General features: G+C 33.6%; 23 protein-coding genes, 3 long non-coding RNA genes and 1 other non-coding gene across 49 annotated transcripts; 16 read left to right on the top strand and 11 right to left on the bottom strand.

Moving 5' to 3' along the window:
• Positions 1-15,485: 15,485 nt before the first annotated feature.
• On the top strand, positions 15,486-27,902 carry LOC106672322. Its single transcript, XM_024226190.1, has 2 exons — positions 15,486-15,645; positions 27,335-27,902. Exon 2 carries the CDS (start codon positions 27,347-27,349, stop codon positions 27,695-27,697), a length of 351 nt encoding a protein of 116 aa, XP_024081958.1. The 5' UTR covers positions 15,486-15,645; positions 27,335-27,346; the 3' UTR covers positions 27,698-27,902.
• A 5,694-nt stretch (positions 27,903-33,596) lies between these two features.
• Positions 33,597-44,104, top strand: LOC106672321. Of its 4 annotated transcripts, XM_014403656.2 has the most exons (8): positions 33,597-33,729; positions 33,799-33,857; positions 33,942-34,107; positions 34,760-34,948; positions 36,524-36,593; positions 37,116-37,323; positions 42,718-43,046; positions 43,243-44,104. In XM_014403656.2, the coding sequence occupies exons 3-8, from the start codon at positions 34,044-34,046 to the stop codon at positions 43,649-43,651; spliced, it is 1,269 nt and encodes a 422-aa protein (XP_014259142.1). In that variant the 5' UTR covers positions 33,597-33,729; positions 33,799-33,857; positions 33,942-34,043; the 3' UTR covers positions 43,652-44,104. The 4 variants fall into 4 exon arrangements, with proteins under 4 accessions (XP_014259142.1, XP_014259141.1, XP_014259144.1 ...); XM_014403655.2 differs by having other exon boundaries at positions 33,799-34,107; XM_014403658.2 differs by lacking the exons at positions 33,597-33,729; positions 33,799-33,857; positions 33,942-34,107 and adding an exon at positions 34,550-34,619.
• Positions 44,105-58,428: 14,324 nt separating this feature from the next.
• LOC106672325 (collagen alpha-1(I) chain-like) lies at positions 58,429-65,819 on the top strand. 2 transcript variants are annotated; one of them, XM_014403666.2, is made up of 4 exons: positions 58,429-58,793; positions 61,222-61,267; positions 61,387-61,415; positions 61,498-65,819. In XM_014403666.2, the coding sequence occupies exons 2-4, from the start codon at positions 61,243-61,245 to the stop codon at positions 65,251-65,253; spliced, it is 3,810 nt and encodes a 1,269-aa protein (XP_014259152.1). In that variant the 5' UTR covers positions 58,429-58,793; positions 61,222-61,242; the 3' UTR covers positions 65,254-65,819. The 2 variants fall into 2 exon arrangements, with proteins under 2 accessions (XP_014259152.1, XP_014259151.1); XM_014403665.2 differs by lacking the exon at positions 58,429-58,793 and adding an exon at positions 60,813-60,957.
• A 47-nt stretch (positions 65,820-65,866) lies between these two features.
• On the bottom strand, positions 65,867-95,250 carry LOC106672296 (protein transport protein Sec16A). Of its 6 annotated transcripts, XM_024226201.1 has the most exons (32): positions 95,142-95,250; positions 90,948-91,095; positions 90,762-90,876; positions 90,653-90,683; positions 88,988-90,578; positions 88,786-88,912; positions 88,572-88,727; positions 88,306-88,512; positions 88,101-88,248; positions 87,304-87,402; positions 87,174-87,248; positions 86,833-86,910; positions 83,741-83,895; positions 83,460-83,688; positions 83,304-83,386; positions 83,092-83,242; positions 82,920-83,037; positions 82,415-82,583; positions 80,058-80,227; positions 79,875-79,992; positions 79,590-79,804; positions 79,267-79,512; positions 79,099-79,200; positions 78,872-79,040; positions 78,008-78,174; positions 74,801-74,833; positions 73,966-74,130; positions 72,916-73,099; positions 72,723-72,854; positions 72,565-72,659; positions 67,596-67,682; positions 65,867-66,885 (listed from the first exon to the last, which is right to left on the bottom strand). In XM_024226201.1, exons 2-32 carry the CDS (start codon positions 91,080-91,082, stop codon positions 66,832-66,834), a joined length of 5,604 nt encoding a protein of 1,867 aa, XP_024081969.1. In that variant the 5' UTR covers positions 91,083-91,095; positions 95,142-95,250; the 3' UTR covers positions 65,867-66,831. The 6 variants fall into 6 exon arrangements, with proteins under 6 accessions (XP_024081969.1, XP_024081967.1, XP_024081968.1 ...); XM_024226199.1 differs by having other exon boundaries at positions 90,653-90,876; positions 95,142-95,249; XM_024226200.1 differs by having other exon boundaries at positions 65,868-66,885; positions 83,460-83,676; positions 90,653-90,876; positions 95,142-95,249.
• Positions 82,227-82,300, top strand: Trnay-aua. Its single transcript has one exon. It is a non-coding gene; the product is annotated as a tRNA-Tyr (tRNA).
• A 244-nt stretch (positions 95,251-95,494) lies between the features above and the next one.
• LOC106672298 (vesicle-trafficking protein SEC22b) lies at positions 95,495-98,646 on the top strand. The gene is made up of 5 exons (XM_014403614.2): positions 95,495-95,706; positions 97,558-97,670; positions 97,730-97,890; positions 97,955-98,101; positions 98,170-98,646. Exons 1-5 carry the CDS (start codon positions 95,632-95,634, stop codon positions 98,316-98,318), a joined length of 645 nt encoding a protein of 214 aa, XP_014259100.1. The 5' UTR covers positions 95,495-95,631; the 3' UTR covers positions 98,319-98,646.
• A 2,170-nt stretch (positions 98,647-100,816) lies between these two features.
• LOC106672306 (tRNA (adenine(58)-N(1))-methyltransferase non-catalytic subunit TRM6) lies at positions 100,817-102,210 on the bottom strand. The gene has a single exon (XM_014403626.2). It carries the CDS (start codon positions 102,110-102,112, stop codon positions 100,853-100,855), a length of 1,260 nt encoding a protein of 419 aa, XP_014259112.1. The 5' UTR covers positions 102,113-102,210; the 3' UTR covers positions 100,817-100,852.
• A 2-nt stretch (positions 102,211-102,212) lies between these two features.
• On the top strand, positions 102,213-106,852 carry LOC106672307 (box C/D snoRNA protein 1). The gene is made up of 6 exons (XM_014403627.2): positions 102,213-102,460; positions 104,297-104,478; positions 105,667-105,758; positions 105,832-106,010; positions 106,344-106,621; positions 106,697-106,852. The coding sequence occupies exons 1-6, from the start codon at positions 102,405-102,407 to the stop codon at positions 106,756-106,758; spliced, it is 849 nt and encodes a 282-aa protein (XP_014259113.1). The 5' UTR covers positions 102,213-102,404; the 3' UTR covers positions 106,759-106,852.
• A 74-nt stretch (positions 106,853-106,926) lies between these two features.
• Positions 106,927-109,641, bottom strand: LOC106672309 (protein CutA homolog). The gene is made up of 7 exons (XM_024226182.1): positions 109,527-109,641; positions 109,342-109,459; positions 107,449-107,508; positions 107,336-107,381; positions 107,221-107,270; positions 107,112-107,154; positions 106,927-107,049 (listed from the first exon to the last, which is right to left on the bottom strand). Exons 1-7 carry the CDS (start codon positions 109,546-109,548, stop codon positions 106,981-106,983), a joined length of 408 nt encoding a protein of 135 aa, XP_024081950.1. The 5' UTR covers positions 109,549-109,641; the 3' UTR covers positions 106,927-106,980.
• Positions 109,642-109,663: 22 nt separating this feature from the next.
• On the top strand, positions 109,664-116,036 carry LOC106672308 (1-acyl-sn-glycerol-3-phosphate acyltransferase alpha). The gene is made up of 5 exons (XM_014403628.2): positions 109,664-109,972; positions 112,913-113,046; positions 113,894-114,075; positions 114,404-114,569; positions 114,634-116,036. The coding sequence occupies exons 1-5, from the start codon at positions 109,791-109,793 to the stop codon at positions 114,816-114,818; spliced, it is 849 nt and encodes a 282-aa protein (XP_014259114.1). The 5' UTR covers positions 109,664-109,790; the 3' UTR covers positions 114,819-116,036.
• Positions 116,037-118,818: 2,782 nt separating this feature from the next.
• On the bottom strand, positions 118,819-124,352 carry LOC106672301 (calcyclin-binding protein). Its single transcript, XM_014403621.2, has 5 exons — positions 124,097-124,352; positions 120,154-120,382; positions 119,979-120,075; positions 119,794-119,903; positions 118,819-119,245 (listed from the first exon to the last, which is right to left on the bottom strand). The coding sequence occupies exons 1-5, from the start codon at positions 124,115-124,117 to the stop codon at positions 119,007-119,009; spliced, it is 696 nt and encodes a 231-aa protein (XP_014259107.1). The 5' UTR covers positions 124,118-124,352; the 3' UTR covers positions 118,819-119,006.
• A 3-nt stretch (positions 124,353-124,355) lies between these two features.
• On the top strand, positions 124,356-129,766 carry LOC106672299 (prostaglandin G/H synthase 2-like). 4 transcript variants are annotated; one of them, XM_014403615.2, is made up of 12 exons: positions 124,356-124,496; positions 124,613-124,727; positions 124,788-124,889; positions 127,457-127,573; positions 127,633-127,764; positions 127,836-127,979; positions 128,031-128,182; positions 128,241-128,357; positions 128,430-128,604; positions 128,666-128,949; positions 129,001-129,214; positions 129,271-129,766. In XM_014403615.2, the coding sequence occupies exons 2-12, from the start codon at positions 124,724-124,726 to the stop codon at positions 129,684-129,686; spliced, it is 1,857 nt and encodes a 618-aa protein (XP_014259101.1). In that variant the 5' UTR covers positions 124,356-124,496; positions 124,613-124,723; the 3' UTR covers positions 129,687-129,766. The 4 variants fall into 4 exon arrangements, with proteins under 4 accessions (XP_014259101.1, XP_014259105.1, XP_014259103.1 ...); XM_014403619.2 differs by having other exon boundaries at positions 129,290-129,629; XM_014403617.2 differs by having other exon boundaries at positions 124,367-124,496; positions 124,568-124,727.
• A 35-nt stretch (positions 129,767-129,801) lies between these two features.
• Positions 129,802-133,527, bottom strand: LOC106672300 (60S ribosomal protein L7a). The gene is made up of 6 exons (XM_014403620.2): positions 133,421-133,527; positions 131,869-131,983; positions 131,643-131,792; positions 131,339-131,559; positions 130,085-130,207; positions 129,802-130,017 (listed from the first exon to the last, which is right to left on the bottom strand). The coding sequence occupies exons 1-6, from the start codon at positions 133,433-133,435 to the stop codon at positions 129,835-129,837; spliced, it is 807 nt and encodes a 268-aa protein (XP_014259106.1). The 5' UTR covers positions 133,436-133,527; the 3' UTR covers positions 129,802-129,834.
• On the top strand, positions 130,216-132,406 carry LOC112126665. The gene is made up of 2 exons (XR_002910128.1): positions 130,216-130,750; positions 132,047-132,406. It is a non-coding gene; the product is annotated as an uncharacterized LOC112126665 (long non-coding RNA).
• On the bottom strand, positions 132,093-133,414 carry LOC106672302. The gene is made up of 2 exons (XR_001341228.2): positions 133,163-133,414; positions 132,093-132,471 (listed from the first exon to the last, which is right to left on the bottom strand). It is a non-coding gene; the product is annotated as an uncharacterized LOC106672302 (long non-coding RNA).
• Positions 133,528-135,301: 1,774 nt separating the features above from the next.
• On the bottom strand, positions 135,302-148,168 carry LOC106672312 (ribonuclease 3). Its single transcript, XM_014403638.2, has 20 exons — positions 147,512-148,168; positions 147,282-147,452; positions 145,214-145,357; positions 144,997-145,145; positions 144,730-144,875; positions 144,459-144,626; positions 144,209-144,398; positions 144,018-144,134; positions 143,654-143,954; positions 143,384-143,591; positions 138,628-138,761; positions 137,890-138,223; positions 137,461-137,592; positions 137,246-137,389; positions 137,060-137,163; positions 136,839-136,944; positions 136,616-136,777; positions 136,392-136,552; positions 136,180-136,325; positions 135,302-136,119 (listed from the first exon to the last, which is right to left on the bottom strand). The coding sequence occupies exons 1-20, from the start codon at positions 147,979-147,981 to the stop codon at positions 135,683-135,685; spliced, it is 3,924 nt and encodes a 1,307-aa protein (XP_014259124.1). The 5' UTR covers positions 147,982-148,168; the 3' UTR covers positions 135,302-135,682.
• LOC106672314 (piggyBac transposable element-derived protein 4-like) lies at positions 139,606-142,291 on the top strand. Of its 4 annotated transcripts, none has more exons than XM_024226194.1 (3): positions 139,606-139,968; positions 140,262-140,369; positions 140,433-142,291. In XM_024226194.1, the coding sequence occupies exons 2-3, from the start codon at positions 140,342-140,344 to the stop codon at positions 142,196-142,198; spliced, it is 1,794 nt and encodes a 597-aa protein (XP_024081962.1). In that variant the 5' UTR covers positions 139,606-139,968; positions 140,262-140,341; the 3' UTR covers positions 142,199-142,291. The 4 variants fall into 4 exon arrangements, with proteins under 4 accessions (XP_024081962.1, XP_014259126.1, XP_014259127.1 ...); XM_014403640.2 differs by having other exon boundaries at positions 140,258-140,369; XM_014403641.2 differs by having other exon boundaries at positions 139,606-140,055.
• A 2,410-nt stretch (positions 148,169-150,578) lies between the features above and the next one.
• LOC106672315 lies at positions 150,579-186,223 on the bottom strand. 2 transcript variants are annotated; one of them, XM_014403645.2, is made up of 4 exons: positions 183,990-186,223; positions 157,559-157,699; positions 151,566-151,677; positions 150,579-151,308 (listed from the first exon to the last, which is right to left on the bottom strand). In XM_014403645.2, the coding sequence occupies exons 1-4, from the start codon at positions 185,868-185,870 to the stop codon at positions 151,109-151,111; spliced, it is 2,334 nt and encodes a 777-aa protein (XP_014259131.1). In that variant the 5' UTR covers positions 185,871-186,223; the 3' UTR covers positions 150,579-151,108. The 2 variants fall into 2 exon arrangements, with proteins under 2 accessions (XP_014259131.1, XP_014259128.1); XM_014403642.2 differs by having other exon boundaries at positions 151,566-151,680; positions 183,990-186,222.
• On the top strand, positions 165,447-168,203 carry LOC106672316. Its single transcript, XR_001341229.2, has 2 exons — positions 165,447-165,599; positions 167,988-168,203. It is a non-coding gene; the product is annotated as an uncharacterized LOC106672316 (long non-coding RNA).
• Positions 186,224-188,448: 2,225 nt separating the features above from the next.
• Positions 188,449-189,740, top strand: LOC106672329 (nuclear speckle splicing regulatory protein 1). Its single transcript, XM_014403673.2, has 2 exons — positions 188,449-188,553; positions 188,631-189,740. Exon 2 carries the CDS (start codon positions 188,656-188,658, stop codon positions 189,661-189,663), a length of 1,008 nt encoding a protein of 335 aa, XP_014259159.1. The 5' UTR covers positions 188,449-188,553; positions 188,631-188,655; the 3' UTR covers positions 189,664-189,740.
• A 1,734-nt stretch (positions 189,741-191,474) lies between these two features.
• On the top strand, positions 191,475-193,628 carry LOC106672292. The gene is made up of 4 exons (XM_014403603.2): positions 191,475-191,915; positions 192,834-192,949; positions 193,026-193,277; positions 193,352-193,628. Exons 1-4 carry the CDS (start codon positions 191,597-191,599, stop codon positions 193,586-193,588), a joined length of 924 nt encoding a protein of 307 aa, XP_014259089.1. The 5' UTR covers positions 191,475-191,596; the 3' UTR covers positions 193,589-193,628.
• Positions 193,629-194,823: 1,195 nt separating this feature from the next.
• Positions 194,824-203,746, bottom strand: LOC106672318 (protein artemis). 7 transcript variants are annotated; one of them, XM_014403647.2, is made up of 10 exons: positions 202,446-202,657; positions 202,169-202,322; positions 199,512-199,633; positions 199,309-199,461; positions 197,601-197,826; positions 197,295-197,542; positions 196,064-196,230; positions 195,910-195,999; positions 195,672-195,851; positions 194,824-195,592 (listed from the first exon to the last, which is right to left on the bottom strand). In XM_014403647.2, exons 4-10 carry the CDS (start codon positions 199,424-199,426, stop codon positions 195,431-195,433), a joined length of 1,191 nt encoding a protein of 396 aa, XP_014259133.1. In that variant the 5' UTR covers positions 199,427-199,461; positions 199,512-199,633; positions 202,169-202,322; positions 202,446-202,657; the 3' UTR covers positions 194,824-195,430. The 7 variants fall into 7 exon arrangements, with proteins under 7 accessions (XP_014259133.1, XP_024081960.1, XP_014259135.1 ...); XM_024226192.1 differs by having other exon boundaries at positions 202,169-202,242; XM_014403649.2 differs by lacking the exons at positions 202,169-202,322; positions 202,446-202,657 and adding an exon at positions 203,649-203,746.
• LOC106672319 (B9 domain-containing protein 1) lies at positions 202,772-206,910 on the top strand. Its single transcript, XM_014403653.2, has 5 exons — positions 202,772-202,976; positions 203,054-203,162; positions 205,486-205,594; positions 205,755-205,873; positions 206,198-206,910. The coding sequence occupies exons 1-5, from the start codon at positions 202,860-202,862 to the stop codon at positions 206,344-206,346; spliced, it is 603 nt and encodes a 200-aa protein (XP_014259139.1). The 5' UTR covers positions 202,772-202,859; the 3' UTR covers positions 206,347-206,910.
• A 262-nt stretch (positions 206,911-207,172) lies between these two features.
• On the top strand, positions 207,173-211,309 carry LOC106672324 (8-oxo-dGDP phosphatase NUDT18). Its single transcript, XM_014403664.2, has 5 exons — positions 207,173-207,409; positions 208,449-208,639; positions 208,700-209,049; positions 210,297-210,402; positions 210,469-211,309. Exons 1-5 carry the CDS (start codon positions 207,304-207,306, stop codon positions 210,715-210,717), a joined length of 1,002 nt encoding a protein of 333 aa, XP_014259150.1. The 5' UTR covers positions 207,173-207,303; the 3' UTR covers positions 210,718-211,309.
• Positions 211,310-214,739: 3,430 nt separating this feature from the next.
• On the bottom strand, positions 214,740-215,183 carry LOC106672291 (heat shock protein 26-like). The gene has a single exon (XM_014403602.1). It carries the CDS (start codon positions 215,181-215,183, stop codon positions 214,740-214,742), a length of 444 nt encoding a protein of 147 aa, XP_014259088.1.
• A 2,497-nt stretch (positions 215,184-217,680) lies between these two features.
• LOC106672323 lies at positions 217,681-222,283 on the top strand. Its single transcript, XM_014403663.2, has 2 exons — positions 217,681-217,793; positions 218,927-222,283. The coding sequence occupies exon 2, from the start codon at positions 219,024-219,026 to the stop codon at positions 220,230-220,232; it is 1,209 nt and encodes a 402-aa protein (XP_014259149.1). The 5' UTR covers positions 217,681-217,793; positions 218,927-219,023; the 3' UTR covers positions 220,233-222,283.
• Positions 222,284-223,509: 1,226 nt separating this feature from the next.
• Positions 223,510-230,432, bottom strand: LOC106672320 (solute carrier organic anion transporter family member 4C1-like). The gene is made up of 13 exons (XM_014403654.2): positions 230,204-230,432; positions 229,055-229,243; positions 228,797-229,000; positions 228,552-228,740; positions 228,348-228,488; positions 225,717-225,857; positions 225,483-225,647; positions 225,230-225,425; positions 225,027-225,174; positions 224,204-224,364; positions 224,044-224,147; positions 223,852-223,953; positions 223,510-223,783 (listed from the first exon to the last, which is right to left on the bottom strand). Exons 1-13 carry the CDS (start codon positions 230,364-230,366, stop codon positions 223,641-223,643), a joined length of 2,046 nt encoding a protein of 681 aa, XP_014259140.1. The 5' UTR covers positions 230,367-230,432; the 3' UTR covers positions 223,510-223,640.
• Positions 230,433-243,793: the final 13,361 nt, after the last annotated feature.

Genomic DNA, 243,793 nt, shown 5'->3' with positions numbered 1-243,793 from the left:
AAATATGCGAAAACTGCCATGAGAAAAAAATAAGGGAACATTAAATTAAAGCACATAATTGGAAAGAGAAACAGTGGCAAGAGGAACATCACATTGCTAATATTAAAAAAGAAAAACGCATTAAAAAAAGTTAAATTTAAAAAATCCTTCGTCTCAGCCATCGAGACCCAGATCGGTCCATTTTCGATGAAGTCTCTGATTTTATGGGGTGTTTCATTGTATATAAGATCCAGGTGAGATTTACTGAGGGTACTTTCGTGGGGAACGGTTTTCCCTGTGTATTTTTCAAAAAAACCTTGCATTCAGGGTGGCTTAGTTTATGGACGGGTATGTCAGCTCTAACTAAAGAACGACATAAATCGGTGTCGAAACCGGACTTTTCGGTCAGCTCTTGTGGCTGCTTGTGTCACAAAGGTTTGTTGAAACTTAGACTTCCTACCTTTGTTTTCCTTGTTTTTTGCTGTCTTTATGTGCTGCCCTACAAAACAACGTGTAGCTGTTGATACAGGTTTATCACAACAAACACAGTATAAAGCATCTGCATAGTCCTTTAAAAGTTTCACTTGAAAACTCACTCATATTCTTTTGAACAAGATCTTTCGTCTTTGCTGTGATTTTCGGCATTTTAGGAGTCTTCAGTTCACAACCCACAAATGTGGGCCATACTCAGAGGAGTGTAGGACTACTAACCGGTCATTGGCATCTGAGAAAACATCTACACAACATGGTCATATACAACGATGATCCCATCTGCAGATTATGTAATGAGGAGGAGGAAACAGCCACCCATATCATCTTCGAATGTGAAGCAACAGCTCAATGGAGATTTAACCTAACATACGGAAAAAACTTAGGGAGCCAAATTACAGCAGCGACAGTCAATGACCTGATACTTCAAGGAGAAGGATTGAGTCTATCGCACTGAACTAAGCAACTAGGAAGGTACAATAAGCCAAAAGGCTGCAGTCCCTGGGTAGCACAAACCCCGCTTCCTAGTATCCAATTTACCATACCATACCATACAACACACAAATAATGTTTCACGATGGAAAACGCATGAGAGACTTGGTAAAACTGAGAATTATGATGGCAGGGAAAGAAGAGAACTGAGGTCGTAATATTTCTATGAATCCAATTATACTATTCCAAGAGAACTTTTACAGTGGTACAAACACTATTCCTTTCTTTATTTATACCAAGAGAAGCTAAGGCGGCCGAAAGCGGTGGAGCAGCAACTGAACAAACACAAATTCGTTCATTATGTGGAAACGGAAAAATGGGAGACCGTAGCTCTTTTTCGGAGAATTTTTCTTTTTGCCTGCTCTGAAACATTAAAATTTGACGTGCCAAATACCGATATGCCGGATATGTAAAAAAAATATGCAGTTATAACCCACTTATGCAAAAATATGCCTTTATGGCAATATATGCGCAAATATTCAAAATAAATATAGCTTAAATTGATTTCAAATGCTTCAAAACATATACAGTTTGTTAAAACTGGATATTTTAGTTAACCAGGAAAAATATGCAAATGCATATATTTCACAGCCCTAGTTATTAGCAAGAGTGGAGTGGGTTCAACCCCGCCCCGTGGAATATCGAGTACTCTGGAGGAGTGAATGTGACCAGACTTTTATGTTTCTATCGATTGTTGTGAATGTGTTAATTTATTGGAATTAATGTAATTTATTAGCGTGAAAGATAGGGGTTGCTTATAACCCCGCCCGAGGAATGTGGAGTACTCTGGGGTGAGTGTGTGACGTCTGGAGGGTAAAAGTAAGTTATTAGCGAGAATAGGGTGAAATCAACCCCGCCCCGAGGAATATCGAGTACTCTGGGGGAGTGAATGTGACCAGACATATATGTTTGTGGTGATGTATATATATGTATTGCATGTTTTGTTTCTATTCTGTATTTGACAACCTGACAAACGAGAGGCTAGCATTTTAGGATGTCGCAGTGGTACATTTAAAAGCAGAGTCAGAAATCAGATCGAGACGCTCAAGTGGCTGCAGTTTAAAGCAATACGCTCGACAGAAGAGAAAAAAAATGAAAACACGCTGACGGCAGGCGATGACCTCAGCAGATTGTCGGCCCATAAACTTCCCATTTTATTATTATTACAACTACAACAATAATGTATTATGTAAATATTTTCATACATGCTGAATTTCTCGTTTGAATCACTTGTTGCCCAATGACACACCTTCGCACTGAAACCTCGTCAATGTTCATTCAATGAGACGTTATCGGGGTCATTTTCGCTTCAATCGTCTTGAAGTAGTTTCTAATAGGGTTAGAATAATAGTCGAATTATTAGATCATTTATGTATGCTTAGTGATTGATGTATTTTGAATGGTTTTGATGAGAACGAGGTGTGTAGGTCGTTATGAATAGAGTAATTTGAAACATAAAAGGGATTATAATTTGATGGAGAGTTTTAGACTGAATCGATTGGTGACATTGGGAATCGGAATCCTTGATTGAGCCCCACCTTCACATCGGTACGCCCAGAGAGGTCTTATCATTGTCTTGTAAATTAAAAGTTTATTTTCAATATTTCATTTTGATCGTGAGTCAAGCAGTCTTTTCAATCGTCGCTTTGTTTCTTGTTTTTTCTTTCTTGAGTTGGTATTCAGAGTGGATCTTTTTATCCATGTGTACTCAAAGATAACGCAAATATGGTAGGCAATGAGGTTCCATTTATACTCATTGGAGGACAGATACTTTTACGCAGGGTAAAATTTATTTGTACCCTTTTCGTTAGGTTTAGTTTCACTCTACACTTTGTGAACTGTTAATGCATTCAGGTGTTGTAAGTGTTGAGTGTTCATTGAAGGGTCCGAATTACGTGAAAGATTCGCTGTATCAATATTAACGTGTGTAGGAATATCTGCGGTGTATATTGAAAATTAACACTAAAAATACTATACACAACACAAAATGATTACAGAACTGGAGACTTTATAAGTTCGTCATCCAACGATATTTTTTTCGCAAGTCCAATAAATAGTGAATTTCAAGAAAATACGAATCTCTGATTCTGGAGGCGCCCGCCAGCAACAACAGTAGGGCGAAGAACTAACTGTTCCCATGTAATTATTTCTGCTGGTGATTGTAATAAAGTAAGATCTTGAAATAATTGAAGAAGAGAGGATTTCCCTTCACGAACTTTCCTAAGTGTTGAAAACAACGTAAGGACCTGTAGCGAAAGGATAGTTCAAGTTTTAACAAAAGGCCATTTCATTTGTCGCCGAGAATCAAATAGATTACACGACATTTGAAAAATGGCAAAAAGGAGGGAAAATTCAAAAGGTGAGGTTGGGATGGGGAGTTAGTGTCCGAGTAGATGGAAGTCACGAAAGCTCAAGTGGTAGAGCAGCGGAGTATCTAGCCGAAGGTCGTGGGTTCGAATCCCGCTCGTGACGCTGACTTTTTATCTCAACTAAAAACCTTAATTAATTGAAAGATTTTAATTGGTCAAGCGGACCTCAAAAACTAGTGAATTTTAACAAAAGTTCTACGATCTGATTAACCAGTAGTCAGTTCATTTCTGATCATTTTGTTTTGCCCTTCTTATCTACTTTGTTTGTCAGGAGAATTCGGTTTTTCGCTTCTTTTTTACACTGTCTAATGGCCTCAGAAACGAACAAGCAACAGAAAAACCTGGTAAAGGACGAAAGGATAATAGGTTCTAATAGTAATTAAGGTAAGACATTCCATGAAAAAGTAAATGATATTCTCATCCAAAAAGGCATTCTTGCTCTCTCTATCGGGTTGCAAAATAAATATTCTTTGCTCGGTATAACAGATTTGAAATGAAACTCCAAGTCAGCGTGATCGGCAGCTTTTTCTCTGACTGAAGTGGGCATGGCGTGAGCTGTCAAACAAGTACTCTTTGAAATTGTTCCCATTTCTAGTTGAACAGTCCTTCTTTTCAAGTCTAGTACGACGCCCAAAAATAATTAACAGTTAGATAATTTTGAAGGAATGGACATGACCTGATGACATACGTCAGCTACCTTCAATTCGAGCGACGATACAAATCTACAAAGCAGAAAAAATAATTAATTTCACCACGAACTCTGTCGCTAAAAGTTCAAATATAATCATATCTTTATACGTCTTTAAGACTCATCCGTCTATTTCTGACAAACAGACATCTTTAATGGTTGAACCAATGCAGAGCAAGAAGTATTTCTAAGTCAAAAATTGCATAAAGCATTATCAACAGAAACCAGAGGCATGCCATATTTGAGAATACTGGTCTTAATCTTAAAACTAATATAAAAGTCTCACAAATATTTATTTATAAATGGCTGGCAGGCTGGTATAAAGTGAAACAAATGAGGTGTAGTTAGTATTTTCATAGAGCAGGTAAAATGCAGCTCTAGTCCACCAATGCCAACAGGATCATCCAAGAAGTAGTTCCTATATAACAATTTTTCATCTAAAAAACTATTATCCTTGTGAAGTGCGCCATTATTAAGCACCAAACTATCGACAATGTACGGACTCAAAGAACTAATTAGTCTCGATAAGTTATCATGTGCTCATTCACTGGCATACCGACAACCACCATTGACACGACTCAAGGTGTCACGTTTAATGAAATTGTCCGAGTATGCAAGAGGACATGTTCACAGGATGTTATGTAGGATTGATTATACATCAAGACTTTCGTCGATTGTCTGCGATTTTATTGATAACTATTGATATACCCATACCAATCAGCGTGAATCCTCAAAGCTGACGAGCTCACGGTGATTACTTGAGATGCCCAGATATACAACGGAGTAATTTATTAGTAGAAACTTCGGTAGGGTTGTTTTCTTCAAACGATAAAACGTAAGGGCAATTGCGGTAGCGTAATTTCACAGAGTTGATAGAACTAACATCGTAACTCCTAATACAGAACTGAATGGTAAACAAGTTAAATCACTTTTTGTTGTCCCTTTTCCTTTTTTGCACACGAAATATGCCCCGAAGGCTGAAACGATTTTGACGAGTAAATAAAGCACCGTTCTAGTTTGAATTTTATGTAAATTTTTAGACAACAAGTCGTGACTTCTAAATTTCGTCAACGTATGAAGAAATAAGCCAGGGAGGCTTAAATTGTTCTATCCTATGCACTTTTCATATAATAATTGTTTTTGTTAAATAGTATAATTTATTTTAGTTTCTAACTTCTATTTTAATAGTTCTCTTGATTAAATGATTCTAGTCTATGGGTTGTCTTCTTTTCACGGCTTCTTTCCAGTTCTTTTCTCTTTTCCCTAAACTTGTCGGGATCGATTCGTTATTTGCAATCGTTTTTTGGTTTGCAATTTTCGTTGTCTTATCATGCTGTTTATCGGACTTTTTCTTCTCTTTCTTTAGTCCTACGATGGAACGTATCATTTATTCTGGTTGTCTATTAAATCTTTTATCCAAACTTTGGGTAGGAGGACTATCTCTGAGATCCAAATAAAATAGACATGGTTGATTTAACTATATTTTAATGTTAACTGCAGTTCTTTTATCCTTCTTTCTTTTCTTTGCGTTTCCACAAATTGTAGAAGAGGACTATTTGACTTCATTCCAGGTTTACTCCAATTATTAAAAGTTTTCGTTGTTTCCCGTTTTATTATGTTTTCCTTCAGACGATCCGTGTCTTTGTTTATTAGTTTTGTTTTTGTTTCCCACTTGTTTTTATTTGGCGATATTGCTATAATCGGTGCTACTTTCAAAAAATCCTTGGTCAGGATATTTTTTCTTTCTTCATAAAGTCACTGATTTTTTTTTTTTTAATCAAACTTATTATTTTGGGTTGTTTTCTATGTAGTCGGTGGGTGAACTTGTAATTTGGGCTCAAAGTGTTTGTTTTCTGCGTAACTGCGTAATTGTGCCAGTGAGATATGCACTCTCAACACGACACACAAGAATGGCACACTTACACAGAAAACACTTTGAGCTCTGAAGATGATCTCAATAAAGATCGAAACGTTGGCACGATAAAGAAAATGTTTTTCTAAAACCTACATCACACCAGACCGCATCTCACGATTTCCGGATAGTCGTTGTTATATATAATAAATGACTGTGTTCAAAATATTACACGTTCAAATTTATTTATTAGCGTAAATGTGAGAGGTGCACTCTGTGCAAGAATGGTGAAAACGACATCTAATTTTACATAAGGTTGACATGGAATGCACAGCTCAAGAAACCCCCCCCCGCACAATGTATATGCCAATGACTTAAGGTCATAGTCATAGCCAGATCACAAATACAAAGTACACATGGTAGCAAAAATTAGAGCAAAGAAAGGTAATAGAACTATTACAAAAGGTACAAACAATAGCTGCATTAGCGTTATAGGTGCTCTTCGAACAACACTCACATCCGCTATCAAACTTATCTTCAAACTGCACCCTTATCCATATAAATATGTATGAGAAGAAAATTGATAGAAAAGTGGAAAGAAAGCATTCAAGTAAAATAACTCACACGGCCAGAACCACGACATACCAGATAAATCACTATGAAACTTCTTTTAATATAAAATTTGAAGAAAAAGTCTAACCAAAAGCTCTTCTTTGATATTCATGCTGGTAATAGATGGAAAATAGTTCAGAGATTAGAATAAATGAGCCTATGAGCACAAAAACCATAGAAAAATGTGCACATGAGGTCAATGTCAAACAAATCCAGGGTACAAATCCATTATATATTATGGCTGTTAAAGGCTCCTCAACCCAACGAGATCAACTCAAAACTAGCTTAGCACTGCCTAAATAGCCTATCAAATCTGGGTTTTAAAAATAGTTTAACCCTATGGCGTTAACATTAAGGAACTTCTCTTACTAAATTTACAAGCAAAAAATGTAGCTTAGGGAAAAAACATAGATCCAAATCCCTTTTGTGGCTTAAGAGCCACATTAATAAAGAATATCAATCTATTAGATGTTTTAGTTGGTCCTATTAAACAAAAACCTTCGATCGTCGTGGGGTTCGAGCCACTCTCGTGACACTAATTTTTCAACTATACCTACCATAATAATTAAATTAATAAAGAACTCCAACATTGAGTTATTAAAGAGCACGCAGCAACAGCTACAAAAGAATATGTAATCGAAAGATAACTTGCAAAAACAATTGGAGAAAGAGGAAATTTTACCCCCAGGACTATGAACAGATGACCAATGAGACTGAGGTAACAGAACATTTTGTATTTAACTGCCCTACAATAACCTAGGTTGTTGGCTAGGAAAATCAATTATGAGCTCTGAGGACGACCGAGAAGAATTCCGTAATTAAAAATCCCATCCAGGAAAAATATTAGCAAAAGACGAAAGTTCGAGTATAAAATAAAGACATTGCTGCTAACTTTGGTTGATTATATATTTTATGTGGATGTACTCCAGTATTTAAATGAATTTAAATTTAAAATGTATTTAAGCATGAGTGTGACTTTGTGCTTAGGTTTAAAATTTCAATTGCGCAGAGTGGTCAAGAGCGGTGATCCTGACATACCCAGTAGGAAATGTAATAATCTAATTCCAATAATCTTCTGTACATTGTCATCTATATTATTATTTTAAAACGGAAGGAAAGAAGGAAAATTTATGGTAAAGAAATTAAGCCACAGCTTAAAGAGGGAGGTGTTATGTAGTCCTGTAGAGTGAACTTGCGATTATGCAATTTGAGGAAGTAATTGAAAGCACTAAAAATAGTAAGGGTGATACTGATAAATGTCATCTTTGCTACATAAAGCAATTAATAAAGTTCTCCGGTGTAAAAGTTTGTGCTGTAAGAAACCTTAGTACGCATGTAGTCAAACATGTAAGACATAACAAACTTGCGGGTTAATCTATCCTGATGAATTCACGGCGGAGAATGTTCAAATGAATCCTTTACTACAAAATCTGTCAAAACACAGAAAATATGATTAATTAATGTTTAATACAGCCAAATTTATTTGATAGTTCTAGTATTGTTTTCTAAATATTTAATTTCTTAATTACGAGCTTTTAAGTTATTAAGCTTTATTGCAAGGAAGTCGAAAAATGGAAAAAAGATATTTGATACTTTTTAAAAGGATAGTTCCTACTCACAGTAAGTTGTTTTGCAACGATCCGGATTTCGAGCCTTTTAGCTCATCATCAGGTTGAAGGACTTCCACAACCACGTCTCCACATGAATTGCCAAAGTGAACCGCTGATACCTCCGCCAACGCGACGTTCCAATTATCAGCTGATTTTTTTAATGACGCTCAATTTGAACGTGCGAAACGCGGAAATTATAACACAAATAAATAATAGAATAATAAATACTTAATATTACTATAAATTACTATAAAAATAATAACAATTAAAATAATTAGATTAATTATTTGGATGTTTGATATTATTTATGTACATATTTAAAATGGGAGGTAGATCAAAATCTGTTATATTATTAATGCATTTATCACCATGTTCAATTTTACATTTTTTAATTTCAAATTTCTCAAACCAATCTAGATCTTTCCCTTTGTTGAAACTATGTAACACTCTTGTATTTAAATTTGAATTGAAATTATGTTTTGTTTCTTTTAGATGGTCCTTAAATTCCGAAAATTTGCTCGATTTAGGCAAGTGTTCTTTTACTCTTGTTTTTATTTCTCTACCGCTTTGTCCTATATATTTACTATCACAATCATTACAATTGAGTTAGTAAACCCCACTTTTTGCCAAGTTGTCTACTTTGTCTTTAGGTTTTGAGAAGATGTTTTTAAGTGAACCCGTTCTTCTAAAAGCTATTCTAAAACCTTCTTGTTTAAAAATTTTACTAACTTTTTGCGATAATTCACCAATGTATGGCAAACAACGGAAACCTACTGATTCATTTGTATATTTTGTATATTAAAGATATTTGATATTTTGTTCGTTGAGCTTCTATGAGGGACCCCACCACCTAAGTCAAATAGATCATGCTAACATAAATTACTACCTACATAAATTGGTGAATTATTATAATTATATTAGTTTCATATGAGTGTAATTTCGACCGCGAAAGAATGGACTTCTTAAACAAAGCAGTGATCTTTTCCCAAGTGAGTTCCTAATGAGGCGTGAATCACAAAACGTTCAATAAATTTTAAAGGAACAACTAATTGACGCTTGTAGAGAAAGGTTGCTTAGTATGCCACACTCAGTCGAGGGGTGGCGGCACGCCTTGGCCCTTAACAAGGAGCGAGTAGGCATGAAGCCTGACACGAAAGAAAAAAAACCCAAAACCCCTGTTCCGATAAAAACGGGTGTAATATCCCATCTGTAATCTTATCGTGTAGCTGTCCTATGTGCATACATATATATATATTTGTATGTTTGTGTGAATGAGTGAGACTATTGATTATCTCATCGGCCCTCACAGCATTAGGGCCGATATGACTCAATTGTCGGTAGGCCGCCATAAAAAAATATAAATATTGCCCTGAAGGAGGTAGTATCAAGCTTCCGAATACTTGGCAAAAAGCTCTATAAGGTGAATCGTTAACTAACAGGAATTACGAAATTCTTTAAAATACGCATTTTTTATATTTTAAATAAAATATTAGAAACCAACGAAGTTAGTCTGATTGATTTGACAATCATGAACAGAACAAATTTTAAAAGTAAGCCCCTATTTAAAAAAATTTAATTGTAATTAAATGTGTTTTTCTTAGTGACCTGTAGTTTCATAATTTTTAAGTCGTGAGAAGCGGTCAAGAATGAGGTAGCTTAGAAAAACACCTTTTTTATTATTTTACCGACGTTTCGACCTTTATTCGGGTAATCTTCAGGGCCTGCGTAAATTACAAAACAATCGTTGATTGGAAAAAATACAATCTAAGATGTAAATATAAATTTTGAACCAAGTAAATCATGCTCACATAAAGTCTGGTGCTATTCCTGTGGTGTCATATTGGTTCACCTCAATTTTATTCTTTCAAAATTAAATCCAGCCAATAAGGAAAAATAAATTAAATGGATAGCAAAGGCACAAAATACAAATATCTTGGATCTTCTAATATATGTTGATGATGGATACTACGATGTGGGGTTTTTTGATCCCCAGGCACTGTTGCTTATATTTAGCTGAGTTTCTAGTGAATTGAGAGAGTTGTGTTCATTGCTCCTGTAGTACATAGGTTTACTAGTCTCTATATGCCTCTTATGTTTGGGTAGCTACTTTTTGTTGAACTTTGCTCCACCAGATTAATGATCCATAAGTTATTTTGGGTTTTACTATTGCCGTGTAAAGCCAATGGACCATTTTCGGTTTTAATCCCCAAGATTTTCCTACAGTTATTTTCGTGGTCATTAGTGATATTTTACTTTGTGTTATGTAGTGCTGCAGATTAGAGTTCCAAGTTAACTTCTTATCAAAGATTATTCCTAGGTATTTAACCACGTTTTTTAACTGCAGAATTTCTTTATAGAAGCATAGGCCTTGTATTTCTATGTTTCTTTTCTTAGTGAAAGCAATTAGTGAAACTTTTGAGATTTGCGTTCCCAGTTGGGAGCACCAATATTCCAACATGTTTAGTGCTCTTTGGATGAGCTGTTTTAATGTTGAGGTAAATTTTCCCCTGACAAGTGTGACAAATATCATCTGCGTAGTATTAGGTATAGATTCATCCACTATCACATTCCATAACAGAGGCGACAGTATTCCTCCTTGCGGACACTCGCTACCACTGGTTCTACTTTTTCGTGGAACTTGGAGACTTGCACTTTTCTGCTTTTTAGCATTGATTTTATCAATTCTACAGCAGGTTTTGTCAGGCCCTCGCTGTCTCAGTATGTCACCATTGCTTCAAATGGAGTTTTACCAAATGCGCTTTCAATGTCCGAGAAGGTTCCTAACGCTATTTCTTGGTTGTTCAGTGAATCTTCTATTACTGAAACTTCTACTGACCAAAAAATGGTCCAAAAATCCTTACAACAAAATGGTTGTCCAGACTAACTTCTATACCCAAACGCTGGTCCTTGGAGGTTAGATGTCCGATTTAGAAAATTATTCTGCAACTTTAAGAACCCTGGCCGATTGTAGCACTTTGACGCAAGGCAATGATTATTTTCAAGTTCCTTGATTTACTTTAACAATCTAACACTTCAGGAGGGATACACTTGTCGTTCTTGGTCGGTCAGTTACACCCTCGTCTTTCGTCATGGCCGTTTAAAAGATAAGATTTGATATAGATTTATATACAAATTTCTATCAGACCTAGCTAACATTTATCAAATCAATCAATCAATTATAATAATTTTATCAAAATTAAAGTTGATGGATGTTGGTCTGCGAGTCGGTGAACACATGTTCAACCGGCACTTTCTCAGGAAAGATTTCCTTATTCTGAAAGTTCCTCATTGAAGATGGCGCAAAGTCGAAACGAGTTTGACTAATTTCAAAAATCCAGGAGTTAGTATGGATGTGCCGATTAATTGATCCCGTGAACAAGCCCTTCCAAAATGTTGTACATATTCTAAAGTTTTGTGCGTTCCTCACTTTCTCCTTTATACCTACTTTCTCCTCTATATAATTATTACAGAAAAATTATTTATAAATTTTATTTGTTAAGCCTATTTTTTGTGGGTGAACTCAAGCAGACCGTTTGTTATTCATTGATCTTGATTATGCATGAACGTTGATGGTGGGTGTTGGTCTGCGAGTCGATGAACACTTGAACCAGCCTGGGTCACTTATTGGGTCCATCTACCCACTAAATCTCAGTTTTGTTTGTTGTTACCCAAACGCATTCTTAGCGCCATCTTCAGTGAGAACTAAAAAATTTTCTGTTCTGAACCAAAAACACATCAAAAACCCGCGAGTTAGTGTCGACGCACCGAATAAGTGACCTAGTGGCGATTCAACATGCCTTCCAAAAATGCTGTACATATTTTGAAGTTTTCCGCGTTCCTTACTTTCTCCAATGTGGCTTACTTTCTCCTCTAAATAATTATTATAGAAGGATTATTTTTATATTTTACTTGTTAAGACTTTTTTTATGAGTGAACTCAGGCAGACGGTTTATTAGTCATTGCTACAGTATATTTTTTTTATAATAACAATAACAATAATAATCGAAGCGTTCAAGCATCAATTCTCGGTTGACCCATACATTTTAGAAATTCACAAATACCTTTATGAAATCAAAGCACTTAACAAACATGTATTCGTTTGGGTTCCTAGTTATGTCGGCATTTTTCTGGAAATAAAAAAATCTGATCAATAGGCAAGGAACGCTGCAAACCATCCACAAAAAACAGATCAATTCCCTCTCTGCCAAGATGACATAGTCGTTAAAAACACTATCAATCATCAAATTATAAATGGCCAACTGAGGAACTTGAGAGAAAAGAACTTGTGATTTTCTCTAGATTGCGAATAGGTCACATCAGGCAACAACCTTCCAACTTGTCCTCGATGTATGCGAAGTGAAGATGAAACAACTCTATTATCCTCATTCCTATTATTATAATCTATTGTTTCATTATTGTGGCTGAATAACTTTAAATTTTTTTTAACATGTTTCAAGACAGAAAAAATGTAAATCCCTGCCACTGTCATTATCTTAAGCTTTTGGAACAAAGGTAAGTGTTCCTTCGTTGTTTTTTTTTAAACAATTCTAGGGGATCTTGACAAATGCCATAAAATTATTGACCATAAAAAAGTCACATTAAGACCATCTTTAATAATTAAATATTTACAACCTCTCTTAGTTTGTACAAGATAACACAGACTTCTGAGAGTTTAGAACAAATCTAATTAATATGTTCACCAAAGCTGGAAATTGTATCTAAATAAATACCAAAGAATTTGGCACTAGATATTTGATTTATATTATTTTTATTTTGATGACTCAAGCTAAAAATTAACAATTAGTTTTTATTAACATTAAGAGACAAGAAGTTTGCAAAGAAATAATCATAAATTACGTTCAACATATCTTGAACATTAGATAGATCTATGTTGGTTAGAAACTTCAGTCATTTGCCAGTAGGACAGTATCATTATCAATTAATACATTCTTAAAAAATTAAATCATTAACATTTTAAAAAAAATATGGGTTTAATTATTGACCCTGTGACCTTGACTAGAACTTCTAAAGCCATAATGAACATTATTTACCGAAACAACTTGTCGGATTGCAAGAAAGCTTTTACAAAGCTTTAACATATTAAACAAAAAATTCTAATTTGTACAAAGTATGGAGTGATCCGCTGCGTCGAATGTCCTGCTTAGAATTTTTCTTCTAATTATCTTTTTTTGTCGACAAAGTATATTGTGGGATATCTTCATGGGGTCTGCGGTAGGATGAACTCGCAGTATGGTTCGTTTCCGATCATTTTTGTCTGCCAAACGCATTTTGGCAAGCCGCCAACTTTGTTGGCGTTTTATAAGGAACCCATATTAAAAAAAATATATAAAAGGAACGCAGCTAACAAAAATAAAACTCGAACCGGCACTAAAGATGGCGAAAAGCCGAAACGAGTCTGACAGACGAAAACAGCAAGGATAGGCGGGCCAAACTGACTGGAAACGATCAAACTCAAATCGAGTATGTATTAGTATCTTTCTCGCTTTGTTAATTTAGTATCACTTGTTCCTTTTCCAGAACCAGACTTGTCAACAATAATAACTTATTAATTATACATTGCCTGAATCTTAATGTCAGTCCTATTGACAATGAGTTTCCGTTTGGTCGATCTTATTACCAATAGGATATTAATGAAATATCAGGAAACGTAATGTCAACAATGTCTATAATTTCATAACCATAGGGTGATACCTGTCCTAAATTGCTAATTATTCCGGCCGAAGCCATTTTTCACAGCTGCGAGAGAAAATAGGAGATTATCTAACGAATAACCGTCCTGAAAACAGGTACCATCAAACGTCCTTGCCAAAAGAACCCGAAACACGTCCGAGTATATGGAAGGGTATATATTTAGTGGTAGATCGGAGAAAGTTCGCCTCCCTTGGAGTGGGGGAGAACGATTCTCCGTAGGTCTTCAGTCATAGCTCCGATATCGACAAATTCGCGTTTATTTTGTAAGTAACTCACCCCTACTATTTATTTTTAAATTTTATTATAAAAGATGAAAACGTTAACGTAATAGGCATAATTTTCAAGGTTTTTGTAATCCATCTATTACGCGATTAATTTTTTTATATCCTAAGTCAATTTTTTTTTGTTAAGAAGCCAAATATTCAATGTTGAGGAGGTTGAGGTTATGGTATGTTAGATCGGACAGAAACTCAATTCTTGTTGTTCAGATCTTTCAAATTATTATTTTTTTAAATAAAATCATCCTTAATAACTCGAGTATTTCAACATTTCAGAATATTTTTGATAATAATTATTATTAAAATACACTTTTATTTTAACAAAAAAAAAACATTTTTTAAGAAACAAAAATATTACATGCTAAGTAACAATAATAATGTTAATATGAACAGAGTAAATTAAGAAAACATATTTTCATTATTTTCTACTAGATGTCACAAATATAAGATTTCGATTTTGACTAGTAAATAAATCCTGGACTGAAAAAATGAACCAACATCGTTTTGTAGACGGATCAGAAGCTAAGTTTTATTTTCTTAAATTTGGAGAACGAGATTGAGAAATACAGCTTAGAGTTTAGCATCTCTTGTGGTCCTTGGCTGTAAATGTCACAGATACTGTCTTTATAAAAACTACGAACCCGAATAATCAAAGCCGATCGGTTGATTTATTATAATTTGATCAACAATAGAAAAAATTAGAAACCTAATGTTAAATAATTTAATGATTTATTTCCTGTTAACCTACGATATATTACATCAATATTTCTGAAGATAAATTTAGGTGCAAAATGTGCGATCTTAGGAGGAAAAAGATAAAAGTAAGGATAAAACTCACCGTTGGTTTTGAAGATTGAATTTTAGGCTACAATTGTCAATAAGTCGCAGAAAATTAAGTAATAATAATTATGAGTAAAAATTTAATAATACTTTATGAATTAATCCATATTAGTTTCTTGGACATAATTGATTATTGAAATGAATTGATATTGAATAAATTAATTATTCTTTTTTCTATGTTTTTTAGTTGAAATGAAAAATTAAGTATTCGAGTCCCGCTCGTGACACTAATTTTTCATCTCAACCAAAAACCTTAGATAAAAAAGTAATTAATTATTATTATGACTTAAAATCGCTCTGTGTAAAAACCGTAATAACTGGAAAAGTTTACTTCAGTTAAAAACAAAGTTCTGCTTTTCTTTAAGTTCGACTGGGACTTACAAACGATCGGAATTTCGAAGGGTCACCTTAACCTGAATAAGCCAGAGATGTCTTGCTTTTGTCATCTCTCTCTCTCTCTCTCTCTCTCTCTCTCTCTCTCTCTCACTCTCTCTCTCTCACTCACTCTTTCTGAACGCTGAATATTTAATTTCACGTATTTCGCTTATCCGCCGAGTCCTCTACAGCACATTTCTCATTAGAAGTATTTACATATCAGCATTCAGCCAACAACTTGGTTACGTACACGCTGCACATTCTTCTACAAAGTCCAGACGCTTTCTCTTTGTCAGCAGTCAAGAAATCGTCGCACTTCGAAACTAGATTTATTTGGACCCAAAACAAGGTTGGTATTTCATATAAAATAATACAAATGAGACACTACTGAAAACAGGTGCTACAGGTTTAACCTTCAGTCTTTCCTAAAGGTGTTATCATTTACATAAAACCAGAAAATCAAGATATTTTGAAGTTTTATCTAACAAATAATGAAGTTACTATAAAAACATGTAAGCTTAATTAAGCATCACATATGTTGTTACTAAATTTTGTGTTCGTAAGGTATTCAAAATTAATTTACTTTTCATCAATGCTGAATTCTTTGCGTTATTTTTATTGACAATCTAAAGAATTTCTTTTTTGAGTTGCATTTTTTTTACTGTCCGTTCGAGGACGTGTTTCGAAATCAATTCGATATTCCAAAACCTACCCGTTTCGTTCGAACTGGACACAGGACCGTGTCGTGACTGGATAAAATAATTTCACGAAATTAACTCGCTCGTGCGATTTTTAAAACGAAGGAAAATTAAATCGACAAATTTTTGAAAATATACTGAATTAATATATAGGAACATATAAGTAATAATTTTGGGTATTCACGCGAACAGTGCTAATCGGGTTAAGTGTGTTACAGTCAAGGGGTTTTGAGTATTAAATATTTCGGAACTGATAATGCTAGGTTCTGATAGCATTGTGCCAGTCATGTCGTAAACATTTACTACACGTTCTTATAATGTAAGTTTTCACAAAATAATTAAAAGGGAAGAAACAATCTAGATTTAGAAAATCATTTCAAAAAGCAGGATAAAAGTCAATTCATCCAACGATTTCCATCGAGAAATTTTAAAGCGGATAATATAGGAATTTACAAAATATGTTTATTTTCAGCACTTTATTTTATTTATTTAATGTGAGTGTTCACGCAATTCTTTTTACGTGTGTTAATGTCGAGAAGGTTTGTAATGCACTGTCTAGGATCTGCTAACTGTTTTGTCGTATCAGGAAAAAAGCAGGATATATAAAATTTACTTTCAACAAACGATTTCTAACAAATTAGCAAAGCTATTTAAACACATAATTAAGGTAACGTGTGCCATGTTAGGTGTTTTAAAGTAAGACACTACCCTAGCACAGTTTCGGGTCTGTTTATAGTACTAATCGCTGTTTCATAAGAAAAGGTTTTAAACAAACAATCCAAAATCTTGTGGATACATATACAAACCAACCAACTACATATACAATATACAAACCAAACCAAAAAGGAAGAAACAAGTTAGAAGAATTAAAACTGTATGACTTAAACAAGAAAAGTCATTGTGATAAAGAAAAGATTAAAAAATAATCAAAGCTAGATAAAATTGAATTTCATCAAACCATTTTCAACAAGGCTCTTTTAAAAACACAACTATAGTAAAGAGCAATGTAAGGTGTTTTAAAGTCGAACGTTTAATACGTAAGTGTGCATTTTTGGAACAAATAGCACACTCAAAACCGGTCTAGGGTCTACTAACGGCTGTGTTGTATCAGAAAAAGTTTTAAAAAAATAAGACAGAATTTTCTAGTAAAAGAAACGAACAAAAATGAAAAAGGAAGAAACAAGTTAGAAGGAAGAAGATTGAAGTTGCATGGTGTAAAGTAGAAACAACTGTTTAAGAAATCAATGTTAGATAAAATTAAATTTCATCGACTATGAACGACAAGACTATTTTAAACGCATCCTCGGGTAAAGAGGGCAAGGTTAGGCGTGTTAAAATCGGGAAGATTTTTTCGAACGTACAGCATACTAAATACCAACATAATCTAGGTTTTGCTAATTGCTGTGTCAGGGTGCTATATTTTACACTTTGAGGTTTATTATCATCCATTAGTTGCTAATATTGAATTTTTTACTCAAAGAATTAAAATGGGAGAAACAAGGAAAAACTTTCAAAAATGCACGTACTAAAGCTACTTTGCAGAAAAATTACAGTGTGAAATTTTACGATAAGATAATGAAGTTGGATATTCACGAAAACTGTACTAATCGCGTTAAGCCTGTCAAAGTCTAGAATTTTTGTATTTTGGAATGATAGTTAAATTGCACTTGTTAGTTAACTATCAACTTAAATAATAATATCCTAGATGTAAAAGAAGCCTTCTGTCTACTATTTTTGCAGTTGATTGAATATCGGCTCTTCATTGCTAGCGTGATCCCTTTTATCTTTGCCTTTTATTTTTTTCGATTTCATGAATTGATTAGCACGAAGTTTGATTTTTCTGCGTTAAGTAATCTACATTAATAACGTAGTGCACCTTCCTTAGTTTTTCTTGGACAGTTCTAAACTTCCGTTTAGGTTGAGAAAAAAAATTATAAGGACTCTAATTGTTGACATTAACATAGTCTAGAATCGACTTGTGCCAGAGTATTTTCTTTAGCTTTTTAGGTAGGAAATTTCGAATTGTATTCATGTGCTTTAAATCATGCAACTATAATCTTCCTCTTTCTAATTTATTTCTTACTTGCTGATTTTGCTCGGTACTTTAGCCAAATCCAGTCATGTTTTAAACTTTTCTTGATACACAGCCGTTAGCAATCCCTACATTGTGCTGGTTTTGAGTTTGCTGTAAGTTCCAAAAAACTTCTTGACTTTAACACACCTATCATTGGCCTCTTTACCCAATTATGCGTTTAAAAAAGTCTTGTTAGAAATTGTTTGATGAAATTCAATTTTATCTAGCTTTGATTACTTTTTATCCTTTCTTTCGCATACTGATTTGTTTCTTTTTAGGTCGTGCAACTGTAATCTTCTTCCTTTTAACTTATTTCTAACTTTCTCGTATTTCCAAGTTTCTTTTATCACAAAATTCTGTCTCGTTTATTTAAAACTTTTCCTGATACGACCTAGCAGTTAGCAAACCCTAGACTGTGCTGTTAGATTGAGAAAGGAATAAAAAAGTGGTCAGAGCAGAATAAAATTCAGTCCTAAATATCCACCAAATCACTGCTAAAAAGAAATCTACTAACTTATATAAATAGTACTACTAACTAAGTACTAGTCACAAAATTTAACAAATACATCGATCTTTATTGAGATCATCTTCAGGTTCGAGTAGAAATTTAATTTAATTTAAAACTTTTAATTAAAAATTTAAAACTTTCATTGAATATAAAAAATATTTTTTTTGCATTGTATAAATTCACTTTTTTTCACATCCTACATGTATTTGTTAAATTTAAACAATGTTTGTAAATCCAAGGCCCTGAAAATGATGTCAATAAAGGTCGAAACGTTGGCACGATAGAGAAAATGTTTTTCCGAATCCTACATACATCACACCAGACCGCATCTCACGATTTCCGAATAATTAAGATAAAATGACACTTTCTTCGTATAAATTCATACTATTTATCTTTAATCGTAATGGACGTGTTGCAACTATAGAAATGTTTTTTCGAATTTCACCTCTTTAGCATTCAGATCGATTCGGCTGGTTATATGTATGTAAGAAGAGTAAGTTTCCACTTTCGTTTCGAACAAGAGGGCAAGCATATTTCCTATTTCAATTTATTAATGAGTTTAATTTTCCTAATAGATGGGTAAATGTTAAGAAGTACAGTGTTCTTATTATTGGACGATAGGTTTCATTTATCGTTGTTGGGTTTTTTGTCCACGCAAAACATAGAAAACAACTATCTGGTTTATGATGAAAAATCAAAACTGTCAGTTCAAAAGTTTTATTTCGAAGTAATCGTAAACAATCTACTTTTCGACGTTAATTTCATTCTACCTTGATTTCAATTCACTCAGAACTGTAATAAATGTAAGAATTGATTTACAAAATCTTGTGAAATATTGAAGTTTAGGTGTGTCAACAGTCAGACCGACCACAGAATATGGCGAAATTCAGAAAAACCGTCACAAAGACCAAATCCAGCGAGGACAAGACCAAGACGATAATCGATCAAGCACAAAAAAGTACATTTCTGAATCGTTTTATTACTGAAAACAACCTTTTTTGTTTTTAATTTCGTCAAATGCATTCCAGAAGAATTCGAAAGGGAGCACATCAATTTAAATAAGATCGAAAACCAGTATTTTTCTATTGGATAATGGGATTCGGTAGCTCCTAAGTGGATTAGAAAACCAGTCTGGTTCAGGAATCGCCTAAAGGGTTTTTATCAGGGAAAGTGTTTCACCAAATCGTTAAGTAAATTTATTGATTCTTACACGGAGAGAAATTTATTTCATTATTTTATAGAAACGATTTCGCATTTTTAAAAAAAATTAAATACAGATGTACAGTTGTTTACATCTTTATTTAACAATTTTTTAAAACTCTTTTTTACTATTTATTCTCCTCGGTGAATTTAACCTAAAATTAACCTATACCCTTCATTTAATAGCCTAAATATAAAATTTTGTGACAATCAGAAAGCACGATGTAAATTGGTGCAAGGTTCTAAAACTGATAAAATATCTGTTCTTTAAAATGAAGTAACACAGAGCTTTGTTAAAAGATATTCTGAAGATGGCGTCAAATGATATTAGATTGTGTGTCCATATTTGTAAGCCTGATGGAGTATTATTAATTGCCTTTATTTAGTTTGTATGAGAGTTATTTTCATACAATAGAGGTTTTTGGAATAGAGTCTATATAAATTTGTGTAACTAAAAAATCGTGGATGACAGGTTCCTTAAGAAAAATATACAGATTATCCTTGGCAAGGATTTCATGATGTCTAGATATGTGTGCTATTGATTATATAGCTTATAAACAGATCAATATTCTACAGGAAATCAGAGCAGACACGACGTGTATTAGTGTAAGATACTAAAAATGATTAAGGACTTTCTCCTTATTCATAAATGATTAGATTATTCAAAAATATTCTGAAGGTGGCATCAAGTGACAATTAGCTTCATTTCAATTCAGGTCAGATCTTCTTCGATTTTATCCAAATTTGTATGCAATCACATAAGCCTGATGGAGTATTATTAATTGCCTTTATTTAGTTTGTATGACAGTTATTTTCATACAACAGAAGAAATAGGAATAAAGTATATAAATTTGTGTAACAAAAAAATCGTTGATGATATCTTCCTTATGAATAATATACAAATTATCCTAAGCAAGGATTTCATGGGATCCAGATCTGTATGCTATTGATTATTTAGCTTACAAACAGGTCAATGTTCTACAGGATATCAGAGCAGACACGATGTATATTAATGTAAAATTATAAAAATGATGAAAGACCTGCTCCTTATTCATAAATAATTAGCTATACTCAAAAATATTCTGAAGGTGGCATCAAGTGTCGTTAGCTTCATTTCAATTCAAGACAGGTCTTCCTGGATTTTGTTCAAATTTGTATGCAATCACGTAAGCCTGGTGGAGTAATTATTAGTTGCATTTATATACATAGTTTATAAGACAGTTATTTCATACAATAAAAACAGAAACTATATAAATTAGTACCACGTTCTAAAATTTCTAGATGATATTTCCTTTTAAAAAATATTCATATTATATATACTGAATCCCAGAGACCTAATATCACGGATTATGTCTAGATCTGCAGTATGTTGATTGTTTAGCTTATAAACAGTACAGTTTTACAAGATGCAAAAGTCTTAAAATCAAAGTAAATCAGTTTAAAAAAATCTGAAGATGTCATCAAGGGATTAGATTTTAGCTAAATACAAATCTGTATATAAACACAAAGCCTAAAACCTAAACAGCTTAAATAAATAATTCATTATTTAGTCTATAAACGTGAAAATTTTATTCAGACAGTCAGATATAAATAATTTTATTCAGATAGTCAAAGTCTAAATCAGTGCAAGGTTGTAAAAAATCATAAAATACCATTTCCTGTTTAAAAAATTTTAATAACGATTCTTCTGATTAGGCTAAACATCGTAATCATGACATCCTGGAATATACAATCAATCCGAAAAACAATTGTTTAGTTATAGGAGTACTCAATAATTTAAAAAAAATAATTCAGCTTGAGCTATAAGAAAATCGTTGAATATCTCGTCAAAGATCGTAATGTTCGGAGCACGTTAAATACAGTTTCGAACAACCTTGCTTCACCTTGACACCACTTACAAGGAAGTAAGCACTCAAGGATCCTTGATCAATCTCTGTTGGCCGATGGCTCCATTACATTCGACCGGCTGTATCGAATCGAACTGTAAAACCGACAACTTCTCCACTTTTAAAATAGCCACGAATATATTACGAAATATATTTATAAATATACAGATTTCGACGTATGCAGGGAGAAAGTAACAATATTCAAACAGTACATAATTAGACGTGTCTTGTAAAAACAGTATCTATTTTATTCCTAAAACTCACTGGTCCCTGCAAAACTAGTAAATTTATAAGTATTTTTTCCTTTGTATCTTTACATCGAAATTTTGTTGATTTTAATTTAGAAAAATTGCATTATATTGTTTTTCAAATAAACTGCCAGTTAGGATTTTAATTTCTAATCGGGATATGCGGTTTATATAAAGGATAAACTCTATTTTATTTGGCAAATTTAAAAAAAAATTATTTCCTTTCTCAAACGCTGGAAACACGGTTACAAAATTAAAAAAGATTAATCAATTATTTGATCTTTATTAATATGTGTTAATATTGTTATTCACAACCAATTATTATTAAATATTCCTCTCGTCTAAATTGTAAAAATTGTATAGAAATACTAGGGCAAAACCTATTCAATTGACAACTTGTACGTGTGAGGTACATCCCTTCTATCTCATAAACTTTAATAGTAACAGTATATAAGATATAAGACAATTAACAATAAAATTAAATAAGATAGTAAAATACTGACACTACTACGATTTATTTATTTTGTTCTTTATTACTACCACCATTATAATTTTTTTAAATAGTATATGCGCGGGTGTATCCTATGTGTATAAGTTTAAACTTGAGTAGGTTAGGCTTAGTATAATAAATTACACATATTATCGATAATCTTTTGTAATACCTATTAAATAATTTATTATTCATGTTTTTTTAAATAATGATTATGTTCACAGACCTGCTGTCTTGAGAAAGGAAACAAATTTTCCGAAAAATCGGGCAAATAAGATCTGAGTTTATTTTTTACCTTCATCTAACATCCTGATTATAAATAAAAGAAGGTATCAGGCAGTTAGCAAGTTCCACTAGATTGCGTCAAATGTTGAAATCATGCACAATGTATTTGACGGTTTGTAATTATTGGAATTTGGTTTGAAAAAGTTCGATTTTGTATGGACAAAATTCAACTTGATTTAGATGAAGTCCAGTTGGATTTGGAAAATATTCTGTTGATTTGGACCGAGTTTAATTGGTTTGAACAAAGTTCTATTTGATTTGGACAAGGCTTAATTGGTTTGGAAAAAGTTTTATTTGAGTTGGATAAAATTCAATTTGATATAGAAAGAGTTCGATTTGATTTGGAAGAAGTAAAATTTAATGAGTAAAAATTTCGAATTGGTTTGGAGTTTAATTTAGAAAATGTTAAATTCGATTTGTAAATATTAAAATTTATCTCGGAAAAAGTACGATTGATTTGGAGAAAATTCAATTTCATTTGAAAAACAGTTTATTTGAGCAAAGTTGAATTTGTATTGAAAGAAGTTCATTTTGATTTGCACAAAGTTCAATATGGCAAGGGTAAAGTTCGATTTGATTCGAAGTTCGGAAGAAGTTCTGTTGTTTTTTGGCAAAGTTCACTTTCTTTTGGAAGACGTTCAATTTAAGTTAAACAATGTCCAATTTTATATGTGAAAAAGATTGATTCGATTTGGAAGATTTGCAGTTTGATTATGAAATTGGTTGAATTCCGTTTGTAATATAATACTAGAATTTATTTTGGCAAAAGTTCAATTCGATTTGTGACAATGTTCAATTACAACGTTTGTTATGGAAAAAGTTCGATTTGACGTGGAAGAAGTTCAGTTTGATTTAGAAGAAGTTTAATTTAGTATGTAAATAGTAGAATTTATTTTTGAAAAAGTTTAATGTGGCAAGGAAAAAGTTTGATTTCATTTCGAAAACGTGTTTTTTTTATTCAGAACAATAGTAGAAGAATTGGGAGAAAATCCCATTTTATTTGGAAAAGACTATGAAGATTTGAAAATGTTGAAAACATTGGAAAATTAAATTTATGATCAATTAATTTAACTACACTGGAAATATAAGCACGTACAAGAAAGGAAGGACTTACTAAATAAGTCGTTAGTATTGAATATTTTCATGACTTACCTATTTTGCCATATTTGATTTAGCCCGCCTACGTATTTGTCAGTTGTCTACTTTTTATACTTTCCAAAATATGCAATAATACAAGGGTTAAAAGGTTATTTTCTGTAATTAACAACACTACTATGTGTGTTTTACGCATTTTGCCACATCTTCAGCGGTTTGTCTGCGTATTTTTATTTCAGTCGAGTCCTTTGTGACAAAAAACAGGAAAAAAAGAACTTTGGACGATTAAATAGATAATCCTCAAAGAGATTTAGAGTTTAATTTTAAAAATAATTTTTACTAATTGTAACGCTATTTACAAAGTTGAAAGAATTTTTTTTAAAATTATTTATTCAAGTCAGTTGACCACCTCTTTATTAATGCAGTGTTTCTAGTTAAATTGTAAATAAATTATCATATGTTTTATTGATGATTTAATGGTAGTACATAATTTGATATAAATCAAAGGTAAATCGAAAATTATTAAACTAAAGTTGTTGGACATTTACACTCTAACGGTTCAGGTATTGGTTTGGTTAGACTAGTTCGATATGGTCCTTCTTCAACTTTTCACACATAATTAATTAATTTGAAACATAACCCAGTCTTAAGTCCCCATAACCAAGTCCCAGTATTAATATTTGCAATGTGTCAAAGACGATGGACGCCAACTCTTCACGAACCTTTTAGAGGACGTAAACACTTCTAAACTGTCTTTTTCAAACGCTGCGTCGACGGTTTAACCTTGATGCAAGTGAAGGCGCAGTCTGAGACTGATGCACCTTCGGCATCGTGACACCCAAATCTATATTTAGGGCCGGAAGGAAGGGCACTTCCTACCAAGCTTCTCTGAAAGTCCCGCCCTTGACTCGGTTAGACAAGGTCCCGGAACAAGGCCCAAACCCCTCCCCGTTTCCATATATAAGTCCAAGCCGCTCTTTTCGCCGTCACAGTGTCCACTCGAACCATCTCAAAGTAAGTAACGAAGCGACTTATATAATTTCCCCTTTACAGTCAATAATTAGAGTGAGTGGGATTCGGTCAATTTTCATCTTGCATGTTACCGAACCTGCTCCGCTCGCCATCTCCCTAACTTGTTATTATCCCTCTCGAGGTATAAAATAATCATCTTCTTCCGTAAACACCTTGTCACACCGCTTCCCAAAGCACCTCACATTCTGCAAATGTTAAGCCTTTATTTCGAGACGCACCTTTCCGCGTTCTTTTCCTGTTTAATCATTCGGATATTATGACTCGTTTTTCGACTAAGTGGATTAAGTTCTGACGCTTAGTCCTAAACCCTAGTCTTAGCTTTGAATATTAATTCAATCTTATTAACGGGAACTGCTTGTGCGGAATAAATTTAAAAATTAACCCAATCCGCAACAACATCAAGGAAGTAATCTCTCATTTCGAAACCAACCTTGCGGTTATTTTTCCCAGTACAGCGAAGATGAAATCATAAACACGTTTTGTCACTTGATGCGTGCACTGGGTGGGGCGGTTCTTCCGAGGTAAGATCCGGTGCTGGCCAAACATCAGTAGAAAAGAAAGTGGTATGGCAAGGACCCACGACCAGTCAGTCGGCTGATGGTCATTACCCTCCGAAACCATCTCCCATCCTTATGCAATAACTTTCTACAGATTATGGATCCGATCCCACAAATTTTGCACTTCATTGGGCTCGACCCTTATCTTTTTAATAATAAATTTATTCCGTTTTTTAAGACAAACCATAAGCAATTGATTGTTTAATTATTACTAATAATATAGAAATGTTCTATGGAAGTAGCACAACTGTACCTCAATCTGCCTTGAATATTCTGAAGCTTACATTGCTGAATTCTCTTTGTAAAACTGCAATCAAACTAGTATCATTTATCAATGTTATAGTCTAAGAAGACGTAAAAATCGAAAAAAAGGCGTACAAATGGAGAAACAGGCATTTTTTTCAATACGACATTCGGATGGCGAGGATAGGAATACCTTAAACCTTGATAACCTTAAAAAAGGTTGCTCTAAGAAGCAAAATAAAATCTTAAAAAGTTATATGTAATGTTGGCATTTGCGTTTCCTCGTGTTTATGTCCTTTTGATAGGTTCTAATGGCTTCTCAGACGAATCTCTCAAAATTACATAATGAAATCATCTTCAAGGATTGGAAGCCATTTGAATCTAAAAACGGGAGAACATGGAGAAACTGTTGTTTTAATCAGGGGCATATCTGACCATCACCCAACTTATGAAAAGGTCATACATACTGGGAAACACATTTGTGTCGTTGGTTCGTCTATGCGTCTCCCCGTGTTTTCGTCCTCCTTACGTGTCTAATGGCTTCCATTGGATACGATAACTATTGTGCTCGTAGATTTCGCCGTTTTCAGCGGTTAACCTAAGAAACTATTAGAACCTAAAAAATGAGCTACACCAATGAATTCAGTTTTGATCAGTGATTGGTCTCTTCTCGTTTTTAATGTTTTATTGGCTTCTCAGACAAATCACTGAAGATTATAAGATGACTAATGTATTTTGACAGTTCGCCATCTTAACCCTTTATGACCTAACGATGTCTTAGACTTCGTTAGACTTTAGAACTTTAATAATTTTGTTAAAAGGTTAAAAGGGCCTTCCTAGTTCAAAGATAGAGTTTAGATTGGTGCTAGAGATGGTTAGGGATGGTAAATAAAAAAAAATTAAATTAAATAAATAAAATTTATAATAATAAAATAAAATAAAAATAAATATAATAAAATTTATAATAAATAAATAAATCGGGGTAACCAATACATAAACAGAGCAGGAAAACATTGCCCCTCCCTAAACTCAAGAGATTTCCTCCTAACCTTAACTAAAATTGATAATGTTGGCTTGATCGGAACCAATTTTGAGCAATAAAAGGTTAAGCAATTGGTCTAAGAAGCCATTAGAAACTAGAAAAAGGACATACACACAAGGAAATGCGTTTTCATCGGTGGTTGGTCATTGCGTCTTCTCTCTCGTGTTATGTCCTTAGTTTTGGAGTCTGGTCAACCAGAATAACCGGAACGAGGGAACACGTTGGTCATTGGTTTGTCTGTGCGTCTCCCCGGGTGTATGTCTTTCTTTTAAATCTTGTCATGGACATTATTCATAGACAACTACGTACTCATTACACACATCATTTAGGTACTTCATTAAAACATTACGCAGAAAAGAAAAAAAACCGAACATCATTACAATCGGACTTGAACAAATAACGAAAATACATTACCCAATCTGTCAAAAACATCACAGTCACAGATAACACCAATAAACATCACATGAAGATTATGGTTTAGATGTTTAAAGGGGATTTTAACTAAGAAACAGACCAACTTCTGAAGATGACGAAAAATCCGAAAAGCGTTCAGAAAATATTGAGGACAGGCGGACAGACCAAACTTAAATTACCAATGTTAGGTTCATCACCCCGCATACCTCACGCACGAGGTCACATTAAACAATGACGTCGCAAATGTAATCTTTGTTGTTATATAGTTGCAGATAACTATGTACAGTGAGGGGCTGTTGCTTTTGGTGGCGGGTCTCGCATTGGCGAACGGCCAGGTGTTTTTGCCTCAGTACGTCCTACCTCCGCCACTCCAGCAAGCGGTGACCTACCAACAGCCGAGGGTGGATTTGGCCCATCCGGAAGTGGTGCTCAATTCCCAAGCGGAAGCACAGCTCCCCCCTCACCTGTTGAATCCATTTTACAAGAACCCGAGGATCGCCCAGGCGCTCGCCAAGGAAAGTTGGTTCGGCCCCGGTGAAATGCACGTGGCCCATCGTGAGGCGGAAAAGATTCCCAGGACCAGGATATTCTCAGTGCTCAAGAATGCAGGACTCGCCCGCAGGCGATAATCCACTCCTCCTCTCATAATCATCATCATCATCGTGAGTCAAGTCAACTCATCATTCGGACATTCCACTGTGTATCCTAGTCTAGTGCGTTTATACTGGATGCGAGATATGTTGTACATAATTTGAAAACGATTGCGAATCTCAATATTCTTATTTACTTTTTTATTAAAAAAAAGTTTTGTATGTAAATAAAATTTTGTTTTTATGTGCCATTAATTTATTTGACCTATGTTTTTGCCAAATTGCGACAAATTGTATACTTGTACATAATTTTTTTGTTTCGGATAGAATAAACTCAAATGTTCGTTTAAATAAATTCGTATAAATAAAAATTCATATGTGTTTATTGATACCTACAACGGAAAAATAATGTATCTAATTTCTTGCGCTAACCAAAAATATCTTTGGTTTTTACTTTGAAAAAAAAATTGTCGAGGCTTAAACATTGTAATGAAGGGAGAAGGTGTTGAAAGAGAGACTACCTAAGTTATTTTTATTTTAAGTTCTTTAGGGTTTTTATAAATTATTTTGTATAAATTTTACCCGTTGTATAAAAATGTATCCGCCCCGAAAATATTTTCCCTTCTTTTTGTTTTCCCCTTGATAAACTCTAATAAATAGTAAGAAAATATAAATGAGGCAGCCTTCAATATATATAATGTGGGAAATTTAGTGACCCACAAACAACTGAAGTAACATCTTTCTCTGGTCTTTCACATTTATTTTTCAACTTGCAGCCATTGAGCATCTCAATCTGTCACTGTCTCTAATTTTATATGAAAACTTAAATTTTATATGAAATAAGATGATATCCTAAAACGCTAGCTTCTCATTTCAACCTCAGTTTGTCAACTACAGAATAGATATAAAACATCCAATACTTTATGTACATCACCACAAATAGAAATGTGGTCACATTCACTCCCTGAGTATTCGATATTTCTCGGGACAGGGTTGAACCCATTCCATTCTCGCTAATAACTACTTTTCCTCTCCAGACGTCGTACACTCACCCCAGAGTACCCGATATTCCTCGGGATGGGGTTAGTATTCCATAAGATGAAAAATAGTCGATGTAACACTAAAAACTGTTTTGAAATAGTTTAATTTTCATGTTTCCTTCCAGTCTTCTTTTTCGACATTTTCATTTATTCAATAAACTTTAATTAAACCATTTTTGATTTTACAACGCTTACAGAATAACCTATCCACAAACGTTGTGTATTTAGTGTATTTTGATTGTTTTTGTGTTGACCTCATGTGTAATTATACACATATGATTCTAAGGGCTTTTCCCGTGGTAAAAATATTTTTCGACCACAAGAAAAATTTTCTTCTTAAAAAATTTCCTTACTCCGAGAATATCTTTCCCTTTATACTTATTGTTTGTTTTCCTCTTATTAAAATCCAATGAATATTAAGAAAACATAAATTACTATAAAAAGGAGCCAATAATGTGGAAAAGATGCAATAATGAACATTCTTGAAAATGTTAAATCCCACAGTCCTGTCAAATTAGTTACGTCTTTTAGTGTATGAATTTGTGTAGGTGGGTGAGACTTCGTCGTAATATCAACACCCCGATGCCTCCCCAATTTTTAATTGTAAGTAAGATTATCTGTAAAAATGTATTTATTAGCATAAGGGGTTGAACGGTCTGTAGCGGAATATGACGTATCAAACCAGTTAGATTAGGTATAGAACGGGTTTTTTATTTTCTGTGGGCATGTGTGTATGCATGTTGTTTTAATATTGATTAAATTAGGACCCGATACCACGTGTGAGATGAGCTACATGTTCGATATGTCCCATATTTTAGCAGAAGGTGAAGCGGCCCATGAATGGGTTACTTAGCTATTCCCATATATGTTTTCTTACACGCAGCAAAATGCAAATTAGCGTCAGTTATGATCATAGCTGCTTACCACTGAAATAGTCAACCTAATCCCAAATTTGTTGAATATTTTTGTGATTGACTACGTAAATTATCTTTGATTTTTGAACTTTCGCCACCTTGCCTCCATTTAAGTTCCAAGGAAAATATCCAAATTTGTCATATAAAATTAGGACCAATTAAAAATTCAAAGAGAAGAAATCAAATTTGACAGCCCCCAAAAGTCACCTTAATCATCGGAAACCTGGTGGTTTCATTAAAATGTGCAGTTCAACAAAGATAAACCCTGTCGAATCAATTTGATCATTGAAAACCTTGTTGATAAAATTCATTGAAAGTTCAGTTCAATTAAAATAAAAAAATATTGAAACGAGCAGTTCGACAAATGTAATTATTGTTGAATCAACCTCTTTCATCATTGAAAAACTCGTTGATCAAATTTATTGAACCAATTGATCATCCTCCTTGATGAATGTGATCAACCATATAAAAATCTTCATGTTAAAATTACTATAATTACTCAATTAATTATATACACATTTTTCGAGATGAAAAATTTGTGTCACAGGCGAGATTCGAACCCACGACTTTCGGCACTAATGCAGTACGATCGTTAATAAAAAGTGTTTCTATATGAAGCCGCGATTTTCTTACAATTTGAATAAAACGGGGAGTCAAAATGAGAAGTTTGTGGCATGGGCGATCGAAGTCATGGTAGCTTAAGTGGTAGAGCAGCGCCGTATTAAGCCGAAAGTCGTGGGTTCGAATCCTGCCTGTGAAACAAATTTTTCAATTTGAAAAAATTGAGTATAATTAACTGAGTAATTATATAATTAAGTACAAGCTGATAAAAATAATTAAAAGTTAGAATTACAATAATGTAAAACAGAAGTAGAGCCAAATTTATTTAATACACATTCTAGAAAATGTACAACAAAAGAGAAGAAAAGTGAAATTATCTGGGAATCGACTGCTATGGCGTTTATTTCTTGTGATAAAACAATTCTCTGTATAAGCTTTCTTCGTTTTAAATATATATACAGACATTCTCCAATTATTATTACATTTTGGTAATAAAAAGTACCAAGGTACTGAATATTTTGGTTATTATTCGAAGTGAGAATTTCCTTATTACTAATGAAATAATATACTAAAGAGAACAAGTGTACTAACAATTGTTGGTGAATTATATTTATAAAAATAATTTACTTGCTTTTTGTACAGATATAAACAAGAAGTAAACTTATTTTAAAATAAATGTAAGGTATGAGTTCCAAATGTGCCCTGAAAAAACAAAAAGAAGTTTTCGTAAATTCAGGTTTCTGTCAACGGTTGTTCAAATCTGGCGAGATGTGGGCAACTACGACTAAGCGCAGACGATCTGGGCCATGGCCCCCATCCACCCACATAAAACAACATGAAACAACTTGGAGATCTAATTAACTCAAATGCAAACGTAACGATGGAAACTTATATATCAACCTACAATGAGAAAACAAAATTTCGTTTCACTCGTCACAGCTTTAAAAAATTAGTCGTAAGCTACTAAGTTTAAACGCGATTCAATGTACTTGAAGCATCATTTTATGATTTACATAAGTTCTATTCCCCATTTCTTCAGTAGTCATTGAATGAAAAAAAGTGACTTTTTTTCTAAGTTTACGTTTTATAAATGTGTTTTACAACTTATTGTTTTATCATTCTCGAATATGGGGTACGAGTCTACCCAGGCATTTAACCCCTCAGGTCTTGGTCGCCCACCCTGCATAATATATATCATTCTCGAATGAAAGTTAGGAAAAACTTGCTAAATGTAGAGAATATATTTCTATTTCTACTGCATTCCAAACGCGAATGCATTCCTAAACATATTCTGTTATTTTGAAACTTGACTGCTACCAACGCACCACCTGTCTGGGCCTTGGTCATGTGACAAAATAGTAAAACTCATATAAATGGAACACTAAAATCAACATTGATCAATGAAAAATAATACTGGAAACAACAAAAGAGATGAGTGGTTAGTGTGTCCGACTCGTATTTCCTATGCTAGTGATCTTGAGTTCGAATCCCTGAGTAACCCATGGTGTTTTTTAATTGAAAATGGTTTCAAAAATGTATTGTAAAGTGATTTTTATGACTCGGCCGCGACACGCAACGGGATAACGGACGTTAGTCCTCCATTATTAATTAAATTACTAACCTTTTTTACCTAAAAACAAAAACAATAAGAGATTTAGTCTATTTATGTTTCACGATGATAATTGACCACATTAATTATATCAATTAATTATTATTTTTATCTGAGGTTTTGATTGAGATGTAAAAGTTAGTGACACGAGTGGGATTCGAACCAACGACTCTCGGCTACGAACTACTCTCGGAGAAGTACAGCAGCGGCGTTTTGAGCCGAAGGTCGTGTTTTCGTGAACTCAGATAAAAAGAATAATTAAATAAAAATATTTAGTGCTCAATCAATAGGAGCAATAAAGAAAGCATTAAACAAGACAGCTACAAAAATCAAATGAAACTCCAGAAATAGACTGTAAATACCATATTCGCATCAATTAAACATAAAAACTGCACCATCAATTAAACATCGCTGGAAAAGTTCTAAGGCAAGGTACCATGAAGACGGACTGATTTGACATCAAACTTGTGATATCATTATCTTGCGAAATTGCGGCAAACTGTTCAGGGAAATAAAAGTCAGATTCAAAGAACATTGAAGATAGGTTTGAATGTTCTTGTTGTTCCTTGGTGTCTCCTTCGGTGGGTCGTCCTCCTTTCTGCAGCCACGAATCCCCTTTCGGGGTATCCATCCTGATCGCTCGGTCCGGGAGTGGATACGGCTGCACATGAGGAGGAAAATCCGAAGAACCGCCGACAACCTATCCCCATCTATCGAGGGACTACAGGACTGAATTCGCCTCTCCTTAACCCCAAACGGTGGGAAAATATGTTTTCTTCGCGGCAGCCATCCACTCCTCGTATCCATCACATGATCCAAGATGGCCTTGGCTGCTCGCGAGTAGGAAACGTCTTTTCCCCAACTCTCTTCTTGGACCCTGCTGGAATCAACTTGTCCAATCCTCCTCCCCATCGTATCACACTTCCGCTAATTTCTCTTTTTTCAGTTTATAATATATTAATACCAAACCAATCTTCTGTTTTATTTGTTGTTTGTTCCTTTTCTATTTCTCTGGCTTTTCTCTTCTCTCTCCAGGGTAAGCACGATAACTGTCAATGCTTGAGGAAGACTTAAACATTTATTTTATTTATTTTTGTAATGAAAAAGACGTAATAAAACTAATAATACTAACTTCGTTGTGATCTGTAATCAACAAAATTTTTATAGAAAACCCCAAAGCACCTGCTAGATACATAGTTCTACAGCCTGCGATAATCAAATCTATTCTGTTTTTATTGCTGTGGAAGGTGTTACAAATTTTGTCTTTGGATAAAACGACACATTGATTAATACATTGATTCAATACTAAAGAAAGCGTTTATGACTGAAGTAAACCAAGTTTTGGAACGTATAGAGGAAAGCCTCAAACTTACAATCGGGGGTGTCCAGGACCCGAGGTTCAAAACTATTTTTTTCAATAAAGATATAGATGTAATTTTCAGAAGTGAGATAGTATAGCATCCACTTCTCTGCATCAGAAAAATTTGGCGGCCAAACGGAAAAATAAACTCTTATCCTTCAAGATTCCGTTTTTCCTGTCAGATCGGATCTCACCCACCTAGAGAGAAGATAAGAATAATACCTAAGCCGAAATTTATGCTTAACAACCCGTTCGACTTTATCTATATATTCTAGTTTACGTACTTCACATGGCTTACATGCTTCCGAGAGGTGAAGTATCAAAATCAGTCTTGAATAAATTCCGTGACGATTCTTTTACTGGAATCTTTGCGCGAGGCTGATTGAGAAATGAATACTGTAATTAATCCCATAACGCCATCTATCGTCGCAGCTGGTAGTAATAGTAGATAAAACTGATTTTACCTTACATCAAAGTTGATGAATAGATGGACCACAAAATTAATTAGAAAAATGTTCCACTTATGATAGTATGCTCATCAATCCACATAACGTTAATTGTACCGTTGAAGAGGTGACAATAAACAAGTAATTAAACTTTTTCTTACTTCAATTTGAACTAGACTCTATCATTTGATCTTTTCTCCGCATTTACAGCTCTCTGCAAATCTTTCATCTTACATCATCTTGGTTTCTGATTCCAACATTCTTCATAGGTCACCATCATCAATATAATAAGCAAAATAATAATTGAACAATTTCAAAAGTGTACTGTAATCAATTTTGTTGAATGTCCAAAGGCCTTGTAAAAGGAGACGATATTGGTGTTAATAATTCGATTAACGAATCAATAGAAAACAGATATCACTAACTGTTACTGAAGAACCTCTCACTCAGCCGATATGGCATCCTCGTTTTGGGGTCAGTGCATGCCAAGTACAACTGGATCCCAAGTTCAACAACAAAGTACGTATATATGTACAAGGTCAAACGGAAAACCGTCTCGATTGGCTATTGTGACATGTAAAGTTTAATAATTCGTACTGAACATAGTGTTATCTTATCATTATTTGCGACTATTTATAAACAATATCTGTAAATTAAAAATAATGCGCTTTTCAGTATTAAACTAAAATGAATTAAAATATTTAACAAAATATTTGTAAGAACTAATATGTACTAGAATATAACATTGGCAAAAAAAACTTGACAAGAAACCTTATTAATTCAAACTATTAATTGATATTAATTACTAATACACACTCAACATTCAGATATGTTATCTATTTTTTTAATAAAACTGTATGACATTTATAGAAAATTTAATTAGCTGTTATCAGTTTGTACATCCCGGGTATTCGTTGTAACAGGGCCGCCAAATTTGTCGAAAAGCTTTTACCAAGAGGTATTTACGTAAGATCATATTATATTTAACGTAATGCCGATATTAAATAGTTTATATTGTCTTTAAACAAAAGGTCTATATTAATAATTTTTTAAATAAATATTATGCTTTAATACCGTCTAAAATAGTAGTTAAAGTGATTGTCAAGTAATTTTGTTGTATGTGGCATTATTAAAAATCCTAAATTTACATACTGGTACTGCATCATTTCAGCAATGTTGAAGGAACTAGAAGTGCCTATAATAGAGACAGATCAAGAATTTCTACAGGGCTTGCTGAGAAAAACAGAATCTAATCCAGACCTTGAAGTAATCAATGTTGAAGCGACTCCTTGCACTTCTGTAGATGACAACTATTTGTCTTCCGCTACCACGGTGGTTGTGACTGGAAGGACAAAATCGGGTAAGGAACTATTAACTAGTTGTTTTCTACTTTGTGTATGATATTTCTCAATACACCAACTTATACAATGACGAGCAAAAAATTCCACCCAATTGATTTTTTTTACATTTTCTCAAAAAAAGAAAGTTCTACCCTTAATTTGTCTCATTGCTTTTATCAATGAATATTTGTTTATGCTATGTTTTAAATTGGAATATCAATTAAAGGTTAACACACTTAATCCTTAATCATAAACAAGGATAAAGGATTTATCAATATTTACTTTTGACAGGATTTAAAAATTTTATTCAGTCTCATTTGAATTCTGAAGCAATAAACTGTTTCGTTTTCTTAATTTCAATTTTTAAACTTAAAAATGCTACTTAGTGCTGAGGATGTTGCGCGTGGTGTGGCACTGTTTGATGTTGGACCTTCCATCAGGTATGCGGCTATTGCCATCGGAGTTCCCTACGAAACACTGCGAGATGCCGTTAGACGTTTTCTAGCAACTGGGTCCTACCATAGATGGCGCGGTTCTAGGACGCACTAGGGTAACAGAACCACAGGATGATCTTTTTTTGACTTTGATAATTATACGAAAAACCGGCACCTTTTCAAGCGATTCATCGGCTCCAGGAAGTTCGAGGTGACCAAATTTCTGAACGCACTGCTCGAAGAAGATTAAATCAGTATGGACTGATGGCTTTTCCCCCCGTAAGAGGGCCAGAATTGACCAGAACGCACAGAGTTACACGGCTCGCAGGTGCTCGAGAACACAGCCATGGATCTTTGGACGATTGGTCTGCTGTACTTTTTCCAGATGAGAGTAGATTTGCTCCACGATCTCCAGATTGACGTGAAAGAGTGTGGAGAAGGCGAAATGAAATGTACGAAGCCAGATGTTTTCCCAGAGTCAATCTTTTCAATGTAGCTCAGTGATGGTGTGGGCGGGAATTTCAATGAAGAGTCGCACCGAGTTGGTCTTTTGGTTGATCTGGAAGGTCTTTGACGGCCACTCGCTATGTGGATGAAATTTTGGAATGCGTTGTCTATCCTCGATGAAATCAGCGAAATCCTATTCTAATGCACGATAATGCCCGTCCACATGTCGCTCGCATTGTACAAACGGCTTAGCCTGGCCAGCCCGTTCTCCAGACTTGAACCACATCGAACATTTATGGGATAACCTCAAAAGACTAATAAGAGCACATCCATCACTTCCTGACACACTCCTCGATCTTGCAAGGACTTCGTGAAGAATGGGTTAACCTCCAGCAAAGAGACATTTCCTGACTGGTAGAAAGTATGCCGAGGCGTCTTGGATTAACACAAGAGGAGGAAATACACGATATTGAAATGTTAATTAAAAATCTAAAACAAAGTTTATCTGTCGGTCTTTTTTTTAACTTTTTAAAAAAAATACTCAATTATTAAACGTTAAGAAACATTAAACTTTGATTAATATATAAAATATATACAAATCAAGCTATATAACAAGTGGGTGGAATTTTTTGCATGTCAGTGTAATTTAGGTAAATATAAGACAGCTACTTGGCCCAGGAATATTGGAAATAACGCTTAATTTTTTTTTTTCAGCCCACACATTCAAAAAATTGCTATTGATCAAAAGACATCCAGCCAACAATACAAGACGACATGTTTTCAGGTATTTTGTTATAGTTAAGGTGATATGGAAATAGCTATTGAAAATGCATGGCTTTTTCCCTTTAGCATAAGTGTTTGCTAAGTGTTATTGTCAAATTGTGGCGGAAGAATAATCAGTAGTCATATAAAATATGGTGCGATAGAAAGTAATCAGTTAGATCTTTAGCAGACAGAAAACTTCTGTCATGATGAAAGGAAAGTAAGCGGTTTTTCATAATTGGACATGATTATCAAGAATCCTCTGTTTTAATATTCGGTCAAAACCACGGCATTTTTTCGTCGGGTCTTTTAATTCTATGTGAGGAGGAAGACTGAAATAGTGAGTGACTTCAGATCAGAAATGAGGATGATTTGAGGGTTTGATGTAGTGTTGTTGAGGATGTTCATATTCTATTTGGGTAAACCTTGTGTTTACCTGGTTTTTGTCATGTTTTATCCTTTTCAGATCTGATTCCTTTTTTATAAGACCGCATAACGTTTGAAAAATTAGAGCGCTCGAAAGTCTTTCATATTTTGTTTGTAGGTGTGATCCAGCGTTTAAAAACGAAGCTGCGGCCTTTGGTAAAGTGATACCGGCGTTGGCAGAGTTCTCGAAATGCGAGCTGCCATTCCCGTCATGTTTGCATGCAACAAGCCAACGAATTGTACTTCAAGATATTCAATCACATGGATTTACAATGGGAAACAAGCAAAAGGGTTTAGACCTCCACCATTCGAAACTAGTTATGAAGGTACTGTTTAAAAGATTTTACGTACCTTTTCAATGCCTAATTCGACCTTTTCCGAATCAAACTGAGCTTTTCCCAAACCAAAGTTCAATCTTATTATTATATTATGGTGTATTTTATAATTATACAGACGGGGAGTTGGTATCCGATTGGCACGATAGCTCAAGCAGTAGAGAGCGGCATATTTAGCCAAAGGTCGTGGGTTCGAATCCCGCTCGTGGCGCTAGCTTTTTCATTTCAGCCAAAAACCTTACATAAAAAGATTAATTGATTGAAAGAAATAATTTGGTCAATAGACCACTAAATATAATGGTTTTAATAAGTAAAACGAAGTATAACTTTACTAACAGCACCCTATGGCCACTTCATATGTCGCCGAGAATCGAATCCTGATTACACGACATTTGAAAAATGGCAAAAAGGAGAGAAAATTCGAAAGGTTGTAAGGTTGAGATGGGGAGTTGGTGTCCGAGTGGTCCGAGTGGATCGAAGTCACGATAGCTCAAGTGGTAGAACAGCGTCGTATTTAGCCGAAAGTCGTGGGTTCGAATCCCGCTCGTGGCACTAGCTTTTTCATTTCAACAAAAAACCTTACATAAAAAGATTAATTAATTGAAAGAAATAATTTGGTCAATACACCACTAAATATACACATTGTTCAAACTTAAAAATAACCACTATTCGCCAAATGTTCAATACATATTTGTGGGTTGTTGAAGATGGGTTCGAATTTGAACTAGTTCGAAAACAAAAAAGATCTATGCTATTTTTTTAAACACACCTATTGATAACAATTTGTTGTGAAAGACTTAACAAGTGTGAAAGATGCGATCGTGGTTGTGTACGCGTTCTAAATTGAATAACGTGACGGTTTAATTTAGAGACGTGATGTCACGACTTTTTTCATGACAAGGGTAGTTTATGACTCCAATAGACAATCAGCCAAAGGAAAAATTATCTCCCCGAACTGAGTTTTAAGCACTGCTGTAATTGTTAGGGACGTGCTTCTGATACCTTTGTTAAAACATCTTGTCTGCGCTTTATTACTCAAAAGTATACATGTTTAAGTAATTTTCATCTTTTAGTTACCACTATCGTGTTTTTTGTTTCATCTCAATATTCAATAGTTTTTTGAATATATAATATATCTGTCAGGTATTAAACCTGAAGGTTGGTTGTTTCCGATCAATGAAGTTTTATAAGGAAAATACGTAAAATAAGTTTAAAAAAATAGTACACCTACCAAAAATAAGAGTCAAAACCATCACTGAAGAGAAATGCCAATACGTCTCTGACAGACAGAAACAACGAAGGTAGGCAGACCAGATAGGTCGGAAAACAAACTGCATATTAATTGGAATTTGGAATTTACTAAATAGATAATTTTACATACATTTTGTAAAAAGTGAATAAAATGGGAAATGTACATAGGACATAATACATCCTTGTGGCAGAGGACTTAAATATATTTACAATTTTTGCTAATTTGGCCTAAAGAAATAAACAACAGTGGTGAGAAATTATTTTAAACACCACTTGCAGTAATATTAAATAAATTATAAGTACAATTGGCTTAGGACACAGCGCCTTTGTTTGACTACAAATGTACATTAACTAAGTTAAATAATTACACATTTACTTCTATAACCATTTACATTAATAAATAATCAATTTACTAATAATTATATATATTATAAATTATAAATCATTGACTAGACATGTGCGATATATAAGTTTAATAACAACACATTCACTTTAATAATAACTAATATAATTAATTAATAAATTAATAAGCATGTTAATAAATAGTTAATAATTATTATAGATTAAAATCATTGACTAGACTTGTACAATATCTAATCAAATAATTACTCATTTCTTTGGTAAATAAATGAATAAATAAATTAATTAATTTAATAAATAAATAATTTAGTAAATAATAACAGTAAATAAATATATTAAACAGTCTATCCAAAATGTGTTTGTTTCCAATTTTTCTTGAGGTTATAGTTTCCTACATTTATTACTGTCGTATTTGTACTCTCAGCGCTACGTTCAAAAAAGGAACCGGCTAACCTTTTGATATCATCCTTAATGTATGAGATGTTTAAAATTTCATGCATATGGCTTACACGAGCACTTCTTTTGTGCATATTAATAGTTAACTACACTGAGAGGCAAAAAAGTGGCCACCCTCGTTTTGTTGTTTTAGTAAATACTTGCAATAGTTATAGTTTTTATTTTTCGTTGTTTACTGGGTGTTTTTAAAAGAATCATAAAGATACAGTTAAATAAAAAATTAAATTTAATAAAATAAAAAAAAGCTTTGGAAACAATGAAGAAAATATTCAACTCAGTATTTCCTTCTCTTTCGTTGGTAACCGCTTGCATTCGACGTGGCATATATTTTAAGAGGTTTTGAATGTAGTGCTGTGGAATATTTTCATACTCCTCCAACAGCGCCATTCTTAATTCCTGCAAATCCTCTGGCTTCCCGTGCCGACTTTTTAACCTCTTTGACAGCTCCTCCCAAAGGTGAATCGTTCACCTTGACGCCCGTTTCACCAACCATAATCAATGCTATGTGACCTTCATTGTCATGCATGAAAATAAAACCGTCGCCAATTATTGGTATTATAAGGAGCAACTTCTTCTGATAACACATCTTCAACGTATCGAGCATCTATTACGGAGCCCTCTATGAAGATCAAGTTTATGCGAACTTCCATTGAAATGCGTGACCAAACCATTCCGCCACCATAGTTTTTCTGGAGTGAAAATGTTGAGGGAATATATTGTTTACCTGTTCTTCTCCAAACCCTCTCTCGTCTCTCGACCGTCCGAAGGCCTTAAGCAAATCTTTTTAGATTTTAGTCCAATCTCGCTTAGTCCAATTGATGTGACTTCTTACGAAACTTAACCAAGCTGTTCTGTGCCTGGTCAGACGTTCTGGACCAGTGGCAGGCCTTCTCGCACGTAAACCAACTTGGGAAATCTTCGCCTTACAATGCGTAAACTAAGATTAACATTTCTAACTGTTGAAGTAGTTGCTTGATCTCAATATTATGTTTCTCACTGGGGTCGCAATGTCTTTTAACATTGAGGTTCTTTAGCGTGCGCACCCAGTACATAGGCCTTATCACACGTTTAGATTTTCAAGTTAGGAGCGACTCGGACAGTATCTTGGTAGTAATAGAAGACCCTTCGGACATTGTTCTGGGAATGTGAGCACCCCAACCACAAACGCTCAACTTCTTCCATCTTCCAACAATGCTATGATCTGCCGAATCTGTATCACATAATACCATTACTAAAAAAAAAAAAATTGAAACTTAATAGTGATGTAAGTTTAAAAATCAAACCATCGAAACGTTAGAAAAAATCTTTACAGAAAAACCAGCGAAGAGATTGACTATTCAAAGATTTATTTACAAAATCCAATTGTAAACACAAGTAGGAGATTTTATCTGTGTTTTATTTACCTCTAATCCTTCAAAACGGACTAAATCGTGTAAGATAATTAATGGAGTTTTGTCTAAGAGAAAATTGAAAATATTAAGGGTGGCCACTTTTTAGCCATTAGGAACTAAAGGTAGGAAGAAAATCTGCCTTTTTACCCAATAGAAGTTATGTTCGTCTGTCTCTTCAAGTCATACTTACAAAAATTATAACGGATATTTCCATTAGTATCTCGGTAAATAATATTCCGTACATTTTATACATCTAAATACCATATTTTTTATTAAATCCGTATATCCCACAAGACCTTGATGAACTTGGAAACAGTAATACTATCACTCACTAGATGGCGATCATGTTATTGTCTAGGCAGTACTGATCACGTTATATCCTTATTTTTAATTCCATAAACATTATTATAGAAAAATTACAGAGAAGTAAGGCATATCTACCAATAGGATAAATCAATATGTATTAATAGATTGCTTGATATTCATGAACTGTACTGTCGTCGTTATAGTTTCTAATTACACATTCAAACAAGGCATAATTTCATATATAATCTTTATATTTTTTTATAAGTTTTGGCTTTTATCTAGTAATGATTTAAAGCACAATATCAGATGACCCGTTACAAATTTAGATGTGAGATCAAGAAAAGAAGATATCAACAAAAACCTAACCATTAAAAAAGGGCAAAGTTCGAGACCCGCTCCAAAAAAATTAACCTATGAACGTAGTGATATCTACATGTGGCCAAGTCATTCTTCTGTCATTTCCTTTTTATCCATAAGGTGAAAGAACTTTAAAAATTCAAGAAAAATTCCAGACACCTTCCATGAAGGTCAATCATAGTAGTGTTATCTACATTGTGGCCATCCTCACTTCACTCCTACTTTTATGAGCACCACTTCTTTTCTTTTTATTGCTTAACATTTGGTCAGTTTTTGAATGAGCAATGAGTAGTCTGAAACTTTATTCTTTTCTTTTGAGTGCTCTACCTTCCCTTTGCCCACCTCTTCTCTGTGAGAGTCCTGATATTTTAAGTCTCATTCAGAAACCTTGTGACGATGCTAGTTCGAAAATTATTAGACAAGAAGTGTTCTTGTTGTAGGAGCAGAGAAAAAATATATTTTAACTATTTCACATATTTTTTAAAACATAGGTTTTCTGCTTTGTTGTGTCAATTGATGTCGAACAGGCTTTCAATCAAGCCAGGATTTACTATAGAAGCTCAAGGATATCCTACCCTCTACGCACTACCTCGTCCTCAAATCTTACCTGGCCAATAGGTACTTTAGAGTATGGAAAGGATCCTTACACTCTCCTTTGTACATTGAGGCCGGGGATTCCCTCAGGGTAACATCTTCGGCCCGCTACACTGCTGATATCCCTTCCCATCCCGACACCACTATCCTAACATACGTTGAAAATACGTTGGATCCTCTAACTCCGATCCCGTCATAGCTAACCGAATCCTCCAAACAATATATTCCATTGAAAAATGGTTCATAAGATGGCGACTACTCCACAACCTTTCAAAACATAACGTCACACCCCTCTACGTCCAAAATATCTTCCTCACCCCTCTTTCCACCGAAAACGTCATCCCCTACCTCGCTATCCAGGCTGTAGACATACATCCCCATACACGACTCAAAAGGATGGAACTGAACCAACGGTACCAATTACTTAAAAGGTTAGTTGGCAACAGATCTAAATTCTCCATTGATTTAAAAAAAAATCATATACAAATCAATGCTGAACCCAGTATGGACATAAGACCTGACAAACTATGGGGCTAAACCAAACTTTCCATATGGTATACAAAAGTATATGCATGCTAAACTATCAAAATACTACACACCATAAAGGACACATGATGCTAAAGATTAATTAGCCATTTTACTGTTTTAAAACTATTTATTTTTCTTTAAGGAACTTGGGAGATTTCACGGCATTTCTTTAGCGATGAAGTGCTCTAACAAGTCTGCATTCGAGGGGACAAAGTCAAACATCCAAGAGTTAATTTTTGTCCCCGAAGCACACCCTATTTTCAGTGCTTCCCTGGAAAACGCACTGAAAATGGCTCTAATGAGTCTCGAAGTTTACAAAGGAATTACAGATGTGGCGATTGTCGAAGCAGTTCATAAACTTAGAATGCTTAAAGGGACCGTCTTCCAGCGTATGCAAGCCCTGGTTAAGCCTTCTGAACCTCTATCTGTGATATGCCATGGAGACTTTTGGATCAACAACCTCCTTTTCAGGTAACTAACCTGTTCATTTATAGTTTTCAAACCTAGGTTTTTCGTATTTTGTACCAATATCAATAAAAACCTTTCTAACTTTAAACTAAAATTATTATATTAACATTCATTAATATACATTTTACTATATATTCTTATTGGCTATTCACATAAATTTGTATGAGAAAGAATTGAGATGAATCTGTTTTGTGCGTAGGTACAACGGTGAAATAGCAGAAGAAGTCAAGTTCGTCGACCTTCAAGTAGTGAGGTACGCATCTCTTTCAACCGACATACTTCACTTCTTAACAACAAGCACCGAACCAGAAGTGTCAACCGATTACAGGGACGAATTGGTTCAGACTTACCACAAATCACTGTGCCAAGTTTTGGAAGAGCTGGCACCAGGTGCACTCCACGTCTCATTAGGAGATATATACAACCAGATCGAAATCCACGCACTGTACGGCCTCCTTATAGGCTTTCTCCTTCTGCCTGCAATCACCGCTGAGAACAAGCTCGCCAGCAACGAGAACTTCGACAGCGCCGTGAGATCTCTTACTCCCAAGTACTACAAGAAAGTCCGAGACCTTGTCTTAGACTTCATAGACCGAGGTTTCATATAGTTTGCATACAGCAACTAGCATAATGTAACATAAGAATATGATGTAATATCTGCGTGTGCTTACAGCGGTGTAATAAGTCGCACTGTTATTGCCGAGAATTCATTCATTCATTCATATTATTTTTAACCTGAATTAATAAATTTGTTACTAATATTTATTATAAGGTCTTACCATTCCAATATCTTTTTTAAAATAAAACTACTAGTCGACAAATATACAGATACTTAACGTAATTAATATTGAAGCAATGCGTTCTTTATCTTTATTAGTTAATCTTTATTAATGTCGATACTTTATTACAATTTGCTCTTTTTTGTACATGTAACGTGATATATAAAAAAATATGTACTTATCTAAATTCACTTTTTTGCTTAATAATGTTTTCTTTGTGTTGTCTAAAACATAAAGATTTTTGTAATTTTTTTACACAATTTCTGTCTGATAAACCATAATCAAATGTAAAACTTAAATTAACCAAATATATTTATATATTTCGCGCTTCGGACTCATATATTTTCTATGCTACACAAAAACATTTAATTCCAAGCTTAACCCTGCATAACCGAACCTAGCTATCCCTAACCCTAACCAAGCCTTATCCTTATCCATACCCTAAACCTAAACCTAAAAAAAGAACAGACTTCATATTGAAAGGCTAACTTTTTTTGGAGGGGTCTCGAACTTGGCCCTTTTTTCACGGTTAGGTTTTTGCTGGGATTTTAGATTACTGATTATATTTATTTGTGTATTTTTACGAGGGTTCGCAACGGCAGAGGTCATATCAACCCTCAGGTAGCCGGTGTTTTTGAAAAAAAGGCCATTTGTGAGTATGTCGGGTTCGAACGCAGGGCCGCTGGATTCGAACCCACCACCTTACAGTGATGAGCGTCATGTCAAGGCCGAAATCGTTGCGGCCACCGACGCCCCATTACTGATTATAGTTCAGAAAATAGATTTTGGTTTAGGTATTTATACAAAAATTGGGCTAAAATTTATAAAAATATTATTTATATTATTATAAATAATAGGGTTTTATACTATTACATAGGAGGAACATTAGATTCAGCTTTGTTTATTTTACAGAAAAAATGATTCATTTTTAGTTCAAGCTCTCACACTTGCAGATAACCAAAATCATCACAATATCTATGGAAACCCATAGCATTTAATTTTGACAAAAACAAATTGAGACAAAGGAAAAAGTAAGGCATTTGCCTCACTGATTTCCGTGTAAATTCCTTCAACTGAATGTTGGGGGGGGGGGGAAATCATGTATAAAAATATGCATCATTTTGGGTTAATTGTCAATAAATAATGTTTACGTTTTTTGTATACTTCATACCAAATTTCTGTCAGACGTTGGTAGCCATTAATTTTCGATTATGGCATCTACTGTATTGATATTTAATTTTGTATTTCCATTAGATTCTATTTCGTAATTCTTATCTTGATGCTTCCTTTTATAAATTGAATAAAGCATCCCTACTCTACTTTTTGTAGGTCGATCCGTGACTAGATTTTTACACCATGATTTAGATTTGCGAGTTCTCAATTGGCCAAGCATTACGATCAAAAGCATCATGCAACCCGAGTGAGCCAATTCTGAATCTTGAAACATTAGTTGAAAATAGTATAATTATAACAATAATCATTAATTGTTAATAGGATCGGAAATTTCATCGTAATTAGTAGGATATTATTTCCTTATTTAAAAATTATTCCCTTCGTGAGTCTAAAAAAACGACTTCCATTATCAGCTATAGTCTCGGATAAATTGATCAGACATCAATTCGACAAGGCTTGTGCATTTCTGTATTTGGTTTTACGGTGTAGACAGAATTTCTCCAAACAAAATGTCTTTGAAAGTATGCTATACGTTGTGTCACACTAGTGAAATGTAGGAAGTGAGTTTTGATAAAGGTCTCAGACAAGGAATCCTATGTCTGGAATAATATATTTCCGCTGAGAATAAGAATAAAACTAACGCAAGGGGCATTTTCATATCAGCCAGTTTTATCATATATCTCGGTAATCGACGTTGTCGAAATGTAAAATTACTGACAATTTACTTTTGTATTAGCTGACGTTACGCGTCCCCAAGGTGTACGATGGTATATAATAATATGAAACGAATCCCTGATTATGTCGTGTCGCAAGAAGGCGACATGCAATACGCAAAGCATCCTTATCTTTAAACATTTCGCGTAGAGACTATCAACAAGTCTCAAACCGTGTCGTCTTTCATTTTTTCACGAATGTAACCGTTCTGAAAAGGGGAAAACATTCTAAATTTCCTTCATATAAATATTTAATATATAATCTGATTAACTCACATTTTACTTAGACAATAAGTCTACAGTCTATGATAAGAATCATACCACATAGCTGCTATAAATTATAAAATAGAAGTTTATTTCACCAGTTTTACGTTTTTTGTATGATAATCGACCTCAGAATTTTACTCCTGACTGGTCTTCTCTCTTGACCGTCCGCAGACCAGACCGATAAATTTCATCATTTGATGCTTAATTTTATGCAAACAATCCAAAAGGACAGAGCTCCAACTAATTACAATAGCACTTCAAATGTATTTAATTAAATATAACTCCTCATTTATGACACCTTTACCTCTAGATCTGCCACATAAACCAATAACTCTAAAACAAATATCAGAAGAATTGCGACAGCTTTCTAAAAAAATTACCTAGTCATGATTTGATAACACCAAATTTCTTCAAGAACTTCCCAAAAAAAAGATCTCTTTATTTAACGCTATTTTAAAAACTACACACTTACCCATACAATGGAAACTTTCTTACATTAAAATGATTCCAAAGCCCCATAAAAATTTAAGCTCCCCATCGTCTTATCGTCCTATTAGTTTGTTAACCGTTCCTTCTAAATTATTCGAAAAATTAATTTACAAAAGAATTGTCTATATTGCTTCTTCAAAAAACATCTTACCAGACCATCAATTTCGTACCCATCATTCCACTACTCATCCATTCACACAGTTACAAATTTAATTATTTCATATCTCGAGCAGAAACGACACGCGACTGGAGTGCTTCTCGTGTTTCTCAGGCCTTCGACAAAGTATAGCATGAGGGATTATTATACAAATTAAAATTATTTTTACCCCAGGCCTGTTATCTAATTATACAATCATACCTTAAGGAGAGACTTCTGAGGGTACAGAGACTTCTGAGATGGAAGAAGTGCTTGCAGTTGTGCCACAAGGGTGGCACTACTCGCTCCGCTGTTGTATACAATTTTTACTTATGCCCACAAATGAGAATGCACTTACCGCCACATACGCAGATGCTACTGCCATATTAACAAGTCATTCCTCTTCTACACTAACTTCACTTATGTTACAAAACCACATGTCAACAATTAAAAAATGGAGCAATCTTTGGAAAATAAAATTTAATCCCTTAAAGTCAAAACATATCACCTTTACACTCCGTCGTGAGACTCGTCCTAGCATATACTGATACAATGAACCTGATCCTCAATCCGACAAAGTCAACTATTTAGGACTTACATTTCATAGAAGATTAAGTTTGAATCCACACACACGATTAAAAAAAACAGGCACTCAAAAAAGGATTTAAAATGCTTTATTAAATACTCAACCGACAATCAAAATTACCATTAAAATCAAAACTTTAGACATGTACGTACCTACCCAAACCTATTTAGATATACGGGTGCCAATTTTAAGGATCGGGTATATATTCCAATATTGAAAGATTACACATTTTCAATCCAAAATTTTAAAACTAATTGTTCCTGCTCCTTTTTACGTAAACACGGAAACATCACAGAGTTCTTCACATGTCAACAGTTTTTGCATACATCAAAACATGTTACAGACGTTTTTATAGTAAATTACAAAGTCACACAAATACGATTACTCCATTCCATACAGTTACCACGTAAATATGTCTATGAAAACTACTTTTGAAAAACTGAAATGACAGTTTCTGTAGCTAGGTATTTCAATTTTTTCTGTTTTTTGCTATGGTATGGCCGCACGCGTCTGTAGATCTGTATTCAGATTCGTCTAACCCTGACCCTAGCAGCTCATTCACGTACGAAGATGAAGTAAAATATGTAATGACACACCTGTCGTGATTGACACATCATAGTAATTAGTGAGTTGTAGATATTTATAATGCAATTCCCTTTTTTCGTGTGAAAAAGACGTCAGTTTTTTCACAACCCGTTTTGTGAACCGAACATTTTGCGTTCTTAAGTCGACAAAATAAAAATTATCTTAAAATTACATGTCACGTATTATCATTGTGTAGTTAATATTATACAGTGGTTTGAAATGTCTTTAGGAGGTCTTCATTGAAGAGTAGTTTTTTTGTGGGCCTGCAGTGATGACCTTATACATATAACAATGAGCACATCTTATCATCTTCATTGGTTGTTCTAAAAAGCTATAAAAACCTAGAAAAAGACGTACACACGGGAAGGCCATCACCAATCACTGATCTACTGATATCAGTTCCTTATGGATATATGGGAAAGGTAAGAAAAATAAAGAAAATATTTATATAATAATATTCATTAGTTCGTATAAGAATCAATCAAAACCAAAAAGCTCACTGGGATTCGCACACACCAAACTTGGAAAAGTACTCGTTGCCCATGGGTAGGTTTAGGATCTAATAGTTCTTTTGATCATCCACAGAATACACAGAATAAAACCGTAGAATAGAAACAATAGTAATAGTATTTAGTAGTTGGTCTAAGAATCCATTTGAACCTATGAAACAAATATACATATCCATAATGTCCAACGACTGATCAAAATACCAGTTTGGCATTAGAATGTCCTTTTTTATGATACAATAGCTCTTTAGACCGACCGCTGAAGAAAGACAAATGTAGAAAACAATATTTATATCTTTAGTTGTTGTTCTATGAAACTAATCCATTGAAACCTATATAAAAAACAATCCACCAAGGTAAGCACCGTTCTATCACTGACCAAAATACCAGTTTGCCGTGTGTAAGTTGTTTTATGTTCCAATAGTTTAAGTCAATAAATGCATTATCCAATAAATTACATACAGAAAAACACCTCTGTTTCCTCCAATAACCAGTGAGATAATACTGAAGTTCAAGTATCAAGTACCCATATCTGGTGGCAAATCTAACGCCTTCTCTTTATGGAGCTAAAAAATGCCAAATTACGTGGGTCACATCACGTGCAGGCTTTGGCCCGAATATAAATTGGATTTACATTTGGATCGGGTCAACCACGTACCCCATTGGAATTCTGGTGAGAAAGATCCTTTTTCTACGATCCAAATTCTTTGAGAATCGCTCAATCATAATCATAAAATCTTCTATGTGATATATCTTTATATTATTTTGGTTTATGGTCATACAATACATAATAATACATATTACAACATACAATACATAATACATATAATATTCTAAGAAATATTTATAGTGTTAAGAAAAAAATCTTATAACACCACTAATGAGTGAGAGACTTTTTGAGGTCTGAGGGCAGGTTAGCCATTTTTTGGCTCTACTAGATCTACAAGCCAACCACTGAATATGTTGGAATGCCAGAGCCCAATAGTTACATTACGATCTTCCGTGGTTGGACTAATAAATCATCAGTGCCTAAAAAAGGCTAAGCATATTGAGAATCGCACAGACTGACTATTATATTAAAATACCAGTTCCCAATAAGTAAATCTTTTTTTTTTAGTTTCCATGGCTTCTTAGACTATCCACTGAATATGGAAAAAGGTAGAAACACAATAGTTATCATCAATTTCAGTGGGAGGCCTAAGAATCCATCACAACATATAAAAAAGACTTACACACTGGGATTCGCGCAGAACAATCACTGAAAAATATCAGCTTTGCATGGACAGCTCATTTTTTACGATCTAGTACTTCTCCAAATCAACTACTAAAGATAGAAAATGTGAAAACGCAATAGTTATCTTATAATATTTAGTAGTTGGTATAAGATTCTATTAGAACCAACAAAAAAGAACAAACACGCTGGAATTCTCCAGATCAATTACTGAAATAGTACCAGTATCTTTAGTATCCTATAGCTCTTAAGTCCATCCACTGAAGATAACACGAAAGTTAGGTAAGTTGGTTATAATACTGCAGGTAACTAAGCCGGTTACGCGACTTAAGGAAGTCTAAGTTAATCAAGTCGCTTGTTTATTGGAGGTGTAATTTATTATTGTTATTTGAGGAGAAAAGACGATCTTTGTGTTATAGTTTATAAGCTTCAATAGTTATAAAAGGCCTAAATCGACTCGTATTTGCCATGTTAACAGTTCTGGATTCAAATTGCCGATTTTCCTTGGGACTTTGATTTGAAAATGATTTAGAAAAAGTCTGTAAAGTGGTACGCGACATCCAACAGGCAATTGACATTAAGCCATCCAGGATGACAGGAATTAATTTATTTTTACAATAAAAAAGACCCGGGGGATGCCAATCACTGGCGAAAATACCATTTTAACAAACTATGAAAAACAGAATGACCGAAAACTACGAAATTCAGGTTCGTTTGGAATTAAATGTTCATCAATTTCTTATGTGTACTTACTTACACTTATGTTACGCATATATTTTTTAGAAGTACAACAGAAGAAACTTAGTAGTGTGTAAACCTAAACAAAAGTCAACAAGAAAAGTTCTAAAGCATAAATATGTACTTAAAATGTAATCAATATAATATAAAATTATACTGAAAAATGTCTCTAAAACTAATTGAATCTCTTCAAATTATTGGCAACCATGACCTAGATCTGTACCAGATTCTTGAATTCGTAAGTTTTCAATAAAACAGGAGTACATTTGTTTAAGTTGTTGAGGACTTAGGGCTAAAATATTCTCCAGTGTGGTATTTTTGACGGAAAGTTAATTACTTAAGTAAAACAATCGTTGAGTATTAAACGCCGGCTAGGTTGTTAAGAGAGGAGTGAGGTCATTATTTTCTTTCCAACGAATCGGACAGAATTTGGAGGCCAAACATCCTTTTCCCATGATGAATTATCCCAGGCTAGACGCAATAGAGAAATGATTCCAATTCGACTGATCTGGATTATAAAATAATTGTTATATAACTTTTTCGCCCATTCAATTTTTTAATATCTAGGGTTAGCGCCTAATTAGAAAATTTCCCACAAAGATCGTTGAGTGTTAATTTTACAGTTAAGAGCACTGGGTCAAACCTCAAGAGACAAATTGAAAAGAACTTTTCCAAGATTATTTACCGAGTAGATTTTAAAAAATGGAAAAAAGTGGCATATATTATATATGTAACCTTTACTATAATATATACTATTTGAAATCGTTACTATTTGCGGAGGATGTGGCTGAAAACCCAAAAGATGTACTTAAAATCATATAACAGTTACAATCGGAAAATTAAGGTCTGGTTGTTAATTTTCTGGACAAATCAAAAATAGTGATTTTCCGTAAGGACGGAGACTGCTACAGCAGGAAAGGGGGTTGGAGATAAGGTGGACAAGTTATTGAAATAGTGTCCAGGTGTGGATCTTTCTCCGTTTCTTTCATACAACCATATCGAGACCATGAAAGCACGATGGGCCCTTTTAGGCTTAAATTCAGTTTGGTCTAAATTCGTAGCTAATAAGGAAATAACGGTGAAATCTAAGTACGATGTTTTCAAAGTAGTTTCTCGTTCCGTCCGGCTGCCTGGTTTGGGGTACCGACGCCATTGAAAAAGTCCAGTGTGTTGTTTTTTTAAGTTGATTAAGCCCTTCAGTAGTACACCAAATTATTTGATTTGCGTTGAAGCCAAATTCTTTCCTCTTCATGTTTTTACTTTCTTTCTACATTTTAGGTATGCATTAAGGGTCATAGAACTTCCGACTCCCCGTTTATCTAATTTTGTCGCCTCTAAAAAAATCCTTTGGCTTCAGGAATGGAATTGTTGGATGAGGAAGGTGATAGCACAGTTTTAGGTTCTATAGAGGAATGGGGCAAAAATGGATTGCTTCTTAAAAACGAAATTATGAATTTTTATCAAAAGAAACAGAGAAGAAAAGCGCTAGAAGGACAATATCATAATTTATGCAGACAAGTAAATCTGGATTTGGTCTATGTATTTGGGGGGAGGGGAATAAATAGTGATGATTTGGATGCAATAAGTAAAATTAGATAGGAATTATTAAATCTATCTAATAAAATTTAATTAAATTGATTAAAATTACTAATCAAGTAACGTATTCATTTTTCTTTTTTTCTTTTGTAAAGTAGGTATATTTTATAATAATCCCCTTTCTGTTAATTTCATGCATTTTTTATTGGAAGAAATTCGATTTTATTTTCTGTTTTCATATCAGTTTAGTTCATTTAAATGCTCTTAGTATTATTTTATTTTATAATAAACCCCTTTTGTTAATTTCATGTATTTTTTATCAGAAGAAACTAAATTTAATTTTTTGTTTTGATATCAGTTTAATTCATTTAAATACTCTTAGTATTAGTATATTTTATAATAATCCCCTTTTTGTTAATTTCATGTATTTTTTATCCTAAGAAACTAGGCACTCTCAACACGACACACAAGAATGACACATCTACACGGAAAACAAACACTTTGAGCCCTGAAGATGAATTCAATAAAGATCGAAACGTTGGCATGATAAAGAAAATGTTTTTCTAAAACCTACGTCACACCAGACCGCATCACACCGTCTTCGAATAATCATAAGAAACTAAATTTTATTTTGTTTTGATATGAGTTTAGTTCATTCAAATACTCTCAGTATTAGTACATTTTATAATATAGTATTTTTATCAAAAGAATATTTTCTGTTTTGATATCAGTTTAGTTCATTTAAATGTTTGGTCACAATAATTATTTTTTGTTGCATTAATTTCTTTTGTTTTTCTCAAATGGATGTGAACTCCTGCCAGACAGTCTCGGTCATTTTCATTTTTGATAGTTTTTATTATTACTTTGATATTTGTTTATAATATTTTTAATAAAAGTATCTATATATCTATCTAACGTTAGTGACTCACTGAAGTTGAAGTGCAAACGTCCCGTGTAAGATGTTTCTCCTTTGCTTAAGCATAATTAAAAAATATATCACCTATAAATATAGTCATTTCATAATAGAAATAATTTCATGATAAGACTGAGTTGGCTAGTAGTAGTAGTAACAAGAGGAATTGAAGACACGACGTCTTGACCAATCAAAGCTTCCTCCCTTAGTCGATCGGCTCCAATAACACTAATTATTACGCTCCGCTTTAACCATCGTTCAGATCGTCAAACGCAAATTTTTGCATTGTATCATTTTCAGGTTTAAAGTGGATTACGGTTAGTTTTCAATGATCACGGAATACCGGAGAGCGTGATGGAAACATCCATGGAAATGAGCCAACGACCGAGTAAATCCATCCTGTAGTTCCACAGGCTGTTCTTACGTTGAATAACTGTTTGAAAAATCTGTACTTCTGGCAAAATATACAACTTTAATGATTTTGTTTATTATTGTAAATGGGGGAAACCTACATATCAGCTCCAAATGCACTGTCATGGCCGATGGGGTAACTCAACATCCATGGGCTCTCTTGCTTACTCGTTCACACAAATAAACTGTATAGAGCTGCACAATAGTTATACACAATTTTTAAAAATTATTAAGGGGAAACATAAAAATCCGAACAAGATTAACAATTAAAAAATTGAATAGGAGTATGCTTTGTAAAGTTCCTCCAGGTGGTCATTCCTGATCGTCCAAGTTGAGAAAAATAAGGAATGGGAAAAATTCCTTTTCTACATCCATTTTGCTGTTTATACGAGCCAATTAATCCGTGATTATTTGATTTTTAATAGATGGCATAAACTTGAAAATTGCTTAAAAGGAATCTCATAAATTACTACAGCCCTCCTTAACATGAGCTAAATCAAATGAGTTGTGATGCACTACATCGTAGTGCCCTCAACCAAGAAAACTTAACTTCTTTATTATCATTCTTAAATAATACTTCCAAAAGTAATAATATAACATATAAATTAAAAACTACTATTTTACTTCAAAAGAAAAAATATTATTTAATATAAATGGAAAAACTCTGAGATTTTTAAGTATAGTTTATGAGCCATGGCCTTCCACGGGAACATCAAACCAAACGTATACAATGTTGAAGAAATATACAGTAGTGATTTAGAGATTAATTAGTAAGTTCTCAAAGGTGTCTCAACTGTCATGCTACTCATGAGAGAGAAGTAAACAAGGTACATGAGAACGTTTCTAGGCTTCATATTTTCAAAACTCCCACAAGTAGAGCTTTTGTCTCGCCCTTATTTCACACAATGTTGAGCAATTAAGCATTTCCACAAACATTTCTGCCTGGAAATTACCATCGCACCTTCTGACACGGTTTTATACGAACCGTGAACGAATAAATTGTCTTATTTCCGAGAAAAATTGTTGGAGAGAGAGAAAGAGAGAGTGAGAGAAAAAAATTCTATTTAAGAGGGCCAATACCTCGACCTTATCTAACATTATCACTTAGTACTTAGTAGTTGGTTATTATAATTTGAAATATTTATTTATATTTTCATTTATGACGTGCCGGGTGGTGAATGTTAATGTTAATATTTTTAAGGTTTACCATGGTACGTCAGTCCTTAAAGTTTGGTTTTGTCTTATTACGTCTTTTTTGAAGTTCATCTAAAGGTTTTCGGTGGGATCTACAAAAGCTATCTGATAATCCGTAGATTAGCTTGATCATAAATTCATAATTTAGAATTATCACCATTCCCACTAATTAACACGGGGATGCTACGGGGTCACCAATGTTAATGAAACTTTTTTAGTAACAGCGCAATATCTGTCAATATTTACAATCAAGGCGATCTTACTAAACTTTAGAAGGTCCGAAGTATTCGTGTGTCGCATCTATTAGTACATTTCAGTTGTTTTCTAAAGTCCAGTACATTAGGCAAAACGAACATACTAAACTTTAATTAAACAAGAACTGGGGAATTTTTTTTTTTGATTACTTTCAATAAAAAAATAAATTTCATAGGGTTTTCAATACTCTTTCTATCAGTGCAATCAAATTTAAAGTAGAACTAATATTTTATTTGATACATTGTACTTTATAAAAATAAAGCTATTAGAGGTTGAAGTAGCCTGAAAAGCGAAAACTTGCGAATACAATTAAGAATCAGACTTTCAACAATAGGGATTTTTAAGTCCAATTTGACATGTGGGATAACCTTTGAAGTATTGCCATCTGTATGCGGGACAGACTGTAGATCTAATCTCTGTTAATCCTAGCGTATTGTTTTATTATCCTACGTAAAACGTGAATTGGCTGATAAATAATTACCTTGAAATACACGCACAACAGAGGCAGAAAACCATATTTTAAAAAAATCGTAAATTACTTAAAACATTTTTTTCTCGGCTCCTAAGATTACCATTTGCAAGCAAGCTCGGAATGTCTAATATTTTTCTACCAAGTATCATCAAAAAAAGTGTCATTAAAACAGTGATCCCACGTTCTTAACCCCCCTTGTAAGTGATGAATTTTTTCAATGTTTTGCTCTTTTTACTATTTATCATATTTAGAATTTCATAATGTTTAACATGTCTTACAGTACATGCAAATAACATGTAGAAGTAATTCACTCTATACGAGAAATTTTTCATAACAAATAAAATATAATATGAACTATTTGTTTATCTACCTGTATTATATATCATAGTAATTGTTTTTAACTAAACATGAGTACGCGTTTTTTTTAGACCCAAATGTTTCCGAGATCAAAAATTTTCGTGCAATTTCTTCGTCTGAAATTACTTGCCAGTGGGCGTCGGTCGCCGCAAGGATCACTTTCAGGCAGCATGAAAAACTGAAAAGAACCCCACTTTTGCATATTTGTTATCTAGCCGGCCGAATCTCCAAATATTATTATTAATTAATTATGTAAATAGTATAATATTATACATTGGGAACAAATTTTGGCAAAGTAGTTTGGATCAGATCTGAGCATTGCTACAAAAACAGTATGTTCATTTTTTTAATAATTCAGGATACGTCCGGTACTCAGATTTTTATTTTGTTTATACCTAAGGACTGAAAAGGATCTAAATTTTTTAAAGAAAAAATACATTTTTTTAATAAATCAGAGCATAATTAAGTGAAAATTGAAAAAGTATTTTTTCTATATTGCTTGAAATTAACTTTTACTAATTAATAATTTAATCCAAATGAATAAATTATTAAAACAATCGTTTTTATTCGCTAAAAACACAAATAAAGACCTTACTTTTTTATGAGAGATTTTGTTTTGGTAATAACATTAATATTTCAAGCGCCTTATTTTTCCCATTCTGATAACGATAATGACGTACTTTTCTGTCTTCTCACGGAAAAAAAGTAGTCTGAATATATTACTGCGTCCCACGACAATTTTAAAACAAATATTAATAACTTAATTGTTCTAAGTAATTAAAATTAATATTAATCGTGAACATAACAACGACAAAAATCGTGTTTATGTCTATTGCCTTCGTGTTTATAAGATAAAGATAACTATTGCTATCTTATTGTTATCATTCTTATTATAACTATTGTTTTGTCGGTATTAGTCGGTCTAAGAAACCAATGAAATATTAAAAACAGAACAGTGGCACTCTCAACACGACACGCAAGAATGGCACAATTTCACAGAAGACAAACACTTTGAGCCCTGAAGATGATCTCAATAAAGATCGAAACGTTGGCACGATAAAGAAAATGTTTTTCTGAAACCTACATCACACCAGACTGCATCTCACGATTTCTGAATAATTAAAAACAGATACTACATACGATAAAACGGCAATCAGTGGTTTGTCTGTGCGTCTCCCCGTGGATATGTCCTTTTTTTAACGTTCTTATGGCTTTTTAGACTGACCACTGAAGATTATAAAATGAATTATTGTTTTCCAGGCTTTTCGCTATTTTCGTTGGTTGGTCTAAAAAACCATTAGAACATCTGAAAAAATAAAAAAAGATAATATACACGAGCAAAGTGGCACTTAGGCCAATTATTGGACTATGCACCTTCCCGTGTAATATCAGTTTTTAATCAATTAATTAATCTTTTTATATAAGGTTTTGGTTGAAATGAAAAAGTAGCGTCACGAGCGGGATTCGAACCCACGACCTTCAGCTCAATTCGCCATTGTTCTAACTACTTGAGTATTGATCTGAAGGTCGTGGGTTCGAATCCCACTCATAAGGGTAATTTGGTCAATCAGGCCATTAAATATAATGGATTTAATAAGTTTTTAATGTTCTAATGGTTTCTTAGGCCAATCACTGAAATTATGTAATGAACTTTTATAGTTCGGGGTTTTCGCCATTTTCGTTAGATGATCAAAAGAACAATTAGTTCCTCAAAAGCGCTCATTTTGCAGTGGTTGTTATGAGCGAATCCCAGTATTTATGTACTTTTTGTAGGTACTAATGGATCCTTGGACTGAAGCTTATAAGATAACTATTGTGTTTCTACATTTCGGTATATTCAGTATAAAAATAACCATTCCATCATAAAAAAAGAACCTACCCATCGGTCATGTGGTGACTGAAACGTGGGATATTGGTATTGTTTTTTTCGGTGGTTGGCCTGTGCGAATCTCAGTATGTCTGTCCTTATTATAGGTTCTCATGGATTCTTATACCAACTACTGAATACAATAAGTATTGCTTTTCTGTATTTCTCTATCTTCAGTGGATGATCAAGAAACCATAAAAAAAGTCATACATCCTGGAAACTGTTATTTTAGTCAGTAGTTGGTATGTGCGATTCTCAGTCCTTCTATCCAACTACCGAATGCTGTAAGATAACTATTTAGTAGTTGAACCGTAATGCTAATAGGACCAAAAATAGCCAAGTTACAGATTCATCACCTTGCAGACCTCAAAAAAAAAAAAAATCACGGTAATTTGAGTTATAATTTACATTTATATTTTTTCTTACAAATCCTTCTTAGAATATAATAAATTATTATTTTTAAGCAATGTTCTGAAGGATAAACCAAAATAATACAACATTATTAAGATATACCGCAGAGTAGCTCTTACGTATCAGAGCATGGTCTACTGACTGGAAAATCTGAAGCGCATAAGAGTCGTTCTCATACAATTTGCAATGAGCCATAGTCATACCACTCAAGGACACTTCTTTTCGGGCCAAAGCTCGCGTATGTGTCCCACCTAAATTGTCATCCCTTGACGTTTTATATAGAGAGCGTGTTAGAACGCCACCAGATATCAGACTCGCACATGAATATTGCAGGGATTCTTTGCATTCCCGATTTGTGTAAGAAACGAGGTTGCTCTTCTGTATACAGTATATTTTTACATCTTTTGTATTAAATGTATTGTGAGAATGTATTTATTGGTATGAATATATTGTGAGATGACCATAGGCGGTGTATTTATTACTACCCCGTCTACTCCCAATCCAATTAGCGGTTTAGTTTCTGCATATGGTGATGAAGAACGTGTTTAGGTTGAAAAGTGCACGCTTTGGGGGCTAAAATGTCGTATCTGTATATGATAACCCAGGAGCTTAATTTCAGTGAGCAGTATGGACGATTTCGGAGTATGTGGTTCTCACGGCCCGCCGTGTGAAGTCTAATTCCAAAATTCCACCTCCAACATTATCGACCGAAAGCTCGAAATGTTTTCATCGTTGTACGGCGAGTGAGGAGAGTGAGGATTAATGAATTCGTTGTCTCAGGACCGAAAAGCGAATCATGTCGACGGCAGCTTTGTGATACGAGTGAGATTACATTATCCTCCCGTGTCGGAACTAGTAAAGAAATATTAAGTAAAAGAAGAAATAAGTCGTGATAGGAGACGAGTAGTGAAAGTTAACTGTCTCGTCATAGTGGGGAATTCACCCTTCGGCTTGGTATATATACTCGTTCGAGGGTACTTCGAGTTAGTCAGTGCACCTCACTCGTTATCATGTGCTACCTTACCCTCTCTCACCCTCTTTCCCTTATCACCCATTAGCCTTTTCTTCATCTTAAACATTAAATTACAAAAAATAAAAATAGCCAACAACAAAAGGAGACAATTTTTGAAGGTAATAAAGTCTTAAGCCTGGAACTTTACATTAATAAAAGTGCGACGTGTTTTAGTGCTGCGTCATAAGAATACACTCTATTAAATTACTAGACTTCAATTTTTACTACAAAAATTAATAAATAAAATAAATCGGCAAGTACAGTTTAGTTTAATTTGTTTTATCACTGTTATCTTAACAGATTCCAAAAAAAGTAGATATTTCTTTGGATCTTCACCTGTTTGCTTATTTTTTATTTTCAATTTTACAAAAAAATAAAACAATTAGAATTTATTAATAAAACACTAAAGCAATTTTACATGGCAAAGTCTACACATTTTACGGTTTTATAGTTACTGAAAAATACCTTTTAAAAAACAAATCGCTATTACTTCATATTAAAAAATCAAAAACAAATTTTACGTTTTTTGTTGGACCAAAGTTTGTTTAATTTTAATTTCAATTTCTTTCATCATTGTATAACTAAAAACAGTCCAATATTGTTTGCCTAATTTTTATTTTTATTTTCAATTCTGCTACAAAGATTTAGTTTTTATTTGAGAATTTATTGTTTAAAAACACTAAAGCAATTTTTCATTGAAAAATCTAGTTTTTAAGGCTTTTTAAAAACAAAAAGATTGCTATTACTGCAGATTAAAAAATCCAAAACAAAATTTGCGTTTTTTGTTGGGTCAAAGTTTGATTTTAACTTCAATTTCTTTCATTGTATATCTACACACATTCCAAAAAAAGTCGGTATTTCTTTGGATCTTCACCTGTTTTGTTAATCCTTAAATTTTTATTTTTATTTTCAATTGTGTAAAAAGTTAATTTTTATAGTTACTACATATTCTATCGTTTTATAGTTAAAAATGCTTGATTAAAAAAATATTTATTTTTTTAAACAGATCGCTAGTACTTTATTAAAAAATCCAAAATAAAATTTATATATATTTTGTTGAGTCATAGTTTGATTTTAAGTTCAATTTCTTTCATTGTATATCTAAACACATTGAAAAAAAAGTAGACTCTTCTTTGAATCTTCGCCTGATTTGTTAATACGTAAATTTTTATTTTTATTTTCAATTGTGTAAAAAAATGAATTTTATGGTCAAAAATACTTAATTAAAAAATACGTATTTTTTCAAACAGATCGCTAGTACTTTTGTTTAAAAAATCCAAAATAAAATTTGTTATATTTTGTTGGACCAAAGTTCTGTTTTAATTTATTTGTTTATCATCGTAATAAGCTGTAAAAATTTAAGCATATTTGATATAGTATAGGCCTAATTTCAACCATATCAGTAACAAAAACCAAACAAAATTTATTGATTAACTTAATTTAATTTTAATTACTTATATATGACAAAAAGTCACAAAAATTAGTTTATTGCGTTTTATACCATTTCAGTACAAGGTCAAATATCGATCCTGATCATAATTAATTTGCCTATTCCAGTTATTGATCAGAAATCAACATAGTACGGCCCAAGCCTCAGTTTGTATTTAAAACAATTGATATTTAAACAAATTTTTATCCAGATAATGATTCCTAAATAATAAGCAAATTTTATGAAATTTTGAAAGTTATTTTACGAGACAGCGTACAGTGCGTTGTATCTAATTGCATAGAGCATTATAGCTTTTTTTTTAACGAAAAATAGTTTTTCTCTTTTGATTTCTGAATTTGGAAATGCAAATATATTGACAGAGTTATTTATTGAAATTGTTTGTTGGGTTTGTGTTGTTGGGAATTTGACAATTCTGATATATAATGGACGGGTCATAGATTTCCACTATAAATTTGAAATTCACTCTGTTTTTTACTAGTTCCATTATTGTAAGTAGGTGTTCATATTTTTTAACCTTGTGAATTACTAACAATAGTTTCTAAGTTCTGATGAAGAGGATACATACATTCGTCGAAAGCTTGATGAAGGAACTGTTTTCTTTTTTTACGGTATTATACGGTATTATTATACTTTTATTTTTTACAGTATATTATTCTTTTATTTACAGAATAATACAAGAATAAATGATTCTATTTTATTATATCGCTACAGTATTACAACATTAAGAAAGAAAAAGGAAGATATCAAACTTTTGTCTCGCCTTCTAGCTACACGGCCACCGAGGTCCCCTATTTCAGGCTTAAGAACTTTTGAAAAACTTGATTTGAATTTATGTAAGTTTGACGTATTTTAATTTAAAATAATTATAAACCGATCTGTACATAGTTTGATCGACGTCATGCATTTTTTTAGCAGCTTCTGAACTTTAAAGTTATATTTGTACAAGTTGATTCTTCAGTTAACTTTCGAAAGAAAAGTAACCATCAGATTTTTTAATCTTCAAGCATCTTCAACCACCGATAAAAATAGTCTGCAGAGAAAGGAAATTATAATCATTAATCGATCACTACATTAAAAAGCAAATAAATTTGTTTCAGGTGCAGATATTTTAAGTGGATATGGAACGAGTTCCAGTGTTCCTTTGTAAGTTTAGTTTTTCCATAATAAGACCCCCAATTACGATCATTATTACCATTTGTTACTATTTGTAATGAAATTATATTAAGAATTTTAACACCCATGAATCTTATATATGGTTTCAGGTATTCTAGGAACTATCCACATTGTCCAGGTTTGTTTTAAAAAAAATTATAAATATCTATCAATTTCGCTAAACATGAATAATTAACAATTATTAAGAGCCTAATCCACAGGGTCAAGCAGGATACTTTTACAACAGGCCAAACGATCCGATAAATGAGGGGACAGTCGCTACGTTACCGGTGCCATCGGGTTTTCAACCGGCTACAACTAAGAGTCCGGATGGGGTTGACGAACTCGGAAAAGCTCAGAACTCAGTAGACGGCTTTCCCGGAGCACATCTGCCCGGGCAAACGCTTGGAAATGGGGATTACCATTCTGAAAAACAGTCCTCTTTTCAAAGTGGCTTTCGAGAAGATTCAAGACACCTGACAGGTCCAGAACCTTCAGAATCACCGGGATCCTACCCGATTCGTTCAGAAAATTCGCTATCTCAAACAACTTCCTCTGGGTTTTCAGGACATCCATTGTCGACTGTACCTTCTGAAGAGCCTCGGCCTCAAGGATATTACCAAACTGTAGATTCGCTTAACCCACCAGGAAGTAAAGCACAAGGTGCACAACCATCACCTTTACCTGGTAGTCAAGAAGATTCAAATAGATTCAATGGGAATCAAATTCAAAATACATATTCGGCTGGTCACCCTGGAACCCAAAACCATGGTTTGACTACTTCTGATCAAACTGGAAGCACAGAATCTAGTTTGTTACCTACTGGACAATATGGAACGACCGTACCTTCGTTCCCAACAGGCCCTACTTCATTTCCAACACATCTGCAAGAAGGATTAAGTTTTACTACTTTTAATGCTGGACAGACTCATCATCATGATACTAGTGATTTAGGATTAAGTTACGGTGGCGGAGGTGACTCGGATGATGGAAGCTACGAAGGAGGAGATTATTCAGCCATACCAGGAGAGCCTGGTATCGACTATCCAATATTTTCAGACATTCCACAAACATCTTTCAGGTGCGAGGAACAGCAATGGCCAGGATATTACGCCGATGTAGAAGCTCGATGTCAACTGTTCCATATTTGTACAAATAACACATCATACGATTTTCTATGCCCTAATGGAACAGTATTTAGTCAAGAATATTTTGTTTGTGTTTGGTGGAATCAATTCAATTGTAACAATGCACCCAATTTCTTTTACCTCAATGAAAAAATTTATGATTATACCATAATGGGGAGCCAACTAACTGAAGGAAATTTCCAAAGTTTTCCAGGAGTAAGTCCGCCAGAAAATATCGGAGGCTTACAAGTATTACAAGGAACAAATGCAAACTTGGATGGATCTAAGTTATCGCTTGAATCATCTGCAGTCCCTCGAGAACCGCCCACATCACTTCAGCCTTCTATAGGCACCAACGGCCAGAATGCACCATTAGGTGGGCCTAGTATTGCGTTATTTGGCCATAATGTTCCTTTAGGACAAACAAATGGACCATCAGGGCCTACTGCATCATTTGTGCCGTCTACATCATTTCAACCCTTTGCAGGCCCCCACGGACCAACTGGAACCCTAGGTCCTACAGAATCATTTGGCCCAACACCAATATCCCAAGGGCCAAGTGGATCATTTGAATTATCTGCAGTCCCTCAAGGACCATCTACCTCATTACAACCCTCTACAGGCCCCCGAGGACCCACTGTCATATTTGGATCAACCGCATCATTCCCCGGACCAGGAGGATCGTTTGAATCATCCACAGTCCCTCAAAGACCAGCTACGACATTTTACCCCTCTACAGGCCCCTACAGCCAGAATGAACCAGCCGGGCAATCAAACGGACCACTAGGACCTACTGGATCCTTTGAGCCAAACCCATCTTTAGAGCAATCAAATGGATCATTAGTACCGTTTGGATCCAATGAATCCTCTAGTGGGCCACGAGGTCCTTTTGGTTTAAAAGCAACACCCCACAGGCCGGGGGTCCCGTTTGAATCATCTGCTGTTCCTCAAAAACCATCTACACTATATCAGCCCTCTACTGGCCCCTACAGCTATAACGTACCAATAGGGCAACCAAACGGACCATTAGGGCCTACTGCATCATCTGGACCCTCTACATCACTCCAGCCCTTTGCAGGCCCACAAGGACCAACTGGGCCCGTAGGTCTTACTGAATCGTTTAGCTCAGCCCCAAGACCCCAAGGACCAAGTGGATCATTTGAATCTTCTGCAATCCCTCAAAAACCATCTACACCATTTCAACCCTCTACAGGCCCCTACAGCTATAATGCACCTTTAGGGCAATCAAATGGGCCAGTAGAGCCTGCTTCATCATTTGGTCCGAATGCTCCTTTATCACCATCAAACCATTTGGGGCCATTTGGCCATGAATCCTCTAGTGGAGCCCAAGGATCTACAGCATCCTTTGGCTCAGCAGAAACACCCCACAGGTCTGCGGGTTCATTTGGATCATCTGTAGTCCATCAAGAACCGTCTACCTCATTTCAACCTTCTGCAGGCCCCAATGACGGGAATGCACCGTTAGAACAATCATATGGGCCCGCAGGGCCTGCACCATCATTTGGTCCAAATGCTCCTTTAGCACAATCTAATGTACCATTTGGGCCACCTGCGCCGCAACAATCCTCTAGTGGGGCCCAAGATCCTACAGCATACTTTAGTTCAACAGAAACTCCCTATGGGCCTGGGGGATCATTTGAATCAACTGAAGTCTCCCAAAAACCATCTATACCATTTCAAACCTCTACTGGCCCATATCACTATAATGCACCTTTAGGGCAATCATATGGGCCAACAGGGCCTACTGCATCGTTTGAGCCAGACACACCATTAGGACAACGAAATGGGCCAGCAGGGCCTGGTACAACATTTGGCCCAAATGCACAATTACAGCCATCAAATGAGCCCTCTGCAGGCCCACAAGGACCAACATCAGTTCAGTTATTGACAGGTCCCAATGGCCAGAATGCACCATTAGGGCAATCAAATGGGCCTGTAAGGCCTGATGCATCATTTGACCCGAATGCATCCTTAGGACAATCAAATAGGCCCTTTAGGCCGGCTACATTATTTCAACCCACAGAAGGCCCACAAGAACCAACTGGGCTCCGAGGTCAAACAAAATTGTTTGGCTCAACACCACTACTTCAAGGGCCAAGTGGACCATTTCAGCCCTCTACAGGCCCTTACAGCTATAATGCACCTGTAGGACAATCAAATGGGCCAGTAGAGCCTGGTGCATCATTTGGTTCAAATACACAATTACAGCCTTCAAATAAGCCCTCTGAAGGCCCACAAGGAGGACCAACTACATCATTTCAGTCATTTACTGGTCCCAATGGCCCAAATGCACCTTTAGGACAATCAAATGGACCATTTGGGCCATCTACTTCTTTTCAGCCCCCAGTAGGCCCACAAAAACCAACTGGGCCGCAAGGACAAACAGAATCCTTTGGCTCAACACCACTACCTCAAATGCCAAGTGGATCATTTGAATCATCTGCAGTCCCTCAAGAACCATCTACATCATTCCAGCCCTTTACAGAACCCCAAACACCTAGTGCATTTAATCCATCTACTGGCTCTTACGTTGAATCTCAGGTACCTGCACTATCCGATCTATCCAGTCCTCAAGGGGCATTTAAACCACCGAAACCAAGCACTTCTACTGGCTACATAGAATCTCAACATCTGTCTTCATTAGATACAAAAAGGCCAGGAGAGCAAATTTCTGTTTCACAAGATCAACAAGGATCTCTTGGTCCTTTTGGTTCATATCCATCAGGAACACCCGATAGCTCAGGCTATAGGCCAGCATCTCTTCAAAGTGGACGACCTGGTCCAAAACCTAATAATGGATACCTTCCACCTTATCGCTATGGAAGTTAGCAATTTTTCAATTTATCCTGTTTTAAGAAAACATATATTACAAAATAGTCTGCTAATAATTGTGTTCCTTTTTAAATAATTATTCAAATGAATAATTTGTAATGAAGTTTTATTCTACACTCAAACATAACAACTTATTTTTAAAATCCTAATTTGAAAAAAATGTCAAATTGCATTAAACAATTCACAGTCGATTTTATGATAGTTTTATTGTTTTAAATTGTCAGTCATTCAAATAACTTAGAATTCATATAAAAGTGTTAAATATTGTTCTTCATTTGACATGAAAAATACATTTTCTACATATGTTCAATAAATTTTATTGTAATTGTTAAATTAATTGGAAACACTTGGTTGAGTACACTTTATTTATTCCTCCTTGTTGGAATAGAAGTGATTTGTTATTATTAGTTGTTACAACAGCTTTTATTTACTTATTTATAATAACAAATCACAGGTTGTTGCTTAATAAATAAGCAACAAAAATTAACTACATAAGAAATATCCCTCCAGTGAATGTTATAAAAAATTATTTTGGGATATTTGAAAATATTGGAAATAAAACAACATTTAAAACTGTATATATTTGTTTTGTATTATTATAATTTATATCTTTATATAATAACAATTTGACATAGTATATTTCATTGATTTAAATAATTTTATAATATGATTCTTCTATGAAGAAGACCTCTTCAGAAAATATAATTTGAATATCAAATACATTTGCACATAAATTAAAATTCACAGTAGACACATTTGAGATACTATAACATACTTTAATACAAGCTTTCGCGCATTCCTTAATTAACCTTAGAGAACAAAATTCCTAAACTCACAACCAGCATTGACTGTAACTTTCAGACTATATTTAATTATGAAAAACATCTTAGAAATTAAAACAAAACATTAACAAAATGTGTACAATGCTATCCCACTATAATAACATGCTAAAAATAAAACGATAAAACAATATCCCTAGCATATACACCTTGAACCAATAATTATTTACTATTACAATGATCGGTGGTTGTTTTGGGAATGCAGTCTCGGAACTTCCAGTTTTCACTCAATATATAAATATTTATTTATTTGCTGATGTTACGGAAGTTTTTCGTTTAATCATATTAGAACCAAAATAAATGGTAAAAATAACTGGAATTAATGTATATATTTTTATTTAAAAACTATGGTAGGATAAAAAAGAACAAAAATGGCAGGTCTCACGACACTTATATTTTTAATGTAAGTAAAATGTGTATAATTTAATCATTGTTTGTAGAGATTCGACCTTCAAAAAGGAAGTAAAACTTTGAAACTTCGACCAATAAATATATATTAAGTAAAAACTGAAAATTCTGACTGTATTCCCAAAACAACTACCAATAATGAAAAACAGTCATCACGTCTTTATTATTACAATGATCTAATTATTTATAAAAAATAACTAAATCTAGGAAAGAAGTGGTATTTACAACACATATTACATGTTTTATGATTGTTTACAAAAACTGCAATAAAAACAGCCTAAATATTATATTAGATTAAATATATATATATTGTAAAAACAAATCCAGATTACGATGGGAATCTTGGTGTGTTATACATCATCGGTGCCATTGGTTGATGAACCTGAAATAACAAAAATCCATGCAATTGTAAATACTAAATACTATTACTAGATAATATTTTTATTAAAATCACATGTTATTCCTTATTTTATTGTTATACAAATTTGTGCGGAAATGAATAATGCAGTTGTGCCCAGGTGCTTTACGCATATCTTGTGAACATGCAAATGCTCATCGAATCATGTAATTGATAATTGACAACAGAAAAATATTATTACATGCATTTGAGATTAATAAATATTTATATTCATAACCAGTTTGCTTTAAAAGTTAAAGTAAGTACAAATTAAAATTAATGAATAAAATAATTTTTCAAGTGCTACCAATTACCATTGGATTATCATAAAGATGTAAAAAAAATTAAAACTATTAAAAGAAAAATTCAACCATCATTTTTTATTCTCAAATTGTGTTCATTTTGTTATTTATTACAATAATCCATGGACTAAGTTAACAATTATTAATTATTAATTGATTCAAAATCAATTAAAAAATATATTAACTAATCGTAACAACTAGGTTTAAAGAAAAAAAGAAAAGAAAGATATATTTGGACAATTTCTATAAATAAATAGATGTAATTTTTATGGCAAAATCCATAATATTAATTAGATATCACATATGCATACCAACAACTAGAAATAAAATTCTAAAATATGAATTTTACATATAAACAAATGAATGGATTAATACTTTTATGAGTATACTCACAGCAGGTCTGTTGGGGTGAACTGATGATGGAGACATGTAATACTGTACTTCCCGAGATAATGAGCTCATTGAACTGCACCGTGAGAGCTAAAGCGCATGCACACACAAGCAACACTATACCACACCACACCACTCTTGGCTTATGCTTCTTATTACTAATATTTAGGGGGGAAAATCAATCGGATATGTACAAAAGAGGTAATTTTAAAGTATGCTGTAATAAAACTGCAAGTCTTTTGTACATATCTTCCTTATTTTCTTAATATTTTAGAATTATCGGGTTGTTGGAAAAGACTAAGCATCAATAAAATTATCACTCATTCTGGCTATTGCTTTCTGTGCAATGTTTGAAATGTGATCTATGATTTCAAATGAACATGAAAATAGTTCAACTTTGCATATATCTATCATGCAAGTACAAGTGATTTTAACCAATATCAAAATTACATAAATACTGTAGATGTTACATTACCCACCTAGTATATGCACATCAAAACTTATTTGATTAGCAAAAAAATGAAATAAAATTCATTATTCTGTTTTTCAACTGAAGAATTAAATAAATTACATAGTTCTGCACTTTCAGGGAAAAACTGGATAAGTCAAATTTTGGTTGAATGTGATAAGAGCATATTCTAGTAAGTCTTTAGATCTGACTGGCTGTGAATAAATTTACATTTTTTTAACCGCCTTAGTATATTTTTATTTGTAATTAATTAACTATTTTTATGTAAAGTAAGGTTCAGATGAAAACTTAATGTTACGAGTGAAACTCATTCTCATGATATACAGATTACTACCCTGCTGCTCAACCACTTGAGCTATCGTGACTTCGGTCCCGAGAAACCAACTCTCCACTGAACTTATTTTTGTTGTAAAGAGGACATTCCCAAAACAAATCTGGTATAGTAAGTATTTTTTGGCAAATTGCACCCACAGGGTTTGTGATGATGTATGCCCCAGGATCCATTATACAGATCAGATGGCAGCGGAAGTGTTGTGAAAACATAATGCAGCATTGAAATTGAAAAATATTTTGTTAACAGTTAAGCATGGTAATGAATTAAATATAGAAAAAAAAGTTTTCTTCCAACAGGATAATGATCCAGAACATATGGTGGCAAAAACCTGAGAATGGCTGCTGTATAGTGCACCCTGCAAAAATACCTCTCCAATCTCCAAATTTAAATGAGATCAAGCATTTATGAGATGAGCTAGGCCTAAAAGTTAAAAAAACAGGACTATCAACAGATTAGGGAAACACTGATTTTGGAATGGCTTAATATAACACTACAAACTTTTAAAAAAAAGTTTTGTCAATGAAAAATAGACTTTCTAAAGTGATAGCACATAAAGGAGGACCTATAAAATATTAATCAATTTGTAAAAGCATCAATTTGTTATTTCATTGTGTTCTGCATGAAGTTTTTTTTCTCTGCAGTTTATTTATGAAGTCTTGTTGTTTATTGGTTCTGTTAAATTAGTTAATTGACAAAAATGTTTCCCACTTTTTAAATAATTTAAAAAATAGTGCATATAAATGTCTTTTACCCACAATCCTTTCATCATTATTTTATCAATTTTTTTTTTTTTTTTTAAATGGGGCATACGAAAAAAAAAATTTATTACTAAGTAAATTGGATTTGTACCTTTGTACCACATGTCTAAACATCAACAAAGATCACATTCCTAAAAATGTGTATCTTTTACTTAACCAGTTTTACCTCGAGGATGCAGAATTATTCAAGGTGATTAAAAATATTCCTTAGGGATTCATTTCTGTGCATTTATTAATTAAATAGCTAACAATTCATTGACGGGTGTTTACAAAGCCGTGACAAATCGACCATGCACACCATATCAGAACTATAAAAATTGCAACATAATACAATAGTTACCAGTATCAAAGAACTACATATCTCTCTAATACAATCCTCATAAATTCCAACCAAATGTTAAATTTTTTATATTAATTTCGAGAAATCTCCGAATGCTCAGTATTAGAAGTTTTTAATATAGAATCTTCTCGTTAACATTTTATTCATTGCACCTACATGACAGAAAACCATACATTATAAATATATTCAAAATAATTACAAAGTAAATGGCAAAGTACAATATTATTACTGTTGCAACAACCCGATAATTTATACCGATTGTCCTTTGCAAATACAAACAATATTCCAATATTTATTTATTATTAGTTCTAAAATCATTTGTAGATTTAGTTTTTTGAACACCATTCCTAACTTTGTAATTGTGAACGTACACTAAAGGCCCAGCCAGAAAGAAAGCAATTCGTTGCAGCAGGAAACGAGATGTCTGGTTATCTAGTTGTACTACATAATATATTGCTTGATTTTGTCGCAATGACAAGCTATGAGGTTGTACCAAATCCAGAATGCTACACAATCATTCAGAATAGGTAATTAAAAGTATTTAAGTAATTAAGTATTGGGTGTGCATATAATTAATTTTTTTAATCAAATCTCGACTTTCTTTCTACCTAGAGAGGCGATTCATTAGTACCTGCTATCCCATTTACCTCTAGGATAGGAAAAGCCCTACTGAAAAAGAATGTAAGAAAAGTTGATCCGAAGAGTAAGTCAAGAATAAACAGCGGCGTGTACTACATGGAGGCAGGTAAAATTCATTTGAGGCATTGCATGCTATATGAGTTTGATCACAGGGTGGCTTCGACATGCAGGATTCGCCGAATGCCGAGCAAAGGTTTACCGAGTAATGGGGATGGGTGATGGGTTGTTCGCCGAGCAACAATATTCTGTGCTCTCCTTGTTTGACTAATTGTCAGTTTCCTTGTCCGATTCAAAGTACACAAATATTCATGAAGTAACCAAACTCAAAGCATCCACATACTTGAGAACTGTACTACTACTGAGCAGTTCCTTTTTCCTACTGAGCACCTTTCAAAATTTATATGAAATTTACAATGATAAAATAGTGACTGAATATATGAGTCTACAATTGTTCGTTATAATGAAGAGAGACGAATCAAAAACTAACATCGTTGTGGAATACCGAACGAGATTAAAAAGCGAAGAAGCCCTAGATAATCACTAATAGGTAGGGAATTTTTGACGAAATCACTCTGAAATGGACTTACAAATTCCTTATCGTCTAAGCCAACAGGTATCCATAAAAAGGAGATATTTTCTGATGCCAGAATGTTGGCATTACATTATAGAAAATGAAGAACATTGTTTTGGATTGAAAATAAAATGCATTTATATTTTGAAAGGTGGCTTTTTTTTAACTGAAAAAAACCTATGCATAACCTTTCCTTTACATTTCTCAACACTAACAGCAAGTGACTCTTCGTCTGAACTCATACTCAAAAACAACTGAAAAGAAAAACAAAATAGTGCTGTGAAAATGTATTGTATATTCTATCGTGTTCCACATGACGGCCACACATCGCAAACCACTGGATCGCTTCCCCCTGACAGATCGCTTTCTGTCTGTCTAGGCCTTAAACTGCAGAAAAATTACAGATCAATGTAATTTTATCCCTAACACATTTCTCTTGTTAGGGTGTGAACTCCTCTTACAGAAGATAAAAAACCAAATTGTCATAAAATTTTGTATCACAATTTGAAATATTAATCTACACGGATTATTAACGCTATTAAAAATTAAATGATTTGAGTTCACTTGTAAATAGTTCTATATACCAAACTACCAAAGTATTAAAAAGTGATACGTCCATGTAATGTTCTGTGTATGTGTGAGGGGTATTATTATTGTATCAATTTTTATTATACCATTAACTTTGTTATAAAGGATATTATTGTGTGCCAATTTGATTGATAGTTGAACTGGGGCTTCATTACCAATAGTTAATTTTTGAAAGGGGAATTTGAAACTTGAAGTTCAAAAACAGCAAGTTTCTAATACCATGTTTTAGAAAAAAATGCGTGATTCAGATTTTATTAGAGCTATTTCAGAAGGGTTTTAACAGTTTAAACTTCTACTAAGCAAGTGTAACTATTATTTCAATCAAACACAAGATTAACTAAAATAAAAAATTCATAATTCTATGGGAAAAATTGCTTAGATACCAAGCAAAAAAAATGTTCCAAAGAATAACCAATGGAGCAAAATCTGTTAAAATTGTCCAAATGAATTAGTGTCATTATCTAATATGTCGATGTAGTAACTTCGGATTTCAATATTTAAACTACAACATGCAGAATTTTAAGGAAAAAAGCTATAAAAAACACTGCATTGAATTAAATGTTTTAAGCAACACATCCCATTAACACATTCACTGATGATGACCACTTTCCAAGCAGGGGGCACTACTTTTCTGATATACACAAGTATAATTATTTATAAGCGGGGTTACCTAAGCAAAATAGACTTGCAGGTTGCATTTACATTTCAAAAACCCACATTCGAGTGATTTTAGTGGAAAAGTTTCCTCAATGAAAATTTAATTTTGTTTTGGGTTTTGTTTGTATATATCTTAAAATAATCATAAAATAGCATCTTCCTCACCATATCACCATTACCATTGTAATTTACAGTGAAAAAAAAATTTAAAAATTAAAAAAGTGCAGGTAAAAAAATTAGTTTTCTAATGCATGCAGAAAAACTGGAATCAATTAACCTCAGTGAATGTGTTAATGAAATTTTTTCTTCAAACAAATGGCCAAATGGTACAAAGGTGTTAAACTTCATTAATGTTTATAAATGAATAAATTTTGTGTATCTTTTTATATGAAACAACAATGAAAATAAAGTTTTATGTGTATAACCATCAGAAAAACCTTATTAATACCAAACTTGTGGCAGAGAAATGTAATAACAAAGCATATTTTTCTTTTAACCTTCTCTCAATGTTTAACTTTTTGATTTCAAAAAGGATATACTATAAATAATATAATAAGGCTTCTACAGACTGAATACAAAGCTAGGATTTCAATCTTAATCTAGGGGCTTAACATACCTGTTGTTTGTTTGATTCTGGTAGTGCCTCTGGTAAAGTAGGATTCATTGTTGTTGTGGTTATAAAATCAATTGGTGCATTCTGATTTCCTTCGACTAAAATTCAATTTAATTACAAAAAAAGTTACAACCCATGCTACATTAAAGTTCAATCAATACCTGGCGAAGGGATGAAAAAATTGTTTTTAACTGGTGCAGCAGTTACCATTGAAGGGGGAAGACTTCCCAGGGATGAAGGGCCATCCTTATCTTTTGTCCCACCCATCATATCAACATAGTTTGATTTCATCACTGTCCGACAGAAAAACGTGTAAAATAAAAGGATTATTTCGCAAAATTAAAAGACTCTTACGTTTTCCTTTCTGCAATTTATATTTATTGGGTCCTGGTGCAGGTTGTCCGGCTGGTGTGGCAGAATTGCTCATCATAGATTGATTCATCATTTCAGCAGCTCTTGGAGGTGGTTTCACAGTACTTGCCCCTTCTTCATCTCCATCGAGGTTGACCCATCGTTTCTTTTCTTGATCCCAAACAATCTAGATAAAATTACAATAAATGCATTTCAATTACTGTTTGTTGTATTAATTGTGATTATTGTGGGGGGGGGGGTATTAAAAAATCCAAGAAATCCGTGATGACTTTATTTGTTGGATGTTTTGTGATATTGGCCCAACTTCAGCAACCCAAATGGACTATTCCTGCTTAGCGCCCTACAAACCAATTGAGATTCCTTCCAATAAATTTGTTTTGTTTCCAATCCGTTGATTTTGTGAAAGTGCTAAGTTAGTCCATTTGAGCAGATGAAGATAGGCCATAGCCAAAAAATAAAAATATTACCACAGATTTCTAATATTTTTCAATACCTTTAATTTAATTATTGTTACTCAATGAATATAAACATTTTAAAAAAGCAAACAGGTATTCAAATGAGCAAAACAATGTAAGTCATCAAATAAAAAATTATTTCGCCTAAAATTTCTTCTTGAGATTGGTTGTTTCTATTCCTTATGAACTTGCCTTATCTTGCTGTTTTGGTCTTTCATACTAATCTGTTAATGTCAAAATTGGCGAAGACCAAAATATTTGATAACAAACAAAAATAAAGAATAGCAATATCCCAAAAATATTGCAAATTGCCTAACTGAATAATATAAGGATCCATCTTGAAGTTAGTATAGGTTAGCTACGAAAAAGCAGTATGGAATTATAAACTGTACGAATTTTGAAGAAAATATGAAGTTCCACATATTATAACAGTTAAAGTGTAAAGTCAAATAGCTGGATTTTTACTAGATCAGAAGATTTTGTTGTATCTAATGTATGTTGTATGTTAAGGCCAACATCATAATAGTACATTTATTCTACACTATTTATTCATCAATTATGATGATATTCTACTAACCGATGGATTGCTGTCATCAGGAAGTCTCATCTGATTTTTAGGTCGCATCGACAGTTTATCCCAAATTCCTCCAAACCAACCACTCCTCTGTTCTTCATTTTTAGCTGATTTATTTTCAGGTTGTTTAGCGTCTGGCTTTTTTGAAGTTGGGGCCACTTCATTAAGCTATAACAATCATAACCAGGCAAGTAATTTTTGAGATACAAACAACAAAATAAAATTTCATAAATAATAGAATGGAGTGTTGTATAAATAACAGCACACTTTTAAGTTATAAAAGCTCCAAAATTTTGATACATAGGCCAAATGTTGAATGCATTGATATTAAAATAAAGCTACCGTCAGTGACTACTTTATAAATTAAAATTATTTTAAACATTACCTTTTGTACAAACCACAAACCTAAAATTTGGATTAGATTAGGTAAATTGGGATTCAAAATATGAAACAAAATTTTGGTTATTATATGAAAATTATAATTATGTAACCTAAGTACAATTCTACAAAGCTAAAGCGCAAAATTTGGTGAATCTATTGGAAAAGTAAATTGTCTTTCCAATTTCCCAATGGGATCTATTGGATAATCTATAGGAAACGTTCCTCCATAAACTATTTTAGGTTTTCGAAAGTGATTGCACAATTTCAACATTGAATTCTTTGATACGTTGTCCCTCATATTGTAAGAGCACTGATCACAAAACACAGTATTACAAAAGTTCGGACGGAATTGGTCGGTGGCTTTCTGTTGAGCATATGAAAATGGACGTATATGAGAAGCATGTTGTTTCATACACGAGCAAGTGCAGCGTGATCCACACAAGGCTGAGATACTTACAGCTTTTTTGCTAGGCTTAGCATCTGCTATATCCTAGGCAGCATGAAATAAAAGTGACCATCCATTAATAAGAATGTACAAAAATCTATCAAGTTGAGCGAAGAGAGAAACTGTAAGATGTTGGTAGATAGAAAATAGCATCTAATTTGCTAGAAGAGCTGAGCAAATGAATAACTGGAAACATTTAGGGAGCAAACGTATAAAAGCCAAAGTACAAAATTCTTAACATAAATGCAATAATTAACACATACATCAAACATTCTTAATACTGTGGAAGGCAAAAATCATTACAGGGGCGGGATGCATTTATGCGAACCTTCAAATATTAAGATTACTGTTTAAAGTCTAGCAAAATCACAATTCAAAAAAAAAAGTTTTAACAGACAAATCCAAAAAAATACAAAGGTATTGTACAATTTTGTTACTACATAAAAACATTTAAGTCTATTATAATTAATTTGTGGATAAAAGCTTGTGTATTTGTAATAATGTTTTTGTGTGATAATCAAACATTTATAGGTAAAAATGGAAGAATGATGGACAAACATAAAATTGTTTTATCTCCAATTATATCACTACCATCACATACAACTTCTATTAAAACATTAAATTTAACAATTTAGTTAAATTTAAAGCATTAATTGAAGTTTATTATAGGGGGGGAACAACCCAAGGGTTCATATAACCTTGTAGTCGAAATACCCTCGTTTAAAAAAGAAAGATATAATTTTGATGTTTGTTGGTGATACAATATAAATAATAAATATAAACTAATAAACTTTTTATCTCTAAAAGTTAAAGAGAAACTTACAAAACTTAATTTTTTTTAAATAAAAGCGAATGTCAATAAATTTCAAATATGGACAAGTAATAATGACCTACAATCATGATGAATATTTAATTAAATTATTAATATTTACGAAACGCCCCAAAAAAAGTTAAACATATTCCAAATTAATTAAAAATCTAATTTGAATACCACTGAAATGTTTTCTTAATAAAGTATTAAATCATTTTTACAACACAAAGAATTCCATGAGGTTTAAACAAAAACAAAATAGCTATTTCCAATACGGGAGAAATTCTAATCAAACTAGTGTATCAAGGCTATCTAATAAAGAAAAATAATACTTAATAAATTTCAGCTGCAAAATGTTCAGATCATTAAAGGATAGCCCATTACATTAAAAATAGTTCAATTTGATAAAATTTTAACTAATCAGTTTTGAGATATAAAAATGACTGCAGAATGTATGTTTCATTTTGTCTTTAAAGATTGATAAATATAAGAGTATATGTTCAGAGAATACCGTAATGTATTTTAAATAAACAGGTCATAATGATTTTATTGTTATATTATTTCTCCCCATTTGATTATTTTTTCCACCGATAGTATTTTCCACAATTAAAATGTTAAAATAAATAATTACTAATAAAAATCAAAAAACACTTATAACAACAATTATATTTTAATATTACCTGAATAATTTGTTAATACTTTTTTCTTAATAAATTGCATGCTAAATAAATTCAGATTTGTTGTCATTCAGTTGAGGCCATTCAAAAGATGAAGCGACTATAAAAAAAATTCTAAATACCATAAAGTCCAAAACCCTTAGGCTTTTTTTAACACAAGTTTAATTAAAAATGTAAAAACTTATTCTGTTCAAATAGACCAAGAAGAACACAGCCGAGAATAAAGCAAAGGGCTGTAGGCTCGAGTCACACGTTAATTTTTATTCTCGCTAAACATTTGATTTATGAATATTTGGTATGAATTGTTGTCACACATTTTTACTGTCATGTTAATGTTGTTGAGATTGACCATTTTGCAGCAATGTTTTTCTGTAAACCAAGAATGCAGTAAACAGGAAAACAGAATACCTAACTACTTCCTAAGCTCCATCTCACTTTATAACATGGATAAGTCTATAGAACACATCAACAATAATTTACATATGTCTGTGGATAAAGAGTTAATAATTCTTCCTGTTACAAGTCATACAGCAAGCTGTAACTTAAAATAAATTTACATAGAGAAATTCTGACAGCTTCGCAGAATTAATAAAAACTATAAAAAGTACGGTAATATAACTAGTATGATAGCTTGATATCAAAATTACTTAACTAAATAGATCATTTGTTTTCCAATAAATAGACGAACTTTTTTTTTTTAAACTAAACACACCAATTTATTTTTATGCAATATATTTTGGTTGCTAATGCATTTTGACCCACACCCATTGTTTTCCACTCCCTGTATTTTCATTATCATTTCTGATTTTCAACCCCTTTCAATTTGGATTTAAAATATTTAGTGTTTTATAGTTTGTAAGAAGTGCATAAATTCCTCAATGAAGATGGCGCTTCAGTAACATCAAAACCCATGAGTGTAGATGGACCCAGTAGGTTAGAATAGATTTTAGGAGTAGGTCTCTTTACAAACTGTGCACTACGGCCAGTATTTGTGCATCTCCATTGTTGTTTAGAGCACCTCATTAAGCTTAAGATGTTCTTACACTGTTACTCCCATATGTATCCTTAAGGTAATATTAAGTAAGAGTCCCAGTGTCAATTCAACATACATTCAAAAGGTTATACAATCAAGATGCAAAATATTGTGGTGATAGATTTTTGCTGTACGATTGTACTTTTTGTATTTACAAAATTGGTTTTATTATCAGACATCGTTGAAACTTGATATGAGAAAAAATATCATCAGGATTGAGCCAAAGGAAAGTATTCCTGTCGGGAGAGCTTAGCGTCCAAATACCTTTAACTGTCAAACCACTTCACAATACTTTTCCAATTAAAATTCAATGGGCTATGTGTACGATTTGAACTCAGAACAGCTAGCATGGCAAATATGAGTCAGATGCCCCTAACCCCTCACTATGGTCCCATCATAGTTTTGTACTTTCTCTAACTAAAAAACAGTAATTTGAACTTTTGATTTATTTGAATAGACATATGTGAGCTATTATTGATCTGTTTCTTAAATAAAGGAAAAAATACTTGGCAAGTAATGAGTAACTCCGTATGCCTGTTCTAACCAAAACCAAACAGATACAGTTTTCATGTACTTTAAAATTGTAAGTGTGCTTTTTTAGTGCACAATTGCAAACTAAAAAGGCAAAAATTACACCTTAAAGTAATGCTGTACTAAATAAAATTATTACAACGTATCTATAAAAATGTTGAACACACCTTAAGTTGTTCTTCACTGGATTTAAAGAATGATTTATTGGCAGTTGAGTTATTTTCCTGTTGCATAGGGGTATAACTGGAATTATTATGTGCTATATTAGAATTATCCCAATAATTATTTGTCTCAACAGGAGGTTCTACAGGAGGAGGTTGTTCCATTTGGTAACCTGAAACAATAAAAAATAATAACAATTAGATTTATAATTAAATTTAAAATATGTCATATCAAGAGTTTCATTATAAACTGCATTTGGGATCTGGTTTCTGGTCAGGTAGAGATCTGTGATTAATTGACAAGCTTTCAGCCTTTATAAGACCATAATCAGGGCAGCATCCTATTTTTATATTAACACTGCAGAACTATGAAAAAACCTGACGACATCGACTACAAGGTCTCGAAGTACTTGAAGGTGGTTAAGTTGAACTAAGACAAGTTTTCTTCTGTGTTTTTAAGGATAGTGGTCTCCCCAAAAAATATAGGTCCAGTCGATAAATAAACGTCATAACCTTAGATCTCACTTCTTCATCAACATTATAAACTGCGCAAAAATTAATTATATAGAATAAGGATAAATTATAAATATCCCTATTCATTTTTGCACAGCTTATAATACCAATTGTAAGAAAAATTGTTATTAAATTACTGATTTTTCTCGCAACTATTACCTTATAAAATGTTTTTATGTTGTATTGGGAATGTTTAAATATTCCCTTTCAATACATTCATACATTTAAAGGCTTAGTAAATTTTTAAATGTAAGCAGAGGCAGAAAATGTTTTATGTAACAATTATTCAAATTCTAAACAATACATTCCCGAAGGAAGACTAAATCAACGATTTCTTATAAATAAATAAAAACATACTATTTGGCTGTAAAGGTGGAGGCATCATAAAGCCAGACATATCTTCTCTGTTAACTTCTGGAGGGAGTTGATGAGACACAACAGGGAGTGACGGTAGAAGATGACTTGTTAAATCACTTGGATTGTAATTCGCATAAGGATCGCCGAATGTTTTAACATCCTCATGGACCTGGAATGAACATAATCCTTACTGATTTGAAGAAACGATTCGACATTAAATATTTTACCTCAAGGGGTTCAACTTGGTTGGTAAGGTTCTCTTGGCTTGTTTCTAATACCGAGGACATTGAGAACCCATTGCTTATTTTCATACCTGCATTCGGATTGTCCTTGAATAATAAAGATACATTAACAGGTTTCTCTATATGGTATATTTTATTTGAGATGACAATTACTGGTAGGTTATTGTAATAAAGCTTAAGCTTGTGAAGCCATTCTGGATCATTATCTGTTTCACCTGAGAGCGCAAGTGTCGGATCTAACATTTTTAACCTTGAAGAAATGTCTATGACATCGGAAATCAGGCGTTTGTCAGACTGCCTGCATTGAACAGTCTCATCCGCCAGCATCTCACAATACTGCAAGGCACATTTACTCCTCCCACTGTCAATAAGTCTCATGGCTAAAATTAACTTATAAAACTGGAAAAAGGCAAAATGAATTTATAAAGGATGTGATCTTTAAAAGTAGCATACAATAAAAACTCAAGTTGTGATACCTGTAAAGTTGGAATATTAAAATCTCTCTGCCTAAGTTTTAAACCATATTCGTAACACATTGTTAACATGATTGCCCTACAAGATGCAAACTTGTTAAATTCCTGATTTGGCGATGAACCAAGTAACACAAGCTTGGCATCTGGCTTAAATTGGCTGAACTCAACTTGGGCGGTCACGTAACAGAAATGAGCTGCAAATAACCTTCCATGTGCATCTAAAACGAAGAAAATAGTTTGAATAATAATTTAACGAGAACAATGACATTTTGATAATAGTCAACATACTCAGAGAATCACCCAATTGAATAATGGCTTTGCGGTCTAAAGCATGATCCCTTGTGGGATTTCCTAAAATCATGGCAAGATGCGGTCGCCAATCAGACCATTTTTTATCCGCACAACACTGAAAAACAAACAATCAAAATCTCATTTATTTGTTATCACTTAAAGAAAAAAATTAAATCTTACAGTAGATGATTGTGGTATATGTCCAGACATAAGCTGGTATAGAGTTTGTAATGGATCATTGTGGGGAATGCTGTTAGCAAACCTTAACATGATTTGGTTGTGTGTCCTATCATCCATTTTTGAGGCGAGGAATAGTGCATGGCCCCAAGCTCCATGATCAATAGCCCAATCTGAAAAACAAACAAGGATAGAAACATTTTTTTTATTAATGCCAATGTCAATAATTTATACAATACACAGGTTTAAAATGATTTTTTTTTTTTTTATCAAGATAAATGCAATATTGTTTATAATGATTATTTGGAGATCGTGAGGTTTGTCTGGTTACATAGGTTTCAGAAAAACATTTTCTTTATCATGCCAACGTTTTGATCTTAATTGAGATCATCTTCAGGGCTCAAAGTGTTTGTTTTCCATGTAGATGTGTCATTCTTGTGAGTCGTATTGAGAGTGTCAAGAGTGGTTGTTTATAATACATATTTTTTTATATATTTCAATGAATCTTATATATAAATAAAATAAAAACAATCCTTTTTAAAAAAGGATTTAACTCCACACTCACCCCATCATTTATAATTTCTAAAATAAAAACATGTTCACAATTAAAAAAATAATAATTAAAAATCTATCTTAGTCTGGTTTTTAAATTTAGTTAAAGGCACTTTATCCTAATGAAGCATTCTTAATTTATTCACTATGGCAATTCATTTTTTATCAGACTTATATTTATAAAACTCAAGCATCCAAAACACCTCTTTTAATTTTACGTAAGTCAATTACAACTGTTATATACAGTTGAGACTTGAAAGATGTGCCAATTTGCACAGACCAAACAAACATGGCAATCCTAATTTTCACCTATCAATCATCCATGTTAAAGCAGGGGGACAAAAATTTCTGGTTCCTCCATAAAAGAAAAACTTTCAAAGAAGAAACACGACGTAGGGAAAGTAATTTCCAAAAAATTAAAATTAAAAAAAGTTGTCAATGCCTGAATAATTTATTCCTTCATGAAAAAGACGCTTTCGAAAAAGAAACAATGTAGCAACGGAAAAACTGTCAAATGCCTGAACAATATATTCCTCTGCAAAAGAGAAGGTATTGAAGAAGAAACAGAACATAGACAAAAGTTTCAAAAATAAATAAGCAAAACAGGAGGGCTGTCATATGCGTACCTAAACCATTTATTCCTCCGTAAAAGATAAGGTTTTGAAGGAGAAACAGAATATAGACAAAAGTTTCAAAAATAAAAAATAAATAAGCAAAACAAGAGGGCTGTCAAGATGCCTAAACCATTTATTCCTCCGTGAATTATAACCTTCTGAAGGAGAAACAGAACGTAGACAACAGAAAAATAGGAAAACAAGGCATTTAATGTATGAACAATTTATTCGTACACAAAAGAGATGCAATTCCCAAAAATGGATTACCAAAACATGTTTCCACGAACATAATGTGTTCCTTTTTTTATGAGGGTATTTCAACTACAAGGTTATATGAACATTCGAGGTGCGGGTGTTTTTAAAAATAGAAGGTTTGTAAGTATGCCGGGTACAAATGCAGGGCCGCTGAATTTGAACCAGGGACCTTTACTGTAGTTATGAGCACCATGTCAATGCCTAAACCACTGGAGACACAAAGCCCCTCCTAACATGAGAGGAGGAAAAGAACATAAAGTACACATTTTCCTAACAGCTGTGTCAAAACATAAAACTTAAATAAAACAGTTTTATTATTTCTCAGTAGAGGATTACATGCCTTACCTAAACTATCAACCAAAAAACATTTTTTTTTTTTTAATGTAATGATCATAACAAATTTTTTTTATGTGAACATTTAATATACTATTACTGTTGTTTACATCCATTCTAGAAGGGTGAATTCCTCTACTGGGCAGCGTGCATAATCAGAATGGAGAAGTTCCGTTATAGAAGGATTTAAAATGTATAAAAACTTTATTGTTGAGAATGCAAAAATTGTCCATTAGGAGAGGGGGTCGCTATAGAGTGGTGTCCGTTAAGGATTTCACTTTATATATAATTAATTTGTTATATATATGAAATTTGATATAGAATGGTTGAACATCTTATATAACTTGGACAATAGACAGGAATTGCACAAAAATAAGATATGTGTTGAGATAGAAAGGTCGGTGTCACGGGGATCAAAGTCACGGTGGCTCTGGTGGTTAGAGTGTCAGGTTATAGTGCTGAAGACCGTGGGTTCGAATCCCATCTGTAACACTGACCTTTTAGTCTCAAATTTCCTGCATACAAAAATATGCAAAAAATATATATAAAATCTGAAAAGGCAATCAAACAAAAATAACCATTAATATATTAATAATGTTGAATTACCAAGTGCCTCGGTTTTATTTCCTTGCTGGAGAAGCTCTCTAAACTTAGCTACAACCTCTTTTTCTGGGAGTTTTTCTACAGGTATATCTTCAGCCTTGTTCCATTCTTCTTTTTCAGATTTCTTGTAGCTATTCATTAAAAGCTCAGCTACATCAACTTCATTGACCTCCTGACAAATCACAATATAAAATTAACAATTATTTGTTAAACATATAATAGATAAGTTTTATAATAACAAGAAAAAAAAGGAGAAGAAAATTTTTACATAAGAGTATCATTTTCTTACTAAACTTGAAATGATTATAATGTAATTATCAGGACATTTAACAACAAATTTTTTTTACAGAAAATATTGGTGAAAAATGTATTAATATAGTTAATCATCATCAACAATGCAAGAAGTTTACATATGGCCTTGAATATAAACACCAATCTTTTGGCAATAAAACATCTCCCTTTTTTACTTATTGTTAATATTTCATTAGAATAAACGTAATAACAATACCCCATTTCCTTTCACTGTTAAATGAATGAGGTCGTACAGCAGTTTTTCCGAACTTTTACTGGCTTTCTCCGATATCCTTTTTAAATACTGAAGAACAGTATTGCGATGTGTCACACCACTAAAATCAAACAGTGTCTCACACTAGAATAACACAATAATAACAGCAACTCACGGAATAAATGGTCCAGGGCTTTCGAAAAACTCCTCTGTATCTGAATCGAGCGCAGGCTGAGTCAATTTGTATAAATTTATGGTTGCTCGTTGACCATCAAGGGGATGATTTGGATCAATCACAACCAGCCTATTCTGGCCATCCAATTTTCCTAAAAATTGATACAAATTAGTATATAAAAAATAATTTGAAATCTATAGTGCGTTTGATACCTTTAATATGGTTAGTAGAAAATAAATGAATGTCATATTCATCTTCATTAGGCCTAGTAGTTTTTTCATTGACAATTTGTGGTCTAAAACATAATTACAATGTAAATTTAAGAAAAAGAAAACTCATTTAAATATATATATATTTAATTTGTTTACGTGTGGGCACTATGACGTTGATTGGAGGCACTTTGAGCTGAGTGTACGCTGGCCTTGTCTGCTCCATAATGGAAAGAATTTTGGTAACCACTGTATCTTTCTTTCATATACTGCTCATACCATGCTGCATACCTTACAGGATCAGTTTGTCTCAATTTTTCATAATATTCGTAAGCACTATATTTCGAATAATCCAAATAATCACTGCTATTGATTGCTGTAAAATCAACTAGGTAAATATTAAATAGTATTCTTAAAACTTACTAAGAACTGAAACTTACTATGGTCATGGTAGCAAGACCTTTGGGATCTCATAGAATAATCCATATTCCTCCTGTAATCAGAACCTGTCCGACTCGAAGGGCGAGACCTATTTTCACGATGATAATACTCATCATCATAATCTCTACTATATTGCTCATATCTACGATATCTCCTAAAACAAAATTTATCAATAAAAAAATCTCTTCCAAGTATAACCGCACAAAGAAATATTACATGTATTAGTCATGTTAGGAAATTTTGGCTAAAACTTTAGAAAAGTTAGATAAATTTAGAATTTTATTATTTATGAATAATAAATTATATGTTTCATTTCCTTGTGAAATTAAAATTAAACATTGCATTAATGTGCAATTTAATTTTTTAAAACAATATTAGTTAACTTAAAAAATGCTTATGACACACCCTAATCAATATATAAACAATTTTATAAGTAATTTTTCACTTCAGTCATTGAAGTTTGATTATAAATTGCATAAATACAATTTAAATACAGTTTAAAAATTACATAAATGAATCAATTTGTTTTTTACAATATATTTTTTATATTTCGTTGGTATCACCGATTATGAAGGAGATGTAAATGACACTGCAATGTTCCATTCTTTTCTTCAATTTGAAACTAAAGGACTGTTATGCAGTACCTTCCAGATATGCTGTACACCACCCTGCAATGTTGATGTGACACTGAAAAACTGACAAACAGTGGAACACCAAAACCAGTTCAACAATGTTATGATGTTACAGTTATGGTAAGGCGAGAAAACCTACAGTCACAGGGACCCACCTTAATAATTGTAAATAACAATTAATTTCACAAAATTTGACCTCCTTGTCATAATTCAAGTGTTATAAGACAATAAATCCTTTTAGCTATTTTTGAATTATAGCCGTTTCAATCAGATATTCTGATAACAACTTTTCAAAAATCGGAAAATTTTAGGGGTCAAAAAATAGATAAATTTAAATTCAAACAAAAATGTATATTATTTATTGGGTTGTCCGGAAAATAATGCAGGATTTTAAGTTTTCATTAAAAAAAATCTATATAAAATATTCTGTTTACGTTTACAGGATTACTCATTTGTATGAATGTCAACACTTATTAATCCTCTTCCAAATGATATTGTTTGTTTACCTCTGTAGCATTCCGCTACTTGGAAATAATTCAGTCATCCTTATAATGTCAAAGCGAGAATTTCGTACGATTTTCTTTTACGAGTTTAAACTCGGCCGAAGCGGAGCCCAAACGGCTAGAAACATTAACCAAGTCTGGGGCGAGGGTTGTGTTAATGAGTGCACTGTGCAAAGGTGGTTTAAAAAATTTCGGGAGGGAGATTTCAGCCTTGAAGATGAAGAAGGTCGTGGAAGGCCTTCCTCTCTTAATGATGATGTTCTGCGATCAGTGGTGGGTGCAGAGCAACTCAAAGTCAGTAAAACGACCGTCGCTGACCACCTCAAGGCGATTGGAAAAGTGAAAAAACTCGAAAATTGGGTTCCACACTCATTAAACGATCGCCAAAAAAATCAGCGCTTTGATGTTTGTGCATCACTTCTTTGTCGAAACAAAAATGACCCATTTCTGGCCAGAATTGTTACATGTGACGAAAAGTGGATTCTCTACGATAACACTAGACGTTCTGGACAGTGGCTCGACAAAGGAGAAGCTCCAATACATTTTCCAAAGCCCCCAACTCATCAAAAAAAGGTAATGGTTACGGTATGGTGGGCTTCATTTGGTTTAATACACTACAGCTTCTTAAATCCTGGCGAAACCATCAATGCTGAATCATACTGTAACCAAATTAATACCATGCATCAGAAATTGGCAGTAATGAAGCCCTCTTTGGTCAATCGGAAAGGGCCCATTTTGTTGCATGACAACGCTCGACCACATGTGTCACGTGTAACGTCACAAAAATTATTGGAGCTTGGCTATGAAACTTTGCCTCACCCACCCTACTCTCCGGACCTCTCGCCTACTGACTACCATTTTTTTAGACACCTGGACCACTACTTAGAACACATAATATTCAAAAATCAAACGGAACTGGAAAATGCATTTATTGACTTTATCAATTCTAAAAATTCTGAATTCTACTCAGACGGAATTAATAAGTTACCAACACGTTGGGAGAAATGTATTGAGAGTATGGGAAATTATTTTGATTAAAGAACATTGCTTTAAAGTAACTAGTTTCTTTTTTTTGTTTAATACCAAAATCCTGCATTATTTTCCGGACAACCCAATAATTAGGGTCTCTAGAAGTGCTAAAATGAAATTTGATATTAGTTTCATGAAGAAAAAAATTATGACCTAATTTACTTGAAAAATAGATATTTGGTTTTTAGAATTTTTTTGGTTATTGATAAACTTTGATAACTTTTACTATACTTTTAAACTATACTTTTAAAAAATGCTGTAAAATTATTATTCACATAGTAGATTTAAGCAAGTAGAATGGCAAAACAAAAATATTTTAAAAAAGGAGGAAAATTTCAACTTCAAAAAAAAGTTTGGCGAAACCAGGGACTATTCTCAAGAAGTGGCAAATACATGGTTGGTCCAACTCCACAAACCTTTAAGCAATCTTTATGTCAATAGTTTGTATTAGTAATTAGTTCGAATTTATTGTATATAATATTTCTTTTATGAAAATATTTCAAATACAAATATTTTACAAATTATTGCTTACACTCACTGGTTTGGTATTTGGAAACGTTTCAGCATTTGGCCACATTTAGTGGTACAAAATAAAAATTAAAAAAATATAACAAAACTACTTCAAACTAAGGGACATATAATATACACATCCAAACTCAGCTTAAGCATAATTGCTGAAATAATTCTGCCAAACTTAGAATAAAGCTACTTCCTTAGAATTAAGGCAAAGCACAAAATTCCGTTACATTGACATATTACTAGCCATAAAAGAAAAACAACATCGACAACAAACTAACAAATGTAAGAACATTACATTCACTGTGGAAACTGATCATGACAGCATCAACTTCCTTGACCTGACCATTACAAAAACTCTTATATTATACTCTATAATATATGTATGATAAAGTGAATATATAAAATTACCTTCGATCCTCTCTGTAATCTCTGTAATCCCTTTCAGGACTGTTGTAATCTCTATCTCGGTCCCGATCCCTTGGCCTCCTAGAAAAAAATTAAGTCAAAACCATTTTTTCCGTTTTTGTTGTCTTTTTTTCTGTTTTGGACAGTTTTATTAATTCAATGTTGTTAGGCCATTTATTTTTGAATGCATGTCTTTTTTTTAATTATAAATATTAAAAACAATATATAACTAAACTATTTCCAGAAATAAAAACTTAATTGAATATGCCACAGGATGTTGAAATGTTACAGGATAGATAAGTCAAATCTTTTATACATCATATAAACTTGTTACAAAAACATACCTTTCGTTTCTTCCACTCTTATGATAAATCCTTCTATCTTCATACTCCTCATCACTTCTATAATCAGGCGGCGACCTATAAATTAATAAATGTAGAAATAATGTGTGAAAATTAATGTTTAATTTATTACCTATGTTCTTTTCTTCTTCTATTCCTATCATCTCTTCTTTTATACTCCTCATTTCTTCTGTCGCTGTCATAATCTCGATCATCTTCATCATAGCTGCTACTAAAAATGGACATAATTTATTTTTTAGCTTTTAAAGCTGGGTCCACACCTTTAAAAATTTACTCCAAAAATGACACACAATGTAAATTGTTACACATGTCCAGGAATTTCTTTGAGTGTGGACGTGACAACAAGAATTTATCCCACTTGAACACAAGCTCCGGGACCTAGTTGGTTTTTTTTTTTTTTTTTTTTTTTTTTTTTTTTTTTTTTTTTTTTTTNTTTTTTTTTTAATTGTCCGCCAGTCTGCCTACACTCAGTACCTCAGTGAGAGATGTATAATTAATTAAGCCAAGAGTTGGTGTCATTTTTCTTGATTTTATTAAAACACCACTTATGTATAGTCTCACAACAATTTATGGTCTTGATACTTCTGTATCTGGAGAACAGCATATTCTTTGTCTAATTCCATCACTAAACACAAACACAAACACGAACCAACCTGTTGAGGAGCGATAACAAGATAGCAAAAGAGATTACCCTTACAAAAACAATGCAAAACTTGAGTGGAGACGCATGCTGTACAGCGTAAATATTTGAGTGAAAATATTTTTCAATTTGAGGCGAAAGCATTCAACATAAATCTTTAAAGGTGTGGCCCCAACTTGAGAGCTGTTACAAATATGTACTATCTTCAAAGATAACTATACTTCTTTTTTTTTTAAATAAATGTTAAGAGATCAAATCAAAATGCTTACTCTCCACGACGCAGTCTATGTCTAGTTCTGTGCTTTTGTCTATAATCATCAGAAAGATTTCCAGTTTGCTGTTGGTCCCTACCTGCATGCTCACCTACCACCATTCTTCTCCTACCCATTTCTCGTTCCCTCTCAGCTTCACGGTCGCCTACAGACAAAATAACTTACAACTCCAAACTTATGATAAATAATAATAAATTATTACTTCTTGGTGTGGGGGTTTCTTGTTTTGGGGGAGTAATAACACCTCCTATTTGCCCGAGGACAACTCTATTCAGAGCAGAATTATCTTCACCAGGGACCTCTCGACCATCAGTATCGTCACCAATGCTCTGACCCTGGACAAGTCTCCCTGTCCTCCTCGAACCGCTTTCACTCTCTCCTTCTGTCTCAGAATGCCTTTGTCTTGTTTCTAAAATAAATTTTTGTTTTAAAATCTATCAGATCTATGTTAAAGAAGTAAGAACTAACCATGACCCCTGAAGGAAAGAGGTGTGCTCTGTCTTGTACTGTCATTTTCAGACAATGGTTCCATTTGAAGTACCTGGATCGGGTCAGTAGAAGTTACATGGGATTCACAAACCTGTCCTGTGACCAATCTATCAAGTCCTGGAGGTGGGGCATCACCTACAAATTGAAAAAAAATTCCATAAAGGAATTAAACCATCATTAATTAACCTCTTACCTTCATCGAGGTTGTCCACATTTGTTGGTCTATTAACAAAACCACTTTCTTTTTGATTTGATAGATGGCCAGTTTCTAAATACTGATTTCTATCGAGTGAGCAAAGAACTTGTGTGTGTTCATCGACCTGGTGCAAGCATATATTTTTAAATCCTTAGTTAATTATCATAATATAAGCATATAGCGAGTAAAATATACATACATTAAGTTGTAAGGATTTCATTTGCATGCTGAGATCAGTAGTTTCTGAGGGGTGATGGTCATCTGGTTGTTCTAGGTTTTCAGGAATGTTTGTGACAAGAGGTGAACTTGAAGCTATTGGACGTGTGACAGTGTTATTTAAACTGTATGTGCTATTGGTATTTTGAAACTGGTTTGGCATGGATATTAGGTTTTGATCTTGCTGGTCATGTTTTAACTGGGCAGAAGGTGCAGTTGGAACCATCATTAAAGGCATGTGTGAGGCATTAGGCTGATTATTGTGTTGCAAATTAGTCGCCATTGCCTTGTATTGATCTTGGATTTTAGGATCGCTTTCTGGTAAAGACTGGCTGTTTTTACTGCTGGATAAGGACGAGTTGTAACCATGGTTTGGTAAACTTTCACTGCTTGTTGATGGATGACTACTTCCAGAGCTGTTCAACTGCTGCTGAGTCAACATCAGTTCTTCTTTACAACTACTATTTACATTATTGTGGCTCCCACTTTGGACAGTTGGATAAACTGGTCTGTCAAAATGAGAAGTGGTGTCGGAGGGAAAATTCTGTGGTAAACTTTCCGATCGTTTATGGCTTAATTCTGTCACCGAAGATAAAGGTGTAGGTTGTTTACTTAAAGTTTGTAGTGAAGAATTATATGCGTCTTGAGAATTCGGATGTGCGAATACCATTTGATTATTGCTCATATTTACATGTTGAAAATGGGTTTCTTTATTGTGAAATTCATTGGTTGAAAGTTTCGATGAATTTGTATCATGTAATGTAGACAATGGGGTCAATCGGGCTTCTAACTCTTTCTCTGGTATTGGCATAGGGATTGGTTGAAAATTTCCATAACCATGAACAGAACTTGGATTTTGCATCAAAGAACTGTTTGCAGGATGAACCATTTGTCCAAATGTGTTCATCGAAGTGATTGATCCAGGAGTAAGATGAGGGAAATGATTGGCAGCAGTATGCTGTTGCATTTGCTGATGGCTAACTTGTGGTTGCATCTGTGGTTTTGGCAGTTCCATTTGTTGTGTTTGGGCCTGTTGTTTTTGTGGAGGTTGGATCTGCAGTTGCTGTTGTTGGTGTTGCTGCTGTTGTTGGTGGTGTTGTTGTTGTGATAGCCCCTGTTGTTTTTGTTGTGACTGTGTCTGTTGTTTTTGTTGAGGTTGGATCTGTGGTTGCTGTTGGTGTTGTGCATGAAGTTGTGGCTGCTGTAAAGTTTGATAAAAGTTCATTTGCTGTGCTGAACTTGTAAGTTCTGTCTTCTGGAGGGCAGGGTTACATGGAGTTTGTGGAGGAGGACGATCCACTTGCACTGGTGCAGGGGGGAGGCCCATAATTTGTTGAGCAGGAGGAATCTCGTTTACCGATGGATGAGAAGAGGGAGATGGAGGAAGAGGGTTGTTATGAAAATTTGCACCCTCTTTAGGAGGAAGTTGAGACTGGATAAAGCTCTGTCTTGGGTCAAGAGTACCAGATTGAAAATTATTCGAAACCATTGGTGGAATAAAAGGCTTTGAATTTTGAGATGTCGGTGTAAAATAAGTCCTCATATCAGCCTTAGGGACCATTCCAGTTGCACTCCTATATAAATACAAAAATAAATTAAAAACTCATTTATAATTAATATTTTATAAAGTTAAATAAAAAATAAAAACCTCGAGATTTCATTGTCAGGTGGTGCAATTTCTTTATTTTCAACATCGGATATGGTATTATTATTATTATAATTTCCTTGATTGCCACAACTATCACTATATATCTGACCTTTATTTCTGTTAGTCTGATGAGACCAATATTCTTGAGAGTAATTTACAACAGGGTGGCTGTTTTGCAAGTTAATAGATTCGAAATAAGCTGATGCCTGCTTGTTATGGTGAGCCTGAAAGAGTCAATCGTTCTATACTTCTGCATTCCTTTTTGACAATCTAGGTAAATTAAACAATCAAATACCTCTATCGGAGGCATGAAATTTTGCGTAGGTAACGTTGGTTTGGGATTAGAGGGCCAAGCACTCCATTCATTCGGCTGGCTGTCACTGTTATCATCACCCCATGACCAAGGATCAGACTGCTGTCCGTATTCCATTGATACCACGGTCCTAAGACAACAAAAGATAAATCTATTAGTAAGATGTCGGAAGTCAATTTCATTAGACTTGGTCTAATGGAAAAACTTTTTTTAACCTCACAACACATTGTAATTTTTAAAACTATAGTAGCTCTAAACAATTTATGCTTTAGGGTGTATTTGTGCTCAAAACTACATCTACATCCAAAAGTATCTTGTTATCCATACACCCCAGAAAGATGAAACGGTGGAACAATAAACCAAAAATTAAATTCCCAAAAGGTGTTGAAATATATATCATATAAAATCGATAAAATTTATTCAAAATTAACTGAACATGTTTTTAAATGTCACGCTTTGAAAACACTACATACTTTACATTCTTCATCATCATAAATGGTGCTACAGAAAGATATTCACTTAATAAATAATCGATGACCTTTAACGATTTCTGTTAATGATAAATTTGTCAATTTGTTTGTTCTGAATTTTTTGAAAGTATAAACCATCTTTATCTATTTTTATATAACAAAATAAAAATTGATTAATTGTATCTAATACAGTACAGCAGCATAATATAACAAATAATGATTACCTACTAAAATATAACCATAAATATAATAATCATACCTAGTAATTATACAGAGTTGTTAATTGTAAATTAGTTATAAAATAATTATAAATTTAAAGCATACAATTGCATCACAATATCAAGCAAAGACACTGCAAAATTAATCAATGGATTAATGGATTATAACAAAATGCTTCAACTTCTTTGGCATATGATGGCATGATCAACACAATATGAAATATTTTGCTCCTGTGAAATAATGTCAAGTAGTTTGATGGAACAAAGTATCAAGATATCAGGGTAACAAGTGAAACAGAAGATACATTTATCAGGAGGTAGTTTTAATTTTATATTCTATCGAATTTATGTCACAAACATGTCCAAAATACCGGACCAAGTCCTGAATTTGGGAAATGGTCCAGTATTTTGTCTGTCTCATTAGCAACAAGGTAGCTTTTGATACCAAAACTACTTTTTAAAAACCTCAAATGAGAATTATATGTTGAATTTATGGCAATTTTATGTCTGAAGATGTTTACAAAGTGATGAAGATCTAGCTTATTTTCTTCTGATCATTTCGGTCTATTTATTCGCTATTTTGGTTTATCAGACGGTCTTTTGCTTATCGTTATCTTCAGTTGTTTCCTGGCAAGTAACCTCAAAAATTAAATTGTGAAATTTCTCTGTGAGTTCCACAGAGTGATGAACCTGTACTTTGATCTACTGTTGCTCTGCCAACTAATGTCCGGGGTCTACAATCTCATCCATAGTTTCATAAACGTGCTTCCAAGGCTCACAGGGTGAGATATAAGACTGGCCTGTACCAGAAACAGTCTGTGAGTTTGGGTGAGAACTTGAGTGAGAGTCGGACAGATGGAGAGACAGATAAAGTGAGGTCACTACAGTCACCTGATGAGTCTATCATCAGAGGACCCTCCAACAATCCACAGCTTCAAGCTCTATGACCTAACTTGACAATATTCCTCCCTGAATGAGGACTGTACAATACGTAAATTTGATTCTATGCCAGGGACATCACCCCTTAAACTAGAATATTTATTTAACTAAACCCTTTTTCCGACCACTCTAACTCATTGAAGGAGATATCCCAAGGCACAAGAAAAGAAAGATCTGTGCCACAATACAAAATAAAAATAAGAGAGTTTTGTATACATCAGACCATCCATCTGTCTAGTCTCACTAGTTTAACAAACCCACCACTGTATACGGCAAAAAGCTGAAATATACCAAGATACAGGTTCATTGCCCACAGACCTTCATAAGAAATATCACAAACAACAATATTATTATACACTAGTGTTGCTTAATTGTAGAACAATGGCATGCATTACAAAACAAATAAACCAGAAATGTTTGTTGAAAATGTTGTCAAATAATTGTAAAGAGCAGATCAACTCGGATTTTGTAGGCATAATAGGCTAATATGGTACATATCAAAATCATGTCAAACATAGCATGAATTGATGTAAGTGTCCATATCAACCTCGAACCACCTATCCTTAATTGGATGAGAATGACCCTTCTAAGAGAGATCAGAGATATAAAACATGTTAGGTTAATTATAAATAATACACTTGTTAAAACAAACAATTGCCCTATGATTACTTAGTAGTTTGAATATGATTGAATTAAATTTGAATATTAGTAAATAGTTTGCTTTCAGGTAATAAATAGATTTACAAAAAGAAATCTTTTGTTGAAAATATTCCCAAATAATTGTGCGAGAGAAGAATAAACTTGTATGCTGTAGGTTTACACACAAGAGCCTTTGAAGTAGCCTAATGTCAAAAGCATGCCAAACCCAAGATAAAGTGATGCCTTTTTTGAGTAAATTTTTAACACACACACAAACTGTAATTCGCAATTGTCAAGTTTTCTTATTGTTAAATGTTCAAGTGTAGTACAAAATAAGTAGTTAGACTGTCTGTACAAATGTAAAGTGTAAATATTGGAACCGTTCAAAGAATAAACTATTAACTTAATCATAAATAAATTGAGTAAAACAAACTTGACTTAGACTTTATTAGTTCGTTGAATATGACTATTTTTTCAAAAGCAGAATGCTTTCTGGTAATAAATTGAATTATAAAAAAGAAACTTTTGTTGAAAATATTCCCAAATAGTTGTGCGAATGAGGAAAAAACTCATATGCTGTTAGTTTACAAAAAAGTGTCTTTGAAGCAGCCTAAGTTCAAAAGCATGTCAAACCTAGGATAAATCAATGACTTTCTGAGAAAATTTTTCTGACAAACACATACAAATTGTAATTTGCAATTGTCAAAGCATAGTTGACATTTTTCTTAATGTTATGTTAAAGTGTAGTACAAAATACGTAGACTGACTACAAGTTTAGACACTGTATATTGGAAACACCCAAAAAACAGACTATTAACTTAATCTTAAATAAAACGTTGGCATTATAAAGAAAATGTTTTTCTGAACCTACGTCACACCAGACCGCATCTCACAATCTCCAAATAATCATAAATAAAAGATTGAGTAAAACAAACAATTGACCTACAAACTTATTAGTTCTATGAATATGACTGTTTTTTCAAAAAGCTGTATGCTTTCTGGAAATAAAGTGCATTATAAAGAAGAAACATTTGTTGAAAATGTTCTCAAATAATTGTGTAAGAGAGGAAAAAACTTGTATGCTGTAGGTTTACATAAAAGTGTCTTTGAAGTAGCCTAATGTCAAAAGCATGTCAAACCCAAGATAAATCGATGCCGTTCTGAGTAAATTTTTCTGACACATACAAAAATGTCAAAGTCACATACAAAATGTCAATTGACATTTTTCTTATTGTTATGTTCAAATGTTGTACAAAATAAGTAGTTAGACTGTCTGTACAAGTGTAAATTGTAAACACTGTATATTGGAAACTATCAAAGTACAACTTAATCATAATTAAAAGAAACAATTGACCTATAACTTATTAGTTCTTTGAATATGACTGTTTTTTCAAAAGCAGTATGGTTTCTAGTAATAAACTGAATTACAAAGTACTAACTGTAGTGGAAAATGTTCTCAAATAACGGTGCAAGTGCTGAATAAACTCGCTCGTACGTTATTGATTTATTTGGAACAGCATTTTCCTAGTAGCATAATGTCAAAACGTGTCGAATTTTAGATAAACCGATGTTTTTCTGATACAATGCTCGTGACACACATACAAACTGTAATTCGAAATTGACAAAGAACTGTTCATATATTTTTATGTTTATTTTTTAATTGAAATATGTTCGTGTACGGTATGTAATAGCTAGTTAGTACCAACTCTACGAGTGTAAAGTATAGCGAGCAAACATTGTACGTTGGAAACGTTCAAAGAACTCACAGATGTTAATGAAAACCCAGGCATAAAAGTCAATGAAAATCAACTTTGAACGAATCGTTTATGAGAACTAACCGTAACGTCTGTGCTTGTACCTTATTTACTTATATTGACTAAAAACAATAATTTAACGGCAAGGAAACCTACTTGTATCCAGTAAAAATATGTCGAATCCAGAATTATCTCACGTCATTGGGACCAGGCATTCTACAACTTTCGATATCTCTCTTCTCCTCCCCACTCGAACTGGACAGAGAAATGAGAAAACTGGCTTTCCAACCGCTGTCTTGGTTGGAAACGATTCTCTCCCGGGAAAATCGTCTTGTCCGCCTGTGCGCTTTTCTCTCTCGGTATTTAGCAAGGGAACCGCAGCACAGACGTGCTATCCATTGGAAATCGGCCTGTTTTAAGAAAAATGGATTTTGTATAAATGGAAATCAACGACACCTCTTGTCCGTCTCGAGAAATTCTGAGTCAACGTGGACAAATCACCCGTGCTTATTTACAGAGTGGCGCACAGCTGATAGACTTTGAGGATCGGTACATCTCACAGTAACTCCGACAAATGTGACATTCCGACCAGCGGAATCTGTGAAGTTACTGTTAACCGATTTCTTCAATAATCGTCGCTTCCGAGATGGTTCTGATGACTATGATAGCCAGGGCCTCCGATGGACTTCCATTGGCAGCTACGATGCAAGAAGACGAACAGGTTGCTTATTTTTCCTTATTTTGATGCAATTACCCCTAATTAATCATTTAAAAAAAAAATAAGATTTATCAAAAAACAAAGCATATCAACAAAAGATATTATTTCAATTTCTTTAATAATAAAATAGAATTAGTATGCAAAAAAATATTCCATTGTAATCCACTGTCATTAACCAGCTATCAGCTTTTTACTCGTTCCCACGGTTGCTTACAATGACTGTCAAAAAAACATTCACCAAAATTTCCGTTTCTGCAAAAAAATTTTACATTCCTTGAATAAAGTGGACCATGAATCAAAACAACTAATACTTTTACAGAGCAAGGTCTAGCAAGAGTTTGATCCCACTAGCTTTTTAGGTTTTCCTTGTTCCGATTGGAATTGTGTGGCTAAAGGTTTTCTATCTTGAACAGAACTTAAACTCAATTAAGGCTGAACAACAGTACAATTCCATGTGTTCTTTCTAGCTGTTCGCAATACAGTCCAGGGATCATGGAATTTCCATCAGGAAGAAACTAATGATGTTCATAGTTGCAAAAAGTTCTGGAATATACAGTGTGTTCTGGCTGAAATTCTATACTGTCAAAAACTTTAACTTAAACTTCATCCAGGAACCCATTGTGTCAAAGTTACACTTAACCACATTCATAGAATATCCATCAAGAACAAACTAATGGATAACAGCTTCATAGTATCAAAAAACCGGTCTGGCCTTTATAGTGGGTCAATATCATGAAGATCTTTTAACTTAGACTTCATCCATGCATCCAATTTGTCAATGTTTGACTTATCCAGATTCATAGAATATCCAAAAAGAACAACTAGTGAATAACTGCTTAATAGTACGAAAAAATGGTCTGGTCTGTATAGTGCATCTGGCAGGAATTCAATACCATAAAGATTTTTAAATTACACTTCATCCATGCACCCGTTTTGTCAATATTTGACTTAGCCACTTTCATGGAATATCCATCAAGAATAAATAGTGAATAACTGCTTCATAGTAACAAAAAAATGGTCTGGCCTGTATAATGCGACTGGCAGGAATTCAAAACCATGAAGATTTTTAAATTACAGTTTATCTATGCACCTGTTTTGTCAACATTTGACTTATCCAGATTCATACAATAAGGTGCACATAGAGGGTCTGGTAGGAGTTAATCCCATGAAGATCTTCATCCGATGGGACGTACGTATAACAGCGTTTTGCTCCAACAGAACTCTCTTGCAAAGTTTGGAAACACCGTGACAATTTCCAACCGTTCAAGCGGCCGATAGACGGTCAATCAACAATATAGATTGCACAATAATTTGACGGTTGTCCCTTAACGTTCAATAATATTGTACAAACTTTTGTTTGTGCAATGAACTTGAATAGTTTGAAGGCGATATTGAAGTTTGTGCAATATTTTGTTACTACTTGTTGCACTTCACAAACTGACTGATATTGCGCAATAATGCCAACAGACGGTGCAATATTTCCAGGTTGTACAATATATTTTCAACTTTTCGTCAATCATGCAATGTATTGCACAAACTTTCAATATCGTCTACACACGATCAATTAAATTGCACAACCCAAAATATTGTGCAATAATATTGATCGTCTATGGGCCGCTTCACAGTAGGGTTTAGGGTTGTATATACATCCAAATCCCGGCTCATTTTCTTAGCCACAAAATAAACACACCAACTCCAATGAAAAAAGTATGTATTTTATTTAAAGAACAAGCAGATGTATGGTGTCTTTGATGATTTTCCTAATTTTTATTTTATCAAACCACCTTCCTATATCCTACAGTCAATATATCTATTGCTTTTGGAAATATTTGAAATTTTTTGTTTTATTTTCAGTCTGGCAGGACCACACTCGAATATCAGAACCAAGCTAAAATGTTGTTTAGGAAAATATCGGTGCACACCAGCCCACATCAGTGCACCTTAAAAACTGGCCCTTATCTTTTTCAGTAATTATTGTTAATATATCATTTGTATGAATGTATTATTAATTGGGCCATTTTTACAGTTATTTGATAGAACACGATGTAATTTATTTGGTTTTATGTGAGTCAAATTATTCAAAAAGATTGGCTTTTTCTTATCTTGAAGACATAGCGCAAGAATTTCATTCTCAGTATGGATCTAAAGTAAGCACTGTTACAAGACCTTACGGTTTCATCGAATTTGGTAAGTTTTTTCATTTATTTTGTTAATCGAATAGCACTCTTGACAAATATACATCATTTCCCAGATACTTATATACAGAAAGCGAAGAAAATTTTTACTGACTCGAGAGTAAGGAGAAATTTAACATCTCTTAATTCGGAACTTCAAGATGTCCAGCGTATCATGGTTCAAAACATTGATGATGTCCTTCAACGAGGGGTGGTTCTCTCTGGTGTGATTTTGTTTTTTTCAATATCAATTAAAAAATTAACAATTATTAACGTTTTTGTTTCTTTCCAGAACTGGATTCTAAAGCTCAAAGTTTGTCCATGATGTCTCAGAAATATAAAAAGGATGCAACATATTTAAATATGAAATCAGTTTATGCTAAAGCAGCGGCAGGATGCATAGTTGTATTCGTCTTTGTTCTTTATTTTTGGATATTGTAAAGAAAAAAATAGTTTCTGTTGTTTTCAATTGTATATGTATTATATATTGTAAAATAATATTTATGATTTTATCACTTGTTTTGTACTCTTTTATACACAACAAATATCATAATTATAACTGCAAAATGAGGAATAGGATACTGTAAGATTTTAAAATGATATGTGTAAATTATATTTTGTTAAACATTTTTCAAACATAAAATTACCCTGGCGGGGGGGGGGGGGGTGAATAGTCTAATATACTCGAATGTATGCCTGTAAATAATTACAAATATATATATTTAATTTCATATTCTTAAGTCACTTGAGAAATTATAATTAAAATATACATTATTTATTTTTGTTTGTGCTACTTATATAAAATATAAATTTAAAAATTTGTACAAGTATCTTTATTTTTTTGTGAGATTTCTCCTTGAGATCTGTGGGGATGATGAACCTATAAACTAACCACCCCTAATCATGAATGATTGTGATTAATTTATTTTTGCATGGTTCGTTCGTCTTGATGAAATTGATCACTGAAGATGCTGAAATATATCTAACAGACCATACAAAGGTTAGCCAGAGCAGGAAACTACAGGTTCATTACTTCCCAGATCTTAACACTATTTCACAAGTTTATGAAGAGTTTTAACTGAGATTGATCCATAGCAGAAAGATAACAGTTTTCCAACTTTTTTTTATAATGGTTACTAGATGAAATGGAGTACTAATTACTTAGTCTTTTTTATTTATTTTAGTGTAAATAAAATATTTTATATATTAAAAAAGGACAGAACAAACAACCTCATTTAATTAACAAAAAATCTTTTCAGGTGTATCTACAGACTCGGAACAACAGAAGCCTGTGTAGACAGATTCCTACTCCTGGGAGAGGAATAGCCTGAAGGGCCCACAAAGCTTTATGATCTGATAAAAAGTTTTAAACTTAAAGAAGAGCACTAGATATGCACAATTAGAATGATCAGAAATATTTATGATATACAGTGAAACTTCCCTATAATGGACACTTGGGAATGAAATATTGCCTGCTTTTGGGATAAGAGTGAATGTTTAGTATTACAAAATGGGCCACAATGGAGATTACAAGATATCTTCACTTTTGAAACATTGAGGATTTTTAGCCTTTTTTAGGACCAGGGTTTTTAAAATTTATCGAGCATACTTTTGCATAAGAGCAAAGTTATGAAATGTCTCCTTTGAACCTTTCCTCTCTAACAACCTCATTTTTTAAAAAGTTTTATCCACAAGTGCGCAAAAAAAAAGGACTTTCATTGCTATTAAAAAGGTTTTAGGCAAAACTAATCAATTTCTACTGTCCATGGCCAAGCCAGACATTTTATGAAAAAAATTGTAGGTCAATTCTGTATTTGAAAAATTAAACAAAAAGTTCCTTTTTATACTTAGAATTTCACTTACCTGGGTCTTTCTGATGGAAAACTTCGCAGACAGTTTTTTATTTTCACTCGTTAATTATAATCATTTTTCATTACGTGTCAAACACACTAAAGAAGTATTTAACATGTTTGCAAAATGGCATAGTCAAAATCAAGGAATATTGGGAATATATTGGAGGGGAAATTGCATTTCTTGGAAAATGTTCTTTTTCTGGAGGCTGCTGTCTGCTTTTGGAAGTTTTAGAGTCAGAATATCTTCGAAAAAGCTGTCCGCAACCATTGTTGGGAGTTTCTGCTTTATAGAAGATTTTGACACGAAGAAACTGCAGTTTCTTTAAGACACCAAGCATTCAGAATTTGTCCGTACAAGGGGGGTGTACATCCATTAAGGGAAATATCACTGTACATTGAAAAATTTAAAACAAATATATGTTAAACATTAACTTCATAAAAAATATATTATTTTCTTTAAGAGTGCAAGTCTTCTAAAAAATCTTGTTTTCTAAGGCGAAGTTCATATATGTATACATTATAAAGATCACTGCAAATATTTAAAACAAATTGCCTAAAGTATTCGAATATACAGATTTTTTTATGCGGCCAAAACAAATTAAAGAATTTTTTAAAGTTATCCATGGTTATAGTATAGAAGAAAGGGTATTAAAAAATCAAAGAAATCCATGGTGATGTTTCTATTTGTTGGATATAGACTATTGGCCCATCTTCAGCAGCCCAAATGGGCTAATTCAGCTGTTCAGAAAGGCCAGTAGTCTGAAACGACCAACAGACAAAAACATCACCACATATAACTTGGATTTTTAATACCCTTTCATCAATTAAAGAATTGTTTTAAATTGTCCTGCAAATGCCAGAAAAAATTATTGCATATTTTATATTTTTTACTCTCCTTATTTGGTTGTTGACTTTTTATATTACTTGGGTTTCTTTTCAGGAACTAGACAATCATCAAAGTTGTTTGATGGTTGTCTAGTTCCTGAAAAGCAACATTGCATATTTCTTGTAGGATAAAGTATATCATAAATATTCAATTGCTAACATTGGTTTTAATGGAGCAATAACAAGTAAAAGGTAAAAAAATGAATTACAATTATAAAAGTTTAATTACATAAAATATTAAGGCAACACTTTGGTGGCAACTAACAAATGTCCACCGTTTGAACTCATTGTAACATCAGGGTGTGTCCTATCGGTTAACACTTGGTAAGTCCTCAGCCAATTTTCATAAATATGCAGTGCTAAAACATCTTTTCGCTTTTTCAATTCGACATAAAGTTCCACCAGAGCCTCTCTGTAGATCGAATACACGACAATCTGACGGGAGGGCTTGACAAAGCGCAATAACTTCAGTAATATATTGAGCGGATATTCTTTACACACGATTATTAAACCGTCTAGATTTTTTTCTTTCACGAGGTCAACACACTTTGTAAAGTCTTCCATCCACCTCGGCTTCTTGACAGCCGGCTCGAGAGCATCTTCTTCCGTGATTTTCCTTTTTGTCGGTCCATGTTCACTAATTTCGTCTTCAGCCACCAGCGTAGAGTTTTCACCTTGGGGACATTCATTCTGAAAAGCTTTAGTGAAATCGGTAATTTTAACCGAAATAAATCTTTCCAGTTGTTCTTTTGTAAAATTAAGTCCAAGGATTGCTTGCTTTTGAGGATGATTACCTATTGAGAGATTTATGAGATTGCCTCCTGGGCCGAGACAGTTTAATATCGATGCGCCGACAATCGCCTGTGTTCCATTTTCGAATAAAATATAATTCCCATTACTCTGTATGTTCGCCAATGTTAATATCTGTCCTAAAGTGTCATAGCGAAGGCCTAACATCTTAAACTGATCTCTGTTATAAAATATATCACAGATCAATCTGAGAGTCGGTTTACGGACAATGATATACTCGTAATACTTTTTCTCTTTCTTTTTTAAGTACTTCTCCTGAGAGTACTCGGTTTTGTCTTTGAAGGTGGTACTGTTTTCAATTAGTTTTCCGACTATGTTACGTGCTGACAAACCGCTGTCTCTGAGACCTTCTATGTCCTCCGTACTAAGCAGTTGTGACTTGCCTGTGTCAGTGATGTTCCGGTTATCAGTGCCGCTTGTCACCTCCTTCATTACTGATTCAGGTATGCTCATTAGCTCATTCGTTTCTTCCAATTCGTACTCTCTCTTTCCCTTTATCGGCAACATCTTGAAAACTGACCAATACCGCTTACCGACTATAGCTTTAAGGTCTACCTTATCTTTTCCCAGTGTCAAACTCGTTTTCAAAGAGAGCTGATGAAGCTTAAAGAACCCTTGTCTCTGTATAATAACATAATCGCCTATTTTGATTTTATTTTCTTCCTTAAAATCACCATTGACATTCATCTCTAAAATTTATGTATAAAAAAAACTTGAAGAATTATTGCACAAATTTAAAAATACCGTCCTGTTCAAATACTTCTCATTTTCTAGAAGCAGACACAATATTAGATAAGTATTTTAGTAGTCAGCAAGCGAAACCTACTCGACTTTCAAAGACTACAGCAGAACCACGTGCAGTTTGCAACCTCTTGCTTCCTTCTAGTGGAGTAAATAGTCTTTAGTTATGTTTACACCACTTCACCTCAAGATTTCATCACATATTCAATTATAAAGCAAAGGGCTTTTTTCTCCCAAAATGGACAATCTAATGGAAGAGGAGAATCCAGAAATGAAATTAAGGATTCAATCCAGGTAAGTACTCAACTCTCCATCCAACTCGTGAAAACTTCGACGAAACACTATTCGTCCAAGTTTTCCACCATTATTCGATATGTGTTGTTTATCAATGTTTTAAAGCCACATTTATTAATTATGTTCTTATTTGTTGGTTGATTAAAAGTTCTGCGATTCATTTATACCTACAGTACTCAGGTGAATCTGATGGTTCATCAAAGCATATTATTTCTTGTCCTTGTAACATATGTTGCCTTTGAGATAGTTTCTCCTGCAGAGAAATCTGTCAGCCAATGAGTTTGGATTCATTTCCCTTCACAAAAAATGCCTACACTGTTGACCTGGTACTGAGTCCATCTTGGTCTGCGAGTCAGTGTTCACAGCAGAGATTTTTTGTTACTTATGCCATCCTCGTAGGTGCAGGTTTTTGCAACTAGGACAGGAAAACCACACTGATGGTTGGCAAGGCTATGGAGGTTGATTAACAGCCTGAAACTGGCCAGTGAGTTATAAAAAACAGGCGAGCACAATAGATCTACTCAAGTCGAGGTGTCAAAGTCCCTGTGGCCACCTCTTTTTGCCCAGTCTTCACCCCCTACTATACAGTCTGCAGTATCCCTTCAAGAAAAGCAAAAATGAACAAATGTATGGAGAAATGATCACACACTGAATTAATCTGTTTGGTGAAAAAGATGTTCCTCAATGTCTTAAGTAGGAAAACGAAAATCTATCTCCTTCAGTGGCAAGAATTAAGGAAAATAGTAGGGCTTTAAGGTGGCCATTTCTCATTCAATTATTGTAATTCAATTTTATCCTAAAATTCAGATAGAAAAGGAGTCGGCCTTTTTACAACATGCAGACTGCAACCCATATTGGTTTTTATGCATCTCCATTGTTGTCATAGCTCTTCATTAAACTTAAAACGTTTTAGAGTTGATGCTGGGTGTTGGTCTTTGAGTTTTCACTCTCGGGTTTGTTGAATTACTCAAATAGCGTGTATTCGGTAAGGAACTGTGAAGTTGAAACTGAGTAGTTCGACAAACTTGCAAGTGAAGACAGAACAGAAGTGACCCAATGCCAATGAAGCACTAAGGCTTTTTATCAGATTCCAAAGCTTTTTCAAGGACTTTCATGCCCTCAGGAGTAGGAATCTTAGCCTGCATACACCTTTGAAGAGGTTGAAACGTCAGAACATTTCCTTTTTGCCTGCAAAGTTACACCAGCTATGCTTACTCCTAAAAAAATAAGTGAAAAGGAATTACCTCAAAGGTAGTTCACTTTTCAGCATTTAGAAATAAAGAAGGGTTAATTCTACAATAGATCTTTTAGGTTGCAGTGCAGTGAAAGGGAAGCTTCAGTCTCTAGTGATCATGAAGAAGGAACAAAATATCCTCCTGTCTGTAACCGCAACGGTTTAGGCATTTACAAGGTGCACTCACTGTAAGGTAAAGTCCCGGATTCAAATCCAGTGGCCCTGTATTCAAACCCAAATACTTACAAATGAGCTTTTTCAAAAACACTGGCACCTCGAGGGTTCATATAACCTCATAGTTGAAATACGCTCATTAAAAAAAAAAAGAAAGAAAAAACTGACTCTTCCATCTGTAATATAATGATTTTTAAATCTTGCAAGTAGATTCTTGGATCGTTATTTAAGAAGAACTCTCATCTTGCCTTCTATTTTGGACAACTTCCTACAGAAGGAATTCAGGTCCTGTCAGCATTCTGTTAGGCCATAATCCCTCTTTTTACCCATTCTATGTTTAACGCCCTTTGCATTTCTCATCATTAATTGTACTAAGTTATTTGTTAATAATAGCTTGGAAAGAAAATTAAATTATTCCTTTTCAATAGATTGGGCGTATGCGAGGTATGTGCCAATTCAAATGCCAAATACACATGCCCCGCCTGTGAAGTGAAAACCTGTTCGCTGCCCTGTACAAAAATCCACAAAATTGAATTGGACTGTAGTGGAATAAGAAATAAAGTATTGTTTAAACCACTTAAAAAATTAGGTGATATGGATCTGCATAGTGGTAAGTTATTAAAGTTGTGTTATCCTGTTAGCTAGCATTGTAGAATCGTATTAATTCAACAGTAGTGTTTTAGGTAAAATCATTTTTTAATTTGGTTGTTATTGATCATCTTAGTCTGCCTATCCTCTCTGTGCCATTTTTGTGTGTCTGTCGAAAATGGGAACATGCCACAGTGGTGTATGAAGTTTTCTTTACTTCTCAATAGAAAGACACCCCAAACCCCGCCTGACGGCCCGTCGAATACGCAATCTCACAGAAGAAGTAAAGACTGGCCCTTCTGTTTTACACCTCCTCCACTGAAAACTCCACTCTAAGGCCCGTTTTGAACTTTCCAGCATGGTCTCGGGGTTGCCACTTTTTCAAGCTGGCAGCTGGAAAGGAAAAAGGAAAAGGTGACAAGAAATCCCTTATTTCTTGGGTAACACGAGGAAAAAAATTGCGTGCATTGGCTAAGTAGCTCTCCTCTCAACATCCAAAGACCGTCTTGCCCAAAGATCGACCCAGTAAAAAAAAAAAGTTAAAATCAGCTATAAAGTAATAAATTTTAATAAGCTTTCAATTAAATCAAGGAAATTCAAATTTTCCTTCCCATTTTATAGGTGTTGTGGTAGTTTGGCTTCGAATAACGTATTAAAACAAGATATGATAAAATCAGGAGAGGGGTGATCTATTTTTTCATGAGTACGTACAAAACCATATTTTTTGCCCAAAAATCACGAATAAGTCGAAAAATGTTTCAGAAATTGGGCAAAGTGGAAGGTGACTAATTGAAAATGTATTAAAATTTCCTATCAATTGCTATAGGGCACCGCTCCAGAACGATTTCCTGGCTTCACAGCTCAATTTGAAGTTTTCATAAAAAGTGCAAAACTTAACATGTTCCTGAATTTTTTAATTTACTGATGAATGGCTGAAGCTAGAAAACATGTAAAAAGACATCTTGTTCAGCGTTTTTTCTCACTTTTCTAAAAAGTGAGACCTAGAGCAAGTGTGTGACTTAAAAGGCTGAGAAAATACATAGATATAGTTTTGAATGAGAAAACTAATGCCAGGAGGGAAAAAAATACCATCCTTGGTTGAAATAATATAAATAAAAATGAGAAAATCAAGGAATAAAACTGTTGAATATGTTGGATTAAGGCGATTCTACTAAAATAAAATAAAATATAATGTTAATATTTTTTCCAGATTATTCATTATTAGAAGAAACCAACAGAAGTTTAGAAGTAATATCAAAAAGATATAAATCTTTCAGTTATATCTCTCATGGAGAAAAAGAAGTGAATAATACACATTAAAATTTAATTTCTGTTTAAAAACTTAATAATCATGTTTGTTGTTTGCATTTTTTAGCGTTGCAACAAACTTATCAATGAAGCTGCATCAAGAAACGTGAGGCTCCAGTTATTGCCGACCAAATTCACAAAACATAAGAAAAACTCGACTTACCTCAATTGGAAAAGCAATGAGCTGTTTTGGATGGTCCAGTGGGTTTTTCCGGAAGCAGACAATTTCACTGCTTTTGACAATAGGTACTTTACTATGTTAGCTTTTCTCCTGTTGTTCAGTATTTCATCAGTGTAAGGTTGTAATTAGTGAACTAAATTTGTAATTTATTCTCTTCGCGGTGCTTTTGAAGTTCTCTTCAGCATCATTTGAGAGAGGAAGCAGGTCAGAAAGCACTACTAAGAGAATAATTTTATCCACTTAAAGAAAAAACCAGACACATGTATAAAAATACATAGTACAATAAACAACAAAATGCGAGTGTTTTTTTAAATTAGTTTACTAATTAGGTAATTTATTATTAAAAATCAAAATTCTAGTTTAGAATTGAAATAATATTTTTGCGTTTTGGTTTTTAGGGTAAAAGATACGACAACTTTAATAGAAGCTGTTTCTAAATATATTGTTGAGGATAAAGCTTCAGAAGATGTTAGAGAAAAATTGTCCATTTACCACAAACTCGGCCAAGAAATAAAGATCCTTTTCAAAGCCGAAAAACTGCCAGGGGACAAGTTTTTCCTCATGAACCCTCAGAAATCAATTTCTGACAACTTGATGCACAAAATTGTAGTTGAATATCCAGTATTCCATGTAATACTTGGCGATAATGTTGGAAAATATGAGTTCGTTCATTTAGGTGAGTTAAGCGTTGATTTATTTATTTTTTAACAATTCAAACTATTTCTAAAGTGACATTGTTTTTCTGTTTTAGTTTCTAAAAAAAAGGAAAATAAAAATCTCTTGATGAATTCAGAAGAAGAAATGGAGGCTTAACTGTGAAGCTTTAATGATTGTGATGACAAAATCTATCTGGACTTGATTTTTTTTTTTTTTTTTTTTTTTTAAATCTGTGTTAACTATGTTATTATCTATTGTTTAAATTTTATTTAATTTTTGATGTTTTTTTTTAACTGATGGATTTTCAAAATGACAAATGCTTCATTAAATCAATCAAATAAATTTATTTACAGAAACATTTGTTCTTTTTTTTAGCATTTAACAGTCTTTTTTGGGTGGGACAACAGAAGAAATCCACGACAAGTAGTCTGGATTACCATCTTCTATCTGAAATATCAAAAAAAATTTCAATATGATTAAATAACAAAGGAAATAAATATAATACAGACTTTGGTTGAGATGACTTCGCACACTTCATAAGGGTGGTTTGCCCTGTGAAATTTTCTTGTTAAATAATTATTCTCACAACTAATAAAATAAATAAAAAACAATAATTACTTAATATAATTAGAAAGTTCAGGAATTCTGGATGTTCGACTTTTTATTATCTGAAATAAGTATATAAGTAGTTTAATATTTGTGCTTTTATATATATTTATAATAATAAGCTCACCAGCATCACTTCTTGATCTTCATTAATTTCGTTTTTCCATTCATATCTAAAGAAAATTGATTAACTTTTAAGTATATAAACGTATTACATATATTATTATTGACAATACTTACATTGAAGTGATTTTTGGGATGATATTGACACAAGCTGCAAGCTTTTCTTGAACAACCCCTCTGAAAATAAATAAATTTCATTAAATTTTTTTGTGAAGTTCAATAAATATTCCCATAACATGATGAATTAGTGTACATTTTTTAAAACTCAGAAGTGGTTGTAGACTTCGCGAGTAGTCGTCCATACATCTACTTCTGAGCTTATAACTATATAAAAAACCGTAAAACCACTTTATATTTAAAAAAAGTCCTGAAGATGGTCTATATCAGACCGAAATGCATCTGACAAAATAAATTGCGGAAAAGACAACTTATCCCTACCCATCATCTTAGCCATATAACAACCCAAATAAAAGGATAAGGTACTTCGTCTTGTTCTTTGTTTTTGTTGGCTGTTTTTCTTTCTTTTTATGGATTGTTTATTTTTCTTACTTTTAGGTTTTTTAAGGTATTTTAAAATTGTACATTAAAAGCCACAAGATGAAGAAAAATTGTACTTCTGATCATTTCTTTAAAACACCTTTTAAAAAAAGGCCTGGAAATAACTAAAATTATACAGATCAAATGTACAACAGGTTTAGAAACTTTACCAGGGTAGATTGAAAAGGACCATGTACTTGAAAATGACAGGATGAAGAAAAATACTTTTGATAATTTCTTTAAAACACCTTTAGAATTAAAAAATAAATGAACACAGATTTAAAACTTTTACCAGCATGTGTCCAAGGATTTTGAAGCCCTTTTGCTTGTTTAGAGGAAGTATACTATTTTTAGACAATCATTCTGATTTTAAGATATGCCCACTTTTATAAATCTTAATATTTATTACAGCAAATCATTTTTACTATATATTGCAAAACATATCTCTTTTTATGGCAGGCTACTGACAATAGTCGTATCAGTCCCTGCACTGTGAGGGCTGATGGGATTCTCAATATTCCACCTTTGGCCCTCTTGCGTACTCATTCACACAAACAAACAACTATACAATAATTATATAAATTATTTATATTTACAGTTGGGGAAACACCCCCGTTTCCCATAAAAATCGGGGCCCAACAATCCACTCTTGAACCCAAGGACTGTCTTCACTTCAGCTCGCTTCCTGTAAGGGGCTAAGCCACTGAGTAACCTTTCTCTACAAGCACAACACCTGCATGGGGTCTGACCCAAAAGCAGACGGGCTTTCCTAAAATGAGTGAGCTCAATCACTTCCCTTCTCAAATGTTTCAGATCGGTGGGCCATCACGCTATCGTGCACTTGTGACACAAGAGCTTCTTAGACAACCCAGCCCATTGACAGTGCTATTACTTTTTTTTTTTTTTGCTGCCTTATCTGCACATCCATTGCCCTCCAGCCAGAAAGTTCTAATGTTTTCTCTTGCTTTCGCAGAATAAATCCGAGTAGTGTGATTGGTTAAACTGTTTGTAAATACATCCATACTTGTTCTTGGACGATCCAGCCCATTTACAGTGCTACTACTTTTTTTTTCTTTTTTTTACTGAGTGCGTAGGATCACTGAGGGCAAATCCCCAGCTTTCGCTGCCTTATCTGCACATCCATTGCCCTCCAGCCAAAAAGTTCTAATATTTTCTCTTGCTTTCATAGAATAAATCCGCGTAGTTAGATTGTTTGTAAATACATCCACCCTTGTTACATGTTAATATTTCCCAACAGAAAGCAAGGGGACATTGAGAACATTGTTAGTAGGTTAACAACCATTACAATTTCAATCCTACTATATTAATTTTGTACTTTCCTACCCTCATATTTAAAAAGTAGACTAGGATCTACGATGATGAATTTTTTTATACATCTTAAGCAAGTATTGTTCCCATCACAAAACAAAAATGTAAAAACCTTTAATGTACTCAATAACTGAAACACAATACCTGGCCAATTTTTTAGCAACTTCTTCTGAAGGAGCGGTGACATAAGCCACAGAATGTAGGCCTGACATTTTTTGGCTTAGTGACAGCCCAAAATTAAGACAGAGCAGGAGTGAAAGCCCTAAAACATAATTGAAAAATGTAATGCTTTAATCTTTAGTCCTTAATACTTTTCTAATTAATTTTACCACTAAATCTAGAAGTATTCATGAATCTGTAACCAAGGTAGCTTTAAATATGAAATAACCTCGCTGTAACCTCCACTTTAAGTCGAGTCGACCTGCGGGTCAATTGACTGACATCTGAAATTGGCTGACATCTGAACATACCAAGGGTTATCGTTAACACATAAGTTTTGATAGTGTTTCTTTAAAATATTTGTTTATTTTTAATTAATATGGATTTTTGTTAATTTTTTAATAATAAATTTCAATTAATATCAATTTACCAATATGATGACCCTGTCGGAATTTGTTAGTGTTTTTGTATTTCTTTTAATGCCAATTTTGTACGAGCACAACAGGGTTTTTAGATATTATTTCAAATTTTTCGTTTACTACGGCTTCATCATGATCACTTCCATTATTGTGATACCGATAATGATCTGGAAACCTAGAAATGTCGAAAATTTAATGTAAGTTATGACAATTATTCGTTAATTACATTAATTATTTAAAAAAAGACAGTACTTTGAACAAAACAGTCAGAACTGATCAGATCAGATTTACAACAAATATTTTACACCTTGTTGTAATAATATTTTTTAAAAATCTGTTCAACGTTCTGTGACAGAGTTCAAAATTTAAAATGATATTTGAAATATGTAGCTTTATGTCTAGGGAGAATGAAAAGACAATGCGGTGAAGGCTGGGATGTATCAAAAGTAATACCTGTCTTCTGCGATCCAGCCCTCTGATGTTAAAACGTCTCATTTAGTCAGATCTATTTTATTCTCTTAGATTCTAAGTCAACTCAGCCATACCTGGTTGGGCACACTGATACTTTTGGGCGTTCCTGATCAACTTGGTCGCCTATCGTCACTGTTTTGATTTTTGTAAATGACTGTTCTAATAGCAAAACACAATAGTTATCATATAAACTTGAGTTGTTGGTCTAAGAAGCCATTAGAACTAAAAAGAAAGACGACAATGCGACGCAAATACCCACCACTGAAGGTCTGAATCATGCCTGAGAGACTGAAACAGTGAGGATAAGTAGACCAGGATGATAGGAATCAACCCAGCTGCATTCATCAGTCCGCAGAATTGCACCCTTGGGGCAACACTGGATAAATAAAAATACAACTTTTTGATATTGCAATTTTAAAGTTTAGACCTTTCGTACAACTTAACCCATTGCAGCCTAGTTGAGTTTATTAGGCTTCATTATTAATAATAGCTGAAGGTTGTGAGTTCAAATCCCGCTCGTGACACTAGCATTTTCATTTCAACCAAGACCTTACATAAAAAGAATAATTAATTGAAAGGAGTAATTTGGTCAATTAGACCACTAAACATAATGGATTATTAATAATTATGTGCGTTTTTATTTGAGATAATCAGCCTTATTTTACTTTGTCGTTTTAGTGCAATTGGGTTTCGAGACCAGTTGCAACTCCTCAGTACATTTAGAAACTTATAGTGTATTGTGAATGTGCACAAAATGCATTTGCAGTAAAATTAATGGATAAGGCTGATTGCTTCAAATAAAAGCCTACATCACAGAAAGCAATCTCTCAACATGTTGATTTAAAGGTGTCATTCCATGGCTCCGTACAGGGAGCAAATAGGTCATCCAGTATGAAAATTGTGCTGAGCTCTGAAACATCTTTGACTCTCAAAACTGAATTTATAGTTGTCATTTATTATAGTAGAAGTCTTGTTTCATTTTGGTGTATAAATTAGCATGAATGTGTTATACATGAAGAATCTTCGATAAAACTCTAAGTTCAATTTATGTGCAATTCCTTTTTCTTGATATTACATTAAATCTAGATATTGGGTAAATAAGGATAAACAAAGTTGTGTACAGTTTAATGATAAACTTATGTTTATTATTTTTTTATTTTAGTAAAATAAATTAATTCCTGTCATACACAAAGGCTTAAACTACCCATTGGGGGTCAAACCATTTTACAATAGAGATGTACGTGTGAATTCAACTGTTTCCTTATTCCATCCCGCCTTTTAGACTTGGGGATTGACAGTATGAATCCCAATACCACAGAAGGGCTGAGGACCTATCAGTGGTATAGGAGCCCTTGCAAGGGCATCCACTCTCTCGTTTTCCTATTCTCTATGACCTGAGATCCAGAAGAGAGTAACTTCAGTTTGCATACCTAATTTATTTAATTTAGTTTTCCAATTCAGCACCATCTTTGAGCTAATGATGTTTTAGTTTAGTGCTCTGATGGCTATCTTGTTCTACATTACCCTTTGTTCTAATTGAACTGAATACACCTTTCAATTCCATGTACTTCAGCCTTGAAAGACTGGTGTACTTTACCAAGGTTTCTGAGTATTTCACCACTTTACAATACATTTTTATATCATCTTTAATTAAAAAGACATGGGCTATGCCAAGATTCAAACCCATAACCACTAACGTGGCGATTATGTGTTAGGCATCCTAACTACTAGTTCATCGCTGTTTCTTATTTATTTATTTCCCTGTTAATTTTAGAAACAACTTTCATAGTTTATCTGCTTCTGAAGTGTGTCATTTTTTGGCATCATACAGATAGCTTGTAAATAAGAATGTTATTAACAAGTAAAACAGCAAGCAAAGTATATAGTTTGTTAAATATATTTTGAAATGCATGTGTAGTATGAGATGGCAGAATATTTATATTACATATAAAATTTATATGTTATATAGTTTTGCATAAAGTGTTGTAGGAATTATTCCATATCACATGAGTGAATATGCCTATATAAGAAAGAATCTATTTTAAAAAAGTGAGAACATATAATCTCAAAAATATATCCGGACTCTCACCTCCATTTATAGAGGTTGGAAAGCCTAGGATTAATAGTCAGTCTGTGACCTAGGCATTGGAACAAAAGAAAAACATTCCTTCTTGGACACAACCAAATTGACCATCTCCTCCTAAACCTTTTGGAATTGTTAGAGTACATTCCTTGTTTTACTCTATTAATATTGAGATTCTCATTATAGGTGCGAGAGTGAATGTATGTTTAAGATCAAAGCTGAAATGACTTAGCTATTGATAGTCCTAACTTCAGGGGACAAGATGAGATACTCTTAGGCTTTTTTTTCCCATCCACTACCCCGCTGTACCTTTGGGAGACCCTATACCAGCGGACTAGTGGATACACCTTGACTGTCAACAACACAGATTAGTTGATTTTCACTGTTTCCTCTAATTCTAATAATACAGATAGTGTATTATATGACAATCCTGCTACAGTTTCATAACCTCGTAGACCAGCATCTCCACACAATGAAATGATATAACGTCTTAATGTTTACTAAAAGAAAAGACCCCACACTCATTCTACCCAAAAAAAAGAAAAAATACAAACTTTTAAAATCTTACATTTATTTATTTCAGATTGGCATCATATTTGTGTAGAAACATTTCTGATTTGCTCGGCCTTAAATGGGAATTGAGAGGTGGCTCTTATTTAAGTAAAGATGAAGCTTATGTGATAGTTGCAAACCATCAAAGTTCAATCGATATTTTAGGTAAATAAATTTAATGTATTAATTTATTGTTGTTAAAGCCTATTTGGTAAAGTTAAATAGTCAGTGTCTCAAAATGTACCTATGACCTTATTGCTTGAATTTCCATATGCATATATTATATTTTAAACTGTGGAATAATTTTAACAAACACTTGTTGCAGTTGTAAGCTTTTTTAAACTGCAAATAGTCACAAATTCAATATATAATACTGTGATACAGTAAAACCCTTTTTAACCGAACACGGCTTAACTGAAACCCGCATTAACCGAAATGATCGGTAAAAAATGGTTTGTCATTGCAGATGTAGCCACTAATTATATTGGGATATCAACAATGGGTAAAATCTAAATCTAAATTCATGAATACAGTTGTAAAGTGCCGAACCGCAAAATGATGAAGCTATCTAATCATGAAAAAATTAATGAAGCTCTTTTTCACTGGTTTACATTTTGGTTACAGTATACTGTAGTTATATTTATATGTAAATTTCATGTATCATTTGGTTTTATTTAGTAATTATATTTTTACACCTTTTACCATATGCCAATAGTCTCCTTGGATTATCCGAAAAATTATGTTAAACAAAACAGCACTGTCTCCTTAAGTTTGGTTAAAAGGGTCCTACCGTATGTTAAATATTATGGTATACAACGTTTTACTTCTTTAATTAGCTTTCAGACTATGACATTTCTTTTTTCATAATTTCATAATATATTTTTTTAATATATTTAGTTATTTATATATTAAATATTAACAATATTATTACTTAATAATCACAGTTTGTTTGTAACTTTTTTGACTGATAGATATTGTTTAACTTGAAAACTATATAAAACGTTATTTCCAGGTATGTTCGAATTGTGGCCAGTTATGAAAAAATGTACAGTCGTTGCAAAAAAAGAATTGCTTTACGCTGGGCCATTCGGCTTAGCTGCTTGGCTGTGTGGTCTCGTTTTTATTGACAGATTGAATTCTGAGGCTTCACGACAAGCCATCAATAATTCAATCAATCAACTTAAGGAAAACAAAGTATTTTTGTCAACATGGATTGCTGCATTTTCCTTAATGCTTTGATCTAGTTGAATTGCATTATTTTACTTCTCATTTTATTTTTTTTAGAATATTTTTTTCCTATTTTTGATAACAAAGATGGAGCATGGTAAAAATGCCTGAACTACATTTGTTTAAGTGTTAGTGTTTTTTTATTATTTTATTTTTGCCTGTGTAGATTTATTCTTTGCTTCTTTCTGTTTTGTTTCTTCTTTTTTTCTATATATAATTTAATAAGCTTAGTAAAAAAAAAGTTATGTATGAAAATCATTTTTTGCTTTACATATTATCATAATCATTTTTGCAGATAAAAATGTGGGTGTTCCCAGAAGGTACAAGGAAAAATACCGGTGAAATCCATGCATTTAAGAAAGGTGCATTTCACGCTGCAATCTCTTCCCAGATACCAATTCTTCCAGTGGTTTTTACACGATTTTATTTTATTCGTTCTAAACAGTGCATTCTGGATAGTGGTTAGTAAACATCTTTAGCCGTTTCGACATTGGAAAAGTCTAAATACAAAAATGTATCTTTCAGGGAAGATAGTTATAACAGTTTTACCGCCGATTGAAACGAGCGGACTCAACTTGGAAGATATGCCGCAGTTAATGGCGACAACTCATACTACCATGTCACAAGTCTTCAATTTGACTTCCAAAGAATTATTAACCGAGTTGGAATCTGATAGAAGGATAATACAGAATAACTACGCGCAAAAGTAATTGTAACATAGTGATTTATTCTTCCTTCAAGTCTTCTTATTTTTATAAGCTCAAATTACATGGTTATACATCAAAAAATGTTACATAGTCCAAGAAAGAATATGACATAGAAAACTAAAAACATTGTATGTACAATTTAGTTTATAGATGAATTTGTTTTGTCAAATTGATTATGTCACTTGTACTTAACATTTTGCCATTAGAACTTGAAAAGTGTCGAAATGGTTTAAACTTAAGAAACTTTGCACAAAAAAATAATGTGTAGAGATTAGTGATCGTTAATCGATAGTTATTCAGATATCGAGAGATGTGGTCGGGTACCCGACCGCATCTCACGATATAAAAAAAAAAAATTTTTTTTCTTCTGTACCTAAAACTTAAAATCAGGTAACACTTTTCTCAATTTATTTATTCACACTAAAGTTGTATTGGCAAAAAGTAGAAACTACTAATTGTAGCTTTGTAAAGTTTTTTCCCCTGTTTAGTGGGTAATAAAGCCGTTAATTAAACATGTATACAGGGCACTGGGGAAGAATGATCTTAGCCCACTCAAACTCAATTTGATAAAAAATCACATTAAAAGTATACCAACATTTTACAATTTCAGGGTTGTGGAAAAAATTATTTAGAAATCATTATTTTGCTGTCATTGGTCATGTGGCGTTGATATGGCACCCATCACATAAGGCAAAGGTCCTTGGTTTGAATCCAGTAGCTCTTCATTGGAACCCAGAATACTTACAAATGGCTTTTTCAAAAACACTGATACTGCAATATAACCTCGTAGTTAAAGTATCCTTATTATAATCAAAAAAATTGGGGACTGCTGTGGCCAAGTGGTTTTGGTGTCCGACTCGTATTTCTTTGTGATTCTGGATTTGAATCCCAGCAGAGCCCATGGCTTTTTAATTGACATGGCATGAAAAATTTATTGCAATTGTTTGACCCCTCGTCCACGTACCCAATGGGTAGTTGGATATTAAAGCGGGAAACACACTTATCTGATGTAATGCAATGCAACATGGCCTGAAGCCACCCGAAGTCCAATTTTTCATGAGATTGTATTATCCCTGTACACATCTACTTGATGCCACACAACTCTACCCTAACTCTACACTACACGATGCAATCAAGTTCCTCATTGTCCAGATTTTTGTCTAGTGGCATTGAGTACACTCAAAGACAAAGGAATCGACACTTTTTTCTTTTTTTCAAACTATATTGATTTTTGTTTTTAAGTTAATTACAAATGCGTAGTTTATTAATGTAAACCAAATTAAATGAGGTCAAAAATTTATGAATTATAATAGAAATTATTTAATTATGATGGTTTGACAGAAAATTTATCAAAACACCAGAATACCATTTATTGATAGAATGAATTTAACTACAATTGTACCTTTTCTCATTCTAAAGTTTGTGGTACACACAGTGTGAGTGTCAAACAGATGTGCCCATCCTACCAAAACGAGACAAGTCACATCATGTTGCGTCAAGTGTGTTCTCTGTATGGCAGGAATTATTTACTCTCAGAAAATATTGTGTTTATTCAGAAGATTTAAAATAACGTTCTCAATTTCAAATGTCAGGACTTTTACTGGCCCATAGAAAAGGTCATTCTTCCGGTGGCACTACTTTTGTATTGTAAATCTTTTAATGCAGATTTCCTCTGGTCCCAAGTCACTTCTTTATTTTGTAGATTCAACTATTTTAAGTACTTCCATACTAATATTATATAGCACCTCAAGCTTGTTACGTATAAAAAGTGGACTGATGTTCTTCCCCAGCACCCTTCATATAATTTCCAAAATAAGTCTCTTTAATCTAAACTATCCTGATGTTAGTCCCGCAGTGAACATTTTAAACTTGTATTTATTATAATTTATGTGTATATTTGTATTCTGTTGTATTTTTGATATAAAAACAATTGCAACAAGAATCGCAGAATATAAATATCTACAAAAAATATGTATTTTTTTCAGCTATAGCATACATTCTAGATGTGTAGAATTAGTTAATTGCTATAAAACTTAAACATTCTAGTCGCCAGCTGTAAAATTCGGTAGCATTTCAGAGCATAAATTCCATCCATCCTTTTCATATCGTACTACATAATTTAAAAAAATTAAATATTACGTAGAATAAAAACACATTGTACGATTACAGTTTATCCTCCTTTATTTGTATAAGCCAAATAAGTGTCAGTACAATATTCTTTGTATACACTTTCCATAAGTAAGTGCTATTCTCCCAAATAAACAATTTTAAAACAGAATCAAACAAGTTATTTACCTAAAAATCTTCACGGCTGTTTAAAAAAACAATTTTTTTTAAGTAATAAAAAGGCGATTTACCTCTACTGGTTATATTCCTTAACCCTCATAATCTCTTAAACTATATGACAGGGTGGCTAAGCAGCTCCGGGAACGGACAAGGAGGCAATCTCAGACAACGTAATGTACCTCTTGGGCACTCCCCTTTAATCCAAAAAATAACGGGTGTGAGGGGTTGCATGCCATCAATATCCAAACCCCTCCAAATCTGGGATACCTACAGTGAACTGAGGCTCCCAAATGGGTACAGAATAAACTAATTCCACCACCAGCTGGCTAGAGTAATCTAGATTTTGAGCAATAATTTAGTAACTCATAAGAAGGAAATTTATTCGAGGAATTGTTTCCAAGAATCTCCAACAAATGACTGTCAGGCAGTACTGTCTTCTGACTGATTACTTGCTTTACTGTGACTAATTCCCTATAGCTTTCACAAAGAGGAGGTATTCTCTAGCCATTGGATATCAATGAATCTACAGTGCCCTACTCTCAAATGAGTCGACTCTCTTCCTGCCGCCTAGCAGAAATGTTACAGTATGCAATTTTCGGCTTTATTTCCATTAGTTTGTTGTTATTTATCTTGGCACATGCTTTCTGCAATATTTTGTCTAATATGAGTTATATAAGTATGTGGGGTGAAGTGTAAATGGATGCCTTCATCGAAGGAACATTTTACGGAAATGTCTGCATATTCATTCCCCAAAATCCTTCAGTGTACCCAGATAAACAACTTTCGAATTTCTGGATTTTAAAGCTCAAGAGAAAGAGCAACGGACCATGGTTTGTTTTGAGAAGGGGTCCTTGATTGAGGTGGAGCGCTGATACATATTACAAGTAGATGTCAAGGGGCAACTGTAATCAAACAATTAATTTATAATTAAGGTTTTGGTTGAGATAAAAAAGTCATTGTCACAAGCAGATTCGAACCCATGATCTTCGGCTAAATACGCCGCTACTCTACCACTTAAGCTATCGTGACTGATAAAATTCAATTAAAAAATTAATTAATTGAAGAGAATTTACTTGGTTAAGCGAACCACAAAACCTAATTTGTCAATTCCTGTGAGCTCCGCAGTGTTGGACAGCGAGAAAATTATTGGCCACTAAAAATGTTTCACTGGTCCCTTTCCACCTATTCACCTGTTTGTTAAAACTAGCGTTGGTTTCGAGAGGGAGGCTTTAATTCTGAAAAACTCTTCTTTATAAATGTATGGAGGTGTGACTCCTTTAGGGAAAATGTCAACTCCAGGCTAACATTCAGCATGGGTAGTACCCAGGGTGGGTTAGGGGAAACGCTAATTTTTTGGAAAGGGTGCACAGAGGCATTGATTGATGCTAAGAAGATTGACATCCTTCTTTGAAAGTGTTTTATTTTATCCTACAATACTGTATCTTAGGTTTTAAGAAAAAAAAATCAATAAATAATGAATTTATTTGTAAAAAAAAAAATATATGATTATGTAAAAAAATGGTAAACCTTGAATCAAAATAACATCCATTAAATCTATTTCTACAGGTCTGTGAGCAAAACTAATTAATTATATAATTGTACATGAAGCAACATCAATATATTTTTACACTTTTATCTGATCAGAGTATGGATATTAAATTGAACAAATATATATTTACTTATATAATAATAGCACTGGGTTGGATTTAACTACATATTAATTTTCAAAATTTGTCTAATTATGAATAATTAGTGATTTATTAATTTATAATTAACAAACCTGTAATTACATTTTACCAGTCCTGATAGTAGATTTCTCACTGTTCATTTGTACTTAATCATCATATGGACATTTTTACCGGATTACAAAAAGTGTAATTATATTGAATAAAACAATGTCGTTTTTTAAGCAACGACATCTTTTTTATCTCTGCTCTCAGTCCAGACTTTGGCAATCGTTCGTTTCATTTCGTCATCACCTTCTTCGTACATTTTCTTCATTATGTTCATCATGCTACTTGACGGGTCTTCGTCAGGTTCGATAGATGGGGTCTTTTTCGGCTCTTTCAACTGTTGTTCAGTAAGGGATAAGTACGACCACTTCTGACCTTGTTTTTTCTTTGCCAAAAATACAGTAACAAGATCTAAAACAAAACAAAGAGAATTTATGTTCAGTTATGCCTCGAAACGTAACAGACAACTGACTGAGAATGACAGAGGGATCATAAAATGAAGATAAGAAAAGGAAAAAAAGAAGAAAGAAAGAAATCGTAGTTCGTCGATTCATGGAGGTGATGAAGCCAGAGTTCAATTCATAGTGATATCCCTTATACATTGTTCAGGTATTTAAGTTTAATTTGAATTATTAAGGTATTATTTCAAATATAATGACAATGAATAATTAACTAACATGTACAGCTATCTGAACTGAAGGTATATAGAATACATTCAGTTTTCACCTGTTCCATCTGATATTTTTTTCAGTTCTCTTTGTCAGTTTTGGCGTGTCATGATGAAGACCAGACGGTAACTGAGCAAATTTACATTAATGAATACATAACAAACAATGCAACGCCTAAATATGACTAAAACCTAAAACCTCAAAAGGAGGTCATATCCTTATCATTCTACTTTATAAAATGTACCAATTGCAAAAATAAATAACTAGGAATTAATTTTAGGTTTAACTTACCATTTTTAACCTTTATATAGCTTTCTGCATCGTTAATTTCATGGAGAAAGCCTTTAATCCTAAAAAAATAATTCCTGTTTTCCAATTCTTTGACCATCAACTCCATCGAACTAAAATCAAATAATTTACAATATAATTTTTGTAACATAATTTTTTTGTTTAAAAATAAAATAAATTCAATTTACCTTGGATCAAACACACACACAACTTTGTCTTTATCTAGGGTGTGAACATTTTTTAATGTGACAAATATCTTAACGAATTTGTCCGATTGATCCCAAGCTTTAAAAAGAAATTTAAAAAAATAAAATAAAATTTATAGAAATAAAATAATTTTACTGTGGTAATGAATAAATTCACCATAAGTAGAGAGCTTCACATCATAGCATGGCTGGGTACGATTCGTAGTGGGAGCTTTATTACAATCGCCCATGGCACCGACATCCTTTCCTTCTTTTCTTTTTTCCTCTTCTGTAAGCTTCAACAGCGCGGTTTCAAACTTTCTCAACTCTAGAGATAGGAATGAGGTTATTTTAGGCCTTTTGGCTGTTTTTATCAACATGGACAATTCCTCGATGTCAAGTTTCAACTGAAAGAAAAAAATAAATAAAAACATATAATATCGACTAGACTCTGGCTATATAATTAGTTATGAAAATACTTCAATCTAATTCACCCTCAATTTTAGGTTTTGGAAATATCTGTTAGTAAAGTTAAATGAGTTGGTGAATAAAAAAATTAAGCTGTGATAGTTGGAATTAAGACTTATTCCCATAGGTTTGAAACCTGGCATAGCCCTTGATAATTTATACAAGTACCAAATGTTTAAAAAAGTCAAGTAGAGACAAAGATGAGTTAACACAAGTTAAGGGATCACTCTGATAGATAGACCCTAATTATCCAGGTCTCACCATACTGTATAAAATAAACTTACAGTACCATACAAAAATTCTGTACAAAAATGACAGTCTGAAAGTCAACTTGAAACCACTCAATGACTTACAATGGCGAGAAAACTTCTCCAAGAAACCTAAGAACATGGAAAAATAGAAAGCATGAGCTTATTCAGTTTACGTTACAAGTCAAATGAAGATGAGAACCAGGAGGAGATAGGACAACCAACAAACACCTGAACACAGAATATACTTGTTTTTACGGTTTATTAAGTTGGTTACATCAGTGGTTCCTTGTCTGAAGAGTCAAGAGGAAATTACTCAAGGATTCACATCAAGAAAAGCTGTACTGAGGAACAAGGAAATGAACTTGCATCCGATTGAGTGCAAGAGTTTTTCAGCTCGTTCAGGAAGAACACCTTTGCTTTAGAATTCACCAACATCCTGAAGACCAGACATCACAAAAATATAAATAAAAACAAAAGGTCTATGCCAAATGAGTTTAGAGACCAAGTATTGATTTTAATACTTGCCATTCATGTCCTGACTTAAAACTATGCAGAGCCCTTTAAATTTAATATAAAATAAAATGTAAAAAATGTCAGGGGGATCTAAAGAGCATGGACCTACATCTGAGGTGTGTAAAAAATTGCAGCTGGAGAAAAACAAAGTTTTTAGTTTTTGGACCAAGTTTATTAGGGTTCTGATTTCCGGTCATTTCATGTTATTATTCCTTGGTTCGAACTAAGCAGTTGACAAAAACCTACCATAGTTATTATAAGTTTAGAAATACACAAGGAACTGGCCCATCTAACACCCAAAAACTGAAGAAACAGGATTTTTTGTTTGCAGTTATATGGGAGGGCTTAACAACTCAGCTACTAGTTGAGTGTCACAGACAAGGGACCAAACAGCTTTTTAATACCAAGTACATATTATTCTCAATTAAAAAGCCATGGGCCATACCAAGAATTGAACCAGAACCACTAGCTTGGACAATATGAATCTGATACCCTAACCACTTGGCCAGAACGACCTCTTCCCTTCTGTTCTTGTTTCTCAGAAAATTTATTCTTGAGTAAAGTTGAGTTTCCATAATGCAAAAATCATTAAATGGGGAGGACAAAACAGCTGTGTCGGGTTAACCATTTCCATGAGGCGAAACAGGGTGATCCATCAGTTTGCGCAACACTAGCATGCCATTCTTATCTACACCTACTGCAGCATCAGCATTTGCTATCTTGGCAATACTTTTTGTTGTTGTCCATTTTGATACTTATTTCCTTCCAAGCATCTTCTATCTTGTTTTTATTTTGATGACTTTTATCTTTAGCATCCCACAAAAATCAATAGTTCTGATACAGTTGGATAAGTTGAATGCAGACCTCCTCATTTTCAAACTTCATTCTGAAACTCGAGACACGTGTGCATTTACACAGAAAAGACAACACGAAGCACTTTGATGCATACTAAAACACCGACAGCTGATGTGCTTTAGTTCAGCTTACCACAAAACATCCTTGCACCAAAAATTTCGGAGTCCCGGCTAAATATCCACAAAGTGAGGCAAGTTTTGAGAGTGATTTTCGCACATGGAAACCGTTCTAGAACGATTTCCAATTGACTCTATCCTTCTCCTTTAGGACGGGAGTTTCTTTATAGTCCATGGTGGCCTGGTTTCTGCATTTCCTTCACTACCAGTCCACTACCCAATCATTCCTGGGTTCTAACTAAGCACTGCCCATGGAATTTTATACAGGAATACAATATTGAAAAATGACCATGGCACAAAGCTGAAATGCCTTAGAATTACTAGAACTACTAACGACTAGAACTATCAGTTTACATAAATAAAGTAAATGAACCAGTGCTGTCACAGACTAACACTCATGATCAACTTGGACTGACAAGTAGTGTTACAAGTCAAACCAAGATGACAACTGGGAGAGATCTCTGGACACACAAAAGTTCTTGTGTCTCTTCAAGTTTAGGGCTTTAGTTAGATGGCCAGTTCCTCATCCAATTATAATAAACCTACAATAAAAGGATTGACCGAATAGTCAATGGAAACACACCGATTCATCCGAAATTCAGAAGACCAGGCATCACAACAAAAGTTTGATCCAAATGACCTTTGGGAATCACAGTGGTCATTACCATCCTTCATACACCAGTCGACTTGCGATCAATGACTGCAAGCGAACTTGAACAAGATGCAACTGCAACGTAACCTCAGCTCAACCTGTGCATAAATGGATCGATTTTTGTTAAATTACTTGTGTTTTGCCAGAAAGGAATCACCACAAAACAGTTTCTTAAAGAGGGTATAATGAGTAGGTGATGAGGAGATTGTCATGTTCTGGTACCGTCAAATGAAAAGGAAGCAAAGAAAAGAAAGGGTACATCCATGCAATCAATTACTGAACTGATTACACCGCAGAAGAACAACAACTAAATGCACTTTCTGTATACAAATATATGTATATTATGTATTATCCTTATTTACTTTTTTGTTCATTCAGAAGGTTCTAATATTTTTACATCTATATATCAATAAACATAAGATGTAATAATTTGTATACCTAAAAAAAAACTTCACACAGCCTTTGCTTGTGCTTTGATTGTGAGTTTTGAGTCGAGTGTGAGTCCTTTCTGGAATAAGCAAGGAGGGTGTAATTGTACAAATCAGGCTGCTTTTCCACCTGATGTACAAATTTTATGTTTGACACCTCCATAGGATACTAACTCAAAACACACAACTACCTCCATTTTTGCAGTGCACTGCAGGTCGCACGAGTTGAATCCAAGCTGCGTTGCAACTAAGTCAAGAACAGATCAAAATGGTGTCGACCCATGGGTGGCTGCATACCTATTTGCATAGGAAGTTGCATAGAGCACAAGTTGGCTTGTATATGGAGGGCCTAACTGGTTACATACATGCCATGCTAGTTCTACGTTTGAACTAAACACCGCCAAGGAATTTTATACAAAACAGAAATGATAATAAATAAGTACATTTACAAGTCAAATGAAGATAACTTAAATCCTGTTTCTTTAGGTTTAGATTTATAAAGTTAGGTGGGACAACTACATCCATTGTTGTTATTAAGGATAAACAAAAGAATTAACATTCGAGGATTCACGGCAGGAGAAAAAATAGCTGAGGAACTGAGCAAGGACATGCAGAGCTTTTCCAGTTGGGACAGGGCAGACAGTCCTTCACAGTGATCGTTAATTTAACCCTTATAAAGATTTATCTAAAACAATACTTGAACATATTTTATGGTTTAAAATATAATTTTTCCTATAGAAAAACATACAATACCACATTTTATTAATCGTGTACAAGCATTGTTGCAATTAAAACTTTACTAGATATAAAAAAATTAATGAAGCCTCTTGTAACTCACCTCGTCGATTTTCGAACTCATTGCTTATAACTGATCGTAAAAGTTTGAAAGAAAATAAATGGACGATTCTTGCTGATAGCAGATCGCCGGAACGCTCGTAATAATGACTTTTGAGTTTTGAGTCGAGTGTGAGTGCTACCTCGTGGACTGCTGAGTGCGGAATATATCTGGACTCTGGAGAGAGGGAACTGGAATATTCTAGAACAAGATTGGAAACAGCGAAACGTCCTTCGCGCTTTCCAACACTTTAAAACCTCCTCGCTTTTTCAAATTTTAACCGTACAAATTCTATAATAAAAACAAATTATATCAAAATTGTTAAAAGTTTGGTTTATGAAAAAAGAAAATCCCTATTAATTATTCATTTCTTCCCAACCAAGAATGCCCTAATTGAAAACAGGTACAGATCATCCTAACAAACTGATTTTTGACAAATTTTTAGAAAACATTATCACCCCAGAATTTTATAAGGTATTTTTGTCAACAGTAATAAGAAATATACGAGTCAATTTACAGGAAAGATGTGATAGCAATAGTAAAATCAACCAAATTTTAAGAGAAACAAACGCAAAGGTTAACAAGAAAAAATTAAGAGTTTTAGATATATCAAAAACCCAGACTAAAAAAATGGGTAACTATTCTTTTAAATGCATTTCTAGATCGTGAAAATCTAATCAAAACTTTTACCTAGATGTTTTCAAGTGGCAGCCCAATTATTTTCAATGGCTTTTAGTGCTATCGTTGCTGCATCAAACAAAAACCCCCGAGTTTAGAGGAGAAATCAAGAAATATGGTATGGTACATGGTATTATCCATAACATTTTATGTGTGACTAGGTTATCAAAGTGTTAAGGGTCTGAAATCAGCGTAGGCAGCTTCTTATCCAAAAGGCATGCCACTGAACTGATTATTGACATTACTGTTTAAAGCTAATTTTTTTACCCTACATAAATAATGGAACTGCCAAGAAACATCAAGTCTACTAATAATTTTTTTTCCACACCAATGAGACACTGAAAACAGAGACCATGGCACACCTCAGAACTGATTTAACTGTTTTGTTTTACTTCATCTGTTCTCTACTATGCACTTTAGCATATATATTTAAACCAGTACTTGCTTTAAAAATTACAATTAAGTGAAAAAAGCACTGTTTATAAGGGGCCCTTGGAGGATCTGATCTGTTGAAGAAGGATATTCCTCGTGAGACTGACATAAACACTTACTATTGGGCCAAAGCCCACGTATGTGTCCAATATGTTGCTTGATGTGTCCCACCTAATAAAAGGTGCAATTCCTAGGCTTCACATATAGAGCGCAAAGTAATGCCACCCAATATGAGAATTGTGCTTGAGCACGGCAGTGAGTATTTGGGTCCCCTGTTCCGATTCTTAGACGAAACAGTGTTGTTTTATTGCATATAGTAATAATAGTTGTGCATCCTAGTGTTGTGTGAGTGGATCAATGGCAGAATATTGAGTACTCTAGCAACCCTCAATTAGGTTAGTATAGCTATAAATGGTGATGGAGGAGTGCTCAACCTCCCTGAGTAAATGGTATGTAAAGATAAAAGAATGTACTTAAGAGTGAGAGAGTGAAAAGGGTTGGATTTAGGAACAGGGGGGCTGAAATGATAGCCTTTTGAGACCAACCTCGGCAGCTAGACAGATAATACCGAGTCTGACCATGGACTGCCAGCACCCTGGGTGGGTGATTCTTAAGACTTACCATCAATTTATTGTCAATTATAAAAGTTGGAATTGCCAGTGGTCTACGAGAAATGATAGCTCAATTCTGTATGTACGTAGAAGCATGTGCAGATTTGAGCTTATACAAATGTCTCAGAAAAATTATAATTGTCTTAGGGAATGAATGTTAGAAAAGGAGGTAAAACCTTAGAAGGGTTGAATAGAATTGCAAAGTATGGTTGGTAGTAAAGGCTAAGAAGCTATATCACTAGTGGGGAATCTTGCATTTTGCCTCGAAGTAAAGAATCACTTATAATTTCACTGGAATCACTAAAAAAAAGGCATTGGGAGCGATGTCGCTGGCAAAATATGATGACATCCAACTCATCACAGCATCAAGAAGAAGTCTATTTTTGTACAAGTTTACAAGGAAGAACTTAAAAACTATAACTTCCTATTTCCAATTGAAAGCAGAGCGAAAACTGATTTTGATTTTTTCAGAAATATTTTGCCTAAATTATGCCTTTACTGAACCGATTATTCAAATTATTATTTAGAAACTAGATTGTTGTTGTGTCAAAGAGCCATGGCATGCACAGAGGCAAGGACTACTTTTCCTGGGATCCAGTCGGTTTTCTTTTGAAGGAATTTATTTGTAAAGTAATATAGACTAAGCCACTTGTAAGATGTAGTGTGTTTACCCCTACAGAAGTGAAGGATCTTCTCTCATACGATCACTTTAGACTAAGAATTAAAAATATGGTTCCAATGAGAGTCATGCATAATATGCTAGGTTTCCATGTAATTTATCCCATTTGCTTGTGAAAATCACAGTTGTAAAAATCATAAATAGTAAAAAAGTACATGGCCTCATCAGTTTGACTGGGACTAGAATTTTTCCCATTGGTCTTAAAGTGGTTGGAAAATTAGTTTCCTTAAATCCATTTTTGCTTCTCCTAATTATACAAATTATGTTCAATAGCTTTTCATAGGATGACTATGACAAATACAAACAAAGAATTCGCAGCAGACAACTTGTCTCTCCAGTGTGAATGATCGTGTCTTTTCAATTTGAAAGCTAAGTTGCATCAAACCCTGGATGACTACCAAGGATTTTTCTAATAAATGAATTATAAGAAAGCTAAATCAATTAAAGGGAAAACGTAGTGAAAACTAAATAAATTATTCAAATATTACCCAATTCATTTCACAGTTAAATTAATATTTGGACATACATTTCTAGTTAACTTTCTTCAGTAGCAACAAAAGTAACTTATTTGAAGACTATTAATACGTTCACTTAAATGTTTAAATATAATTTTCATAGGCAAAATAAAGAATATTAATTAATATTTTTATGTAAGTTATTGGTTGAAATGAAACAGTTAGTCACAAGTGGGATTGGAACCCACGAACTTCAGTTCAATACGCGTGGCACTTACTTTTTAATTTCAACCAATACCTTTCATAAAAAAATTAATTAATTAAAAGAAGTTATTTGCTCAATCGGACAAAAAATATAACAGATTTAATAAAGAATATTGTTCTCGACAGATGGTTTACTGCCATTGTCTTTGTATCCATTTATTAAAAGTATTTTAATTATATTATATTGGAAATAAAAACATTTATTCATTTAGAAACAAATAAAAACGAGTAATTAATATTTTAGCATTTAACCCATGTTGTTATTTTCCCTGTAAAAATGGAGGAATTTGTAATGAAGGAAAGAGTGACTATTTTTGCGACTGCACACACACCGGATTCTATGGGAAAACTTGCAATTTCAGTAATATTTATGCATTATGTATATGAATTGCATGAGACACTAATAAATTTTTTTTCCAGGAATTTGGTCACTATTCTTCTGGAACAAATTGGACAACTTGTTAGAATATTTACTTTTTAACCCACTTTCTTCTTTTATCATAAACAATCTTGATTTTCTTCATACAATTTTTCACTCCATTTTTGTCGAAAGTACTTAAATTTCATGCTTAATTATTTAGTAGTACTTCGCAGTTCAAAACGGGTGCATAAATTGCTTGTAGATTTAGTAGAAAAACTTGAAGGCCACTATTTCTCTTCGACGAGTAGCCAGTATTTGAATCTTGCCAATGCATACAACACATGTATCGGTACACAGCTACTTCCGCCAGTTCCTAACTTTTGCCCGACTCCCTTGGGAAATCAAGGTATACATCATTCGCTTATTCCTTTCGAAAAATAAATATTCGTTATTTTAGGTTTGAAAAAGTTGCCTTCAGTAGATACAGTCTTTAAAAACCTACTAGAAAGGAATGATTTTGTCAAAAATAGAAAGTCGTTGAATTTACTTTTTGTCATATTCGGTCAAAATTTGGCCTTGCAATTTAAGCACTGTAATTATGTAACTTGGGCAAGTAAAAGCTTTTCTTTATGTTGATACAATATATTGACTAAATTTGATTTTGCAGATAACATGCTCACAGATTTATAGTCAAAATGAAAGATCTTACAAGCAAGGAAAGCTTACAACTCATATTAAACAAGGAGAAGAATTCCCTAAGGTTTCGAGAGATCAATTAGGTTGGGTAAGAACTTGGACACATCCCAGACAAATTAATTATTTTAAAGATAGTGGTAACATTTTTAACTTATTTAAGATTGCTAGAGGTGAAAGAGCAAAACCAAATTATTTAGTGAGCCAAAACACATTGACTTTTTTAATCTCTACTATTTGGCTAAGAGAACATAATCGCATCTGCGATACATTATTATCGCTCTGGCCTGACTGGGATGACGAAAAGTTGTTTCAGACCGCTCGAAATATCGTCACTGGTATGTATCATTTATTTCAAATCTGTTTATTGGTTCTTAAGTACACTGAACTCTATTTCAGGTGAACTTCTGGCAATCACTTACTCAGAGTGGATTAAATGTTTTTCTCATGTCCCAATCGATCTACGGTACAAACCGCTAAAATACCCTTCTATAGTATCGAATACTGTACCAATTGAAATATATATGGCATTTCATTGGCCCCATACATTTCCTGATGAATTTCCACTCGATGAAATACCGACAAATTCGAGTAATTTAATTTTAGCATTAGAGCCTTCACAAATTTACAAGCACGGAGTATACAAAATGCTAGCGTCACTTGCAAAAATGCAGGCAGGACAGGTATAATTGTAATAACGTTTTTTAAAATCAAATTTTATGTTAAGTTATTAGGTAGGACCACAAAGTATTAGTAAAAATTTGGCTGGTGTTACAAAAATGCTAATCAATGAAGGGAGGTATTACAAATTACCGAGTTTTAACCAATACAGATCCTACTTCAAACTTCGCAGGTATAGGAAATTCAGTGAACTTGTAGGAAATAAAAAACTGAATGCTGAGTTGACAAAAATGTATGGGAATGTAGACGGACTTGAATTTATCACAGGTATAAAGAACGATTTTTTTTAAGCACCACGCGTTTTAAAACTTTCTGTTTTCAAGGTTTGTTTTTGGAATCTAGTAATGACTGTCATATGCTCGGTGAAACGGCTGATCACCTCATTACAAACTGGCTTCTTAAGGCGATAATGACACATCCACTATCTACTGACAAATTTTGGAAATCTACCAGCATGGGAGGGAAAATCGGACTTAAAATAATAAAAGGGGCAAATCTAAGGGATTTGATTTGCCACAATGTAGTCGAAAAAGATCTATGTTTTTCAGAAAATTTGATCAAATTCAATTATGAAGAGTCATTTTCCAAATTTGAACAAATATTCAAAAAAGAAGAGACTACGTACAAGAAAGAAGAAGGTAAAATGAAGATGAAAAATGATAAAAAGAGGGGAAAAAAGCCTAACTTATTCAATCGGCCATTTTTAAATTTAAATAAATTACTTAAATTTTTCAATTAAACTAATAAAACAGTTTATGTAAGAGTCTTTGACATACCTCGAAAATTAAGTGTGCTGAATGTTACAAATTACTTTACTAAAAAAGGATATTAAAAAAACAAAAGAAAGACACCAATTATTAAAACAAGGAATATATTTTCATAAAAGGTTATCCCTGCTTTTGGGCCAATTCACGCGCTTTCGCTTTCTCTAACTTAGCTATTCTAGCTGCAGACTTTGCACCCAAGAGGCCGCCGCCCCAATGCCTCTTGATTTCTTCATACCTCTCGTTATAGTTGGTCTTGACAGCTTCAACTACCTTGGTGAGGTTGACTCGATCGCCAGAATCGACCTGAAATCGGATCGGAAAATGTATTAAATACAAAAAAAAAAGTTATTGAATAAAAACCAATTTTCACCTGAGTCAAAGCTACAGCAGTACAAGTCTTTCTCCTGACAAGTCTGCCCAGGCGGGATTTGCCCTTGACAATACAGTATGGGACACCCATCTTTCTGCACAACGCTGGCAGAAAAAGAACAAGCTAAAAAAATTAAATACAGTCAACCAATAGACCAAAGAAAATCTCTGAAAATCTTTTTACAATCTAAAAAAAATTCTCAGTATGTCATTTTCTTCATTTTTTTTTATTACATTAAAATAAATCTCAGGTGAAGAAATTCAAATTAAACATCATTGAATATTGAAAAAAATCTCATTTTTCCATCTCGATTTCCATTAACGTGGATAGTTTTTATTATAATCTGGTTTGGGATGTCATTGGGTATGTGGTCTTAAGGACATATATATCACTGAACAACCTCGTAAGTTTTTATTATTACTACTTTTTTCATCTGTATTCATTTATATTTTTTTGGAATTAACATGTAGTAACACACTACTTTATCAAGTCCACTACATGTTGGCCTCCTCGAAAAGCTGTGCTAGCAGCCTTTTCTAAAGCAGCAGGTGTTAATATACTTATTTAAATGCAGTGGCTCCCATAAAATGCGAATTAATTCACATAACATAATCAAAAGATTGCAATCTAGTACTCATACAGAAGATCAACAGTCCAGTATAACGTGTAAGATAAATTTAATGTTTTCACAATTTCTGATTTTTTTTTTTTTTAAGAAAAACAATGTTTACACTTACCTGTTGTTTATATATAAACAGTTTAGCTGACATTTAAGTGTCAGTTTATAGAAAAAATGTATTAAAAAAAAAAAAAATTATACGTACACATTTAAAGGTGTAAGAGGAAAATATGCACTATATCACTACAGGAAATATCAAAATTAAGTTCCAATAACACCGCTTTGTTAATATTTGTTTACAGATTCATTGCTTGAATAGTCCTTAGTTTGGTCTTAATTGTTACCATCATTTAAAAAAAAAAATAATAAAAAAATTATAAATTGGCCTGATAATGTATATATCTTATCGCAATTTCCTATTACATAGAATGTATCCCCCGCGTTGCATTGGAGTCTTCTGTGTAATAATTAAATTAAACCTAATATTTTCTTTAAAAACTTGAAGTTAATTGTGTATCGCATAAATTTAACAAAGATGGAAAAACAGTAAGATATAAATATACCCCACAGGAAGGAAATTCATTTCATTCAAATTTAATATAAAATAAATAATTTAAGTTTTTATAAATACATACTTCTAGTGGGTCAACATCGTGGGCGATGACAACAATCTGGGCTTTCTTTTGTTCGACAAGCTTCACAACAGTGTTAACTCCTTGACGAACAACATTAGGACGTTTTGTCGGAGTGTCCTCTTTCTTGGCGACCTTGCCTTCGGCTCTAGCTTTTAGCCGCTGTTTTTTGGCTGCAGCAGATTCCGGCCTGTACTTATCCAAAATTTTAAACAACTGGGTTTCTGAAATGAATGATACAAACAAATGGATTGACATTTGAAACATAAATTAGCATCAGTTATTATTTTATTTTGAAAAAACTTACGGGTCTGTTTATCTAATGTTTGTGAAAACTGGTTGATGGATGGAGGCACTTTCAACCTCTTTTGAAGAATGGCCTTCTGACGTTGGATCCTGACATATTTCGGCCACCTGACAAATCTACTCAGATCACGCGCCGGTTGGATGTCTTGGCCTACAGAGGGAAGATTATCGTTAATATATGCAAATTTTACTAACCGACAGAAGTCAATAATAAATATTACACTTACCAATTCCAAAATTCCTTGGCCTTTTCACAAACAAAGGATTCACCACCTTCTGTACTTCTGGTTTTTTAACAGCAAGTGGGGCTGCTGCTACCTTCTTCCCAGTCTTTTTCTTTAACTAATACAAACAATTAAAAAAAAAAAAAGATGAATTATTATTTACTATTTTTATTTATTCCAGGATGTGGATAAGACTAATATGGTTAACTTTATCTTCAAAAAGGACATTACCCCTCAACGACGGTACTGAACACAGAGGAATGGTGCTGCGATTCTGAACACTGCTGATAGCACCGTGTTTCAAATTAGATTACCATACATGTGATCTATACAGCTGAAGGCTTAGCTATTGAGGTTATAAAATAACAACAGAACACTGCAACCTATGGACAGCCCGTTTGCTTTCTGCAGTTATAGGTAACAGCAGTAAGGACTCATTGATTACAGCAATCAACAGTTTGATGGTTATAGGTAAAAAAGGTGCGGAAAAGTTCCTGATTTGTGTATAAGCTCATAGCAGCAATAAGTACGACCAAGTTGACCTCCTTGCCAAAAAGGTTGCTGTTTCAGGTTCCAGTAGTCACAGACATAATTGCATACATCAACCTACATACAAAAGAAAATTTGCAAAAATAGTACGATATTGCTAATGTCCAAAAAGGGGAAGTTAAATTGAACGTGAGAATGCAAGAAAAAATCAACTGGTTTGAATGCTTGAATGGTTATCGTGGATGTTCTGACATACATGTCACTGCTAACGTAAACATTCTCAATGGAAAACAAGTATTTGTTTGTTCAGACGAACTCGTCAGAACAAAATTTCATCAGAATTCCCATAATAACTATAGCCTAAACAGATATTCTATCTATAGATTTATTGTGGCTAATAAATTAGTGTTATAATGGTGGGTGGAGGTGGTCTGGTGGCTGCCTATGAGGAGCCAGGATGCCACCATATGGGGTGGGCTTCTGGGTGCTTTCAATCCCAGCTAGCAAGGTACTTGAACTTTTCCATAGCACTTCAAATTAAGTAAATGGTACAGCAGGTAGGTCTGCCAGCCGTGTAGATCAAGTGCTGCCTTCGTGTTTGCCAAGTGCATGAGATGTGATTTTCACAAGGAAAAAACTATCTAAACCTTCCTTCACAAAATTATTACTCGTTTCTATCCATGACCCAATTTGTTAAATGTGTCTAAAAGAGCTAATACCAATGGAAGAACAATTTTGTTTTTAATAAAACGGCTTTTTTTTAAATACATGGCATTACTTGGCATCTCAACCTTATGTTTTGAAATACCTGAGTAAGGTAAAGAGACGTTAATTGTTAAAAATCGGGAAGGGAAAACAAGCGAGACGCGAAGGGCTCAATAATTAAATATTTTTACAACAATCCATAAACTGTTCCGGCCGAGGAGAGAACGTGGCCTACAACTAGTTTTGGTAACCTCAAGTCGAAATCTTAATTACTCGAGAGAAATTCATTATAAACAGAACAAGAAGCGTATAATAAACGATAAGTTTATAATAATTGGATAAAGTAAAGTTAGTCCCTTACCTTTTTTTGGACCATTTTCTTAGGATTGTCGTGATAACCCCTGAAAACAAATTCTACAATAAAGGTAGAAAAGCCGTCCTGCAACGCACAGACGAAAGAAGTCGATCAGAACCTACCCAAAGCCTCCTTTATCCAGCCAACATACTAAACATGACAGTAATGCTTGAACAACAAAACATCTCATGCTTGAATTTATCTATATTTGCAGATAATTTGCTTATTTTATGAAAAATGTTTATATTATTACACAAAGTCGAATTGTTAAAGAGGAACAAATAGAAATATGTCCAACTTTTTATTGTGGGAGGGGGGTAGTTTGAGTTGAAAATTTCAAACATCAGAACTTGAAAAAAATAAAGATTTGCATATCTTCAATGATATACGTTTAAATAATTACAATTATCTATCAATAACAAATTAATTTTATCTACTTTCTATAAAAGCCTATGTCATGTAACATTAAGAATTAAAAATGAATAAAACATGTTTTGTCTTTTTTGTTTTCTTTGTTATTTGTTTTAAAACTTACAAATTTCGTTACTTATTAGAATATTAGCATTTTTTATTAGAAATAAATGGGTCAGTTCTGAGCGTGTGCATTGTGAATTTGTATGTTGTCATTTTTGTGTTTTACTGTTTATATGTTAGATTGATTGTAATTTAACTATACTGTAAATGCTTACAGTATAGTCAAATTTTATTAATGTAATTTTAGCTGGTGAAAATGAAGAGGATGTGCTGTTTGTTTTATGTATTGAGTGGTGTGTTGGGTTTTTATTTTTTTGGATGCCAGTTCAAGTTACTTTCCTCACCATAGTGAACCCTGAGGAATATCTTTAGTGATTTTTTTTATATATATCTATTTTAATTTACTTTTTAAACTCATTTTTCGTTTGCAGGTGTTACTAAAATGGTCTTTTTATAGTGGACGGGAAGTTCGTACTGCACAATAAAACCCAAAACCTAGGGGTTCAGGATTTTTGTTTGGATTAATTTCATTTTTCTTCAGATAATTTCCTGATAATAAAGGAAAGATACACTTAAAACCAATTGCAATATACTTTATGCAAACTGACTCAAAACACACAGAAACATAAAATGACAGAACCATATTTTAAAAATAAACAAATAAATAAAATACAATAAAATAAAAAAACATGCAACAATACTTGCACAATTAACAACCCCTAAAACTAATAAACAACCTGAGAATGCCAAAATTTGAAGTAGGTGATTTCGTGGCTTGCTGCAAGAAGTCTTAAGCTCAATTCCAAATACAGTCAACTTCTTGTTAATTCAAATTTATTGATAATATGAACTCAGCAGGTCACTGGTAAATTGAAAAATTCTGTGTATTTTGAAACACTTGGTAATATGAAATATTTTTCATAGCAGAAGGAGAAAGAACATTCTGTAAATCGAAATGGAGCCACTTCCCCTCTTTATAATTTAAACTTTTTCTTTGCAATATTGCTCTAAATTTTATTTTCTTTCCACTTGATAATTAAAACATCTTGATAATTTCAATTATTTTTTGTGGTTCCTTGGTTTTAGATTACCAAGAGTCAACTATATGTGCAACGTTGAGCTTATATAAACCAATCAATCAATTAATGCGAAAACATCCATAAAACCAACTAAAAAACATTTGTTTCTGCCTCCTCTGTTTTTCCACCCCTATTTTCTCACCTAATTTTGGACGTCCATTTTGAGCCTATGTATAATATTTGAGAACCATAGTAAAAGTGGCCTAGAGTGCTTAATTTGCAAATGTATAAGTTATCGCATTTAAAAATCTATTAGAGCAAAGCAATAAATAAAAAGTATAGTTAACATATTGAAACTCAATATTTTTTTCGTTTATTTATTAAATGCATTAATCAAACACTTACTATTGTTTCATCTAAATTAATATTCTGCATACTTATTTACTAATATCACTTACTTATTTATTAAAAATTTATGAAAAAGTATGTATTTGCAAATACTGAAATAACATAAATGTATTACATACAGCTTCTTTTTGGTAATTTTTTTTCTTATTATTAGACTTGTTTTAATAATGGATACTGACTTTTAAGAGTAAATTAAATTAATTAATTTGCTTCTAATTTAAATCTGACTTTAAAATATATTTAAAAAAACAAACAAAAATATCTTATATCTTATAAAATTTATGATATACCTATTTGTCAGAGAAATAAAACTGTAAAAAAGTTCAACATGACATGAATAATAATGGAATCCACCCTAGGGACTTGGTTATGCACAGGTTTTTTTATTCCAGTCAGGAGATTTAGATTTAGATCTACTTCTTTTTTTAATCGGTGGGTTTTCTTCATTGAGTGATGAATTCGAAAGTAATGATATATCAAAATCTTTTTCCCATTTTGCTTTCCTATATTTGGTTGGCATATCGAAATCATTTTTTTCATTAGAATCCACACCCGGCGGGGTAGGGTCCCTTTTATGTTTTACATAATCCTCGTCGTCATCACTTGAAGAACTCTTGTCAGAACTAACGTCTGAATTATGATGATAATATGACTGAGAACTAGATTTGCTTCTAGACGAATGTTGACTGGATCTGCTAGTTCTTCTATCTTTATCCTTCTCATAATCCCGATCTTTCCTCCCTGGTTCTTGTTTCATGCTTTTTGCAATTACCCTCTTTTGGTGATCAAGTTGTGGGAAAAGCCCTGTAAAATTGATTATTAATTAGTCATAAAAATAATTTTCTTGCCAAATGTAAATCCTACTCTGAGAATTTTCAAGTGCTCCTTTTGCAGCATTCATTTCAGCTTGTTGGATACTGTGCCCAGAAGCTTGGGCTAATCGCTTCCCTTTAAAATATACAGCAACAGTGTACAGCCTAGTATTTGTCGGTCCCATACATTCTATTACCCTAAAAACCATAAAGATAAATTGTGAGAGGAGATATGCAAAATCTCATAAAATGTTTGTTTCTTACTTGTAAATAGGTATTTCAGGCTCTCCTCCTTCCATAGTTCTCAAAGTAAGGCAACATTGTTGCAATTTTGACTTAGGATCGTTCCAATCTTGATGCATTATAAAATCATGCAGCCTTGGGAAAAAGCACACATTACAGAATCTTTCACAGTATTCCAAACCCTAGAATTAAAATTTAAAAAAAAAATTAAAACACTAGACAAAAATATTTATAAAACATATTACTTTGTCTACATAAAGTGCACCGAGGAACGCCTCTAAAAGATCGGCTCTATCTTTGGTTTTTAATTCTGCCTTCGGATTTGCATAAATGGCATATGCTGCAATACCCAAATCATTACAAACTACCGCTTGAGTTCGGTTATTCACTAGAGAGCTCCTGAGAAGCTGAAATGTACAAATTGACAGTAAATATGAAAAACTTATTTTTATGAAACTAAGTCATTACTGAAAGATGCCCCTCATGATGTTCTGGGAAATATTTGTAGAGATATTCTGAAGCAATTAATTGCAAGACAGTATCACCAAGGAATTCCAGTCTTTGATTTGAACCTCTAAAAATTTATTTATATATTATTACAAATTGTAATAATACAGTAATTACTGAGATTATATGATTATTGAAAGAATTATACAATTATACTTACTTTCAATTATACTATTACTTACAATGTTAAATTTGTAAACCCTATGCTTCTATCAGTAAACGCTCTTGCTAGAAGCCGAATATGAGTAAATGTCACTCCTATTGATTCTTCAAATTTTGTTAAATCCTGTATGATAGTATTGCATTAATTGTCGCTGATTCAATTATCTATTTTAAATATAAACACAAACTTAAAAAAAAAATTATACCTTTAAAATTTTAAACTGCGGAATCCATTGCCTATCTCCATTGGGTTCCTGTTCTTGAAGGGGATGTGCAGGATAATTAACCCAAACATCGAGCAATTCTTTGCTATCTTTGAACAACGATTCTCCGAATACTTTGTCTGCAGCCTGATAAAAAAGCAAACTTAGTGGAAAAACCTTCCTGGCCAGTACAAAGTACATTTATAGACAACCCTTACAGATATGCCACCATCCAAAAACAGGGCACCCATTAACGCTTCAAAACAATTAGCCATGGCATGCCTTAACTCTAAGTTATGGCAGAGGTCTGATCCATGAGCATACAACATATAACCATCAAGTCCAAGAGTCTAAAATCCAAAATTAAAAAAACATTAATTTTTCAATAATAGTGATAATAATAACAGTAATCTTTATTTTTGTGATTAAAAACAATTAGTAGTACTTTGTGAAACATGTCTTTAATTAATTAACAGATTTAATCATTTTAAATTTTTTAATGCAAATATCTGGAAAGGACAATGAAAATATACAAATCAAAACAAAAGGTTCTACAGCAAGAATCAGTTGAAAAAACGCCCTTTAAAGTTTTGAATTTTGTCATGTAATAACTAGTTTTCCTAATAATTAAAATTAACTTTTTTTACCTTAGCGAGTACAGCAAGATGTTGATTTTGTACAATCGCTGCTCTGTACGTAGCAAGGCCACCTTCTTCTAATCTTGGGAACAAATGAAATAGATGGATCGACGTTATGAATTCTACAACTGCATCTCCTAAGAACTCTAACCGCTCGTTATGAGTTATGTTTGACTCCGTCTCTCTATTTTTACCAAACCTAGACATTATATTTATAAGGGTGTTGATTCCCCTTTTCCTTGTGTTCATATAATGTATCCTCCTATCGCCATATTCTGGTTGCCTGATCCCACAGTTGGTGAGTGAGTTTCTAGCATGATCAGGATTTGTTCCAAAATTTTCCCTTGAATCACATCATATTGTATGAAAATGTATTAATTACATAAATACAATTTAACATACAGTTATTCATTTGAACAATATTTGCTAAAACAGTACTTTTGGAATTTATAATACAAACAAGTGTTAAGAACAAGATTGAGGATTTAAAATTATTGAAAAAAGTATTAAGAAAATCCTTACAGAATAAAAAAATTAAACCCTTAATAACATTATTATTTATTAAAACATTTTTATTAATATTATATAGTGTCTATTGTTGTATAGAAAAAAATCCAAAATCATAATTTCCTTATTTTCTAGTATAGATATAACGTTAGTTTAATTTCTGCAGTGCTAGGATTTTTTTTCTGGATTCACCAAAAGTGACAAATACAACGAGTAAATAATTATTTCACAATTAATTACCGGTATGAAGGATGTGTAAGCGCAAGCTGAAGAAGGCTTCTATTTTTAAAAGCGTATCCAATTTCTCCCTCTAGAATATCTAGTGACTTGTGAAATCTTAAATGGGAAACGAGGACTGGAATTAGCATTGCATGCTAAAAAAAATACAAAATAATTAATATAACTAAATATGAGAATGAGCAAGAGAGAGTGTGTGTAAAAAAAGGAAAATAAAGAGAGAGAAAGGAAGGGGGAGGGAGGGAGAGAGTCTGTGTAAGAGAGGGTGAGTGAGTGGTTGAGGAGGGGGGAAAAGATAGTGACAGCTGACAGGTACAGGTAGAGAAGGTGTAAGAGAGAGAGATAGTTAAAAAGAAAGAAAGAGAGAGGAGGCAAGAAGAGAACAAGGAGGGAGAGAGGGAGGGGGAGAGACAGAGAGTAAATGAAAAAGAAAGAGAATAAGAGAGTGGAGTGAGAGAGAGGGAAAGATAGAGAGTAAGAGAGTGAAGTGAGAAAGAGGGAAAGAAAGAGAGTAAGAGAGTGGAGTGAGAAAGAGGGAAAGAAAGAGCGTAAGAGAGTGGAGTGAGAAAGAGGGAAAGAAAGAGCGTAAGAGAGTGGAGTGAGAAAGAGGGAAAGAAAGAGAGTAATAGAGTGGAGTGAGAAAGAGGGAAAGAAAGAGAGTAAGAGAGTGGAGTGAGAAAGAGGGGAAAGAGAGTGAGAGGGACAGAAAAAGAGAGTAAGAGAAAAAGAGAGAGAGAGAATGGCAAAAAAAGGAAAATAAAAAGAGAGGAAGGGAGAGAGACAAAGAGAGTGAATGAAAAAGAGAGAGTGGAGTGAGAAAGTGGGAAAGAAAGAGAGTGAGGTAGGAGTGTGTGTGAGAAAGAAGTTAAAAAGAGAGTGAGGACAGAAAGAGTGTCAAAAAAGGAAAATAAAAGGAGATGAAGGGAGAGGATAATAAAGAGAGAAAGGAGGAAAGTAAGAGGAGAGAGAGTGTGTAAGAAAGGGGGAAAAATATAGTGAGAGGGACAGGGAGAGAGGGTGCAAGAAAGGTATAGTGAAAAAAAAAGAAAGAGAGAAAGAGAAAGAGGAAGAGAGAGAGAGAAAATAACAGAAGGACTTGGATAGTCTTTTATTGAATTAATAAACTAATCCTTTTTCAAGGTATTAAGTTGAATTTGAAGCAATGAAAAAGAACGCATCAGACAATACGTTCGTTACGGGCGTCGCTCCGGAACGACGCACCCCCCCCCTCGTACATGGCAGTCATTCTGGAACGACGCATAATATCCCCCACCCTTACATGGCCGCCGTTCCGGAACGACGCACTCTTCTAGAAAGCCCCTGCTTTTTGAAGCAAGTTGTACGGTATTTATCGATTTGTCGACGGTATCGTGAAGATTGTTTTTGAATTTGACCTTTTTTTTTAAAAAAAAAAAGAAGTTTTTTTATTATGTAGGTGTGAACTAAATTTCGCTTGATAGTAAATCTGCGTTTTTCAGAAATCTTTTATTTAAAGTTTTATTCTGACAGCATTTTAAAAAAAATATAAAATTTTATTATTATTTTATTCTATTTATCATTATTTTTAGCAAATTGTAACGAAATACATTTTTTCATGGCAAGAGCTTTAAAAAAATAAGTTATTTAATTTCAGGTAGATTGGAAAAAGGTCGACTCACATAAATGTATTGTCTAAGAAGAACATCCAACAACATCCTCAAAAAATACAATTTTAGCAATGAGTTCTATAAAAGATAATAATGATTGTGAGTGGTCATGATTTAAAAAAAATATATATGTACGTATATAATAATAATTTTTTAATCTAGTAAATGTTCCTGGACCTTCCGCACCACAGGCGAAAAAAATAAAATTGAGCTCAGCTTTTTGCATGGAGAATTTTTTGTTGTCGGACATAAACAAGGAAAATGTCGACCAGATTTTGGAAGAGCTCAGCGGCCCTACCAATGAGGATGACCAGGAGGCAGAAGGGGATGAAGATGATGAGAAATTTGAAATAGGAGAAAATAATAATTCTCCTCTAAAAGAAGTGGACATTTCAGAAGTAAGGCCACGCTTACCTCTTTCCACCCTTCCGTCTACAAAACACTCTGTAAACCAGAAAAATGATCCTCCAAGCACAAGACCTTTCTTCCCTTTCACTGGAAATGGAGGAATTTTCCATCAAGACCAGACACCTGATAAGTATTTTGACTTACTTTTTACAGACCAATTTCTGGACAACATTGTGACAGAAACAAACCGACATGCAACTCACTTAATGATGACAAGTAAATTAAAAAACTGGAAAGACTTGACTAGGGATGAACTAAAAATTTTTTTAGGAATATATTTTCATATGGGCATAATAAAAATTTCAGGTAGGATTACTGCCTACTGGGACAAAAGCTACTTGTATAACATGACATTTTTTCAAAGACTTTCACAAGACCGTTTTCTGGGGATTCTTCAGTGTTTGCATTTTGCAAAGAATCCAGCCCCTAATGAGGAAGCATCGAAGAATCCCCTTTACAAACTGGCACCAGTACTTGTACATTTTCATAAAACAATGACGGACTTAGATGAACCAGGACGAGAAATATTGGTGCCATGGAGGGGAAGACTATTTTTTAGGTCTTATATACCAAATAAGGTCCATAAATATGTCATAAAATTGTACATGCTTGCTGAGAACGATGGACTAATCCATCGTTTCTTGGTATATGCTGGTGTAAGGGATCCAAAATTTAGTAGTCAGGGTCATATTTATAAAGTTGTCCACAAATTGTTGGATGGCCTGAAAAATACAGGTCGTTCACTTTTTGTGGATAACTTTTATACAAGTGTGGTTCTGGCAGACCAACATCAACATGAGGAGACCTTGCTTACGGGCACTCTAATGGCCAACAGAAAAGATAATCCAACTTACATAATTACAAAAAAACTTTCCCATGGTGAAGTTGTCCAGCATTGGACTAATACTGGAATCAAATTCGCCAAATGGAAAGACAAGAGGAATGTGTTAACCATTTCAACAGAATTTGCAGGTGATTTGGTTAACCCCACCTCTCAAAGAGGCATTCAAAAGCAAACGCCTGAAGCACTGTATCAATATAATAGCTTCATTTGTGGTATTGATCACTGTGATCAGATGATAAGCTATTATATTGGTGCACGAAAGTCTTTAAAATGGTACAAAAAACTTGGATTCCACATAATGGAAGTTTTACTTTTGAATGCCTATTTGTTATATAAAAGATACAGTGTACAATCAACTACACTAAATCTTTTGCAATTCCGAGAAAATATCATTAAGTATTTAGTGCCTCCCCTTCCATCTGACAACCCAATGTCTTCCCCATCCTCCTCAAGACGTGACATTATTCATTTGAGTTCTACCCATTTCCCAACAAGTACCAAAAATTCCGAGGGCTCAAGAGGTGGAAGAAAAAGTCAGAAAAGGTGTAGGCAGTGCAGCAAGTCGAAAGTGCAAAAAATGACAACTTTATACTGCCCTTCCTGCCCTAATGAGCCTGGCCTTTGTCTAGAATGTTTTCTTCCTTTCCACAAAGAAAATGGATTTCTTGTAGTTTAGAAACTAAACTGAAAGCTCAATTTCTAAAATAAAACAATTGCCTTTTCTTTACTATAATTATTGTAAATAATTAAAGTTTTTAATGAATATGTAAATAATTAGCGAATGAGTAAATACATAATTGTAAATATGTAAATAATAAGTATTTTGTAAATGTTAGCAAATATGGACAAAATTACTGAATTTATAAATAATTGTAATGATTAATAATAAAATAATTATATATTGCAAGTAAATTTCAGTTTTTATTCCTTTTCTATCTCACCGCCCTAAAATTTTTTTTTAAATTTTATTATCACTCTTGCGGTGCTAGTGTTTGAAAAAATCCTATTTCTAAGAAGTCGCGTTTGAATGCAGGGCTGCTGGATTTGAACCCAGGACCTTTACCTTAAGTGATGAGCATCGTGTGTCAACGCCTAAACTGTTGTGGCTACCGACGCCCCCTTTAAATTTTTTAAGTGTGTAATTAGAAATATCCAATTTGCGAACTCAGTGGAACATGTCCTCTGTTGGTGCGAGGTATAAGCAGGCTGAAATTCAACAAAGCCAAAGACCCAACAAGCTTTGTTTCTGGTAAAAAGACTTAAGATTAATTATTCAGAAATCGTAAGATGCGGTCTGGTGTGATGTAGGTTTCAGAAAAACATTTTCTTTATCGTGCCAAAGAAAATGTTTTTCTGAAACCTACATCACACCAGACCGCATCACACGATTTCTGAATAATTATCGATTAACGGTCACTAATTACCACACATTTCTACTTAAGATTAATGAGGAGCTCTACAAAATAAGGGAAATGCATCGAAGAGCAATGCAGGTCATGGTGTAGGTGTATAAGGACGTAAAGAGGCTGACACCTTTTAACATTAGAATAAACAGAAATATACTAGAAGAAATAGTGTCGAATCAGCAATGAGGAAGACCCAAACTAAGGTAGATGGAGTAAGTGGTGATGCCAGAACTCTTGAAGAAACTAGTGGGCAGCCACTTGAGACAGAGAGCAAAGGAGAATTTCTGAAGAAGCCAAGACCCAGTAATGGGTTTTAATGCTAGGATAATGAAAATGACACTTAATTTTTTTAAATGCAAATCTTGTAAGAAAATTTTGCTTTCAAAATACCTCGGAGAATTTAAATTTTTGATATATGTATAGGAAAATAACTTGTAACACTACTACATACTGACCTGTACAATATCACACATAATTCCAGTTCTGTAAAATCCTTCTCCTGAAATAGCGATTGTTACATCACGTTTCATTTTGCTTTGTGTTCTCATCTCCTGGAGTTTGTTTTCTTTCATTTCCAACTTTCTCTTGTCTTCAAAAGACGCTTTTGGCATATTGGCCAGGAGGTGGCGGAATTTCACGTATTCTCTCCAAGCTTTCTGGTACCTAAAATTACCAATTGAAATGATAAAAGGAAATGATGAACTTCTTGAGTCATTATCATTTACTCAGGGTTTCCTGCATAGCTAAGTTGTGGAGGACGAATTCCAAAATGTACAATTTCCGGCACTTTGATCTCTCCTTGCTTGGCCTCACTCTGATCCTTGTCTAACTGGTCAACACGCAAAGAGCAAGGCTTTTTGCCTGGATACGTCACAACCATTCCTTTAACTTCATCAACTAAACTTTGCCATTTGTAGAGAGGAAGGTTAATTATTTCAGGCAAATTTTCTTTTGGAACTAAAGGCTTTGAACTTCTCAAAAGGTGGGACAAAACTTCATTCATAGAAAGCAATTCTTTCCCATTCTCTTCAAACAAAAACTTACTTTATTTTTTGTCAATACAATGTTTAAATATTCAAAAATTCTTACCAGGCAATTCTCGGACAAATCTAGGCATAAAATGGAATTGGGAACAACCTTGTGAATCTCCCGCTGCCTTAAAATCGAGGTCCACAAGCTCAAGCAATTCTTTAAATAAAAATTCATCTAAACAAGAAAATAATAAATTATAGTCAATTATTCTTTTACCTTTGGATACATACAAATGAATGAATACATACAAAATAAATCGAGCTCACGAACAATAAAATGTTCAGGAAGTTTCTCTTCGATATATAAAATGGTGTATTCAATGTTGAACCGTATGACCTTACAAACTGGCAAATTTTCAAGAGGTTTATGGGAAAACATGGAAAATCCTTCAAAAATAAATTCATGCTGATCATGCTCAATTATTGTCGGTGTTTTTATCTAATAATAATAAAATTAATTAAAATGAATATTTTATGAGAACAGTTATTATGTAAGTACAAGGAAATTTGTAGGAGGTGAAACTGTGATTCTGTAATGATACAATTTATCAGCATTGTTGGTGAAAATGTCGCACTTGTCCAAGCTTAACTCCCCTGCGTAAATGTTATGCCGGATTCCAGACCTTTTTGCTTTTGCACTACACCGACAAAGGGGGCCATCATTCATCTGAAAAACGAAATTAAGAATTTAGACGCTAATGAATATGCTTAAGGTTAAATTTAAATAATTGTTATCTGAATACTGTTTATTTTCAAAAATTTTTACGAACCTCCCCAGGATCATTATACCACAATTCTGAATGCAATCTATCAGGGTGAGATTTCTTTCTCTCTAATTCTTCCATTATACCTTCTTCTTCATCAGTTTCTTCACCCGATTCTGTCGAACTGTCTGAATCACTATGTGCAGCACAGCCTAAATAAAATTTAAAAAAAGTATGAATTATTGATGCATAATGATATTCAAAATAGAACAAAATTTATATCAATGTTAGTATTTTATTATTTTGAAAATTAGGAGGAAAAAAGACACAAACACTTGTAACGGCGTAATTTCTTTTTTCTAGGTACTGGTACAAACGAAGGCTTTTCTGCCCTGATCCTCTTGCCTCTTTCGACCAAGTCATGCTCAAATTTGTCGCAAAGACCGATAAGTTTAACAGTACCACGGAGCACATTAGGGTTTCTGCATATGACACAAATCTAAATATATTATTTTCAAATTGCCTAATAAAAAGTTCTGTTAATAAATACTTTTCGTCTTTTTCATAATAGAGATTTGCAGGCGCTGTCCTTGTCCAAAAGTGTTTCTCTTTCTTAATTATATCCTCTGGCAACATTTTTGAAATTTCTTCCAACTGGTTGTTCATCTCATTGGTGGACGAGCAATTGTTTAACCTTAGTAAGAAAAGAAAAAATTGTACATTAAACATTCATTTAGCTAAACAACAATAAATAATGAATTGTTTCATACATCATTTATTATCATTTCTTAAAGTAATGTTTTGCCAAATTTAACATGAGTGAGTAAACTAAGGAAATTCATAGTAATTTGAGGCACTAATTTAAAAATGGTCCAAAGAGACTGATGAAGCCAGAGAAGTAGAGAGTAAATAGCAGTGTCTATTCACATCGCTCAGACATGTTTAAGAAACTTCAAAGAAAAAGATTTGTCCTTGAAAACAAACATAAGAGTGATTGGTCTTTGAAAGAATTTGTAAAAATAAGTGTCACTTCCTTCAGATTTAGGAGTTTAGATAGATGTACAACATTGGATTAAGTTACAGAAACAACCAAAGGGTATAAATTTGAAAAAAATATTTTAGGAAACCCAAATGAAATTTGTTTCATCAAGTGAAATGTCATTTGTGACAAAAAAAATGGTGTATTTTAAAAAGACTAACAATTAAAACCATTGGGTTTAGACAAGAAAACCAGCTACTTGTCTCAAGAAGAAAACAATTAGAAAAAAAAAACTATCATCTTTGTACGGTGGAATTTTGAGGTGTAGTTTGAGTTGGTCCCCGATGGTTGAGCAATTACCACAGAGATTTACTCTGCCTATCTTGAGAGAGTACACTCAGCTCCAAATTTGATCTTCTTCTTAATACAGATCTGACATCCTGACTACTATCTATAACGATCCATGGTGCTCTTCTGTGAAATTGGATACAAAAAAGGTTGGAGGCTGAAACTATCAGGCAAGAGCTGTTGGCAAGTGGAAAGGCTAGGAAGGCATGAGCCTGGGAGGGACAAGAGAACAAATAAGAGGCAATTTGGACACCAGGTTGCTAAAAAACAAGCAAAACACCTGTTGCCACCCTACCAGAAAGTGGCCCAAGACCTTCTCAGTGAGTGACTAATACTGATGTTTTAGTGTAAAGGAGTGTTGTCTTTAGAAAACATCTCTAACAAGTGCTCAAATGGCACAATCAGCATATATAGAAAATATTTTCTTAATACAATATAATCTTTTTGGGAAGATTTTCTAATACAATATATGTAATTGTAAATAGGTTGTAATTCTTTGGCTCCATATAGAGAGCGCATAGGAATGTCAACTTATATGAGAATTGTGCTTGAGCTCGGCAGCGAGTACCTGGATCCTCTATTCCGATGCTTGGAGGAAACAAGGTTGTTTTATTGCATATAAGGGAGTGCTTTGAGAGCAAATTAATTATTGACCTAAATATGTAGTGTAAGAGTGCCGATGACAGAATATTGAGTGGATCAACCCTCAATTAGGTTAGTTATATAATAGGTATAAAGGGTATAATTAATACTCTGTGAAGTACTCAACCACCTTAACTTAGTGAATTGTAAGACAATAAAAAAATAGTGTATTTAAGAGTGAGTGAGAGGGCGAATGGGTTTGATTTTAAGAACTCATTGCGTTGGGGGCCGAAATGATCTAGATGTTGACAGCCCCTGGAGTCCAGCCTCACTGGCTGGACCTATACAACTTTGGACTGACTCTGGTCTGCCAACACCTAGGGTGGATGATCATTGAGACCTGCAGTTAATTTACTGTAAATTATAAAACAGTGTATGAAGAAAGCAGTAATTAGTAATCACTAATAAATAAATAAATATAATTTTTAAAAAGTTCACACTAATGCACAAGAATATTTCAGAATAAAAAGCATGAACAATAAAAATTACTTAAATAAATAGTTACATACTTTAGGAATGGGAAATGAAACAAGTTCTAAAATAAACCGTAATTATGTTATAATTTAGAATAAGTTAAAACTTCTCTTAAAGTTCTGCAACAAATAAAACATTAAATAAGGCAAAAACTATGAAAATAAATTAAATTCACCTCCATTTTTCAAGCAGACTTTGTCTCTTTGATCTAGAATTTCGATCCCTTGGATTCACATTTGGTGATCTACTCCTCACATGGTGCCTGTCTTTATTTTCACGATTGTGACCCAAACTCCTCAAGGGGCTTCTGCTTAGAGATTTGTCAGGGGATGAATATCGTCTAGAACTTTGTTCATTAAATTAGTTTATGATATTAAGATAACATCCTACGAGCGTACAATTTACCTATGTGAACTAGATCTTGATCTTGGTTCCCTTGAAGGGCTCCTCTTCCCACCGTATTTGCACTTTAATATAAATTCCTCTTGCAGTTTTGTACACCGGTCAGGGGAAGAATCAGAATTCTTGTAGCTGGATGGGTAGGGGGGTCCAGTGGGAAACGAACTACCGACAGGTGGAGGATAGCCCATCGGCGGATACTGATAATAGCTGTTGTACCCGAGAGGCTGGTGGTAAATCGGAGGAGGAGGGAAATGCGTAGTTATGTAAGGAGGCGGTAGCACAGTGCCAGGAGGTGCTGGCGAAGCACTTGCGGTTGGTGGTACGCTAGCACTTCTCGGTACTGGTGGTTCTTTCTGAGACGGACAAATGCCAGGAGCGACACCAGGAGGCAACAACGAACTATACGAATTTTGTCCATAATATGTTCCCGTGGGAAGGTGTTCAGAACCTCCATAATTGTAGTTGTACTCCATGGTATTTTAATCAAATTATACTACTTAATCAAAATTAAGAGAAAAATAAGTTATATCAAATATTAAACATTCAATTCATCAATAGGCAACTTGATAAAATCCTTCTGTTTATTCTAGAAAAATATGAAAATGCCTAGAAAACACAAGTACACCTTTACAAGGTCAAAACCTATCATAAAGCGCCTATAACCTTCTCTTCAACAGACGGGTTTCAACTTTTAATCATAAACCATAGAGATTAGAGATCTAAGAGATGATTTTCTGCCATCTGAACTAAATTCGCAAAACTAATGACATCAATGATGATGACAAATGACATCATGATGGAAAAAGAAGTTTTTTCCTTTTTCAGAAATACTGGCAATTTGTAAACAAGTCGGTTGTAAAGAATAAGAGGAAAGAGTACTACAGCAATTAACATTCAATAGATTTCAATTTACTTTATTACAATCAGACTTCTGAAAATTTCATAGCTGTGAGACAGCCTTCAAAATATCAAATCATATATTCCAAGTCATTGATGATAATAATTGTGTATCATTATTGCTCGACTTGATTTTTTGCATTCAGCTCCATAAATCATGATTTGTTTATTGGCTCTATTGTTGTACCTTTACTCTTTTTCATGTTCATAGATGGTCTGCCATTAGTCCCCTAATTTCATTTATATGCTGATGACACTCAGTTTTTCATGCAATGTCTTACACACCATATTTCTGAAGCTATCTTTCTGCTCAACCATGATATTCACTGTCTCAATCAATGGAATAATGGCATTCTTTTAAATCCCAGTCTTTATTGATTTCCAAAAAAACCATTAATACAGATTGCCTATCCTTCCTCACTCTTGTTCCTGTATTAACCAGCATGTTTAATAAATTATTCAAGGCACCACATTTTACTGTTTGATATTATTTTTCCAAGTTTTATCTCTACTTATTTGCAACTGAAAAATGTACTAATCTTCATTTTCAATGGTTGGATCAATTAAGACTAAGCAAGGACCTAGGAAACTTGTTTTAATGTTAATTGACTTGTAGCAAGCTTTTGGTGGTTCATTCCACCACCATCAGGGCCTCTTTATTTAAAATATAAAGAATAATTTTAGCTTTTAGAAAGCTCTGCACAGCCCAAAATGTTTTTTTTCCATAAGACCTCTAAAGATCTTATCACCCAAATCCAGGAATCTGTTTTCAGGGGCATATGTCATGTCAATCCTCAGGCCTGGGCGAGCGGTGCCTGGATGATTTCTCAATAAAGGAGAAAATATAGCCTTGAAATATTATCTTGGTTTCTCAATCCGACCATCCGACCATCTTTCGGCTGAAAACATCTTCAGGCCGGGACACCAATTCATAAAGGTGATCTCTCTGATGTATAAAATTACAGTATCATCTGTATCCAGTCGAACTATTTGAAGAAGCCTTGGGTCTTAGTAAAGTCCATCTGCAGCTTGATAGTTTTGCGTAGCTGAACTCTTCTTATTTATAAATCCGGTGACCATAGAGACATGAAAAATTATTACCAGTATTCTTTCAGTTATCCTTCAATTTGAAAGCCTGATTTACAATCAATTATCTCCATTACTTCACTCAATTGATTCCCAAACAACATGGCTATACACCAAAACACTCAACTGTAACAAATAAAAAGTATAACATTGCTTATTCATTTAAGAGTATGTTTTTCTACCCACTGGGCATACTTTAAACTAGAAATATGCTTCTACTCACACTTTCTCATTCTTCAATACATTGCTACATCCCATACACTCGAGTATTTATGTCTAACAAAAACTATACAGCTAATTAAAATGAGGTTGTTTGGGTACTTCATATGCTAATATCAGCCCTCTCATACTACACATGCTAATAAATACATTCAGATCCAACAATACACAACACAAAATACAATTATTATGTATCATTAGCTTGAGTATAGTCCATATAATTGTCATACTAGTTATGTGTATGCCAGTGAAGTATTTATCCTCTAAGTAGTCTATTTAACCTTTTCTTTGGTATCCATTTTTGTTGCTACACAGCCTAGTACATTAGGCAAAATGAACACATCAGTATAGCATGTCGGTTTCTTTGAACCATCCTTTTTAGCCTTTTTTATGTCTGTTTCCTCCGGAAATCAGAACAAAGGTATAATTAAGATGGTGTACATTAAGAATAGATTAATTTTGTACAATGTTTATTAAATGTTATAATAAATTACATCAAAATTATAATTTAGCACAAATATGACTGTGCCAGAAGATTACAATAGCAGAAAATGTTATCACAATAACTTGGTGTTCACACTTTACTTACCTTAAACCTATTTGGTCGTGATTAGCAAGGAGAAACAAACAACTATACATAAATATACAGTGCCTTTTACAGTATTGATATAAACATTAAACAATAATTTAGTTTTATTAACATTTCTGATACAAAAGTAGGTCCTGTAAGAAAACTATAATATTCAGTCCACATAACCTTACACTACATAAAGCTGCTTTGAATGTATTGTAATATTTATATATGTTGTTAACTAATTCAGCTTTATTGGAATTGGCAAAGTTGGCTCGATGACAAAAAAATATAAAACTGTGGTAAAAAATATATTTTTCAAAATGCAGATTACTTTAGGAATGATTACATTTCAACTTGAGCAGTTTGAACACAATTTACCACAACGATTAAGTCTAGATGATTAAATTTATCCACACAAAATTCTTTGGAATGAATGTTGATGAGCATATTTATTCAATACAGAGTTTAATTCAGAAATTTTTTTTGAAGTACAATCTGCTATATTAAGACTAGAAACTATTTTTAAAAAAAGTTCATATTTGTGTATATTATAAATTAATTATAAATAGCTCTAAACAATGGCGACAAAGTATAATACATTAAATTCTATAATATATGAAAAACAACATCAGAGGTACATGTCAGCAAATCTGACCACGTTCACAACTAACTGCAATGCTTAATGACATAAATAGTTTATAATTAACAATTGATCACAGCAAATTTCACAAAAAAAGATAAGCACAATATTTTGAAATAAAATTCAGTTGAATATGTCTGAATTTTGTTTATACATAGCATCAAATTTAAAACATTTTAATATCCTAAAATAGTATATCTGTAGCTGTCTCCTGACTCCATGTTGTCTCATGGTTGGAATCGATTGGTTTCAGGTAGTCAATTTCCTGAGTAGTAGGTGGTTGCGAGGAAGGTGCAGGAGGGGGTATCACTCTTGTCACTCCAAGTTCGAAAGAATCCTGACCAACTGTCTTACTAGGGGTGTAACTTGATAAATTTGGTCCTCCTGAAAGAAAAATTATACAATAGTTGAATACTGTAGTTATACATATAGCTAAGTATATATCTTGCTACATAGATAGCTTATTAAAATGTCATATTGTTCATTAATGTTTAATTGTATCGTGTAGACTATATTGTCTAAAAATATTTCTCCAAAACAACTTAAAAAATGCAAATTATATCTGATTGACTAACTTTTTTTATTTTAATTTTTTTTACAAAATATGCTGCAGTAATTTTTTAAAATTAAGTAACATATACCTAAAGGCAAAGGTGAATTTAAGGCATTTGGTGATGTTACTTCTTCTTTCAATGATTCCTCAGATGGATATTCAAACATAACTGTGGCATCATCGTTGAACTGGATTTTCTTCTGCTGTAAATAAGCACACAAAAATAAAGTTAATTTTGAATGCAATTTAAGATAAGTAAATTTTAACATAAAGTTTTTAAATAAAAAAATAAAATAGAATTCTCGGTATTTATAGTTTGGTAAAACATAGTTTTTTTTACTGCAATAATTCATTTCAGCATGTGAAATATTTTCTTGAATGTCTTTTGTTCAAATGGCTCTTTTATGGTGTTGCCTAAAATATTTTTACAAATTTTGCAGGTAGAAAATTTACAAACTATGAACCATTGGTAGGTTCTCCAAACCAACTTCGACTTAATTTATTTTAAATAACTCAAAAATCCTGTATTTGTAGCCACTAGATATTAAACTATAAAGAAGCATAAATTGTAATAATTTGAACATATTACATGCCACCAGAAGTAATATGAAATATCTTATAGGCAACGTGATCACTTAACATCATAGAATGGTTGTTGCACTTCACAAAGATGATATTTACAAGCCTTTTTTTCAGGCATGTAAATAAAACTATTTGTTATTTTATGGAAAATACCAAATCCTCTAAATTTTAGGGCTACTTTGCCCGGGGAAACCTTGAACATCAAACATTAATTGTTGTTTAAAACTATATTCATATCTTAATGTCAGACATCCAGTGTCTAGTACAGAAGATATGTAAGTTAGTATACAAATCAAACCAACGAAAGTCTCAGGTTGTCAAATTTATGTATTACAAAATTATTATTTGTTATTTAAAATTGTATTATTGTTTTAAAAAGACTTATACTGCCTAGTAAACTTTTTATCCTTAAATTATTTTTATTTTCAAAAAGTAGAGACTATTGAGATGGTATCAGTATGACGATTTTCTGATCTTTTTTCTTGAAAAGAATTTAAACCTGGAACATTTTAGGCCGTTTTAACATATGCTGGTCTGTCTGAAGTGTTTCAGTATTTCACCATCTTCACCGTTGGGTCGGATGGTTGAAGATGATTCAACTTCAAAATTATTTAAAATATTGCATTTTTAAATGTAAATTTATGTCGATCAGGTGCCGATGAAATATTTTTGTACCAACTAGAAGGACATTCTACATCTATGGACCGGATGTAATGTGGGCCCAATCAAAGCTGAAATCTCATTTGGAGTGAGAGGAATTTCTTTTCTGCAATTTTCCTAAATCAAAATAAAAAGTTTGATGCAATAAATGCTAAATTTTCCATAATTTATTTTGCCTTTTATAGGGCTACAGCTAGAAGATTTTCCCATTCCCTTTCTATCAATTTTTTGTTTGTTTACATCTTGAAATTTTTAGTTCTCTGAAAACATTTTTACCTTTTTTTTTTGCTATATATATATTTTTTTTATTTCGTTTAATAAAATAAGTAAATTAAGGTAAAATATATAATTATATGTAAAATCCTCAAAATTATTAATATGTAAAACACACATATTTACAGGTATGTAAAATAAAATACGAAGTACGAAACATGCAATAAAAGTTTCAAAAACGTTGTACGAGGCTCAGAAAAAATAAGTGAATCCCTAATAATGATGAATACTCGTTCGTTTTGATTAAGAAGGAAAAAATCATAAAAATAATATAAACCTCCAGAATGCGTCTTTACTATTTTGCTTTACGAGATAGTTATTGAAAATCCGAACGACGAAATTTGTGGGCAAATTTGTTCCTTATTGTTTTATCCTTAGCTTCATTTTTTTTAAATGTTTAGCTTTTTTTACAAGAATCACCTTCAAATTTACGATGATCCAGAATGGTCTGTCCCAATTATTAGAAAAGAAAACAGCTTTTCCCTTCCTGGTGGGGATAATCTTTTTCGTAAAATAATTAATCCGATTTTTTTATCCAATTGTTATTGGACGTTGGAAACGTAACACGACCTTGCGTGAAACGACAAAACTTAGAAGAATTGTGTAGCCTTGCCGGTAAAATAAATACCGAATGTAAGCAAGGTCGCAAATCCTGTTAGATAGCTGGAATAGACTCAGTACCGTTATTGGAAGAATTCACCTACTCTACTACTTTTGGACGCCCATTATTTTCTTATAGACTTCTGCGGGGCTAAAATCCCACGTGATATTTCCAGCTGTGCTGTCATCTACATTTACCCCTAGCTACTTAGAGATTTATTTTTCCCAACTTTCATTCCTATATCGATTAATTACCGTTGACAATGAATGGAAGGGAAATTCCAGACGGTCGCCTTTCTAGATGATTTCAACTTTCAAGCTAAAAACACCAGGAAGTAAGAAAACTGGTCGCGATTAATTTATATCACTCTAACTTATAACTTATATTTTTATATTCACTATTTTTCGTGGTCCGCATCTCAACTAAAAACCTTAATTAATTGAATTATATTTTTATATTGATATTACATTAATCTACATTAATAATATTTCTGCATATAAACAACTAGAAAAATACTCAGTCCCATCCTCAAAGATCATTTTGGGCCCCTTTATCAGGACATTGAAACTGTTTCGAATAGTTTACTTAATTAACAAAATTATTCTTAAAGACAAAAACCCGAGAAAACACGAATTGAGAGCAGAACTAGGTAAAACAATTCTTAAATTTTAAACTATCACTAAACGATTTTCCTTTTTTTTTGGTGAATTTTCTTTCAAACCATAATAATTAAACAAATTTTACTAAAAACTCATAAATTTTTTTTCTCGTTTAATTTGGTTTACATTAAAATAAGTATATTATAATTAATATAACGATAAAAATACCTACAGTTGGAAATAATCAACAAAATAGTTCGTAGTAGTAATTTTTTCGTCTTTGTAATAAACATAAATTTATCATCTTGGTACACGTAAACACTGAAGATGGCGAAATGCCGATACTCGTCTGAACTAATAAATATCAGGGAGGATAGGCAGACCAAGATGATAGGTACATATGAAACTATAGGTTTATCACCCCGCAGACCACAGGAGGAAATCTCTCAATTAATTTATTAGTTTAGCTTCGTAGAGTGGGCAAGATTTACTAAGCTAAACTCATACATTTATTATGATTTTTAATGTGGAACTCATAAATTCATTATTGTTGAAGCCATGATTTTTAATAATGTAAGATGTTTATATTTTATATTTATATTTGCTAATCGTTTAAATGATTAGATATAGTTTCAAAGACCTGATAAAGTTTTTTCAAATCCGCTTTATCACTGATTTTTCCAATACAATTTGATAACTTTTATATAAATACAACTTACTGTGAGACCGTAATTGATGAGTAATTGTCGCCTCTTAATACGTACGCTATGAAATATGTATTGTATTCTAATTAAAACACTTTGTAATGTATGTGGGAATATAAAAATTACACCGTTATCAAACAAAAGTGGTGTATAAAATTACAAAACGTTGATTGAAAAACACTTAAAGATAGTTCTAAGAGCCTAAATGGGTTCACTAAATTCTCTCAATATAAATGCACTTTAATTTATAAAATAAAACTGTAGCTTTTCAAGCAATTAACAAGATAATATCAACATATCTCGATCAATTTTTATAGAATGTATTAAGATTTCACAATCATATTTTCATACCTATTCAGTTTCCCAAAATATATTTTTTCGTTTCTAATAGTTTCACAAAATTAAGGCAGGTAGCCCTAAAATAGGATGTTTCCTCTAGGGTACTTACTATAACGGCCAATGGACTAAATCCGAGTTTAAAAACTTACAAACAAAACTAGAAAACTATCTAAATTAGCTGTGATATACTTTCAATGTATGCGTATTTTTTAATTACATACTGCAATAACAAATAAAACTGGCGAGAATAACTCCTTAAAAATTTAATTGAAAGGTTAATAAAATGAGTCGATCTCTTTACGACCTACACAACGCGACCAGTATTGGTTTAGTGTGCATCTCCATTATTAGAGCTCCTCACTAATAGGCCCGAATGATGTTTAGTCATTTGAAAACGGACATGTAGAAGACTCCTTTGCGATGTACGATTTGATTGTTATAAATTACAATTTTGGTGTCCAAAATATTTTGTTGTACCGGCGCTATAATTAATTGGCGACATGGCTTCTGATAACTGGACTATTTGAAAGGGTCACATCATACATGCTCTCCCATTGCCTATATAGTTAATTTAAAACTGTCTTTATTATTCCTTTTCTCCTGACAATTTATGTCTGGATGAGGGGGGGGTACAAAATATGTGGTTTCCTGGCTCTCTTATTAACTTCTGGCTTTATTCTGGTCTGCAGAAAATAGCCTGTTTCTTCTAGAAAAGTAGAGGTGTGGGCTTAGACAAACGTGTAATGTATGCTACCTTTCTTTGGTAATTCTGAAGCAAACCGAGACTGATGAAACAACACCTGGTAATTGACTGAAGCCAATAAAACGTTTGACTTGGCAGGTGTGGTTTATCCCCAATTGAGCCTACACTAAAACGGTCATCCCGATTTGTTTCAAACAGCCTAGGGCAGGTCAGGCTGTATTGTCTAATCTGGCTTTTTACCAGACCCAATGCTTTGTACAGACTTTCGTGTTTATCTTTCAAGCCCGGGCTTTTTCTGTCCCATGAGAAGAATCTCAGCCTGCACAAACCGGCATGTCCCGCTGCTTCTTATTCTTCTTGGCAATATCCGTAAAGGCGTGTTTCTGTTCCGTGTCGATGCATATGCCTCCAGAGTTGGCAATGTCCAGATTTAATAGTTGGCGGCGTGGAGCGATGCTCCTTTGATGAACTATTTGCATGCCTCTGTCCTGGAATACATCACATTGAACCGAGGCTGACGGATCTACGTTTTTTGGCAAATTTGGTATGCCACGAAGTTCAAAGCTAAATAGGTGTCCTCATCGAACTTTCCTTAGACAATTTATCGGCCTCTTTGTTGCTCCTCTGCCCTCTGTGTCCTCATACCCAAACAATCGTAATTTAGTATGCCCAATATCTTACAGGGCAATTCCATATCATGCAAACGACTCTGAACATTACTATCGAGTTACCTTGATTGCCACCTGGCTGCCCAAGTAGTTACTTATTCTTTGGTTAATAATACCGAACACTTTATTCTTGGCACAGTGTTTAATAACCACAGTCTGTGACAATTTTTAATTTGGTTGTTACCTTTTTAGCCTGGCTAGCTGTATTGGTATGTCAGACGTGTTTAGGTATTTCCTTCCCTATTTTCCAAAACCCACCAAAAATGATCGATGTCGACCAAATTACAGGTTCAGCACCCAACAGACCCCAAAGAGAAAATCCACACAAACAAAACAAGCAAAATTCTATACAAGTGGATTTGTGTATATTTTGCCCAGTTATTGCCAAGATATGAAGTTTTTAATAAAATAAATTACTGTTAAATTAAATTACTTAATATGATACATTTTTATTTTAATATAAAAGTCTTTTTCAACCTCTATGTGCATGTTTTTCAACTTTACTATAAACTGATAGGTGTAAAATCCAGAGAGATTTATAATTCCAAAGTGATGGTAAGGAGCTTTCTTAAAATCCCATTTCTTAAAAGCAAAATTAAAATTCCACTTTGTACCTAATACTATTGACAAAATAGTGTTATTTTAAATTAACGTTACTGAATCCAGTAACAATCACAAGGATACAAGATTAATGGGCATCGATTAAAACGAAATAAGGAAAAATTGGTCGAGCTCGAACCAGTCAGTGCCCCTTCTTTGAAAGTGTCCTTCAACAGACATTTTTCAATATCGTTGGCAATTATGTAAAGAGAAACATTTCCTACGATTGGTGCCGATTTATAATGACACCGCAGTTTTTCCGGATGTTTATTATTTTGTCAAACACGGCCTTCGGAAGGTGTATCGTTTGTTGAGTGAAAACATAACAAAACAATACAAAACAAAACATTACCTTGTTTTCTTTTGATTCTTTCTTCAGGTTGGACTTTCCGTTGATGAGTATATTGTCTCCAACGAAACGCACGTTGCACACAATGGACTCTTCTGTATCTTCGTCTCCTGAGCCATCAGCTTCGTCTTTCCCGCCATTGAGCTACAGAAAAAAATATGCATAAAACATACGAATAAAAACGTTAGCTTACATAAAATCTTCTAATAGAAGTAATAATCATTTTGGCTTATAACCACTTTAAAATTGCTCTGTTATTTGTTCGAAACCAGTTTTTACCCAACAAAACCGAAACCACTTACTTCACTTTGCCAGAAAAGCGAATAACTTTCATTGAACTGATAGGCGGTTTTGTGTATAATGGAAGACGTGGGAAATAAGAAGAGAAAGGTAGGCATAAAGTTAGCATGGATGGGTCAGGTGAAAAAAAGACTTTAGCACAAGTGAAATCGTGGGTGTGCTGCGAAGATAGGTTTCCCTCTTCAAGATAATGTCAATGATTTGTTTACATGGTCATCATATTGACTTTTTGGCGACAGTCTTTCGATACAAATCAAAGTAAATTTTAATACTATACGATCAAAGCGGAAAGAATTGGACTAGTGCATTTGAATCCCAAGCAGAAAATCTGTGAGGGGAAAAAAACAATATAACAACTTCGGATGTTTGCATATATTATAGAATAGGCGGCTACTTACCTATTGCAAAAACTGTTAATCGTTTGGAAATAGTAGAAATACACATTTTTTGCCACAAAAGTAGCACGTCTAATTAACGGATATTTAAATTAGATTATATATTGATTGTATATTATACTACACAGGGTGTCCCATGGATAGATGTCAATACTTCAGGAGTTTATCCTACACGTCAAACTGAACTAAAAAAGTCCTTATTGACCAAACTGATTCTCACTTGTATTTTACTTTTCAGGTTACAACTTTATTTCTTAAAGTCCTAAGTATCTCATAAAATATTCCTAATATAAATTTTATTATACCAAGAGAATTGCAAACCCTATTAATTCATTTTTTTATTGTGACAAATAGAACACAAAATCGCTTAAAACATAAACTTTTACGAGTTTCTGAAGTTTTTGTTTAAAGTTTAAGTAAGATTTTCTTAGTTCTGTAAATACTGACAGATTTGGTGATTGCAGAATAGTTGCCCTTACTATTGAGCTGTAAACACATGTACTAAATTTCTCAAAGATCAGTTATCATCAATGTAAAATAACGTTTAATAGCTACAAATTTAATTTAATTGTCAAAGATATTGAAATTTATATTAAAAAAATAATGAAAATAATACGAAGTAAATACAAAACCCTCTTTGTTCTATGTCCCACTAAATTCAACATAAGAACAAACAAAAGCCTCTTAGAAATTAAATTAAATGTTCAAAATCCACCTTCTTTGGCTTGCATACTTCAAGAAACTGTACATTTTTAACATTTAATTTAATATTTAAAACTTTGTTTTCTCTTATGTTCAATTTTGTACTGTCTTTTTTATTTAATTTGTATTACTCTCATAATTTTTTAAGATGTAAGTTTCAAAATCTTAATAATTAACTTTTTTGAACCGTGGGTAAAAATTATCAATTAAACGGTGACATGTGATTAAAGCACATTAGTCAGGACAACTTTACTGTAAACACCATATCTGTCAGTGTTTAAAAAACTAAGAAAATATTACTTAAAATTTAAACCAAAATTTTGCAAACTCGTTAGGTGCATATTCTAAGTGATTTTGTTGTTTGTTTGGTTAAGGTCACAATACAAAAAATAATGTGATAATAATAATAATTTAATAAAATCTCAGGGTTTTCATGCTCTTGGTGTAATCAAGTTTATAGGAGAATTAACATTTTGTGGGACACGAAGAATTTTAAAGTTGTGAAAGGTCGAAGTAACCTGAAAAGTGAAATATCTCGAATATAGACTTGAGACAATGGGGACTTCTTAGTCCAATGTGACATGCAGGATGACCTCCTGAAGTACTGACATCTGCCAACGGGACACCTGTGCAGTATAATATACAATGAAAATATAATCTAATTTAAATATCCGTTAGCCATTTTTATGGTAAACAGTGACTAGCAGTTTTCGCAATAGGTAAATATCCTCCTATCGTTATTCTACAATATATGCAAACATCTGAAGTTCTTATATTGTTTTCTTTTTCCCATAGATTTCCTTCTTGGGAATCAAATGCTTTAGTCCAATCTTTTCCACTTTAGTCAAAATTTGAATCTGCATCGAAAGACTGGGGCCAAAACATCAAATTGATGACCATGTAAAACAAATTAATGACCTTACTTTGAAGGGGAAACTGAATATAGGTATACCTACCTAGTCAGGACACCCTGTACATTTTATGAAATCAATTTTAGCTGAGGCACTCCAGAAACACTGTGCATAATATAAATGACAAAGAATACAAACAGAAAGAAAAAACACTAATATGAAATCAATAAACAGAGGATTCCCAATTAGGAGAGGATGATTCCCAATGACAAGACCATTCAAAAATGTATAACGTGGACTATACTCGTTGGTAAAACGATTTGCCGCTTTCGAACAAATTTATAAACAATCATCGAGAGTTCAGGGATTAGAAAACATTGTATTAGCCAGGGAATTTCAATGCTGGAACTGGAGAAAATCAATTCCGAAAGAAATGCAAACCTGAAAAAACTATGTGAAAAGATGACAATGAATGCATGCATTTTTTAATTGTAGAACTTTTTTTTATCTATCACCTAAAACCTAAATAGAAATTATGCCAGAATTAAAATGAAGACATGATATAAAAATTGATGAAGCCAGTAGACTTTCAGGAAAAAGCAATACAATTTCAACGGCATGAATTTTATGTGGAGGTATTGATAAAAATGTGCATGAGTCTATAAAAATGAACGAATAAGATCAATCCTAACAACAATGGCAAACTTTGTTGAAGTTAAAAGATATTCTGAATCATTGTTGAGTATTATAGTTTAATATATAGCGGGTTTAATTAGTGAAACCAGTGAAAATAGTTATATTTATCTGATAATTCGTGGATGAGGGTTAATCCAAGTAAAATAGAGATATTTACCATCGAGTGTGTGGAATGAGAGGGCGCTCGATCAAAATTGACAACAGCTTCAGGAAGAAATTCATAATCCAACTGTACAAAGATCGGGAAGCAAATAGTTACGTATTCTGGAGAAGATCGCTTTCTGGTGGTGGCGACTTACCAGACCGAAACACTCGGTAGTTATGAAAGCCAAGAAGTTCCTTAAGGAACCTGTGCAAAGCGATCTTCAGGAAGGAGCTCAGTGATTTCGATAGATTACGCATCAGGCTTATTATTCTGGACCATCTAAATGACCAAATGGTCGAGTTAATTCTGAAGATGATAGTGTGATATTTTGCTCAAGAAAGAAAATCAGACAAGGCATGAAGAAGGCCTGCCGGAAATTAAAATTTTATGTGAAGAATGATAGTCAAATCAAAATAGTATGTCGGTTATAGCGAGATTGAAAATCCTTCTTGCAGAATGTACAATAGTATCTGTGAGAAAATCTACCGAAACGCCACCAAATTTCTAGATAGTCTAATTGCTCGAGTATTGACGTGGCATTACAAAATCTTCTATTGCAAGTAGCCCAGTGAGTAATAATAAATGACCTGTCAACCTTGCTTAGTAGAGTGGACATGGATTAAAACGAAAGAAAGTTTTTGTTTATAAATGGTTCGCATAGTTTGAAACAATCACACACGAAACAAAACCTTACTTTCTTTTTTTTCCAAGACCTTCGGCGACATTCACCCCCCTCAAATCAATTCCATAATGCAAATCCGTGCCTAGGCTACATGCACGTTTTGCTAATTACCTGGGACTTGGTGAGGATATTATTATGAAATTTCACACGTAAGTAGTGAACACTTCCTGCCCCAGTTACCCAGATACACATTTCGGTTTCAGACCTATGCTGCCACTTTCTCAGCTTCAAAAATCATCTGGAACTTATCCTCTTAACCGATTAATCCTGCCAAAGAGAAATGTCATCAATAAAGAAAATTTCCGAATTATAAATTGATAATTCATTGGAATCGAACTTCACGCAAATATTACTATCCGCATAATGGAAAACAAGCAAAACCTCTCTTTAGAATCTCTATAAAACCAAAGAATATTTTCATTTAGATTTTTATTTTTCACCACACTGGCAAATTTTATGCAAATTCCAAACATAATAGAATATTTGTAGCGAATAAGCTCTCTATTTTCACTGAACCGAGTAAAGAAAAGTTAGTTCTATTATCATTTTTAGACTGAAATAATTTTTTTACTTCTAACTTTAGAGATTATCGGGAAAAGACATGGCATAGTTGACTTGGAAAACAAACTCTCCCAAATGACCAGTATAAGTGCTTTGAAAATATTTTCTTACGCACTATATAAACAACATACCCGGTGTTGGTTAATCTAATTGATGTCACACGTTTATATAAATCTAAGTAGGTAAAAAAAATCGAAAGCAGCCATATGAATTAAAAATTACAAAGCGTAATCTCTACAAAAAGCTTTACATTATTGTCCTGACGCATTTGTTTTTCAGATTCACAATTCGCATCAATCAAAGCAATCAGACATTTAAAAATATTCATTGGTTTTATGAATATTGCTAAATGTTGCAAAACCAACGATTACAATCTGGCTGTAAACAATTTCCCTTCCTTTCGTTTCAAAGACAAGGGCAGATATCATTTTCTTTCTCCGGATATTATTGTATGAAGTCAACCCAGCCGTGAATTATAAAACAAAAAATTAAAACGAAAAAATACATCTAGGTCGTAGGCTATTCAGTTTTCCTAGCAATACTAAACTAACTCAACGTTAAATCTTAAGAAAAAGAATCTTGAGAAAAGTCACATATTTTAGGAACAATTAAGTTTAATTGCTACAACTTTCTCCTACACATTCTCCTTTTAACACATCACACCGGCTCTAATTACTGTGCCACAGTTTTTTTAATTGAATTTTATATAGTGTTTTCACTAATTTCTGCCCTGTGCTTTCAGGTGTGTATTTATTTTTCTGTTCTATACAGTCATTCCATATGTCAGCACAGAACAGTTTTGTCATTGTTTAAATTATATAAAAATAATAATAAACTAAAATCGGAATTCTGTCACTGATTATAAAATTGAAAGTTAAAAATATAAAATAATTAATTAAAAGAAAACGATGTGATAATGAAATGAGAACATGATAGATGATGTCCGGATTGCCACTATCTACATTTGCTTTACTGATGTCTACCGAGTTAGGGGAAAACGCAAACTTTGATTAAATTTATTTAATAGAAAAATCTGAGTAATTATTGCCTTTTTTGAATTTAACCGACAATAGTTTAACTACAGTTAAAAATAAGGGTAAGTTTGTAATACCCATTGTTATATTGCAAGGTAAGGATTCCGTAGGTAAATTACATTTTATTTAAACAACTAAAACAAGTCTTTTTAAATAATAAAATATATCTGTTGAAAATTAAATCGAACAACCAAAATAAACCTAAGTTTGCTAGTTTAAACAATAAAAAGTAATTTTACATTCTCCTCTCATAAGATTCCGATAAGCTGATTTTTTCTTCCTGAATAATTTTAGCTTGTCTCGAAGAAAATACAGGGTCCTAGGAGATTTTATCAGCAATTACGAGGAATTCTGATAATAAAAACATAGGTATTTTGTAAATTTGCGTTCTTCACCTTAAGAGAACAACATACACAAACTACCAATTTTGAAAGTGAACAATCTATGGATTTACGGATAGTATATTGAATATATTATTTGTGTTTTTATTGTTTCCACCAATGATTTTTTCAACATCTCACCTGATTTTTTATTAGGTCGATAAATATTAGACACCAGAATAATGTTCAAGCAGTTTTGCGAATGGGCTCTAAGAGATAAAAAATTAATTTAACTATGGTTTTCTGCCTTCTGTGTTTATTTTTCAAAATTATTATATATCGGTTGATTTCTTATTTTACGTAGGATTATAAAAATAATATTTAGGAATGTATTAAATGAGTTAATTCTTGCTTTTCTTTTTGTTGGAAGCGGATGAGAATCTGGATTATAAAGCCTTCATAAGCTTTTCGAACTTTTTAAACTTTAAAATAAAAAGTTGGAAAACTTAGGAAGTCTTTATAGTCAAGAGTATTAAATGAGATCAGATATACAACACGTTACAAAAACGAAAGACGTTTCTAGTCTGGGCTAAAGTATGCCAAAAAGATTTGTTGATTGGATTCGTCTTAAGCACCCTTTAAAACCCTTAAATATAAGTTTTCAAAGTAATAAAAAACATAATTTTTCGCTGAATTAACCGAGGACAGTTTTTTTTTCTTGATGTTCGATGCCCCCATTTAAAAATTCGCAACTCTTATTGATTTGATCAAATGTAATTTCACCGTCGGAAAGTTGAAATTCTTTTCTTTCAGCCTGTGTCAATAAAATTTAGAATTTATATCACTATAAATGAGAAAATGAACAAAAACTCCTGGAACGCTTTTTTGATATGCCTGGTTTCAATTTATTTGTTAGTTATTATATTAGATTGTCTCATTACGTGTAGTTTATAGGGATCTAAACCACTGTAAAGTGTCAGGTGGATTCGTTTCAAAGATATTAGCATTTATGAAATCTGTGAAAAAATGAAATTTTGAAAAAAATTTGGAAAAAAAATTGAGAATCTTTTTAATTTTCTAATATCAACATGATTTTTGCTTACAATTTTTTTTAACCTACTTTGCTCAGTCATACTCTTTTGCTTTAGTTCACAAATGATCTAGTATTATATTTTTAACACCTTGGCATCCGCCAATTCTTGTAGAAAATTAATTGAAATAAGAATATTGACCTATTTAAATTAAGTGAAGGGTCTAATACTTTCAGAAAGTTCATTATTCTTAGCACAATTGTTATTAATATTTTTGTTGGCAGATAAGATTGTTCAAGGGAACGTTCGGAACGTTCTGTTGAAGAGTGTTCTTTAATTGTTTTTTTAAATGTATTTGTATATGTACATAAATACATATTACAAATATGCGCCCATATGTTATTTTTCTCTCAGGTCACAATACTGACACCAACAAACCCCTAGCACTCAATTTGAGGGTTTAAGGGGTGAGGAGGCCTCGAGGCCTTCGTCGTTTTTATGCTGGATCGAAAGGTTTTATGCTGGTTTGCAAGGATCGGATAGGTTTGTCGAGAAAAGGAATATGGAGGTCATTCTGGATATTGAGGTTTGTGGTATAGTAAGGAGCTTTGACAATTTGTCTGACGACTTTAGATTAGAAGGATTGGATGCGCTGGCTGCAGTTCCACATCATATGTCCAGAACTTTTTTTACAAGAATTTTGTATCTTTTATCCATTCATTTTTACCAGGAGATCTTACCGTATTACCTCGTCTAATATTCTGACCTGTGTTGGCATTTTGTTAATTAATTCAGAATCCTGTTACAAATAGGGCTCGGCGGCATACAACCGTGCAATAAACGGTCCGACCTAAATAATAACCGGTCGGTGTGCAGGAAACTTTGGGAGAGGACTGTCCGATTTTACACATTTACACGAGGCTGGATGCTTTAAAGCAAATTTACATGAAATACGAGGTCGCAATAATCAAGTTTCCTAGGGTTGAACATACAAAAACATTGCTGTAACATATTATCGGAACATAAGACAAATGTAAAACACAGTTCGGTATACATAGAAACATAAATATAAATAGCATAAATGCCCGACATTTGTTAACAAATACTTTATGCCTATTTTCTGAACTATTCTACCTTGAAATTCAATAATGAGTCTGTAAAATATTAACAACATATGTGACTATTTGTTGTAAAATAGAGTATTATAGTTGTTTCAAAAAGAAAACAACAGATTTTTTAAGAAAATGATTAAGGTGGGCATGGCGTTTTTAGGCATGGCTTTAGGACTCTTTCTCGGTATGATAGTATTTTCAGCAATGGCAATGAGGTAAGGCCTTTGGTTGTAATTGGTGTGCACATGTACACAGACTAAATATTTTCTTTCTTACTGTATGAAAGGTCCTAAACGTTTTAACACTTTTCACATTTTTACAGTTGCCTCAAGACTAGACATAAGGAGAAAATTTTTTAAGTATACATATATAATATATGTGTGTGTTTTCATGTCGACACGAAATAAAAGGGAGCTGAACCTGTAGTTTTGTCTTTTCCCATCATTTTCGACTCCCTATCTTCGCATTGTGGCATTCACCACAAACAAAATGCCGGAAAAGACAGTATTCTATCACCAAATAGTGCATCTGTTGGCTGGTCTGCTAGTTACACGATGACATAAAAAATGAGAATAGGCATACCAAAATGATGGGAAACTGGCTACAGCCATGTTGGCTAGTATGCTAGTAACGTGTTCTGACTGACCAAAGCATCTAGGATAGGAAGGCTAAATGATCGGAAACATCCAAAATGCTTTTTAAAATCAAATATTGTAGCCATTTGGCTGGTCCACTAGTTACACTTCTGACAGATAAAAACAACAAAGAGAGCAGATCAGAATGATATGCAACCTTCAAACTACAGTTTTCTGTCATCGAATTGTCATCCAAGCTGCGATGTTGGCTGGTCTCCTGGTTCGCGTTGACTGACCAAAACAACGAGCATAGGCAGACCACGAGAACTGGAAACGATCAAACTGCAGAACGGTGGTAGTCTGACATGCCAAAACAGCTTGGAATAATTTAGAACGATCAAACTACAGTTACATTTGACCATATATTGCGACCAAGTAAGCTGTTTCTTACATGTTCTGATAAGTCCAAAATAGCGAGGATAGGCAGTTGGGTTGGCGTGCTAGTAACACGTCAGACAGACAAATAACCAAGGTAGACATGGTATTCTTTCCATATTTACTCGTAGTCCTGAAAAGGACACGAGGATTTTTTTCATCCGCACCTAGCTCGTGGTCTTATCGGACGTTTTGTTTATCATAGTGAGAGACGACGCACTTCTGCTTACAAGTAGATGTGTGTTATACTCTAAATTGGTGTAGAAGTCGCCCCAACCCCCAAGGACCAAGACGAACTTCCTCCTCACCTGCCCCATGCGAGGAGGAGGGTCGACGTTCACCACTCGACCGTGTGCCGCTTAGCAAAGGAAGCCAAGACTGACTTGCGCAGTCTGGCATTCCAGCCATTCTACCCTAGACGGAGAAGGCAACTCCCCAGGGTGGAAGGGCCCCTCTAGCTTCAGGGCCTCCGGATACGTTCCGACCACGGTTTTGTTGGTTGTGTTAGTAGAATTGCTAACCATCAAGGGATTGTTGTACTTCTCTTCTAAGGAGAGGAACTCTGTATTGGGTAGGGGAAGCTGATTAATCAGCACCACCGAACCATCAGGCTCACACTACGTACGCGCCAGCGTCGTATCAAAATGACAGGAAACGACCAAACTACAGTCATATTGATAGCTCGAAAGGACCTTTGAGGATGCCCAGTACAGTCGTATGAGTGGAATCTCCACAACACTCATCGATCCTTTACAAGACACTTAACTAAACCTCCCTCTTAACCAGCTTCTTAAGGGCTTAAGGAGCGCCCTCTCGCTGGCCTTAAAGGGGTCTTGTGCCGTCGAGCTCACGGTAACTGGCCTGCGGTAGGGCGAAAAGATTGGGGACCTTCTTGCGAAAGCAATAGCACCCACCCTTTTCAGTGTCAACACTGCAACAGACATCGCAATTACAAATTCATAAAAATTGGAAACGCGGAAACTACTTTTGGGCCAAATCGCGCAAATAGGGCTGGTATCACCAAAGGACGGGTGTACGGTCATATCTTAGCTCCACAAGAATTGAACTGGAGCTCAACTACAAGTTTCTAGAATTTTAGGAAAAATTCTTATATCTTAGGAAGAAACGGTGGTCTTCCTATTGTTGTGTACTCAAGGGTTAAATGTCAACCATGCATGTATTTATTAGCGTTAATGTATGATGGACTAAGGAGTACCCTCTCGGCACTGATTTAGGTCAGTTATTGAAAAATAGTCTTCAGTCCTACTTCTATAGAATGAGACAGAATGAGCGAGTTTCACAGTGCGAATTTTGCTTTCATAGAAAAAGTAATAGTTGTTTTGCCTAAGTTCAGATGTAAAACGATCCCCGAAACCAAACTTAGGCGATTCTCACGGTCCTACATTGAATATTAAGGAACGATATTAAAAAAAATTCTTCATTTTTCTGACTGATAATCCTGACTTAGTGGTTTCTATTTAGAGTCCCGACGTAACCTGAATGAAAAATGACAATTTGTATACATTTAACAAGTAAAATATCTCTTAAGATCCAGCATTGGATATGTAATGTTCAATGTGTCATCAATTGCAGGTTCGAATATATGAATCTAATCTCGATGGCTGAACAAACACAATTTGATGATAGTGCTGAATCGTGACTCAAGCCAATAGGGATGTCGGTCAATAGTTAAAAACAAGGGGAGAAGAAAAGAAGAGGCAGATTCAATACTCAAAAGAACAACGTGTGGGAGAGAGAAAAAAGCTAAAATCAGTTAGATTAAAATGATGCTAATTTAAATTCGACTAACGCCAGAATTTCAGTCATTCGTTGTAAGCAATAAAACACACAAAAATGAAGAGGATAAATAAATTATAAGCTCATAAAGGTCATTTTTCATCGCTACTTTAGCACCTTTTACTGAAGCTTTAATAAATTTAAATGCATCTTAATAATTGCACAAAAAAGGGGAAATCCACACCATTTCCCGTTTTACACAACTAAATTATTCATATTATGAAATTACTTCAGTGGGCTGCACTTGGTCATCAGCAAGTCACCCAAACTGTCACTTTAGAATTTAGTCAAAAGAAACACCTCGAATGTCTGTGACAAAATGCATTCGGAAATTAAAATGATTAAAATAGGTTGGATTGGGTTAAAAAAAGTGTGCAATATAATCATGGATATAATAATTATACTTACTTAAGATAAGTACAATTAAAAAATCTTCAAGCATTAACATAATAATGGAAGTTAAAATTTTATTTTCTTCTGAGAGAATTATTGTGATTTATAAGTAATTTATCAGTCAATTCGGATATTATTAAATGCAGGTAAACAAAGAGAAAACATTTTAAGACATCAGAAATGTATAGACCGAATATACAATATTAAGTCCAAATTTGGGAAATGGTACAGGATTGTTGTCATTTGCGATTAGGTACTTTTCGACGTCAAACCCACTCGAACCACCAATACGAAATTTATATTTTGTATCTATGGCCAGAATTACAAAAAAATGAAATTTTATATTTAGGGTTTGAGCATCTTGTTTATTCCATCCAATGGCAATTCTGGGTGGCGAATATGGAGAAACGCCAGAGTTTTGGAACGTGATTATTTCCGATGGCTTTCATTTTAGAGTAGCGAAAGTTTGAACCAGAGTTCTAACGTTCTTTTAAAAACTTTTGCCTGTAATCGATTCCAACCTGTTTCAAGCCTTACAAAATGACCAGGGGTGTATTGAGTAAGGTGCTAAAGGTACATAATTTTAGCTTTTTCTCAACTTTGTTTAAGTAAGGTGAAGCCCACCTTTGCAAGCAGTATGACAATATCACTTATTGGGTCCGTCTTCACTCGCGGGTCTGTTGTCAGCCCGACAATTCAAACGCGTTTCGGCATCTTCAGTGAGGAAATAAATCGTTTTGTGTTTTCAAGTGTATGTTTTTATGAAGCTATTCCGAACGCTATCAAAGGTGTAGAACCTTTACCAGACTAACTTAGGCTGCCCTGCGAATAATTTAGCTGGTGTGGAGCCTAAATACATAAAATTATTTGATATAGGCACAGTCGTTTCTTCTACGATAATAAATGATTTTATAATGCTATAATATATGATATATTAAATTACACATAAGCCCATAAAAAGTGCTATAACCACATATAGCCTTCAGATCCAAAAAGTATAAATGCCAAGTAAAATTGAATAAAATGATGCATGGCCTCACATTTATTAAAATTGATAATTTGGAGAGTGAATTTACATATAAAAAAAGACTTTTTTTAACTTGTCTTTTTACAGCAAAGTGTATTTCTGTATCTAAAAAGGCTAGCTAGGAGTTAGGATGTTGAGTTTTTAAACACTAATTTCATATTTTAGAGTCTTACTATTTAGTTCTTGCAAGTGGGATGCACCTAATAAAGTAATAGAACACGAAACAAGAAAAATTTTGTGTAAAATAACACATAAAAATTAGCAAAATACCGGAAAGCACGATAATAACGAAACTCGAAACAACACGTTTAAAACGTTCTAACCAATTTAGGTGTAAACATGAAATTCAGGTTTCACAATCTACAGATTGCTTCATTCCGTTTACTGAGCGACTGCACAACTCATTAAAAAACAAATTGATTATAAAAAATAAATCCAACTTCACGCAGGTGAAACTGGTAACAGTCAATCAATTAAAAAGTTTCGACTTAGATGAAACCAGCAAATATGCCAATTATTTATTGTTTAAAAATAACTGAGATCGTCGAACAAACAATGAGGAGATAGTAGCGTCCTTTAGTTCGAGGGTTCCACGTCAATCTCTTGTAATGAAAAGTCCAAAGTACTAATAGTAAAGAACTTCAGAGATGACTATGCCATTAGCAAAGACCGGCGTTACTATTGAAGAAGAAGCAGGATTGTCAGATGTATACGTGGTTTCAAGAATAAGACATAGTATGCATCCTTGGGACACTACCTTAAATATGTAAACGTGGCTTTCACGAGCATGGAAACGTAAGAATTGCAGGAGAGTAAGTGGAAGGTAAGATTCTCTTGACCCTAAACAACATATTTAAATCCACTTAGTCGCTTGTCCGCAACAACTTCTCAGGTAGCGTATAGTATCTAAGGTATCTGCATAAGGTAGACACGATGTAAGTTAATTCAAAGATGACAGGATCGTTGTGCCATCAGCAAAGAATGACATTACCATTAAGAAGATGATTGCCATATGTTACATGATATTAAGAGTAAGACCTAGGATACATCCTTACAGATCACCTCCATTAATAGTGAAAAGAGAAGAGAGTGCATGCCCTTCACGAGCAAATATGAGTGATGAGCACGAGGAAATGTCTTAGGATTGCAGGAGAGTCAATGGAAGGTAAGATTCCCGTGAACAAATAACAACGCCTTTTAAGATAAATTTGCGGGTTTCACGTCAGTCTCTGCTCGTAGAAAACCAAATTACGGTATATGTTTCATGTAGTTAGGATGTAAAGTAATTCAGAAATGAAAGGATCGCTGTGCTATCAGCCAAGGTCGATATTATCAGTGAAGGGATAAGTAGGTATTAATTCTGACAATATAGTAGAGTGCACGCCTTAACATGCACAGAAAAGTTTTAGGATTGCTGAAGATTAAGTAGAAGATAAGATCCTCTTGAGCCTAAATCGACTGGGTTCCACTCATTTCTTGGCCATGAAATGTTCCAGGTAGCATAGAGTATCAAAATAAGATATCCGGTTTAGGTAGATAGGATGTTAAATAATTCAGAGATAATAGGATCCCTGTGCCATCAGCGAAGAACGACATTATTATTAATGGAGAAGTAGGATTGTGATACATTGATATATATATGATATTAAATGTGACCTAGGATGATTAATTATCTGGCCATACTTCCTTCTGTGACACCGGCAATAATTGAGAAAATACAAGTGTGCGTCGGCTTTATGAGCCTGAAATGTAAGTTGAAGGTAAGATTCTTCAGCTTAAGTAACAACCTGTCAAACTTTATCAAAACGACTACGTCCAGGAATATACAAGCACAGCATTCTTTAAATTCCAGAGAGGTAGCGATTACATCTACCACCCAATGATACTGCTCGAGTGCCGAGTACGAAAACTAAGTATGGTATTAGTTCCTATTGGATGAAGGCGTTAAAGTATGAGTTTCTCAAGGGTTTCACCAGGAATTTGTAATAAACCGACAGGCGATACTGGAATATTTGTCTGGTTAAGGAATCAATTTTATGGCCGAGCATTACCACAAGGGAGGAAGGAATTTTTGGGAAATTACTTGAGAATTGCTGTAATAATGTTAAATCCGGGAACTTTTCTAACAGGAAGATGCTTGACGACATGAGTCACATCGGAGTGTGTAATGTCCTTAGGTGGAAGCGAAATAGGAATAGGGCTTCCCAGTTATTCTTTAACATTAACGCCAGTGTGCGTTAGAAAAAAAAAAAAAAAAAAATTTAGTTTTATTAATCTTAAGTAATTCTGGTTTTCTAAATTTAATATTTTTAAATTCATCATTCGTCCAAAGGATGCTTATTTGGAAATGGTTGTCGTTAGAGTTAAAGGAAAAGATTTTGATAGAGGTGATATCCGGACAACTGTTGTGATAAACCAGAACGATGAAAGCATGTGTTGCCTACAACAGACACGTTCCATGGACATGACAAGGGAAGGAGCGTTGTACTAAACACAAAACCCAATCTACTTCTTTCTTCTTACATCATTCCCTCAGAAATACGACTCCGGCACTCACAAATTGATCAAAATTTGAACTAACTAAATATGTTTAAAAATGTTGGGTCTGTTTTTTGTATTTATTGTTTGTAAACGCCACGGTGACAATTTTATTATTAGTGTTTATATTATGGAATGTTTATACCGTTATATTTGACAAACGTGATCAAGGTCTGTTTATAATACTACCGCAAACGACAAACACGACTCCCACTTGTGCATTTGTGTCCATTAGACCTTAAAATTATAGATAATGGTACTGTGCTTACTAGCGCTTTGAATGATTTTTTATGTGCCATATTCCCTCTATTCCTTATTAAACTAACTGTCCAAAAACCAATAATGCGACTACAGATTTAATAAAATAAGCTTTGAGCGTTTGAAATGAAACATTACGAAGCAGGAAGAGCCCTTCTTTTGTTTCACAATTCGACAGTGACTAAATTTAAATTTCAAAAGGTTTAGTCATCGGAAAAAAGATTGTACGTGGCGTTACTCTAGAGCCAGATGGAAAAAAAATGAATCCGCTATGAAACGAAAAAGTGAAAACAATCGTACTAAAACAACGAGTAGAAAGTGCTGACGTTAGGTTGATTTCGAAAATTCCTCTTTTTTAACAATCCTAATTGACATTTAATACATATTCATTAAGCAAATTTCGGCATTGTATTTGAAAAAAAAATGACAACTGCAGCCGGTGTATAATAGTTTCAACATGATTTCCCCTCCCACATAATAATGATGTGGACGTGTTTAATACATTATTTCGGGGGCAACAGGACGTCCTAGCAACACAGGAAATAGGAAACGTACTACTATCAAGATCACTTCTCTACAAAGCTTTACTCCACATTTCATTGTACTTGTATTTATATATATGCTATTTACATTCCTTGTTCAGAAAGTGAAATTTTTTTACTATTGATTTGTTAGCCGAGAAAGATTGTCAGAAAAAAGTATATGAATTATAAGAAACCAATGTTTACTGTTATCTAGTTATAGATATAGATTAAAAAACGCTAAGTTCCAGGTAGAGTAGGGTATCAAAAAAAGGTATCTGGTTCAGGTAGATAGGATGTTAATTCAATGATGACAGGATTGCTGTGCCATCAGCGAAGTCATTACTATTAAAGGAAATTTAGGATTGTATGTATTGGTATGTACGGTATTAATAATACCTTTGATACTTCTTGCTGGGATACTGGCTTTAATTGTGAAAATACGAGAGAGTGCGAGGCCATTATACGCCTGGAATGTAAGTTGAAGGTAAGATTCTTCAGCTTAAATAACAACCCATCACGTCAAAACTTATCGAAACTACTACGACCAGGACTATAAAAGCATATCATTGTTCTAGGGACGTAGCGATTACATCTAAAACCCGATGACGCTGCTAGCGTGTCGAGTAAGAAAGCCAAGTTTGGCATTCCTTTGATGTTTTTCTCAAATCCTGTGCACAAGAGAACTTCAGATCGGCCTAATTCTCCACTGTATATGGCAAAATACCAAAACAGCGAAGACTGTCATATCATGATCAAAAACGACCAAACAACAGGTCCGGAAGTTTTTGTATTGACCTAGTTTCAGGGATATCCATAAAAAATTATATATGAATATATTTTATGGACAATTTAAAATCCCCCTAGATTGTGGGAGTGATTCAGACCTAGAAGACATTCTGAGCTGTATGAATCAATTTAAAACATTAGATTTTAAGTCTTGGGAAGAGAGAGCCACTAAGGAAGGCGAAAGTTTGAAAAATGGTTGAATGATTTTTCTAAATCCTACGCAGAAGAAAACTTGAGATCTGCCTAGTCCTCTATTGAAGATGGAAAAAGGCGGTCTTTCAATTATCCCGGTGTAAATATTGTTCTGTTGTTGATCGTATAAAACTATGTTCGTTCTTTTAATTATATACAGCCCCTTTCGCAGTTTTTTTACTATTGGTTTATTAGCACAGAAAGATTGTCAAAAAAAGTTTATTAATTACAAGTAACAAATCTTACAGTCATCTCGTATTAGATTTGTCTTTTATACGAGATTACACAGTTCTGATTCATAACGCTAATTTGATTATTTTTTTACTCCATTAACTTAATTAAGTAGACGAATAAAGAAGTCCATATTTGTACATCGAAAAGTATAACTTTTTGGAACGTCCGATTAGAACATGATAGTAGATGTTAGAAACGGTAGCTGGGTCGTCGGGGAGGGAATCAGGAGGTCTTTGCCCCCTAAGAATCGGTCCTTCTACCGCCGACAGCCCCAGAAAGAAGTGGATCGATTAAAATGCCGTTTGATGACAAATTGTTAAAATGTAATAAACGATTCTATTGAACATTATCTTAACGCGAAATGTATTGAAGTTGAACTTTTATGACGTTTAAGCTGTAATTGCACTTATTGAATATAACGTAAAAATTATATTTTTCCTGTAAGTTTTGTAATGTAAAAATGAAATTTCATATATTAGATTTATCTAGATTATTTTGAACTTAAATAATTTTAATTTGTAGTTTCAGAAAAAGCTTATCGGTTGTTTTTGTCAGTTTTGAACTTTCACAATCCAAATGTTGTTAAATACATTTGGAATGGACTGGTATTTGAACGGAATGAAGGGCCTGGTCGGAGATGCCCAATCTCGGAAAGAGGACGTACGTTTCACCACCAACTAGGCCATAGGAAAGGATCTTGTAGATCGACTCGACACCCTAACCTTCACCCTCATCACTCTCACAAGCGTACGCGTTCACGTGCGTACGCCTGCCGGTCGCTACTTTATGGAAAAGATTATATTGTTGAACATGACGTGAACAATTTTTGCATATAATTTAATCGTTGCAGTGCGGTCGTTTCCGATGAACTCTTCGGTCAGACTTCCCTCTCTAGTTGTCTGTAAGGCACGTACGTTTCGGTATTTCGCCATCTTCAGCCTTTGGTCCGTTCACCCCATTCGCATTGTACAAAGTGTTCACTGAAAATAGTATAATGCCTCGTCTGTCCAACACAAAAAGAATATTCTGACTGGAAAACGACAAAACTACATATCAATTTCTACCGGTATAGTTATTCTGATGTTAATAATTTAAAATGATTAACCTCCTCTTAATGACGTAGAATCACTGCCTACTAAAGAATTTGGTTACTCCTTATAATTGATTAAATCTTAAGCAAACTTGGACACTTACAATGCTTGAAACGAATGCACGCATTTAAAACATGTTTATACTGAAATCACCTAGATGGTCAGAATAACTGGATGTATTGAAGACGGTGGGTAACTATTTGGCTATTGGGCTTTTTACAGGGTATTTTAACTACGAGGTTATATGAACCCTCGGGGTGCCGGTGTTTTTGAAAAAAAGCCCATTTGTATGTCGGATTCGAATGCAGGGTCGTTCGATTCGAACCCGGGACCTTTACCTTACAGTGATGAGCACCGGGTCAACGGCAAAACCCTTGCGGCCACCTACGCCCCTATGTTTATGAAACATCTTTTAATTATGGGAAAATTTAATAGCATAAGGTGACTTGTAAGACGCAGAAAATCCCGGTTAATTAAACAAAAACAATGATTGGTCAATCTACAGTTCGGGTATTGAAAAGTGCAGTAAATAATGTTATAACAAAATCAAATTGTCAACATTATCGCTTACTATTGTTCAACTGTCATCGCACTCCAAGAGGTTCTTGTACTGACCTCGTTTCAGCGATGTAAATAAAAAATATTTTTATGAAAAATTTACTATTAGGTTTTAGGGGCTAATGTGCCACAAGGAGACCCCCCCTACACCAGAAGGCATTCTGAGGTGTATGAATTATTACCTTTAGGAGATTAGATTGATGAATGCTTAGGAAGAGAAACCCAATACTACGGAAGTACGAAGAGCTTGTTGAATCACTTTGTCAAATCTTGTGCAAAGCAAACTTCAAATTTACCTAATCCTCCAATGAATAAGGCAAAATGCCAAAACGCGTTTAACATACCAAAACTAAGAGGCTAGTCACATCACGTTCTGAAACGATCAAACAACAGATCTGGAAGTACTTGTACTGACTTCGTTTCAGGTATGTCGGTAAAAAAAAATATTTTTGTATATATTTTATGGACAATTTAAAATCCCCTAGGTTGTTAGACCTGAGAGACCATATTATAGAAGGCATTCTGAGTTGTATGACTGATTAGTATAAAACTTTAGATTTCAATTCATGGGAAGAGAGAGCCACTAAGGAAGACGAAAGTTTGAAAAATGGCTCAATGATTTTGTTTCACAAAACTACATCAAGATGATCAGAAACGACCAAACAGATCGGAAAGTTCCTATACTGACCTCGTTTCATGGATATTACATATAATATATGGAAAATATACATATTTTACGGAAAATCTAAAATTGCCAAGGTTTTGGTGGGTTACTGTGGCCCAAGGAGACCTCGTACAGCAGAAGGCAACTTGCTGAACATAGATCTATACTAATATAAATGGTTTCTTGTAGTCAATTCAATAGTTGAAAAGGTTCCTTTTTTTAAACTATTTTGTCTGTACTAAGTACAGCTTGACAATAACAATTTGTTTCTTCACCAAGACCATACCAAGATCCAGATTTCGTGAATACTAATTAAGGGAAAGAGATGAAAAATGAAAAAAAAAAAATCAGACTAGGATGATCAGAAACGACCAGACCACAGATTTTTAATTTCACTGCACAAATGTATATAATAAAAAATTATGTATAATACAATTCTGTGTCAACAATTTTGTTTCAAACTGAATTATTTTCTTTGCCTATTAAAAAAGTTTAGTTGTTCGAGAAGGCCCTACTACTCCACAATATTTTCATTATAATTCTGCTAGTGATGATTTTTTCGAAAATGTTGTAAAACGCTTATTTGTGTCAAATCAGTATATCCACGTCAATAACATATAATTTATCATAAACATACTTTTTTAATTGCTCTAATTTTAGTATGGAATAGTTTTGTCAATAAACAAATAAATTTTTGAAATTACCTCAAATGTTTTGACGATTTTTTTGCCAATACTAACTTTAAACCTAGAACAATTTTATGTCTGTTTGTTTAATTACGAAAAGCGACAGGTTTTTATATTACAAATGTAATGTACGCGTTCGTTTTAATAGAGAATCAAAATTTTAATAGAAAAAAGTGATAGAAACTCCCAAAATATAATTCTTTACTAACCAAATACCACACAACTGTAAGCCTTTACTATTTTATTTGACGAAATGTTGATTGAAAAATTATCTCTTTTCGATCTATAGAAACTTTGTTGGCAAATGTGTACTTATTTTTCCCAAAACTTCATTTTTCAAATATTTAACTTTATGCGTGATAAATCGGCAAAACTGTAATTATAAGTGCTTGGTAATGCAAAATTATTTATCTCACATTATTAGACAAATCAGTTCTTTTCCTGGTGGAGATAATATTTAAAAAAATTATCTATGAAATAACTCAAAAATTGAAAGAAATTAATACGACAAAACTCTTCTAAAACATTTTCTTTAGGCTTGTCGGGCAAAACAAATAACTAACGTACGTAAGAGGTACAATAAATACGATTAAATTGTTTCAGGTTGAAACTAGTGTGTAAAATTTCCCAGACTTTCAAGATATAACAGTAATTTAATTTATACGTCTCTCAAAAGTAGAAGACAGAACAGTGAGAAAAACAACTTCTTCACTTCACCGAGAGAGATGTCATTTTCCGAGGGCCGTTACTCCATAACTGTAGTTTACTTCCGCTTTTCCTACTTTTGAATCATCCCAACTTCATCGAGACGTCAAGAGTGGCGGTAAAACAAATGCAAAACAAAAATGCAATGTTATTTAATTAAACTAATTAGTTGAAATATAAACGGGGTAATTAACCGATTAAAACTGAAGTTGCGTTAGGCTCAAAAGACCACAAATCAATTAGACTCAGCAATTACAAGTTGGCCCTGTATTGCAAAAACGAAATGAGCACAATCAAATTCTGTTTCAACAAAGAGATGCATTGTCAATTTCAAAGGTCAACGCTCAAATTCTTACATGAAATGGTGTCAATAACCGTTAATTCTGTACGAGAAAGATTTCTTGTAGCAATGAGAATTACTCTCATAATAATAGCATGATTACTGAGCTTTTACATTATTAATATTGTTTGTTCTTAAATAATTTGCTGCTTTCAAGCAATATACAGGATAAGGGTCTAGTAACAGACAAGTGGACCACTATTTTTATCATATCTAAGGAAATTATTTTCTTATTACTCTTTACCACCAACTTTTATGTATGTTACAATTTTTTTCTTTTGAATCCAGACACATCAGAAGCTTGTGAATTGTCAGATTCCCCAAGAACATCCATTTCTAGGTTTGCAAATTATTTTTACCAAGATCTGTTTTTGGACAAGTTACAGATTGCCCAAAATTCCCAAACCACTATAAACGAATCTTGGGATGAGCAGGAGACAAAAAAAATTGAAATTTGTATGCACAGTCAAATTAAATTTCAAAAAGAGATGCATTTATTGCCAATTTCGAAAGTTTAAATTCTTTCATGACGGCTTCATATGAGAGTTCTACTATAATTGGGTATTTTTAAATTTTTAGCTGTTTTCAAACAATTTTATAAAGAGCAGGGGTCCAGTAATTGACAGTGGACCACTGGCAGTCAGTTGAGACTTTAAACTGAAATAACACACTTATGAGTGGAGTGACAGCTCCCTAGTTTCGTAAAAAGCTTAAGGTAAGCTTCAAACAGTGACAAAAGCAGTACTTTAAAAAATCAGAAAAGATTGCTCTTGAAGAGTTGAAGTAATAAACGTAAGAAAATGGAAAAGGACGAGTTGAAAAAGGAGAAAAAAACAGTCATTGTCTAATATGGAAAGGCGAGAGAAAAAATTGGTGTAGGGTTTTCATTTCAACAAAAACAACTAGGCACATTTAATCAATTTAATGCATTTCAGAAGATATCATAACCATTGTTACTATATCTAAGAAAATTATTCTCTTTTCTACTTTTTACCACCACACTTTTTTTTTTGCCTGATGTCCAGACAGTCAGTGTGTATTGTCAGACAACTTCAAAATTCAAAAGAAAGTTCATTTATTAGGTTTCCAAATTATTTTTACCAAGATTTGATTTCGGATCAGTTGAAGACTGTCCGAAATTCCCCAAGTGCAAGAAATAAACACATATTACTTTGAGCAGCAGACGAAACATGTGAAATATACCAACAACAGTATTTAAAATCGGGATGAAGAAAATAAAACGTAAGCAAATTGAAAAGGAAGAGGTGAAAAAGGAACGACAGAGTCTAAGATGGAAAGATAAGAGAAAAAATTGCTGATGATTCTACCAACTACATTGCTGATAATGATAAGTGCCTACAATAGCTCCTGGGTGTATATCTTAGGTAATGTTCTATTTTTTAATACAACCCAGATTTGTTCCAATTTCCAAATTTCAACAAAAATAACCAGACTCATTTATACAATTGAATGCTTTTTCGAAGCCTTACAGGCTTCCTCTCGAGAAATATTAGGGGCCCAGAAAGGGCAATCAGAAATTGGAGATAAATCAGGAAGAGAAAAAAAAAAGGATTAAGATAATAAATAGACGACACAGATGACAGCTCCACAGTCGCAAAATTGTTAGTACATTCTGGCTCCTAACCGTAGCAGTATTTTAATAAAATCAGAAGAACTTGAAGAGTTGAAGTAAAACAAGGCTGAAGACAGAAAACACAAAGAAATGGGAAAAGAAGGGTTGAGAAAGAAGAAATTGAAAAAAGAGTCAGAGTCTAAGATGGGAAAGCGAAAACAAAATGTTCATGATGCTCTAAAACATTTCTGATGATGATAACAGCACCAAGGTGTGCAAATTTAGGGTTTTCTACTTTTTTAAAATTTAAATCAGATTTGATTCCAATTTTGTGTCAATATTAGCAAGTTTAATTTTTAGATGTTAATAACGTTTTGATTTTGTCGAGTACAATGAAGTATTACAGTGCGTCACACTTGTTTTTTTTTGTTTTTTTTTTTAATTTCATCTTTAATTTTATTTTGTAATTAAAACCTTGTTTCGAGAGTAAACTAAACGATTCAATAATATCTTTCTTCTAATTATTTGTTAAAAAATAATTAGATGGTACATTAAAATTAGAAAAAGACAGTTTTGAAAGTCTAAAAATTATTCATACACTTATACACTGTTTTTAGTATTGTGTAGCTAAGAAATAAGAAACAAGTAGTTTTAATTATTATTCATTGTATAGTTCAATTTGGGATCTGTGAAAGATGGCTCGAAAAGCACCAGAATTATACATCATCTACAAAAGAAAAAATTTGTCTCGTTATTTCAGAACGTTTAAGCTGCTACCAAATAGGGAAACAACGTTCTCATTCGACCACTCGATAACATGAGGAAAAAAATCAGGACTGGTTCTACAGGTAATGTAAAACGATTCTAAGACCAAGGAGGTTGTTCGACGAGACAGCCGTGAATTTGGTTATCCAAGTTTCAAAAAATCTGATATGCGCACATAAACTCGCAGAAAGCTTTGCATCGTCTTTGAGACACATTTATGAAGCGGGATACAATCTGTGAATTCTAAACACCATCTTCTCGGGTAAAAGTAAGTTTGATATTTTTTAATCTCATGGGTTCTCTTCTGGAAGAAGCTTCTGGAATTTAATTTTAAAAATATAGCACCTACAGTGGAGAACTTTGGAGGAGCTTGGAGGAACCAGTATGATGGTGCTATTTAGCGTGTAATTGTGAATAAAAAAGGCATAGATGGAAATCCCACCTCAACAGAGATTAAACATCGTAAAATGCATTCCAAGAAGATTAGACTTAATAAATGCTAAGTGATTGCATACAAAATGTCTAAAAATACGAAAAATAGTGATTTAACCCCATTATGTTTAGTGGTCTGATTGACGAAATTAGTTCTTTCAATTAATTATTCTTTTATGTAAGATCTTGGTCGAAATGAAAAAGTTAGCGTCACGAGTTGAAGTCACGATAGCTCAAGTGGTTAGAGCAGCGGCGTATTGAGCGGGTCGTGGGTTCGAATCCCGCTCGAGACGCTAACTTTTTCAATTCGACTAAGGCCATACATAAAAAGAATAATTAATACATAGTGATTTAAGTTATTTTTCGTACTTTTCTAGATGTATTATTCGGGGTGTATAGTATACTGCGCCCTTTAACAGATATTACATATTGTATCATATATGTACTTTTTTCCATAAGTGTGCTAACACCTTTTGGACGTTCAAAAATATCGTATTTTTTTTTTTGCATTTGAATTTTAATACCTAATCAGTTTTGTAAAAAATAATCATACAAAACGTATTGCTGAATCGTATAGTGTATAGTATAAAAAAGTTTTAGTTACAAAATAAAATTAAAGAAGAAAATGGAAAAAAAACAAGATAAATTTTTTATGTATTTAATTTATTAAGCCCATTTGTACGTATGTTGTTTGAATGCCGGGCTGGATTCGAACCCGGAACCTTTAGCTTACAGTGATGAACACCGTGCCAACGCCTAAACCGTTACTGCCATCGACCTTCGTACTTTATTTAAAAAAATATATAATAACATAAAATATCAATGGCCCTAAAAACTATGGGCAAGAAATTCGAATCAAATTGGATTGAAATAAAAAATAGTACAGAAAGAAATCACTTAAAATTTGCACTTAGGTGCTGTTGTAGGCAGGTTTGTTAGGCACTCAGCAATTTATTTTGCCTTTCCATCTTCGACTCTCTTTTTCTCCTTCTCTTTCATTTTCTTTTTTGTCAACTCTCCCTTCCTTCCGATTTTAAATACTGCTCTTGCTAACAGAGTGCCCACCCAGTAGCTGTCATTTTCCCTAGACGTAGGGTAGATTCCTCCCCTTCGGCCTAAATCCTGGGAAAGGCAGGTTAGCCCTACCTAAACTATCGACTGGTCATAACGAAAGAAACGAAAATCTAACAATTCAAAAAAAAAATCCTGATGGACAATGTTTAAAAAGAAATTCAAATACAACATAATCCAATGAACATCAAAACAATAAGTAATTATTAGGCGTCCAGCAATAGGCCACACTTAGATAAGCATCCTTTGGGAATCCTTTTTAGATGAATAGAATAGAAAAATGAAAAATGAATAGAAAAATAGACCTATAACCTAAAATTTGCACCTACGTGCACTTGTTATCATCGGCAATGTTGTTTTTATCTTTATGAGCATTTTTTGGCGTTTCTATCTAGACTATATTTATTTTCCTCCTTATCATCTCTTTTATTCTTTTTCAATTCTAACTTTTCAATTTTCTGTTTTTTTTCTTTTTTCCCAGCCACTGGGCCTTCTTCAACTCTTCAAGTACATCGGTATTTATTTAAACAGATCTTACCATTCTTTGGAACTAACAGCAGACTTTGCAAAACTAGGGAGCTCCCCCCCCCCAAGTCTATTATTTGAATCCTTTTTCTTCTATATTTATCATAGTTGTGACTGAAATTTCTGAAGCCCTAATATTTCTAAGGAGAGGCCTGTGATGCTTCGAAAATGCATTCATTGGAATACATGAGAAGCTGTTTGAATTGAAATTAAACTAACAACCTATTACTTGAAAATTGGAACAAATCTGTGTCGAAGTAAAAAATAAAATTTTACCTAAAAATGCGCCTGGGTGCTCTTGTAGGCAGGTAGCTTAGCCACTTATTATCATCAGCAATGCATTTTTAGCATCATGAGCTGTTTCCCTCACCTTCAGACTGTCTTTTTCTTTTTCTCTTTTTTCCATTTTCTTACATTTATTAATTCAACTCTACAAGATCCATCTTTTTCTAATTTAGAGTACTTCTCTTCCCAATCTTTGAAGCTAACAACCTTTAGCTTTTTACGAAACTAGGGAGCTGTCACCACCCATAAGCGTGTTATTTCAGTTTAAATTCTCAACTGCCTGCCAGTGGTCCACTGCCAGTTACTGGAATTGTTTGAAAACAGCTAAAAATTTAAAAACACCCAATTACAGTAGAACTCTCATATGAAGCCGTCATGAAAGAATTTAAACTTTCGAAATTGGCAATGCATCTCTTTTTTAAATTTAATTTGACTGTGCATACATATTTCAATTTTTTTTGTCTCCTGCTCATCCCAAGATTCGTTTATAGTGGTTTGGGAATTTTGGGCAATCTGTAACTTGTCCAAAAACAGATCTGGGTAAAAAAAAATTGCCAATCTAGTAAATGGATGTCCTTTTGGAATCTGACAATTCACAAGTACTGATGTGCCTAGACTCAAAAGAAAAAATTGTTACATAAAAGCTGGTGGGAAAGAGTAATCAAGAAAGTAATTTCCTTAGATATAATAAAATTAGGTATCATCATAGAGTGAGTATATCAATTAAATAGTTAACAAGATAGTTTTGTCTTTTCCACTGTCTACAATCTATATTGTAAAGCGTACTTCTAGATTTCTTTCATTTAATAATGCTAGCAATGCAAAAAACATTGTGAGTTGAACTATGCAACTGAATCCGCTACCCAGAATAAACAGTGTTTTTTGACCTGATTTACTTGCCACGGGGAGGAAACGACTTCCTCTATTTCCCCCTGCTGGAAAGCATCCTTTTGTTTTGTTTTTTTGATTTCTATTAAGCAATCTGTGCGCGGAGCGTATGACTGCATCGCGGTGGGAGACAGGATAAGACTAATAAGTACCACTTCCCACTTTCCTGTACTTTTACTTATAAATGCTTACTGCAATTAGAGCTAGGATGAAAATGTAAACGACCCTTGTAGGAAATAGTTTAAAAAAAAGTGACTTATTACCTTAGCGGTGATGCGGTTTTGAGTGAGGTTGAGACCGTCGTTTTCGATATAATCAGGAACGCTCTGCCTCCCACTAAAGTTAAACACCATCGTATTTTGGTTCTGCCACGATTTTTTATCCCACAACTGGGACTTTTCACTGGTGATGGTTTTCGTCTCGGTATCGTCGTTTTTCGTCGAAATGACAGAAGTCTCGACGGATTTGACTTTGTTAATAAGGTTCTTTTCGATTTCCTGTTCGGTCAAATTCAAAGACGGTTTGTTTGTGATTACCGGCCTGATGACTGCGACCTGCTTGGGAGGACTGCTCGGCGGCTCGGTGTAGTTCGTCGCCGTCTGTGATGTTATCAAAGCAGTGTTGGTGGCTTGTGTCAGATTCCTTCTAGGAAGATGGCTTTTGTTGGGACTGAGGCTCTCACAAAATGAGAATGTGACAGACGTCCCTTCTTTGCTTATGTTCTCCATGGCTTTCTGAGACACGTATTTCGGCGTGTCTTCGGATGAGTCGGATTTGTTTGTTATGAAAAACGGCCTCTCCTTCGCCGGGCTGGTCCTGTCGAATTTTTCCAAAACGGCGGGCGTTTTGACCGGAACAACCGGCGGTTTGTCTTGAAGGGGTGCGAATTTGAGGGGAGCCGCCAAGGGGGATTTTTCGACGGTAGGGCGTTTTTTCGGAGATAACGGCTTCTCGTTCGCGACCGGGACGACGGCCGGCGGCGACTTCTGACCCTCTTTCGTAACGACCGGAAAAATCCGCCTGGGAGAAAGCATTTTCGGCCTGGCCGATCTTTTATCCGGGATCAAATTCGGCTTGGGTGACAAAGCGGGCTTGGCCGGTTTGTTTTTTACCGGGCTGTTGTTGGGAGAGGTCGACGTTTTATTTATCTTTTTCACGTTATCGGCGTTTTTAACAGGGACCGGTTCGAATATCTTGAGAGTCTGTTTGACGACGTCCGGTGGGGGAAGTTCTCGGTCTCCCGTGTTAACGTGTTTCGACTCCTCTGTATGAGAACAGTTATCGACGATTATCAAATCTTCGTTTATTATAGAGGGCCGGAGCCCGTTGATAAATCTGTTCTGTTTCGATTCGGACGGATTTGCCATGGCGTCATTCTTTATCAAAGTGTCCATCGACCTGGCTCGTTTCATCGATTCGCTCCCCCTCGTCAACCCGAGGTATTTGGCATGGTGCTGAGATATCTTGGTGCTCTTGTACGCAGAGGAATGATAAGGTTTTTTGACGAAATGCGGCTTGTGGATTGATTTGGTCGATTCGTCTTCAAGCATATTTTCCAAACTGGTCGCACGCCTCATACTGGACAGAGAAGGACGGGCGGAATACTTCTGGTTGTCTCTCAAAGTCATGGAAAGATATTTACTCTTTAATTTATTCACGATACCCGGTCCGTACTGGAGCTCCTCGCTGGAATCCGACTGGTACTCCTCTTCCTTCCCGTTCCTTCTGATCAAACCGAACACTTTGTAATTCCTCTCATCCTTGTTTCTGAAAGACGTCTTCTTCACCGGCTTCTCCTCGACCATTTTCGACTTTATATCACTGACACTGTTGTTACACTTAATGCTACTACCACTGACTATCAACTCACCGGGCAGTTTGGAATCTAACAACCTCATTGTCCTGACGCAGAAGTCAGGGTGAAAGTCCTGTGACGGCTGTGAAGCGAAATCCGTCGCCCGGTCCGAACTCGGCTCCTGTCCCACCCGTTCTGAACAGTAGAAACCGACTCCGCTTTGAATCCCCCCCGCCCCGGACGTTGATGTTATTGCCCTCCCCGACGCTCGCCGCCTCTCTATTAATTCTTTTTTCCATTGCGGTACGTTCGCTTCCGAACCCGCTTCCACATCGTTGCACGACGCCATCCTTACTCACACCATAACAACAAAACCTTTTCACACAAATATTATGTAGAAATACTAAAGAGAGATACGTTAAAAACACCTTATCAGTAAACAAAACACCTGTAACCTCAAATCGGAGCTTTTGAGGCGGCACTGCTCAACGCTCCGGTGCACATCGCGAACTTTAACCGAGCCTCGAGTCCCGCGTGCAAATACAAACCGGGCCGATCGCCGACTACATTTCTAATTCAGTTATGTCCAGGATAACAATCAGTCATAAGAAAATACATTACGTCACCCTAAACATGCTTCTGAGCAGCCTGCTCTATCTAGCGAGCCCCCGTCGCAAGTCTACAACTGAACTCCGACCGCGAGCAGCTGCCATCTGATAAAATAAAGCGAACATATTCAGCCGCCTCCTGGCGAAAGTTAAGCCAGTTACACAACGTACCTTACTACCAAATTCCTATCGTTATGATTCTAAAAACTTCTAATTCGAGAAATAGTCTAGACAATCAACCGATTAAACACTTGGGTCTAGTTATAAATTCAAATCTCTCTTGGGATGCACTTTGTCAATTTGTAGCATCTAAACTTAGCAAACAATTATTTTTACTGAAAAGTCTCAAATGTAATGTATCTCAAAGAGTTTTAATTATTGTTTATTTCTCGTTTCCAACCATATATTGTCTATGCCTTATTGATCTGGGGTCACTCTAGTCATGCCAAACTAATCTTCAAAAAACAACATAAAGCTATAAGAATTTTAGGGAATTTAAAGTATAGGGAATGTTGCAGGGAAACATTTACTAAATTAAACATTATGACTTTGCCCAGCTTTTATATTTTACAACGTGTAATGTATCGCTACTAAGTGAGACATTATAAAAAAAATTTTCTGAAACCTACATCACTCCCGACCGCATCTCACGATATCTGAATAATTATAAAAAAATTTAATTCTGTACATATGAGAAACTGTAATAAAATAGTTCCTGAACGGCTGAACCTTAAAAGATGTGAAAACTCTTGTAAATATTGGGCTATAATTTTTTTTAATAATCTACCAGATGATATCAAATTTTTAACTGAAAAAATTTAAAGTAACAAAATTCCTCTCTGTTAATGCCTTTTATGACTTTGAGGAGTTTTTTTTCATGTATTAATAGCACGATAAAATTGAATTAAATTTAAGTATTCTTGAATGTAATGACAAAACTTGAATTTTGTTTACTTAACACAATAAAACTTTTATATCTTTGTATCGTTCAGATTCGATTACATGAAACACAGTATTCATAAATTCCAGTTTTTAAAAAAATTCTTAGGTTTTTTCATACTTTATTATATTTCACAAATAGAGCCTACATTGGTTTGCAAAAAGTTAAAAAATCATTCCCATTAACATGGCTTCTGTACTGGCAGATCAACAGTTACTAATTTGCTAACAGCATTTTCTAGTCAAAAGAAACTTTTTTCACGCAAATGAAACCTTTTTTTTACAATTGAAACTTTTTTTCAAGCAAATAAAACCTTTTTCCAAGCAAATGAAGCCTTTTTTCAGGCAGATGAAATCTAAAACCTAGTGGTAATAATTATGTAGAGGAATGAATTAACAACATTGTAGTACTACATTAATTTTATGATGGCTGAATATATTAATATTATTAATATATTTAATATATTATTAATCCTACCAACAGGTGATCCATCAACAGGTCATTTCATATGGGTTGTGCAACAGCGTACAGTTCCATGAATTCCTAATAGAAATAAAAGGTTACAACCTTGTTGAACTCACAACATATCGTTAATGTTATTGCAATATATTTTACCCTTTGAACATACCTACTATCAAATCCTCTTAACTAAACCTAAACTATGACACCCTTTTTTGTTTTTTATCTACTCGGTTAATAATCTTGAAAAAGTTCCTTTCAATTGATCCCTTAAGGCCAGTGCTCCTTAACTATTTGCGTTGTTTCACATAAAAAATCTGATCTTATACTTTCAGAAATTCAGAGAGGATATAGCGGTCTGCTGTTGCTTACTTCCAATTGTTTACATATTATAATTAAGCAGTTATTAATAATCCACTTTTGTATGTCGTTCTTTTATGGTCTAGTAATGGTTGTTGAAAAAGAAGAAGAAGACAAAAAAAGATCCACTCCTAGATATGTTGACACTATTACAATTGTGTGGTGTTTAGTGACAGTTAGTTAATAAATCGTGAGATGCAGTCTGGTGTGATGTGGGTTTAGAAAAATATCTTTATCGTGCTAACGTTTCGATCTTTATTGATATCATCTTCAGCACTCAAAGTATTTGTTCTCTTGTAGATGTCGTCGCGTGCATCTCACCATCTCCAAATAACTATTACAATTATTTGTTCACCATACCTCCAAACCTCGTTCCTGCTGTAGCGGCCATCATCCTAACGGGAAATCATTATTAGCTTATTATTATTATATATTATTATTCCTTAGATAAGATTATTACGTTTAACGTTAAATTTGAATTTTTTTGTGTAAGTGCCTGGTTGATATTGGGAGTTCGAGTCTCCCCATTTCAGTGCACAGCTATCGATTTCTGTTGGTATCGACCCACGTTCATGAAGTATCCATTCGTGGAAGCCGGTAGGTTAAAACTGAAAGCGTATTGTCTATAGTTCTGTACTCTGTCATGTTTTCAACATGGTTGTAGGGTAACGTTAATAACTAATTAATATTAATTATTTAATATTAATTAATAAATAATCGTTTCAATTTTAATTTTCAATAGGGAATATTGAATTTTCAAAGCTAAGATGTCGTCGGGTAAGCAATACGGTTTGCAAATTCCGAAGAAAAACGTGCAGAATCTTGTTCAAAAGCATTCGGCGTTCGGGGACGATAGCAGTTCCGACCAATCGGACGGCGGCGGAAACGACTGGCAGAAGAAGTCGAAGCGCGATCCGACCCAAGCGGTGGCGAAGAGACAGACGAAACTGGATATGCAGAGGGCACTCGAACAGGACGCGACCGTTTACCAGTACGATGAAGTGTACGAACAACTCGAACAGCAGAAACAGTCCAAGGTAGTCAAGGAGAAGGAACGCAAACCCAGGTACATCCAGAAGTTGCTCGCGACTGCCGAGAAGAGGAAAATAGAAAACGAACGCCGAATAGAACGGCAAGTGCAGAAAGAACGGGACGCAGAAGGCGAGGAGTTCAAAGACAAGGAGACCTTCGTCACTACAGCTTACAAAAAGAAACTGGAAGAATTCGCCAAATTAGACGCCGAACAGCAAAGGCAGGACATGCTCGAGGAGATAGGTGATGTGACCAAGCAGCAGGATATCAGCGGCTTCTACAGGCATTTGTACCAAACGACAGTTAGCCCGAAAGAGGAAGGACACTCTTTCACAGAAAAGGCACACAGCCACGATTCAAAAAATGAAAAGGATCACGCGAAAGACAAAAGGCAATACCGAAAGAGAAAAGATTCAGGAAGTTCACCCGATAGGGACAAAGATGCAGATACAGATGATGCGACATCTTCATCTTCGAGTAGCAGTGAATCCGTAAGTGATTACGATAAAAATAGTGAACCTGAATGTGAAGAGCCAAAGAGGATAAAATTAAATGAACATGAGAAAGTTGATCTCGTCCAACACGAAAAGCAACCACCAGTAGAAGTGGACCAACCTACAACGATCCGAATTGAAAAACCACATGTAAATATTTGGGAAAAAAGGACTGTAGGCCCGGTTTTTGAAGCTGCTCTCAAGAGGTATCTTGAAAGGAAAGTAGCTCGTGTTGCAGCTGTTCATTAAGAATTTTGCCTTTCTTGGGAAAATTATTCGTAAATCCAATTTTAATTGTATATGCAATAAATTATTTGTTTAATTAATGATTTTTTAATGTTAACTGACTCCAAAATAATCTTTGATTTCAATTAATTATTCTTTATCTAAGGTCTTGGTCGATATGAAAAGTTAGTGTCACATGTGGGATTTGAACCCACGACCTTTGGCTAAAAGGTTCCCTGATTGAGCCGGCCCTCCACCAGCTGGTAGTTGTTGGGAATGAATGAGCCAGTCACCTCGACCAGCTGCCCGACCGCAGCTATTGTGACTTCGATCCACTCGGGCATCAACTCCTCATCTGAACCTACAACCTTTTGAATTTTTCCTCTTTTTGCCATTTTTCAATTTAGCCAAAGGATGTGGGTTTGAATCCCACTTGGGACGCTAACTTTTTTTTTATCTCAACCAAGATCTTAGATTAAAAAAAAATTAATTGGTATAATATGTTATTAAGACTGTTTTTTTTTCTTTCATTATGCCCAGGGCTCAAAGGAGGGTTAATCCATGGCCATTGGTTTTGAATTTGTTAAATGAATATAATATTTACTGAATCCAAGAGTGAAAGGGTATTTATGTTTTATTATTGATTGCAACGAACCTGTTCGTATGCCAATCCTGGTTAAGTTAAAACTTGCAGTGTTTAGTGCCATAGCAATTTAAAAAAAGCAATTATTAAAATTAAAGCTTTTTTTTGCTTATAGCAGAAGATAATAGGGAATGTAATTCTGGATATGGATGGTTTTCATAAACTCCAAAAAATATTTGAGACTTGCAACATGAAAAAACTTAAAAAAAAAAAAAGGCAACTAACATGCCTAACGTCAAATATTTTTTAGCTACCTCTCCACGATAAAGCCCTATGTACAATTTTAAGGTTAAAAACAGTTGCGAGAGATCTGTCAGGTTCCGTTCTTTCCAGGTCTGGGGCTGCCACTGCCCCGCGGTAGATGTCGTTTAGACAGATTTCTGTCGAGATTACTGGGCGATTTTTATAACCAGCAATAAACAAATTGTACAAGGCAGGTACCATTTTCTCCCCTCTTAGTTCTCATCTCCACTCTTATTATTTAGAGTGGCATGAGTATATGTGTGAAAGGCATGAAATTAAAAGAGATTTAAAATTCATCATGCCTTTCACATATATAGATTGCATTCTTCTTCAATCTGGCATATGCTTTATACTACTGACTTTAGGGAACCACCTACGCTATTCTATGAGTTTTTATTGGACTAAATCTTCACTTACTCTATTAGTAATATATTCTCTCTCTTAAAACTGCTACCAAAGACGTTGGTGTGGTTTTGGACCACAAATTAAATTTTACTGCCCTATTCAGCATATTTAATCATGCTTAAAAGTTTTAGGTTTGTATTACTGATCTCAACTCACCTTGACTATTCTTTACATATTGCTAGTAAGATGTTTTGAATACTGTTCTGTTTGGAATCCGTACTGTACTGAATCTGTTCACAACTTTCAATCTGTACAATTTAAATTTCTCAGAAACCTTGCCTATTATAACTATTACTGATCGTAAGCAATTTTTTTGAGGAAAGATTTTGAAATTCTCGCAAATGTGCCTTATCCAAGACTTCAAGCAGAATATGTCAATTGTCTGGAAAGAGCTAAAATTCTTTTATATTCGTTCACATTACACATTCTAATAATAGGCATAATCATGGTAGTTTATTAAATCTATTCTTTCTAAATGGTAAGCTGGATTGAAAAAATCAATTATGAAACATTTGAAGTTGGCAACAATTTATTAAACAAAAAAGCATATGTCCTTATTATATGGACTAAATAACCATAGTAACAATTCAGGCAGGCAAGGTTTTAAGTAACACACTACTCAAAATTTAAAGTAACACACAAACCAATGAATATAAGAAACTTTCAATGATGTTAATGCAACGGACTCACATTTTATACAAAAATGCAAAACAAATTGCCATCGGGAGGTTCAACCCTAATGGAAGGGTCGTATCCAAGAAGACACCACATTTACAGATGCAAATGGAATTAAGTACAGAAAAAAGTAGCACGAAGCTTTCGGATATTGCCTGCCAAGGACGATACGCTAAAAGAAAGATTGGCGTCTATTTTAGCATTTGGTATTGGCTAGTCAAATTTGGAATGAAACGATGCACGGTCATTAAAATTAGGCGCAAACTGAAACGATACTCTTATCCATGGCTGTTTTTTGCCTTTCCAGCAGGTAATTATCAAGTATTTTAATATTAGCACAGTATGTCTATTTTTTTATTGACCTTTGTTTTGTCATATAAAATGTCTATTTAAATTTCTTGCAAAACATTATGGAATATTTGCTTCATCAATAACCACAATTCTAACAAAAACCATTCATGCTTTTGTGTAAGGGAATTCAATGATTAAAAAAATAATTTGTTCTTTACTGGTCATTTTGGTTTGCATATGCTTGCTGGATTGATCTCTCAGACAAGATAGGCAGAACAAAATGATTGGTAATAATGAAATTACATAATCATCACAACCAAAGAGCACTGGAAGAAATCTTATAAATTAATTAAATTTATTCATTTTTTCAATATTTCCATTCTTTTTGTACATTTAGATAATTTTGGTGATTAAAGGAACTTATTATAAATATGATAAGTATATAAGATTATTAGTTTAAAATTTTAATTGTACCTTTTTTTTTAACATGGTACACAAGTTATTTTGCCAGTTCATTACATAGCAATAGCTTGGTTATTTTCGATAATTTTTGGATCTGCATATGCAATGGTTTGAGTTGTCAGATGCGTTTAGGTGTTTCACAATCTTCAATTGTATCATGGTATCTGTGATCTTTCTATAGCGTTTTTGACCAACCAATGAAGATAATTAGATAATTGTGTTTGCACATGTCTTGACTTCTTAAATCAATTACTGAAGCTGTATGTAATGTACATCATTGTATAATATTTATGACAAAATAACACAGATACCCAACTCTGAAGTTGGTAAAATGCTTAAACTTTAAGTATATGTGGATCAAAAAGTATCAAAAACCAACAGCTAAAGTTCTAAAGAAGAAATTTCACAATTAATTTAGCAATGAATATAATATGAACTACTTTACATCACTATAATTATTGACTCTAATTTATAGGAATATACATGTTCCTTGGAGATACAATAGCCCAATTATGTATGGAAAAAGAATCATCGGGAAAATACAATATCAGTAGGGGATTACATTATGCAGCAATTGGTGTTTTAATAACAGTGAGAATTTTTTAATACAACATTATAAAATTTTAATTAATACAAGATAATATTTAATTTTAAATACTATTTTTAGGGCCCATTTTCTTCAAAGTGGTCTCTGTTTTGGTTAAGAAGAATTCCCAGGAATAGGCCGACTTCATTCATGGCAATATCTTTATTGCTTGATATTTTCTTATTAATGCCCACTGTTGCATTAATCACTATGGCTTGTATCGATTACAAAGTTATCAAAGAGAAATTGAGACATGACCCAAAAAATATAGCGCAAATTTACGATGAAAGATATAAAGAATGTATGAGGGATATTATGAAATTTTATGTGCAAGTGAGTTTGCATTCTATGGTATTGTGTATTGATCATGATTGAACATTTTATTGTAATTTTATATATTATTTCAGACACGTCCGCTCTTGGGCATAGTGTCCTGTTTTATTTTACCAAAAAGTGCAGCTAAATTGGTCCGAACACTCTACTATATTTGCTTTTATTCCGTAATGTCGAATGCCATCTTCAGAGCGGGAATCGGGCATTATCAGCCTGTAAGAGTTAGCGAGACCAAAGGGAAATTTCAAGAAGGCTGTGAATGCATTAAAGACTTAATTTCAAAATTTTTACCAACGACCAAAATTGAATAAACAATAATGACACAAATAAAAATATCAATTTATATGCTAATTTGAGTTATAAACATTTATTCCACCTTCTAGATTCAAATATAATTAAGATAAAAACAAGTTTTATTATACACTATGTTGATGTTGAAAAGAATGTAAGTAACAGTTTAAATAAAATCCAAAAAGGGTAATTTCCATCGCTATTCAAAATAAATATAAAAAAATTGCCAATTAATAAAATAAAAACAAATTTTATCAGATTATTCTAAAACACAATATATTTGGATAGTTTTATTATATTAACACATAATTAATAAATATATGTGAGAATTAACATGACAATTACGGTCCACGTCATGTCCTCTGTAGACCCTCTTTTTGTGCCTTTGCTGCAGGGATACCATGAACTGGAGCATCTTGGCAAAATGGTGGTTGCAGTCTGGGGCCCAAATAGGTAAATAAGGTAGCAAAAAGGTGACTGGTGATAAAAGGTGATGAGGTGACTAAGGCTGAGAAACATCCTCCCCCCCACAAAAAAAAAAGTGGCTATCCAACCATCCCTAACCAGCTATGCGAGGTTGATATACAGACAATTAATTTGGGTCAAAGCTCACATATTTGTATGGCAGGTAGGAGGTTGCACAATGTGTGCCATTTATTTGAACGGTATCATTTCTTGGCTCCATATAGAGAGCTAGTGGTACTTCTACCCAGCATGAGAATTGTGCGTGAATCCCCAGTTTCAATTTTAGGAGAAAACAGTTTTATTGTATATAGAACTTGGTATACATATCCTGTTTTGTGTATATTGAGAGCAAATATTTTATTAGAATGAAGGTGTATTGTTAAAGGGCTGATGGAGGAATATTGACTACTTCTTACTTGAATTAGATTTTTCAACAATTACAATACAACAATTAGTATTGTTAGTACAATACAATTCAATAGTTATAAATATAGTTTGTGTAAAGGGCAAAGGAAAAAATGGATTTAAGTGAGAGTAGCTGATTGCATTAGGGGCTGAAACGATGTAGCGGTTCATGGACCTGGAGCCCAATTTTGATGACTGGGCAGATAAGATTGAGATCTGATCCCAGACTGCCAAAACACCTAAGTGGGTGAAGTTACCAAAACTCTTGTACGTATGTACAAAATTGAGCTTATATAAGTCAATCAAATATGACAAATGAAGTATAAAATTAAATTATGACACAATATGATGTTTCATAGGGAATGGAGTAAATATATACAATATATTTATAATTAATAAAGTTTTTATTGTAGAATAAAAACTACAATTAAAAAATGTGTTAAATCTTTTAAAAAGCAGCCTATTGTGAGGTAATACATATTATAACCACAACAGTTTTATGAGTATTTTTACATTTAGCTTGGCTATTTTCAATCAAATTCAGTTCACCTGTACTCATTGTTTTCTTCAGTGATGGGTTTTCTATGCTCCTATAACTAACTAATTTATTTGTTTGGCTTAACAGATCTGTGTAGATCTTAACAAGAAAGTTATTTTATATTTATGAATCATACTTCATATTCATATTTGGTATACTGCATAATTCATATTAATATATCACATACATTATCAAATGTATTAAATTTTTTATTCCTTTATTATAAATTCCTGTCCTCCTATTTCATTTAATCATAATATTTAATTTAATTTTTTTATTATTAGAGTATTTACTAAAAAGACATCATAACAAAAAATATTTATCTAGTTCAATATTTATAATCTTTCTGATCAGTACTCTGAAGTTCTGTCATTGGTAACAGCACAGAACAATGAAATTAAAATAATTTATTATTGAACTACATTTATACTTTATAAATTTAGAAATAAAAAATTTAAAGCACTATTAGCTCTCCTAATTCATTCATTATTTTTAGTTCTTCTTCCCATCCTACTTTTAATTTTTTGGCAATTTTGAAATTTGGTAAGGGATTCTCATGTTCTCTTTTTCTAATACATTTATGCAGGCTATTATTACATTGTATTTCTGTCAGCATCTAAGAGAAATAAAAATGGTTTATTAAATTACAATTAATAAACAATAAATTACAATAAAAAATCCAATTGTAATCGTACCTCGTCAACAGTCATTTTTTCAAATGTGTACCCAATTTTTCCTATGCGTACTTTATTGGCGAAAGCAATCGGAACAATTTCTGCTGGTTTGAGATATTTCACAAATTCAGACAGTTCTTCAAGGCTTGAATGAGATGAATAAGCGACTCGCCAGATCGAATAATCTTTTTGAAGTGGCCCCTGAAATTTTTAAATGTTTGAACATATGAATATATACTATTTATATTGTGAAGGATACATTTATTAAATTATCTCTGTGAAACCACTGTGCTGTAGGTTTTATTATGACTGCATTAACTACTTTTCTTGCTTTCTCTTGAATGAGGTTCTGTTAAAAAAATAAATAAAATAAAATCATTAATACATTACCACAAACATACAAGTTACCTTACCTCAGAAAAATAAAAATGGATATTTGTTTCTTGTGGATTTGGTGTAACAACATTTACCAACTGTTTAATGCTTGATGTGTAATTCATCGCAACTTTTTCCTCTATATAAATTTTCCTTCCTAGCGCTTCATAAATTTTAACCATAAGAAACTCTTGACCAACATTTGCTTTAGAATAATGAATATAATGTGAAAAAAAGAGCAAAAAATATATTAATATCATATTATTGATAATTCATATCAATTCTATATATATATATACATACATACATTATGTTAATATTATAACATTTGGAATCAATCAGCAATCCTGATTGATGCCAGTTCAGGATTAGAACTCTGTCTTCTGTATCCACCAAAGACTTGGGGACTATTGAAAAACTAGGCGAGAAAATTACATCCTATGAAATATTTGCACTCACACTATATATAACTATTGCTTTCCTATAAACATAATGTTTATTCTAGGAGGATGATGGAGTACTTTAAATTTCTCCATCACCCTACCCAACTTGTCCGAATGATGGTTGATTTTCTGCAATTGGCCTTTACCTACTATACATTCATGCTAATAAATATGTTCAATCTAAAGGCAAAAAAAATCTATAGAAGACCCCTTCATCCAAAAATCATGACATGGGACTAAGAAATGCACTGCTATGTTCATGGCATATTGGGAGGCATTCACAGCTCTTCAGATATGTGGAACCATCAAACAACCCCACACCTAGAGTTAGGCCCAAACATAATTCTGTAACAACTTTTTATGGCCTATTCTGGGCAAAAATTATCTTTCTTCTGCGAGATCCTCAGGACTGCTCACCCAATTTTTCTCATCTGATCCAACCCAACAAATTTGCTATTTTGTATTTCTCATATTTTTATTGTGTTTTTAATATTAGAGGACTTAATAACAATGGTCCCAGTCTTCATCTTGTTTCCATTTATCTCAAGATCTACTAGTTCTAGAACTCAGACTTATACTACTTTTTTATCTAGGCACTTTAGTTTCAAATCTTTCCAACAATGACATGGTGGCACTTAGACAACCTGTCACAGACAGCCATGACTCATCACAAATCATCTTAATACTATATTGCATACTTCCTTTTCCCACATCTTTGCCATTGCATACACACATTTAATTATGCAGTCCTAATATAACTTAAAAAAATTGCTATAGTTATTTTTTAAATAAATTAATTTTTTTAAAGATTAATAGAAGCACTTACCACTTAGTTTAATAATAAATAGTACGCTGTTTCCTTCTTGTTCTTTATTTGTTATCAACTTCAAAATACATTTAAAAGACTCTTCTCTAGTTGGAAATGAGGGATAAGAAGGGCTAGCGAAAGTTGTATCCAAGTATATTTTATCAAGCTTTATCGATTTCAGGGATTTGCATAACTTTACATCCCTCATAGACAAACGAAAATCCCCAGTGAATAAAACATTAGAAATATTCGATTCAAAGAGATACCTATTAAATTGAATGATTATTAATAAATCAATCTACATCCTTATTTAAATCAACTTGCATTAAAGACCCTGGACAATGGCCAGCTCTCAGGGCAGTGACTTTGATCCATTCATCATTAGGGCAAATCACAACAGCTCCTTCTTCATGGATAATTATTCGTTTTTCATTTAATACAATGTTTTTTTTAATTAGTTTCTTTGTGATTTCGGAACAGTACAAATATACGTCATCATTTTCATTGAAGTAATTAATGTAATTCAAATCATTTAATCCAACAATGTGATCTGAAACAAAATGGAAAGTGCAATTGTAGTTTTTGAAATAAATTTATTTAAAAATGAAATTATCTATGTCAAATAAAAGTTTTGAGGTGTCAGGTCATAAGTTTAATTTCCACTGTCACCCCTGGAATCGTTGACTCCTCCCACTCTAATCAAAAATGTTTTTAATTTAAAACCATGTACATTAAAATAAAATTGTTCTATAAGTTAAATAGCTATTGTTGATTTTTGATTAACAGCTATAGTTGTCATTCAGGAATGTTCTTCCATCTGCTGAATTCTTCACCAATGATAACATGTTCTGTTTTTTATTTCTTGTGTTTTGGTGGACTGTACTTTGTTAGATTTATATTCATTGAGATGGTAAGGCTAATTGATCAAAACATTTTCCTCCTCATGGTTTATTTTAAATTCACAAGCTTCAGTCCTGGACCTTTATCAGGTGAACAAAAACTCACCATAGAGTATCAATAAGAAAGATTAATTAATTATTTCAAGAACTTTGTCACCAACTATAGTAAGATTAGAAGGAAGTATATTGGACCAGTAAATTTTTTTAGTTCCATCTTCCACTTTATTTTATGAAGAACTTACAATTAATTAAGGTTTTTTAGTTGAGATAAAAAAGTCAATGGCACGAGCAGGATTTGAACCCACGATCTTCGGCCTGATACGCCGCTGCTCTACCACTTGAGCTTTCTTGACCTCAAGTGTCACTGCTCAAGCGGACCACGAAATTAGTGAATTTATGAAGAACTTTTTATCTAATGGCTGTTTTCAATATTTGTCTTCCTTTTTTAAGCTCATTGACTTTAACTGGCTCTTGATGACTCAGGAAGATAAGTTTTTCTCTTTTGCTTTAGATTAACCATAGATTGTACCATACTGGTAATTAGCCTCGCTATATCAATTACCTTTCTAATTATTAATTTTTCTTCTGTTAGCAAATGTAAATTATCCTCTGCAATTTTTCTATTAAGATTTTTAGGCTGTTTCTAAAGAGATATCATATATATTTATTCAAAACATTGAAATGATCGGATAAAATATTTTTAGCTATAGAATATCTAGTTAGTGGTTAGGGGTGGGTTTTTCTTTTTTTTTAAATGTGGCTGTATGCTGTTCCATAAGAGATTCATACAACTAACAGTGTCTTGACTTTTACCACCTTCAGCATTCTTTTCTGCCATTTCTGAGACCAGTACCTGTCATGGAAGCTGTCCTCATCACTGTCATTTGTAATATATAATCAAATGTAATAATAATAAATAAACACAGATGCTATAATAATAAAACATAATGTAATGAAATAGTAATTAATGGATGGCTCGTGGCCTTAAAAAAAGAAAAAAATCAAATAATTGAGTTGTTTATTTTTAAATGAATTATTTATATCAAATAAATATTAATGCTAAAAATAAGCTGATAAGCCGAAAAATCACTAGTTTCTAAATAATAAATGTAATATAGGTTTTAGATAAATACCTGAATGGTAGTGTGTCAGGAAAAATATTTTAGGCTTAGAGTTTGAATTCAATTCAAATTTATCAATTTGGATACCGCACAATTCTTTTTCTTGAAAAACTCCAGAGAATATGCTCATAGCTTTTGTTATATTTTATCCAAGCATAATATTCACTAAAATCATACAATTAGATAGTTATAAGCCTGGTAATATAAATTCATACTTTCAAAGTTAAAAAACAACTGTTCCAAAGGGAAATTTAAGAAAAACTTCATTGTGCATGAACCAAAGTGTTTCTGCTTTCTGCCTTTTCTTGGTCATTGTCTAAACTTCCTAGGCCAACACCTATAAAAAAATACAAAGTAAGTTAACTCTATTCGGAGTACCAGGATGTGAAGATTAAAGGAATTAGCTGAAAAAGTTGGAAAGCATGATGCACAACCACAAATGGTAAAAATTGTCCAATGCAATGAAAAGGGCTTGTTATTTTAAGTGGCAGGATTTGTGATAAAATAAATTCTATTTTTCAGAATAATACATTCTTTTATAAAGTCCATTTCCCTCTTTGGAGAAGACATTTGGAAACACGAATAGCCTATCGCTGAGCAATTTGACTACAAAGTGATGTGTGGGTCCGGCCTTAAAGGAAAAGGACAGAGGAAGAGTTTGAAAACTATTAGGCATAAATATGACAAAAATTAACAAACACCAGAACGTTACAGTTTAAAAAAACTATCATCAGCCACTTCTTCCAACTACATAGTAGAAGATGAGCTGGGACAGAAAAACAGAATCTCTGGTACATTTGTGTTGCTCCCTCCACCCAGCGGTGACCACATTTTAAGTAGGTAAATTGATAATTTAAATAGGAAATCTGTTGAATAACTCCTTAACCCATATTACTTATAATTTTTTACAATCTTGTAAATAAAAATAAAATAGTTATTATTTTCCTAATTTTTAATAATTCTTATCTCTCTGCATCAATTCTTCTTTTTCTTATAGGTGCTGGGTATTGTTGCTGCTAACTGTGGTGGTCAAGTGATTAGGATGTTTTTCCTATTTGAAGTTGAGCAGATTTCTCATTTTATTAGTTAAAATTTTGTCTGTTGTGCTTATCTCTTATATTTTATTACCAGGAAGATTTTGGTTTGTTTTATGAACCGAGAATTCTTCTCAGGGCTGTGGTATCAAAATCTATATGGCTCAAGCTTCTTATTTATTGTGGATAAGTTGCATAGTATATGTTCTGTCTCTTCTAGATATAATTGACATTGCTCATCTGCTGAAATTAGGACATTGTCCTACATGCCACGGCTTGGTACAAATCACATGGCTTTTGTAATTTTATATCCTACAATTCAAATGAAAACTTATTGTACTTTTCTAAGTTGTGGTAGCAATGAACCAGCTTCACATCCACCACAGAAAACCTACAGTAGAAGGATGAATCAAAGAAGGCCATGATAAATCGCTTCAGGTATCATCTCTACAGTAATCACTATGTCAAGGAAAACTTGGCTGAGGGATGTAAGAAACTAGACTATCCTCTGAAGGTCAGAAGAGCTTTTCTGGCTCACGGTATCAGTCAACATCCATAGGATATGCTGGAATTCGTTTGATCAATAGGAAAGATTTTCATTTTCTAGTGGACTTATGAGCTTGCATATTAGCGAAAGTACGATTCCATTGATTATTTCATCATATAAAGGGGGTGGGAATCAAACTCAAGAACCACAAGGTCTACAAGCTGACATGTTGAAGTTCTCACGCTGACCACTCGGCTACCGCGGTCCCAAAACAGGCAGGATTTGAAGTAAATCTATCTAACTAGTAGCCATTTCTCATTGAAATACATCCTTACATCTCAAAAAGGCAAAGCTGAGACATTGCCGACTACCAAGAAGAATCGAATATGTTGAAATGGTGGTCTGTAACTGAACTTTAGTACAGATGCGAACTGCCTTTTTGGAAAGACGACATCAATGTAAAGTACATTTTTTTCAGTTTGAAAAATCTGGATCTGGTATAGTCAAAGTTGACAGGGGCATCATAAAAAGCTGAGGTGGGAACTATTCAAAAATAGGTAAAAAGAACCTCATTGCATTTATTCTCAACTTCTCATATTAAGTCTGACAGACCGGAACTGAATTCTCACCTTATGTACTCATTAGGGTGGGTGTTCATCAGGGAAGTATACTTGGCCCATTTCTATTTTCAATATACACTGTAGATATTCCTACACATGTTAACATTTCAACACATACATTCACAGCAATTCTTAGATGTAATTTGGACCCCTCAATTAACACTCAAACACTTACACCTGAATGACAACAGTATGGTTCACAAAATGGAGAATGAAGATAAACCTAACAAAAAGTGTACAGATAAATTTTACCTTACATAAAAATATCTGTCCTGTAGTGAGTATAAATGGAATCCCATTGCCTACCACTGACCTTGTGTGTTATCTTGGACTTTTCATGGATAAATAACTGACTTGGAATCCCCACACAAGACTGAAAAGACAGCAAACAAACTGACATTATAATTTATAAAAAGACTACTTGACTCACGATCAAAATTAGACATTGAAAACAAACTGTTAATTTAAAGACAATGATTAGACCTCTCTGGGCGTACAGCTGTGCAGTGTGGGGCTCTACCAAAGATTCCAATTCCCATCTCCAATCAATCCAATCTAAAACTCTCCGTCAAATTATAAATGATCCTTTTTACGTTTCAAATTACACTATTCATAACAACCTACACATCCCGTTTGTACATGAACTCATCGAAACCCTTATAAAAAAATTCATCAATCACTGAACACACACAATAATCTATTAGTATGACCTTTATCACTTCCAACTCTACCTGAAAATCCTCCAAGCCGATTAAAGCGAAAGTGTCCCCGAGTCCTTCTCATGAGTGACTTCTGTTACAAGAGCCTCAAATGATAAATTCAACATATATTTACTTAATACAATATTTGCAGTTGTAAATCAAATAAATGTAATAATAAAAAAGTCTGAAACAAACAACAATAAAGGATTGTTTTTATCTGTTAAATGTGCAATTTAAAGCTATCTAAATAGCGAGTAGAGGATTCAAACTAAAAAAAAATAATGTGATTTTAAGGTCTTAAACTCACAAAAATCTAAGATGTGGTATCTGCACAATTATTGAATTTGTACAATTGTGGCATATCTGGTTCCGACATCTAGTGTCTATAGGTGACCATCTCTTATCTATATCATTCTTTTATCTTTGTCAAGGGATGCAAGCAAACTCGGTTTATACAAAGCTAAGGCAACTTGTATAATTGAAATAAAAACGCAACGGCGAATTATCGCTATTATTATTTATTTTGTTTGTTGTTATACTATGAAGAGGAGGATATCGTAGTAGGTTATAAAAAAGATTTCGTCCAAAAGGTGTCGAACAAGGTCTCCATAGCAACCGCCAAAACACAAATTTCTGTCATTATAAGGATTGCATAGACAATCTTGTCGATGTTTCTGTTTTATTAAAGGGCAGGTTAAAAAAAATATATATATATCAGACTATGTCCGGATTCATATTATCCGTCGCGGGGCAAATAGAAACGGCTGATTTTCCAGAATATGATCGAATCTACTGCAAATACTGTTTTATGTTCGGTCAGGACTGGGATGTAACTTCGGTCAGTTTGTCATTATAGTTCAGTATGTTATAATGGAAAACTATTTTATTTCTAACAATAGTTTATCTTTTGTCCAGGGTGTTGAAGAAGGCGTGACTCAGGTTGCCAAAAGCAGCGACGAGGATGAGTTATTCATTTGGAATTTTCCCCTTGAAATTTCTTTCAGGGGAACAAACCCATTTGGTTGTAAGTTAAAATTTAACCCTGACAGTATCACCTTCTGTTTTTTTTTTCTCTTATTACACACTCTAGGCCTCATAAATCAATATAATTATTCATAAATTCAACCAATTTAATGGAACAATAAAGATGGTTTTCCACTAACACCTTCTGAAAATGTTTCAACAATTTATGAAAACAATAATGGTAAATAAATTGTTTATTAACCGTTATTTAATCCTATTACTAACTATTATTAACCGTTTTTCCTCATCACACACTTAAGGCCAATGCAATTTATCATAAATTTGACCAATTTAATGAAATAAGTAACAACCAAAATTGTTTGCACTACTGGCTTCTTTGAATTTTTTTCCACAACGGAGTTTAAGATGAAGAGATTAAATAAAACTTACTAAAGATGGTCTCAGTAAAATGGTAGAACTCTCAAAGTGAGAAAATAAAGACAGGAATACCACGGGGAAACATTCTTGGACCTTTCATGCAACTTACGCTTATCTATGATCTTCCCTCAGACTGCTCAAGTAGCTGATGATGGCAATATAGATGTGCAATTTGGGGATATGCAGCAAACTGTCATGTCAAAACGGTACACAACTGTACAAAATAAATGTCTACTACATATTGGGTTGTCCGGAAAATAATGCAGGATTTTAAGTTTTCATTAAAAAAAATCTATATAAAATATTCTGTTTACGTTTACAGGATTACTCATTTGTATGAATGTCAACACTTATTAATCCTCTTCCAAATGATATTGTTTGTTTACCTCTGTAGCATTCCGCTACTTGGAAATAATTCAGTCATCCTTATAATGTCAAAGCGAGAATTTCGTACGATTTTCTTTTACGAGTTTAAACTCGGCCGAAGCGGAGCCCAAACGGCTAGAAACATTAACCAAGTCTGGGGCGAGGGTTGTGTTAATGAGTGCACTGTGCAAAGGTGGTTTAAAAAATTTCGGGAGGGAGATTTCAGCCTTGAAGATGAAGAAGGTCGTGGAAGGCCTTCCTCTCTTAATGATGATGTTCTGCGATCAGTGGTGGGTGCAGAGCAACTCAAAGTCAGTAAAACGACCGTCGCTGACCACCTCAAGGCGATTGGAAAAGTGAAAAAACTCGAAAATTGGGTTCCACACTCATTAAACGATCGCCAAAAAAATCAGCGCTTTGATGTTTGTGCATCACTTCTTTGTCGAAACAAAAATGACCCATTTCTGGCCAGAATTGTTACATGTGACGAAAAGTGGATTCTCTACGATAACACTAGACGTTCTGGACAGTGGCTCGACAAAGGAGAAGCTCCAATACATTTTCCAAAGCCCCCAACTCATCAAAAAAAGGTAATGGTTACGGTATGGTGGGCTTCATTTGGTTTAATACACTACAGCTTCTTAAATCCTGGCGAAACCATCAATGCTGAATCATACTGTAACCAAATTAATACCATGCATCAGAAATTGGCAGTAATGAAGCCCTCTTTGGTCAATCGGAAAGGGCCCATTTTGTTGCATGACAACGCTCGACCACATGTGTCACGTGTAACGTCACAAAAATTATTGGAGCTTGGCTATGAAACTTTGCCTCACCCACCCTACTCTCCGGACCTCTCGCCTACTGACTACCATTTTTTTAGACACCTGGACCACTACTTACAACACATAATATTCAAAAATCAAACGGAACTGGAAAATGCATTTATTGACTTTATCAATTCTAAAAATTCTGAATTCTACTCAGACGGAATTAATAAGTTACCAACACGTTGGGAGAAATGTATTGAGAGTATGGGAAATTATTTTGATTAAAGAACATTGCTTTAAAGTAACTAGTTTCTTTTTTTTTTTTAATACCAAAATCCTGCATTATTTTCCGGACAACCCAATAATTATGACAGGAGCTTAGTAGTTTGTAACAAATTCAACGTTGCACACAAACATAGATTTGCCCGATATTCATTCAATCCTATGCAGCTGTGTTCGGCTTCTAGACTTGACGGTTCACCACCCAAATGACCTCATTAAAAACACAATAAAATTTTCCACCACTGTCTAATATAAGAAGTGTAAAAAGAAAAATCACATAGACCTGTGCTTGTAAAAATGCAAAGTGATGCTGTGAGTAATGACTATTAGTGCTAATAATAGGTGTCTCTCATTATTTATTATTTATTTTTATTTTTCTCCTTTGAAAAGTGAGTTGTTTAAATACTACAAAGAAATGAAAAATATCTTCAGCACTAGTCCTATGATGCCTATCATGTCACTGTCAACTTTAAACAATTGACATGAATTTTATTTTCTTTAAAAAAATTAACTATGATTTATTTCCAGGGCCGCAGCTAATTTTAAGTGTTTATGGTATCGACACATTTGGGAATGATGTCGTAAGAGGGTATGGCATCTGTCATATTCCAATTTCAGCCGGGCACTGGAAGAAAATGTTAGTTAATTTAACTTTAATTTTAATAATAATTATTTTTTAATGAAGGTAAATGTTTAGGTAAAAATAATGACCTTCAAACAGATTTTAACATCTCTTATTTATGTATATAAAAAATGCTAACAAAACAACTTATTAAGTTTTGTCGTTTTTCCATCAGAGTTCCTATGTTTGTGCCAGAATCCAGTTCATTCCTTCAGAAAATTACTTCCTGGTTAACAGGCAGAAGACCAGAATATATAGATCCTCGTGTCCTAGCTCAAGGAGAAGGAAGAGAGGGTAATGGTTTGATATTTTATTGTAATTATTAATTAATGTTTTTTCTGTAACTTTTATTTTAAATACATAAATTTGTAAAATATTTTTTGGTTTAATTTAAAAGATTAAAGAACCAAAATGCACTATTTTATGAATGGCTGTTTGTACATCTTGAACCTTTTTTCATTGACATTTTTATTTATTTATCACATATTGATTAAATATTTTTTATGTTAAAATACTTATGCAATAAACTAATTAATAATAACGTTTTCCATTTACTAAATCATATTCTGATTATGTATTTCTTATTGTTATATTTGTTATGTTTAATGTGTTTTTTAGTGACACGAGTGAGAAGCCAAGGAAAGGTTGAAATTAGTTTCCATGTGATGACAAAAGACTTCGGAATTTATGGCTTAGACAATTCTCAGCACAAAGTTACAACTGTAGGCTCCTTATGCAGAAGTGTAAACAGCATAAGTATAAAATAATTTTGTAAATTTGTTTTACAAGAATGATGCTCAAAAATCGTGTTTTGTCGCTATAAGTACTCTTTGTCAATAAGAGCAGTTGGATCTAACAAGTCAACAATAAAAGTTTGATCCCCTGACTGTCATCTATTGTAATGATATAAATAAAAATGTAAGAACAAATAATACCAACAAATAGTGTTTACACAGTGTGAACAGTTTATTTATATATAATCATTATATTTATCACTATATATTTCCTGACAATAAAGCCAGTTAAAATTTTTGTTGTGTTAATGTTAGAGTAGCATTTTTATCTGTCTAGATTGACAATTTTATTGTTTGTATTTGTCTTAAAGACAGAATAGTGACAATAAATGTTGAAGAATATCTCTCTCTGGTTTATTGAATTTTAGAACCCTACACAAAAAGTAGATGTATGCTGAATATCTCTTAATGCTTTGCGAAAAGCAAAAGTAGAAAGTTGTAGGTGCGTCCCGCTTACAGGAGAAAGTGTGTCTCATCAAGAACAGATGCAATATCGTTAATGAAGATCTTAAATAGAAAGGGGCCTAAGTGTGTTCCCTGGGGGACTCTAGATGATGTAATAAAAGAAGTAGAAAGTAATAATGATATTTAAAAATATATATTATTGTCAATTTTGTTTTATACATTTTATTATTATTATTTTAATATGTTTATAAAATTAAATTTATTTCTATGATAAGTACTTGTTTAGGGGGCTTAAAGTCCTACTTGTACCTTTAAAATAAATAAATAATATATTTTTTGTTTTTCGATACCCCTCCAAATGTATCGAATATTAAATTATCGATACTTTGTACGTGGCAAGACGAAGGTATTACATGATAAGGTTCAACAAACACCGTTAGACAACTTCCGAAATGGAGTTGAATTAAGTGCTAGGTAAAATGTCCCATATTTAATAATATGATTGGTTTCCTCATTAAATAAATAATGGACAACATAGAAAATAAGCTGAACAATTTAATTAACGGGACTTACATCGATGACAACGATGAACTCTGCGACTTCACTTTACAAGAGCAAAACGAAGCAGCGGGTAAGTGAGATTTTTGACTTAGCAGACTTATTTATGTCGGTCGTCCTACTCACAAACGAACTCATTGACGAATAATGACATTATGTATAAAAACATGTTAACAAAAAGAATTATTAAGGTCAACTCAAATCTTGATATTCAAAAATTCTGGTGACAAAGCTTCCTCCCCTCATAAAGGCCTACATAGAAACAGTTAATTTTAATGTTTCCCTATTTAAAAACAATATATGGCCAATTTTGAAATAGGATATGGGACTTGTTATAGTAAATTGTGCTTTACTCCACTCTGTGACTATTAAAAATTTCCCTCATTGGATGTTAATTCAATTTTTCTTAGTGACATCTATACGTCCAAACCCCCTATTTTATTTTCACTGACAGCTCAAATTCAATAATAAATAGGAAATACCTTGAATTACAGGCTTTTTATTCTATTTACATACCAATCAGACACTTTCATATCACATGTGCCTATTGTCAATGTATGAACTTATGAACACATACATATTACATGTTTTTTTTTCAACAAGAACAATACAGTGTATGGTAACATACATAAAGTTTATTCCCAACCTCTGGACTTAACTACTACAATCCGGCCCTCTTACGCTAAGAATGCAATAAAAACATGATTAAAAGAAGGTGGCAGCATCAACGGGCCGGATCAACAGAAAAGCTCTCGCGTATCAAGAGCCCTGTTGATGGGTGGCCCTCAGAGGATCGTAGAAGAAGGGTCATCCTCACCCAATTAAAAATAGGCCATGCGAGGTTAACACACAGATGCTTATTTTTGGGCCAAAGACTGTGTGTGTCTGGAATGCAAAGCAAGGTTGCTTCATGTTTCCTACCTAATTGAAGAGTTCCTTGGCTCCATACAGAGAGCGTGCAGGAATGCCACCTCATTTGAGAATTGTGCTAATTAAGATTAAGACAGTCCAGTAGGGCTGACCTTATTAAAACAGTTTATTAGGCAATATTGTATTCTTTATGCCATAAAATTTAATCTGTTTGTGATTGCTATCATTGTGACTTTGTTTAGCTGCCAAAGGAGTTGCACCACTTGCACCATCCAAATTCGTACCTGTCATCAAAGAAAACGTAACTTATATCGTGATGGGAGTTTTATTTAATAGTGAGGGCGATGTATTGTTAATGCAAGAAGCTAAGAGATCTTGTGCTGGCCAGTGGTATTTACCTGCTGGAAGGATGGAACGTGACGAAACTATAGAAGTATGTTAGGTATTTTCTATCACATTGGATGTACTTAATAGTCAAATTAATTATTTATAGGAAGCCTTAAAACGAGAAGTGTTGGAGGAAACTGGTCTTGTTATGAGGCCGACTTCTTTAATAATGATCGAGTGTGCGAGCAAAGCATGGTTCAGATTTGTTTTGACCGGAACAGTGGTCAGCGGCACTTTAAAAACACCAGCACAAGCAGATGCTGAGTCCCTTCAGGCGAAGTGGGTTAAAGACATCAGCGAAATGAGTCTAAGGGCTAATGATATCCTCCCTATAATTGAAAGGGGCAGGTCTTTTCTCAAAAAACAAGAACCGCAACACTCAGAAATCCTTCCGTCGTTGAAAACACATTCGAAACTTCTTCTGAGATTAATTGTTTGCATCAAGAAAAAGAGCAGGTATGTTTTCTAATTAGTTACTTATCATTAGTGGACCTATGTCAATTAATTGGATAAAAAATATACTTTTTGTGCAAATATAAAATATCTTAAAAGACTATAAAGTATCAGGTCATAAAATAAGTCAGTAGTGTTTTTTTGGTAAATTCAATGAAAATTTTTGGTATTTGCAAACAAATTTAATTAACAACATATGAACCATTTTATTCCTCTACCTGTTGCCATCTTCCGTGTAATTCTGTCTTCCAGAACTCTCAGGTTGTTGAGCAATGAACTCTGTGTTTTTTGAAGACCTCAAGTGAAGTAAATTTTTTCTCATTAAGAGAATTTTGTACTGCCCAGAAACTGAAAAGTTGGTAGTTTTTCATGAACTAAAAAGTTTTTTTTTTTTTATCTAACCCTCTTGAATAACAGGATACGATAGAAGCCTTAATTATTTCAAATGGCAATATACTCATCAATATACACTTTTTGAAAAGTTTTTGATACTGAATTCAATATGGGGTGCCTATACAGATTCTTGTCTAAAAACTACGAGCTTCTGGTATCCCTTACTAGCCTGGTTTGAGTCAATCTTGGTTAACAGATTATTTGCTGACTCCTACAAAAGTGTTCTTCAAGTATGGTTTGTATTAGCTTGGGTGTTCCTCACATACCAGGCCAATTTTATATTTGACCCTCTTCAATGATGTTACTAAGGTTATTAGGAATAGTCATTTACTGCTGTTACTGTTTAAGGAGGTGGATTGGGAGTCATTGCACTCTTCTTTAAGAGGATCTGATTGCATTTGAGAACAGGAGCTGATTAAGATAGACATTAATGGTGAAAAGTATATATTTATCTGCTTCTCCAATCCTAAGGCAACAAATTCCAATAATATTATCTTACTATCAGATATACTGTCAATGGAGATAAGGGGGTCAACAAATTTTCTGATCTCAGTGTTATTTCCAACTCCAATTGAGATTTCCAAAACTGCTTTGAAGCCAACCAAGGGTTAATATGACCCTGCTTATTTGCTTTATTTTATTTTTTTCTGTGCTGTAATGACTGTACTATTTTGGGAATTTATTCTTGTCTGAACTTTGCCCAAATAAATAAATAATTCTTGCAGAAATGTTATAAAATTTTTAGTTCAAGAGGTTGTTATATTACATATTGTCACTGTAAAGCTCCATTCCTGTTTCACTGTTTTAATTATGCTCAAAAAGTGATAATACTGATATTATTGTAATTATGTTTTTAGCAACCGAGTGCTTATACTCCTCTCTGAAAAGACAGAAGCTCATTTTCCTATGTGTGAAATAAACCATCTTCAGAGCCTTCATTCAACGCTTCGCAAATTCATGGTGGTCAGTGTCTTTTGATTCATTACAAATAAGGCATACAAATATTATAACTTTTAATTCGACAAACAGGACATTTTTGGAGCTGACGTACCCCCCCATAAACCACACGGGATCATCTGTGTCGAGCACCAGCCTAAAACAACAGAATCGGTCAAGGACGGTCTCTGTCTTACTTTGTTGGTCTCGTTCCGTGTTCCACTAGAAGAAGTGTTCCCTATTGATAAGTATACTTGGTTTAGGGTCAGTAAAGAACTCGGAGATGCTTTACTCTCACTAATGCCCCGGAACATGACCATTCCCTTGAATGTTATTCGATAAAACAAATAAACTCATACTGAACCAATATTCGGTTGTTTCTCTAAAGCAGTTGTTTTTAATTTTGCTTAAACAGTTTAACTGTGATTATAAAGTTTTGTATTGAATGGTAAACAAAAATTTAATTTTTAATTACCTTCTAGATCAATAGATGATCATGTCAATTAAGGCCCTTTAAAGATTTTCTGACTGATTAATACATTAATCAGCAGTTTATTTCTCTTGATCATTGCGGTCTTTAATTTCTGCAATTAACGAATTTCCATTCTGGGAAGATCAAACTGTCAAGACTGTCAATCAATCAAGATGCACTAAGAAAAATGCAAAATGTAACTTTGTTAGAGCTTCTTTTTATTTTTATTATGATTCTTATTTATTCTGGTATAGTTGTTTATACTGTTTGTATTATATTATTTTTCTCGGGCCATTTTAGAAGGTAGGCAGTTTGTTTAAAATTAAACTATCCACCTTCTAAAAACGGTCTGAAAAATGATATAATACAAATTATCTAGTTAGTATTTTTTAATATAAATCTATAATGTATTTATAAATAAATTTACCTTTCTAACCAATCAAAATAAAAAAATAACATTTTCAAAATTTTGGAGTTTATTTATTCAATACTGATCAATATTTGTACTGAGGTTTAGTATATCATGCCTGGTTTTATGCACTCTTAAACTTGATAAAGTAATGATAATTTTTACAGCTGATGGTACAGCATAAATCATGATTCCCATTTGGAATTTTCTGTATTATAAATGAAACATTAAAGAATATTTGTATAAAAACATAAACATTATTAACAATAATTTTTTGGGATGTGTATCCATAATTGTCTGTTGTTAGATTCCTGTTAGAATATTCAGAGTCACCAGTAATATTATGTACCCAAGAGGATGAAGAAGAATCTTCAAGAGTTTGAAGCATGATAAAGACTAGCAGATGACTGGGTTTATATGTATATTAATATTTTAGCAGTGCGAGTGGCATTGCACAACACAAAAATATAATTGTTTGGCAGGTTTACTATGGTGCTTACTGAATCTAAGAGCATCTCACTTGAAATGAATGCATGAGACCATGTACAATTATTGACGAATTAATCAAAAATGTTGCTGGTTTATCAAATCTTTTGTTGTCTTTTTTCTGCCCTCTTGAGGTGAATTCAAATCGTTGAAACCTAAGACATCTAGGTGAAAAAGAAACTTCTTGTAAACTTGATGGTACACAAAATTTCTTATCTTTGTATTGTTTGTACTCCATAATGACAAAGTATGACATGACCACTTTTGCAATTCATACGAGAAATAACATTTTTATGATTTTGATAGGTCAAAGAGTATGTCTTGAATTTTTCGTACGTTCAAGATTAAAAACTAAATGTTATTAGTAATTATGTAAGAGAAATAAATTAAGAAGTAACAGAAAACAATAGAAGGCATAATTGTCAGGGGGAAAAATAAAATAATTGGTTTAACAATTAACATTTTCATTGTTAGAAGTATAGACCACTCACAAACACTGTATTAAGGTATGATCTTGAAGAAAAAAACAATTGTTACTGCCAAACATTCGACTTACTTTAAGTTCATCACTATGGCAAAACAATCTTAAATATGTCTACACTTTGACATACTTAAGTTTTTTACGGTGATCTCAAATTTTCTTGAAGACTGACTAAGTACTAACATTGCACAGGTGGCAATACTGTTACAGTCCTTGACCCACTGTTTGCACAAAAAATAACTGGACAAGTCTAGCAGGGTAATTTTTACCCCAAGGGTGGTTTTTAATTCAGAAAGTTGATTTTGCCTTAACACTCCATGGTTGGCTAACCATCACCCCATTGGCCGTCTATTCCTTCCTATAGGTTTTTATAGAACAGAAATTGGAAACTTTGCAAGTTGTAAGGGGGAAGAAGGAAAAACTGACGAGCTAAAGGGCTCGAAATCCGGATTGTTGCGAAACAACTTAATGTGAATAGAAACCATCTTTTTTAAAAAGGATTAAAAAGGGAAAAACTGTAAAAAAAGGTTAAAAACAAAAACTTACCTGAAAAACATATAGGGGCAAGACAAATAATTAAAAAAAAAGTTATATATACAGAGTAAGGGGGCATTGGTGGCCATAACGGTTATGATGTTTACACAGTGTGCATCACTGTAGGGTGAAGGTCCCAGGTTCGAACCCAATTAAAAAAAATCCATTTTCATTGTTCATTAATGCCATCTTAACTTCTATTAATTGCTATGAATGCCAACATTTTACCGATAATTTTCAATTTTATATGCATTGCCCTCCTGTTGAATTCATTCAATATATCACTCAAAAAATTTATATCAATTTCAAATTGGGCCAATAATTTGATCACTATTAATAACATCAAATCACAAGCTATTTTATTTATAAAAATTGTTTGGAAACTTCTTATTTACCTTACCCCTTATTTTGTTAGGAAAAGATATTATTCCTTTACATGCATAATTAAGAATTTTGGCTTACACCTTTCTTGCAATCTGAATTGTAAAACTAAGATTGGGAAAGTTTGTCACAACCTTTATAGTTTGCTTTATTTCCTGAATAGACTTTCTTATTTTACTACTTATTCCTTGCGACTAAAATTAATTCACTCACGTGTAGCTCCCTGCTTTCAGTATTGTTATACAATTTTCTCAAATACACTTGATTTTAAATCCTTTCACAGACTTCAGATAGCTATCAATGCTTGCACTCGTTATGTATTGAACATTAGATCACTAGCTCATTTATCCAGACAAAGAAAAAAAAACTTATTGTGTAATTGTGAACCTTATCAGTACTATTGGAGATGCTGTAGACTTATTTTTAATAACTAAATCCTACATAATTTAACTGACCCTCATAAATGGAGAAAATGCTTGTAGAACCCCTCAAACTGGACAGGTATTCTTATACAAACACACCTAGTCTTGAAGCAGTTTTTCCAATCATTTAAATTGACAGATGCGAGGCATTGGAATGCACTTCCGGCTGTGGTGCATTCGCATCCCACATTGGGAGGCCTCAGGTCTTTTTTGGTGCATAAACGATTAGTGGCATTACTTTCTTCATCTTTCATTTATTATTCTTAAAAAAAAAAGTTGTACTGTAATATATTACCGTAATTAAATTAGCATTCGCCATGCTATGTAACTGTAATATAATTCAGCACAAGTACAGATCACAGGTCTTACATTGCATATAACAAATAAAATATAAAGGGTTTTTTATAAAGGGAATGGTGAGAAATTATGCTACTCCGATATAAAAAATATATTTTTTTAAATTTAATTAGTAAGTACAACAAAAATATTACATTGCATCTAGCAATATAGTTAATTTCCCTATAGTCTGAAGAGCATTTGCTAAACAGTTTTAGTATTCCCTTGAGATATGTAATATGTCAATACAATATTTCATTTTTTTAAATACTTTTTATTTTACATAGTTTTTATAAAAATTTTATGCTGGTTAGAAGAGATTTATTGGTAACAGACATTTCAGCCTTTGAGGAGGGTTTATGAGATTACTGTACGAAATGGAAAAAGCCAACGGATTGGTTGAAAATTAAGTTTGTTGTAGAATTTCTGTAATCAGAATCAGACAATTTCTTTTACAAAAGTATTATAAAATTCTTTATTAAGTGACTGATTAGATAAAGGAAAATGCTTGTTAGAAGCCTGGAGTCTGTTATGTTAAATGGGTTGAATAATGAAATTGTACATGGTCAAATTATTTTCTAACATAAATTTATTTTTCCTAGTTGTATAGAAGGCCCATACGGTTTGGTCGTAATCATTTTAGAAAAATTTGCTGCTGAGATAGAAACCGAGGTAGCATACCTGTGAGATTATGGAAATGATATTGAAGATAATGGAAGCAGGAGGATATTTTTAATACGTCTCTTACTGCATTAAATGATTATCCTAATTAAAGGAAAAAATATACAATAATTAATTTATTAATAATGTATTAATGAAACTATAAACTTTGGTGAGGGGGAATCAAATAGTATTTATTACATTAACATTAGGTGCAGTTAGTGAAAGAATCCCATCTGAGGATAAACTTGAGACAACTTGTTCTGACGCTATACTATCAGGAAGTTTGAATTTTCTCACAAAATGTCTCATGACATAGCCATGCTCATCTGGCCTTTCTTCGTGCTTCCCTTCAACGGTGACAAAACCGTCGGCCAATTTGACTTCGAGATCGTCTAATTTAAAGTTGTGCACATCGACGTCAACCCTGAACACTCCATCTTTAGAGTTGGAAGGCTTGGTTCTGATGCGGTCTTCAGTCCAATTGGCCAGAGTCCGAAAACTCGGACTGTTGTACCAAAAGCGATCGGATATGTCAGACGTGTCAAGTTTAGGGTCTAAAATGTCCTTGATCAGTTTGTCATATCTTTGAATCTTCTCATTTATCCGACTTGAGAAGAGCGGCATCTGAAAATTTTCAGAAGTTACAAATCTGGATTATACAAAAAACTCCTTATTTACTACATATATTGAATTAAAGGTATATACAGAAATATGAATATACAATGAGATGTAATATTTTAATGTAAATAATTTGCCTGTGCAAAAATGTCTTTCCTATCAGTTGATCATTTATTTTTGATTTGTTTGATTTATTATAAAAATATTATTATGAAAGTTATTATCAATTTAATACCCCACCATGATTTCATGCTATTCATGTAATATCTCTACAATGTTATCTGTAAAAATGATCTGTTTTATATAATTATTTCCTAAAAATCAAAACTGATACGAACCTTTTGTGATATCAACCTGTGTAGACTGTGTGATCCTTACTTGATGACTTCTCAGTACAAACTAAATATAAATGTGTGTTCTCTTAAGCTTTTCTGTTGCAAATTTAGGTAATCTACATGTGAAATGGCACAAACTAGAACATAATAACATTTTTGGCTGGTACGACAGCTGTTCATAAATTGTAATCAGTTAATTTTATATACAAATTACACTTATATTTAATTGTAGTTTAGGTAAAAAAAGTAAACTGTTTAATATTAGCTAAGCTTGGATGAATCAGAGGCTAAAATTGAGAAAATAGTGTAAACATGAACTTGACAGCCAACTCCTATGGCTTGATGCCCAGTGTTATGTCATAGTTATTAATAACCCAATCAAATTATAGGATTCATACGATGAAGGATACAAATAACTTTTATACATAGTTTTAAATATTTGTTACGATAGTAAATGACATGGAAAAGGACAGGCACAGGTTTCTTTCTCTACAATGTCATTATCCAAAAGTCTCAATACTTTGTCTATCTTCCGTCTGTCGTTCATTGACAACAATCTTTTTCAGTTGTTCTACCAATAAACCTATCACATTTTTGACTATTCCTCTTATAAATTTTGACATTTTAAATCTTATATATTCTCTAGAATATTCTCAGATTAACCTTTCGATGCATTTCTAGGCAAGGTTCAATACATGTAATCATATTATGTGACCACAAACCTTAAGTTAGCAGCAATTACTATATATCAAGACCTCTAAGGTTGATGAAAATCCCTTAGAGGAGGCATCATCATCACATTAAGATTAGACCATGTGAGGTTGACACACACACTTCTGGGTCAAAGCCAGTATGTGTCCGATATGTAGGGGAAAGGTAACTCAATGTGTCCCACATAATTGAAGGTTGTCATTCCTTGGCGTCATATGGAGAGCGAGTAGGCATGCCATATGGAAACTGTGCTTGAGCACGGCTGCTTCTATTTCAGTTTCTGTTCCAATTTTTGGAGGAAAATGGGATTTTTTTTTGTACTTAGTATTGATTGATAACTCATTTTTTGTTCCCTTTTGTGTAAATTATTAGCGTGAATATGTAGTGTAAGAGGGTAGATGGCAGAATTTTGACTACCTCATCGACTCTCAATTAAGTTATAATACGTGTGTCATGTTTAGATTTGAATGTACCGCCATGCCCCTCCACACACATATGACAGTGAAAGGAGTAGGGGCTAGGAAAAGGCTATTTTTTCAGTCCCCCAGCCCCCTAGAACAATTCCCTTTCTTCTATAGAAATTATGAATGATGGAGTGAGTGTGGAGTTCAATCCTTTTTAAAAAGATGGTTCCTACTCACATTAAGTTGTTTCGCAACAATCCGGATTTCGAGCCCTTTAGCTCATCGTCAGGTTGAAGGGTTTCTACAAACACGTCTCTCGACATGAATTGCTAAAGTGAACTATGAAGTGTGAAGTGTGAAACTGTGAAGTGTGAACCCGCTGATACCCCCGCCAACGCGACGTTCCAATGAATTGTTGTTTAATGGCGCTCAATTTGAACGTGCGAAAAGCGGGAATTATTAGGCGGCCCATAGACGGTCAATATTATTGTACAATATAGATTGCACAATAATTTGACGGTTGCCCTTAACGTTCAATAATATTGTACAAATTTTGTTTGTGCAATGAACTCGAATAGTTTGAAGGCGATATTGACGTTTGTGCAATATTTTCCACTTGTCGATACTTCACAAACTGATATTGCGCAATAATGCCAACAGACGGTGCAATATTTTCCAGGTTGTACAATATATTTTCAACTTTTCGTCAATCATGCAATATATTGCACAATCTTTCAATATCGCCTACACACGATCAATTAAATTGCATAACCCAAAATATTGTCCAATAATATTAAGTTAATTTTTTTATTCTTTTAACTAGCAACCTATCAATAAATATTTCTAGATACCCGTTTTTTCCCGCTTTTCGCACGTTCAAATTGAGCGCCATTAAAAAACCAGCTCCTCATTGGATCGTCGCGTTGGCGGGAGTATCAGCGGGTGTGTTCACACTTCACTTTAGCAATTTATGTCGAGAGACGTGTTTGTAGAAACCCTTCAACCGGACGATGAGCTAAAGGGCTCGAAATCCGGATTGTTGGGAAACAACTTAATGTGAGTAGGAACCATCTTTTTAAAAAGGATTCAATTCACTTTCTTTCCTCCGTGGGTTAAAGAGCTGTTTATTTGTAATAAAGAAAAAATTTGGTGTGCACACAATTCAAGTGAGTAAATTTTGTATTTTGACGTCAAAAAACTAAAAATAATAACTGTACTTTAATTTAAAAAGGGTTGTAACAAAAAATATATTTTTATAAAGACAAATAAAAGAAATAACATTTGATTTTAAAAATTGTGTTAAAATTTTAATCGTATTTTCGAATTGGTGGTCAAAAAAAAATTCCTTTTACTTTTCTTTATAAAACGAGAATTAAATTCGATTTTAAAATTGATGTTTGTAGATTTTGAAATAGGTTTTATTATAGAATAAAAGATTCTTTAAATTAAAATAATAATTAATAAAAGAAGTAATTTTATTTGGAAGTAAATTGTAATAAAAGATTTAAATTTAACTAATATTTTGGTCTCGTATTTATTTTGGTTTGAATGGAATGTATTAAAAAAAGGTGCCTGATCGATAAATTAAATAATTGTAGTCAGGTCCGATCATAAAAAACCTCTGGGACTTTGTTTTCGGTTCTCCGAATTCAGGGTTGGGCCTAAATGAAAAGAGATACACTATACGACGCTATACGTGTAAAGGGTGATGGGAGATTATCGAATACTCCACCACACTGCTTGAGTGAGTGGTATGTAAATAGGTAAGAATGAATTTAATATTGAATGAGATGTGGATGTGTCTTCATTTAAAAACTGCATGTTTTGGGGCTGAAATGACCTAGCTAGTGGACAGTTCTGTAACTTAACTTCGCTGGCGGTTGAGATGAGACAGAGGTCTGACTCCAGATTGCCAAAATAGTGGGTGATTCTTGTGGCTTTATGTTATCAAAATTAAATATCAAAACAATTGAACATAGATAATTTAGGAAACAGTGTATTTAAACAAATGACCTAAACAAGAAATAAAAATAGACAACAATCAATTAATGTTTTATAAAAACTTTTGTTACAACTTAATACTGAATAATTGTGGCAACAAATATTTGAGCCCCTTGTTTCAAAGGAAACCAGGCTGTTTTATTGTATATTAGTACTGGTGGAAATTTTGTTTATTGAAAACACTTCCTATTTGCTTCAGATAGTGTGTAAATTAAAATGCTTTTAATTTAAATCAGGAAATTATATAGGAATATATCACTTTGTTATCAACTAAATTAAACAATCATTGTCCAAACAGGTTTGAAGTAGAGAAGAGAAGTTTCAGTACGGTGGGAGAAACTCTGAAGGCCATAGTAGTCATTCTGTAATTTAGTTAAGTAGTGGATGTTTCAGATATGGACAGCATTAAGAAAGTGATTCAATTGATTGTCGATGATGGTGTTTTTGGCCCGGTGAAACTGAAATCTGTAAATTTTCGTGAAAAGGATGAAGCCCATGTTTCACACTTTGCCTCTTCAATAGTTGGTGTTGCTGTCACCGTAGAAAACGACTCTTCTGAATGTATTCACAGGTTAATTGTGAAGCTCCCCGTAAATTCTGACCTGATCAAAGAATTGCTAATGAGTGATGTTCTGTTTAAAAATGAAGTGCTTATGTACGAGGAACTTTTACCGCTGTTAAAAGCTCAAGAGCTAGATGTCTTTCCAAAAATGTATTATGGAAATTTTACTGAGGGTAAAGAAACTTCTAGAGATATGATTATTTTGGAAGACCTCAGTCCTGGAGGGTTTACTCTGACAGAAGAAAAGGTTTTCATGGATTTCAACCATTTTTCATTGGCATTGGAAAAGCTTGGCAGATTCCACGCTCTCTCTCACAAAACGAAAAGGGAAAATGCTCAAGAATTTCGCCGGCTCTATGGCCAGCTTTCTAAATCCAAGTTTGAAAATGAAAAAGTGCCTGATATTCAAAAGATCAGTTGCACGGCGATGCAAAGGGGAATCAAACACGTAATGGAAAAAGGGGACAAACTCGAACTCTTAAATCAACTCCTGGAGAAGACAAACGGTCTTAAGGCGATGGTAGAGAAGTTATTTGAGCCTGAGGAGCCTTTCGCTGTCCTCTGCCATGGTGATTTCAACAGGAACAATGTGTTTTTCAAGTATGAAAATGGCAAACCAGTAGACGTGAAATTCTTCGACCTACAGACACCAAGGTACACCACTCCCTCGCTCGACCTGGCGTTTATTTTGTACATGAACACAACTAAAGAATTAAGGGAAAAACACTGGGACGACATGCTGCGGTGTTATTGGGATGGGTTCACTGCAGTTTTGACAGAGCTACCTTTTGATTTCGACCAATTTCACAGGCACTTTGCAAAAACGGCTATTTACGGATACATCCCTTGTTCTTTCTTTTTGCCTTATATGATGGAGCCAAATCCTTTGCCGTTGCAATCTATGGAAAACCTGGACACAGAAGCTAAAGTGAAGATGATGATGGCAATAGGAGGAGAGACTGCGACTGAAACAATCGGAGATGTCGTCCAGCATTTACTAGACAAGGGATACATAGAGGCATTCCTCCATCTTTACGATTAATGTTTTTCAAATTGTAATTTTTAATTCATTCCGATCGGTGGATATTGAAGATATAACAAGGAAACAACCCATAGTTTCTTGAGAATGACAATACACCCACCAAAAATTGTAGGAAAAATATATTTTATAGCTGATCTTGTACCAAAAATATATGTTATAACTGTACTTGTACCAAAAATATATTTATAACTGAATTACTCACAAAGATTTATTTGTTTTTAAATAAAATACGTTAAAATATATATGCTTCTTTTGTGCATGTCTCACTTTAGTTACTTTACTTTAGTTTAGTGATTATTTATGAAACAAAGTACTACAATGCTCAACTTTAGGGGAGATTAACCAAATTTATGTGGAAAAAACTTTATTTTGTGAATAAACTTTCATTTGTTATATGCACATAGTTCAAAGTTATATTCTTGTAAAGTTATTAGTATTTAATTAAGTTTCATTTTCTTCTATGTTTTGGTGTTTTGTTTGTTTATTATTTTATTTGATCACTAAGGAACATCAAAAACGCTATCAATAATCAGGACCAAACAGCTTCACATTTCAACTTCATACAATGATTTATTATTTTTTTGTGCAAAGTATGGTTGAGTGAAAAATTAATGTCACAAGCAGGACTCGAACCCATCCAGATGGTCTGCTCATGACTCTATTTTTCAGTGCACCCATTCTTTGCATAAACAATAATAAATCAATTGAAAAAATTACTTTGGTTAATAAGACCAACTGAAACATATATTAATAGAAATCTTAGTGTCAAGATTCTTCCATTTTGGGCCAATAAACTGTGTAATCTAGGCAGGATGGAAGCACAATGTCAGTTATCTGGACACAGATTATATTTAGCTAAACTAGATTCAAAATTTGTGAATATTTGTAAACTGACAACAATAAATACACGTTAGCAAAATTATGCCTGTTAATAATGTTTAAAGAGTGTGAAAGTAGCCAGCTACTAAGTAAAATGAAAGCCCGTTCAGGTATAAAAATTTCATAGCTAATAAATTACCCACACAGATAAGAGGAATTATTTCCATCATGTATAGAGAACTAAAAAATATAGCCAAAATCAGCAATAAAATTTTGGAAATGACTTTTCACTCTACCCAAGTTAACACAGTATCCTCTCGTGCTCCTCATGTAGATAGAGATTTATTAATACAATTGTGTGACAGTATATCTACATAGGCTGTTATTTTTTAATATTTTTATTGTATCTTAAAAATCTTCAAAGGAAAGTTCAATATCATTATCTGGCTATAAATCTATAGTTATATCTAGGCCATAATTTAAATTTACATCCATCTCAACCATGCTAACACTTCGCTTCAATTCCTGGAAATACTCCACCAATCTGATCATCACTTGATTACTCTCGCTTAGCAACACTGTTTTTGTTGTGGCAAACATTCATTAATATTTTATATTTTTTAACAATCAAACCAATCACCATCTTGTGATTGACAAAAAGAATCATGTTGTCTACCCTAGTTTTAGTTGCATTTTGCCATGTGAAAAAAGTTACAATAGATAAAAAATGAGATCTGTGATCTGAAGAGTGATAAACATGGAATTTGGTCATTAATGATAATTTTGGTCTGTCAGATGTGATTTGGTATTTTGTTATCTTCAGCATGTCCAGAGACCAAGGAAAACAGACCAAGATGATGGGTAACAACCAAATGGCAAATTGCAAACTTAAAAACGACACTTTATCTTGGCAAAAAATCATTTGGAATGAAATAATTCTCATTTATTAATTATGAACTAACAGATTTTTTTTTTTTTTCAATTGAAGCGCGTCAATGCTGTCTGACATAGCAAAAGAATACCGCCCCCTAGGTTATCACTTAATAATTACAGATTACTTTGATAAATGGTGATACTTGCCAATTGGTTAACATCCTCACTTTAAAAATTTTTTAAAATTTACTTTTATCACTTATAATTGCTGAAAACACACCAACAATGAAGCTTGAACTAATTTGCAAAATATAAACCTATAAAACTAAGTTTCTTTTATTCCATAATAATTTTTATTCAATTTTCTGTTAGTCATAATCCTGTTTTTAATTGTAATAATTTGTAATTAATTAATAACAATTTGTAATACTTGTTTAAAATAAAATAAACTTAAATCAATGGGAATTAATTTCAAATTCACAAGAAAGTTATTATTAAAAAATTATAAATTTATTTAAATTTTTTAAAGATTGTATGGATAATTCTTTTCTGGATAAGACTTCTGAAATGTGGTTTACAATTATTCTGTAATTAGTGATAATATAATAATCTAATAATCTTTGGGGCTGCATTCTTTCTCTGTTTTAGCCAGCATTATCACAGCTTCAATAATTTAAAAAAAATCTGTTAGATTAGGACTTAGTTACTTACCTAGGATTTACCTATTAGATTAGGTAAAGATCAAATTATAGGTTCATCATCCCTCAAACCAGTCAACATAAAAAATCTCAATTTTTATCCATTTAAACTTTTTTAAATGGCAAAATGCAACAACAGCCAGGATAGTCAGCATGATTATTTTTGTCAATCTCAATGATAATTCACCTGCTAAATCTTGGTTTATATCATTTATTTATCAACCATTGTACTAGTTTATCTTAGAAATGTATGAATATGTAGCAAGTTTGTTATTAATTAAAAAAATAAATTTTTATGGTTATTAAAAATACAGATGATATACTTGATTAGTAAAAAATGAGAAATTGAAATTTTGCTTAGTTCTACACCTGAAGATTACAATTGTAATCTACACCATTTTCCACTAGGCCGTCAAAAATCTGTTTTCTATTACATTTGTGAGTGTGTTATTGTTAATTATTTATATTGTTTCAATCCATTTAGAACATAGATTGAGATGAAAGGAGATGAAAAATGAAACTGAAACGATAAATGTTAAATTGCTTCAGTTTTGAAAAGAAACAACCATAATTTGTCTTGGCCAAGTTTACAAGAAAAATTGGTTTGTCTGGAGAAAACCGAGTAGAAAATTTAATACGTAACTCTAATTTCTCAAGTGGTAGTAAACTGGGCCAAACCTTTCCCTTTTCTTAGTGAATTGAGCCAATGGAGCTTTGGCTGTTTGGTGTAAGTTTGGCTAAATGGGCTAAAATGTATGATGCTGTAGAAAGAGTAATTTTGTAAATTGTAATTAGTAATTTGTTTTTCAATGTTTTTAAAAATGATAAAGATAATAATTTAAAAAACTGATTTAATAAAAGTGGTATGAAGGACGTTATTAAAATACTTATAGATTTAACCATTCTTTCTTTTACAGTACCTTGATGAAAAAGGGAAATTTAAATAAGCAAATTTTATTAAAATGATAAAGTTTGATTATTGCCACATGAATAATCTTGATTCCCGATATGGTCTTGTTTATTTCTTCTGTTCCAGCAGATGAATTTCAGTTTCTTTATTGTCCTTGTTTTCTTCCTTGTTGACATCTTCATCATATATCTTCAATGAGCCAACGTTGCACAAGACACCAATGTCCAATACAGTCGCAATAAATAAAAACCCTGCAATTGCGATTGGAAGAATAAAATGTTAGAAAATTATGGATTTTGTTTTAATTTTTTTCAAATACCTGTAGCAGTGAAATTAAGTAAGTATCGCATTGTCTTTCCTTCATAGAGCCAACAATTGCCTGTTTTTCCGCAAGTCTCTCCCCAAACAAGGCAAGAATAATCTTTTTAAAACAATGATAAAAATAAAATGGGTCATCGTTCAATCATTTAAAAGTCTATACAAAATATATTATGTTTTCTTTTTTAAATACCTAGCAAGAATCCATACATTATTGGAGCTGGAATAAACGCAAGAGCACAGACAACAACTTCTGCTAAGGCAATCGAAATCGATTTATCTTCAGGTTTAACTGATCTGCAAAACATTTCACAATAATAAAATATATATTGTTATATAAAGACAAAATGTACCTAAACTGAATTATTGTATTTCCTGCCCGCCCAGTGGCCGAAAGGAATTTCATAAAACACAATAAGCACAAAAATATGATAAAATGATTGCTGCAGTCCACAGGGCATGCACCGCTGGTTGCTATTCCACTTCCTCCAATGCAGGAACAATTAAAAAAGGTCTGTATGTAATTAAACAAAGTTATTTATTTAATAAAAAGTTCTGTTTTATAATTAGCATTTACAGGATTAATTATTTTTATAAATATAAATTTTCAAAAAATTGTTTACTGCTGATTATGGGCATAATTATTAAACATTATAAGAAGAAGCAAGCAGTCATTAGTAATGCAAAAAATATTCATTTCATATTTTTCAGAAAATCATTGCACAGTGTATTCAAGCGATTGGGCAAAAACTTCTAGTTCTGTTTGTTCTGATAGGGTGGATACAATTGAAAAAAACAAAATTGTTTTTATTGCAGTGAAAATTACTTTTATGCCTCAAAAGCTAAATCAATTACAAAAATCAATTTGTTTGAATCAATATTTTATATTATTTGATACATTAGCTATGACTTCAAAAAAAAAAAAAAAAAAAGAAAAAGAAAGAAGGGTTCATTTTTATATGTGTGTTGATTTGGGATTTTATTTTTACTTATACATGTTTATATAACATGATCTTGAATTCAATTACATGATTTTTTGTTTTATATTAAATTTACTGAAATGAACTTTTGATTTTTGCAATAATTTTGTTCGTTTGAAGGTGGTAGAAGTACAAAATAGAAAATTCACACTAAAATAACTGAAATTTATTCATTCAAAACTTATATTAAGAATACCTTTGTATTGTTTATCATTTCAAATTCTGTACAGCCAGCATGGCAAGGGGAGTAGTAAGTAGTCAGTTGATCCTCAGAGCACACTGGTGAATATGGCAATCGTCCCATACAACTGCAGTTGGCATTGCACTCCTCAATTAGGTTCCACCTGTGGATTTTATTGTTCTATAATTCCAATTACACATTGCTGAGAAAATGCTTACGTTCCATCCTGGTTTATGGAACCAGCAAGGTCGTTTTTATAACATCCTAAGTAAGCGAACATAGCATGGCCTATAATGTCAACAGTTTCTGTGAAGACGTTCCAAGCAGCCAGGTAGCGAGCCCTGGGCTTGAATTTTGACACAATGTAACCTGAGGTCAAGACACCGATTGCTGTACAGATAAGGCCGACTAGTCCTGAATAACGGAAAGACAAGTTACACCAAATAATATCAAGATAATACTTAAAAGTACCTGTTATTAAGCTAGAATTAGAAGCAGTCCGATGGAACTGGTACTCAATATATTTAGGCAAGAAAATGAAATAACCCATCATTCCTAAAATATAAAATGTTGAACTCGTTGTGTTCAACATTAAAATTGGATTTTTTATGAGCCTTAAAAGAGTCTTTTTAAAATCTGTAAATTATTGTAAGAATTTTATATTTATTTAAAAATTTTAATCAAAGGTAATTAATTATTGCTTGCCTTGGATCGATGTGCTCTTTTTAGACAGTAGCAATGGAGCCCCTGATGTCACCCTTCTCTCTGCCTCCCTAGGCAGAATTTTAGGAAACATTGCCATGATGAGTGCCAAAAATAGATGCACTGTTCCAAGAGGAATCCATCCTAGCACAAAGTTATTTCATGTTGCTTATTTCTATAGTAGTATGATTTTAGATGATTTGTATAATTTCCCCCTAACATGCCTTCTAGAAACTCAGTGATATCTTAAAATTACATTTTTATGGTTTTACTCATGTTCCTTGTTTGACCACATGAATAAAGCAGAAATCAATGTTCAATCTAAGATGTTCTTAACCAAAAGTAGAAACCAAAATATTAATCCAAATTATATGATGAATATGCTATATGGTAGAATCTCGTAGGCCCGAACTTATTGTGATCGATCCCTGTTTGGATTAGCAAAAATTTAGATTAGCTGAATATTTGAAATATAAGCTGGAAGTTTTGAAAGAACTGGTCAGGGTACTAGTGTGCCTAAATTGTTTTAGATCATTTTGGTCTACATCTCATTTTGGCTTGTTGGATGCATTTCAACTTTCCGTCATCTTCAGTTTTTAATAATACTTTTGGCTAAAACCTAAAAAGAAGTAAACTAATAGCCAAATCTTAGTCATTTTCGGATCATCTGTGGTCTACATTCTCACTGTTTTGGTATTTTTTGTATCTTCACTGGTGGGTTTGTGTGATTTGGTTTAATAAAGCCCTTTTCTCCTTCCCAAAGTGTTTCTGACAGACTAAACCACTGAGGATAGGCAGACTAGAAAAATCAGAAATGACTGGCTACAGGTTCCTGCTGACCTTAGGATGAAATATAGTTTATTACCAAAATGTTTGATAGGGACAGAATTTTTTGCTCCCAGCCTAGTACTATTCACTTTCCTCACTATGGAGGGAATTGTACAGCACTACATTGGTGCTTCAGGCATCTTAGAAGATTTTTGGGAAGGGTTCAACATAAAAGGTGTTGGACTAGGGGGTTTGCATGATTGAGCAGTGTTTTATTGAAGCCTGTGTAATGATTTTTTGTTTGTTTGGAGGACAGTGTTTTATGTGAAGTGCAGCAGAGAGGCAGTGGCTCAAATTTCCTTGAACTAGAGCAACTGGATTTTTGTTAATTCGAACGTTTAAGTGAATCCCACAGTTCAGTTGTATTGGGTTGTCCGGAAAATAATGCAGGATTTTAAGTTTTCATTAAAAAAAATCTATATAAAATATTCTGTTTACGTTTACAGGATTACTCATTTGTATGAATGTCAACACTTATTAATCCTCTTCCAAATGATATTGTTTGTTTACCTCTGTAGCATTCCGCTACTTGGAAATAATTCAGTCATCCTTATAATGTCAAAGCGAGAATTTCGTACGATTTTCTTTTACGAGTTTAAACTCGGCCGAAGCGGAGCCCAAACGGCTAGAAACATTAACCAAGTCTGGGGCGAGGGTTGTGTTAATGAGTGCACTGTGCAAAGGTGGTTTAAAAAATTTCGGGAGGGAGATTTCAGCCTTGAAGATGAAGAAGGTCGTGGAAGGCCTTCCTCTCTTAATGATGATGTTCTGCGATCAGTGGTGGAAGAAAACCCCAAAACAACTGTTCGAGAACTTGCTGACCACCTCAAGGCGATTGGAAAAGTGAAAAAACTCGAAAATTGGGTTCCACACTCATTAAACGATCGCCAAAAAAATCAGCGCTTTGATGTTTGTGCATCACTTCTTTGTCGAAACAAAAATGACCCATTTCTGGCCAGAATTGTTACATGTGACGAAAAGTGGATTCTCTACGATAACACTAGACGTTCTGGACAGTGGCTCGACAAAGGAGAAGCTCCAAAGCCCCCAACTCATCAAAAAAAGGTAATGGTTACGGTATGGTGGGCTTCATTTGGTTTAATACACTACAGCTTCTTAAATCCTGGCGAAACCATCAATGCTGAATCATACTGTAACCAAATTAATACCATGCATCAGAAATTGGCAGTAATGAAGCCCTCTTTGGTCAATCGGAAAGGGCCCATTTTGTTGCATGACAACGCTCGACCACATGTGTCACGTGTAACGTCACAAAAATTATTGGAGCTTGGCTATGAAACTTTGCCTCACCCACCCTACTCTCCGGACCTCTCGCCTACTGACTACCATTTTTTTAGACACCTGGACCACTACTTACAACACATAATATTCAAAAATCAAACGGAACTGGAAAATGCATTTATTGACTTTATCAATTCTAAAAATTCTGAATTCTACTCAGACGGAATTAATAAGTTACCAACACGTTGGGAGAAATGTATTGAGAGTATGGGAAATTATTTTGATTAAAGAACATTGCTTTAAAGTAACTAGTTTCTTTTTTTTTGTTTAATACCAAAATCCTGCATTATTTTCCGGACAACCCAATAGTATATAGTGCAGAAGAGGTGTTTATTTTGAAGTGAGAATTTCAATCTGTTGTCATATACATATTTTTTGGAGTAGTGTATATCATTGTTGTTTGAGATGTTTATTGGATCACTAAATTTATATGCTGTATTTAAAGTACTAATACCATTTGTAATAAACATATTGTTTAAAATTTCATATTATTGCTTAACTTACCTTTGTACCAAGCACCGATCCACCGTGCATCATTTTGGCCAAATGGTGGTGTAACATCGGAATCTACGTAATATGCCAAAGTGTATGAAGAAGTTAGAAATCCCAAAGTAGGACCAAAATACCTTATGCATGTTGCCATGGCTAAAAGTTAATGGATTTTTAATAGAGTTTAAACAATTTTTGTTTAACAAGCATTGCTTTTACCGAAAAGTACTGGAAATTTGTTCTTTAAGGTGTTGTCGTCCAAGTAGGCAGCTCCTAGTGTGTAATAAGAAGATGTTCCAATTCCAAAAATAATGTGTGCCAATGTCAGAGCGATGGTAGCCACCAGGCCTTCTGAATTCAGCGAGCAGTTTTCAGGAAATACTTTTTCATCATTGCACATGTTGCCGGCTAATAACAAGTTTAGTTTGAATGTGAAAATTTTGTCGAAGTGCTAATATATTTACTCATATTGCTAGTTGTTTTGTTGTAAGCTGCCAATGTTTCACCCGGTCCATATAACAATTGTGGTATGTATCTTATGTAGCATGACATCGCTGCAAGTATTGCTGCTGTTGCGACCCACCTCGTTTTATGCCCAGCACTGCCAAAATAAGCCATCACCATTGCGGTGGATAGAGATCCAATATCCCAAGAACTTGTAATCAATCCTGTAATTCAAACTGTAGAGTTTGCAATGATGTACTTCAAATGTATCAAATTACCTGAAGTACTGCTAGGCAGTTTAAATCTCTTCTCAATCGTACTTATTGTCCCGACAAAATATGTGCCAATAGCTGTCTGGCTCATACCAAGCAGTCCATATACTATCACATATGCTTTTTTGCTTGCTATCTGTTGAAGCCATGCCGGTTGCCAGCAGGGAAATCCACATGCTAAGTCTTCCTTATTAACTACAGCAATGTTTAATTATTAACTTGTATGTGCTGATTGTTTGTTTTAATGATTAGCTCAACAATAATTTTTTTAAAAAGAAGAACAAAAGAAGAATATGAAAACTAATTAAAAAGTTAATAATTTATGACAGTTGGAAAATTATAGTTAGTTCATGTGCTTACTTACATTATTATAACTTTCAGTTATAGTATGATATTAAAAAAAAGATTAATTTTATTTAAAAAAGTCAATTGTTATTATTATTATTATTAATTTTTAAGGGCGTTTTAATGGCTAAGGTCATTTCATGCCCTAACATCCAAACCTTCTATCTTAGGTTAGCTATATCTCTTCTGAGTGCTATAAAGCTCTGACTCCAAACATTCCCTCGTAATCTTATTTATCCTATTTCCATCCAAGCTTTAATTTTTCTTTTTAAAATTCTTAATTCGGAAGGCCAAATGTATACAAAATTCCCATTTTAAATTGCATAAAATTTAATAAAATTATAAAATTTATTTCTGTTTCTTTTTTTAATTAGAATTGTGAATTTTTGTTCCATAATTTAAAAATTCCCCGTAGGCTTGTATGGCTAATAATAATAATAATAATAATAATAATAATGGAGTCAGACTAGAAACAGTCTCAGCATGAGTATGTTATTATTATTATTATTAATTTTTTTAATGAGGCTATTTCAACTACAAGGTTATTCTTGGTGCCTATGAAAATAGTCCATTTGTAAGTTGTTGGGCTCAAATGCAGGCCCGCTGGATTTGAACCTGGGACCTTTACCTTACATTGAGTGATGAGCACCATGTCAATACCTAAACCGTTGGGACACCGACCCCTCAAACCAAAATATTAAAAATTATATAAATTACACAAATACAACAATCAATGATGCTAGTGCAAACTAAAGTAAAAAAATTAAATAAAATTCATTGTAGCTAACATCAAAAATGAAACATCCATACCAGTATCATTAATGATTTTATTTGCCTCAGTTGAATCACCGTCTCCATTATTCAGCCTTTTTGTTTCATCACTGTGTTCTGCATCCTGGTTTTCTGAATCGACTTCTAAGTCATCGAGTGCATTTTCTGGGACTGTAACACCTGGTGACTCTTGTGCCACCATTTTTAAGGTTGATGGCTTGCAACTGAGACAGTTGTGGACTGCAAATGACCGAGGTGAACAAAGGAAATAAATTACATTATATCTTGACTATTCTTTATTTGTTCAAATTGTGTAAATATGATGTGATTTGTTGGAACTCTCCTTTACTCCAGAGATGCTATTGTTAGGAAATTATCTTCCACGTTTTTCTACCTCTTAATCAAACAAAAGAAGTGATATAACACAACCTTTCTTCTTGAACTATTTTGCTATGTCACTTCTGTTAGAAAGCAATTGAGTAATTAACTCATGAAATATTGTAAACACCAACTGAATATTATTTTTTGTAATGTTCAAACTGTACAGGTGAGTGCATTAACACTTAAATTAATTATTTTGAAAAATTCCATGATGCAATTTTTGTTTGAATTTCTTTAGAGTTACCCATAATTCTTCAAATACACATTGTTGTCAACACATACGATCTTATTGTCAACAATCCATAAATTCTAAACTTTGCTAAAATAACACTTTCTTAATAAAAGAAATAGTAAGTAGAATGTAGAGGAAATAAGTCAAATGCAACTAATTAGACACCCTGAACTTATTTTATCTTATAATTTGACTTATTTTTAATAAGGTGCCAAACAACAATAACATTTCTAAAGTCCAATCAGAGAAGAAGAGTCTAATAATCGCACAAATAAAAGAGCTAGACAAAAAACAACAATATTTTACAAAAGAAAAAACAGTATCAAAAATAATCTTGCATACGCTTCTTACCAAAAAGTAAAAACCACTACCCATCAGAGTGTTGGGTTAAATTAGAAAAATACTTGTATATTTAAGCAACATTAATTTATTTTTTTCAGTATACTATTATAAATTTCACAATAATGGAATGCTTTTCGAAATATTTTATTGTTCCTAGCACATATTTTACAATCAAATTGAATTATGTTTCTTTCAAATGCATAATCATTAAAACTTTTTGATTACTAGGCAGTATCACAGTTAAGTAGGTAAAATTGAACTTGATACACATTTTGCATGTTATGCTTGTTTGTTAGGTTTGTATGTTGTGTTACTATCACAAAAAAATTAATACTCTTGTCATTCATTGACCACCATTATCGTTAAAGCAAACAAACTAACTTAAATTACTGAGAGTCAATGTATGCAAGAAAAGTTTTTCTTTTCAGTAGTTTTTTTAGTGGTAGTACAGCTGGATTTTTAAAGTTTTGTGTTTTCGCTTAAGCCTTGGACAAACGAAAGACAATATTGGTAGATCATTACAGTTTTTACTGCCGTAATGGTGTGTACGTAATACATAAATAAAAAAAAGTGAACTTCCTTCTGTCTCTCCTGTAAAATTTTCTTATATTGAGTTGTGTTACTTTTCTTGTGTGTCTGTGATGCATTGGGAGCATCGGTGGCTGCAAGGTTGACACGGCGCTCATCACTGTAAGGTAAAGGTCTCGGTTTGAATCCAGCGCCCTGTATTCCAGCATTCAAACCCGATATAGCATATCACTACTAATAAAAATAAGCAGCTAATTAATTAAACACAACATTTGTCAAGGTGTTTTCATTGCAGTACTTTCCTTAAGATTGCATCAAAGTACATAAATTGTCCTTGGTGTTTCGGGTAGGATGATTTTTTTATATTAATAATATTGTACGTTACACGGTTTTTTAATATAGATGATTAGTGGAAAAATGTAAACCAAGTGCTCCGTCGCATAAAAATCTTTTCTTTATTCAGTAAATTTTGAGTTATTGGCCCATCCTCAGCAGTTCTAACGAATCAACACTACAAAAATTATTTACTTTTTATGTATGATAATTGTCACAACTTTGACAAGGGTAATGTGATGACTTTATAAAGGTATGAATGATAACCTGGCATTGCCTAGATTAAATCTTAATACAGCTTGTAAATTATAAATATTCGCCTATGAAGTTTTATAATAAGATTCAAGATGAGTTAAAATGTTTGCCCAAATGTAAATTTAAATATGTTCCCGAGCTGATTGTGTGTATTTTTTCTTATTTGTTTAATTGGTGATGGTCGGTGAATTATGTTAAATTGTTATTTAGAAATCGTGAGATAGGTCTGGTGTGATGTAGGTTTAGAAAAACATTGGCCTGGGATTACAAACATTGTTTGGATTGTACATGTAAGATGTGAAATGAATTTATACAAAGATGTACGCAATATAGAAATTTTACGTTTATTCGAAGTATTTGTACTCACACGAAGCGTGTGTTTTCTGTGTAGATGTGGCACAGTTGTGTGTCGTGTTGCTAGTGTTAGTAAATAGTAAGATATAAATGTTTCTTTTATTTATGTTTGATTTTGAAGGAGGGGGAAGAAAGTAGGGATTGAAATTCAGTTTTTTATGAGGAGTCGGCTTCTTTGAGGTGAAAGGGACCGACAATGGAAAAAAAAGGGTAATGGTTTGTTGATCGGGCATAGTTATCTTTTCATGATTATTATAGACTGGATTATTAGGGAAAAGAAGGATAAATTGTTGGGAATTTAGACTATGTAGAAATGGTTTGATGTGTGGAGTGTAAAGATTATTTTGTATGTTGTATTATGTATTTTGTGTGTTATTGATATCGAATTTGATTTATATTAGCGTAGCTGCGGCTGAGTTTACATGTGTCTGTTCTGTAATGGATGCTTGTTGATGTAAACCATTTCTAAAAAGTTACGTTTATGTTTGCTTTGTTCTGTGTTTAATATTTTTCGATTGTTGAAGTCAAAATTGTGCTGGTGTTCAAAATGGCGGGTAGCCAGTGCTGTAGGATTTTGTTTAGGTTTTTTTGCAATCGTAGGTACCCTCTTATTGGGATGTAATTCCGATGTAAGTTGCCGGACAATTTATACAATTAATTTTGAAAATTACATCAGACTTGTTTGTTACAGGGTGGGATCTTTAATTTTAGAAAAAATGGTGTGTGAATAGTTTTATAGTTTTTGAAGGCAACTTCAGGTCTTCAAAAACTACAAAACTCTTCATACCCTTTTTTCCAAGGTCATTAAATACTACACACAATTAAAACGTTCATGCAAGTTCAAGTTTCTTTTGTATGGCTTTCATGTGACTTTTAAAAATGTTTTTCACTTAATAAGAAAAACTTCACATATAAGTGAATGAATAAATCGTTTGTTAAGACACCTGGTCCTCCAGTTTTCGCTGTCACAGGCAATCTAATTGTGTGATTTGTTTTGCGTATTTAATAATTTTATTTTAATTGGTTATTTGTAAAAACACAAATGGCGATTTGTGCGGATAGAGCCGTTTCCGTGTTTTTACTGAGCAGAGGATGAAAGCAAAAGGAATAATAGTGCCGAAGGGAAAATTGGATGATCATTAAATGACAGTACGGCCAAAGTGATATTGTCGTGCAATAAGAAAAGACCCCCTAGGTAAAGTACCTTCCAATTGTAGAAAGGTTTTGTATTTCTGTCCCTTTCAGTCTTGGTTGAGATAACATCAACTTGGGTGGAAGAAATAGAGGGAGATACTCTTAATCCGCCTCATCAGATACAAGGGATGATTTTGGCCGCCCAATTCCCTCTCCAGGGGAGAATCTATTATGTATCCAGGCCGACAAACGCAAGACGAGAAGGTTTTCTTTCAGTTGACAAAAGGTCTTATGACCGTATTAAGTTTCTGGCAGGATCGGTCTGAAGATCCCATCGTCGACTCCTCAGAACTTACCCATTGTTACGATTGTTCCAAAAAACGTTTCAATTTCCAAACCCAACGTTTACATCCCATTTGAGTCCTATTCTAAGCTTGTGATTGTAAAGGAATAAAAAGATGTCATTGTAAACGTTTTCGAAAGCCGGATTTAGAAGTCCATCTGTTAATACCTCTGAAAACTCTGCTTAAAACGAGTCCTTGCAGTTAATAGTAGGCATAGTCATTAGGACTATTGAAAGTGGAATTTCTAAACAATATTTTTCAAATTTTTAAGGTATTGGTATTTGTATATTATTTGTAATTAATAAATGTACATTGGATTATTAATTAAATAACACTCTTCTTTGTAATATAACCTGCGTGCCTTGGTTGATTCACTGGTCACTTGGTTTATCAAATAATGCATAATTGCTTCTTTTTACAAATATTTTATACGCCTGAAACTGATTTAATTTTCAGTCAACGAAAGTCGATAAAGCTTGACTAAGTTGATCTGATTTGTTAAGTAGATAAGCTATAATATAACAACTATAATTATTGTGTTATGTGTAAACGATAATTTCCGTTTACATCGTATTGCTTTTAATACACAAATAGCTTTCGGATAGAATTATCTTTAAAAACTTTTGTTCGACTGAGAGTTTTTCAACTAACAAATATTGAAGTTTTAATCTTTTAATATTTGCCTTATTTTTGAAAGGTAAATACTTTTTAAGAATACTTTTTGGTATTTGTGAGAATAGTTATTATATCTTAATTAATTATACTTTTAATCCAAGGTCTTGGTTGAGCTGAAAAAGCAAGTGTCATGAACGAGATTCGAACCCACGGCCTTCGGCTGAATAAGCCGCTACTCCAACCACTTAAATATCGTGACTTCGTTTAAACTTTTTTATTTATTTATTTATTTTTTTAACGAGGGTTTCCAACAGCAGAGGTTATATCAACCCTCGGGGTGCCGTTGTTTGTATGTCGGGTTTGAATGCAGGGCCGCTGGATTCGAACCCGGGACCTTTACCTTACAGTGATGGGCGCCGTGTTAACGCCTAAACCATTGCGGCCACCGACGCCCCCTGTTTAAACTTATTCCTTAAATTAAAAGTATAATTAATTAAAATAATTAATACGATCAACTATTAATGCTAAATACTTATATGGATTGATATTATTAAATAGTAAATTACATAAATAAACCACTGACGTGGTCCATAAAATTTTTTAAAGGCTTAAAGCTTATTTTTTAATTTGCCTTTTTTATTAATTTGTAGTATGTTAATATGACACGTTCAATTCTTTAACGAATAACACTGGGGAAGGAAATATTTCAACTATTAAATACAAAACAAGGAGAGAGATCTTTATGAGGAGAATGAAGGTATATGGGTGCAGTTTTCTGGGTTAAATCTTATTCTTTCTTTTTCATACAAAGACTCTAGTATGAATGTGTTGTTGAAGGTTTTGTGTAAAAAAGACAGAACCAGAGTTGCTTTAGAGGAACGCTGTATCGTCTGCAAAGGTTAGGGAAGAACAAGAATCAAGAAAATTTAAAAGAGACTGAAACAAATCCTCGTAAGATCAGACAGCCAAGTAGCCATAAAAAGCAACCCCCCTAGCACGTAAAAAGGTCACATCCAAAATTGTCATTGAATTCATCCAAAATTTCCAAAACCTGGGGAAATACGACACAAAGAAATTCTGGGTTATGAACAAACAGATTAACTGGCCAGAGGACGATCTGTAAAACCATATACAGTCCTGAACCTATAATGGGGATAACAAGATCAAACATCCTCTAAATCAAAATGGGTTCACACAAAAAGGGAAATAGTCGGACTTTAGTGGCGCCACATAGTAAACTCAAGACTAAAGAACCATCACCAAAAGCTGGCAAATACAGTTGGACAGGTTAAAGCTCGAAGCAATGATCGGTCTATATACCCATTACTCGTATCTGAAAAACACCTAAATAATATGGATATATTCATTTGAAGGAATACGGAGGAAGAAACTGCCACCAGCTTTCGAATGCCCGGTGAATGATCGGGATCTCCTATCAATGGATACATAACCTAAGGTATCAAGAAAACTTGGGGAAAAATTGCAGCATTGACAGTCAATCACCTACTACATCTTAAAAGAAGGGTCGAGTCAATTCTGAACTAAGGAACTAAAAAAAGAGCAGTAAGCCAAAAGGCTTATTACCAAAACTCTCTTCCTAGAGACCTTTTCCTCCTCCTCATCACTATGTTGTTTCTTTCTGTCTTTCTTTCTAATATTACTATAAGCACCACCAGGCGGAGGGAAACCGAACATCCGAATAAAAACTTCCGAAGAGATAAAACCTTCATATTACATTTCAGAATTATTTTTATTATGTATGCGGACGTAAAAATCTTCAACTGAACGGTGAGTTAATTGATCTATTCTTATCATATTTCTTATCCGGTCCCACATTCCGTATTATTGTTTACTTTACGGTTTATTTTATACGCATTGGTATGTTCTCAAAGATAACAATTAGGTGGTATACTATTTAATTTGTCTACAACATGTGATCATGAAATCAATCCTTCCAATTTTTTCTTTACATAATTTCATTTGGCAGAATTTAGATTGAATGGAATCTTACCATCATTTTCATCAGCAGCAGCATAGAAATAAGGTATACGCCAGTTATTAGCACAATTGGTATGGCTTAAGTATTATTGTAAAAAATAAATAAAATTAGTAGAGAAAGACTCTGAAGCTATAATCAATTGACAGCAAAAATAAGTTGGATATTTAAACTGTTGATTGATTTATTACAGTTGTCACAAAAAATAAAAGTTCTTTGCTAAAAATAAAATTTAAAGATTCCTGTCAATTTTACATTTTAAAAAATATATAAACATATTTTCTTGAATTTTACAAGGTAGACTCAAGTCAACTTCGCAAGTGTGTTTAAGTGTTATATATACTTTCGCGGATTGTTGTTCTCGGACTTTCACGTCAAGTCCATATTTCCTCTATCCTACGCTCGTTTCTCGACAGTATCGGGTACAGTTTTTCAGGTGAATTTTTGGCCACGGCGCGATATGAATGTTGTATGTCACTCGTCTGTATGCATTATGCGGTGATCCCGTGCCATTTTTAGAGGAGGCCTAAGCCGACGATCACCTGATTCCCGTCACACACTTGCCCTTATCTCAAAACAAGCCATTTCCCCACAAATCGACTCCTTTAAAAAGCCTCTCCGCCTCATCTTAGCCTCCTCTAAATCTTTGCCCTTCGGAACTAAATCCCCCCGGTCGAAGGATCAAAAGCCTTTAGCCTTTATCCTCCTCGAATATACCATCGTTTCCCCACAGCAAAATTTGTATTACATTCCAAAACAATGCAGAAAACAACATGTATTTAATTTTTTGTTTTTCTAAATTTATAGAACTATAGCAAGAACGACAAAACTATATATTTTTTTTTAAATTTGTAGTACATTACAACTACGTTCAAGTAGGTAAGAAGTAACAATGAGCAAGGTAATATATAAAAATTTAAAAAGCAAGAGTAGAGAAAATACCCATTGGTGTTACTGCACTGTTACTAAAATATTGTCTGTTTAATTGATACTTGTGCCATTATCAATTTCACTGTCATCACCATCACTTCCTAGGAGATCTCGCGGCCATTGTCTCTTCACTCGGCAGGGAGGGTTTGAGGGGATTCGTCGGGATGCTGGTTTCTGATGTACTGATTTACGGTAGTTGGTTTTTTTTTGTGAAATTCACGGAAACGGGAACGGATTTCATTTTGAACAAAAGGGATATGTAAGTCTGTATGGGTAGTTTGGTTCGATACATAAAATGGAGCATCTAGTATTTTTCGTAGTATAAGGTCTGGGCAGTTTGAACGCAGTGGATGTTGGAATGTTTGGCTGAACCCTACACTTCCAGTCCTTAAGTCCATACCGGCAGAACTATGGTTTTGTAAAGCAGCCTTTTATTTTTGAGAGGAAAATTAGAACGTTTGTCAAGAAGTCGTGCAAGACCTCTATATCGTGTCATAACCTCCTGACGTTTCAGTCGTGTCAGAGGATTCCAAGTCAGGTGTTTGTCGATGTACAGTCCGAGGTACTGAACCTTGTCCGCAGTTGGGAGGGGGATATTATTTAAGAAAGCAGGGAGGAATCTTTTTACGGAGAGTGGAGGTAATGTGGGTGGATTTGTCTGTTTTAAATTTTATCCTTTTCTTTTTACACCACGACTCTAGTAGTGTGAGATATTGTCGGGGGTTTCGAGTAGAAATGACAAGGTTCGAGTTGCTAGAGAGAATTGCTGTGTCGTCTGCAAATGTGAATATGGTGGTTTTGGGATGTGGTGGCATGCCAGATGTAAACACCTGATATAAGTGTGGGGACCAGAACTCTACCCTGAGGAACGCCAGATTGATAGGAATATGCAGAGAGGGAATGGCCTTCGATGACTTGGAAAAATCGGTCGGTGAGGTAACTGTGCAGTAAGAGATAGTAGGTGGATGGATGTATGCCCTTGATCATGAACAGGAAGCCTTGGTGCCAAACTCGATCAAAAGCTTGGCTTACGTCAAGAAAGGCCTCCGAACAATACGGTCCCATCTCAAGGGAGGAGGAAATAATGTCTACCACGCGATAGCACTGTTGGACAGTTGAGTGACGGTTGCGAAAACCAAATTGATGGTCTGGGATTATGTTTTGAGAATTTAGAATCGGAAGAACTTTTCAATAGGAGAACTATTTAAAATTAATTTTTTAAATATTTTTATTGTTTTCTGAACAAAAATTTATACATTTAACAATTTGTTGGTAACGATCAATAAAAGATCTTGCAGGATCAGGCCTTTCCTGAAACTCTTAGGGTTTAGGATTGTTAGTTGTGTTAGGGTTGTGTTAAGTGGTCACGAGGCGTGGAGGATTGTTAGGATCCAAGGTTGAAAAATGGGCTTGAGCTAGTGAAGTGGTGTGGAAGGAGAGCTTGGAGTGAAATTTGTGGCTTGTTTGGACGTATCCGTCACGAATGGGATGTCTAGGTCTTTGTGGATGGTTTGGTTAGTGGCATAAAAAGGAGCGCTGAAGAAGCGACGGAGGAGTTTTGATTGAAAGGAATGGATTCTTTGGAAGTTGGATGGCTTGGCTGAATCTCACAGCTCGACTCCGTACGTCCGAATCAGTCTAATTAGTGTCTTATGTAAGTATTGTTAGTTTATTGTACGTAATCATTGTAGATTTGGATCCATTTAGGAGTCTGAGTTATCCGATCTTCGGTTCAGTTTTTGCCTTTTTTGTTTTATGCGTACGTTCATATAAGTTTTCTAATCAAGTAGAATCCAAAGTAGAGGATTTGGTTGGACCTTACTGTATACGTGCACTGTTGGTCAGGTACTTCTAAGTGTGAAAGTAATGTGCCTGCTCTTTTGCTCACTTAGCTTGATGGGCCACCGAGTGCACCAGTCGATAATGAGGTCTAGCTAGTATTGGGTCGCTTTTGCTGCAAGGATAGCGTCAGAAAGTGATTGTGGTACTATCTACCAGTGAGGTGGCTGTTAGGGTATACGTATGTCAGAGATGTAGCCTCTATAGATGATTGGTCCTAGGATAATATTTGGGGAACGCCGCCCTTGATGTCTGAAAATTCAGGGCCAATTCCCCCCTTGAACCAACGATCCGAGAGGGTGGACTTTAGGATGAGGAACTTTCTAGGTAGAGCAGCGGCGTATTTAGCCGAAGGCCGTGGGTTCGAATCTCGCTTGTGACGCTGACTTTTTTATCGCAACCAATACCTTAAATACAGATTAATTAAAAATATATTTCAATATAGGAATGGCCCAAGGGTGACAATAATATCGTTCGCCAGGGAAGAGAATACGGATAGGATTAATGCTGCTGTGAATAAAATTTGGCCAAACAAACAACCTACAGTGATTTAATCTTTCATTCTCATACCTTCCAATTCATCTATAAATAAACAATTCTATTAGAAAATGTGATTTTAAAAATCATAGTTTATTTTGTCTACTCTACTGTCAAATGGAAAGATTCGCTAAAACCTATATTCAAAGCAGTGCCAATTTACAGAATTACAGGGTAAAAAAGTGACGAAAGCTCTAGGGTACACCTTAAGACCCTGTACGTGAAAATGTATTGATCAATACTATGAGATCATCCGCTGGTAAATAACTTTCTGTCATTTTGTGTCATGCTGTCAAAGGCCTTTTTAGGCCTTCTTGAGCAAATTGTAGTCGCACTCCATACAGAAAAATGGTCTTTTTCATGAACCATTAGCGTTTGAGTCGGTGTTCTGAAGGGGCGGTGTTTGAGGAGGGTGGACTAAGCAAAGTATATTTTTATGTCCTCTTATTAGCGCTCGGGGGCCGATCAATCACCGTTCCCCCTTCGGCGTCTTCCTCGTTTCTTGCCCGCCCCTTATCATTTCCCATTTTCCATCTTAATAGCCGGCAGAGATTTCAGAGCCGACGATGTCACACATACCCCCGGCATAAATCTCCCGGCCTTTCCGCCTTAAGAACCTCCGGGGTCAATTAATATTGATAATAATAGAGGGATTAAGATGACTGAACTGGGAGATGATTGATTGAAGCGGCATGCTTTCTGACTCAAATTAGCAGTGCTGTTTGAAAATAACTAATTGGACCTTTCTTGACTCATGATATATCCTTTCATTACTTAGATAAGCAATTTTTGTACAGACCTTAATTATATTTAATTATCCTTCGAATTTGATGCTTTTACAAAATATCACTCTTTATGACTTTAAAAATAGTGATATTACATTTAAAAAATGCCTAGGGGTTTTAAAAAAAAGCACTTTAAAAAAAAATTAAACTGTATGTAACTTTTGATGAAAATTGTTACTTCATTTGCTAAAATTTCAACTGTACAAATTTGTCAATGTTTTAAGACCTTATTTATAAATAAAATGCCTTAAAGTTAACCTTTTCTGATATATGAATGTATAAATATTAGTAAATAATTATGTCGTTTAATTTTTATTTTATTTTTCCAACTAGTGTATTGTAGTTGGACGTTATCTACTCAACTTTTCATCATTTCATCATTTGTCCATCAATTGGGTTATGATTAGCCTTCATCAAAGGTTGTGATAAAGGTAGGAATTCGATTATTGCTTGCTACAAATGTTTTGCGACTAATCTGTAAGATAAATTTAAACTTAATGAACTAAAAAGGGCTCTACAATATTTAACAAGGTTTACCCCAAGCAAGTTGCCCAACAAACAAATAGAAATGGAACAGTCCAAAATGACCTAAAAGACTCATATTGTATTGAAAATTTAATTGGAAAAACCACATTCAAAAAAGCAAACAAAGGTGAACAGTTATTCAATACCCTAAAGTGCATTTCCTTCTTGACCAGTGATGCAGATACAGCATAAGTCCTATGTTTAATCACCCTCAAATCAAATTTTGACTCTGGTGCACAATTGGTTTAGCAGATAAAACAAAATTTAAATAGGTTACAGTAAAAATGCCAAGAATGATTCTTGGCGCTCCCCGATCTAATTATGATAATCAATTTCATTCAGTTACCAATGAACCTCCGCTTGACTATAGTCGAAAAATGTTAAACGGGACTTTTATACTTTCCCTTGTGGCTAGAAAATAACAGATAAATGGCTTCTTAATAGACTTATATGACGTGCATTCCACTATTCTTCACATAGATACAGTAAAATTCACTTATATAGTACCTCTCAATTCATACAGCAGAATTAAAATGCATAAACTGACAAATAAAATATCTGTCAAATCATAAAGACATGCAATGTAAAACTGTTTCTACTGGTAGCACATAAATTTTGCCAAATATTAATGAGTCTACGATCAAATCACGGACTGTGCAATGGACATTCAAATAAACTGAGTATAATCCCGTCGGCAAACCGCGAGGACATTCGGGTGCCTCGAACACATCATCAAGCATAACAGAAAACATACGAAACACCACGTTTGGATTTGATTGACTATGACGTTCAATTTTTAAAGTTTTTTTTAGTAATATCTTGATATCAAAATAGCTTTAAAATGTTCAGGGCATTTTTTGTATTTCAAACTATTTTTCAAAATCGTATTGTCAGATTTTGTCTCCAGCTCCGCAGAAAACTGCAATAAAAATGATAAAATCGAAAATCTCAATAGTCTAAGGTGTATTATTATTATAATAATTAACAACATTAAACTCTTTTGCTTTCATTTTTTCAAGCATACAAGTTCCGCCTGAAAACGAAAAAAGGTTTTGGTTTGAAAAACACAACGTGGAATCAAATCTTATCTTTTACAAGCAACAAATATTTGACCGGCGTCACTCTGATCTGCCCTGTAGAAAAACAGCCTTCACAATCTCCTTTATGTTGTTTTATTGACAGATCGGATTGTATTTTCGATTTCTTCTTTAGAAGGAGTGTTGTCATAACTTTTTTTGTTTGCGAGGGGACTTTTGCGACTTATTTCGGTATCATCTTAGTGTAAGCTGTTGTCCCTCTAATCCCGGAAAAGCAGGATTTTCTCGTATGGAAAAACCAATTTTGAAATCAGCTTGCAAGGCGTTTAATTAAGTATTCTGATCTGAAAAACTCACGTTAACATTGTTTTAAAATTGCCTAGATAATTTACAGCACTTTATTAAACTTTTTGATATACAACCAGATTAATCGTTCGAATGTTTTCCCTCTATAATTTATTTACTGACTTTATGAGCAAATTTTCCATATATCGGTTAGTTAATAAACATATTCACAATAGATGAGTTTAGAATTGATTCACTATCATTGAACCAATCACATCCAACAAATTACCTTCATTCACCGTCCTCTTTCATGGACTATGTTACATACAGAGTAACTTAGTCTTAGCTTCTTTTTCTCCCTATATATATTTTTATTGGGACGTTTTCGAAAAAAAAAAAAAACCGAGACATATATATTGTCTAGAGGGGGTCAAAAAGTTTTAAACTAACTCTTCAGCGTAGCGGGATACGAATAGGGGTTTTACTATTTCATATGGCAAGATACTCATCAATCGATGATGTTTAGCAGTCATTGACTATTATTTTATTCAATTGTAATACGTTTTTATAATTTTTGTATTATTATATTTGTATTCTATACATATTTGTACATATTATAAAGGGGATCACAAAACTTTTTTTTCATACGGTCACAACTCTAATGCCAGCGCTGTACCCGGAAGACATGCCTTAAATCAGCCAACGTTCATACTCAGTGTGAGGATTAAGGGGCAAGGAGAGGACTAGATGCCATCATAGATTGATGCGCAAAGAAGGCCAATAGTGTTAGGATGGATCGAGAGGTTGGTAAGAAACTTTGGGAATTGGGAACGGATCAGTTCGTTGACAAAAGGAATGGTAAAGTCGATTTGAATGATAACATTAATTACGTAGTAAGGATCTTTGACGATTTGTTTGAGAACTTTGGATAGGGAAGATTGAATGCGCTGCATGTTGGATAACTTGGCAGATCCTCACAGTCCACTCCGTATGTCCAAAGTGGTCGCAGTAAAATCTTGTATAAGTAGATTAATTTTCACGATCAGCCTGATTTTGGTCATAGAAGTCTCCGTAGTTGTCCAAGTCTTCTGTTTAGTTGTTGTCTCTATTATACTTTATTTGAGTTGTATATGCGGATTGCAAGTAATTCTTTTGACGATGTAAACTCCTGTACTGT

This window comes from Cimex lectularius, unplaced genomic scaffold, assembly GCF_000648675.2.
Source record: "Cimex lectularius strain Harlan isolate CLEC.00 unplaced genomic scaffold, Clec_2.1 scaffold64, whole genome shotgun sequence".
Lineage (NCBI taxonomy): Eukaryota > Metazoa > Arthropoda > Insecta > Hemiptera > Cimicidae > Cimex > Cimex lectularius.
This window is presented reverse-complemented; position numbering and strand designations above follow the sequence as displayed.

Coding starts and splice junctions, on each gene's coding strand:
- LOC106672321 (XM_014403656.2), top strand. CDS start 34,044: ATGGCATCCTCGTTTTGGGGTCAGTGCATGCCAAGTACAACTGGATCC. Junction 34,108..34,759: donor ATCCCAAGTTCAACAACAAA/GTACGTATATAT, acceptor GCATCATTTCAG/CAATGTTGAAGGAACTAGAA. Junction 36,594..37,115: donor ACAAGACGACATGTTTTCAG/GTATTTTGTTAT, acceptor TTTTGTTTGTAG/GTGTGATCCAGCGTTTAAAA.
- LOC106672329 (XM_014403673.2), top strand. CDS start 188,656: ATGTCGTCGGGTAAGCAATACGGTTTGCAAATTCCGAAGAAAAACGTG.
- LOC106672296 (XM_024226199.1), bottom strand. CDS start 91,082: ATGGAATACGGACAGCAGTCTGATCCTTGGTCATGGGGTGATGATAAC. Junction 87,249..87,303: donor AGAAGAAGAAAAGAACATAG/GTAATAAATTAA, acceptor ATTAATTTATAG/GTCGCCGCCTGATTATAGAA. Junction 79,805..79,874: donor TCAATTGGGTGATTCTCTGA/GTATGTTGACTA, acceptor TCTTCGTTTTAG/ATGCACATGGAAGGTTATTT.
- LOC106672320 (XM_014403654.2), bottom strand. CDS start 230,366: ATGGTGGCACAAGAGTCACCAGGTGTTACAGTCCCAGAAAATGCACTC. Junction 225,648..225,716: donor AAAGAGCACATCGATCCAAG/GCAAGCAATAAT, acceptor AATAATTTACAG/ATTTTAAAAAGACTCTTTTA. Junction 224,148..224,203: donor AATACAATAATTCAGTTTAG/GTACATTTTGTC, acceptor AATGTTTTGCAG/ATCAGTTAAACCTGAAGATA.
- LOC106672299 (XM_014403615.2), top strand. Junction 128,358..128,429: donor CGAGAGATCAATTAGGTTGG/GTAAGAACTTGG, acceptor AACTTATTTAAG/ATTGCTAGAGGTGAAAGAGC. Junction 128,950..129,000: donor CAAAAATGCAGGCAGGACAG/GTATAATTGTAA, acceptor TTAAGTTATTAG/GTAGGACCACAAAGTATTAG.
- LOC106672325 (XM_014403666.2), top strand. CDS start 61,243: ATGGAACGAGTTCCAGTGTTCCTTT. Junction 61,268..61,386: donor ACGAGTTCCAGTGTTCCTTT/GTAAGTTTAGTT, acceptor ATATGGTTTCAG/GTATTCTAGGAACTATCCAC. Junction 61,416..61,497: donor GAACTATCCACATTGTCCAG/GTTTGTTTTAAA, acceptor CCTAATCCACAG/GGTCAAGCAGGATACTTTTA.
- LOC106672300 (XM_014403620.2), bottom strand. Junction 131,793..131,868: donor GCCAAGGAATTTTGGAATTG/GTAAGTGTAATA, acceptor TTCCCTCTGTAG/GCCAAGACATCCAACCGGCG. Junction 130,018..130,084: donor CTGCTGTAGCTTTGACTCAG/GTGAAAATTGGT, acceptor ATCCGATTTCAG/GTCGATTCTGGCGATCGAGT.
- LOC106672312 (XM_014403638.2), bottom strand. CDS start 147,981: ATGGAGTACAACTACAATTATGGAGGTTCTGAACACCTTCCCACGGGA. Junction 147,453..147,511: donor TCAAGATCTAGTTCACATAG/GTAAATTGTACG, acceptor TAATGAACAAAG/TTCTAGACGATATTCATCCC. Junction 138,224..138,627: donor CTTACACATCCTTCATACCG/GTAATTAATTGT, acceptor ATGTGATTCAAG/GGAAAATTTTGGAACAAATC.
- LOC106672306 (XM_014403626.2), bottom strand. CDS start 102,112: ATGAATGTCAATGGTGATTTTAAGGAAGAAAATAAAATCAAAATAGGC.
- LOC106672292 (XM_014403603.2), top strand. CDS start 191,597: ATGATGTTAATGCAACGGACTCACATTTTATACAAAAATGCAAAACAA. Junction 192,950..193,025: donor CAATTGGTGTTTTAATAACA/GTGAGAATTTTT, acceptor TACTATTTTTAG/GGCCCATTTTCTTCAAAGTG. Junction 193,278..193,351: donor TTATGAAATTTTATGTGCAA/GTGAGTTTGCAT, acceptor ATATTATTTCAG/ACACGTCCGCTCTTGGGCAT.
- LOC106672324 (XM_014403664.2), top strand. CDS start 207,304: ATGGACAACATAGAAAATAAGCTGAACAATTTAATTAACGGGACTTAC. Junction 207,410..208,448: donor AGAGCAAAACGAAGCAGCGG/GTAAGTGAGATT, acceptor GACTTTGTTTAG/CTGCCAAAGGAGTTGCACCA. Junction 208,640..208,699: donor AACGTGACGAAACTATAGAA/GTATGTTAGGTA, acceptor AATTATTTATAG/GAAGCCTTAAAACGAGAAGT.
- LOC106672298 (XM_014403614.2), top strand. CDS start 95,632: ATGGTTCTGATGACTATGATAGCCAGGGCCTCCGATGGACTTCCATTG. Junction 97,671..97,729: donor ACTGGCCCTTATCTTTTTCA/GTAATTATTGTT, acceptor CCATTTTTACAG/TTATTTGATAGAACACGATG. Junction 98,102..98,169: donor ACGAGGGGTGGTTCTCTCTG/GTGTGATTTTGT, acceptor GTTTCTTTCCAG/AACTGGATTCTAAAGCTCAA.
- LOC106672322 (XM_024226190.1), top strand. CDS start 27,347: ATGTACAGTGAGGGGCTGTTGCTTTTGGTGGCGGGTCTCGCATTGGCG.
- LOC106672308 (XM_014403628.2), top strand. CDS start 109,791: ATGATGACCCTGTCGGAATTTGTTAGTGTTTTTGTATTTCTTTTAATG. Junction 109,973..112,912: donor AGAAATGTCGAAAATTTAAT/GTAAGTTATGAC, acceptor TATTTATTTCAG/ATTGGCATCATATTTGTGTA. Junction 114,570..114,633: donor ACAGTGCATTCTGGATAGTG/GTTAGTAAACAT, acceptor TGTATCTTTCAG/GGAAGATAGTTATAACAGTT.
- LOC106672301 (XM_014403621.2), bottom strand. CDS start 124,117: ATGAGTTCGAAAATCGACGAG. Junction 119,904..119,978: donor GTGTGTGTGTTTGATCCAAG/GTAAATTGAATT, acceptor ATTTGATTTTAG/TTCGATGGAGTTGATGGTCA. Junction 119,246..119,793: donor CTATATAAAGGTTAAAAATG/GTAAGTTAAACC, acceptor GTTTTGTTTTAG/ATCTTGTTACTGTATTTTTG.
- LOC106672318 (XM_014403649.2), bottom strand. CDS start 199,426: ATGAGCATATTCTCTGGAGTTTTTCAAGAAAAAGAATTGTGCGGTATC. Junction 195,852..195,909: donor ACAGAGATAATTTAATAAAT/GTATCCTTCACA, acceptor TAAAAATTTCAG/GGGCCACTTCAAAAAGATTA. Junction 195,593..195,671: donor AAAAAATGACTGTTGACGAG/GTACGATTACAA, acceptor TATTTCTCTTAG/ATGCTGACAGAAATACAATG.
- LOC106672309 (XM_024226182.1), bottom strand. CDS start 109,548: ATGAATACTTCTAGATTTAGTG. Junction 107,155..107,220: donor GAACTTTCTAATTATATTAA/GTAATTATTGTT, acceptor AAAATTTCACAG/GGCAAACCACCCTTATGAAG. Junction 107,050..107,111: donor GCGAAGTCATCTCAACCAAA/GTCTGTATTATA, acceptor TTGATATTTCAG/ATAGAAGATGGTAATCCAGA.
- LOC106672291 (XM_014403602.1), bottom strand. CDS start 215,183: ATGCCGCTCTTCTCAAGTCGGATAAATGAGAAGATTCAAAGATATGAC.
- LOC106672323 (XM_014403663.2), top strand. CDS start 219,024: ATGGACAGCATTAAGAAAGTGATTCAATTGATTGTCGATGATGGTGTT.
- LOC106672307 (XM_014403627.2), top strand. CDS start 102,405: ATGGACAATCTAATGGAAGAGGAGAATCCAGAAATGAAATTAAGGATT. Junction 102,461..104,296: donor AAATTAAGGATTCAATCCAG/GTAAGTACTCAA, acceptor CCTTTTCAATAG/ATTGGGCGTATGCGAGGTAT. Junction 106,011..106,343: donor TTCACTGCTTTTGACAATAG/GTACTTTACTAT, acceptor TTTGGTTTTTAG/GGTAAAAGATACGACAACTT.
- LOC106672314 (XM_024226194.1), top strand. CDS start 140,342: ATGAGTTCTATAAAAGATAATAATGATT. Junction 140,370..140,432: donor TATAAAAGATAATAATGATT/GTGAGTGGTCAT, acceptor TTTTTAATCTAG/TAAATGTTCCTGGACCTTCC.
- LOC106672315 (XM_014403642.2), bottom strand. CDS start 185,870: ATGGCGTCGTGCAACGATGTGGAAGCGGGTTCGGAAGCGAACGTACCG. Junction 157,700..183,989: donor AAAACCGCATCACCGCTAAG/GTAATAAGTCAC, acceptor TTTTTTCTGTAG/CTCAATGGCGGGAAAGACGA. Junction 151,681..157,558: donor AAGAATCAAAAGAAAACAAG/GTAATGTTTTGT, acceptor GCTTATTTACAG/CAGAAGAAAATCCAGTTCAA.
- LOC106672319 (XM_014403653.2), top strand. CDS start 202,860: ATGTCCGGATTCATATTATCCGTCGCGGGGCAAATAGAAACGGCTGAT. Junction 202,977..203,053: donor AGGACTGGGATGTAACTTCG/GTCAGTTTGTCA, acceptor TCTTTTGTCCAG/GGTGTTGAAGAAGGCGTGAC. Junction 205,874..206,197: donor TCAAGGAGAAGGAAGAGAGG/GTAATGGTTTGA, acceptor TGTGTTTTTTAG/TGACACGAGTGAGAAGCCAA.